General features: G+C 49.6%; 2 protein-coding genes across 9 annotated transcripts; both read left to right on the top strand.

Annotated features, from left to right (window-relative positions):
- The first annotated feature begins 6,293 nt into the window (after positions 1 to 6,293).
- On the top strand, positions 6,294 to 14,613 carry ARRDC1 (arrestin domain containing 1). 3 transcript variants are annotated; one of them, XM_045803688.2, is made up of 8 exons: positions 6,296 to 6,457; positions 11,477 to 11,587; positions 12,054 to 12,104; positions 12,205 to 12,359; positions 12,571 to 12,753; positions 12,851 to 13,027; positions 13,102 to 13,537; positions 13,613 to 14,613. In XM_045803688.2, the coding sequence occupies exons 1-8, from the start codon at positions 6,340 to 6,342 to the stop codon at positions 13,675 to 13,677; spliced, it is 1,296 nt and encodes a 431-aa protein (XP_045659644.1). In that variant the 5' UTR covers positions 6,296 to 6,339; the 3' UTR covers positions 13,678 to 14,613. The 3 variants fall into 3 exon arrangements, with proteins under 3 accessions (XP_045659646.1, XP_045659645.1, XP_045659644.1); XM_045803690.2 differs by lacking the exon at positions 12,851 to 13,027 and having other exon boundaries at positions 6,294 to 6,457; XM_045803689.2 differs by lacking the exon at positions 12,054 to 12,104 and having other exon boundaries at positions 6,295 to 6,457.
- A 2,481-nt stretch (positions 14,614 to 17,094) lies between these two features.
- EHMT1 (euchromatic histone lysine methyltransferase 1) lies at positions 17,095 to 157,814 on the top strand. 6 transcript variants are annotated; one of them, XM_045803686.2, is made up of 27 exons: positions 17,095 to 17,214; positions 80,183 to 80,246; positions 86,801 to 87,357; positions 93,827 to 94,007; positions 96,310 to 96,467; positions 96,797 to 96,985; positions 104,062 to 104,139; positions 105,766 to 105,886; positions 108,822 to 108,953; positions 112,222 to 112,367; positions 117,345 to 117,488; positions 118,834 to 119,060; positions 119,845 to 120,018; positions 121,233 to 121,315; positions 122,401 to 122,507; positions 128,101 to 128,223; positions 134,520 to 134,621; positions 136,351 to 136,455; positions 142,673 to 142,827; positions 143,741 to 143,908; positions 144,093 to 144,237; positions 144,809 to 144,886; positions 145,836 to 145,951; positions 147,368 to 147,454; positions 147,925 to 148,003; positions 156,162 to 156,337; positions 156,527 to 157,814. In XM_045803686.2, the coding sequence occupies exons 1-27, from the start codon at positions 17,152 to 17,154 to the stop codon at positions 156,702 to 156,704; spliced, it is 3,936 nt and encodes a 1,311-aa protein (XP_045659642.2). In that variant the 5' UTR covers positions 17,095 to 17,151; the 3' UTR covers positions 156,705 to 157,814. The 6 variants fall into 6 exon arrangements, with proteins under 6 accessions (XP_045659642.2, XP_087725261.1, XP_087725263.1 ...); XM_087869135.1 differs by having other exon boundaries at positions 17,107 to 17,214; positions 80,180 to 80,246; positions 105,766 to 105,877; XM_045803687.2 differs by having other exon boundaries at positions 17,108 to 17,214; positions 80,180 to 80,246; positions 96,331 to 96,467.
- Positions 157,815 to 206,466: the final 48,652 nt, after the last annotated feature.

Here is a 206,466-nt window from a genome sequence, read left to right as displayed (position 1 = left end):
CGCCGGCGCATTGAGGAGCGGAGGGAGCGCGGGGGAGGGGGGCGGCCGGGGGCGGCGCCTGCGCGGCCGCCCCGCGCTACGTCAGTTTCGCGGGAAGCTTTGTGCTGGAGGCCGCGCTCCGGCTTCTTGCTCCCCGGTGCCGGCTCTGGGCTGGGACCCAGCGCCGGACCCCACGCCCAGCCCGGAACCCCGCACCTGGCTCCTGGCCCCGCGACCAGCCCGGCGGCCCCCGGTCTCGCGCCCGGCCTCGCATCCCCACGCCTGACCCTGCGCCCCTGACCGTGCGACTTTCGACCCCGCCCGCCACCCCCTCGCGGAGGGGCGGGCGGGAGGGCCCTGCTGGTTGGGGTTTCAGCGGGACTTGCTGCGTGCCCCCATCCGCAGGACAACGGGCAGGAGACGCGGGGTGGGAGGCGCTGCGGTGTAGGGACTGGGGAGCCCAGCGCCTATAGGACCTGGGCACCTGCCCGCCCTCCTTCCTCCCTGGCCACCCACCACCTTCTCCTCACAGGGTCCCAGCTGAGGACCACGGTGCCTTGGGGTTTCCCCACACAGCCCATCCTCAGGCTACCCCAACCTTCCCCAGGTCTCAAGCTGCTTAACTGAGGTGTGGTGATGTGACCGCGGCTGAACGAATTGGTCCAGCTCCTTCTGAAACAGGCACTCCAGGGTATGAGGACTTTGGGGACAACCACCCTTGTTTCCTGACAGCCACTCTAGCCGGACTTTTAAGTTTCTGGAAGGCAAGTGGGTGTGGAGGTAGGAGTTTGGGGGAGCTCTCTGCCGAAGAGAACTTTCTACTTTCTCATATAAGTAGAAAACAAAGTCATCAGTTGAAAGTGAGGACAGGGGAGCAAATGTTGGTAGGGCAAGGAGAGAGGTCCAGGAGTGATGTAACTGTCTAAGAGAGAAGGAGAAGGCAGTAGGACGGCCCAGCAGTGTTTAGGGCGCCAGTCAGTGTGACTGTGTGTTTCTCTCCAGCCTGTGTGGGCTGCTGCAGAGAAGGCCAGGAGAAAGAGGAGGGTGGGGTTTAGCCAAGACTGTGGTTGTGTCGAGCAGGAAAGGGGCGGGTTCTAAAAGAGAGTGGCCGCCATGCTTGCCTGTGGTGTTAGAGCTGAGGACAACAGAGGGGGTGGGGCCAATGGGTTGCAGGAGTCCTGGCACTAGAGAGAGTGGGCTAGCAGGACAGGAGGTAGTAGCCAGAGATGTGTGGACCTGAGATCAAAAGGGCTGTGGTTGTTGGTGATGACTGTATGCTTTTGTGCAAACCAACCGCTCCAAAACCTAATGGCTTAAGACAACACTGATTTATTATTTTTTGCAATTCTATGATTGGAGTCTGCTCCGCATGGTGTCAGCTGGGTCCCTCCTTTGGTTGCACTCAGCTGGGAATTCACTGGAGCACCTAATTTGTCTTCCATGTGACTTGTCTTTGTGTGAGGTCTTACTACTCAGGGTTCCCCACATGGCCAGACAGGATAGCTGGACTTCCTTCCAGCATGGAGGCCGTGCTTTGAGTGACAAGTCCCATTATGCAAGCATATATTGGGCCTCTGCTGGAATCATTCTTGCTAGTATCCCACTGGCCAAAGCAAGTCACCAGGGCAAGCCCCAAATCAGTGTAGGAAGGCTGTTCACAAGTGTAGGAAGTGTGGTTCACTGGGGGGGGGGGGCACTAGTGGAACAGCCTGCCCCAGTCCATCCTCTGGCCTCTAACTATTCATGCCCCTCTCTGTTGAAAAGTGCATCTCCCAAGCGATCCCAGAAACACCATCTCATCAAAGCATTAGGCTTGGAATCCAGGCCAAATGGATAAGGCGACTGCCCCTTTTGCTCCGAGGGCATATTATCTGCCCCCCAACAGCCAACATTCAATGGTGAAGCACAGTGTAAGTGAACAGACACCCTGTTCAAAAAGGGGGAGTATACCCTTAGTCACTGCTCCACAGCAGTTTTGGAATCCAGCTAACACATCACAATACTTTATCAGGGCGGGTCTGCTCCCTGCAAATGGCTCCCTTGGCTACTGTTTTTAGCGTTCTTGGTTCCTCCCCTGGGCACTGGGCCTTGTACTCGCAGTGACCCCGTATTCCATAGGAAATGGCCTGTGTTTGCAGCTGAGTGGCTTTGTCTGTCTGCTTCCTGCTGGTAGAAAGCAAGGGCCCATACACTTCTTTTACTTCAAAATCTGTCCATTTTACATTTCACTTCAAGCAGATACAACCCTTTAAAAAAACCTGGATTTTCTATATATCAAACCATAACTCGTTTCAAAGCTATACTGCAAATGTCTTTGAGAAGGTTCTTCTCTCTTGTGGCCCCTTAGTCAGGTGGGACAATGACCTCAAAATTTTTAGAAGCCCTTTTGTATGGCTGAGGGGGTCTACAAGGACTTCCTACCCCCACCTAAAAGCCTCAGAAGTCTTAAGAAGGGATCATACAACCATACCCTTGAATTTACTTTAACTCTCATGTTTTGCGGGCAGTGCCCCGGATTTAATCTTTACAATGACACCATTTCTTACTTTCAGAACTTTTTGCTGCCTGGAAAGGCTAGAAATGAGAACGAGTTTTGATTTTCCAACTCAGCAAGACCTGGCTTGGAAATATTTCCTCTAACTTCTGCCAGAACACAGAACAGTTACTTCTTTAGTTAATTTTTCTCTTTTATTTCACTTCAGCATAACTGAACAAAGCCAATTGGCCTTTATGTTTTCTGCCAGGAAAATGAGATGATTAGACACATTTTCTATCTTTCATGTTACCACAGACCATGGTCTCACCGTTTTCTTGCCAATTCTGGACATGGCCTCCTTCATCCAGCCTCCATCAGCGAAGTTCTCACTGCCAAGGTCCACCTGCTGTCTGCTCCGAAGTCAGTGTCAGATTTTAGAATTTTAGTATGGCAGTATCTCACTTATAAGTACCAATTTCTGTCCCAGTTATCTACTGCTGCATAGTAAACCAGCCCAAAATGCAGTGGTTTAAAACAACTTCTCTCATGCTTCTGTAATCTAGAATGGGCTCAGTTGTTGGTTCTTCTGCAGTTGGCTGGTGTAGCAAGTTTTCTCAAATTGTCACAATCAATTCCCTCCCTGTGTGTGATGCTTCACCCACGCTGGTCCTGTGACTGTTTTAATGCACTTAATTTATTAGAAAGTTCTGGGACTTCTGAGCCCAGGCCTGAGGACTGGAAGCTTCACCTTCTTCCCTCTAAGAGACTGCTGTCACATAATCAGTCTCATTATCTGAAGACCGTTATGCTGTGCGGGACCCCAAACTAGCCATGTAGAGAGGCCTGACGGAAGAGACCCGACCAGCCTCAGTCGAGGTGTCAGACATGTAAGTGACAAATCTTGGACGTTCTGTCCTCAGGATACCCCACACTGAATGGAAAAGCCTCCTGGCGGAATACAGCCTAATTTTCAGAATAAATAATAAATTAGGGTGATTTGGGCCACTCCTACAGCCACAATCACTGGGGTCTGTGACTGAGGCAGGCAGTCCGAGATGGTTTCACTCCCCTGTGCAGGCGTTCTCCCTCTTTCTGCGATCTGTCCAGCAGGGTAACCAGGTATTTTGCAATGGTAGCTCAGGACACCAAGAGAATGCAAACAAGCTTCAAGGCCTCCTTAGAGCCTGCAACTTCTATGGCATCTCTTTCATTGCCATTCTGCCCGTTAAAGCAAGTCAAGGGGCCAGCCCAGATCCAATAGGAGAGGAAGAAACCTACCTTCTGATGGGAGCAACAGCGTGAATGTAAAGGGATGGGAGTTGTTGCCAGACATCTTTGCAGACAAACTGAGAAAGCCATAGGACAGAGCTGCTCTAAGTCACCTGGGGAAGGTTCTCGGAGGAGAGGAGTCATCGGGACAAGAGCTTAATTGATCATGTTGTTATTTTCTGTATGATACTTTGACATTTTGGGGGCCTTGCTGGCTGGGGAGAGGCTGCCCCTCCCAGGGTTAGCTAATTCCTAGAGATAGCAACTTGCCTGGGACCACAGCTTTCACAGGCAAACCAACCAATCCATAGGCTATACCCCCAAAGACCTCCTTTACCAAACTCACACACCAATATCCCCCCATCCTGAATCATGATAGGGCCAGGTACTGGACAACCAGCAACCGCTGGAATTATTAAAACTATCTAATCCTAAGCTTGCTCAAACTTGTGTACCCTGTCTCACCCATTCCTTCTCACAGAAGACACAATAAAGGCTCTGGACCATGCTCTCTCCTAGCAAATTCTGCCTCCTGACCAACCCTGGTGCCCCTTCCTCTTGGGAATTGTAAGTACTAAACTCTTCTTTCGAGGCAATTGTCTCAGCGTCTGTCACCTCATCACACCTGATGAAAACAAATCCCAGGTCCATTTTAAAAGAGGGCGGGGGTTGGAAGGACCATCCACGTGGATTCTGGAGTCACTAAGAAGTCCTGCAACAATGTTATTGGAGGGAATGTCAGGGAGTCAGGAGCTGAAATCACCAAAAAATAAGGGGGACTGAACTGGGCTTTGAAGATGACAGTAACAGTGGAGCAGGTGGACTATCATTCTGAGAAAATGAGTTAAAACTGGGAGCTTTTAGGGAGGGGGCAAATGGTTTGGAAGTTGTTCTGAGTCAGGAGGGCACACACTCCAGGCCCAGAGACAGGGGCGTTGTGTGAAAATAAACATCTACATTTGAGAGGCTCCAGGGGGAAGCCTGGGTTGCCTGAGAGCAAGAGGAAAGGAGCACTTAGGGAAGTTAGGGCCTTTGAACAGCCCTGGTTTCCAGAACAGGGGATGGGTGCGTGACAGTGCAGAGTTGAACGAGGGCTCCATTTTCTGTCCTTGACTTCATCTTAGCAGCAGCCAACACAGTCTATTACTCCCTCCCAAAACACTCCCTTCTTGACTTCTGTTGTGGAGACTGGGCATTTATGGGTTGCCCACAATTCTCCCCATTCCCAGGGGGACCCTGAACTCCTCGTTTGGTAATTTCTCTATTTGCATGGTATTGGGGAATGTCTTAAGTGTGGCCAGTCAGACCTCTCCCCACACCCCAACATCAGAATCCCAAGCGAGGGGGGATGGGGAGCTGGTGCTGGCTGCACACTCCTGGCCCTCCGGGGCCTCAGGCCCCTCCTCTTCCTCAGCCTGGTCCAGGGGAATCCCTCTAGCCTGTAAGCCTCTCTCCTTTTGCTGGAGGGCTAGATCAGGTTTCTGTGGCTTTCACCCCAAACTTTTGAAGTCATCAGTGCCCTGAGTTGAATTACCATCATCAAACAGGGGCCTGCAGATCTGAAGACCTTTGTCTTCCTCACACTCAAGCGTGCACGTACTTAATGGGCGTCTTAGATTCTGCCTGTCATAACTTTGTCCCAGCCCCCAATTTATATCTAAGCCAGACTTCTCCATCAGAAAATGCCACCCCATTTACGCAGGTCCTCTGGACAAAAACCTGGGCCACCCTGACGCCCTCCTCAGGCGCTTCCAGCATAAGGCGCCGGTGGGCACCTGCCCTGCCCTGCGCAAGCATCGCCCTCCCTCCTGCACTCCCTCTCGGGTCCCCCAGCTCCCCCCCGCCCCGCGTTCCTGCTCCACATGGACCTCCTAAGAGACGGCAGGTCAGAAGCAGTCCCTCCTCTCGCGCCTCCGGTGCCCGGACAGCCCGGCACCCACGCCTTCGGGGCTGGGGGCGGGGTTCGGTCCGCGGCCTCCGCCCGAGACTCGCTCCCCAGGGACGCCGCCGCCACCCCAAGCGCCCGCGGCGCCCACGGAAGGAGGCCGGCCGGTCCGCAGAAAAGAGGACGCCCGGCGCTGGGGGGCCGCCCCCGTGACGTCCTTCCGCCGAGCGACGCGGGGCGGCCCTCCGCAGCGAGCATGCCGCGACCGGGCGGAGATTGGGGAGGGGGCGCCAGCCCAGCCCGCCCCCCGGCCCGGCCCGGCCCGCCCCTCGACAGGTGAGGCGGTCGCCTTTCCCGGGGCAGCAGGGGGCGCCCGTGCGCCGGGGTTCCGCGCGGCGCGCCGACCTCCACCCCGCAGGCGGGCCCGGCTGGCGGGCGGGGAGGGCGGGGGCCGGGAGTTGCCGTTGGAGGGGAGGGAGAAGGGGCGGGGGGCGGACTCTGGCAGGGGTGCGGTGAGAGACCCGAGGCCGGCCGGAGCCCGAGTGTGGGGGGTTAGCCGGGAGGAGAAAGGGACCCTGGAGGCGGTGGCGGGCCCGGGAGGATGGGGGGCGGGCCCAGGGGAGTGGGCGGGTCGGACGGGGCGGGCCGGGGGCGGGCCCCTGAGGGCGGGGCTCGGAGCGCGGCGGCGGGAGGGGGCGTCAGTGTACGGCCGCCCGTCCAGGGCGGCGGCATGGGGCGGGTACAGCTCTTCGAGGTCTGCCTGAGCCACGGTCGCGTCGTCTACAGCCCCGGAGAGCCGCTGGCGGGGGCCGTGCGCGTGCGCCTGGGGGCGCCGCTGCCCTTCCGAGGTGGGCGCGGGGGTCCCCTCGGGGGAGGGCCGGGCCGGCAGGGCTCAGGTGGCTGCGCAGCACCTGCGGCGGGGTCGGTGCTCCCGGAAGCGGCAGCGGTGGCTCTTGGCCTGGACCCGCGGAGCTGGACCCGCGGCGCTTGGCCTGGACCCGCCTCCTGCCGCCCCCTCCCTTCGCCTCCTGGCGGCCCGGGAAGTCTTGGGCCCCGCCGGCTGTAGGGAGTGCTGGGGTGCGGCCGGCCGGGCGGCGCAGACCCGCGGGGGTGGATGGCTGCTGGCAGATGGGGCGGAGCAGGGAAGCCAGGGCGGCCCAGTCCTTCCGCATGTGCCCTTCCTGTTCTCTCTCCTAGGGTCGGCCGGCCAGAGTCGGGGGCGGGGGTTTAGATCTTGCCCACCTTGCCGAAGGCCACTCTGAATTGGACACATGCACGCCCCGACCCTCTCTGTCGGGTCTGCAGGGTCGGTTGCACCCTACATCTGCTGGGCCCTCACCTGGAGCCTGGCCCTCGCTGCTGGGCTTTCTGTCTCACACGCCCAGGCCCCTGGCGCAGGCCCTCAATCCTCATGGTCCCGCGGTGCACCCGTTTCCACGCAGGCTAAGGCTTGGCCTTGCGATCTGGGAGGGTCTTGTTCATCCCTGCGTGACCCAGGCCTCCAGCCCAGTGCGCGTGTAGGAGCTGAACCCGAGCCCTACTGGCTGGTCCTTCTGCTGGTGCAGACATCTGGGACTTTGGGACTGGGAGTCAGGTTGCTGGTGTGGCCCTAGCTAGTGCGCTCTGCAGGTGCTGGCCTTATCTGCTCTCTGAGGTGTGGGCAGTCCTGAATGGGACTTCAAAGGTCAGCCCTCAGGGTACCGCCCAGGGACTCCATGTCTGATCGCTGGTTCTGAGTGTGAGGGTGCCCCTGTTGTGGGACTGTTCTCCTGCTGGAGTGCTTCTCCACTTTGGGATGCTTGGCCCAAACCACAGCCATCAGGCATCCCTCTGGACTTTGATCCTCTGGGCCCTTGTGTGCTTAACAGCTCAGTTCTTCTGGTGTTTCTGAGGACTGAGAGCCACTGCCCCGGTCCTGGATGGGTCTGACTCCTGACCTTGTGGAGTTTGAGGCCACAGGGTTTAGGAAGAAACTGGGTGAAGGTACCCCTGGTCAGGTGTCCAGCCTTGTGGGGTCTCCTCCTGATGACCCACAGCTCCTTTCCTGTCTCCTTGGTTGGTGTTTGGGGTTTGAGTGGGGGCATTTATGGTGGTGGCAGGGGGCACAGCAGTGACAGTGCAGCTCTTCCCTGGGGCACAGGAAGAGATGACAGTTGAAATGGGACTGAGGGGAGAGTCCGGGGCACAGGAAGGAGGGGTGGGCTTGTAGCTGGGGGATGGCAGCCACGAGACCCCATGCCGGAGCTCATTGCCTGGCCCATCCGCCCAGTCATGCTCCCGCAGCTGGGCCCAGGGCACACAAACCGTTACTGACCACAGTGAAGGGATGGCCTGGCCTGGCAGAGTAGCCTCCATGTGGTGGCTGGGGTGTGGGCGAATGGACAGTTGGGCCATAGGGTATTGAGGGAGCCCCTGCTGATGATCCCCACTAAATGTGCCAGCCAATCGCCAGAAGAGGGGAGGGAAGATGGGGGCATAGGGTGAAGAGTAGATGTATGATGACTTTGTGCCAGAAGAGTTATTATTCAGATTGTCCCTGGGGCGTAGACAGAATGTGGGTAATGAGGCTGTTCTGGGGCTTCTTTCAGCCCCTGTTGGGTTTGGAAAAGGAAAGACTGTGGTTCTTCTTTTTTTCTTTCATTCATAAGATACTTGTTGAGCTCCTGCTATCAGCCAGTGATGCAACAGGGAGGCCCTCCACCCCTGCAGGAGGACATGGAGGTGGGGAGGCCTCAGGCCTTCAGGCCCTGGGGGGCTCTTAGTCTTGCCCACTAAATACTTGTCTGACGAAAGACAGAGATGATTTGCACTCAACCATGAGAACACTGGCTGCCCTCGGAGCTAATGCAGAAGGAGAAACCTGTGGAAGGAACTGGTCCCTGGAGCCCGGGTCCAGCCGAGCCTGAGGCTGGGGGTCATGCGGGGCTGTCCTATGTTCTGCTTTCCAGGGTGGGTGTTGGGAGTGGGGGGAGCCCAGAGAACAATAGCAGTCGGCTCCTAGCTCCGCCAGCTCACTGAACTCTCACCATGGGATAGATGCCATTCTCCCACCTCCCATGGACCAACTCTGTGAACCCTCAGAGCAACCCTGGGAGGGGGGCACCGTTACTATTCTCATGTTTCAGACTTGGAAACAGGACAGATGGAAGTGCCTCATAGGCCAGAGCCTTAGTGAAAAGATGTGCCAAAGGCTGGGCTGCTCCAGTTTTGTGGGAACTGGTAGAGGTGAGCGAGACCTTTGGGACCAGAATGAGGGTGAGCAGTGGTCTTCTTGGTCAGATGGCGGATGGTGCAAGCAGGAGGGCTGCTGGAGAGGAAAGTTCCAGAAGTCACTCTGAAACACAGTCCACATGATGATTTTCCTTACAGAACAGGAGCAGCCCCAGACCTCCAGATGGGTGCTTATCAGTTTGGTACTTGCCTTTTTTCATGCATCTGAGCACTGGTAGAAGTGAAACACTTGTAACCCTGGATGGTGCAACAGGGCGTGTTGCTGTGGACTGGAGGCTGCCCCTTACCAGAGCGCACTTGCCCCTGTCCTGAGGCTGTGCCTCGGGGCACATACGCTGGTATGATGGCCGTGCTCACCTGCAGGAGCGGAAGTCCCCCGCATGGGGTAGGAGGGACAGGCCTGTGCGTGTCCATCCCCTGTGCCTCCATTGTTCCCCTACGGAGGAGAGTGGACAGGAACAGGCCCTTTGACTCCAAGATGGTGATTGGAAGCTGCTCATTCAGTCAAGGTCCCTGAAGGGGCTTCAGCATGTGTGCAAAAAGAGGCTCTTTGCCTGGGCATTGGGAATGTCCTAGAACTTGGGCCCCTCAGGGATACCCCTAGGGTTGGTACGATACTCTTTGTTTAGGGTTAGGTCCGGTGACCCCATGGCTTGTTCATCTGTATTCTGGGGCCATGCGTCCAGGCCGGGTGGGTGCCTGTTTTAGCCATCCAGCTGTTGGACACATGGGCCATGCCTAGATAGTTTGCTGTTACAAACCGTGTTGCTTGTAGCTCCTGGGCAGTTAGGGTGGATTGTGAGAGCCGTTGGGTCCTCTGGGATGTGCATGTCAGGTCCCAGCAGATCTTCTTGGTGCTTTGCCGGGGCCCCTGTATCGGCCTACAGTTTGATCACTGCAAAGGAGTGTTTTTCCATCTCTTCTCCAACACATGTCAAAATATTTAATATTTGCCAACTGATAGGTTAGAATGGTAATTCATTTGAGTTTCTCTGATTTCTACTGAGGTGGGATATCTGTTCCTGTCGTCTGCTACTATGTGAAAGTCACTTCTATGTCACAAATCACCCCTAAACTAAGTGGTTTATTACAACTCACAGCGTTGTGGATTGGGAATTTGGACAGAGGTGGGCAGGGTGGTTCTGCAGCTCTGTGTGCCATCCCCTGAGGTCACTTGACGGTTTCCAGCTAGCACTGGGCCAATCTGGGGACCACTTAATTCCTTCTGGCATACGCCGCGGGTCCTGGAATTCGCAGGGCAGCCAGATTCCAGGGGGAAATGCGCCCATTCTGTGGGGGAGTGTAGAGTGGCGTGGCATCTGGAATGGTCATACTTCCCCTCCTTGATTCACTCCCTGGAGTATTTCTTCTGGGCTGTGTTCATCTCTGGGAGCACCACTGATGTGTCAGATTTCTGGGGTAGGAGCAATTCCAGGTCTGGCCCTAGGAGGGGATGGCTGATGGAGTGTGGATTAGAAATCAGGGCCGAGGTCAGGTCACTGGCAGTGCCAGTGGGGGTAGAGGATAAGCCAAGGGTTCCTGAGGGAAAGCCTCGTGGTCTGTGGGTGGCCAACAGGAGGCTTGTTTTGTCAGGGTTGGGTTGGCCTGAGGAGACCTGGACATGTCTGGTATGGCTTGCCACTGACCCTGGGCACTTGGGATACCAGGTTTCTCCTGCCTGGTGGCTCTCTCAGGAGGGTGTCAGATTCTGAGTCACCTTCCCTTCACCTGACCATCAAGTCAGGGGAGGAAGGGGAGAGGCTGGGCAGGGAGGCTGATATCTTTGGCCTTGTCTCAGCCCTGCAGTTAAAGGAGGGGTGGAGCCGCAAGTCTACCTGTCACTGAGCTCCCAGCCCCTCCAGCTGTGGTGTCTTCCTTGCTGGTCCGGCCACGACCTTCTGACCATAGTGGTGTCTGGGCAAACATCCATTCGAGTGGGGAATTTGAGTTCCTGACCACAGAAAGGTAGCAGTGACCTCTGCTGCAAACGGTCCTGGTCGGGGAGAAGACCAAGCCATCTCTTGATGTAGGAAATCAGCCCTCCTAGGCACCACTGGTCCAGGAAGTCAAGGGTGTCCCCACCCTGCAGTGTGCCAGACTGTTGGGTACCTTATCTGCTCAGGCAGGTCTGACCACATTCCTGAATCATGAGGGCTAGCAGTTAGCTTCCTGGAGCGTGAAGGGGCACCTCCTAGCCTAACTGGCTTGCCTGTGAGCAAACCCAAAGTGGGGCTGGAGGTCAGCTGCCCCATAGGCTTCTGTTCATCATTGGTGTCCCAAGCATCCCTTTGAGGGAGCTGAGTTTACAGAGGTCTGGTGGGCCCGGGGGTGGCTGGGAACCAAGGTTACCAGGTTGGGGGTTGTCCAGGTGTCATCTGGGTGACCACTGGGGCCTTCCTGTTCTGGACTTCAGGATTTAACTCTGTGCCTCATCACCCTGGCTCCCTGGGAATACCCCAAAATGGGGGATCGACATGAGGTGTCCTCTGAAGGGTAACAAGCCACTTGCTGACCTGCCTAAGGCCCAGCACTCCTTGGTGCTACCACCTCTACCTAAATCTCTACGATGGGGGCAGGGAGGGGCCCAGGCCAGTGGCTGGCTGGGACTCACACCGTAACCCCCCCCCCCCTTGCAGCCATCCGAGTGACCTGCATGGGTTCCTGCAGGGTGTCCAACAAGGCCAATGATGCAGCATGGGTAATGGAGGAGGGCTACTTCAACAGTGCTCTGTCGCTGGCTGACAAGGGTGAGTTTGGGAGCCTGTACTTGCCTTGTTGCATATAGTGAACCCCTCCAGGGCAGACCTTGGTTGAGAGTGGGGTCTGTCTGTCCATCCCACCTTTCCATCTGCCTCTGGGATCTCTGTGCTGACCCACCCTCTAGCAGGGCTTTGTACCCTGTTGTATTTCTCTCCCCAGCAGGTACTAGGCATTGCCTGATAGAACCTAGGTGGTTAAAGGCGGCTAGCTTCTCTTTGATTTGGGTGGGCTCTGGCCCCTGGAATATCCCCGTCCCCCTTTCCTGCTTAAGCCAAGTTCTTGTACCCCTTCCTCTGCCCAGGCTGCAGCCCTGTGCTGCTATGGTGTCTGGAGTCAGAGGCTGGGAGACCCAGTAGCCAGACTCAGTATGAACTGCTCCTAACTTGTGTCCTGTGGTGTCACCTCAAGGCTCCTGAGTCTTCTCTCCTTCATACCTCCCTCCCGTCTCTGCAGGGAGCCTGCCAGCTGGAGAGCACAACTTTCCCTTTCAGTTCCTGCTTCCTGGTAAGAGCCCGGCCTTGCCTGGCCAGGCCTGGTGGTGACAGTTGGTGGACAGGAGGTGGGACAGGGGACAGTTGGGTGCCATTCCCTACTTTCTTTCTAGCCACAGCGCCTACATCCTTTGAGGGCCCCTTTGGGAAGATTGTGCACCAGGTGCGGGCCACCATCGACACACCACGTTTTTCCAAGGATCACCAGTGCAGCCGAGTGTTCTATATTTTGAGCCCCCTGAATCTGAACAGCATCCCAGACATTGAGGTGAGGATGAAGCAGTGGTCTCCTGGCTGATGCCCTACCCCCAGGTGAGAGGAGGTGGCCGGGATCTAGAAGAGCAGTGGCTTCTGTCCTGAGCCGACTGTGCGGTGTCTGGGGGAAGGGCACAGCAGGGCCGAGTGGGCTTGTCCACGGGCCGCAGAGATCTAGGCTGCCCACACCCACCAAACCCCTTCATTACTGTCCTCCCCTCAAGCAACCCAACGTGGCCTCCACTACCAAGAAGTTCTCCTACAAGCTGGTGAAGACGGGCAGCGTGGTCCTCACCGCCAGCACTGACCTCCGTGGCTACGTGGTAGGGCAGGTGCTGCGGCTGCAGGCTGACATTGAGAACCAGTCAGGAAAGGATACGAGCCCTGTAGTAGCCAGTCTGCTGCAGGTCAGAGTCCCCTCTGGCTGTCAAGGCCTGTCCCCATGGGGCTGGAGGAGGGGGAGATTGCTGGCCTGCCCAGGCTCACAGGCTGGCCCTTCCCCAGAAAGTGTCCTACAAGGCCAAGCGCTGGATCTATGATGTGCGGACCATCGCAGAGGTAGAGGGTGCGGGTGTCAAGGCCTGGAGGCGGGCACAGTGGCAAGAGCAGATCCTGGTGCCTGCCCTGCCCCAGTCAGCCCTGCCAGGCTGCAGCCTCATCCACGTGGACTACTACCTGCAGGTGCTGGGGGTTGGACGGAGTGGGATGGGGAAAGGGGGGTGCGTGGCCTAGCCTCACTCTCCCATCCTCCCCAGGTCTCCCTGAAGGTGCCTGAAGCCACCGTGACCCTCCCTGTCTTCATCGGCAATATCGCTGTGAACCACGCTCCGATGAGCCCCCGGCCAGGCCCAGGGCTGCCTCCTGGGGCCCCGGTCTCCGTGGTACCCTCTGCACCGCCCCAGGAGGAGGCTGAGGCTGCGGCCAGCAGCCCCCACTTTGCAGATGCAGTCTCCCTTTCCACGAAGAGCCACTCACAACAGCAGCCATTACCTGCCGCCTTTGGCTCTGTGCCTGGTGCCCCTGAACCCCGCCCTCAGGATAGCAGCCCTGCTCCCCACCCATTGCCCCCTCCCTTGTGCATCTCCACAGGTGCCACTGTCCCCTACTTTGCAGAGGGCTCCGGAGGGCCAGTGCCCACCACCAGTACCTTGATCCTGCCCCCAGAGTACAGCTCATGGGGCTATCCCTATGGTGAGTGAGGGCCCTGGGGCCTGGTGGGGGAAAGGGCACCATGAGCCCCATGCAGACCTTGCTCTCTCCCCGCAGAGGCCCCACCATCCTATGAGCAGAGCTGTGGTGGTGCAGATCCTAGCCTGACGCCCGGGAGCTGACCCTGTGCCGCCTTCTCCGGGTGGGCTGACTTCTGCCCTGGGACTGGGCACCCAGGGCCTCGTGCCTTCTTCGCTCCTGGCCTGACCCGGCCCACTCAGGACCCACTGCTGCTCGGCCGCTCCCTTCAGTCTCTGCCTAGGGACCAGCCTCTCCCTGGGGGGGCTGGGGCCTGGAGAGATGCCGTGTAAATAAAGTGCTTCATTTGTAGAGCTGGGCACAGGCCAGCCTCTCGGGCACCCTCCTCCTGCCCGGTGTGCAGCAGCCTAGCCCTGGGGGCCCCTTCTGGGCACGCACCCCCCCCCCCCGGTCCTGCTCCCTCTTCCTTCAGCCCTGGAACCCTGCCTATGGGCCACCCCATCCCCTCCAGGTCGTGTGCCCGTCTCCTTGGTTCTGGGCCCCTCCTTCCAGGTGCCTAGGGCCCTGAAGACTGGCCCCAGGGAGCAGGAGCAGCATGGGCTGGGTACCTTTAACTCGGGCCGGGGTTGGTGCTTGTTCTCATGGTTCTGCTTCAAGGTGCGCCCTCAGAGTGGGGCTTGCATGTCTGGAGCCTTGGTGTTAATTTAAAATGTATTTGTAATATGGGGAGAAGACCGCCCCTGTAATGTTTTATTGACACACTTTGGGCTTGCCCATCCATCACCCATCGTTCTAGGTGGCAGAGTTCAGATCTCCTGCACCAGAGGAAACCCTGTGGGGGGTGACGAGGTGGGCTTGCCCAAGTCCCTGCCCCTTGTGCTATTTCCTCCTGCTTGGGCTGAAGTCTCAAGTCCCTGCTGTCACCACTGCCACCCACGTCCGGCTCTGAGGGATACTGCTTCTCATCTCCCATCCAAGTGTGAACACACAAGCCCACGCTTGTTCCTGAGGTCCCTTTCAAATGCCTGTTGTCTAGGATCCAAGGAACCCAAGAACAAATAAAGTCAGGGTTCAGCAGAGCAACGTTTACCAAAGGGGCATCCTGCAGATGTTCCAGTGCTGAGGGGAGGGCCTGTTGGTGCCCAACGGGGCCAGTGATCCTGAACCGTGCTTTGGAAATACCGTAGGTGGGATTAGGGTAAGACTTCGGGTTGAGATTCTGTATCTGACATACAGTGCGGGAGTGACCTTGGATAGGTGTCTCAGTTATCAATCTATAACAAACTTATGGAACATATTGAGCGCCCCCCCCCCCGGTTTATTTCTTGTACACTTAACAATCCAGAAGTGTAAGATTTGGGCCTGATGACACAGCTGTCATTCTCAAGTTGAGGCTTCCACCGCGGGGTCCAGGGTGACCATTCCAGATTTCACCACCAGCCAATATACTGAGTCTGCTCCCCTAACTTCTTGGGGGCTACAGGCTGGGAAGTAGATTCTATCACTTGTGCAAACATTCCATCGGTCACTCTTTACAGTTGGAAACGTGCTCCTTAGCCAGGCAGCCATGTACCTAGCTAAAATGTTACTATTTGTGGGACAAGGAGAGGATGAACATTGGAGAAATGCTCAGAATATGCCACAGAGAGGACATCCTCTAGCAGCAGCCTCAGCTGAAAACCTGCCTGGCTTTCAATCCCATCTCAGCCTCTCAACAGTTAGGTGGTCTTAAGGGCACTCAACTCCCTTGCTTTGGTTTGTTCACTCAACCCACATCTCAGGACTGACCTGATGGTTATACAATTCACATGGCATGTGTCAAAAACACACTTGACATAAGTAATCAGTGATCACACAAGGATAGGGTGGGTTGGGCTGACAGTGCAAAATGGGAGCATATCCTACTTCTGACACATTCACTTGCAGTCGATTTGCCTGGTAAAGGACTTTTTCCTCCACATCTTATTTATTCATTCAACAAATATTTGTCTCTCCTGCCAAGCATTGTTCTAGGCACTAGGGCACACAAGATAAAAAGCCCTGTCTAGATTTCTAGTGAGAAAGACAATATAGCAGTGGAGGGCCATGGAGTCAAATAAAGCAAGGATGTTCTGGGGAGCAGTACTGTTTTCAATAGGGAGGTAAGGAAAGGCTTCCCTGAAGAGGTGGTATTTGAAACCCAAGGAAGGTAGAGAGACCCTGGAGATACAAGTGTTTCACGGAAGGGACAGACTAGGACCCAAGGCAGGAGTGAAGATGGGGAGGATGGTGCCAGAGAGGCACGTATGGGTGAAGGTGGGTCAGGCTGGGCTGTGCAGGCCCGGACTACTGAGCTTTCAGTCATGAGGCTTACAACTGGGGTTCTAAGCCTGTCAGGAGCTGACTTAGGCTGTCCCAGAGAAATCTGGGAAGATATCCTAGGTACTTACATTCGTCCACTTCCTCCTCTGCCCGTGTGCACGGTGAACGCCCACTTTAGTAATTTTCCTGGAGTCCCATGACAGTGAGCCCTCATAAGTGAGGGGGAGACAGATTAGCCTTCGACTCAGGACCTCCTCAGTTCTCGCTGCAAAGACTGGCCAGAGAACCCCAATTTCAGTCTATATTTCTTTCCTCAACTCCCAGAAGATGGTAAAAATAGGCCTGGCCATAGGCATCGAGAGGGCGAAGCCCGTTTATCTGATGCCGTCCATGTAGGCCGCTTGGTGTGCAGAGATCTCCTCTGTGCATAATTGGGAGGCAGACTGGCGGGTAGGTGCCGATTCAAAGAGCTTGGGGTTGCTCAGGGAGGCTGCCCAGAGGGGGCACACCTCCTCCTGGGGACATTCCCCACCCCACCCCCAGCCTTCCCAATCAGAACACAGACCCCATCCGAGGCACACTTTCCTAGCGGGACACCTCCGTAATCAGAGCATCCTCTCCCACAGCGGAAGTGCCCCCTGGCCATAGCACCCCCGAGTTGGGACATAACCCCTAACCAGGGCACCTCCCCTAACCGAAGCACCCCAAACGGAGGCAGCTTTCCTCATTGTAACATCCTCGCAAAGCCGGGCAATCCTCCGCACCGGCACATTCCCCTCCCCTTGTCGGGGCAGGCTCCTCGGTCGGCATAACGCCGGCACCGCACCCACTCCTAGCAGGACAACCCCCGGCCGGGGCACCCCCACCACCGTGTACGGCCCAAAAGCACCCTCCAGGTGGGCATTCCTCACAACCAAGCCCCTGCCCACCAAGCCGGGAATACCCTCGAACCCGGGCACCGCCCTAGGACGCAAGTCAGGATCCGCCTTTTGCGAGGCCGACGGAAGCAGAGTGTGTCCGGGGTTAGAGGTCAGGGGTTCTTCTCCACCCCAGCCGGTCCACCAGAATGACCGCGTAGAAGTTAAAGATATCTGTGAAAACGGGAGAACGACGCCCAGCCGCCGCGACGCCCCCGGAAGGCCGCTGCACACGGCTCCGCCCCCCGCCCGGCCCGCGCGCCCCGGTTCCGGCCGGCGCAGGCTCGCGCCGGGGACGCCGCACGCTGGGCCGTAGTGCGCAGGCGCGGACGCGGGCGCAGGCGCAGACGCACGCGACCAGCCCCGCCCCGCCCTGAGCCGCGAGGCGCGGGCGGGGCGATGGCGCGCGGGAGGGGCGGGGCCACGCTGCGGGCCCGGGCCATGGCCGCCGCCGATGCCGAGGTGAGGAGCGGGGCGGCGGGCCGGCGGCGGCGGGGGCGGCGGGCGCGGAGCTGACGGGCGCGGAGCCGGCGGGCGGGCGGGGCGCGCGGGCGCGGGCGGGGGCGCCGAGCCGGAGGGGGCCGGGCGGGCCCGCGCCTCCCCGCCGCCGCCGCCGCCGCGCCTCAGGCCGAGGCCGGGCCGAGGCCGCCGGCGTCCGGGCCGCGCCGCGCGGGGCGCGCTTTGTGCGGCGGGCAGGCGGGGGGCGGCCGGCGGGCGGGGGGCGGCGGGCGGGGCGCGGGGTGAGGGCCGGCAGTCCGCGTCCGCACCGCCCGCCCCCGCGCGCCCCGGGCCTCGGCCGGGAGCCCCGCGGAAGGGGCGGAGGACAAAAGGGAAAGTGGGGCGAGCCGGCCAACTTCGCGGCGCTAGCCGAGGCGAGGCCGTCCGCTCCCGGCGCCTCTCCTGCGCCCCGCTGACCTTTCACTTTGTTCCGAATAGGATGGCACCGTCTTTAACGAAAAGTTGGCCGGCCCGGCGCGCTTCTCCCCAGACAATGCTGCCCAGCCCTGGCGGCTGTCAGAAGCAGGAATGCACGACTTCAGTTTATTTCTAAACAAACTGCTTAAACGGGCTTTGGATATAAAAAGTTCCCATTTTCTTGTTAATGCTGTTTAGTCTTCCTTTTTGCTAATTCTCAAGGATAGTTTGTTTCCTAGCTTGTAGCAGCACTGAAACCAAACTCTTGTGAGATGGACCACTAGCTTCCCATGAAGGGAAAAGCAAGCAGGAGGCAGTGCGCCCGTGGAAATGCAGAGATAGTGTGGGCTTCGGGCTGACAGAAGGGACCAGTTTGGAAAAAAGTGATGATCTCTAAGTTTTTCTCTGAAAGTACTCCGTGTGTAGAAATAAACGTGGGGACTTGAGAAAGCTAAGGTGTAGTAAGGCTCTGGTAACAGTAACCTGGCGCATACACGTAACTGTATATTTTGATCGAAGTAATGTGCGGTCTTTTTCTTTCCTATCTTTTTCCTGAATCTTTGGGAATGTTGATAATAAGTAAACTGGGAGGATGCAGGGGATTTTTAAAGTTCAACGCAAGGAGTATTAATTGAATTCTTATCACACACTCAAGGAATGTATGAGGCTCTGGAACAAGTAGGTAAATTAGGTAACTCTAAAAGTCACTTCCATGTTTGTGGAGAGAAGATGTGTAGTGAGTAATGATATTTACTGAGCACTCGTTGTGGCTCGGGGCACTGTGATTACTTTAGGTAAGTTCTCTCGTTTACCTTTCTCTGTGCAGCAGGTAGTATTATTTCCTACTTAGCAGGCAAGGAATACACCACTTGAAAGAGATTGAATGACTTGGCATAGCCTGTTACGGGGCTAGCACTTGTTGGGTGTCTGGCACATAGTAGGTTTTTAATAAATAATTCAGCAAATGACCCCACACAGCTCTCATTCCACAGTCAGCCTTGAATAGAGGGCTTAACTCAGCTGATAATGACAGCCTGTGTTTACTAAGCCCTTACCTGTGCCCAATCCTGTTGTAGTGCTTTGCATGAATTCACTCATTAAAGCCTGACAGCGATCTTCTGAGGTAGGTACTGTTCTGTTCCCCTTTGCAGATGAAGAAACAGGCGCGGTGCATCCCAAGGTCTCAGAGCTTGTGCTGGAGAAGATGGATGCAGGCAGTTTAGCTCACTGAACATGTGTTGTGTCTGTGGTGGTCATTTTCACTTAGTAAAAGCTCTGGGTTTAGATTCATGATCTTGTGTTTATCGTGGAGGTGCATGATAGGTTAAGGGGCCTCCTGGACAGTGGGTTAGGCATAGGATCATCTCTTACCACTAAACCTGGGAAGTGGTTACTGGATCAGGGTTCACTGATTGCCAAATGATTAAACCAGTAAAGTGAACACTTGAAACTTACCTCATTGCATGTTTATTCTTTTCTCTTTTCCTTGACCTAGAAAGAGAGTCACCAGTTTTTCACACTAAAGAGAACTAATAAGGTAGTGGAATATATCCCCTGCTCTCATTTTGTGGATTACTAAATGGGGGCTCCTGGGGTTTAATGTATGTTCAGGATTGTCCAGGACCAGAGTGTAGAGTAATGTACTTGACTTAAGGCTTTTGATCCAGCAAAATGTCACCTTTCAGCAGGAGGGCCTTCCAGGACGATTGTATGTTTTTCTAGCAGGGTGGCAACTTTGTATCTCTTTCTTAAAATTTACCTTTTTGTTAAGCCAGATATTGCTGGGGTTCCTGGCTGGCTCATTCCGTTTAGAGTCTTGATCTCAGGGTGGTGAGTTCAAGCTCCACACTGGGTGTGAACCTAAAATAAATCAAATCAATCAATCAATCAATCAATCAATAAAATACTGAAGAAAGTGAAAAAAAAAAAGTCGAATAGTTCTAAAAGACCTTTTAAAAAGGCCACCCGCCTCCTCTCTTGACTTTCTAGAGAGGCAACAGCCATTTGACACTCTTTAACATTCATTTCATGTATCTAAATAATATGCTTGCATTGTCATGTCTTCATTCACCAATTTTAGGGGTTATTTATTGGCTCCCACTAATGGTAGATGATAACTTCAGTTCTCTCATACTCTGTTATCTAGAACACTCACAGTTTTGGTTAAATTCATATCCAAAATCATCAGTCTGTTCAGGTCATTATCTTACCGTGCTGAGCCAGGTAGTAAACTACAATTGTTTTTTCCTTTCCTTTTCTTTCTTTTTACGATTTTATTTTTTTAAAAAGATTTTATTTATCTTAGAGAACATATGAGCGGAGGGAGGGGCAGAGAGGGGAAAAAATCTTAAGCAGACTCTGCTGAGCACAGAGCCCGACTCAAGGCTTGATCCCACTACACTGAGATCATGACCTGAGCCGAAACCAAGAGTGGGACCCTTAACTGACCGAGCCACTCAGGCACCCCTGAGAATGTTATTTTTTAAGTAATCTCTTCACCCAGTGTGGGGCTCGAACTCACAACCCTGAGATTAGAGTTGCACGTTCCACCAATTGAGCCAGCCAGGTGCCCTGTATTTCTTTTTTTTGTACAGCCTTTTTTCTTGCCTGGAGTTAATGATTGCCTCATTTTTCATTTGCCTGGTTTCCTTTGAACCTCAGAATAACGTTCTTGAACTTTCTATTCTGTAAAATGTTTCTTAATTTCAGTTTCCTCCACTTAGCCTTGTCACCTTACCATTTGCTTCTTCAGTGCTCCTGAGTCACTCTGCCCAAGTCAGGATGTGCTTGTTCTCTTGGCTTGGTGCACACTGACATCCTGGGAATTGTCTCCATCATTCTCTAGTGATGAACCCCTTTCCCTACGTCTAATGGTCTAATGGTCCCCCCTCTGTGTGTTTACTCACTCGTGGTGGTGGAACTCATTCTCTAATAGCTTACCAGTAACTTTTTGGGAGGCAAACTTTTGGGACTTGCATGTCTGAAAATGTAGTTATTCTACCACCACACTGAAAGATTATGTTTGGCTGGGCTTGGCATTCCAGGTTGGAAGTAATTTTTAAGTTATTCCTCCCATATCTTCTAGTTTTCATTGTTGCTGTTGAGAAGTCCAGTTTGATTTTTAATCCTTTTAACCATTATTCCCCCACCAAATATTTAGGATCATTGCATCCTTGATTTGCCTAATTTTTATGATATGTCTTAATGGTAGCCTTTTTTCATTTATCCAGCAGGATATTAAGTAGCCCGAAATCTGGAGATTGATGCCCTTTTGTTGGTAGGGAATTTTGTACAATATATTTAAGCTAGTTTATTTTCTCCTATTTCAGTTGAACATTGTACTTCCTGTACTAAATGTTCTAATTTTTATTTTTCATTTATTTTTAAAAAAGATTTTACTTATTTATTTATTTAGATGGGGAAGGGAGAGAGAGAATTTCAGTCGGACTCTGCGCTGAGTGCAGAGCCCAACCCTGAGATCATAACCTGAGTTGAAACCAAGAGTTGGACGCTTAACTGACTCAGCCACTCAGGCGCCCCAGTATTCTAATTTTTAAAAGCTTTCTATCCTGGCCATGTCTTAATCTTTTTGTTCTACTTTAGGGAGCATTTTTGACTGTTCTTTCACTGAAGTTTTAACTTCTTTTTTCATATTTTTGTGTTCTCTATTCTCTCTTCCTTTTTAATGCCTCCTATTCTTGTTTAATGTATATAGTGTCTGTTTAATTTCAGTTAAATTTCTTAAAATACAGTTAAAACTTTAAAAAACTATTTTATGGGGCACCTGGGTGCCTCAGTTGGTTAAGCATCTGACTTTTTTTTTTTTTTTTTAAGATTTTACTTACTTGAGAGAGAGAACACAAGCAGGGAGGAGAGGCAGAGGGCAAGGGAGAAGCAGACCCCCTGCTGAGCAGGGAGCCTGAACTGGGGCTCGACCCAGGACCCTGGGATCATGGCCTGGGCTGAAGGCAGATGCTTAATCGACTGAGCCACCCAGGCGCCCAGTGTCTGACTCTCCTCAGGTCTTGATCTCAGGGTGGTGAGTTCAAGCCCCACGTTGGGCTCCATGCGGGGCCTGTGGCCTACTTAAAAATAAATAAATAAATAAATAAATAAATAAATAAATAAAATTATTGTTTTTCTGCATTTTTTGTTTCCCCTGCATTCCTCTTTGCTGCTGTATTTTTTGATCTCTTTCTTTCTGGAAAGCTTCTTCCAGTATCTGGTGATCTTTGGCTGTTTATTCACCTTTAAGAATAAAGTGCTAAAAATGGAAAGCTGAGTGTTTGGGGGCTTGTTTACTTGTTGCTTCGGTGGAGGGTGATGACTGACTCTTTTGTCGGCTCTCCTCCAAATGTTACTATCCTCTGGTTTGGCTTCCTCAGAGAAGGCTCCTTCAGTCCCAGCTCGTTAGGCTGGACATTCTGGAGCTAGGTTAAAGGGCAGGAGGTGGGGGAGGAGGGGTCTTCCCGTGGCTCAGTACATAGCCTTGACCTAATTTCCCTGCTTTCAGTTGTGGAGCTTACTCCTGTCCTTTGTGCCCACAGTCCCTAGGTGTGGTACCCTCCTGGTAGAGTTGTTACGAGCTAGCCCTCTGGTCTCTGCAGCTACCAGAGAGGAGTGCTTGTCTGAGTGTGTAGGGGGGGCCTGGGGACCTGAGAGTCTAGGTCGGTTTTTATACCCACACCCCTTTTTAGCTCCAGGCATCAGCCCCGTCTTCTGAGCCTCTCCATGGTTCTGTGGGGTCAGTCAGCCTGCTTCTCAGCAGTAACCTCCTTCTTTAGGTCCCTCTTCCTCTGCAGTGATTGAGCACTCCTCCATCTTCCTATTCATGTTTTGTGTAGGGTTTCAAATGCGTCTTAGGTGGAGTTTATGTTTCTCTCTCCTGTTCTTGTCTTTGGTTGATTTTTGATAAGAGAAGGGGGTGGAAAGCGTTCTGCCACGTAGAAATCAGAAGCATTTACTGTAAATCTTGAGAAGTGAGTTTTCACCCACACTAAAAGCACAGCTCACCTGTGGAAAGGGCTGCCCCTCTCAGGGTCTGTGTGGTTTGAATTTCTGGACTCACTACGGGGGAAGGTTCTGGAGTCATAATAAAAGTAAGCAAGAGCGATGAGTGTATCTTAGCCCTAATGCTCAGAAGGACACCTGTGGGAGCCTTAGTTGCTGGAGACCTCATGTATGATCAGTGCCAGAGTGGGGGCTACAGTCCTTGTTTCCTGCTTCTGCTTCTGCTCCTATTTTGTGTTTGATCACATTTTATCGAACTCGTCTTTGAAAATAGTTCAACTAATAAGAGCCATGTTTTAGGCTCTTTTCTTCAGGAACTTCATGTTTAGCATTTCATTGGACTTACCATGTTTGATGGAAGCTTTTATCTTACAGTAAGTGGGCAGTTTGATTTCCAGTTACGATGCTTACTTAGCCAGTCATGTAGGGAATAATTGTTGGAGCCCAGTTACTCTGGCCTGCTGTGGGTGTGGTATAGGAAGTGTTAGTTCCAGGTTTTGCGAAGTACTCCCATTTACTGTTCTGCTTTTATTTAACTTCTAGTATTTTCACTTATTTAAAAAAAAATCTCTTCACAGGTTCTGGATTTTGAAAAACAACTCTTTGAAGGTGGCATTTCCTTTGAAATGGTGTCTTCCTAGATGAGAGGTCACTTTCCCAATTGCATCACTGTCCGTTGTTATTTTACTTAGGAAAGTTTTTGGATTGCTTTTTGCAGCCAACTTTTAATAGGTTTGTAAGGTCCGATGAGAGTATATTTAAAACGCTCTTTCCAGGGGATCTATGAGCATTTATTGAGCACCTTCTGCTTGTGAAGTGCTAGTCAATGTACTAAGAGGATATGCACGTTTTTGAGATCATTACCTGATTTCACAAAATGTAAAAATGTAGTAGAACAAATATTACCAAGCAGGAAATGAGATGGAATCAGTTAAAAGTAAACAAGAAAAGGCCTGTGCTCCTGCACTCATCGCCGCACCCAGACCTGTGTTGGGAAAGGCTCCTTGAGGAAGATGGGTTAGTCCAGGTCTTAAAGGAGGTTAGGCATGACTTGGGAGGATGACGTACAATATGTACATTTCTTAAAAAAAAAAAAAAAAGGCATTTTAACACATTCAGAAAATTGAAATCTAAGAATGCCAAATATTTGTCATCTGTTTTTTTCTGATCCTTATGAATGTGCATGTTCATATTTAAAAGTGGCTGTACTCAGTGAGTATGTGCTGTTTGCATTTTCCTCTTCCGTGTATTATTTCCTGTGCATCCACATCTTTAACATTTTTAATAGCCACATGGTGTGTTTTGTAGAGATGTCCCAGTTTCCTCAATCATGTATTGGGTAAGTCTGTATCCTTTGGTACAGGGTGGAATTACTAGGTCAGAAGGGGTGAGTGGCACGAGGTGAGGCTGGAGAGGGAGGGCCAGGTCATATAGGGTCTTGTTGCCTTGGTAACGAGTTGGTGGTTTCCTCAGCACTGTAGACAGTCATTGAGAGATTTTAGGCACAGAACGCTATTTTAAAAAGACGACTCTGGCTGCTGTGTGGAGAGTGCATTGAAGGAAGGCCAGAGAGGAAGCATGGGGACTAGTGAGTAGGCCTGGGCCTGGTGACATGGTGGAGTTGTAGAGGCCAGGGGGTGGAGTCAAAGTATATATACGTGTAAATTTAATTTTTTGAGTAGGTAAGACAGTTACATGATTCAAAATTAAAAAAAAAAAAAGAGTATAAAGTGAAACATCTTTCTCCTTTGTTCCCTAGCACTCAGTTCTCTTGGCAGGCCACCAGTATTATTATGGAGCCTACACAGGCAAGTACATACATAGATATTTCAGACGCTTATTACCGAACTTTTCGAACCTATTTAGAAGTAGATATGTGGTGGAAGAATGAGGCCCCTCATGCCTGTCTCCCGGCATCAACAGTTACCTCCTCATGGACAGTCCCCACTCCATCTGTGAATATATATTTCAGTTCATATAAATATTTCAGTCAACAAATATACAGTTACTGTTCATATTTCTTATTTCATTTCAAATTAGGAACAAAATATGGTCTATTCATTGCCCTTGATAGATTTCTCTTAAATCTCAATATATTGATTGGCATGTCTTTATTTTTCTTTCACATTTGTTTTGAAGATAATGGTTCATTTGTCCCAAAGCTTTCCATAATCTTGATTTTGCTGATTGCATTGCTATGTTAAGATGTTCCTCTCTTCTCAGTATTTACTGATATTTGAGATATTTCATTGATATTTGAGATGTAGAGCTGCTGCTTTCCATTATGATAGCCATCATGCCACTCTTGAGCAGTTGAAACGTGGTTAGTGTGAATTGAGATGTGCTGTAAGTGTAAAATGCATACAGGGTTTCAGAAGATTTAGTGTGAAAAAGAGAATGTAAAGTATCACATTAATACTGCAAAAAATACTTATTGCATGTTGAAATACAATATTTTGGATATATTGGGTTAAATATTACTAAAAGTAATTTGTGTTTCTAATTCCTTTTTTTAAATGTGATTACTAGAAAATTGAAAATTATAGACCTGGCTCATGCTTGTGGCTCACATTACCTTTCCGTTGGACAGCCCAGGGCTGGAGGCTGCATCAGATGTAGGTCTGTCTTTTAAAAACATTTTTCTTTTTTCTTTCTTTTCTTTCTTTTTTTTAGCTAGAATACTTTGTAACTAGTACTGAGGTGTTTGGGTTGTTGTTGTTGTTGTTTTTATCAGGCATGGTAAGTCTGGTCATCTTACTCTGTGATGTTAGCAGTCATTGATGTTTATTGCTCAGGATCATTAACTGCAAAATGACAGACTTTCTTCATTTATTATCTGGAGTACTTTTACAAAGAAAAATTGCTTAGTTACCATGAAGTACAACTCATTGGAAAGGAGAGATAGATTTTTTTCTTAAATTGAAGTATATTTGACAAACAATATTACATTCGTTTCAACGGAAGAAGGGATTCTTGATACTACGTGGAAAGCATCTGACACCCAGTGGCCTCCTAATAAGTGCTAGCTTGAGAAAGGCCTAGAGGGCTCTCTGTTTTGGGTCATTTGAAAATTGTTTGCTAGCCTGGTTTTCGAACTGATTTCTGTCCTTGGAGTCTAGGTCTTCTCCCCATCAGATTCCAAGGCTAGCATGTAGGCTCAGAGAGTCTTGGTTGCTTGCTTATCCTTGCCCTTCGCCTGTGTTTTGTGAGCTCCATGAATGCTAGAGTGAAACAAAATGCCAGCTGTATATGGGCTGGTGAAAGGTCAGGCGTTCCCCCACCTCTGGCTCATGTACCCATCTGTTTTCCTTCCCTTACAGAAGTGGTCTGTTAGAATCTGCCATTATGGTTCCGTAGTATCTGTCCTCATACCTTAAACAGACTCAGTAACAATAAGACATGTAGCCAGAACATAAATACAATTTCTGGGGGAACTTTATTAACGTATGGCACATACATAGAAAAATAGCACGTGTTATATGTATAGTTGACTCTTGAACAGCGTGGGTTTTAACTGTGCAGGTCCACTTACATGCAGATTTTTTTGATGGCTATAGTACAGTACTCTCAAGTACTTTCCTTATGGTTTTATTGTAAGAGTGCACTATGTGATGTGCAGAATACGTGTTAATTTACTGTTTATGTGATCGGTAAGGCTGCTGTCGAGTAGGCTCTTCGTTCAGTTTTTGGGGTGTCAAAAGTCATACGTGGATTTCCAGCTGCACCGGGCTTGGCACCCTGACCACCTGCGTTGTTCACGTTTCAACTGCACAGATCCTGTCATCTGGCAATGGAGATATCAAAGTTTTACTTCTTCTTAAGTCTGGGTGCCTTTTATTTCTTTTCCTTACCTAATGGCTCCAACTAGGACCTCCAGTAACATTTGAATAGAAGTGGTGAGAGCAGCCATCCCTGTCTCATTCTTGTTTTTAGGGAAAAGCTTTCGGTCTTTCACCATCAAGTATGATGTTAGCCTTGGGTTTTCATAGATGCCTTTTATCGGGTTGGAGAAGTTACCTTCTGTTCCGTTCGTTGAGTGGTTTTGTTTGTGTTGGTTTTAGTCAGAAAGGGGTGTTCAGTTTTAAGTGCTTCTGCATTTGTTGAGATGATCATACGGCTTTATCCTTTATTCTGTCAATATGGCATATTCTATTTTTCAGTGTTTCTGCAGTAAAGCCACTTTGTCATAGTATCTAACCCTTCTTATATCTTGCTGCATTTGGTTTGGTAGTATTTTGTTGAGGACTTTTGCATCTGTATTCATGATATTACATTGGTCTGTGGTTTTCTTTTTTGTTGGTGTCTTTGAGTGCTTGGTGTGAGAGTGATACTGGCTTCATGAGTTTAGAGGTATATCCTGTTTTTTTGGAAGTGTTATTTGTTCTTTAGACGTTTGGTAGAATTCACTCCTGAAGCAGTTTGGTTCTGGGCTTTCTTTGTTGGAAGTTTTTTCACGATTAATTTCCTCACTTGTTTTAGGTATTCAGGGTTTCTATTCTTAAGTCACTTTTGGTGTTTTATGTCTTTCTAGGAATTTGTTCATTTCCTCTGCTTTGTTGGTATTCAGTTGCTTGTAGTATTGCCTTATAATTCTCTCTCTTTTAGAGGGTGGGTAGTAATATTCCCTCTTTCATTCCTGATTAGTAATTTGGGTCTTCTGTTTTTCTTGGTTAGTTTAGCCAAAGGTTTGTGAGTTATGTTGAAATTTCAAAGAAGTAACTTTTCATTTTGTTGATTCTTTATTTTTTAATTCTCTTTTCATTTATTTTCACTATAATCTTATCTTTATTTACTTTCTTTTGCTTGCTTTGGGTTTAATTTGTCTTTTTTCTAGTTTCTTAAGGTGGAAGCTTAGGATCTTGGTTTGAGTTCTTTTCTGATACAGGAGTTGGAGGTATACATTTCCCTCAAAGCACTTTTTTAGCTGTGTTATGGTTGATTTGTGACCCTCCAAAAAGATATATTGAAGTCCCCTGCCCACCCTGTTCGTCAGGATGTGACCTTATTTGGAAATGGTGTCATTGTAGACAAATTCTGATGAGGTCCAGAATAGGATGGCTCCTAGTACAATGTGATTGGTGCTGGCATGAGAGAGGGGAGTGCTTTGTGAGGACAGGCATGTATGGAGGGGACCATGTAAAAGACATAAAGGGAAAGGAGAGCCATATCCTGGAGTGACACCTACAAGCCACGGAGTACCAAGGCTTGCCGGCAAACTCCAGAAGCTGAGAGGGAAGAAAGACCTCCTAGGGCCATCAGGGAAAGTATGGCCCAGCTGGCACCTTGATTTTGGACTTCTGGCTCCCAGAATCGAGACAACAAATTTGTTAGTTTTAATTCACCCAGTTATGATACTCTGTTACAGTAGCCCTAGAAAACTAAAACAAGCTGCCTCCTATAAATTTTGATATGCTGTGTTTTCATTTTTTTCAGTTCAAAATATTTTCTGTTTTCCCTTGTGGTATCTTTGACCCATTGGTCGGTTGATTGATTGATTATTTATTCATTTATTTATATTTTAAGTAGGCTCCATGCCAGTGTGGGGCTTGAACTGACGATCCTGAGATTAAGTGTCACACGCTTTACCGACTCAGCCAGGCAGCCAGCCAGCCAGGCACCTTGACCCATGGATTATTTAGAAGTGTGTTGTTTAATTTCCAAGTATTTAAGTATTTCCTAGATTTTCCTGTTTTGTTGATCTTTTTAGTATAATTCCATTACAGTCAGGATATACTTTAATTTCAGTTTGTTATAATTAGTTAATTTAAAAAAAAGGCTCCGATAATGTTCTGTCTTGAAGAGTGTTTGATGAGTGCCTGAACAGAATGTGTACTGTATAGCCCTTAGGTAGGTGGTTCTCTGTGTGTTAGATGGAGCTGGTCTGTGGTGTGGAATCTTCCTTGTTGTCTTTTAGTGATTCTGTTTGTTCCTGGCAGTAGGGTTTTGGAGTCTCATGGTATTGTTGCATTTTCTTTTCCTTTCAGTTTTGTCAGTGTTTGCTTCCTGTGTTTTAAGTTTCTGTTGTTACTTGTGCGTGTATTTATAGTCGTTACATCTACCTGTTGTTTTGACCCTTTTATCATTATGAAATGTCCCTTTTTGTCTCTAGCAGTAGTTCTTGTTTTAAAGCCTATGTTGTCTGATAGCCGTGTAGCCCTTCCGCTTGTGGTTTGTGGTTTCTCTCTGTAGCTCTTTTTCCAGCTTTTACTTTTAATCTCTTCATATCTTTCAATCTAAGGTCTGTGTCTTGTAGACAGCATACAGTTGGATCATATTTTTTTTAATCCATCAGTCTCTGTCTTTTAATTGGAATGTTTAATCCACTTACATCTAATGTAATTACTGAAAAGGTAGGATTTGCATTGTTAGTTTGGTGTTTGCTTTCTGTATATCTTACATATTTTTGTTCCCCTTTTCCTCCATTACTTTCTTTTGCATTAAATAGATATTTTCCAGTGTGCCATTTTACTTCCCTCATTGTTTGACTGTACTTTTGTTTCCTTGGGGAAAGAAATTTAATATTTTAACTTATAACAATCTAGTTTGGATGAACACCAGTTTTATTAAAATAGTATATAAAAAAAATTGCCCTTGTATAGCTCCATTTCTTTTGTCCTTCTTGTGCTGTGATTGTCAAACAAATTACATCTTTGTACGTTGTTGTGTGCAGTCTGCCTGTCCACACAGACTCACCGTTACAATTGTTGTTTTATGCAGTTGTCTTTTAAATCATACAGAAGAGGGGCACCTGGGTGGCTTGGTTGGGCTCCTTGCTCAGCAGGGAGCCTGCTTCTTCTTCTGTCTGCCACTCCCCCTGCTTGTGCTCTCTCTCAGTCTATCAAACAAATAAATAACATCTTAAAAAAAAATCGTATAGAAGAAAACAACAGTTACAACTAAAAGTGCATTTATACTGTCTTTTAGATTTACGTGGAGGACTTCCTTAACATTTCTTATAGAGTAGGTCGCCAGTGATAAATTCTTTTGTTAATATTAAATGCTTTAATTTCTTCTTCATTTATAAAAGTACTTCGGTGTGTGTAGAATTCTTGGTTGACATTCTTTCAACACTTTGAGTGTGTCATCCCACTGTCTTCTGGCCTCTGTGGTTTCTGATGAGAGATCAGCTCCTAATCTTATGGAGGGTCTCTCTTATACGTCATTAAGTTGCTTCTCTCTTGTTGCTTTCAAAATCATCTGGCATTCAGCAATTTGATTACGACATGTCTGGATGAGTATCTCTTTGAGTTCATCTTATTTGGAGTTGTTGAGGTTCTTAGAATTTTCTGACTTTTCTGATTATTGCCTTCCTGTGAATTGTGAAGTCTGGGATGTGTACTTTGTCTCTGATGCCACTGTTTACTGTTGTTTTTTACTCTAGTTACCATGTCTTTGCATGATAAGCCCAGAGCTTTGCTATTGGAGTTTGTAACATCGTAATCTGTGAATTCAAAGTATTGTGAATTCAAAGCCCACTATTCTTTTTTCTTCTTTTGATGTGATGGGTACACACTGGTTACAACAATGACAGAAAGGTCCAGTCATAGTATGGCTAAAAGGTGGCACTGGGTGCAGGTGTGTTTGCCTGTCATTCCCGAGCTCTGCCTTATAGCGTGAAACAGACCACAAACCGTGTGTGGATAAGTGAGCCTGGCTGTGTGCCACTGTGTGTGTGGATGTTGGGATTTGAATTTCAGATGATTTTTACGATTTAAAAACAAAAACATCTTTGGCTTTCAGGCTGTAGAGAAACAAGCGGCAGGCTCTGGTTTGCTGACCTCTGATGGAGATGTACTCCCTGTGCTTCCAGAGCACTCTGTCCTTTGTTAGAACACATATTGTGTGTGTGTGTGTGTGTGTGTGTGTGTGTGTGTGTGTGTGTGTGTTAACCCAGTATGGGACTTGAACTCATGACCCGGAGATCAAGAGTTGCATGTTTTACCTACTGAGCCAGCCGGGTGCCCCACATGTTTTGTGTTTTAATTACTGATTCCTTTATGTTATCTCTTTGTTATTGTCTTTTTTTTTTTTTTTTAAGATTTTATTTATTTATTTGACAGAGCAGGAGAGCACAAGCAGGGGGAGCGGCAGAGGGAGAGGGAGAAGCAGGGCCCCTGCCAAACAGGGAGCCCTATGTGGGGCTCAATCCCAGGACCCTGGGATCATGAACTGAGCCAAAGGCAGTTGCTTAAGCTCCTGAGCCACCCAGGTGCCCCTCTTTGTTAATGTCTTCATGGCTAGACTGTAAACTCTTTGAAGGTAGGGCTTTAGTTTTTATTAGTTTCCAACACCTTGAATATTACCTGGCATATTTTAGGTGATTTGTAAATGTTGTAAAACTTAATGAAAAAGGAGAAGGAATCAAAATTGGCTTATGGATTTTTTTTTTTCTTTTGGTGGTGTCCTAGGGTACATGTTTCTAACTAACCGGCTTCCAAGTGTAGATATAGGAGCCACGTATCCATGCACCTGTTTCTTCATTCGTAGATAGGAGCCACGTATCCATGCACCTGTTTCTTCATTCGTAGATAGGAGCCACGTATCCATGCACCTGTTTCTTCATTCGTTCGGTTTTGTGACATTCAATGCCTTCTGTTTGTCAGCTTTTGAACGTGGAGCCACATGAAAACAAACATGGTGCCTGGTCCTTAGGAGGTGCTTTTGTTCTAGTTTTGAGAACCACATGCACAATTACAGATTGATAATTGCTATTAAAAGAAAGAAAAATGTTACAGAAGCATCAGAGAGGGCATGCTGAACCACTTGGTTGGTTGAAGGAAGTTTCCTGTGTGTGCATGCCTGCTGCAGACTGGTAACACAGGTGCCTTGCTCAGGGTTCCACATGGAGTCTTGGAGAAAGATTGGCTTCTTCACATGTACAGATTGGAGTGCAGAGGTGGCTGCCATCTCCCAACAAGCTGGCCATAGCCTCCCGTGGTTTTTAAATACCTGAAATGTCCACACCAGACGGGAATGTGCTGTGTGAAATGCACACTGGAATATAGAGACTTATTGAGATATTTTGTGTTTTTTTAGTATTAATTATTTTATATTGGTTGTATGTTGAAATGATATTTTGGATATGTATTGAGTTAAGTAAAATTTAAAATTACTCCTCTTTGTACTTTTTTTAATTTGACTGTTGGAAAATTTAAGATTATACATGTGTCTCATCCTCTGTGTCTACTGTGCAGTGCGGCCCTAGCATGAAGAATGTTGGAGTTTGCATTAATTTTGGACCATCTAGGATGAGAATCCTGTAATCTAGGGGAGAGGATGAGATACGAATTCTCTAAAAAAGGGCTAAAGAGTAAGAGGACTTAGTGGAAGGCTGGAGGAATGCCCCCATTTTGTGGATGAGAGGAGTGAAGGCTTAGGAGAGATGAGCCAGCATTTGGAAAGCAGGCTTGCTGGTGGCTGCTTAGCTGTGGAGCGCTAGTGCAGGTGCACATGTGTGGATCAGAGCTGCCAGAAGCCATAGCCCTGCGGGGTGCATGTTGCAGTACTCTTGTCTGCATCTGCCGCTCTACGGGGTGAGTGTGGTCATGAGCTCTGGCTTAGTGGGAGGTCTGGGATTTAGTCCCGCCACAGACCTCTTGAGCATAGAGGTGGGTTGGAACTAGACTCTTAGCTGCTTTTCAGTTGCACATCCTGTCACCCGGGCTTTACAAACATGAGATACTTGTGTTCATGTGCTTTTTTACTTTTCTGTAAGTTAAATCCTAGTGACTCAGACTTCATTCTTCCTTTGCTATTTCTTTCCTATTGCATTTCTCAGGACCTACCAAGCCTGCCCTTTGAGCATTAACCCAGGTGTTGCCAAGTCTGTTGGTTCTCAGACTTCATCTTACTAGACCTCTTGACAGCATTTGACATAGTAGTTCAAGAAAAAAGGAGTGCTTAGTTTCCTCATTGGGCTTCTACACACCTCACTCTTCTGGCTTGTCGGGTCTGTTTTCTGTCTTGTTTGCAGGACTTTCCCCTGGAGCCTGACCTCTGGATACTCACGTGCCCCAGGGCCTCATCCTGGTCCCCCTGCTCTGTGTCCTTACCCTGAGTGACCTCAGCCAGTGCTTTGTGGACCCCAGCCTCACCTTTGTCTGGTCTCCAGGTTTGGGGACGTATTGAGTGCTGGGAGAGCTGATGGGCACCTTCAACACAGTGTGCGCCTTGAGCTCTCACCTGACCTCTGAGCTCGTCCCGTAGTGACTGGCTTTGTCTGCAGAAGCTGTTCCTCAGAAACTGCTGTTGGCTCTGCCTGTAGAGTACATCTTACGCTCACCACAGAGGCTGTTGCTGGAGTCCATGCTCGCCTCTTCTTCCTCCTTCACCATGGCCTCCATGATCTCTGCTCAGGAACATAGGTGTCCATGGAGTGTTTCTGCTTTGTGCGCATCCTTCCTGTGGCTTGTGAGTTCTTCACCAGGGCCAACAAGGCTTTGTGTGGCGTCAGGCCCTGGGCTACCTACTGTCTTTTCCTGCTACTTCCCCCAGGTCTTGTTCCAGGCCCTGTGGCCCCCTGGCTACTTTTAGATCAACTGGGGCCTTGTGCTCTATGTACCCCTGCCTGGAGGGCTCTTTGTGCAGGCCTCTGGGGTCATACCCCTCTACTGCCTCCTTTTGGGGAAGGCACTCATCCTGTGACAGGGTTGTAGGCTGGGAAACCCAGTTACTATTTCTAGTAAAATTGTATGTAAACTGGGTGCTTGTGAAGACCTGGGGGCTGTCGTGTGGGATTTTGTTCTAAGGACCTTGCAGCTATGAGTCTTTATTAGAATCTTTGACTGTTTTTACTTTTTGGTTAGAGTCCTGAAAGCTGTTTGCAGAAGTGTGACTCTATAGGGACACCTGGGTGGCTCAGTTGTTTAATCGTCTGCCTTTGGCTCAGGTCATGATCCCACGGTCTTGGGATCAAGTGCTGTAGCGGGCTCCTTGCTCAGCGGGGAGCCTGCTTCTTCTACCTCTGCCTGCTGCTCCCCTGGCTTGTGCTCTCTCTGTCTCTCTCTCATAAATGAATAAATAAAACCTTAAAAAAAAAGTGTGACTCTAATTGAGACATTTCCATGCTGGTACTTCTGTTGTAGTAGGGTTTTTTTTTTTTTTTTAAAGATTTATTTATTTATTTAAGGGATAGAGAGAGAGAGAGGGAGAGAGAGAGGGAGTGAGCATGTGTGAGAGTGTGTGCCTGAGCGCACAGGGTGGCAAGAAGGGCAGAGGGAGAGGGAGAGAGAATCTCAAGCGGATTCCGTGCTAAGTGCGGAGCCTGATGAGGGGCTCAGTCCCACGACCCTGAGATCACAACCTGAGTCGGCCCTTAACGCCTAACTGAGCCACCTAGGTGCCCCGTAGTTAGTTTTTATAATAGGACTTATTCTGGTTTTGTTTAATAGCTTTTAAGCCTTTGTTACCTGACTTGCTGAATCTGTTGATCTTCTTTTACAGTGAAGTATTTCATTATTTACTGTAGCTCTTCTAACAGCAAGAAAGTAACTTAAATTTTTGAATGTAAACTTGGGAAATAACAATCTAGAGTAGTAATCCTAAAGATTTTTTACAACTTTTTGTTTTGAAAAATTTCAAACCTTTACAAAATGTCAAAGAATATTCACTGAGCACTCATATACCCTTCACCGAGATTCATCAGTGACTTTATCATTCTTCTCTCTCTTTGATATGTTACTATTACTAATGCACCATAAGTTGCATGTGTCATGTTTCTTCACCCCAAGGCTTTCAGTATCTCCTAAAAACAAGGAAATTCTCATATAATCACAGCATAGTAGTTAAATTCAGGAAATTTAGTATTGATGCAATACTGTTAACAATCTATACATACAGTATATTGTTCATATTCAGATTTTCCCAGTTGGTCCCCATGTATCCTAATCACAGGTAATGTTTAGCATCTGGTTATCTGGTTCCTTTTGTCTTTAGTTTAGAACAGGCCCCAGCCCCATTTCCCCTTAAATCTTTCATGACATGTACAATTTTGAGGAGTCCAGGTCATTTGCTCTGTACAGTGACCCACAATCTGGATATGTCTGCTTTGTTTCCTCATGATTAGATTCACAGTAAACAGTTTTGACAAGAATACTGTGCAGGTAGCTTTGTGGACGTTTTCATTGCATGAGGAGTCATGTGTGTCCTGGTGTTGATGGTACAGTTTGATCAGTTGTTGAGATGGTGTCTGTTGGACCTTCATGCTGTTTGGTGCTGCTCCCTCTCTTTATATTCAGTAGATGGAGTCTGACATTTCTTCTCATTTGTTACCAGGCGCTCTTTAAAGAACAACTTTCTTTCCCCTGTTGTGCCCCTTACTTTTTGGTATTGCTATAGAATGAATCCATGTTTATCAAATGTATTGCAATCTTTTTTTTTTTTTTTTTTTTGATGCTCAAATTATCCCAGATTTGGCCAATTGGAGCCTTTCAAGCAAGATTCTATTTCTTTTTGACATTCATCTTTGAATGCCTTCTTGTTTTGCAGGATAACAAAATTTTAAGAAACTGTTACATACAGTTGTTGGCAAATGAATGTGAAAACCTAGATGAAGTGGAGACTCTCCTAGGAAAATAAAATTAGCCAAAATTTACCCTAGTAAAGATAGTATGTTGGTTATTTATTGCTGTGTAACAGATTCCCTCAAATAAAGCATCTTGAAACAGCAGAGATTTATTATCTCACAGTTTCTGTGGTTAGGACCTCAGACTGGGACCTCTGGGTCAGGGTCTCTTAAATAAGGCTACAACACAATGTCGGAGGGGCTACAGTTGTGTCAGAGTTCAGCTGGGACAGGATCTTCTTCCAGGCTTTCAGTCTGTCTGTCTTACATCATCTGTCCTACTCTCTACCCATTTATCCTATGCTTCCTCCTTCCCTCCCTCCCTCCTGTCCACCCATCTGTCCGTGCATCCATCATTCACTCATCCATTTTACTTAGTGGGGAAACCCTGGAGGCATTCCCACCAAGGTTAGGAAAAAGTTAGGCTGCTTATCATCTCTGTTAATCTTCAGCATTTTATTGGTGGGATTAAGCAATGTAATCAGACAGGAACTATTAGAGGTAAAAGAATTAGAAAATCAATAGTAAACAGTAAAACTGTTTGCCAGTGAGATAACTGTACCTGGAAATCCTGAGAGTCAGTGCTAAAATGAAGACAATGAAATCATTCAGTAAAGGAACTAGATATAAAATTGACCTCTAAAAATCTGTAGCCTTCGAATATAAAAAACAGTAACCCCCTTTACACCACCACGAAAGGTAAAATACTCTGAAGTGAGTTTATGTACAAAACTTATGTAAGAAATAGTGTAAAACACTGTTTCCCAAAACAAAAGATCTGAACCCTGGAAAGACACTTCCTGTACTTGGACATCATAAAGATGTTAGTTCTCCCCAGTCAATATAAAAATTTACATTTTTCCTTGTAAAAATACCGACAAGGAATCATCCTTAATTCTGCTCTCTCGTACATCTTGCATTCAGTCCATCAGAAAGTCCTGTTGGGGGACGCGTGGGTCACTCAGTCGGGTGGGCGTCTGCCTTCAGCTCAGGTCATGATCTCAGGGTCCTGGGATCGAGCCCCGTGTCGGGCTCCCTGCTCAGTGGGGGTCTGCTTCTCCCTCTCCCTCTGCGTCTCCCCTCTGCTTATGCACTCTCTCTCTCTCTCAAACAAATAAGTAAAATCTTAAAAAAGAAAAAAGTCCTGTTGGCTGTACCCACAGGACAACAGCTCAGTGCCATCACCACTGTCCCTCTAGTAGTCACTACTTGGATCCAGGTCACCACTCTGCCTTTCTTGGATGATAGCAGGTACCCCTTAACTGGTCTTCCTAGTTTTTCTGTTTCCATACTGTACTTACGCTAGCCATTCTTTGCCCCAAAGCCAGACCGATCTTTTAAACAGTAGAACTGTTCAGTATCTTGACTGTGGTGGTAGATAGGTGAACCAGAACAGGTGACAGAATTGTGTAGAATGGAACACAGATGCTTTATAGATGAATACAAGTAAAGGTGAGGAAATCTGAATAAGATTGGTGGGTTTTGTCAATGTCAGTTCAGTATCCTGGTTAGGATAGTATGCTATAGTTTTGCAAAATATTGTAGTGGGGGAAATTGGATATTAGTAGGTTGAATAGTGTCCTCTCAAATTCATGTTCACCCAGAACCCCAGAATGTGACCGTATTTGGATTCAGGGTCTTTGCCAATGTAATTTATTAAGGATCTCAAGATCAAATCATCCTGGATTTAAGTGTACCCTATGTTCAATGCCTGGTGTTCTCTTAAGAGGGGGACAGACACAGACACAGGAAAGAAGCTTGCCATGTGCACGCAGAGGCAGAGATTGGAGTGGCACAGCTGTGAACCAAGGATTGCCATAGCCACCAGAAGCTAGAAGAAGCAAGAAAGGATTCTTCTTTAGAGGCTTCAGAAGGAGCATGGCCCTGCCATCACCTTGATGTTGGACTTCTGACTTCCAGGACTGTGAAAAGATAAAAACAAATTTATTTTGTTTTAAGCCACCCAGTTTGTGGTACTTTGTTACAGCAATGCTGGGAAACTCATACACTGGGCAAAGTGTACAAGGAGGTCTATTATTTCTCATGCTTCACGTGAATCTACAATTATCTCGGTTGGAGATAACCATTTGAGGGACTGCCAAAATGTTTCCTACAGTGACGGCGGAATTTTATATCCCCATCAGCAGTCTGTGAGGGTTCCCATTTCTCTCTATAAGCATCAGCACTTGCTATGGTCCATCTTTTTGATTATAGTTATCCTTGTGGGTGTGAAGTTGGCATCTCGTTGTGGTGCTGATTTGCATTTCCCTAATGACTAATGATGTTGAACAACTTTTCTTGTCCTTATTGGTCATCTGTATATGTTCATTGGAGAAATTTCTATTCAGATCCTTTTCCTATTTTTAAATTTGATTGTCTTTTTGTTATCAAATTGTGTGTTTTTATATACTGTAAATGTAGGTTCCTTATCAGTTATATGACTTGCAGATATTTTTCTTTTTGTGGGTTTTGTTTTCCCTTTTTTGATGGTGTTTTTTGAAGCACAAACATTTTAAATTTTGATGTCTAATTTGTGTATTTTTCTTTTGTTTCATGTGCTCTGGGGGGGCAGGTCATATAAAAAATTGCCAAGGGGTGCTGGATGGCTCAGTCGGGTAAGCATCTGATTCTTGATTTTGGCTCAGGTCATGATCTCAGGATCATGGAATGGAGCCTCCTGTTGGGCCTCATGCTGAACGTGGAGCCTGCTTGAGATTCTCCCTCTCCCTCTGCCTCCCCCCGCCCTGCCCACTGTGCATGCACACACACTCTCTCAAATAAATAAATAAAATCTTTTTTAAAAAAATTGCCAATCCTAGGTCATGAAGATTTATGCCTATGTTTTCTTCTTTCTCTTTTTCTTTTCTTTTTTCTTTTTTTTTTTTAAAGAGAGCATGCATGCAAGTGGGGGTAGGGAGGGACAGAGGGAGAGGGATAGAGAGAATCTTAAGCAGGCTCCACACTCAGCACAGAGCCCAATGAGGGGCTTGATCTCACAACCCTGAGATCATGACCTGAGCTGAAATCAAGTTGGACACTTAATGGACTGAGCCACCCAGGCTCCCTGCCTATGTTTTATTCTAAGTGTTTTATGGATTTAGCTCCTATATTCAGATCTCTGATCCATTTTAAATTAATTTTTGCATATGGTATCAGGCAGGGGTTCAGATTCATTCTTTTGCATGTGGATATCCATTTGTCCCAGCACCATTTGTTGAAAAGACTGTTCTTTCACCGTTGAATGGTCTGGTGTCTTTATTGAAAATCAATTGACCATAAATATATGGGTTTATTCCTGGACTTTCAATTCTGTTCCAGTGATGACATGTCTGTCTTTATGGTAGTATGATACTATCTTAATTACTGTAAGCTTTAGAGCAAGTTTTGTATTGGGAAATGTATGAGTTCTCCAACTTTGTTCTTTTTTAAGATTATTTTGGCTGTTCTGGGACTCTTCAGTTTCCATGTGAATTTTAGGGTTGCCTGTCAATTTCTCCTCCTCCTCCTCCTCCTCCTCTTTTTTTTTTTTTTTGCCTGTCAGTTTCTACAAAGAAGTCATCTGAGATTCTGTTAGGGATTGTGCTGAGTTTTCTTTTAAATATAATGATCCCTGATTAGTATCCAAAATATATAAAAAACTTATAAAACTCAACATCCAAAAAACAAATAATCCAATTAAGTAGCAGACAGAAGACATGAATAGACATTTTTCCAAAGAAGACATCCAGATGGCCAATAGACACATGAAAAGATGCTTGGGGCACCTGGCCGGCTCAGTCGGTAGAGCATGCAACTCTTGATCTTGGGGTTGTGAGTTTGAGCCCCATGTTGGGTGTAGAGATTACTTAAAACTAAAGTCTTAAGAAAAAAAAAAAAGATACTCATCATCAGGGAAATACAAACCAAAACTACAATGAGATATTACCTCACACATGTGAGAATAGCTAAAATCAACAATACAAGAAACAACAGGTGTTGTCGAGGATGTGGAGAAAGGGGAACCCTCTTGGATTGTTGGAGGGAGTGCAAACTGGTGCAGCTGCTGTGAAAAAACGGTATCGAGGTTCCTCAGGAACTTAAAAATAGACCTACACTATGATCCAGCAATTGCACTACTAGGTATTTACCTGAAGAATACAGAAATACTAATTCAAAGGGATACATTCACCCCGATGTTTATGCAGCATTATTTACAATAGCCAAACTGTGGAAGCAGTCCAAGTGTCCATCAATAGACGAATGGATAAAGAAGATATGGAATGTATATATACAATGGAATATTATCCATAAAAAAAGAGTAAAATCTTGCCATTTGCAATGGCATGGATGGAGCTAAGTGAAATAAGTATTGCGCTAAGTGAAATAAGTCAGAAATAGATACCATATGATTTGTCTCATGTGGAATTTAAAAAACAAACAAGCAAAGGGGGAAAAAAGGTAACCAGGAAACAGACTGGGGGATTAAGGAGTGCACTTGTGATGAGCACCAGGTGGTGTATGGAAGTTTTGGATCACTATATTGTACACCAGAATCTACTGTTACAGTATGTTAACTAACTGGAATTAAAATAAAAACCGTAAAAATATACATGTAGGATCCCTGAGTGGAGTCATATGTATATCTAATGCCAAGAAACATGAGCAAATATTTGTTGACATCCAAACTGAGTAGCAGACTAACAGACATAATTGGGTCCTAATGGCATGGGCCAGATTGGAGAGTGTGGACAGGGAGGCAGCGCAGACCCGAAGACTTGTATAAAGGCTGGGCCTGCCCATGGCCAAAATGTGTTACTGGATGGACAGACACTGGGAGATGTCTTTGTAGTTGGAAGGTGGCACTGTGCACATGGGGCAGAGTCCACAGGATGGTCAGAGTTTGAGCAGGGTGGTGGTGATGATGGTTCATACAGGGCAATGGGAAGTGGGGGCAGAGGCAGGTGTCAGGGACTCTTAGTGTCAGGGAACACCACAGGAAGGAACCCACTGTTGATTGTTTTAGAGTGCTGGGCTGGCAGTCTAGCCTCTGGGGGCTGATCACAAAGACCAAAAGCTGTTGTGACCCATGGACCCGCGCACCTGATCTTTGGGGCTTTAGCTGAAGAGAGGAGAGTGCTTTGCATGTATTAGATGTTCACGGAATACCATTGAACAACTAATGGATAAAATCATAGTAATGATCACTTATGAAGACATTAACAGTGTTTTTCGAAGTAAGGAGAAATTGAAAAATCACAGATGATCAGTGTTAGAAAAACGATGAAATACTCTATGATATGCCGGCTTGATGAAATATTGCCCTACTGTTAATGTGGCAATTGTGAAGACTATGGAGATACACAGTGGGATGTTTAAGGGAAAGTTACTGATGTAAAATGTGTGTATATGAAGAGAAGCTGGAAGGAAATGAGAACTTTGAGTTAAGGTGGTGATACCTGTTTCAAAATTTCCTTTTACCATTACCTTCCTGATAAAGACTATTGGCTGTGATTGCCTTGGAGCCAGGCTGGGCCCAGAGTATGGGCTAGAACCATACCCAGGAGGGTAGGGGGTTGTGGGTAGGTCCTTCTGGGTCTCCGGTTGCTGTGCACACGTGGTCTGCACCTCTGTCTGCTCAGGCAGCAGTTGCAATAATTATTGGGTGCCTGTCCCATACCAGGCCCAAGGATGTAACAGTAAGCCAGATGGACAGGAGCTTGTACCCCAGCAGAGAACACAGATGAGGGAAGGGCAAATGAAGAGGGTTGTGGGAAGGCAGGTGGCATTGCAGTCTGGGGGAGTCAGCAAGGAGGCCAGCGTCACTGCCGTGGTGTGAGGTGGGGACCAGAGGTCAGGGCCTGGCCCTTCTGGGTAAGATAGAAGGTTCTGACTTCAGTTTGAACAGGGCCATTCTTGTTGTGTGTTGGGAATCAGCTGAGGGGCCAGTGTGTGAGCGGATGACGTGAAAGGCTGCTGTGTGGTCAGCTGTTGGAGACATGGCTTGGTGAGACAGTGAGAAAGCAGCTCAGATTCAGGGTCTGATGGAACACTCAGGATTGGGAAGTGAGAGAGAAGTTGAGGATGATGTCTTGAGAAGTAGTCAGATTCTGGAAATATGTTGAAGGGGAAGCTGAAAGGATTTACTGATGGATCGGGTGTGCTTTGTGGCATGAAAGAGAGAAAATCAGATATGGGGGCCTTGGGCTTCAGCTTTCAGTGGTGGTGAAGTGAGATGGAGAACACCAAGGAGCAGCAGGTTTTTGGGGATCACGAGCTTGATGTTAGATATGTTAATATACATCCAGGTGGAGATGTTTAGGCGGAAGGAGGTCTGAGCTGGAAATACAAATGTGGAAGTGTCAGTATTGTAGAGAGGAAGTAAACCCAGGAAATATGGGTCCCAGGGAGGGAGTCTCGGGGGCTTTCTCAGCCTCACATATCGCATGGACAGTGTGGCTCTGGCCATTCTTTGTTATAGGGCTGTCCTGTGCAGTATAGGGGATGTAGCAGCCCCCCTACCCACTAGATACCAGTCACTCTCCTCCTAACCCCTTCATGACAATGAAAAATATCTGTTGGGGGTGGGGGGCGCAAATTGCCCCTGATTGAGAACCACCTGTTTAGAGAGACTGTAGCTGGAGTCTGTCCACTTCTCTGAGCTTGATGTCGGTCTCTAGGACCTCTGCAAGATTCTGGTTACTCACTCTTGCCTGTACGATTCATTCTCTACCAGGAATCCACAGGGATCCTTAAACACTAGAGCAAAACCACTCTCAGATTACTCCCCTCCCTCCCTTAAAAATCACTTCTATAATCAGAAAGTGTAGACCCTTGCTTGTCAGGGCCAGTGGACCAGCCTGGTAGTACCACATGATACTCATGGGGCTCGTCCCTGTCTGGCCTGAGCCCTTGCTGTCCTTGTGCTCAGAATGTTCTTGTGCAGTCTTCATCGTATCTAAAGTAGCTGCCCTGTGTTTCACTGTCTCTTTGCCTTGGTTTATTTATCTAAAGTTGTCTTTTGTTTTTTTCATGTTTTTTAATCCAGTCCTGTCCCCTTCGTTTTAGAATGCGCCCTTGATGTGTCTCCCTGTTCTCTTTTGCTTCGGTGCCTGTCCTCTGCAGGGATTCAGCTCCTTCTAGACTGTCCCGTAGAGGTATATTATGAATTTTACATATAAATGTCAGTCCCAGTACACATATTTGTGAGTGGCTTTTTATCATGGTATATATTGTTTTCTAACAATTGTTTCTGTTTACTTTTCTACCATGAGGTTCTACCAAGTCCGACATACAAAAACATTCCTAATTGTGCTTTTTTGTATTTACAGATTTTAATGTCATATTACTTTCTTGACAGTTGAGGCCTGAGAAATTTGTTCTTCAATTGAAACAAAGTATATAAAATGTTTTTTCCTAAAACGTTTTCATTATAAATATTTGGATGAGTACTCAGAAATTGACAGATAGGTTTTTTTAAGATTGCGTCAGGGAAATCTTAAAGTGATACAAAAAATATAGATATTTAAGTGACATTTATTTTTCATATTAATGCAGAGAAGATTGCTTCTAATTTCATAACCCAGATAATCTTTATTGACACATTTAAAAAATACCTACTCACACACACATGCACACGCACACACCTCTGTTTGGAAAACTCCGTTCTGAATCTTGTGCCCATCATTCCCTTTTTTTCTTTTTTATACGGTTTCATTGTAGTTACTTGTATTTCTAAAAAGTAGATATTTAATTTTAATAGTTTTAAGTTTCATAGGGTATCATGCTATGTGTAGTTTCCTGGGATTTCCTTTCCCATTAACATAATATTGCTGAGGTTCATTTATATCGCATGTTGCCAATACTGGTTTATTTTGTCTGCTTTCCAGTGTTTTACTGTGTGAAAACACCCCAGTTTTTTCATCCGCTCTCCCATTGAGGGACATTTCAGTTTCCAGGTTTTTTTTCCTCTTTCCCCCTCACCTTTTAAAAAATTGTGTCCTGTGCTGCCCAGAACATTTCCATGCTCTTCTCTTTCCTGGGTGAGTGGCATTGCTGGGTCATTGGGTGTGTAAGTGTTCACCTTTGAGAGAGACTGCTCTGTGGCCTCCGAGGACCGTGGCAGAAGGCTGAGTTGGCGACACTCCTCCCAGCAGTGTGCAGAGTGGCTGGGCCCTGCCCCCTCCAAGGCCAGCCTTGTCACGTGCTGTGGTGTGGGTCCTTTGAGTGTGAAATAGCATCTCATCTTGAGTGGTATTTTCTTGATTGCTAATAACATTGAACATCTGTCATGTTTATTGACTGTCTATCTTTCTTTGTGAAATGTCTGTGGATGCCATTTGTCCATTTTGGGGGCTTTGTACTTTAATGATTTTGCAGTTATTTGTCCTTTTTTTTTTTTTTTAAAGATTTTATTTTTTAGGTAATCTTTACACTCAGCGTGGGGCCTGAACTCAGAACTCTAGATCAAGAGTCAAGTGCTCCTCTGACCGAGCCAGCTAGGCACCCCTCTTAGTTTAGGTTTTGATATTTAATTCCTCTTTCTTCTGGAGTTGGCTTTTTTCTTGTGTTTAAGATTTTTTTCAACGTTTTCTTCTTTTTTTTTTTTTTTAAAGACTTATTTATTTATTTTGGTGGGGAGGGGCAGAGGGGAATGGAGAGATTGTCTCAAGCAGACTTCATGCTGAGCACAGATCCTGACACAGGGCTCCATCTCATGACCCTGGGATCACAACCTGAGCCCAAACCAAGAGTCAAACGTTAAACCAGCTGTGCCACCCAGGCCCCCCTGATAATTTTTTTAAATAAATGGTGTGAGTAGGGAGGGATTCGGTGTCCTGTTTTTCATGTGCTGCATCATTTCTTCCCAGCTTCAGGTTATCAAGCAGGCCTTCCTTTCCCTGTCAGTCTGATGCCCAACACCCTGGAGTTCACATGTGTGTGACTCTCTTTCTGGGTTTGTGCCTTTGGCCAGCTTGCCTCTCGTATGCTGCTCAGTCACATGGTTCCGTCATAAATCCCTGAAACCAGTAGGGCTAGTCACTCCTCCATGCTTCTCTACTTCAAAAGCATTCGGGATAATTTTGGCCATTTATTCTTTAATATAAACTTCAGAATCATCAAATTTCATGAACAATACTGTTGGGATGTTAATTGCACTTGCTCTGAATCTGTGGATCAATTCGATGACATCTTCCCAGTATTGTACCTTCTTATTTGTGAATATAGTATAGCTCTGTATTCCTTTAGTTTTTTCATAAAAGGTCTCAGTGAAACCGTATTTTTTGTGTAGAGGTCTTGCCCATGTTTTGTAGGTTTATTCCTCGGTCACTCGTGACTCTGATGCCATCGTCAGCGATGTTCTCTTTGTAATTGCCCTGTCTCAATTGTTCACTGGTGGTGTATAGCAAGGCAACTAAGTGACTGTGTATCTACCCTTATATACGGTCACCTTGCTGAGCTCTGCTGTCATCCTAGTAATTTGTAAGTCATGTGACCTGCAAGCAATAACAGTTTTATCTCTTCCTTTCTGACCCTCAGACTGCAGTTGTTGTCTGATTGTACTGGTTAGCGCTCGCAGTATAGTTTCGAGTTGAAGCAGTGCTGGTAGATGTCCTTGTTCTTGGTTTTGTTTATTTATTTTTATTATTTTCTGAACTTTCCAGTGTCCAGGTAATTTCAAATGTACAAAATCTTACAAAAATAATACACAATTTTCACATGCCCTGCATCAAGATGCTCCCGTTGTTAACATTTGACCACATTTGCTCTGCCGGTCTCTATATATCTATTCCTCTGTCTGGTTTTTATTTGCTTTCCATGATCATTCTTGATTTTGTAGGAAATGCATTTACAACGTCTTTGCAGTTCCTCAACCCAGTTCCAGTGCGGGGAGGGGCAGCGCCACACACAGTACCAAGCAACTCTTTAATACCATCAGGGTGTGCATGAATTCAACTCAGTTCTGGAACTACCTGGAGAAAGCATTGCGTTCCACCTGTTGTGTTCAGTCCTACAAGACTGCCCCCCTCTGGTTTCAGGCGTTAGTCGTGAGTCTGGGTTGCCACCTGTGCTTCTGACTGACTGGCTACAGATTGGAGGTTCCCACGACCCTTAGGTTCTGGCTCACAGAACGCAGAGAAACATCTCACTCGATTCCTGGTTCATTATAGACAGATACGATTCAGGAACAGCCCAATGGAAGAGATGCACGGGGCGAGGTGTGTGGGAAGGGCAGGTAGCTTCCACGCCCTCACCAGGTGCGCCATTTTTTCCTGAGAGTCTCCACGTAGTCACCACCCTGGAGGCTCCCTGAACCCTGTCCTTTTGGCTTTTTATGGAGACTTTATTGCACAGGCATGCTTGGTTAACTCGTTGGCTATTGGTGATTGATTCAGCCTCCCCTCTATCCTTCCCAGACGTCTGGGTGGGACTGGAAGTCCCATCCTCTGATCCTGTGGTTTGCTGCTTTGGCAGCCAACCCAATCCTTTATGCTTCCCAAAAGTCAAATTGCAACATAACAAAAGACACTGGCATTAGTGTTTGGGGGGCTGTGAGCCAGAAATGGGAGGAAGACCAAATCTGTATTTCCTGTAATAAAGTACAATATCACAGGATGGGGTTTACTTTATTCGTTTTTTAATACTCTATCAGAATAAGGAAAATTCTATTCCTAATGTACTGAGTTTTTAAAATCATACTTAGGTATTGAATTTTACCAAATTCCTTTTCTACATTTAAAAAAATCTGTTAATGTGGTGAATTACATTTATGAATCTTATAAAGTTAAATCATGCTTGTATACCTGGGGTACACCCAGGAATGCCTGGTAGTGTTTTATATGCTTTTGAATTCAAGTTGCTGGTATTTTGCTTAGAAGTTTTCATCTATATTTGTAATAGAAATTTGCACTCATTTTATTGTCTCCTTCTCTTTGGGTCCATTTTTTTGTTCATTTATACCTTTTTTCTTTGTTTATTTTAGAGAGAGACAGAGAGATGGGGGAGGGGTAGAGGGAGAGAGAGAATCTCAAGCAGAGTCCACACCCAGGCAGAGCCCGATGCAGGGCTTGATCCTACAACCCTGAGATCATGACCTGAGCTGAAACCCAGAGTCACATGGTTAACTGACTGAGCCACCCAGGTGCCCCATTTATACCTTCGTTAGACGGATTTGTTGTTAGCCCATTAAAGTATTGGGGACCTTTTTTCATGAAGCTGCAGCCCACAGGTTCTGTTTTTATAGTTATTTTGGGTATGAAGAGGTAGGGGTGATGGTCTGGGGAGACCATGTAGCTGGTGGGTTAATGGGTTCTTAGTACATGATTAAAGAGCTGAGTAAGTGAAGAAAAAAGCATAGCCCATTGGTCCCAGCGTACCATGTACAAAGCTGGATGGATCAACATTTTTAAGACACTCAAGGCCCAAAAGAAGAGAGGAGGGGAAAAAAAAAAGAGTAAGAAAAGATGCATATTGCAAGGTAACTTTCTGCCTCCCTTTTTGCTCTTAATCTTACTTACAAAGGTCACATGCTATTAATAATTTCTTATAATTCCTTCCCAAAGGATTTTTGTGCACATGCCAGCGTCTCTGTTCTTACAGGGATCTCACAGACACACTGTTCTGTACCCTACCTTGTGTTTGTCTCCACAGCTTTCCCCAGTAGCACACCAGCTTTGTTGGTCTGTAACAATCTCTGTATCTACTCGGTGGATATTTAGATGGTCTAATCTAGAAAGAAGGCTGAGTGAATGTCCTTGTTAGGTATGACTTGGAGCACTTTTGCAGGGTATCGTAGAGTAAACTAAAAGGTGCACTTGTTCTGCCAAGGATTATGTATGTGTTAAAACTTTATACTTGTGGCCAGGTTGCCCCCAACGAGGTTTCATTAATTTTTTCATACCAGGGGTATATGAGAATTGCCTGTTTATCCACACTCTCATATTAACAGACTTTCACATTTTTTTAGCCCATTGGAGAGGTGGAAAATGGTATCTTCCTTGCTTTAAATGCATTTTCTTAATAATGCGTGAACAGTTAACATTTATTTTCATTAGCATGTGCATTGATTTTTCGTTGGTCTGCCTGCCTTTTCTGTCCTTTGTCAGTTTGGGGAGTGGGAGCTGAGGGTGGGGTGGGATTGTCGTCTGCTCTGTGAGCTGCAGGTAGGTTTGTGAGGGACCATGGCTCCCTTGACACTGTGTTCTCCCTCTGAACTTCCAGTCTGTGTCTGAGTCTGGTGCCTTCATTGTTCACTCTTGACTGAGTGGAACTGGATACTTAAAGAAGAATGACTTGTCATTTCATTTTTCTGGCTTGTCGGCCATGGTCTTTGACTTGACCCCCTCCCAGAATGGTTGTGGGGTTCAGCCACAGCCCCCAGTCAATACCAGCATTCAACCAGAAATACAGAAGTGGGCAGGGAGTTTACAGAAAAGCATGTGTATTGGAAGGTTAGTATTACTTATTTTCATATAACCTCAAAAATAGGAAGTAATATTTGTGGTTTTATTTTACAGTTTGGTTGAAACCTGAATACACTTCTTCTAAAATATTGCCTCCTTAAAAAAAAAAGGGCTTCAAATATTTAGTTTTGTATTAGGAGCCACAACTTGGACTGGATTGGAGGGCTGGCGCAGCAGGGTCTCTTCCCTAAGGGGGAAGTTGGGGAGTGGGGAGCATGGGTGATATTTGGGAGGAGACCTGCTGTTCTCACCGCGTCGCAGTGTCGGGGCGCTGAGACACATCCCGTGCTTGCACTCGGAGGGCGGTGGCACTTCGGCGACGTGTTTGATGTGCATGGCAAGCTTTAGGGTCGCTTTCCTGTGATTCAGTCCCTGGGTTCTTGGCTCTAAAGGTCATCTCTAAAGTGAGATCCTTACGACAGCGCTGGGAAAATGACTCTTGTTCCCTTAGACTTGACCTCAGATTCCTATGCTAGGTTTTTGTTAGTATCTTTTATACAAAGCTGATCCCAAGAAACCCTAAGAACAATAACTATTACAATTATCATTATTTGTGTGTGTGTGTGTGCGTGTGTGTGTGTGAGAGACGAGCTGTATTGATGGTTTCTATAGAAAGACATTTCCGGGTTTTTAGGGTGAAGACAATAAATGTGTAGTCAAATGGTTTCCTTCTGAGAAAACTCAAGTTATTTAAAACCCTGTTTGTTGAGGGGTTTCAGGTGCACTGTGGGCCCACACCTCTGGACTGCTCCCTGCCTGGAGCTCCCTCCATTTCAGGAGGTGGATTTCAAATGCTGGGAAAGGGACTCTGAGGTGCCAGAGGCCAGCCTTGCAAGGAGGAGCCAGAGTGGAACTGCTGTAATTTCTCTGCAGTGGCCACAGTAAACAACTGCACTAAAGCAGGAGGAAAACTTGACAGAGGGACCTGCAAGGGACACGGTGTTTCCTGTTTGTCTTCCCTTGCTTGACGCCTTTCCTTATACAGGTGCTTCTAGGCTGGGGGCAGGGCCTAGGAGGTGGGGTGCTGGTGGGGTCACCTCCTTGCCCCACCCCCTGCAGAATACCCGTTTTGGTGTCTTGTCACGGGATGTGTGCACTTTTTTGGGAGTGGGGGTGGGCAATCCCTCCAGAGCTTTGAGTATTGAAAAGCAGGTAAAGCCCGTTCTCTCTTGCGGGAGAAAGCTCCTGCCTTTTTCAGTTGTGCTGATGATAAACCAGTATTTTTTCTCTTGCTCGAATGTTTATAAAGAAAGTACAGGAAGTTTTTGCTTTAACCGTAACAATGTTGCCTTGTTTTGTCCTTCCCTGCCCCACAGTGGCCTTAGTGGTGGTGGGGAGCAAGGAGGGCACGACTGGGAGTGTCCGGGGGCTGGGGACCGGCTAGGCTGTGTATGGAGGATGTGGCCATGTTATTTTGCAGTTGGCTCATTTTCAGGTTGAGGAGAAAGAAGTCTGTCAGCTCTTGGCGAGAGACTGGCATCTACCACTCCCCAAGAGTGCCCCTTGGAAGGCTGTGCCTTGCCTCATGGGAGCCTTTGGGTACGTGTTCAGGTTGCAGGATGGCCCGTCTGCCTTGATGATGGGGAGACTCCATTTTCCTTGGAATGACAGAAAGGAGGCCGTGAGGACGTGCGGAGACCCAAGGCGGCAGAGTTTCCACATGGGTCTTCTAAGCTTTTCCATAGAACAAGACAATGCATGAGCACATGCAAGACACATCTTAGGGGGAGAGACCTAATGAGGAGCCGTGGTTTTACTTATTGGAAATAGCAGGGTCGGAGCGGATTGGTTCTTAGGCTGCCTGTTCTAGAACTGTATTCTTGGAACAAAAGGGTGGGGGAGGGTAGGCTACTCTCCCAGATCTAAGGAAACTCCTGCTCAGCCAGCGGAATGAGGAAGAGGGAACAATAGGGACAGCTCCTTTGCTCCTGCCCTTGAACGCAGGGGCCACTGTGAGCCCAGGCGCTGTGTGCTGGGAAATGGTGCTGTTGTGGGTGGTGGTGGCGAGAGGGACCATTTAACCAGGTATGCAGGCGATTGAACACCTGTAATGACAGTTTCACTGGTGGTTCATGTTAGCAGCTCAGTGCATGAGGGAGTGTTTGTTCTTGTTTTCTGAGTGGAAGGTGCTTTCAGAGGAACTGTTTGCCTAGGCCATGTTGAGGTTGTACCCTGTGCAGACGCAGGTTCTGACCTCTCCTCGCTTGTCCTCCCTCCCTTCCCTCCCCTCCCTCCTTCCCCCCTTTCTTTCCCCTCCTCTCCTCCTTCCTCCCTCTTTTCTTCTCCCTTAGGTGAAGGGTCCCTCTGTGGGAAGGGTGGAATCAAGACCATTGGCAGGTGAGGACTGCAGCCCCAAGATGGGGGCGGAGGCTAGGCACAGGGGGCAAGGCAGGGCCAGGGGGACACCTCACTTAGGTAGACATCTGCTTTTCATTTTGTGTTGTTTTGTTTTTTAAAGATTTTATTATTTATTTGAGAGAGCAAGAGAGTGTGAGCAAGAGAGCACAAGCAAGGAGAGCAGCAAAGGGAGAGGGAGAAGCAGACTTCCCACTGAGCAGGGAGCCTGACGCGGGGGACGCGGGGCCCTATCCCAGGACCCTGAGATCCTGACCTGAGCTGAAGGCCTCCACTTAACAGACTGAGCCACCCAGGTGCCCCAACACTTGCATTTCATTTTGAAAGGATTCTAGAGGTTTTGGTTTTTTTTTTTAACGTTAGAAGATTTTAATCTTGAGGCAGCATGAATCCTCTGTGGAGCATGGCATTAAGAGAAAACAACATAACCAGAGTGAGAAAGTTTAAGTGAAGTAAAAAGTTACGGTGGATTTTTAAAATTAAAAATATATTCAGTCATGCATTTTGTCTTCTCTTTAGAGAACCTGTGCGGGGGGGGGGGGATGGGCTGCGATGCTGTTCATCACAGTGCTCTGGGTCGTTGGACATCTAAAATCATGTAGGAGTTCATCTTATGTAGGAAGCATGCTGCTCGGTGGGCTTCAAAGAATCTGGAAAGAGCCTATCCAAACTGACTCACCTTCGGGATAAACCACTCTTTAGAATTGTGACAGATAGCATGAGGACTTCCTGGAGGTCCATTTCTCCTGACGCATTTCCATTTCACAGACTTTCTTTAAAAAAGAAAAGCAAAACAGTGCTGTGAAGGAGAGCTCATAGCTACTTTATAGACTTCTGAAGAACACACTCCTTCTTTTCTGCCTTGGGGAAGCAGTGGGGCCAGTTGGGGTGCAGGCAAGCATGAGGAGGAGGACCAAGGAAGAAGGGGTACCAACAGGGGAGATGGCTTTGGGTGCTTGGCTGTCCATCTCTAGGAGCCTAACATGGGACTTCAGGCTCTTTCCTTCTAGAAGAGGAATATCCCTCCCTCCCACTCTCCCCATCTTCCCACCCTCCCTGGAACCCCCCCACCCCCATCCACATTCTCCCTCACCCCCATTCATTTTCCCACCCCTTCACTCCCTGCACTGTCCATCTCAGCACCCACCAACTGGCCCCCTCCCGTCCATCCGTCATATATTCATTACTTATTATATACCGGAATGACTAGTCTGGAATCTTGGGTCTGTCAGTGAACAGAGCACAAAAAATCCAGAACATTTTCGTCATCCCAGAAAGAAGCCTTATATTGTCAGCAGTCACTCCCATTTTCTCCTACCCCTTACCCCCGGCAATCAGGCATCTGTGTTCTGTCTCTGTAGACTTGTGTACTCTGGACTTTCCATGTAAGTGGAACCCTGTAGTATGTGGTCTTCTGTGACTGGTTTCTTTCACTTTTGCTGTGTTCAAGGTCTGTCCAGTTTTGTATGTGTCTGTGTCCCCTTCCTTTTCATAGTTGACTCACTGTTCATAGTGCACCAGACCACACTGTGTGTCCGCTTACCAACCAGTGGACATTGGGATTATTGCCATTCCTTGCTATTATGAATAGCCCTAGTATTAACTTTCATAATAGTGATATGAAGAAGTATTTTCCCATTTTGTGGTTTGACCTTTTACTTTCTTGATAGTACCCTTTGAAGAAGCACATTTTTAGTTTTGATGAAAGTTGAGTTTATCTACTTTTTTTTTTAAGCAAACTCTTTTTTTTTTTTTTAAAGATTTTATTTATTTGACAGAGATAGAGACAGCTAGCGAGACAGGGAACACAAGCAGGGGGAGTGGGAGAGGAAGAAGCAGGCTCATAGCAGAGGAGCCTGATGTGGGGCTTGATCCCATAATGCCGGGATCACGCCCTGAGCTGAAGGCAGACGCTTAACGACTGCCACCCAGGCGCCCCTTTTTAAGCAAACTCTTGTACCCCATGTGGGGCTTGAACGCATGGCCCCCAGATCAAGGGCCACATGCTCTACCAGCAGAGCCAGCCAGGTGCTCCCAGTTTACCTTCTTTTTTTTGCTGTTCCTTATGTGAAAGTGCTGTTTGATCAAACACTTAAAGGAGGTAAGGGAGTGAGTTCTGGCAAGAGAGAGAAGCCAGGGCCAAGGCCCTGAGGTGGAACCTGCGTGGTGTGCCTGAGGGGTCCTGAGTGCGCTGGACTCAGCCTCAGACCAGGATCGACAGGGTAACGGGTCCCCAGGCTTTGCTTTTGGAGTGAGGGTTTGAGCAGGGCAGCGGAGTAAGGAGAGAGGCTCACAGGAACCAGGGAGACTGGTGGGCTGAGGGGCCAAAGCAAGGGATGCCGGGATTGGGGTTGGGTGGGTGGGTGTAGGTTCCTGTGTCCTTCACACCTTGTCTTCTCTGGCCACACTCTTTACCATGCCCCTCCCTTCTGGGATCTTGCTTCTTGCTCTACCGAGAAGGTGGGGGTTGGGGCCATGAGGAAAAAAGGATCCCCCTCGCCACGTGTGCACTTGCCCACTCTGCCCCTTGCCTGCTGAGGCTCAGCCCAGTGTCTCATGCTTGCTGCTGTAGCACATCTTTGTCCCCTGCAGTCCTCCCCAACCTTCACTTTTTTGCTCTCTTATGTTATGTTTCTGTCAGCATACAAACGTACGGACCCCCAATCATTAATAATTTTCTTTATCCTACTTCCCCACCAGCTCCCATCCTATTTCTCTGCTCTTCTTACACCAAACCCCTCCGAAGATTTATCTGTGTTCATAGTGTACAAGTGCCCTCTCCTGCTCTTATGTCCGCCAGCCAGACATGGCACCCCCCCCCTCCCCCAATGTATAACAGAACCCCTGTCAAGGCCCGTAGGCCCTTCCTGTGGGGCCACCTGCTGGCCTTCCCTGTCCCTAGTCTTGGGGCTCTTGAGTACTGCCCAGTATCTGCTAACAGCCTGCATGCTCACAACCCCTTCATGGACATTCTCTCTTTCCACAGGGAAACCTCACACCCTGTGACCTCTCCCTCCTTCCACCTGCCCCTTTTGACTGGTCTCTGGTTATTGACCATGTGCCCCCATGGCTGATGTGCTGTGAGGGCAGGCACAGTGCCGGGGCTGCTGGCCTAGCTCTTCTGCCTGTTCCCATACCAGGACCCGGGGAGGGGGCATTATCCTTCCACCACTTACTTGCTGCCATCTGCCTTCTGAGGGCTGCTTCTCTAGGGTACAGGCAGGGCGCTCTGATGTTTCTTGGTGTGGGCAGGGCTGGGCTGTGCTGTGCACTGCAGCCAGGCCACACCAGTGCTTCTGCTTTGTCCGTAGCCGCTGCTGTGACTCTTGATGGTGGACCCAGTGCTGCTGTTTGTAGCCGAGTCCTCAGTCAGGAACTCTTCCAGGACCCACCGTGTATTTGCTGCAGTGGGACCCTTGAGTTTCAATAATGGATTACCAAGGGTTTCCTGTCTGTAGTCTTTGTTAGCACTTGTATGCTTTACAGTGGAACATCAATTTAAAAGATTTCATACTAAGTTTAAGAAAGAAACGTTAATATACCAGTAGTTAACTTAGATATGAGTTGCTGGATTGACAGTGTTTTTTTTTTTTTTTTTAAGTAGGGTTTTGTTTGTTTGTTTTAGATTTTATTTATTTATTTGAGGGAGAGAACACAAGTGGGGGAGAGGGACAGAGGGAGAGGGAGAGAAGCAGACTCCCTACTAAACAGAGCCTGACATGGGGCTCAATCGCAGGACCCCAGATCATGACCTGAGCCAAAAGTAGACTCTTAACTGACTGAGCCACCTAGGTGCCCATGGATTGACAGTGGTTTTTGTTACATTTTTTGGAATGCAGTAAATTTTTAAAAATGAGCATGTATTAGTTTCACAGTAAAAAAATTAATAGAAACCGTCATCTGTGATTCAGTTCATGTGATTCGTGCTCATTATTTTTTTAAAAATTTAGTAAAAACCTGAAGGGAAGATGACCCTGAGTTTAGATAATATTCTATTAAAACAGAGCTACCCCAAACAGTTACATTATATACTCGATATCAGTATAAAATAAGGGGGCTGGGCCTCACCGCTCCTGCACTTGGTTGCACTCGGTCCTTCCCTGTTCCCTTGTCTTTTACCAGCTCCTTGTCCCTCCCACCGGCAAAGCTCCATTAGCACCTACCATGTCCTAGACATGGTAGCACGCCCCCACACTCCTCCAGGCCTGTAAGGTCAATGGTCTTCTACTAATACTAATGTCAGGGGTCTAGAGCGCACACTTGTAGAGGATGGCCACGTGATGCAGGACATGGGAGAATCCAGCTCGTAAGCCAGGACAGAGATTTGCAAACTTGTAAAACAATGACAACACACACACACTCTCTTTTTTGAAAATTAGTTACTTTTTATAAAAATACTTTATGTTAACATGTAATGTATTCATTGTTATTTTTAAAGCAAGTGACAGTGATTTTAAGATTTTCTCAATTTTGATTTCTAACCTGGTAAATATCAGCAACCATGACCAACAGGAACAAAATCTTTTTGGGGTTCTCAGTACTCTCTAGAGTATAACATGGTCTTGGGACTGGAAGGTTTGAGAACTACTGTTTTATTGTAAACTGAAGGGGTTAGTAGTCCAGCAGTGAAAAGAAAAAAAAAAAAACCAACACTATTCTTATTTCTCATAGAGCTTACATTCTGATGGGGAATAAATTCTACACTTTTGTGTCATATGCTTCAAAATATTCAGCTCTTGGCTTACTTTCTTTACCATAGTCTGTCAAAATAGGAGTTTTGAATGAAATTCAGCTATAAATGTGTTTTTTTCATGCTGTTTCAATCCTGTTACAGAGCAGTATTGTGGAAAGATTTTTTTTTTTTTAATCTCAAGTATGATTAGGAATATGGTCTTTTTCCAAGAATCATTCTGATTATAAGGGAAATTTAGTGGTATATTTCCGTGGCTTTCTGCCTGTAGCCTCCACTTACTTCTTTTAACCACCAGATGGTGCCTGTGTTCTAATAAGCCTGAACGCAGTCTCCATTGGGGATTTTTCTAAGCATTTTTACAGGGACTGTGCATCGCAAAGGCCACATCTTCCTTTCAGGCCAGCACAGTCCCACTTTGTAGAATGATGTCCTTGAGAGTGTAAGGACTCATTTCCCAGCAGATATTTATTTATTGAGCACCTGTTGTATATGTGTTCATACTGTGACGTTCTTTGGTGACCTTCCTGGGGTTTAGAGTCTCCCACCTCTGTCTTCCGCTACTTTTATATGCATGGTTTTTCAGCTAGGATTGTTGCTTGAGTTACTCTTCTGCTCTGTAAACAAGAAATAGGCTTCTCCCTTTTCTTGGTATATAAACTCTGTTCCAGTAAGCCACACTTTAATTGGTGGGAGGTCAGGAGCCACTGTTGAGCTCTGGCTCTGAGGATGCCCAGAGGTTGTGATCAGTTACTGTTGGCCCTCCCCCAGGCAGTGCTCTGACACTGTGCCACGTGGCCTCACAGTGCTGAGAAGTTGGATGCGAACCAACTCAAAATTAAACCGGGTGCCTGCTCTTCCAGGGGCTGAGGCTGGTGAGTTTCAGAGCTTGCCCTCAGGGGGTCTATATCAGAGTTTGCCAGTTTTTCTCAGTATATTAAAAACTTTTTTCTCACATCAAAAAAATTTTAAGGCTATTGTCATGGTAGTAATTATGAAAAGTATGTATTGAGAGGATAGCAAATGACAAAATTACTGTGAATATAGTAATACTACTTACAGGAAAAAATAGCTTGGGTATGTGGTAACATTTATTTAGCCTACAGCCAATACTGGGAGGGCCTGCAAATTTATGGGTCCTTTCTGGTGACTCCATTGTTCTCAGGAGCCTGCAGCTGAAGCCAGTGATCTAGGGCAGACCAGTCTTTTGTCCTGGAATAGAGCAGACGGTCTGACTCCCCCAGGGGGCTGAGATGGGTGGTAACCAGTTAGAGATGCTCTGTCCCCTCTCTCTGATGTACAGTGAGAGCAAATGGGTGACAGAGAGATGTGGCGGCCTGGCAGGGAGAATTTCTAACCCTCCCAGATGTCGGCCTTAGTTCTGGAGCGTAGCAAGCGCCGAGGAACAGCAGCACTTGCTGTTTGTTAGATGGACACTTGACGAAAGCTGCACACCTGCAACCTGGGTAAACCCCAGGGCTTCATGAGGGCTTGTCTCTTTATACAGCCATGTTTTAAGAAGCAAATTCTAGGAGCCAAAAGAAATTTTGGCTGGATTTACTGACATATATCAAGGAACGTTAAGATGGTAGAAATTAAAGTCCACTGTGGACTCTCCACCCGCCCTTCCTCTCCCAGCCCTCCACACTATAGTCCATCCAGCTCACTCATACCCAGAGCACTCAGCTCTCAGCTCCAGAGCTTTTCTTTTGTGCTCTTTGTTCTTGTGTCCAGTCTTAAAGTGCAAGTTCAGATCACCTGGGGGACTCATTGTGCATTACTTTGTGCAATCTCTCTGTTACCACATGACTTGTCTCTTGATGTCAGAGGCCTGCATTTTATATTTAATCATCGTTTTAATTTTTTTAAAGATTTTATTTATTTGACAGAGAGAGAACGAGAGAGCACAAGCAGGGGGAGCGGCAGTGGGAGAGGGAGAAACAGGCTCCCCGCCGAGCAGGGAGCCCGATGGAGGGCTCAGTCCCAGGATCCTGGGATCATGACCTGAGCCAAAGGCAGACTCTCAACAAACTGAGCCACCCAGGAGCCCCTAGTCATCATTTTTAAATATATTCTTCAAAAAGTCCTAGAATATGTGTTATGTACAAGTATTATGCTAGGTGCTGGATTGCACAGATGAATACATCAAAGTCCGTGTTTCTTAGGGGTTCCCCTTCTGATGAGGTGACAGAACTGTGTAGGCAGTCTCAGTGCAGTATGTGATAAACCAGAAGAACCACGGGGGCCTTGCAAGTCTGAGTGGCAGAACTGGATCTTTGAGGACGAAAGCTGGGCAATGGACACAGCCAGTGGCCAGAGACTCAAAGGCTCTGTTCAAGCCATCCTTGGTAGCTTGATGCAGTCCGCACTTATGGATGTTTGACAGGCTATTCTGGGGCCTAAAAATTGTTGGGCTAGGTCAGGGGTCAGACTTTCCTGGAAAGGGCCAAGTGTACAGCCCACATGCAGTTTTAAATGCATTTAAAAAAAATTTATAATGAGAGTGCCTGGGTGGCTCAGTCGGTTGAGTGTCTGACTCTTGGTTTTGGCTCCGGATGTGATCTCTGATCTCTGGGTCCTGAGATCGAGCCCCGTGTCAGGCTCCATGCTCAGCAGGGAGTCTGCTTGGGATTCTCTCCCTCCCCCTCTGCCTCTCCCCTTGCTCGTTCTCTCTCTTTCTCAAATAAATAAAATCTTAAAAAAATAAAAATTTTTATAACTAAAAAAATGTACAAAAACCATTTTTAGCTTATGGGAAGTACAAAAATGGGCCTGGACTTGATTTGCCCAGTGGACTCCTGGCCTCTAGTGCCAAAGCGCCCTCTGTGCAGTGCTGGGAGGTGTGAGCTGGAGCCCATGTACAGTGGGAAGCAGTGGGTGTTTTCAGATTGTGGTGAGGTTACAGCTCTAGAAAGATACCTTTAACTGTAGAATAGATCTTAAGTGGGAAAGGACAGAGATTGGAGTCAGAGATGTGAGTTAGTAGACTATTCTAGTTACAGGCGACCTTGGGGATGATATGGTTTACATTAAGAAGGTAGCCATAGGGTTTGGTGGAAAATGCAGGAGGCACACAGCACAGTGACCGCATGAAGAGGGCAGCTTGATTGAGAACTCTTCCTTTGTTGGGGGCATGCATGGTTAGCTTCAGTGGTGTTCATAATAGCTAAGCAGTGTTGGCAGCAGCCATGTGGTACAGCACCATTGCATGTCTTGCAAATGATGTTATAGAGACCTTTATCATCAGGTTCAATAAAAAAAATAGATTAAAGACAAGTGTATTTATATTCTGTTTATGTAAAAAATCTGTAGGGGATATACTAAGATATTTACTGTTGGTGGTAGGATTGTGGGTCACTTACTTTTTCTTACTTATATTAGACCCCCTCTTACCTCCCTCCCACATTGCATTGACTAGAGCCCCAATGCATTGTTGCAGACCATGAAAGAATTTTGTCAAATGCTTTTTCTGCATCTGTTGAGATGATCATTGTGGGGTTTGTTTTTTTTTGATCATTGTGGGTTTTGTCCGATATTCTTTTTATTTTTTTATAGAGAGCATCTGTGTGCATGAGGTAGGGGAAGAGGGAGAGAGAGAATCTTGAGCAGACTCCATGCCCAGTGTGGAGCACAACACGGGGTTTTTTTTTTTTTTTTTTAAAGATTTTATTTATTTATTCGACATAGAGACAGCCAGCGAGAGAGGGAACAGAAGCAGGGGGAGTGGGAGAGGAAGAAGCAGGCTCACAGAGGAGGAGCCTGATGTGGGGCTCGATCCCATAATGCCGGGATCACGCCCTGAGCCGAAGGCAGATGCCTAACCACTGTGCCACCCAGGTACCCCCACAACAAGGGGCTTGATCTCATAACCCTGAGATCATGACCTGAGCCGAAATCAAGAGTTGGGCGCTTAGCCATCTGAGTCACCCAAGCACCCCTGTTCGATATTCTGTTAATATTTATTATGTTAATTGATTTTCCAGTGTTAAACCAACCTTGCATTCCTGGGGTGGTTCCAAGATGTTAAACCAACCTTGCATTCCTGGGGTAGTTAAACCAACCTTGCATTCCAGGGGTAGTTCTCACATGGTCTTTGGATATGTTATTATTTTTACATGCTCATTTCCTACTTTGTTACAGATCATTGCCTCTGTGTCTGCTCTGTGTTTTCTTAGAACACCTACAGCATGCTTATTTTCTGTGTAGTCCTGCTGTTGTGTGTCTGGTGGCTGTGGGGGAGCGCCTCAGTCTCTTGTCTCAGTCTCTTGCCTGTTGTTTTGTGGGTTGTCTTTTTCTCTAAAAACTGACTTGGAGTTACTACTTCTCTCCCCTTCCAGGTTAAGAGTAACCTTAAAGGTACTTCATACATTGTTTCAGTCTTTTGGAGTTTACTTCTTTATTTTGCCACAGAAATGTTTAAAATATTTTGGTAGTTAAATCTGTAAAGCTTTCCTTCTGTGATTCCTGGTCTCGAAGTTAGGCTTAGAATCGGGTTCCTCATCTCAGGGTCATCAGGTGTCCCCTAGTGCTCCTGTGACTGCACTGCTCTGTCTCTAACAATTGCACCTGTTGATTCGTGTGTATGAGGACCTCTCCCCATGGCTGGCCAGCTGTCTGAGTGACTGTTTTATTAATCATTCCCTCTTTCTACTGGTTTGAAATGCTCTTACCCTGTATTATGTTCTTATTTTTACAGGTGACTGTTTCTAGTCTCTTTTACATATATTTAAGGAAAACTTTAAGAATTTTCATAGGCAATGGTAGATTTTCTTTTTCTTTTCTTTTTTAAGATTTTATTTATTTGAGAGAGAGAGAGCGTACAAGCAGGGGAGAGGGAAGGGAGAAGCATGCTCTTCACCAAGCATGGAGCCCGACACGGCGCTAGATCCCAGTACCCCAGGATCATGACCCAAGCCGAAAGCAGACACACCAACTGACTGAGCCACCCAGGCACCCCAAGCAATGGTAGATTTTCTTTCACAGAGTCATGTCATGACCAATGAATATAATTGTCCTATCAGATATTTGGAAGTCTTAACTTGTGGAAATTTTTGTTGCTTATGCTATTAGAAACATCATGCTGATCACCTATTAATCATATATTGATGTATCAGAAGGAATAATCCATTAAGAAAGGTCGAAATTGCTCATTCACATTCTGCATAAAATGTCAGTGTTTTTAATTAGTACAATTTTGGCCTTATAAGATTATTGTCCATCAGGTTTTCTTAGCAGCCATGGTAGATGAGAATTAGAAGTTAGCACTGCCACTTTCCAGAGAGCCCTCAGTCTGAGGGACATATGCAATTCTGTCCCATACACCACGGTTTCATTGGTTTTCTGTATGTATAACAGCACTTCAGTATGCAGGAATCAGCTGGAATCCTGAGAACTGACTCAGCCTTAAGCTCCAGGATTTTGCTAAAATTTTGTATCTGTATTGCATATCCTACAAATTTTTTTTTTTTTTTTGTCCAAGAATAATTGGTGCTCTTGAGGAACTCTAGTTTGGCTTAGTGTATTATGGGTGTAACATCAGCACAAACTACTTCTACTTACATTCCTTCATTATTGGTGGCAGCAAAAATGTTGACTTCTTCTCCAGAAATTCAGGACTGTCCACTACCCTCGTATTTCCCCGTTGCTGGGTTGTAGCCCCCATGTCTCTGGGAAGCCTCTGTGTCACCCTTCAAGACCCAGCCTCAAAGCACATGTAACCACTGATGTTGGAGGCACTCATTCTGTGTTTCCCTGTAAGATTTTAACCAACTAGAGCTGACTTTGTGCTCTTGTGACCACTAAGGCATTTGGATAGTGAGGCATTTTGCTTATCTAAGTTCAGGGCTTGAAAATGAGCCCAAGGGTTGGTGTGTGTTCATGCCAACCCCTGTTTTTATGTTGCAGGATACTGTTGAAACAGTAAAAAATCATTTTCCTGTACAGTAGTGGCTGGGTTTGGGATTTATAAAATACTTTAAAATCTTAAAAAGTTAAATATTTCAAGTGAACTGGTTTTTCTTCCTAATACCAACCCTTTTTTTGTTTTGTGAGGAAATAATGGTTTATTATTCTTGATCAAAAATTTATGATGTCTATGAAGTCATGATATTTTTCTCTCTTTAGAAATTTGTTTTTATCCTTTTGTAGTTCAGTCTGTGGTGGCAGACATCTTCCCACTGCCCAGTTTTAGCTCTTGGGGGCCTTGCCAGTCACATGCTATGCTCCCTAATAAACTAGGTGGCATGCATGGGAAACGTTGGGGCCTCCATTTGGCTCAGTGGAGAAAGAGAGAGAACAAGTGGTAGAAATGAACTTCACTGAGCTTCAACAAAAGAAGGGGATCCGTTGCCTCACATAACCAGGAACTTGGGGGTTAGGGCCTCCTTGTGCTGACAACCCTGCTTTCCTTGTGGGGCCTTCCTTCCTTTCTCAGGCAGCTGTTAACTACCCCTGGGGGCATGCTCCACTGAGGTCCCCGGACCCCCATGGCTGGAGGGGGGCATCATAGTCCAAAGGAGGGCTGCCCTGCATAAATGACTGCCCCCCCCCCCCCGTGCACCAGGCAGTTTAATTCATGGTGCCAACAGAAATAATAGTCACCCTGGGGTGCCTGGGTGGCTCAGTTGGTTAAGTGTCCAACTCTTGGTTTCGGCTCAGGTTGTGACCTCATGGTTGTACGATTGGGTCCCGCTTTGGGCAACACGCTTAGCGTGGAGTCTGCTTAAGATTCTTTCCCTCTCTCTCTGCCCCTCCCACTTCTGTTCTTTCTCTCTAAAATAAATAAATAAATCTTAAAAGAAAAGAAAAGAAATAACAGTCACCCTAAAGGCAGATCCTCTCCCCAGCCTCACCTCCGTGAATTCTCGGTGATTTCCTGTGCTGTTTCTCATCCGTCACCCAGTTCTGCCTCTTGATACGGTTATAGTGATAAGCATAAAAGCCGGAATTGTGTTTCTGTTCCATAGGACCCCTCTTACATGGATTAGTGAGCGCACCAATTTGGTAGGCATTCTCATTTCAGAGACTTTGTTAAAGTCAGGTCAGGAAAGTGCTATTGTAGGCTACAAGCAGGGACATACCATGTACTGCATTAATCTGAATCGTTGTTAAAATCGTATTTACGGACAAGAGACAGTCCCTGTAGAAGCAGCGGACGTTCCTGTTGTGTGCAGGTGCACTTGCGACATGGCCGTGCATGTCCGTGGAGCTCCGGGGCGGAAGGGGTGTTGTGGCGCATGGAATGTCTCACAGACGTCTTTTTGGTAATGTAACCTACCTCGTTTAAGTTTGGACTTCAGGAAAACAGGTTGTATGTAAATCAGAGTTGTGTAGTGCTTGGTGTCGTCACCTTAAGCTGTTGGTGTGAGAGTTAGCTGACTTGGAAAAAGGAGGTTTGTGCTTTTGTAGGCACATGATAATTAGGGTATTAGGAATCAGCTAAGTTGCTACTTAATGATTTGGTCTAAACACAGTAACATTCAGTGATGTGAGCCCTTGAGGTTGGCAGGGAGGAAGTGCTTCTGATTACTTCAGTGCCTCCTGTCTTCTCTGATGTGCTCTGTTGGCGGCTCCTTAGGTGTGTAGGCCCTGCCTGTTCTGCCTGTGTCTGGGACAGACAGGGCCATGCGGTCTGGCCTCACACTGTTTGTTCCTTGGGCCTGGGGCTCCTGCCCCCTGGCAAAGTGGGGGTGGGGCAGGGGAAAGGTTCCTTTCTCTTACAGTTGAGACTGAATATTGGATTTAACACAGATTAACATGAGAAAGATAGGGAGTTATTTTCCAAGATGTTTTAAAACTAGTTCAGTTTTAAGAAGGAGAAAAACACCTCTGTTCAGGACCCCTGAGACATATGCACATCATTTGCATAAGGGAAAGCATAGCTTTAATTTCTAGTGCTGTGCCTTATTTTACAGGGTTCCTAGAGAGATGTACTGAGAACTACGTGCAAAGGAGTATATTAAGTGAAGATGTGCACTTCAAGGTTGTTTTCGATGCTGAGGTGTTGTGGGTGCCCTATGTGTCTGTCAGTCGGGCCTTGTGTCGGGGGCCCGCTGCTGCAGCCTTGACTGTGATGGCGTAAATTCATTTGCTCACGGTGATTAAGGGCAAGATGGTTTCCCCGGGGTGTGTGTGGCATCCCAGTGATATAGTCTGTGTCAGTTGTACCTTTATGAGCATATTTGCACAGAAAAGTGTGTGGAAGGCTATACATAGAGGTTAAAGTAGTTGCCTTATGGGCAGTTTTTACTTTTTAATTTTTCCTAATTCATTTCCTTTACTTAAAAATGCAAAACCATGCAATAATATATGAATTTTCCTTTTGAAAATCTAATCCTGTTCAGGCAGGATCTGCCCTCCCTGCCCCTGTGTAACCCCTTTCACACTCTGTTCCCACGGCTTCTATGATGAGTTGATGTATAAAGTTCTGGAGCTCTCTGTGGAGTTTTACAGAGATTTGAGCCCACCAAAAATGTGTAGTAGTCTTCTGTAGATGTTTCAATTTTTTCATTTTTTAAAAAAAGATTTTATTTATTTGTCAGAGAGAGAGAGCACAGGCAGGGGGAGTGGCAGGCAGAGGGAGAAGCAGTCTCCCTGCTGAGCAAGGAGCCTGATGTGGGACTCGATCCCAGGACCCTGAGATCATGAGCTGAGCTGAAGTCAGATGCTTAACCTACTGAGCCACCCAGGTGTCCCTGTTTCATGTTTTTCTATCTATATAATTGCTTTCCTTTTTCTTTTGAAACACTTTCAAACTTAACAGGAGGGTTGCAAATATGATAACAGAGATTTTTTTCATGAGTTATTTGAGTCCAGGTTGCCTCCCAGATGCCCCGCCACTCTAAATATGTTAGTGTGTATTTCCTACAGCTGTAATATGCCTGTTGACATCAGGAGATTCATATGTCTCTTGTAAAAAATAAAGTTTATAATGTCATTCTGTCAGCATTGGTGTGCTAGTCCTGTTCTTTTACTACACAAATAGTATTTATTACATTCTGATTTGTGTTCTTCATGTATCTCTCTCCTTGTAAGGGAACCCTTCCTGAGAATTGCACTGGCTTCGTTAGAGTGGTCCATGATTACATTGGTAAGGTTATCCTGGCAAAACTCTCTTTTTTTAGTGTGGTAAAATGTACTTAAACATAAGGCTTATCATTTTGGGCATATTTATTTATCTATTTGAGAGAGAGAAAGAGCACACACATGTGCAAATGGGTTGAGGGTCGGAGGGAGAAGCAGACTCCCTGCTGAGCAGGCAGCCCAATGTGGGACTCGATCCCAGGACTGGGATTATGATCTGGGATTATGACTTGAGCCGAAGGCAGACGCTGAACGTCTGAGCCACACAGGCGCCCATCATTTCAGCCATTTTGAAGCCTATTTTTTGATGGCACTAAGTATGTTTACAGTGTTAGCGACCATCATCTCTGTCTTTATAAAACATTCTCATCACCCCAAGTAGAGACTGCGTACCCATTAAGTAATAACTCCCCTTTCCGCTTTTTGTCTCTATGAATTTGCCTAAACTAGATATTTCGTGGAAGTAGAATTATTTGTCATTCTGTGTGTGGCATGTCACTCACAGCATGGTGTTCTCAAGGGTCATCCATGTCGTAGCCTGGGCCAGAACTTCCATCTCCTTTTTCTGGCAGAGTCATATTCCATTGCACGCACAGACCACATTTCGTTTATTCATCTGCTGATGAACATGTGAGTTTTTATCATCTTTTGACTTTTTTTTTTTAAAGTAGGCTCCAATGCAGGGCCTGAACGCGTGACTCTGAGATCAAGACCTGAGCTGAGGTCAAGAATTGGCCGCCTAACTGCCTGAGCCATCCACGCAGCCCTCCTTTGATTGTTTTGAAGAATGCCGCTATGAATATTTGTGTACACCTTAGAGTGTCTGTTTTCAGTCTGAGTATATACCCAGGAATAGAATTGCTTAGTCATGTGATAGCTCTCACTTTTTTGAGGAACCACCAGACTGTTTTCCGTAGTAGCCACATCATTTTGCATTCCCGGCAGCTTCTTCGCATTGTTGCCAACACTTGCTTTGGTTCATCTTTTTGACCATGGCCACCCTAATAGGTGTCAAGCGGGTGCCATCCCGCACCCTGTCCTCTCCAGTCAGGAATCATGGCTCTGGGCCTTCTTGGCTCTGGTCATTTTGTTCCCTTACAGGAGCTTTTAAAATGTTATTGTTTCCTGAAATATAAATGAAGCACAGTTTACTAAAAACCCACAGGAAGTTGCTGATCCAGCTGAAGTGCAAAATGGGCAGAACTAATGAGAAGGTTGACTGGACTGCGGAAGACTGTGGAAAGGGCACAAAATGGGACTAGGAAACAGTAGGCTGATACTGCTCGAGTTGCCAGAGTATTGGCCGGGGAAGGACCCCTTTATTGGCATTCATAAAGTGCATTTATATGTACCTTTGGGTATTTCTAATGGCCTTTTGTCATATGGTTCTTTGTAAGCAATTTCTTTTTACTTTAGAAGGGACTTCTTATAACATTAAGAAATGAGAAAACATTCTTTTAGAGGTGTGTTTTGCATCGGGGAAGGATCAGATGACCTTGTACAGTCACCTGGAGGGTGCCCCTGCCATGTGTGTCAGCTGTGAGTGATCTTGGGCTCCAGTGAAGCGAGGCCTGTGAGCACTTGGGATGGGGCTGGCCTCAAAGCTGGTGTTGAGGGAGGTTGTGGGCATGCGCAGGTGGGGCCAGGGCCTCTTTCAAAAGAGTGTGTGGTATTGTAGACTCGGGGGGGGCCTTAAGAGAAGTCTGAAGCGGGAGAGTTGGTGTGGGTGTGGCAGCCCGAGAAGAGTGGTCCAAGTCGTGGGGCCAGACCCACTCCTTTGGGGACAGGTCCTGCAGAGCTTTTAAGCAGTGACAGTAATGGGATCTTTGGAAAAGGGAAATTAGGGCATGAATGGAGAGGAGAGGGCAGTGGCAGAGTCAGGTGACTGTGGTCACTGGGGCGAGTAGGGTATGTGGAGCCCGCTAGTGTTGGGGGCTGTTTCAACAGTTGAATTTGGGGGCTGAGTGACAAGTACATGTCTGGCACATGGTAGATGTTAGACATTTCTTTGTTGCTTATGTACTAAATGTGTTGAACAGTGGTAATAGCTGATATTTATCATGTGTCGGCTGCCATTTTAAGCATTCTGCAGCCTCCTCAGCTCTCTGAGCTGGGTTTTGTGTAGTTGTGCCCATTTTAGTCAAGAGGGGAGCGAGATAGCTTGAATGGTGTGACGGTGCCAGTCCCGCTATGGGGTGTGTGGCTAGAACCGCAGGGCTCCTGGTGGGCTGTGCGGGGACGTCAGGGTGTACTTTTCCTTTTTGACCCAGATTTTATCTGTATTTTAGGACTAGTTTTTTATTAGGATTTTATGAAGAATTTAAATTTCCATCACATGCGAAGTAGACAACTTACAGTTCCGTGATTATTGTCAAGATTTTGCCATATGGTTCCTATCTCCTTTCCTTCCTTCTCTGCCTTTTCCTTTTTGTTGTGGTTCAGGTATCTTAAAGCATACCATAGGTGTCATGGAATTTTTACCTCTCAACTCCGAGTATGTATCTTTAAAAATGCAGACATCTGGAGCGCCTGGGTGGCTCAGTCAGTTTATCGTCCAACTCTTGATCTCAGCTCAGGTCTTGATCTCAGGGTCGTGAGTTCAGGCTCCACATTGGGCTCCACACTGGGCATGGAGCCCACTTAAAAAAAATGCAGACATCTTTTCCATAACTACGAAATTCTTTTCACACATAACAAAATTTGAAGTAATTGCTTGGTATCATCTATTTTAAAATTTCCTTCCAGTTATGTCAAAATGTCATTTTATAGTTGGTTTGTTCAAATCAAGATCCTAACAGAATCCACACTTTGCATTTGGTTGTTATGTGTGATATCTGGAACAGTCCCCTGTGCCCCCCATGAGGAAACAATGTCAGTGGTCTTGCAGAATGTCCCACATCGTGGATTTCTGTTACTGAATTTTTTAGGGCAAATGTACTTATGAGCTGTGTTGCCCATTTTGCTTTTTATCTTTTTTTTTTTTTTTTAAGATTTTCTTTATTTATTTGGCACAGAGAGACAGCGAGAGAGGGAACACAAGCAGGGGAAATGGGAGAAGGAGAAGCAGGCTCCCCACTGAGCAGGGAGCCCGACATGGGGCTCGATCCCAGGACCCTGGGATCATGACCTGAGCTGAAGGCAGATGCTTAACAACTGAGCCACCCATGCACCCCTGCTTTTTATCTTTGATAACCTGAGTTTTAAGAAATGATGCCATGTTGAGCAATTACCCTCATGATAGTTTTATATTACGAGAAATTTGGTTGAGACTGAGAAGTAAGAGCTAGATCTTTGGAGTGGAACTGAATTCCTCTGGTTTTATAGGGTGATGCTCAGTGTGCTGAGTCACTGTGATAGAGGCTGGCATCACTGGTGGACAGGCCTGCATGCACCTGGGCCTGCGTGAGGTGCACAGCCGATTGCTGCGTCTTTGTGGTCCCGTTGTCTCCACTCTGGCCCTTCTGCCAGTGAAGCATCCCGATTTCTAGTGGACTCCATGAATTTTCATCTTAATTTACAACAAATTAAATTAGGGAAGATGAAGTAGGTGTTTTCCAGTTTCGCAGTTTGTGAGTCTCCACAGCGTCATGTTGAGTTGTGTACCCTGTGAGCCCCTAATGGCACCAGGCCCACCCAGACCCACCACCAGTCAGCTGCTTAGTCATGTAGAGAACCCCTGCACTGCTGTGTAGGGTGGGAGCTGTCAGTGTGGTAATCAGGCAGAAGGTCCCCATGGAAGGCAGGTGTCACCTTTGCAGGTCTGGAAACTTGATTTTGTAAGTAAACCAAATCGTGGTGATCGCACTATCCGAATTCATAAGAGACAGAGGTATAAACTAGAAAATCAGCATCTTTATTTGTGGTAAGAAGTATGTGTAAATGTCTTCACTGTGTGGGAAATCAGACTGAAGTAAACATTGCGTGACCCCCATTCCCTGGTTTATGCCTTCAGAACAGATCCCTGCTCTAGCCCAGCTCTTGGCCAGTTACATCTCAGGAGCTTGTTCTGGTCGTGACTGTTTTTTGTTGTTGTTGTCCTCCACAGACCTGAAAGGATCCAGATAGCGTGCTTTAACTCCTGGAAGCCTAGGGTGCTGGGGGCTGTGGATCTGGGGTTCATAGGGGAGAGGTCCATGCGTTACCCACGGTGTCCACGGCACCTGCTCCATTTCGCAGTGTACTGCGTCTTCTCTGGAAACAAGTTCCGTAGGGGCCAACCTCTGCTGTGGGGCCCAGGCCCAGAGCTGTGTTTGCTGTGACCCTGGAAGGGACACAAAGGAGAAGGGCACTGTTGGAATTATCTGTTGCTGCTTAGCACGCTACCCTGAAATGTAGTGCCTCAAAACAAAAACGGTGATCGCTTGTTATCCCTCGTGAGTCCAGCAGTTCAGACAGGGCAGTGGTGGGACGGCTTTTTTCTGGTCCATGAGGCTGGGGCCCCAGTTGGAAGACGTGAACACTGGGGGTGGTGTGTCATCTGAAGGCTTATTCACATGCACTTCTGGCTGTCGGTGCTGGATATGTGGGTTGCTGGCTGGAATGTCCACAGGTGGCCACAGGTTGGGCTCCTCATGGCATGTGTGGTGACCTGGCCTCAGACACCATGCAGCTCTCTTTAGCCACAGTCTCAGCTCCAGGCTGTCACAAAGGCCCATCTCGTTGAAGGTGAGGGAGCACAGCCCACCTCTCATGGAGGAATGTCAGCATCACCTGTTAGAGAGGTGTGTAGCATGGTGTGCAGTCAGTTTGGCTATCTGGAAAACCACAGTAGCCAAGAGAGTTCTAGATCAAGGGAATGGAAGCATGTAGCACCTTTGGTTTTCTCCTTTGCAGAGAGGCCAGTTAAGGGTTAAGCAGCAGATGGAAAGGGAATCTGTTCTGATATTTCACAGTCCCTTAAATGTAATTTCTGGGGCTACTTTGGATAGTAATTGTATTTTCCAAATTTAGGAGCTAACTCCTTTTGCTGCCAAAGGGAAAAAACAAAAAGACAAAAGAGGGAAAAGGAAATCAGATATTGAAAGGATTCATTCTTTTTCTTCCCACCCTTTTGATAATTAGCTAGTGAAATTGGTATGTGGAAACCAGTTGAAAATTAGGGGGTGGGCAGATAGCGCTCTACATCTCACAAGTTTCCTGAACAGAAGAATCATCCCATCTTTGGGACCCCATTTGGTGTTGACAGTGTTTTACTGGCGCTAATGCAGTTCTTGAGGAGAAGATGTGGTCTCTGGTCCAGATCTTGGGCAGAGATCTAAAGCAGAGACAAGCAGATGGCAGGTTGGAATTGGCGTTTCTTTGACTGTGGCTGGAGCTACATCTCCACCCTTAGGGAGAGAAGGCCCTCTTTGTCTGCCCTGCATGTTGGATGTTTCAGATGGCCTCCAGTGGTGGAGTCAGAAAGCCTTTGAGTGGTGTGCTCTCTGTTGTTGCCCTTCTTTCCACAGTCTCCTGGTTGTGAAATGGAAGAGCGCGGCCACCTGTGGAATCACGAAGATCAGTCCAGCAAGCATGTACTTACCCTGACGATACGTGTTTACAGAGGGTTTTTCCTTCCTTTTTCTTAGTATTTTTTTTTAAAGGATTTTATTTATTTGACAGAGACAGCCAGTGAGAGAGGGAACAGAAGCAGGGGGAGTGGGAGAGGAAGAAGCAGGCTCCTGGCAGAGGAGTCTGATGTGGGGCTTGATCCCAGAACGCTGGGATCACGCCCTGAGCCGAAGGCAGACGCTTAACGACTGCGCCACCGAGGCGCCCCTCCTTTTTCTTAGTATTTTGCCATTGTGGGGTATCTTCACAGCTCTGGTAGATACTGTGTGAAAGCTGGCACCCCCCCCCCCACTCCCCAGCACCAGGGTAGGGTGCTTTGAGGCTGCATTGAGGAGGCGGCAGTTGCGTGGGAGGATGTAGACTTCACCCCTCTTCCCCGCACAGCGCGGGCAGCTCTTTCACCTGGCTCCACCGCCGGCAGCCTTGCTTGTCAGCATCTTTCGGATTCTTTCTGAAATGGCTTTGACTCCTTTCAAACTTCATGTGCGTGTGTGGTAGCAGTAAAAGAGTTAACCTTCTCAACATTTGTGCTTGAAATAGGAGTTCTGAATAACATGGATGCATGGGTGCAGAGTGGCTTGAGCCTTGAGGAGGGAGGGAGCTTATCTGTGAGAAGGCTGCGGCTCTCAGTGGGAGGGGCTTTGGAAATGCTTGTGCCACCAGGGCCAGGAGAGCAGCCGACAGGCCCAAGATCAGGCCACAGTGTTGGCTCCACGTACACACAGCAGGGTCTGAGATCTGTGTACCAGATTGTTTCGACATTGGCTTCCGTATTCGTATGGGTGACCTCTGTGTTACAGAACCGACTGTCGTGGAGCGTTTGTGCACATCTGCTCCTCCCTCTGGCCTGGCCCGTGTGCGCCATCCTTGGGGCTGGTCTGTCCTGTCCCGTGGACCCCCGCACCACTTTAAAGGTTAGAGTATTTGGAAGCAGTTTTAAATTATTGTTGAGTTTAAGGGTTTCACCTTTACTCTCATAAATAAGGGTACTTTTTGTGGTTAGATCCTTACTGTTAAGAATTAGAGGCTTTCCTTCGGTTCATTTGTATTGCGTGGGGTGAGTTAAAGTCAATTCGTAAGAAGACATTCATCTCCAAAGTAGTTTGCACAGTTGCATCTTTGTGAAGAAAGCCAGATTAACAATTGGGCTTTAGTAATTCAGGCCCCCTGAGAGAACAGAGCTTTCTGGAAACGTGAGCCAAAGAGCCCTGAGATAGATGGTTCTCTTTTCTCCCTCCTAAGTTTTCCTTTCAGACTGCTCTGTGCTTCTTGTGGTTCCACTTGAGTAAGTGGTCCTGGTCCAGGGGGGAGGGTGCCTGCCAAGCTTCCACTGTCCGGGGTTAGCCCCTGAGTCCCGCTGGCCGTGCAGAGAAGTGGTAGGGAAATAATGGCCGCTTAGGCGGGGTTCGCCCAGAATTGTCATTATTGTGGCCCCTGGCTTGTCCCTGTGATTGTGGACACTATTCGTCTGACCTGTTAAGAGGTAACTGGCCATGGATGAGGTGGGCCAAGCCTGGCTGGTGCTGGGGGCTTCACCCTCGTCCAGACCTCCAGGGTTCACAGGCTGCCATGGAGCAGTGGAGGCTTTCCTTCACATGAGCCAAAGGCCATCCCCGTGTAGAGCTGATACAGTGTGGCGTGGGTCTCTCTGCCATGTCTTTAGAGTTTAAATTGATAACATTATTTGGTCTTATGGGCTTGTCTTTGAATAATTTTAATATAGATTATCCAAAAATTTATCCAGCCCTTATTTGTCTTCTTATTTTAGGAATCTTCTAAGGAGTAATGTCAGAGTTTTCTGTGATCTTTCCCCACCAGCCATTGTTTATTCTTAAAAAAGAAAAAAAATCAGCTGTGTGGTAGAAACTGATGGGGCAGGCACCTGGGATGCTGAGCCTCAGGAAACTGGGTTTGGAACCTCGTGTGCAGGGTGTGCCGCACGGCCTTGGGCATGCTCCTGAGCTTGTGCGAGAGGTTCTTCACCTGTGTGGGAAGGCGCCGGGCCTCTTGGGTGCTGGTGAGGAGGCTCACGGGCGGTGCACAGTTAGGTTCACGTTATGTGTCGTAGTAACGAAAGTTCTACACAAAATCTTACCGTTCGTAATTTATACCGTATGAGTAGCAGAAACTATTTTTTAAAAAAAGTATCTGATCAAATATGGTAAAATTGAAATTAACTGTATTATGGTGAATTACATTTGATGCAGTCATTTCATGTCCTCTGACATAGAGAAACAGCTCCTGTGGACAAAAAGCAGTGCCTTTCTGAGTGACAGAGCAGAGGCCCTTGTCTGTCCTGAGAAGAACATGCACCCAATGTAACATGGCACACAGTGCGTTTCTGAGTGACAGAGCAGAGGCCCTTGTCTGTCCTGAGAAGAACATGCACCCAATGTAACATGGCACAGAGTGCCTTTCTGAGTGACAGAGCAGAGGCCCTTGTCTGTCCTGAGAAGAACATGCACCCAATGTAACACGGCACACAGTGCGTTTCTGAGTGACAGAGCAGAGGCCCTTGTCTGTCCTGAGAAGAACATGCACCCAGTCTAACATGGCACACAGGGGTTGCCTTTAGTTCACCTGCAGATGGTGTTACTTAAGTTGTAAATGATCGGTACAGGTGTATTTTATGATTACATTAAAATAATTTTTTAAAAAGATTTTATTTATTTGAGAGAGGGCACCAGCAACAGGGGCAGGGTTGGCGGGGAAGAGCCAGAGGGAGAAGGAGAAGCAGGCTCCCCGCTGAGCACCGAGCCTGATGGGGGCTTAGTCCCAGGACCCCGGGATCATGACCCGAGCTGAAGGCAGACGCTTCACCAGCTGAGCCACCCAGGCGCCCCTATGATTACATTTAAAGGGAGGGACATACTGCATACAGTGATGGTGCTGTACAAACTTGGAAAAGATTGTTTTCTTTTAGTCATCAAGAAAACCTAGCTGGAACCTAGATTACGTCCACACATATGCCCATGTCGGGTAAAAATGCCAGGGCCATTTTCTGTCCTGTGTTGCTAGAAAGAGTCTGTGACGTAACTAGAATCGACACAGCCACATGCCAGTGTTCACCTAAAGAGTAGATGCTACTTTCACGGTTCTTCCATCTTGGCCTTTCCCATTCCCACAGTCCCCTTGTTCCTGCTGACTTAAAAAACAAAAAATTAAGTGTTTTTCCTGGGGAGTACTCTCTGTAATATTGTGCAGTTAGAATTGGTTGGTTGCCTGACTGTACTTTAGCTGCTTCTTGTTTTTTGTGGCGTAGAGGGGTCTCGGCTGCGTGAGACGTGCTGTTCAGGGTGTAAGGTAGATGTGTGTTGGTGGCACAGGTCACAGCTGTGCCCCTGTGCAGATCACCCCGGGCCCATCCTGTACGCTCGAGGTGGGCAGGGTCCAGGCCAGGGCACAGGGGCCATGCTGCTGCGGGCATTTTTTTTTATATATATAATAATTTTTTATTATGTTAGTCACCATACAGTACATCCCTAGTTTTTGATGTAAAGTTCCATGATTCATTACTTGCATATAACACCCAGTGCACCATGCAATATGTGCCCTCCTTACTACCCATCACCAGCCTATCCCATTCCCCCACCCCCGAAGCCCTCAGTTTGTTTCCCAGAGTCCATAGTCTCTCGTGGTTCATTCCCCCTTCTGATTACCACCTCCTTACTTCTTCCCTTTCTTCTCCTACCGATCTTCCTAGTTCTTATGTTCCATAGATGAGAGAAATCATATGATAGTTGTCTTTCTCTGCTTGACTTATTTCACTTAGCATTATCTCCTCCAGTGCCGTCCATGTTGCTGCAAATGTTGAGAACTCGTTCTTTTTGATGGCTGAGTAATATTCCATTGTATATATGGACCACAACTTCTTAATCCAGTCATCTGTTGCAGGGCATCTCGGCTCCTTCCACGATTTAGCTATTGTGGACAATGCTGCTATGAACATTGGGGTGCATATGGCCCTTCTCTTTACTACGTCTGTATCTTTGGGGTAAACACCCAGTAGTGCAATGGCTGGATCATAGGGCAGCTCATTTTAAGGGACCTCCACACTGTTTTTCACAGTGGCTGTACCAACTTGCATTCCCACCAACAATGTAGGAGGGATCCCCTTTCTCCACATCCTCTCCAACATTTGTTGTTTCCTGCCTTGTCTATTTTTGCCATTCTAACTGGTGTAATGTGGTATCTCAATGTGGTTTTGATTTGAATTTCCCTGATGGCTAATGATTTTGAACATTTTTTCATGTGTCTGTTAGCCATTTGTATGTCTTCATTGGAAAAGTGTCTGTTCATATCTTCTGCCCATTTTTTGATTTGTTTCCCGTGTATTGAGTTTGAGAAGTTCTTTGTAGATCTTGGAGACTAATCTTTTATCTGTAGTGTCGTTTGCAAATATCTTCTCCCATTCCATGGGCTGCCTCTTAGTTTTTTTTTGACTGTTTCCTTGGCTGTGCAGAAGTTTTTTATCTTGATGAAGTCCCACAAGTTCATTTTTTCTTTTGTTTCTCTTGCCTTTGGAGATGTGTCATGAAAAAAGTTGCTGTGGCCAATGTCAAAGAGGTTTGCTGTGGGCATTTGATAAAGTGTCAGAGTGGGGTTAAATTGGTAAGGGTATCTGAAGGCCCTGGAATGAGACTTTGTAATGTCTTTGGGTTTTTTCTCTGTATTTATTTTCTTCTGTGTTCTGTTTTTTTGTGAAGAAATTGTTTTGTTAATAATTCTTTTTCTTCTTAGGAATAGAATTTCAAAGGGCAGAGAACACTGCCTTTTAAAAATGCAGCAAAATAAATAAAAATATTTTAAAAAATGGGGCCCCTGGGTGACTCAGTTGTGTCCCGACTCTTGATTTTGGCTCAGGTCATGATCTCAGGGTTGTGAGATTGAGCCCTGCACTGGGCTGTGTGCTGACTGTGGAGCCTGCCTTTAAGATTCTCTCCCTCTCCCTCTGCCCACCCCCCACCTCCCACTGCTCATGCTCTCTCTCTCTCTCTCTTAAAAAAAATAAAAAGTAAAAAAAATTTCAACATTGCCACTTCGGAATTACAGAAACCTAGACTCCTTCTGTCTTTTGCTGACTTTTGTGGACTCGGTGCAGGGTTGCTAAATTCAGCAAAGAAAAAGATACAGGATGCCCAGGTACATTTGAAGCTCGGGTAAACCTGCTTACACTAAAACATGATTTGTCACATACCCGAACTTCAGATGTAACCGGACATCTGTAGCTTGGGCAGCTTGCAGCGTCAGTTGCCCTGGTTGCTGGACGTGCGCTTGGCCGAGTAAGTCCAGCATGGGGTCAGGTTCTGCTTCACCCCTGGGACACATTTTTCCCCTAGATTTGTGTGTGTGTTGTAATCTACCAACTTGCATTTAAGGAAAAAACTTCATAGTCTAGACAGTTTTCCTTTTTTCTCCATCTGCATCAGTGGTTCAGTGTATTAGGTGGACATTCAAAAGAGCAGAATACCATTTTCTAGGTCAAATCTAACTCCAGCACATCAAGTGCATGCCGGGTGGACTCTGTTATCTTGTTCTGCCTTTCCTGAAGGTCTTCTGTGTTGCTGTTGTTTATAACCCACTTGATCGTGTACTGCATAGACTTTGCACAACACCTTCCCTGCCCACAGGGGCGCTTTGGCCTCTGACCGTCATAGCACTGTTCTAATTGGGAATTTATTATAATGTGAGCCTGGATAGGCAGGTGAAGGAGCTGTTAGCACTAGCAGTTCTGAGGCCCAGACCCTAGCTCCGGTTTCACTGCAGGTCCCCAGGCAGCCTTGGTGAGGCCAGTAACGGGGAGTAGAAGAGGGCACAGGGCGAGAGCCCACCCCTGCGGGTCTTCTCCTCTTCCTCCATGCTCCCCTTTTCTTCCTTCCCTGTCCTGTACCATCATCAGTGGTCACTTAGAGTCATGAGCAAGGAGGATGCTTGGATTTTAAAAGTAAGAGGTATAGACAGGGCAAAGATATTGATGTTTTGTCCTTGGCTCTTATGCTTGTCCACAGCCTGGCATGTTGGTCAATGCTTGTCAGAAGATTCCTGAATGCAATCAGATAGATCCAGAGCAAAATAGTGGATAATTCTGACATTATTTGAAAGTGTGTTACATAATGATCTTAAAACAGAGTTTTTTGGGAGAAGAAGTCATGAAACTTCATTTAATGGCAGGGATATGTGGCTGACTGTGGGGACAGGAGACAGGTGGTTTGTAGGGGCATTCGTGAGCAGGAAAGCCTGCTCAGCTGTGCTGGCCCTGGGCACATCTCGGCATAGTGAGAGCCCAGGGGTCTGGAGGTGTTTTTTTATTTAGCAGGCCTCTGGTATGGGAGGCTTGGTGTCCTTGGTGTGGGACATTGGGTTCAAGGCCAAGTGACACTCTTAAAAGCTATTTAGGACCCCAGGGGGCTCTTGTTTATGTGGGTTCTATCTACTGGTATTTACCAAAAAAGAAATTAGAACTGAAACTTAAAAAGAAAATTACTTAAAAATAACAAAAGTAAACATGTAACATGTTGTTTACATGTTAAGGTAAGTAATTTCTATGGAAAACAACTATTTTCTAAAACAACAACCTCAGAAGAGTGGCATTGCTTTACAGGTTGGTATATCTTTTTCATGTCTGGCTTCTGACTGAGGGGATGTGTTGTTTGGTTGCAATATATGAAGAAAATCTGGCCTCACAAAGACCGTGTGTATTTCGAGCCTTTTAGATAATTCCGAATGTTTTGCCTGTTACAGTATGCCAGAACCTGACAGGGCAGGGCCGCATCGATGACCCTCCTTCCCTGTGACGGTTAAGCCCACGGTCTGCCTTGCATCTTAGCGCACCTTCCACCCATGTGTGGTTTTAAAGAGTAGGTACTGCTCATTTGGGGAACACTGGCTCACTAAGGTATGGAGATCTTCCAGATGTTGACACATTTCATTATCCAATAGCAAAAAATCGTTTTCTCTTAATAACATTTCCTCTGTCATCAAAAGTCTTTAAGTTTTGGGCAGCAGCTGTCAAGCTCACGGAGGCAGACACACATTCACCAAAATTCTCATTTCCACTCAGAGGCCAGAATCTTAACATTGGAAACACATACCGTTGGTTTTCTTTGAGGTCACAGGCTCACTGTGTTTATTTTGAGAAAATGTTTGGCAGATGTCCAGTTCGCGTAGCCATAGATCTTGCCAGTTTTTCCAAATGCAGATGCCCAGTGACTGACACAGCCCGGTTCCCACTCTGGGCCTTTCCTGAGCGGCCAGCAGCCCTGGATTGCTGCTTGCTTACCTTTCTTCCTCTGCCTTCATGAGAAGGCTGATGGGGAGGTCGTTAATCTCACTGTTTCACCAAGGGCATTCTCAGGTGAAGTTGGCTCTACCTCCCCGAGTACATAACATGGAAGAGTTCAGTCATTTAGAAGTTTAATTTGGTGCCACCATCTTGACTCCTGCTAAGGTGCCCAAGTAAGCACAATGAAACAGGCAAGTGGGGTCCTAGTAATGAAGATAACGTTGACCTCTTGGACCCCTGGAACGGTCTTGGGACCCCATAGAACTGTTTGAGAGTGGGTGCAGGCTGGAGGTGGTTGGGATGCAGCCGTGATGGGCTGGGAGATGGGCAAGGCCTGAACACTATGGGCCTGGCCCTGGATTGGCTGTGGGAGGTCAGGGGGGTGCTGTGGTTAGATGCCGTGGCCCCCTGCCCACCTTGCTGAGCTGTGTGGCCAAGACCAGACCCTGGGAGGGACGGGGTCAAGTCAGGTGCTTCTGATAAGCTTAGAGGGCAGGCAGATAATGGGGGCAGAAGAGGCATGCCAGGGCAGGAGAGGGTTTTCTCAGGTCCATGTGCAGGGGTGTCAAGGGATCAGCTCCATGGGGAGTCCAAGAGCCCATCCTTGGGCTCCCCAGTGTTGCCACAGCTTCTCATTTCTCCACACTCTGTAAACGCAGGTTCTTTGTAAACTCTCCTACTTTAAATTTTTTTTTTTAAGATTTATTTATTTCATTTATTTCAGAAAGAGAGAGAGAGAGAGAATGCATGAACCGGGGGAGGGGCAAAGGGAGAGGGGGAGCAGACTCTCTGTTGAGTGCGGAGCTGGCCCAGCTGTATCTCCTGACCCCAGGGCTCAGTTTCTGGACACGGAGATCATGACCTGAACCGAAACCAAGAGCCAGACTCTCAACCAACTGAGCCACCGGGTGTCCCTAAACTCTCCTACTTTTAAACGTTGATAGTTGATTAAAGATGGAAACTTGTGCAGGGCAACCCTGTGAAGTTGTCTCAGTAGTGGTTCCTTGGTGATCTCGGATCTGCATCTGCACAGCACCCAGGGTGTGTTTGTGACAGCCCGGTGTAGTCACCTGGAGCTGGAGACAGACAGAAAGCTTCTACTCAGCTGGTGGGGAAATCTCAGGGCTGGAGATAATGACGGTGGACAAGTGTGCGATACGGCCCCTGGTGCTCTAGGAGTCTGAGAGTCTTGAACTTTTCTCTCTCCCCCTTGGAACTGGTCCTGTCTTCCAGGAGCCTCAGTTCTCTTGGTGGGAAATGGTAGAGAGGAACCCACATTCTGTGCTTGGTGTGCTGGTTGCTGCTGGGGTGTCCTTGCTTCTGGGCCTTTGCAGTGCCCAGAGCTTCAGCTGTGCATGCTGCTGTCCATTTCCTTCCTACCATGTTCCTAGGTCCAAAGCCAGTATCTCCATCCTTATCCTGCTGTTAGACTCAGGCCACCCACCCACCTACCTTGTACTGTGAGGATTTCCGCAGCCTCCACCCCGAGCTGGAGAGTGGCAGGACTTGAAATGTGTGCAGAAGTTCTGTTTGGTTCTGCTGTTGCCAGTACAAGATTTTGTTATTGGTTTGGGCTATGTGTTCCATCTTCAACCCTCTCTTGGTTTGGTGTCGATTTTGTAAGTTGTTAGCCCTTTTGAAATGGTGATGAATACCATGTTCCTTCTTGCTAGTACACATAGGCTCAGTGCACAGAGAGCATCTGAATTTGGGAGGGTTTTGCTCTTCCTGCTCTGGTTATGGGCGGAGCTCAGTGTGGGCTCAGCCTCTGGGCCTTTGGACTTCTGGACGTGCACACTGGCAGTACCCTGCTCTGCCCTCACTCATCCTCCTTTGTTCATGCAGCAGATACTGGCTGTACATCTCGGCTGTTGCTGAGAATCCACGCAGGCATATAGCTGTGTGGGAAGCAGATATGGAAGTGGACCCAGTGGCCTTTCTTACTGGGTCCTCTCGGAAAGGCCCCAGTAATTTTGCTACCACATGCTCGTTGGTTCCTTCTGCATGCTGCACATTGCCGACACACTGGGGCTATGTCAGAGAACGGGACAGGCCTCTGCTGTGGAACCCAGAGCTTGCATGTTGGTGCAGTGGACAGACAGGCTGGGTAGTGTGTCTGAATGGTGGGGGGCACCAAGGGGGCAGTAAGGCAGGGTCCAGGAGAAGCTGTCTGATAAGGTGATTGGCCTGTTGAGAGGCTGCAGGGTCCAGGGGCTGGAGGCTGGGGTCATAGTGTGGAAGGGGGAGCAGAGGCTGGGCCCTGTGGCTTTGCTGCCGACAGTGAACACTTGTTTCTCCTTAGTGAGCTGGGAAGACCCTGGGGTCTGAGGAGGGGCGCATACAAGTCTGATCCCTGCAAAGAAATATTCCCCATCTTCTGGGAGGAAGTCTCAGCCCCTGGATTTTTCCTTGGTACCTGGCACTGTGAATTCTGGCTTCCTGCGGCAGGAGTGGCTATGAGAGGGATTATAGAAGGGGGTTCGCGTTTGAAAACCACCAGTGGGGCCACATGTGACGCTCTAGGGAAAGGTGGGAGAGCCGCAGGAGGTGCTGGGCCATGCTCGTGCCCTCTCTTGTCTGTGTACCTGGGAAGGTGAAGTCAGCTTCTGTTCAGGAGCTGCAGGTGGGAGCATTCTGGAAGTACTGAGGAAGGAGGGGCTTCAGGGGACGGGAGGCTGCTGTGCAACCTTCAGGTGGTTTGGTGGTCCAGGGTGACAGGGCAGGGCACTGCCACTGCTCTTGGGCCCCACACTTGGTGTTCAGTGAAATCAGCAGGGAGCTCAAGGTTCTGTAGGAATGTTCTGAGAATGTGTTGTGTCTTTTGGAAAATGCATTCCACATGTTAGACAGGTGTTGTGGGGTTTGTACCCTTAGATTCTGAAACTCTTAAGTGGGGAGCCCGGAGGGTCTGCATCTCCCCCCTTTTCCCTCTCCATGGACTCGTGGTGGTGGCTGCTGCTGTACCTGGAGGGACCCAGTCAGGAATGTTTTGTGTGTTTACATTTACTTCTCCAACCAGACTCTAAGCCTCCCAAAGGCAAGAGTTTTAAAAAACAATTCTAAGAGACCTTTCAGAATTCATGCCTCCACATAGTAGAGCAAATATTTAATGATTCACGTTTTATTGAATTTTCTTGGTTTATCCATTTCTGCAATTTTTTGTAGGTTGTTAGGCATTTGAAATACTTCGATGAATTCTTGTCAGCAGAAATACAATTTGATAAAATTTGTAGCATTCCTATAACAACCAAAACATTTGAGATTTCTAATTATGTAAGTAATGCATGAATGCGTTCTTATTGTTAAAAAACTATCTCCGGAAATACAGATAAGGTAGAAGTTTCCTTGGGCTGGTTTCTGAATGCCATTCCTCCTCTTGGAGGTGACTGTTATCTGCCGGCTTGAATATCCCCTGACTGTCCAGTCATCTGATAGTGAGTTTTATCTGGATCCAGATACGGTGCCCATCTAGAGAAATCATGTTGGCGAATTGCTTAGTCTGCCTGCGGTTGAATCCAGGCTGATGGCTGTTTCTTCTTTAGCAGGCAGTTCCGGCGAAGGGGGAGACGAAGCAGGATTGCTGCATGAAAACAGAGCTGCTGAGGGAAGGTAAGGGTGCAGTTTGCTCCTGCAGGAGAAGTGGCCAGAAGGCCTGTCGCTCTGGCATCTCCTCACCCGTCCCCGGCTCCTGATCTTGTTTGCTTTCACCTGGGTTACTGTATGGCTTCCCGTCTCCCATTCCCAGATGGACACAAAGGCATACACCCAAGATCTGCTCGAGAAGGGAACCTTTACCAAAAAGTGAAAAGCAAACGCCTGGTAGATCCTTGTCTTAAGTGCACCCAGAAAACTCAAGGTGAGAAGGGCCACCTGGATGTTTCTGGCAGCTTGATTCTTACCACTCAGAGCTGAAGCCACTTGGGTGCTCGTCACCTGGTTACAGCCTGTGGTGTGCATACGGTGGGCAGCGCTCAGCAGCTCAGAGGAAGGAACGGCTTCATTCTCACAGCAGCACAGATGGTGCTGAGCTTGTTTTGCTAAGTGAAGGGGCTGGACCACAGGCCATGTGCTTTGTGACTCCACTTGTATGACATTTTGGACAGGGTAAAACTAGAGGCTGGGAAAACCACATATTTGCCAGGAGGTACAGGGAGGCTGGAGAGGGTAAGCCCTGTGAGGAGCCGTGGTGGGAGGCACTCTACTCTGTTGGTTAGGGCTGTGGAACACACCATGACAAGTGAGTCCCACTGTGTCACACATGAGCCATGTGGGGGCTGCTGAGAAGTTCATTTTGGAGAGCTGCATCCTGACTGGACACCATGAGGCTGATGGCTCGGGAGTGGTGCGGACCCTGTATCTGTCAGGGGAGATGGGCGAGCAGCCCTGAATGGCCGTGTGGCTGCTGGAGCTGAGCAGATGAGCAACGTATCCTGCCATCATCCTACCAGCTCCCCGTAAGGTTAGCGTGGGAGGAACCTGCCTCAAATCATGGGACTGTCCTCCTCACTGACGCTGGGCACTGCTCCAAGCACTTAGGGTGTTCTAGCCACATGCCGTCCCAGTGATGTGTGATTCTGTCTCTCGTCTTTGAGGGGGAGCTGAGACAGGTGCACCGCTGGGTTGAGGTCACCCAGGCTGTCAGACTGGCAGCTAGACCCCTCCTTTGAGGACATACAGACCATGACGTGCAGGTGGCACTGGCCGTGGCCACTGAGAACACCGTGTGGGCATCAGCAGGAGAGATGAGGACTGTGCTCTGATGGGCAGAGAGTGAGGCCCTGCAAGTTGGCCTGCAGTGTCCCAGCACGGACCTGTGTGTTTTGCACGTGTCAGCCTCTGAGTGCCCTGGATGCAGCCCCGCACGGTCTGGTGGTAGGCTGGCCTGCTGAGGACCACCTTGCTGCCCATGCTTGTGGCTGCTCTTCTGTGCCTTTCCTGAGCTGTAGTGTGGCCGCCCAGCATGCATTGCTGCAGCCCCTGTCTGCTTCCCAGGCAGTCCAGGAGCTGCCGTGATACCCTTTCACATCCACATAGTCCCCTTCTCATGTGACCACCACGTACACGTGCAGGGGCCACTGCGGGCACTGCCGTGGCCCGGGCCATAGGGCAGGGCTGTCCCTGTAAGTTCATGACTTGGTGCATGAACACGTTTGTAATAGAAATGCTTCCGATTCTGGTAGAGTTCTGGGGACTCCTGGGAGCAGGGTGGGTCCAGGGACTGAACAGTGCCTGCTTTGCTTCCTAGAACTATTTCTAAACCCTACTCCCTCCCTGTTGAGAAGCCTGCTCTCTGGGGGCCCCCAGCTCAGGTTTGACCCAGCCAGGCACTTTCCTGGTGGACTGCGGGGCCTCTGGGTACTTCCTCCAGCCCGCCAGCTCCCCTGTGCTATGCCCCCTGGCCAGCCCTGCAGTGTGCCACTTCTCAGAGCTGCCCACCACACTGTTCCACCCACACCTGCGTGCTTGTGAAGAAGACCTGCGTCAGGGTTTCTTCCTGGTGCTGTGTTCCTTCCATTCCTTGAGATGTTCTCTTCCATGGGCACGCATGGTCTCCAGTTTGTCTTCCCTCCCTGCCTCCCCCGCCTGGGCCTTTTCTAATAGAAGTTGTGGATAAGTAATGCCAGGTGCCCATTTTCCTCTCTCGCACACTGCTCCTGAACCAGGGCCTTGGCTCCTTCTTTTGAGGAACCGTTAGACTGCACATTTTATACTCCGACCAGCAGTGAGGGAGGGGTCCATCGTTTCCACTTGCTGCCAACACTTGTTATTACCTGTTGTTTCGATGATAGCCGTACTAGTGGGTACAAAATAGTGTCCCATTGTGGCTTCGATGTGCGTTTTCCAGATGATTAGTGATGCTGAGCATCTTTTCCTGTGCTTATTAAGCCCTTTGTATATTTTGGGGGGATGTGTCAATTTAGATCCTTCGCCTCTTTTTTAAATTGGTTATTGATTTTTATTGTTGAATTGTCAGAGTTCTTTATGTATTCTCCATACAAGTTCCTTATCAGATGTGTGACTTCTTAATATTTCCCCCACTCTGTGGCTTGTCTTTTCACTTGTTTGGCAGCGTCCTTTGAAGCACAGAAGTTTTTAATATTTACTTATTTGAGAGAGAGCGAGAGCATGTGTGTATGTGAGCCGGGGGGAGGGGCAGGGGCAGAGGGAGAAGCAGGCTCCCCACTGAGCAGGGAACCGGACGTGGCACTTGATCCCAGGACCCCAAAATCATGACCCGAGCCGTAGGCAGACATTTCACTGACTGAGCCACCCAGGCGCCCTGTACGTTTAATCTTGTAAGAACTGCCAGACTGTTTCCGAAGCCACGGCAACTGTGCATGGCAGTGACATCCTGTCCTTGTCCGAGTTTTTAATTACGCCTGTCAGTGGGTGTCAAGTGGGATATCTGTGCTGGTTAGATTTGCTGTTTGGTTTTGAGAAGTTTTTAATCTTGATGAAATCCTTTTACAGATTGTGCTTTGGTGTCAAGGATAATACACCTTGCCTAGCCCTAAATCCTGAAGATTTTTTTAGTTTTTTTTTTTTTCTCTCGAAGTTTCATACTTTTACATTTTACATTTACCTTTTTTTCCCATTTTGAGTTAATTTTTATAGGTTCATTTCTATAATCAATCTTTCAAAACTCAGTCATTGGTTCCTGCAGTTTGTAGATTACTTTGAATTTTCTACCCGGGATCATGTCAGTTACAAATAAATTTTGCCTCTGCTTTCTGACCTGAATGCCCTTTGTTACTTTTTCTTGCTTGCTTGATTACTCTCGCCAGAACCTTCAGAATAATGGCTGTTAGTAGCAATGGCAGGCAGCCACAGTTTGAGCCTCTGAGAGGAAGAGTGCCATTCCCTTCTTTACCCAGCGTCTCACAACAAGCTGACCCCACGCAGTGGACTTTCCCACGTGGGGTAGGTCTCTGGCTCTCTGTGACACCTGCTGGACAGCCTGCAAGTCAACCCAGTTTTTGTTTTTGTTTTTTTAAAGATTTTATTTATTTATTTGACAGAGAGAGAGAGACAGCCAGCGAGAGAGGGAACACAAGCAGGGGGGTGGGAGAGGAAGAAACAGGCTCCCAGCGGAAGAGCCCGATGCGGGGCTCAATCCCAGAACGCCGGGATCACGCCCTGAGCCGAAGGTAGACGCTTAACGACTGCGCCACCCAGGCGCCCCCAGTTTTGACCCCACAGGTTAGGGGCTCCGTCCCACCAGACTGCCCCCACTTCAGACGCCAGTCCCAAGTAGAGGGCCCCCAGGGTGCACACAACTGGCTACACAAGGGACTGGCTATGAATTGAAGGTTCCCACAACGCTCTCCTCGAGTTCACAGAACGCAGGGAAACACGCGTGTGCTGTCGCCGGTTTTGTTACATAGAGCACTAGTCAAGAACAGCCCAGTGGAAGTGATGCATAGGGCCGGGTATGGGGGGAGTCGTGGAGCTTCTGTGCCCTCTCTGGGTGCACCACCCTGCCCACGTGGGTGTGTTCACCCACCTGGAAGCTCTCTGAGCCCCGTAGTTTAGGGATTTCTGTGGAGGCGTCATCACGTAGGCGTGATGGATTATTAACTCAGTCTGCAGCCCCTCTCCCGTCTCTGGAGGATGGGGGTAGGGCTGAAAGTGCAAGCTTCTGACTGTGGCTTTGTCTTTTCTGGTGATCAGCCCCGTCCAGAGTCACCTCAGGAGCTGTCAGGAGCCGCGGGCAGAGACCAACTACCTGTATCTTGTTACATCACACAATGTAATCACATTTATCTTTCCTTGTTTCTGTCATAACTTATGCTTTTGGTGTGTAATGAAATTTCCCCGTTTTTAGGCCACAGATCTGTTTTCTCCATTTTCCCTTGTTAACTTTTGAGTTTTTCAGACCACCTAGGACAAGTTTTTCCAAGACTCAAATGTGTGGATGGGCCTCCAGAGGTCTTGGTGAGGCCCAGATGTGTGGAACCCACCTTGACCAACAGTCTGTGCCCTGCCCCCTTGGGCTACTGTGCTGGACTCTGCTGTGACTAGTGGACACCCTAGTCCCCCTTACAGTGCTGTGGAGAGGCCTGTTGCATCCTTCTCTGATGCAGGGAGCCTTCCTCCCTGTGCCTTTACTATTTTTCATGATTTACTTTGCTGTTTGGGAAAATCTGTTTTTCCCTCTACGTTTTAGAACAAGGTGGTGGAGTTCCTCAGTATACTAATGGAATTTTGGTTGGGTATCACTGAACTTATGATTCAGTTAGAGGCAGCTTGACACTTCATACTTTTGTCATCCCATTTAAGACCATGTTTTCATTTAAAATCTTTTTCTCCACAGAGGCCTTGAGTAATCCTGTCTAAAATTTTGTATTCTTTTTAATTTTTTCTGCTTTTGCAAATAGTATTTTTTTTCCCCTCTCATATTTTCTAGTTAATGCCAGTGCAGGAAAATGCCCTTGAGTTTTGTAGCTTGAGTTTGAAGTCAGCAGTCTCACTGCACTCTTATATTTTAATTGCTAATTGGCTGCATTTTTAAAATAAATGATGGTGTTGGGTGCAGAGGCCAGAGTTCTTCCTTTTGTCTCCAGCACCTCCCATTTCTGTGTTCCCTCTTGTGCCAGCTGGTGCATCTGTTTTGTGTGAGATGCTTGTGGCATTTCTGATATTGCATAGAATTCCCTCCCTCCCTCCCTCCCTTCCTTCCTTCTTTCTTTCTCCAAGATTTTTTTCTACATATTTATGTGAGAGAGAGAGAGCGAGAGAGAGAGAGTGCCATGCATGTGTGTGCGAGCAGGGGGAGGGGCTGAAGGAGAGGGAGAGAGAGAAACTTAAGCAGACTCCATGAGTGCGGAGCCAGACTCAGGGCTCAATCTCATGACCCTGAGATTGTGACCTGAGCCAAAACCAAGTTGGACACTTAACCCCTTGAGCCACCCAGGTGCTGTGAACTTCATTTATTTCTGAATAAGCATATGCTATCTGCAGATCGTGGTGTATGGCCTTTGCCAGCTCCGTCCAAGTGAGGGCACACCTATTATTCTGTCTTGCTGAGGATTTTTTAAAAAAATCTTTAATTAATAACTGTGTATTCATTTAGAAAGTATTTGCTGTGCTCAGATACTATGTTCCAGACTCTGTTTTTGTCTGGGGGCGCATAGTTGACAAACAGACGAAACTCTGTCCGTGCAGACCTCACACTCTAGGGCAGAGGAACCATAACGATGGGGTCTCCTGTGTGAGTCAGTAGAGTAAAGGCACTGGGACGGGTGGAGTCTTGAAGCTGACTGAAGCTCTTTCTGCACCCAGTGGTGTGAGCATGGGTTTTCTGCTTTAGGCTGTCGGTGCCTTGGGTACCCTAGTAGATCTTCTGATATAGAACGCATCTGTTTATGACTGGTCCTGGACAAGGTCTGCAAGTTGTCCTGGGAGACCGAGCTTTTATGGATAATAGGCTTGTAGTCCGCGTGTTTGTAATGGGCCTTCTAGCTGACGTACTGAAAATATGACCCTTTTTCTTGGTTATTACCCATTTTCTTTACGTTTGTTCTGTGAAGGTACTTCTGAGGCCTTGCTTTCGGTCTTCAGACCGTGCTCAGTTTTATTTCACGTGGTGTGTTCGTTCCTGGTGGGTATGCAGATCTGTAACGGGTTTTGAGATCTTGCTATCTTTAAAAAATTAATATACTCAACAAATGGGGAGTCTTTATCTTGTGTTTCTGGTTTTAGACTGTGTCCTCCAAGGCAGGACTGCAGGCCCTGGCTGTACCTCGCACACAGGATGGACAGATAGCTGGCACGCCTGAGCTCAGGGTGGATGCCCCTCTTCAGGGTTTGGCCTTCTCCAAACTTTAACCAATTAATTTTCAAAGTTAATGTCTAAGACATCATTTTTAATTATTTTGGTTTTAGATTTTTAATTTTTATTTTTAAGGTCTGTACCTAATGTGAGGCTCAAACTCACAACCCCGAGATCAAGAGTTGCATGCTTTTCTGACTGAGCCAGCCGGGTGCCCCTAAGACATCATTTTATATTTAATCTATTTGAACTTAAATCTTTGTACGTGAAATGAGATGATTTTTCGTTGGTTAGTTTTATGTAAACCACTCAAAGAAATGGTAACTGTTGTGTGGGTTGTATCGTGACAGGGCAGGGCCACAGCCTCTAATGCCGTCTCCTCCGTTCACAGAGATCTCTATGGCAGCCGATGGAGGTTCAGCAGAGAAGCAGGGAGGAGAGGCCCCCGTGGCCGCAGACAGCGAAGCCAACGGGTCCTGTGGAAAGAGCGAGGCTAGCACTCACGTGACTGCGGCGCAGCACACTCAGGAGAACACGGCGGTCAGCCCACAGGAAGGTACCAACAAACTAGCTCGAATAGCCGAAAATGGGGTTTCAGAAAGAGACAGTGAAACAGGGAAGCAAAACCACATCAACGCAGACGACTTCACACAGACTTCTGTCATCGGGAGCAATGGGTACTTCTTGAGTAAACCACCCCTGCAGGAGCAGCCCATGCGGATTACCAGCACTTTGGCTTCCTCACTTCCTGGTCATGCTGCGAAAACCCTTCCCGGAGGTTCTGGCAAAGGGAGGACTCCCAGTGCTTTTTCTCAGACGCCAGCCACAGCTCCGGCCAAGCTCGGGGAAGCAAGTAAAGACACAGAGGACAAGAAGCCCATGGCCCCTGGTGCCGACGTCAAGGTTCACAGGGCGCGGAAGACCATGCCAAAATCCATCCTGGGCCTGGTAATGCGATCCCTATCGGGATGGGGCTGCTCTCGTGTCTGTCGTGCTGTTTCCTTCCTATCTGTGTTGTCTTTTGTCACAGCGATGGCAGATGGACTCCGTGCATGAAGGAGAAAAGCCAGTAAATGGCCGTGGTCACCCTACAGGTGGTTGTCCCTGGGCCTGGGAAGATTAGGAGAGGCTGCCGACTGTTGAGGCGTGAACGACGAGCAGACGACTCCTGTCAGCCCGCTTCTGGGCTTTGTGCTGCTCCGTGGTGCCTGTTGCCCACTAAGACAAGATGTTCCCGAAGCTTGCACAGAGATCTCTCGTCCTCTGCTTTGGGCCTGGGGGCTTTCACTGCAGCTCGGAAACACTGAGCACTGACTCTCTCAGGAAATAAGTAGCCAGAAAGTTGGTTGGGTTCTTGATGTGACAGAAGGAAGGGATGAGGGACACACTGAAGACACGCTCATGCCTCTGTTTTCACGCCAGGCCCCTGGGCGCAGGGAACTGGCAGCGAGAACCCAGTATCGTGCTGGGTGAGGTGGCTTTTGCCATTAGCGTGTATTCTGTGCCTGTGTCTGATGCGTTTTGTCAGAGTGTCCACAGTCATGTTTTCCCTCCCAGTTGCATGGTACTCTGGCTGGGGATGAATGCTCGGTCTGTTTGATGCGTTCCCGTGGGGTCTCTTGTATCTGGCATTGCTGGTGAGCGTACTAAAGCTAGTGTGACTGGGTGGCATTAGTAGGTCATGTGCAGTTTCCGCTCTGCAACCTTCCAGGGCTGCACGAACGGGCCTGTCCCCACGGGTCCTGTCAGTCTGAGACGTATGTCTTTCCTCAGTTCTAGTAAAATGCTTTGTGCAGCTTTTCTTTTTGTGGAGCTCTTGACACGGACATGGGGTCTTGTTTTCCAGCTTTGATTTCTTCTTTAGCACTTTACATTCTTACTGTTCATTCTGTATATTGATGGTTTTACTTTTGACAGTTTTTTTTCCATACCCAGTATCTCTAATTAGTTTATTTAGTTACATTTTGTCTTATCCTTCAAAAGATGTTAGCTACAGTTCTTTTATAGTCTCTGCTCCGGCTCCTGTTTTCTCAGGCGGGACTTTGTGTTGATGTCTCTCCCCAGGGAAGTGCTTATCTTTCTCTCTGTGGTTTTGCATTGCCTGACTGGGAGCTCCGTTGTATTTCCTGTGTCTGCCTGCAGTGATTGTGGGGAGCCGTGGGTGCACCGTGGGGCTGGACTGCTGACCCCCCATGCTGCCGTGTGATCCCTGCTCTAGGGTAGCCAGGGCTCAGCAGCCCTTGACTCCCGTATCTCGCTGTGTGGGTCTCCCCCCTCCTAGTCTGTCTGGCCCTGACCTTGTTTCCACCTTTTGCGGTATTCTTGTGTATGTTCCACAACTTTAAAAACTTTTTAATAATTAGGAATTCACAGGAAGCTGCAAAAATAGTACAGCGAGACCCTATGTACCCTTCACCCGGTCTCCCCCAGGGTAACATTTTACACAGTTAGAGCACAGCGTAGATTTCTGTGAACACCCAGCACCGAGCAGCTCCCAGCGTCCCCCTTCATCCCCACCCACCCCATCCCCAACCCCTGTTCCCCATCTCCACAGCCTGTCATGTCAGGTGTTCTGTAGGGAGGTGGGGCCTTTGAGAGCAGCTCAGTTCCTGTGGGATCGACCACATTGTGTCAGTGGCTTCTTTCCTTTTCATGCTGAGGGGTTTTCTGTGGTGTGTATGTCCCAGAACTTCTCACAGGCTGAAGGGCATCTGGGGGTTTTCCAGTTTGGGGCTGTTAACATTAAAGTTGCTCTGGACATTTATGTACCGATTTTTCTTTAGACAGAAATTTTCATTTCCCTGGGTTAGATATCCAGGAATATAATTGCAGGGTCATGTGTTAATTGGATGTTTAGCTCTATAAGTAACTGCCAAACCAGACTCCTGACAGGCTACAACATTTTACGTCCCCAGAAGCAAGGTATGGGCAGTCTGGTTTCACGTCGTTGCTGGCATTTGGCCTCGCCGCTTGTGTTTATTTTAGCTGTGACACCTCGTCACGGTTTTAGTTCGAACATCCCTAGTAGCCAGTGATGCTGAACATCTTTTCATGTGCTTCTTTGCCATCTGTATGTCCTTTTTCGTGAAATGTCTTTCATATCTCTTGCCCATTTCGCAGCTTGTTGTTTTGTGAGCTTTCTGAGTTCTGGGTATGAGCCCTTTGCCGTGGATCCGTTCGCAGACTTCTCTCAGTCTGTGGCTTGTCCTCACCCTCCTAGTACGGTCTTTCCTGGAGGCAGGTATCTCATTCTGACCAGGTCTACTTCATCAGTGTTTCTTTCTTTTATGGCTTGTGCTTTTGGCATCATGTCTACAAACTCCCCACCTAGCCCTGGGTCCCAAGATTTTTCTGTAATTTTTAGGAAGTTTTTAATTTTTGTATAGTTTTACATTTTTATAAATATATGGTCTAATTTGAGTTCGTTTTTGTGTTAGATGTCAGGTTTAGAGTAGCATTAATTATTTTTGCCTGCCGTTTTTTGGCTCACCGTATCAATTTTGAAATGTATGTCAGAAATTTTACATTATTCGTCTGTCTCCTTGAAATTATACTTTTATTCTCTTCTCATTTCCAGGATTTTATTCTAATACATGTTTATTCTTGGGGATCTTTTATTGTCACTCTGTCATATTCCTTTAAGGAAAAAAAGACAATTTGAAATTTAACTTCAGGAAATTTCTCTGACCATATAGGCTTACCTAAGTGTTAGCTGTGCGCTGAACTGAGTTATTATAATTGTTAGTGATGCACAGTTGTTTGTCACACGTACCATTTCGGTCACTTGTAGGGACAGAGGACAGGAGGGTGTTGAGACTTCAGAAATGGATTTCCTGAAGACCACCCCTGCCTGCCGCACACCTGGGAACTTCATCTGCCCAGGGGCCCCCATGGGAGGACCGAGGACACAGTGATGTAGCGACAAGATGAGTCAAGGCAGTGGGGTCCCCGAGGACCCCTCTCATATGGAACCCCCTGGCTCCAGACCTGGCCTCCTCTGCCCTTAGGTTTCCTTGCTCCCCAAACCCCGTTCAGTCTTGTTTGGTTTTCTTGGGAGACCTTGTTTTATTGAAAATTGTGTTTTAAAATCAGTGATTCCAGTGATGAATGTTGCAGACTTGTGATAATAAAACCATTTTGTTTGTAAGAGTTTAAAAATGAGCGTGTGTTCTTGCTGCATGGCTGACAACCCTTGGCAGTGTGGATGCTCCTTCTCACCCAGTGTTGGTCCTGTCAGAAAGCACCAGCACGGGGTGCAACTCGTCCACTGTTTGGGCAGAGAAAGCAGAAGCTTCTGGAAGGGAACCTTTTTTCCCTTGCATTGAAACGTTTGTTACTGTGTCCTGTGTTGCAGACTGTCTCCCTAGTTGAATTGTGCAGACTCCCTTGGGCCTCAGCATGGTGGCCCTTCAGTCTTCTCCCTTTGCGTCCCTGTCACCATTCTCCCTATCTGCTTCCACGCAAAACCGCTGCCACTGGTATTCTCTAGGTTCTGGACAAAAGATGTGGCCTTGTTCTTAGAGCGCTTGGCCTGGTTAGAGAGGTAGTTTTGAATGCTGAAATTGTGCAAGTCCTTGTTCGTTGCCATTGGAATTAAGTATTTGGAAGGAGAAGTAGGCTGGGCTAAGAGAGCTCACACTGAGCTGATGTGGTCCTGGCAGAAGGGGAGAGCCGATGAGCAGGATGTTGGGGGTGGGTAGGGCCAGCAAGGGCCGGACCCCGTGGGCCTCCAGCACCTGGGCCAGAGCAGTATTGTGGCCACCTCTCTCTGGAGCCTGTGCCCCAGGTCCTCCCTCTGTGCGGGAGGCTGGGGCCGGCTGGGTGCTCAAGGCTCCCTCACAGCAGTGGGCGCCCTTCCATGAAGTCAGGTGCTAGCCTGCTGCCTCCATGGGAAGTAGATGAGTCTTTTGTCTTTTTTGCTGTTGTGAGAGATTAGAGCCCTGACAGAGTCTAGAATCTTCACCCAAGTTCAGCAGCTCTTGATTTTTTTTTTCAGATTTTCAGAAATAATATCTTAAAGATTTTGTGTTCAAGTGAGAATTAGCCTCATATGACTCTTTCCTCCTCAGGTTTAATTTTTGCTCCTCATTTATGTATACTTTAAAATCATCTTTTGCATTTGCTTATAAGAAGAGCTGGTGGAGGGTGAGAGTCATTTTGGCCACACCGTCTGTGAGATAGTTTGCAGGAGATAGAAAGGAGCATTACCTGACTCCTTTGCTCCAGCAGTGACTTCTTTAGGGACAACCTGGTATGTTTAAGAGAGACCGAAGAATTTTACAGAGTTGACAAGTTACATGTGAACTGTGCTCTGTGTGCTGAGGGCAGGTTAATTATGAAGGTCGTGGGGAAGACGGTGGCGTTGGAAGAAGAAGGAAGGGCACTCCAGGAGTGGGCCATGTTCCCCGCCAAGCGACAGACAGGGTTGCTGAGCTGAGTGTGAGTAAGTCCCCCTGGGCTATCCCCCCAAGAGCTGGAATCCAGGCCACACTCCCAGATAGTCTCACTTTCAAGGACAAGGACGTCAGGCGCATTCACACTGTTGTGCAACCGTCCTCTCCATCTGTCCCCGGAACTCGTTCATCTTCCCAGGCTGGACTCTGCATTAAACCCTGTTGCCAGCGCCCCCCCCCCCCCCGCCCCCGATCTGTGGGCCCGACTCCTCTGGCATCCCGAGAGTTTCCACTCACACAGAATGGGTCCCTCTGTGCCGGGCTGACCTCACTCAGCACCGTGTCCTCCAGCTCCATCCACGTTGTCAGGATCCCTTCCTTTCTAAGGCTGAGTGATATTCCACGGTGTGGATGGACCACGTCTCATTTATCCATTCACCTGTCAGTAGACGCTTGGTTTGCTCCCACCCCTTGGCTGTTGTGGATCATGCTGCTGCGAACCGTTGTGCACAAATAGCTCTTTGAGACTCTGCTGTCAGTTCTTTTAGGGTATATTCCCAGAAGTGGAATTGCTGGATCACATGGTAATTCTATGTTTAGCTTTTTGAAAAACTGCCAAACTGTTTTCCACGCGGCTGCACCATTTTACATTCCCAACACCACACAGTGGTTCCGGTTTCTCCACATCCTTTTCAACCTCTCTTGTTTTTAATTGAGTGTAATTGACAGTTTTCTGGGGTTGTATTCTTTTGTTTTTTATAGTCGCCGTCCTAGTGGTGTAAGGTGATACCTCATTATGGGTTTTGCATTTTCCTGATGATCAGTGATGTTGAGCATCTTTTCATGTGTGTGGTATATGTCTTCTTTGGAGAAATGTGTGATCAGATGCTTTGCCCATTTTTTAATCAGGTTGTTTGTTTTGTTGTTGAGTTGTAGGAGTTCTTTATATAGTCTGGATGTTAATCCCGATCAGATATGTGATTTGCAAGTATTTTCTCCCAATCTGTAAGTTGCCTTTTCATTCTCTTGATTGTGTCCTTTGATGAACAGAAATTTTTAATTTTGATAAAGTCTGATTTATCAGTTTTTTGTGGTTCTTGTTGCCTGTGCTTTTGGTGTCCTACCCAGAAATCATTGCCAAATTCAATGTCATGAAGCTTTCCTCCTTATTCTAAGAGTTTTATAGTTCTAGATCTTTGATCCATTCTGAGTTAGCATTTGTACGCAGTGTAAAAGTAAGGGTCCAACTCCATTCTTTTGCGTGTGGAGATATCCCTTTTCCCAGCACCATTTATTGAAGGATGCCTGTTTCTGCACTGCTGATTGCCCTTACTGTGTTTATGATAAAACCTGATTAAATGGAATTTGGTATGAGATCCAACTATCTCAAGGCTGTAGGTGATTTTAGGGAAGCCGATGGAGGAGAGAGGGTTAGTTGTGTCTAGGCGGTCTGGAATGAAGGCTGCACCACTGATAGGTATGAGGGGTTTAAGGACAGGACTGCCGGCTGCCGCGGTCTTGGAAGGCTGAGACTGAAGATAGATTTAGGAGAGTGGTAAAACTATGAGCAAAAGATAACTTAAAAATTGTAGTCTGTTATGGGCGGAGTGTTGCACAGTGCAGCCGTGAAAAGGATAGCCTGTGAAAGCACTTTACTTAGTAATACATTTTCCTATGTCAGCGGTTAGCAGACTTTTCCTATGAGGGACCAGGTAGACAGTATTTCAGGGTTTGTTTGCCGCATTCGGTCACTGCCGCTGCCGCTTCCTCTTGCCCTCTGTCCTCGTCAACGCCGTTTTTAGCTGGTTGACGCTGGCCCGTATCATCCGAGGGGTGGCTGGGCCCATGCGCGTCAGTGCCAGGTGCTCTGTGATGACGGCAGGCTTTGGACTTTGTCTTCTCTCTTTTATCTCCTCTCTTGGTCAAGGCAGGCTTTTGAGGAAAGGAGCTGCGTTTTGGGGGCATGTTGTCTCAGTGACCATCTGCTGGTGTGTAATTAGTTATTAATTGTCTTTGTTTTGAAGCATGCGGCCAGTAAGGATCCCAGAGAAGTTCGAGAAGCACGAGATCATGAGGAGCCAAAAGAGGAGATCAACAAAAATCTTTCTGATTTTGGACGACAGCAGCTTTTACCCCCCTTCCCACCCCTTCATCAGTCACTACCTCAAAACCAGTGCTACGTGGCCACCACAAAGTCACAGACAGGTAATAGGGAGACCCAACAACTGTCTTTGCTCTCTGATTGCGTGTTACAAACCTGCACCTTGCCAAACTAGAGGTGTGCTGACCGTAAGTGCGTGTGTGCTCCAGATGAGCGGTGGTCGGACTCCCGGGCCCTTCTGTGCTCACCTGTAACCCTGTAGAGGGATGTCCGACCTCTGTTATCCTTGCTCTGCTTTCTGTGCTTGTTGTCAAACTCAGAATGACGATTGTTTTCATTAAGTCTTATCCCCTTGTTCTAATTGGGTAGAAGACTCTAGGTTTGAGAACTTCCCTCAGTTTATGATTAAGTGCTGTTGAAAACACACAGTGTATTGTGGAGACCTTTGAGTTAAGGTTGTGGAGAAGGGTGGTTTGGTTCTGTTACCTGCCACGTCCTGTGGGCGTTTCACGCTCTTTTGAGCTTGCATCTGTTCAGGGTCAGTTGAGGGGATGGGTGAACATTTGATCCCTTATTGGGGCTTTTGCAGGAGGTGGGGCTGCATGAGTGGCCCCACAGGGCAGATGCTGGGGTGGGCGTATTTCAAGTGAGGGGCCTCCCTCTGGAGCCTCTAAGACACCCACAGTTCCTACAGAGATGAGGTGACTCTCCACAGTGCAGAAAGGCCCTTTCTGTGACGTCTTCATGCAGGTCAAGCACTCCTGGTGTTGTCACCTCCCAGGAAGGGTATGCCTGCACGTGTCTCCTACAGAGGGAGTTGTCATCACAGCTGCCTTGCCTTATTACAAAATCACTGGTGTGCCTTCCAGTGGTGTGGGAAATACAGAAAGCCTTCCTGGGGCTGGTGCTCCTTCCTGCTGGTCAGGTGTCGTGGGATGGACAGGGCGTATGTGGACACAGCCCTCTGTGACTATGTCCAGGTTCTAGACCACCTCAGTCTGCTTTTTTCAAACCTCACTCCTTCCCCTGCCCTGCCGTCTTCCCTTGGGGGGTGGGGGGAGTGTTGGAGCCAGCTCATTCGAGTTTTAAGATTTCAGGCCATCTCTATTAGTATTTTAAATTATGGTGGTGACAGCCCCAGAGTTTCTGTTACCTTCCCATCCTACTGCAACACAAGCAGGAAGGCCACACAGACACTCTGAGGGGCTGCAAAGCACATATTACTCCCCGTCCTGTGACTGTACAGGACACGCATCGCAGCCTGGACACACCCCTGCATGGCACCCAGTCACCCCGTTCAAGCATGAGATGGACAGAGCTGTGTTTCCTCCTGACCGTTTATGTGCTTAGAGCCACCCCAGTGAACACAGTGGGTGGGTGATTGTCCTGGATGTCCTGTGTGCCCCTCGGCCTGGGCTGAGGCTAACATGGTGTCCTCGATGCCACGTGCTCGTGGAGCTGTCTGCGAGGCCCTTGCAGTGGTGTAGTTCATGTTCACGCATGCTGTTCCCACGCTCTTTCCTTCCACTCTGTGGAGTGAGAATGCAATGGAGCAGAAGTTCTCCAGCCCTTTAGTACATTGCATCTGTTAAGTGGTTTTCAGATTTTTTAAAACCCTGGAACTTTAAAAAAAATAAGATATTATAGAAGACCTCCTACTATAAAGCCAGACAACCTGGAGCTGCTTAATCTAGAGCAGGGTTGAGAGCCCTGAGTCCCCAGGAGCTGCAGCTTGTCTGGAAACCCCAGACCCCCCGCCGTTTGCTTTTTCCTGTCCTGTGCCTTCCTCGACCTTGTGTACCTGTACAGTTTGCTTCAAGGACTGCTTTCCCCTCAGTTGGTGGACTGCTGGGTGAGGTAGAAGGTGCTGGGGAGAAGGTCCAGGAGAGGACAGACTGGCCGGTGTTGCGTGGCCACACTTACTTAGAGGTGGACACATCTAGAGACTATACAGTTTACTCCTTTCATGGGTGAGAAGTCTGTCAGGAAGACAGGCGGGGCCCATCCCCAGTGACTGGCAGCGAGGCCGCTGCTTCTCCTCAGCCTCGCTCTTGCAGCCACACTGTTCCTGGGGACGGGACCATCCCGAGGCAGGGGACTGGGTATGGGAGGTGCTCCAGGGCCCTGCTTCTGATGGTCAGTGGGTTCTCCCTTGTACTTCTGCTTGTGGTAGGGTGATAATGTTTGCTGTCCACATAGCTTAGTGTTTTATCGTGAGTAGAGCAAATGATCTAAGGTAAGGTACCGTCAGCTTTGTCTGTGCAACTTAAGTAAGAAACACCTGTCACTGTGCTGGCATACTGATGATTTGGGTAATCAGATTTTGTGAATTATCACCTACCTTTAAAAAACATTTGAATGGTATTTCTTTTCCTTTCTTGTCCCCTTTTGACTTTTTTTTTTTAGCTTGCTTGCCTTTTGTTTTAGCAGCTGCAGTATCTCGGAAGAAAAAAAGAAGAATGGGAACCTATAGCCTGGTTCCTAAGAAAAAGACCAAAGTATTAAAACAGAGGACGGTGATTGAGATGTTTAAGAGTATAACTCATTCCACTGTGGGTTCCAAGGTAAGGCGTGCCTGTGGTGTTCGCACGTGTGCTTGGAAATCCGCATCTGTGTCAGGACCTCTCTGACCACAGGAACACACCACGTGAGGTTGTCGGTAATTTGATGACCTCGGTCCCTTTTGAAGGAACCCAGGCTCTGAGGTGCCTCGTTTTGGGGCACAGCCTCCTACCCTGTGCTCCCTGACCCTTCATCCCTCACCCTTTCCTGGCTCTTCCCCCAGCGGCAGAGTCGCTGTGTCCCACCTCGCAGGCCATGCCCTGACGGGAGTTGGCAGGTTGCTCCTGATCCTGGGGTTCTCCGTGACAGTGCGTTCTTGCCTGTGTTCCAGGGCGACAAGGACCTGGGCGCCAGCACCCTTCACGTGAACGGGGAAAGCTTGGAGCTGGACTCAGAGGAGGACGAGTCGGAGGAGCTCGATGAGGATGAGGACCAGGGGGCCGAGCAGGCTGCTGCATTTCCCACAGAGGACAGCAGGACCTCTAAGGGCAGTGTGTCAGAAACTGACCGTACCCAGAAGGTAGGCCCTTCTCACCCCCTCAGGGAGGCGCTGCAGATGGTGGGCCATTGGTCCTGTGAGGGGCGGTTTGGCCCTTCTTGGCCCCAGTCATTTCCCTGTTTCCTTCTGACTTGGGTGTTTGCATTCTGTTTATCTTGAAGTTTTAGATTTATTTTCATCAAGGGAGTGGTTGTCTTCTTGAACAGCACTCTTTGAAGTAAGCTTTCTTTAGGTTCTCGATGGACAGGAATACCCTGAGGGCTGACTGTGTGCCAGTGCAGCTGCTCGTCACTGGCCTTGGTGTGACTGACCTCGTTCAGTCCTAGGCACGCCACAGGGCAGTTCTGCATGTGAGGCAGTAACACTGGGAAGGGCTCTCCTCCTGGTTGGAGCGAGCGTCCCGGGCTGCTGACTGGGCCTGTGGGGCTGTTCTGTGTTGTCTGTTCAGACCAGGTGTGTCTCGGTGTGCCAGGTGTGTCCTCATCACACACAGTTCACTCATGTCTAACCGAGAATGTGCTCTGGGAGGGGGCAGTGTGCTGACTCAATCACAAGTCATTGTCTGGAGGTGGCCCCGGGGGCTCAGCGCTGGGCAGGGTCTCCAGGGCACTAGGTGCAGACCTGAGTAGAACACAGTTCCTGAGTAGATGCTGACATCTGGGTGTGTGTTTATGCTCTTAGTTCGGAGGGGGATGGAGTAGACGAGGAGGAACAGGAGGAGTTGAGAACCAGCTGGTCGATTGGAGACAGGTGTGATTTGACTGTTCCGTGTATCATACTTCTTTTTGAGAGTTTTGGACCATCTTTATATAAGGTGGGCTTTTGTATCTGATGCAGTCTTCTAAAACTAATGGTAGGCAGAGAAGTTGTGGGTGAGTTCATTGAAATAGTGACCTGTTTGAAATGTATAATTTTGCAGATTAACTTTTTACATTTTGAGTCAGAGTGCTGTGCTCTGTAGATACGGCCTTTCCTTCCAGCTCTCATAGTTTTGGGGGGTGTCTTGTCTTCTGTCAGAAGCCACGGGTACTAGTCTATTTATGATTTCTGGGTTCTAAATATGATAAGCAGATCTTTTTCACTGGTGATTTTGAATAAATTGGTGTGAGCTGTCTTCTTATACTTCACTGGTTTTATTTTTTATGTGTAAATACTTGATTCATGTACGTTTGGGGATAAAATATGAGGTAGATATACTCAAAATGGGTGTATTTTATGATATTTGAATTCTATCTCAGTAAAGCTTTTTAGGCAAAATGTGAAGTCAGGGTCCCATGGCTTCCCTCAAAATGGTTAGCTACATTGTGTGAGCACCATTTATTGACTGATGTGTCTTTCCCCTGGTGATTTAAAATGTCACCTTTATTGAACACCATATGGCATACAGAGTTGATTCTTGTTTCCGGATTCTCCTCTTCAGAGAGAATCTGGTTGCTGAGTAATACTGAATAACTCTACACATTGGTATAAAGGAAAGAATTAAATGGATAGCAAGCCAACAAAAAGAATTAAGAAACAAGTAAAAGTAGAATCACGAGCATAGTGTGGCCAAGTGGAAAATGAAATAACTTGACAGGAGCAAATCCAAATAAACCAGCAGTAATAATAAACAGTAATGGGTTTATTATGTGAACGCCTTCAGAGAATAGAATGATTGGAATGGACAGTAGCTCCTTCTGAGGCCAAACTCACTTTCAATCCTAAGACAATATTGGTCATACAGAACTGTATATTTGCATAATAGCAATTGTAAAGAAGGTAGGGCTTCCCCCCACCCCGGGAAGATACTGATTTATTACAGGAAACCTCTTGATACGACTTACTACATTAACAGATTAAATGAGAAAAACTAGCATTTTAAGTAAGTTGAGCTGTATGTTTTTTGGATTTGGAGGATGACTTTATGATTTCAGCTGTGACAAGGATCAGTTCACTGATCAGAGAGTGACTGACTGCACCTGTGCGCCACCACCGGCTCACAGGCCTGAGTTGTCCCGGCCTTCCCTGTGGGCGCTCCCAGTCACTGCAGAATGGTCTTCTTGGTTTCTGTGCTTCATGTAAATGGGATCATGCATGTTTTCCTTTTCAGAGTGTGACTTGTTTCACTCAGTATTACGCTTGTGAAGTTGGGTTATATCACTCGTTCATCTTCATTGTTACGCACAGTGGGTTATAAAGTGGTCTGAGGGGCATCTTTCAGAGGGGACCCTTTCAAGGGGTCTGTGGGGTCAAAACTATTATTGTCATAATGCTAAGACACTACTGTTTTACCTCTCACTCATGGAGTTACATTGTGGTTTAAACATTTCTCAGTTTGTATAGTAGTAAACATTAGTAGACATAACCCACATCAACAAAAGTGCTTTGTCATTCTCAGTAATTTTTAATAGAGCGAAGGGTTTCTGAGACCAGAATGTTCAAGAGCCACTACAGTACAGTATTCCTTTGGATGACTGTTGAAATTTATGTATCCATTCCACCGTTGATGGACATTTGGGCTGTTCCCAGTTGGGGCCATTACAGATGACATTGCTATGAGCATTCCTTTGTGTCCCTGGGGGCACACCCACATTGGGATTGCCATGTCATGTGACCAGCAGTAGGCATGGCCATACAGCTCTCCCTTATCAGCCTCCCGTGTGTGAATGTCCTTCTGTCGCACTGGCTTGACATACTTGGTATTGCCCGGCCAGGGAGTGTAGTGCTATTACTATAATTATAGTTCTGATTCACATTTCCCTGATTTCCCATAAGATTGGGTACTTTTTCACATGTTTATCTGCCATTTGGATGCCTTTTTTTTTTTTTTTTTAAGATTTTATTTATTTATTTGAGATAGAGAGTGAGAGAGAGAGCACGAGCTGGGGGGGTGGAGGGAGAGGGAGAAGTAGGCTCCCCATGAGCAGGGACCCAACATGGGGTTCAATCCCAGGACCCCAAGACCCTGACCTGATCCCAGGACCCTGGGGTCATGACCTGGGCCGAAGGCAGACTTGCTTAACTGACTGATCCACCCAGGCGCCCCTCATTGCTCAATCTTTTAAAAATACAAACTACCCAGTGGTATTTAAACATAGCTTATATTAAGTAAACCTGACCAAAGATATCAGAATACTGCAAAAAAAAAAAAAAAAAGTCACTTAGTGGTGAACATTTTAAAACATTTCTAATGTCAGTAATAAAAAAAGGGAGGGATTGCTCCTTTCTCCCCTAACATGAGCACTGCAGTGTTGATTACTCTTGCTGTGATGCTGTAAGATGAGAACCAGAAGGAAGCATTAATATTTAAAAGGACAAGAGAGAAGAGTTTGCCAAGAATATAATCATCTGTCTTAAAAAATTCAAGAAAATCAGCTGAAGAACTATTATAGCTAGTGAGCCAACTTACTTGTGATCAAGACATAAAACCCTTCCTTTTCTTGTGTAGCTGCAATAGCCAGTTAGAAAACGTAATGACAGCAGTATCAATAATAGCAATAATGCCTAGGGCTTTTTTTTAACTTTTGTAATAGAAAATGTCAAGCTATGCAAACATATAGATAATAGTGAACAGTTGTCAACACTTGGCCAGTCTTCATTATCCAAACATGGTTTGTTTGAAGCAGATACTTCCATATGGATCTTTAAAAGAAAAGGACTCTAAAAGCAAAATCCTAAAATTTAGCTGTAAGTCTTTAATATTACCAGGGTACTTAGCAATAAATTTAATAGGAAATATCAGTTCCCTAGAAGAGAACACTGAAACTTTCCTGAAAGAGGCTGGAAAGTAGACATAGGTTCGTTCAAGTTAAGACCTATCACTTGTCTGAGAAAAAAGCCATTGTTTGTCTGAGGGAAGACTTGTTTGTCTGAGGGAAGACCCGTTGTTTGAGTGAAGACCCCTTGTTTGTCTGAGGGAAGACTTGTAGTTTGAGGGAAGGGCCCTTGTTTGAGGGAAGACTGCTTGTTTGTCTGAAGGAAGACCTGTTGTTTGTCTGAGGGAAGACTCCTTGTTTGAGGTAAGATCCCTTGTTTGTCTGAGGGAAGACCCCTGGTTTGTCTGAGGGAAGATCCCTGGTATGCCTGAGGGAAGACCTCTTGTTTGTCTGAGGGAAGATGCCTTGTTTGCCTGAGGGAAGATCCCTTGTTTGTTTGAGTGAAGACCCCTTGTTTGAGGGAAGCCCCCCCTGTTTGTTTGAGGGAAGACCCTGCTGTTTGTTTGAGGGAAGACCCTGCTGTTTGTTTGAGGGAAGACCCACTGTTTGTTTGAAGGAAGACCCATTGTTTGTCTGAGGGAAGATCCCTTGTTTGTCTGAGGGAAGACCTGTTTTTTGTTTGAGGGAAGATCCCTTGTTAGACCTGAGGGAAGACCCATTGTTTGACTGAGGGAAGACCCCTTGTTTGTCTGAGGGAAAACCCCTTGTTTGAGAGAAGATCCCTTGTTTGTCTGAGGGAGGGCCGGTTACTTGTCTGAGGGAAGACCCCTTGTTTGTCTGAGGGAAGACCCCTTTTTTGGCTGAGGGAAGAGCCCTTGTTTGTCTGAGGGAAGACCTCTTGTTTGTCTGAGGGAAGACCTCTTGTTTGTATGAGGGAAAACCTCTTGTTTGTCTGAGGGAAGATCCCTTGTTTGCCTGAGGGAAGACCTCTTGTTTGTCTGAGGGAAGACCTCTTGTTTGTATGAGGGAAAACCTCTTGTTTGTCTGAGGGAAGATCCCTTGTTTGCCTGAGGGAAGACCTCTTGTTTGTCTGAGGGAAGACCTCTTGTTTGTATGAGGAAAAACCTCTTGTTTGTCTGAGGGAAGATCCCTTGTTTGCCTGAGGGAAGACCTGTTTTTTGTCTGAGGGAAGATCCCTTGTTAGACCTGAGGGAAGACCCACTGTTTGACTGAGGGAAGACCCGCTGTTTGTCTGAGGGAAGACCTGTTTGAGGGAAGGCCAGTTACTTATCTGAATGAGAAGATCATTGTTTCATCCTCCCCACATCGCCTGTAAGTCCAGAATAGTTCTCATCAAGACCATAAGAGGACTTTCTGTAGAACAGCTGATGTGGGAATTGTGTGCAGCAAGCACAGGGAGAAAAAAACAGCAGTTAGAACTACTGGAGAGTGATTAAATGGGGATTTGTACAGGAATGGGAAAGCAATGAGTGAGTGGAACAGGAAATCCCTAACAAACCTATCTGTATGTGAACATATAGTTTACTGTAAGGATGGGGTTTTTATTTTTATTTTATTTATTTTTTTAAGGATGGGTTTTTAGTTTGTGGTCAAGGGAATTGTGAACTCTTCAGTAAATGTTATTGGGACAATTGATCTTTTGGGAGAAAAGTAGAGGGGAACTCTTGCATCATGTCACATTGGAAATGTAAATTCTATTCTGGAATTGGATAGTGGTTGTGTTTGCACTACTTGGAATATACTAAAACACAGAATTGTACACTTTTTTTTTTTAAGATTTTATTTGAGAGAGAGAGAGTGAGCGGAGGGAGGGGTGGGGGGGAGAGAGAATCTTCAAGCAGACTCCCTGCAGAGCACGGAGTCTGCCGCAGGTCTCATCCCACAACCCTGAGATCATTACCTGAGCTGAAATCAAGAGTCAGACACTTAACTTACTGAGCCACCCAGGTGCCCCTGAATTGTACACTTTAAAAGCATGAATTTTAGAGTAGGTAAATTATATTTCACTAAAGCTGTTATTTAAAAAATTAAATTACAGAAGATTTAAAGTGTCAACATAAAATATCGAACTGGGGAAGAAAATGTTAGAAACTGTTTTTCTAATCTCAAATAAGGAAGACCTTCTAGTGCCAGACACAGATCCAGAAGCACAAACAGAAAGATGGAGAGGTTTGACTTGTCCAGATAAAGTCTCAACATTTTTGAATAATAAGAAAGACCAGAAGCAAAGCTTCATTTGATAGGGAAAATATTTATAACATATTTAATAGACAAAGCATTGCTATCTTATATGTGTGTAGCTTCTACTAATGAATAAAGCAAGGAAGGACCTAGTAGCAGTGTGGACTGAGGGTTTGGTCGCATGAGACAAAGTGGAAGAAGTAAGAAAGTATGTGAAGTTAGGGAAGTTGCTCAGTTCCTTGTATACTTGGGGATGAAGACCAGAGTGATTGTGCAACCCCTTTGGAGGGCCGGTGGTGCCTTTGTGGGCATTGCTGATGGCAGCAGTCTTGGAACTCCACATCTGTAAAGAGGAGTGTGTGTCTGTTGGTTTGTTCTGGGGGATTCTTAGTTTGTGTAGAACGCAGCCTCAGTGTGAATCTGATAAGGGTGTGCCTCCATTAGGAAATGGGGAAGTTACTGCGGGCAACCCCACAAAGACCCAGGCTGGGGGTGTGCTTGACCACATCCCTGCCTCGGGGGGTGGATGGAGAAGGGGTGAATGGATACACATATATTTTAGTGTGTTTGCATTGAAAATGTATTCATGTATTACCTGTGTGGATAGAAAAGGTAAATACAGTAAAAAAAAAAAAAAATGAGGTACCTGTATTGCTTTGATATGGAAAGAATTCCAAAACATATTTCTAATTAGAAGAAAGTTTCATTCACAGAATTGTGTTTGGTGCTCCGCCAGCCAGCAGGCAGAATTGTGCTTCCTTGTTCAGGCCCATTCGTGCCAAACATTGGCTGTAAGAAGTGTGAGCAGCACTAGTGTGATGGTCCTGGGGGCTGCACTGGGCTCTTGGGTGGGTTAGAGGGTAGGTTTTGCATTTTGTATTCATTTTTTGGCCTCTGGAAATCTTTTTACTGTGTGTTTTGTTACTTTTTAATTGAATTCTCCTACGCATAAAATGCATCAAGTGCACTAATCTTCAGCATACAGTCTCTTACGTGCCGAGGGGGCTGCCTTCCAGATCAGTACAGAAATGCAGCAGAGGAGCAGCCCACCTGGGATTGGGGAAGAGGCAGGTCTCGGAGCTGGCATCCGTCACTTCATGGACACAGCATCTGTGTTGTCTTCCCCCCACGCCACCTGTGCATGTGCATCTCCAGTGCTAACTGCCAGTGTATCTAGTAATATGTGTTTTTATCAAGTCACCTCCACTGAAGGGTCTCATTAGTTGTGTTTTCTTTTTGGCTTATTGTGTGGCTGGCCAGACGGACGGCGAGTCTGAAGAGGAGCAGGAGTCAGCCGGCACCGGGGAGGAGGACGAGGATGGAGATGAGTCTGATCTGGTAACCCCAGCCCCGCACTCTGATTTCGTGTTTGGTGGCAGAGTAAAGCAGGAGGCTCTGTAGTCTGTCCAGCCCTTCACTCAGCTGTCATTGCGAGTGTGTGCTTGGAATCCAGGGCTGTGATGGCGGATCTCGTCCCAGACCTTGGGAAGGAGCATGAGAAAAGACATCTGAGCAGAGAGCCAAAGGAGATGGGCTCAGCTCAGGTGCTCCTTGGGCAGGCAGGGCTAGGAGAGGGAGGTCGGGGCTCTGGTGTGAGGGGAGGTAGAATGGGTAGGAGTTGGCAGCAACAACAGTGGCCATGATTCTGCCCTATGACCAATTTGAGAGAGAAGGAAGGATTTGAGGTGTCTGATGTAGAGCCAGCAGGACCTTTGGTGGGCTGGATGTCACACGGAGGTAAGGGGTCAGAGGGCAGGGGCACTGGGTCTGTGGGAATGGGGAAGCAGGGGCTTGGAGATGGGAAAGAGCACAAGCTTCAGGATGGTGCCCAGAAAGCACCCAACAGGTGAGCATTTAGCAGAGAAGGAGGAGTCGATGTGAGACTGGGGAGGGTCACGTGAGCTAAGAAATGTTCCCAAGAGGGAGACACTGGTCCCTGGCGTCGGCATGTTGTGTGGCTAGATGAGATGAGGACTTGGAAGGGACAATTGGGTTTGGTGATAAGCGACCGTGAGCTTGGGGGCAGTGCTTTTGGAAGTTGGGTCTGAAATTCTGCAGTAGGGGGGCCAGGGGTGAGGCAAGGAAATGGAGTGCAGGGTGGATAGGGCTTCTCGTGGGGCAGCAGAGGAGCCCTGTGTGTGCTGGCTGGCCACCGCAGTCAGAACTGGGAACCCAGCACCACACCTGGTGTGTCTCCTGTCTTGTGATCACGTTCTTGTAAGCTTCTCTGTATCCCTATCACTGTATCACTTATTTGTGATCACTGACATGATTTCAGTGACTAGTATTCGGAAGCTTGGATGTGATTATTCGATCGGCTTCTCTGTGTATCCCTAGGGACCAGGGGCTATGAGAGCCTCGTTCTAGACCAATGAGATGTGGTGACAGTTCTTGCTGTATGTCTGTCTGTAATTCGTGGCTGTTAGATGCCCTTTCTACATCTTAGATTTTAGAAATAGATGGTCATAAAATCTTAAAATATTGTAAATTAATTATAACTTCTTTCCTTGTTCTCCATGTAGATAATTAATGTGGACGTAGATTCTGAAGCAGATTGAGGCATTGATTGCTCCTTTTCTCATGAGCAGAATGAATGGATGCATATGATTAAAAGTGGATTCTCTCACTGAGCTTATTTATTTATTTAGTTCTTGAGTAGAACTTTCTCATTCTTTTTTGTGCCCAACTCGAGTGAGATTTATAAATTCCATTTAAATGTTCTTGGCTTTTCTTTTCTTTTTTCTTTTTTTCCTGTAAAATAACAACTTAGTGCGATTTAGGGGAAAACATGAGTATTTTTAAGAATGGGACCAGAAAAATGTCTGAAAGTGAAATTAATCTTCTAGTTGAAGAAACAAGATATAGCAGGTATTTTATTTTGCAAGAAAACAAAACTTCTAGTACCTTTTGCTTTCAGGAGCTTCCATGCTTTGCTTTTTCTATTCCTGCCCCTTTGGCTCTCAGAGTTCTGAATCCAGTATCAAGAAGAAGTTTCTCAAGAGGAAAGGAAAGCCTGACAGCCCTTGGATCAAGCCGGCGAGGAAACGGAGGCGGAGAAATAAAAAGAAGCAAAGCGGTGTGCTGGGTAAATGTGGTGTCCACATTCGAGGACCGTCTGGGTGGGAAATGGGCCCATGGGAGGCCGTCCTGGGGTGGGGTTGGGGTTCTTTGTAGGATTTCGTTTGAAAAAGGGCCTCCAGTGTTTTAAGGGAGAAAAAATGTATGAACTTTGTTAAAGACACTCAGGTGATCCTCAGGTGGCTTCCCTTTGGCAGGCCTCTCTCAATGCTGGTTTCATTGTTGAGTGTTGAGCTAATGGGGATTATTCATCATCTTCCGTGTGTGACCAGGGATCTGCGGCTTCTGAACGTTGTATGGTTACTGTGGCTACCCTTGGTGTCAGGCGTGGGCCATGCCCAGGCCCATACAGTGGCTTTCGGCCCTTTGGTCAGATTCCCCTGTTCTGGAAGTAATTTTGTTAAAGGGGATGCAGGGAAAGAAATGGCCCTGAAATCCAGAAGGTGAGCAGACCTAGTGGGCCAGGGTTCACTTCTGACAGCTTCGTTGTAAATTTGACATGTGATATAGTGCACATAATTCAGGTGCAAGGTGCTGAGTTTTCACACGTGTATGACCACGAGACCTCCACCACAGTTACTGTCACGAATGCCCCTGCTGGCACCTGGTGACCTTTCCCTCTCCCCAGCCAGCCCTCCCCGTCCCTAGGCTCCTCTCCTCTACTCTCTGTCTGCAGGTTGGTTAGCACTGTATAGGACTTCATTTGAGCGAATGATTGGGTAGGTACCCTTCCGCTGTCTGTCGTCTTTGTGCATACCTGCTTGAGTCACCCTCATCGTAGTACCAGTGGACAGTTGGCCGGGGAGTATTCCGTGGTACGGCTCTCCGTGGTTTATTCTTCACCGGATGGATGTGTGGGCTCTTTCCCGTTTTTGTTTCTTACAAATAAAACTCCTGCGAGCATTTGTATACAGTGTTTATTGATCAGAGGCTTTCATTTACCTTGGGTAAATATTTAGGAATGGAATGGCCAAGTTGTATGCTGTATGTCTGATTTTTTAGGAAATTGCCAGGCGGTTTTCAGCAAGAAACCTGAGTTCCCCTCTTTAGCAGCACGAGAGCTCTGCTCCTCTCTGTCCTTGCGACACTTGTCAGGCTTGGTCTCTGGCCCCAGTGCTGCTGGGGCACCGCCGGCCTTGCTGTGCCTTCACTTTGTGTTTTCCTAGTTGAGTAGGGAGGCTGCCCACCGTGCCCTTGTGTGTCTTTTGTAAAGGTTTCTCTGTTTTGCTCATTTAAAAATCAGTTTGTATACCTTCTCATTGACTTGGAAGAGTTCTTGCAATATTTCGGATAAAAGTCTTTTGTTATATACACATTTTGCACATATATGCGCCTAGTAAAAGTTTAAAAAAATTTGTTGAAATCAATTTATGAATTATTTTCTTTTTAAAATGTACGCTTTTTATGATCCCAGAAATCTTATAAGTCAGGGCACAAAGATTTTGTCCTGTATTTTCTCCTTGAAGTTTTACAGTGTTAGGCCTTACGCGTGCATCTCTGGCCCATTTCAGTTAGCGCTTGTGTGTGGTGTGTGGCAGAGCCACGCCTCTGTTGCGTGTGGATGCCCAGTTGTTCCTGCCCCATTGCTTACTTGAACTTCTTTCTCTGTGTCACCCTTCGGAACTTTGGTGACCGTGGATGTGTGGACCGTTTGATTTGTTTATCTTTACACCAGCAACACAGAGCCAAGGGGCTCGTCCTCATTTCCACAATTCAACATGAGCTGTTCTTCTCCAGCCCCTGATGCACACGTAGGTTGGCTTAGTGGACGAAGCCAAGAGGAGAGCTGTGTGTGGCGCCTTCCGTGAGCTCCGTCTCTCTCACTCTTGTTTCCGTTTCCCTTCACCGCAGATGACTGGCCAGTGGCTTTTATGCTGGCTAACAAAAGCATTGGTAGACTCAAGACTTGGATATAGTGTGAAGATGTGTGCTTGAATGTTTATTCACGTAGGGGCTTAAATTTATCTCTTTCTGTAGAGCGTTAAAATTGCCCAGACTACTCATGTTCTTCACGTGCGCGATGATGAGCTGAGCTCTCGTGGTGGTTGGCTTCTTCCTGTCTGTCCATGAGCTCAGGTGCAGAAGGTGACATGCGTTCACAGGCCTCAGGTGCCACGCTGCTCTGTATTATGGCTCCCTTATTTGCGATCACTGACATAATATCCATGACTAGTATTTGGAAGCTTGGTTGTGAAAAACGGGCACCTGCCCTTTGCTGGCGTTAGATATTATCCTGAGTGAGTGTGTAGTGTTCACAGGCTTCCTCGGTGAAGTCTGCTCACAATGGCAAGTGCCCATGTGGGTTCTCCAGGAATTATGGACAGGCCTCAAGGGCATAGGAGGCCTGAGTCTGGGCAGGGCCCATTTCCAGGCCCCTCAGTTGTATTCAGATTGCATTGCCCTCTCGTGTGTGATGCCCTTCATAAAGCAGCGGGTCTGACGGGTGGATGTGTCCCTGCAGTCCTGCATCCTTTCCCTGTGAATCCTGAACTCAGACGTCTGCAGGATCAGGCCGATTTCCCAGCAACACTGCACCTATGGGGCGGCTTCTCAGCTGCTTTACATCAGCCGGTCTTCCAAACCTTCAAATCAGAATTTTCTGTTTTATTTTTAAAGTAGTAGTTACGGAACACTTATATACTGTGTTTTTATGTTTTCTTGGTTATTTGATCGGCTTTTCTCTGACTGGTATAGTTACAGAGAAAGGTGTTTCCAGTTCCTTCTTTTTTGTGATACAGCTCCCCTCATCCCATGAATAGTCTGTGGAAATGGGGGAATTAGCAAAATGAGGCACAGGAAAGAAAATGAGTGAGGCTGCAGTATCCTGAACAGGGATGGTGTTCGAGCTGGTTGTTTTGAATGGGTTAATTAGCATTCGCCATGGTCTCTGCTGGAGAGGCGTGGCCCGGGTGCAGTGTTTCACGGGTCCCCTTTGAATGCAGGTTCTGAAGCATACACGTCATCTTCAGGAAGTGCAGAGCAGACGGCACCTGGAGACAGCACAGGGTACATGGAAGTCTCTCTGGACTCCCTGGATCTCCGTGTCAAGGGGACACTGCCCTCACAAGCAGAAGGTGAACATCTGTGCGGTGACCAGGCCGGGCACCATCTTGCTCTTTGTTTGCTGGGGGTGGCCTCGTCTTAACGTGATGCCCCCTGGTGGGTAGTCATGAAATGTTCGATTAACTGCATCCCTACAAGGTGACCCAAGTGGATGCACTGGGGCACGTTTGCCCACTCTCCCCGCAGCATGGGAGTGAAACATCTCGCACAAGATCAGGTTGTTGGTGGTCATGGCTTACAACATTCCCCCTGTCAGTCATAGAGTTCCTGCTGGAAAGGGGTCCTCCTGTCCTGACTGTGTTTCGGGAAATAAACTGGTGGTATGAATTTGAATAGCATGGCTTCGTCATTGTCTCTGACTGTGACTGTGGTTGGTGTTCATGTGTGTTCTGTACTGGAACAAAGGGTGCACCTAGTGCTGGTTTGGGCCTTGAAGGTACAGGTGTACCCATAGCTCCCCAGGTCCTGTGCCTGGAGTGCTGGGTGTGGGGATAATCAGCTGGCCCGAGTTGTGCGGGGCTTTCTATCACTGTTTGCTCTCCTTGAACTGTTTAAAAACCTTTCGTCAATGAAAAGTAACTAATCACTGACTATTTTGGAGAAGCTGTTTAAAATGTAATATGGGGAAAATATAAAATCCCTAAGTTGTTTACATTCCACATGGACCTTGCACTTGTGCGCTATGCGCTGCTATAGGAGTTTAACCTGTCAGTGTTCAGAGGACATATAACTGGCTTTTTAGGGTTTTGAACACTAGAGAAATTTTGATCACCTCTTTAATGTGGGAAGTCACACCTTTAGCCTAAGACACATTGTAGACTTTCCATCAGAGAAACCATTGTTCTTCTTCTTGCACCAAATAGAGTAGAACGCCTGGCTAATGTCCTGAAGTTGTTGGCATAGTCCCCTCATACTTTCTTTCCGCATGAAGGATCATTTTTCTAAACCTGCTTTTAGGGTTGTCTCAGGAACTTACAGATTTGGATATAAGCTGCATATAGTATTTCATCTAATCACACTGCCCCCTGCTGTGCCCCGGTGGTTAGAGGTGAGGAGACCGTGGGGAGCACAGTGGAAATACCTGTTGCTCACGAGCGCAGTGACCTTGGGCTTGCCCCAGTTTGTGTGTTTTTGTGCTTATATGCTCTTTCTGGTAAAAGTAAGCGCCAAACTGGTGGCAGCCAAGTTGGAGAAGTAGGAGAAAGTGAAGGCTTCCTGAGACTCTATGACGTTTTGTAAGTTGACTTCTTAAACTTCATTTTTCTTTGATTGGTAACCGCTGATTGATCAGTCAGTGATTGGTCTGTCTAGTCATACTTCTGATTTAGAGTATCAGCACATTGAAGACACAAGTTGCATTTGCATCTATGCCTTTTTCTTAGTGTCTGAGTTTTGGACTCGGGGGCGGGGGGCACTTGTGGAGCCCGAGCTGGACAGGAAGGACAGAGTACCTCAGGCTCACTGGAGGCCTAGCGGTATGCTCTGGGTGCAGAGGGCAGCTGATGGTTCTGGGTCATGGGTCCAGAGGGTCCGGGCTTGAGCCTGCAGCAAGTTGGTGCATAATCAGACATGCCGCTCGCATGTCCTCCTTCCTGGCGTCTTTGCTGCTAGGTCTGTCGAGTTGAAGTGGAGTGACATTGTGGTCCCAGCAGATGATGGGACGGAAGGCCAGGAGTGGATGGTGTGGAGATTTTGGGGGGAGCCAGAGCTCAGGGGCGGTGGGCATTTGGTGGGGTTCTTTTGAGCCATTCCCTTGGCGTCCCTGGTGGCTCCCACTGCTGGAGACAGGGGCACGCCCCATGTTCAGAGCCCCCATGTTCAGGAGGCGCCTGAGCCCCTGCTGCATTGTCCCTATGTGGGAAACTAAAGCCCAAGGCCTCGCTCCTGCCTTCGGCCTTCTCAGCCATGCTGGCCAGCTGCTTGTGCAGCCTGTGTCTTCCTCATTGTAAAATGTAGTTGCTAAGCAGAGTCATCGGCAGGGCTCTCCCAGTTTTAAACTTGCAGTGACGCTAATGTTAGTTCTAGCTCAACGTTTCCCTGTTCCCTCCCACCGTGAAGGAAGGGTGTCCCTCTCTTGGGGTGTAGGTGACCTAGAGGCTCGGAAGTTTCACAGGGCAAAAGGAGCCTGTGGGCTCCTGCTGCCGGTCATGGAGGACCCTGCATCCTGAGTCTCCTGGTGAGGGCCAGCCTCAGGTCACACGTAAGGGTAGTAGTGGGCAGTGAGGCCATGTCCTCCATCCCCCTGTGGGCCCACTTACAGAGGTGTGGCAGCAAGAGTCCATTATTCTCTCTCCCTTTTTTTTCCTTTGTTTTGTTTTCCTTTTCCTTTTCCTTATTGTTTTAAGTAGGCTCCACACTAGGCTTGAACTCATGACCCTGAGATCATAACCTGAGCTGAGATGAAGAGTCGGACGCTCAACCGACTGAACCACCCAGGCGCCCCAAGAGTCCATTATTCTTAACTAAAAAAACTAATGGCGAGCGTTGGGGATGTCGATCACCTTGTTTCTACTTTGGCTATCTCACAAGAGGAGAACATGAAATGTGTCTTCCTTTGAAAGCAGCCAGACCCTGTTACCAGGTTGGATTGAGGGGTCGTACTGGCAGCCAGCCTGCACCTCCACCCCTCGAGGCCGGCCTGGCTCCGGCTGTGCTCAGATTGGGCTGAGGTCCTCCTTCTCTCCTGGTGTCTTCACCATAAATTGGGGACGAGAAGGAGATAAGATGTACCACTCTTATTACTACTGTCACCGTTGGTCTGGCGTCCCTCAACTTGTCCCTCCTCAGTCTAGCAAACATCCTGGATAAGTAAACCCAAATGGAATCAAATGTTTGTTTCTGTGGCTGCAATTCTAAAACCAAGTGAGGAGAAGAAGGTCTTAACATGTATTGAATGCTTTTTTTGTGTGAAAACCAGAAGATTTAGGGGTAGCTAATGAAGGTATAGTCTCTTTCTGAACTTACGTCCTGGCGTTTGAGAACGTGAATTACCCAGTAATTCTGATGGTATGTTAGTGGGAGAGGTTCCCTTCCCCGGTCCCGCCGGCAGTGGGCGCTTGACAGGCGGGCGGACCCTCCTGCTACGCAGGGCTGCTTGTACCAGCACAGTAATTGAGTGTTTTCTTCATTGCACATGAGGTTTCCAGAAAGACCATGTCATTGGTCACTTTCTGGACTGTCATCTTGAAGTGGGGACCTCGTGCCACTGCAGGTAGTGGAAGCCTGCCTGGGCATGCGCTGTGCTGTTGCTGACACTCACGTGTGTTTGTGTGACTTTAGGGCTGGCCAATGGTCCTGACGTGGTGGAGACGGACGGCCTTCAGGAAGTGCCCCTCTGTAGTTGCCGGATGGAAACCCCGAAAAGCCGAGAAATCACCACTCTGGCCAACAACCAGTGCATGGCTACGGAAAGTGTGGACCACGAAGTAAGCAAGCTCATTTTCCATGCAGCAACAGGACGAGGCAGGACCCCAGAAGTGTGGCAGAAATGGTGGTCTTGCAGGCCTGCCATCCCTTCTGTAGTTTCTGGGTGGACCCTTGGACACAGAAGAGCTCCCCTCATCTGCTAGGGCTGTTTGGCACCCCAGAAACACACTTCACACTGGATAGACAGAGTAAATAGCTACTTGGTCTCCCCCAACCTCCCCGCCCTTTTCCTTTCCAGAGTAAGGAGTTGGTGTCCTGACAGTCTCAGAGGCTTGACTGTGTTTCTTCCCTCCCATCCCTCTCTCCTTTCCTTTAGCATCTTAGGGACTCATGGTCTTTTCTGTATTCAAAGTGTTATAAAATGAAACATAGATCCAGAAAACAATACAGGACAAATGTTTGCCTCATGAGTCTGTCCAGCGTGAACCCTCTGGTAACCTACCACCAAGGTTCAGAATCTGACCGGGACCTGAGTGGCCCCCATTCTGCCATCTGTAGTGCTCACCTCCCTGTGTTTTCAGAACAGCCTCACCATTCCATATGTAAACCCGTAGACACTGTTGTCCTTTTGTCTTTTAATTTACACACACTCCCCCTCCTCTTCTTTTCCTTTCAATTTTTCTGTGGAACAACCCGGGCCACGTGGCCGCGTCATCTGGGGTTTATGGGTCCCACAGTCATGGTGCTATTCAGCTGTTCCTCTGTTCTCCTCATACATCTGCAGCTTAATGCAGAGATGGACCAGACTCTTCTCACTCCCTCTGCAGGACTTTAGGAGGACGTTAGCCCAAGTATTTGAGATTTCCTGGAAGCTCTGCCACATTGGCCCCAGCTCTTGGGCTGCCCTCCCCTGGTCCTCCCTGCGGGGTTTCCCAGTGAGGATCTCGTATTTCAGTATCCCTGTCCTGGGGTCCACGAGACACTATCTTGGTCTTCCTTCTCCTCCTGTTGCAACACCAGCGTTGCATGCGTCTCGTGGCTAAATGGGTTTTCCTCTAGACACTTGAGTCTTGCAGCCATGGTAGCTTGATTTTGTTGTAAATGTTGTCTTTGGGTTGTGGCTTTGCTGTCTAGTTGCTATTTTATGTGGGATTCCAGGAAATTCTTAGGCCACTGCTGTTTTCCCCAAAATTGTTTTGTGGTCTCCCTATCTCATGTTTAGCTGCTAGCGAGCAGCCCTTCCCAAAACAAGCTCCTTTGTCTTTTTTTTTTTTTTTAAAGATTTTATTTATTTATTTGACAGAGATAGAGACAGCCAGCGAGAGAGGGAACACAAGCAGAGGGAGTGGGAGAGGAAGAACCAGGCTCACAGCAGAGGAGCCTGATGTGGGGCTCGATCCCATAACGCCGGAATCACGCCCTGAGCCGAAGGCAGACGCTTAACCGCTGTGCCACCCAGGCGCCCCCTCCTTTGTCTTTTTGTGTTGTCAGGCAGCTTTATCAAGGCACACTTCACACAGTAAAAGTCACCTTTTTTCGTGTGGTTCTGAGTGTAGGCAAATGCGTATAATCACGTGACCACCACTGCTGTCAGGAACTGCTGTTCAGGTCTTCTGATGCTTCTCTGACTCTGTCCATCAGTTGCTGAAGGAGGCGTGTTGGATCCTTCAGCCATATAGCTTTCTCCTTCCAGACCCATTGGTTTGGCCTCTTGTGTGTGGAGACTGTGCTCTGTGCTCACGCATCATGACGCGCTGTCCCTCTGCAACCCCGGGAAGACACCTCTGCTGACACTCGTGTGCCTGGTACTCACGTGCGCACCTCACTTTCCTTTGATTAATGTCTGCAGGACACGTTTCCACCTTTTACTTTTCACCTGTCTTTGTCTTTAAAGTGGATTTCTTTAGACGGCGTGTAGTTAGGCTTTACTCTCACGTATAATCTAACATCTCTGTTCTTGACTCTTGTTCGGATCATCCCCACCTCGTGCGTTGTTGCTGTACTTGGGCTACGATCTAACATCTTTATGGTGTTAGGGTTTATGTCATCCGTTACTCATTTTTCTCTATTTTTTGACTTTTGGATTGAATTTTTTTATGATTCCAATTTATTCCACTGTTGGCTTTATTATGTAAATCTTCTTCTGATGTCTGCAGGCACTGCCCTGGGGTTTATAGCACTCATCTTTACTTTGTCACGGTGTACCTGCCCTTGATGCCACATTCGTTGACTTGGTATAAGAATCTTACGGTAATGTGGTCCCAGATCCTCCCTCCCATCTTTTGTCATGTGTTTTAATTTCATATGTGCTAAAAGCCCACAGGGTATTGCTGTCGTTTTTGCTTAAACATAGAAGTAGTCTTTGGTTGACTTTCATTTAGACCCTACCCCGGGACCGCTCTCCCTCTGTTGGGTTGGAGCCCGGACCAGGCTGTCATGGCTGTCCCACAGCTCAGGTCTGTGCCGACAGCGAGTTCTCTCCCTTGTGTGGGCCTGGGAATGTCTTTGTTCTGCCTTCGTCTGGGGGGTATTTTTGTGGGCGTAGCACTCTTACGCGTCTGCAAAGGCTGCTGCTGTGTCATGGTCCGTGGTTTCTGAGGGGGTTGCTGGCCACCCTTCCTGTCTTCGTTCCTCTGATGTGATACCGAGTTTTTCTCTGGCTGCTCCAAGGTTTTCTCTTGTCTCTGGGCCTGGGCGCCATGGTTTTGGTCTTTCATTTGTCTTTCTCTTTCAATACGTATCCCTTCCAGTCTTTCTGAGCCTCGTGGACTTTGATCTGGCGCCTGCTTGTCCTCGAGCCTTCTTGCCTGGCAGCCCTTACTCCTCGGCCTGGCTGTCCTCCCCTGTCTGGCACTCTGGTCACACGTATGTCAGCTTATGTGATACTGTCTCAGCTGGTGGGTGCTCTGCTCTTTTTCCTGTTTCTGTTTTAGGTTTGGGTTAATTACATTGACCTTTTTCAATTCAGTAATTTCTTCTTCATTGTGGAATATACTCATGAGCCAGTCGTATGCATTTATCTGTTTCCACATTTTTTATTTCTACCATTTTTATTTGACTTTTCTAACATTCCTGGTGTGCTTGTGCGGCATCGGGGCACCTCCCAGTCTCCTCCTGTGGCTTGCTCTGGTTCTTGGCCGTGTGCTCAGACTCCGGAGCAGAACCCCTCAGCCACAGCACCTCTGCTGCTTTGGACCAAATGATTCTCTGTGCGGGATCGTCTTTTTTTGGTTAGATGTTTAACAGCATCTCCTGTCCTGCTTGTGACAACTGTAAATGTTCACGATGTTGTTAGATGTCGGCTTGACTGTGTGTCAGTCTCAGAATTCCTCCTGTTTGCCCGTGCCAGCTCTTCACTCTGGTTCTCCCAGTCTCCTTCCCCTGGGACAGCCACTTTGACCTCTTTGAATTTTTCTTTATATTTAAAACTTTTTTCCATAGTTTTACATAACCCACTTCCTGCTGTCATTTCTTGACTGTCTACGTACAAGATACGGCCTGTTGGTTTCTGACTGTGGTGGAGGTGCTCCCCTTCTAATTCCCCTGCTTTCTCGTTACCCCACCTGCAGTATACATTCTGTCTGTATTTTTGGTGAAAACTGTATTTGCGATTTTCATAACACACTGTGGAAATGCTCACAGCTGAGCCAGTGGCATGCTTGGAGTACATTTCTTCTCCTAAACGCCTTCTATTTTCCTGAGTTAATAATTTCCTCATTTCTCATGTACCTATTACAAATTCAGTCCTAGATCAATGGAATTGCACATTTCTGTAGGCATTTTCAGCACCTCAAGTCTGTCTGGGTCATAACTCTCTCATCTTGGTGGTGCATACCCTCAGTAGCTTCTCACAGAAGGTTGCTGGGGAGATAGATACCTGAGACTTTGTATTCTGGAAACGCTTTCTCTGAGTCAAGAACTCTATGTTGGACACGGTTTCCTTTTTATTTTGAGATTGCTCTTTGTTTCGTTGTTGCACGGTGCTTGCTGCACGGCTGGGCTGGCTTCCTCCCTGGCCTCCTGCTTCCCGCCCGGGAGCGCGCTGGCGTCCCAGGCTGCTGCTGCCTCCCACACAAACAGGGACGGGTGCATCCTTCCAGTTCGTGTACCCTTGCTTCTCTCTGTTTTACCTTTATTTTAGGTCCCCTAGATGGGAGCCTCCAGTTTTCTTCTTTGTTTTCTAAATTTTTGCCTGTTTGCTTCACTTTTAGAAAATTCCGCATCTTTCTTTCTAGCACTTCTGTAGAAATTTCCCTTTTTCCACCTTAATTCTAATTCCTGAGTGCTCGTTTTTGTTCCTTGAGCATGTCTTCCTTTATTGCCTCCTGTTCCACTGTGAGAATGGCCACGAGGTCTGTTTCTTTAGGGGCACTGGTGACAGTTTCTTACACACTCTCCTGCCCTGGCTTGTGCTCGTCAGACGGCTTCTGATTTCTGCCTGGTAACTTTAGTCTTTGTGCTTTGTCTTTGCTTCTCCCACTGGACCAGATGTCGGTCTGGGGCTTGCTGTCCGCTGACTCTGCATCACTTGGTGGGGGTGGCAGGCACGGTCGGCTGAGCAGTTGCGGGGCAGGGCGTGGGGTCATCCTCAGAGGCCTGAGGCAGGGTGCTGTGGGGGTACACCTGGGCCACACTCACCCCATTGTCTGTGCAGCTAACCGGTAGCCCTTTGTCTGATGTTTTGCTCTGGCCGCCCTGACCACTTGTGGGGCTCCATGGATTCACAGTGAGGGTCCACTGCTGGCCCATGACGTCCATTCTGCCCTGCCTGGTGTATGTCCATTTGTCCTCAGTACCTGGCCTGCACCCCAGCTTGCCCAGGATGTTTTCCTCCATTTGCCAAGTTAACCACTTGCTCCTGTGACACTGTGCGTGTGGCCACCTGTCAGGCTAACTGTTCTGTTCTGGCAGACTTGCAGAAGACAGAGCCCTGCCTTCCCCTCAGCGTCCCGACCCTTAGAGTCTGCCTCAGACTCGCATCTGCTGGGCTCCTACCCAAAGGCTCTGTGGCTGACCCTGGTCTTGTGTGATTGCAGCTGGGCAGGTGCACCAACAGCGTGGTCAAGCATGAGCTAATGCGCCCGTCCAGCAAAGCGCCACTCTTGGTGCTGTGTGAAGACCACCGGGGCCGGATGGTGAAGCACCAGTGCTGTCCTGGCTGCGGCTACTTCTGCACAGCGGTAAGTGCCCGGCTCGCCGTGTGGGTCCCCAGCTGAACAGGCTAATGCCAGCGTTTGCTCCCTTCCTCCTGCTGGCTGACAGTTGTGGCAGACACCTCCCAGCAGCTCCCGAGTCTGGGGGCCCACCTGGAGGCCCCCTCTCACAACACGCTCTCTTTTTGCTACGTGCGAGCTTGCAGCCTCCCGGGGACAGATGGGAGATGGGAGGTGGGCGCCCTCAGCCCCCCTCCTCCTGCTCCCTGTGTCTGAACACACAGCGGCCTTGCTCCTGGGCAGGGGCCTGTCTGCCTTGCCTTCTGCTTTGCCTTCATCTCTTAGTTTTAGGGTCTTTTCCATCAGTTACTTCATTTCACATATGCCTGTGCCTGGGGTGCCCGTAAGAACGCAGGGAGCCCTGCGGTTCACGTGGCCCACAGCGGAGCGACCACCTGGGCCAGCAGCTTCTCTTCAGTGGCTGCTCTTGGGATTTCACACCTGTGTACCCCTCCTTGTCTTCCACATCCTTGTTGCTTCTGCTGGAAAAGAGGGAGACTGCTTCTCTGTGTCTGTTGACCCTTAACTCCCAGCAAGCACATGCTACTCTTAACTGCTTCTCATCCTGCTGGGGGTTTACCTCCGTGGTGCCAGCAAGGGTCCTTTTTTGAGGCCATCATGGGTTTGCCTAAAGTGCCCCTCAGTGATGCTGGGTAATCTCTGTGGAGCACTGTTCCTTCTCTCTCTTCTGAGGTTCTCTTTCCTAGATTGTCCTCTGGGGGTCCTTCGTGAGACCTGGTCTTCTGTGCAGTCTCTTCTTGGCTTAGAACAGCCGGAGAGTGAGGCCTTGGCCTCCTGGGGTGTGGGGGTCAGTCAAGTGGCTTCTCCCCACTTTGCTCTCTTTCTTTTAAGTAGCGGTGGGGCAGGGTGGGGGTCATCTGGGTGGCTCAGTCGGTTAAGCATCTGACTCTTGGCTTTAGCTCAGGTCACGGTCTCAGGGTTTGTGGGATTGAACCCCGATCAGGCTCTGTACTCGGTGCGGATTCTGCTTGAGATTCTCTCCCTCTCCTTCTGCCCCTCCCGCTCTTACTGTCTCTTTCGCTCTCTCTCTCTCAAATAAATAAATAAATCTTAAAAAAAAAAAACAAAAAAAACCACAAAACCAAAAAAACAAAGCAGGGGTACGTGTGGACACACCACAGACATAGGACATGGGTCTCCTGCTTACCTAGCCAGGGACTGGGATCCCCAACTGGCCTCTGGGCCCCTGGCCCCCAGAGCACACTCACAGGCAGGTTCAGTAGCACTTTGTTTACTTTCATGCATGTTAGCCCTAATTTTAAGCAATGATTTCTCATCCTCCTGTTTCCAGGGTAATTTTATGGAGTGCCAGCCTGAGAGCAGCATCTCTCACCGCTTTCACAAAGACTGTGCCTCTCGAGTCAATAATGCCAGCTACTGTCCCCACTGTGGGGAGGAGATCTCCAAGGCCAAAGAGGTGACCATCGCAAAAGCGGACACGACCTCCACCGTGACGCCGGCCCCTGGGCAGGACAAGAGCTCCTTGGTGGAGGGCAGGGCTGACACAACCACAGGCAGGTATGCACCCAGTGCAGCCTTGGTCAGCTCCCCCAAAGGCCTGTGTGTCTTGAAGTGCTGACCCCGGCGTGTGTGTGCGCGTGTCCTGTGCCCCGGTGGAGTGTCTCTGCACGTCCATGCACATCCGTGCCCCCTACACATTTGTACATCTGTGGCATGCAGGTAGAATACGAAACGTTAGCTTTAGCTGGTACAATTACTGCATTATATTTTGAAGGCCCTAGCTAAACAAAAAAAGAATTTTATTAAGGGAAGGGTTCATATTGGGAATATATAACGTAATAAATACCTCACTGATACAGAGAAAAGTAATACTTCGTCGAAGGCTGTTTAAAAGAGCCTTGGACTGTAGGCATATCAGGCTGAGTATTGGGAGGAGGCCGATTCCTTCTTGTTGTTCTGTGCTAACCCTGCTAACCTGTAAATGAATGTGACATACTTTGAATCAAACTTCTGGGAGGGTTTCCTCCCTCTGGGCTGAGCAGTGGGTTTGATGGCTCCAACTTGGAAGCTCACTCACAAGAACAAGCTTGAACGTGGTCCTGAAAACCGTGGAAAAGTTGTCCTTTTGCTTTGAATGTCACTTTTTTCCTGGGAATTTGCCCTGAACTAGACTGATCCAAGGACTGAACAGAGAGCGAGTCTGAAGCTGTTTTCACGCTCAGAAGAGCAGGACAGCTGCAGGGGTCTGAGTGAATCATGTGTGTTTTCATTGGTTTCCACGAGAAGTGGAGTTTTTCACGTGTCTGCAATTGAGCATGTCATTTGTTTCCTACCCCTCAAGCACTGCTGGACCACCGCCACTGGAGGATGGCAAGCCTCAGAGCACAGCCCCCCAGGCAGCTGAGGGCTTTGACCCCACGGGGCCTGCCGGGCTGGTGAAGCCGGCCCCCGGCCTTTCCCAGGGACCAGGAAAGGAGACCTTGGAAAGCGCTCTGATCGCTCTGGACTCAGAAAAGTAAGAACCAGTCTGTAATTTCAGATGTGGCTCAGGGCCTGACCTACTGACATCCGCCCATCTGGACGTTCCTTCCTGCAGATTTCTCTTCCCTCCGTGTCAGCCACTGGGGTGTTGGCGCCCGCCCATGTGTCTGTAAATCCCCCGGCGCTTCCAGGACTGCCATGGTCGCACTTGCCCAGGGTCTGTACCCCGTGTGGCACCTCCTGAGGGTCACCGGGCTCCCCCACGGGGTCGTGGGGCATTACCAAGGAGGTCACTGTAGCCTTCTTCAGCTTTTTGATTAATGGTGTTCATTTACATATTCACGTATTTTTACACTGTTTCAGGAAATTGTGGCAAGCTGTCCGTTATATTAAGAGCAAAAGGTGACTTCTTTGAAATCATAAGTGAGGATAGTCCCGGTGAGGCTTTTAAAGACATTTCCCCTGGATATTGTTGACCCCCTGGTGTTGACCTCAGGACATAAGAGCAAATGCCACTTGGCTGATTTCCTCATCTGTGAAGTGAAGCGTTGGATCAAGTGGCCGTTCAGGCTTACCTGCCAACTCCCAGATAGTGCAGCCCTGCAAGAGGGCCCCGAGTCTGTGACCTGTGAGCCAGGCAGGCGTCCTCTCCCGGGGAAGCCCACCAGCCTAGTTCACCAGGGTCTCAGGCCAGGCCACGTGTCCTCCCTCAGGGCAGTGCGCCTCTCTGCTGGAAGGGGCGTATGTCACGGTACTCTTGATTAGGGGAAGCTCAGGTGTTAGGACACATTGCCGAGTCCCCCATAGCTTTCACTCCGTCAGTCTCCAGCCTCATCTGTGGCCCTGATGTTATGGTGACTGTTGCATCCCCCTGCCCCGCTCGCCAGGCCCAGGCCGCATGCTGAAGGGGATGGGCTGGGCCAGGTGGGCCTTCCTCGACCCCACGCTACAGCGAGATGGTTCGCTCTGTTGTCACAGTACGCAGTCGTCACAGTACACAGAAGCCTCAGGAGCCATTCTCCAGTTGTGGATGAAGAAGACAGTTGCTCGTTTTTATTGTTTTTTTCCTGTGTGATGCGTGAGCCTGGTGACTTTGGTGCCCTTGTCCCTGAGGCATCAGTAGGTAGACATCCCCAGGTCTTCGCATCCTGCAGCGAGCCTCTGTACATCTGTGTGTGTGGTGGCGGGTGGGCTGGGAGCTTGGGTGAGGCCACCTGGTGGTCACCGCTGTCCGTGCTTCCCCCGCAGACCCAAGAAGCTGCGCTTCCATCCGAAGCAGCTGTACTTCTCCGCCAGGCAAGGGGAGCTGCAGAAGGTGCTGCTCATGCTGGGTAAGCAGCCTGTCACTCCTGCTGGGGTTGCCTGACCCTGATGCCGCAGGAGCAGGCAGTAGTTTGTTACCTTTTTGAGGAGGTGGGTCTCGGTTTGTTTTCTTAATCTGTCTCTTATTTCCCTGATCTGCGCTCAGTGGTGGTCATCTTGTGCATGGTGTTCGTATTCCGTTATTTGTGGCGATAGACATGTTTTCTGTGAATTTCTCATTTTTAAAGAGGAATGTGGTGTATGATTAAGAGAAGATGTAGATTCAGGAAAAGGAAGCTGAGTGAGTGGGGCCAACTGTGCATTGGTGGCAGGAAGGCGTGTACGAGGCCTGTGCTGGTGGAAGCCGGCTGTGGGCAGAGCAAGACATACTACACTGACGCACCTGCTGGTGCTTTCAGACCCTTCCCAGATCTGCTCCACCAAGGAAGGGGCACTAGTTTGATTCTGAGCTTGCAGCTCGAGGCTCTGTTTCTCAGGGTTCAAAAGAGTGATTAAAAATCCCTTTACTTGACAATCAAAGGAGACACTCAGTGATTTGTTCTAAAAATGTAAGTTATTTAATGTTGACCAAAATGGCAGTTTTAGTCATTTTCCCCATAGGCATTCCTGGCTGCTCTGTGGCTGGTCTGTCAGTGGATTGTCCACGGCAGGCCTGCTGGGATCGTGTGCACCAAGCCACGTGTATGTGTGTGAGGCTGCCCAGTGGGCCTGTTGTCCCTGCCCTTAGCAGGTGCCCCCCAGCCTGGGGAAGGCAGAGAGCAGGAGTGCTTGAAAATACAGAAGGAACCCCAGGGAAATTCTGGGAGCCCCTGAGTTAGACAAGGGCAGTGAGGGAAGCGTTTTATATTGTTAGGTAGTTCCTGGCAATAGACCCACATGTTGAATTTTGTGTGAAACTAGCATACTTCCTTTTGAGTCTTAGCAGCGTGTTTGGAGGCTGGCTTCGTTCACTCTTACCAGACATGGGAGGTGTTGTGTGATGCTGGTTCTTGGTGGTCGTCCACCTGTGCCTTTACTAGCCTTTGTCACCACCCTGAAGTGGTGGGAACAGAGGCTGCTTCCAAAGTAACCGGTGAAACCTGTTTGTTCACAGTTGACGGAATCGACCCCAACTTCAAGATGGAGCATCAGAACAAACGCTCCCCACTGCACGCCGCTGCGGAGGCCGGCCACGTGGACATCTGCCACATGCTGATTCAGGTCGGACGGCGTGGCTCTCCACAGAGCCCTCCACCCACTTTCTCTTGTCTTTGTCGAGTAAAATACACGAGGCTCATAGTTCCGAGAGCCGAAAAGTCAAACAGCACTTCCTGGCTCAAACAGAAAACCAGCGTTTCTGTCCCTCCAGTCCTGGCACACCCTGGCCCTGCTGTCAGTCCAACAGCTGCTTCTCTGGCTATTTTCTAGATTTGTTGTTTTTGTTCCTGTTCTCCATTCAGTTTTTAATATCAATTACTGACTTTAGAGTGTGGAAAGGCTTGGCCCTGGCATGCGTACCCCGCCCCCCCCCCCGCCATCCTCCCCGTTTGATCACGTCCTGTGTTGCTGAGGTCAGTGGCAGAGCCCCTGTGTTGGGTGGTCACGTCAGTACTTCCGGAGCTGGCCACGGCGCCTACGAGAGCGGTAATTGTCGTGTGCTCTGTTGCCTCCTGCTGATTCATTCCTAACCCTCTGAACAGACTGCCTCTTGTCTCCGTGTCACCGAGAAGTCTTGTTGTTGCTTGCTCCCATGCCCTCTTTCTCTGGGACACCCCTTCCCTGACCCTGGCCCTGTGTTGGGCCCCCTGTCTGCTGGAGACGACATTTTCAGCCTAATCCTTTATCTCTGGATGCTTCAGGAAATTTCCTTTGGTCCACTGGTCTCAAATCTCACTGCGATGCAGTGGTCTTTTGACTCCTTTGGAGTATTTGGTGTGTCCTTTCGATGTAGACATTCCTGTCCCTTGTTCTGGGGTTTCTGGATGCCACCTTCCCATCTGCCCTCTGGAGCTCCTGTTCTCATGTTAGGCCTGATGGACTTGTTCTCTGGCCTTCGCTTCCTGCCGTGCACCAGCTCTTCATCTCCCCTCCCACTTGCTACATTGTTCTTGACTCACCCTCCAGCTGCTCTGGGGATTGCAGTCTGTGCAGTCCCATCCTGAGATCCAGAGTCCTTTCTTGCTCCCTGAGAGTTCCTTTTTTGTACCTCTGTTCTTCCCTTGTTTCTTTGAAGATACTACAGTAATTTTGAAGTTTTGTGCTGCTCTGTTCGGTTTGGTCTTTCTTTTTTATAGGTTTTCCTCAAGTGCCTAATGATTCCTGTTTGTTCACATCTAAAGTACTAAAATGCTGGTGGGGGGTCCCTGTCTTGTTGCTGTTGGGTGCCCTGCAGGCACTGCTGGCGAGAGAGGGGCACGTGTGGGCTGTCTCCTGCGTGTGCCTCTGTGGGAGCCCGAGGTGCCGAAGGCCGGGCTGCCGGGGCTGCTCCCCTCCCTCAGCCTCGCCTGTGTGTCTTTCTTGACGCCACAGCTTCTGCCAGTGCGTCTCCACTCACCTGGAGTGTTTTCTTGTTGTTCTGATGGGTGCTGATGGAAGCGGCAGCTGTGGGCAGAGCAGGACACGATCATGTTGACATTTGCGCCTGTATCTTGCGGTAGACACACCTGTTAGTGTGTATTTGTAGCTTCCTCTCATGCCAAAGAGCCTCTGGTTGGGTTGTACCTTGTTACGTAGCATGTTGCTAGACCGTTTAGAAGGTCAGTCTGGTAATCTTGGTATTTTAATAGGAACCTTTAGTCTAGATAATATTTACTGTAATTTCTAGCATTTAAATATATTTCTGATGTTTTATATTGTTTTGATTCTTAGTTTTTTCAAACGTTCTTTTTTTAATCTCGCCTTCTTTTGGGCTGATATTTGCTTCAGTCATCTCTTTTCCTTTCTCCTCACTCACGTGGAGGCTATGTACTCTCTCTCACCTCCAGAGGTCAATCTGTGATCTGGTGTGCAGTCATCATGTCCTCCGTCTTTAGACGGACAAGATGGGGGAGCTGCGGATGCCAAGGGGGTGACAGAGGCCTTGCACTGGCTTGGTGAGCTTGAGCCATTTCGATGCAGAGCCCCATGCAGGCCTCGGCACCTCCGAGTTCAAGAGAAGCCTAGCAGGACTCGGGGGCAGCCGGGAGGGCTGCTTAGAGTGGTCATACGGGGCTGGTTCTTGGCAGTGACGGTGGTGGGTGGCTGACCTGACGGAGAAGAGCTCCTTGGAGAGAGGTCAAGGGCAGCTGGCATGGCCATTGGGGCAGTGACCACGGTGCTGGTGCTCCGAGGTGGGTTGAGGGCTGGGGGTCAGCACTCCAGTGGGACGCTGTCTCGTTCCCATTGCGAGGAGTCGCACAGGGCATGGATGTGGTTTGTGCTTCTGAGAGGGTGGACTGGAGGCCCAGTGCTGTGTGGGACGGTTGCAGGACAGGGTCGGGGCAGGAGGTGGAGCATGGTCACTCTGGTGGTCAGTGTGCTGCGTGGAGGTGGGCGAGGGGGCTGCCCAGGCTCCTCCTCATTTCAGAGACCAGTGTGGGGGCTTTTTGGGAGACATTTCCCTGGATTTGGGATTCTGGGTTGCTGGTTGTTTTCTCTCACTTTTTTAAAGGAACGATTCCACTGTCTTCTGGCTTCTTTGCCTTCTTTTGAGAAGGTAGCTTGTCATTCCTTTGAAAAGACCTGTTTTCTCTTTGGCCTTTTTTTTTTTTTTTTTAGTGTTAAAGTGTATGTGTGTGTGTGTGAGAGAGAGAGATGCATGCAGAAAAGTCCTTAAGATGTAAACATCCTATTAATGAGTAGTCACGAAGGGCACCCACCTCAACCCAGGTCAGGACAAAGCCCTGCCCACCCCCCTGGAGGGGACGGCTCTGCAGGCTCTCACCGGGACAGCCCTGGTCTCTGTATCTCTCCAGTCTGTTTGCCATGTGGCTTCGCTGTGTCTTCCTCTCCGCTTCATGCACATTGAGTCACGCGGTAGGAATTCTGGTGTGTCTTCCTTTTGGTCCAAGAGCAGAACCGTACTTGTGCCTTTGAGCACGGGGGGGGGGGGGGGAGTGTGTCTGTGCTCTGGTCCCGGTCCTGCCCCTCCCGCCCTTGTGCGAGGCACATCCTGGGAAAGCCGAGAGCGTAGGAACTCTCTGCCGTTCTGTAGCTTCTCTGTATCTTCAACTGCTGTGAAATAAAATGAGACTCACTGTGGAAGAGCAGCCCTTCCTAGTGTTGTTGTCTATGACCCTCTGTGCTGGCCTGGTGTCGATGGCCTAGGCTGCTCACTCCCTGAGCTTGGAGGCTGTGATTGTATTTTTCTCCTAGAACCTGAGCTGCTTTCCTGAGAGTCCCCGGGACTCTAGTTTTTTCTAGTTTCCCCTGCATCCAAGGGTGTTGTTTCTAGGAGGTTCAGCTCTGGTGGTGTGTCTCCCTCCCCACACCATCCGCTGGGCAGGCTCTGGCTCTGCACCCTCTCCCCAGCCCCAGAAGCTCTGAAGCTGCTGACTGGTGTCGCTAGCCTGCACTCTTCTGTGTTCCTGTGTTCTCGGGGTTTGAGGAACGTTCCCTCATGCCAGGAGCACCTGTGAAGAGCAGTTTTGAGATCTTTCCATCCCATTTAATTTTTGTCCTGAGGTCTCCCTAGAAACAGCTCTTATTTTGTTTGGGCCCTGCCCGCTGCAGTGTGCCGCGTGCTGCCATACGTGACTGTTTGGATTTAAAGGACAACATTAAGTGGAAGGAAGCATGTACTGCTCAAGCACTGAGCAGCATCCCCCGAGCTCAGCGGCTGTGTGGTCAGGGCGGCTGGGCTGGTCGTGGATACAGATGCAGCACGTCCACCTCCAGCAGTCATCCCAGCCTTTGGCAGCCCCGGGGACATCCATGGTGTGAATATCCCTGCCACTGGTCGTTCATGGCAGCTGCCCTGGGTCCAGGTGCATGTCCCGACTGACAGGTCACCTCCATCTGCTCCCCAACTCTAGGGTGCCCCGTAGCCTTTCCTCCTTGTGTGAGTGTTACTGCTGTGTCTGTGGTTGCTGTCCGTCGTGAGCCTGTGAGGGGTTTCGTAACAGAGAAAGGTGTATATTCTGATAGTCATGGAGCCCCGAGGGGAGGGGCAGAGCCACACCTGTTGCACTGACCTCTGAGCCCGAGGACCTGTCGTGGGCAGCACATGCCTCACCCGGTGCATACACACACCTTGCACACCCACACGGGATCTTGCACACCCTGCACAGTCACGCAGGGAGGTTGTGGGGAACACGTGGGGGTTGGGGCTTGCCTGGTGTCTGGCACTTGGGCTGTGGTGTGTCTGGCCTGGAGTTTCTACTAAGTCCATCCTGCTGGACGAACTGGGACTTTTCCCTTAAGACCCACTTCCCTGGTTCACCATTCTCTCGGTGGGAATCCTATCCATCACATGGGGATCTCCTGGTTTGACTCTCTCTCCTCTGTCTTCTCCCTCTGTCTCAAGGTTCTTTGGGATTCTTGGGCTTTGTCTCTCAGTCTTTCCTATCTTTTCCTGGTGACGATCGCTTTCTTCTGGGTCAGCTTTTGCGGTGTCAGTTCTGGATTGTCTGTGTGTCCTTGTGAGGGCCTCTGTCACTTGTTGCCCTTGATTTCAGATGGGCACACTGGGGATAGGTCCTAGGTCCTCAGACCTGCCCCCCAAGTCTCAGGGGTCTCGTCCTCTGACCCCTGACCTTCCATTAGTGCCTGGTCTTCAGCTCTGCCTGTGGCCCCCAGCCCCATCCTGCCCTCTGGAATTTGCCAGAAGTCTTGTTCAGGCACCTCAGTACCCTGGTTTCCCTGTGCACCACTCTGGATCTATTTAAAAATTTCTTAACTCATTTGCTACTTTTGTTTTTAATTACAAACAGCAAAAACAATACTATTCTCAGCCTTTTCCTAATATTTATTTTATAAACTAAATACTAGCTTTTGGTACATCATTTTAAGAAATCAGGCAATTTTACCCGCATGGGGAAAAGGTTTTAATTGTGAGAATCCAATTTGCTTATAGCACACAACACATTTCAGAGTTGGAGCTTCTTAAGTTTCAAACAGACTGAAGTTTATCTATGTATATTTGCTAGACTATTAGTTTTCCAAGTACATACTCTATTGAAGATTAGAAATTGCTTCAAAATACTTAGTATTGGAAATCAGCTTTTATTCTATTAATTTTGGGAAGCATTAAAACAGCCAAAGAAGGAGGTCACTGAGTCAGGGTGTCCTGTGGTCACTGTAGGCCAGATCACTGCCCGCCTGCTGGCCCAGCTTTGCTGAGCAGCTCCCTCCACATTTCTCCTTTGCCTGCTTTATTTTATTTTATTTTTTGAAGATTTTATTTACTTTTGAGAGAGAGAGCGCGAGCGTATACACACGAGCAGGGGGAGGGGCAGAGGGAGAGGCAGACTCCCCGCTGAGCAAGGAGACCAGTGCGGGGCTCTGAGCCGAGGGCAGACGCTTAACCAGCTGAGCCACCCAGGTGCCCCCCTCCTTTTCCTGTTTCAGAAGGTTATCACTTCTTACTTCTAAAGGTGTTGTCGCTAATGTGCTATAAACATTTTCTGTCAAGAAAATGCTCTTCTTGAACTGAAGGTTTGACAGTAGTAGAACGATCATGTCTGCATTCGGTCCTGCAGACTCAGTTACAGTCATTGGAAATGATTTTAGCATAGCTCACCAGATCTCTCTGCTTGCAAGCGTCTGGAGTGTCTGAATGCCAGGTGGGGCTGCAATGGGAGCTCTCTACGCACCTGAACTGTCCTGGTTTCACTAGGCGGGCGCGAATATCGACACCTGCTCAGAAGACCAGAGAACCCCGTTGATGGAGGCGGCAGAAAACAACCATTTAGATGCAGTGAAGTACCTCATCAAGGCCGGGGCCCTCGTGGATCCTAAGGTACGCATTCCTGTCGTGTGTAGGAATCTCCCAGAAAGATGGGCAGGCCCAGTTCCTCGTTGGGGCGTCTTCAGGAATCAGTAGCCAGTCAGACATCCACCTGCTTGTCTGGAAGTAGTTCCTAGTCACCTTGCTTGGTTAGCGGGTTATTTGAGGTTACTAGTGCACACTGGATCTGCTGTGCCGCACAGACAGACAAAGCGATAAATGCGGAGTTTGCCGCACAGAGGCCTCTGGCGTCCTTCATGTTTTACACGTCCCCTCTTCTGACTCCCACCTGGGGCAGTTAGCCCCTGGGCCCCGCCAAAACCATACAAATTGGGAAAGAGTAAAATGATCTCTGTTCATAAATGGTATGATTTTATATGTAGAAAATCCTAAAGAATCCGCACAGAAAAATCTAGAACTAATAAGTGCATGCAGAAAAGTTATACAAAGTCAGTACAGAAGCATCAGTTGTAGCCCTGTACACCTGAGATGAACTGTCCGAAAAGGAAATTAGGAATTCCACTTTTAGTAGCATCAAAAAGAGTACAATACAAGGAATAAACTTAACCAAGGAGACAGAAGACTCGTACACTGAAAACCACAAAACGTTGCTGAAAGAGATGAAAGAAGATGTAAGTATGTGGAAACGTGTCCCGTGTTCATGGGTTGGAAGACTGAACATTGTGGAAGTGCCAGTACACCCAGGGCGAACCACAGAGTCAGCACGATCCCCGTCGAAATCCCAACGCCATTTTTTACAGATAGAGAAAAACCAATCCTGAAATTCATACGACCTCAGGGACCCTAAACAGCCAAAGCAGTCTGCAGAAGGACAAAGCTGGAGGCCTCACGCTTCCTGACTTCAGAACCTACGACAAAGCTACAGCAATCAACACAGCACGGTACTGACCTGACGGTGGACGTATAGACTGTAGGAGAGGGGGGCCCAGAAACGAACCCTCGCCTGCATAAAATAGTTCTCGGCAGGGTGCCAGGATCATTCAGTGGGAGGAAAGGGCAGTCTTTTTAACAAATGGTGCTGGGAAAACAGGATCTCCACATGTGAAAGAGTGCAGGTGGGTCCTTCCTTTACACCGTATTTAGATATTTACTCCAAATGGATCAAAGACCTAAATGTAACAGCTAAAACCATAAATCTCTTAGAAGAAAAGATAGAGTAAAATCTTCATGACATTCATTGGGTCTGCTAATGATGTCTTGGGTATAACACCAATAGCACAGATAATAAAATAGATAAACTTCTTCAAAAATAAAAGCTTTCGTGTGTTAGAGAACACTAAGAGTGTGAAGAGACAACCCACAGAATGGGAGAAATAGTCATAACTCCTGATGGGGGATTCCTATCCAGAATATAGAAAGAACTCCTACCACTCAATAACAAAAATCCAACCCAATTCAAAAGTGGGCAGAGACTTTGAATAGACATTTCTCCAGAGAAGATCTATAAATGGCTAATTAGCACATGAAAAGACGCTCAATATCACCAGTCATCAGGGAAATGCAAATCAAAACTACAGTGAGATGTCACCTCACCCCCCTTGGGGCACCAGTTATCTAAAAATGGAAAGTTAAGTGCTAGCAAAGATGTAGAGAAATTGGAACCCTCATGCGTTGCTGGTGGGAATGTGAGAAGATGCAGCTTCTGTGGAGAACGGTTTGGTGGTTCCTCAAAAAGTTAAGCATAGAACCACCATGTGATCCAGCAATTCCAGTCCTGGGTGTTTACCCGAGGAACCTGAAGGCAGGGGCACGAAAGGGTGTTTGCACTCCCATGTTCTTAGCAGTATTGTCCACAAAGCGAGAAGGTGGAAATAGCCCAAGTGTCCAACCGCAGAGGGAAAGGTTAGCGAAAAATGGTCTGTGCGTTATGGGGCGTCACCCAGCCTTAAAGGGGAGGGACATCCCAGCACAGGTAAGTGCTGAGTGAGACGAGCCTGTCCCAGAAGGACACATCCTATAGGATCCACTCGTGTGAGGACCCAGAGTTGTCAGATTGAGAGACAGGAAGGAGGTTAAATGAAGGTTACGGAGGCTGGGGCGGGGCGGGCGTCCCTGCAGAGTGGGCACCGTGCTTCCATTTAGGTTAGTGGTGAGGGCCGCACAGCAGTGCGAGTGGGATCACTGCCACCAAATGGTACACTTGAAAATGGCCAAAATGGCAAATCATATGTTATGTACATACCTACATATACAGCTACAATAAAAATAGATGATCTTGTAGTTTTTCACATTAATACACATTTTTCCAGCCAAAAACTTATACTGTTCATAGTAATTTATCATCTTCCTTTTTTCTATCAAATTATCGGTTTTTCTATTAAATATTGTAACATTATTTCAGGTGGCTGCATTGTATTTCATGATGCAGTGGTATCACTTTTAGTCCAATTTGCTTATTGTTTAGTATTTATGTTTTCAATTTTTTAAAAGACTTATTTACTTTCAGAGAGAGAGTGCAAGCATGTGAGCAGGGGGAGGGGCAGAGGGAGAAAATCTTTTAGAGTCTGCCCTGAATGCAGAACCCGATGTGGGGCTCGATCCCACGACCCTGAGATCACGACCTGAGCTGAAACCAAGAGTTGGATGCTTAACTGACTGAGCCACTCTGGCCACCCCTATGTTTTTAATTATCATTATATACAGTGCTCCAATTAACATATTTTTAGCCAAATTTTTGCACGTTTGATTTCTTTAGGACATATTTCTGGGTGTGGAATTGTTAGATTAAAATAATGAGGGTTTTTATATCTCTTTCGGAAATACACCAATACACTCAATTCCATTTGCTCTTACCAGTGGCGACTATGATAGGTTTTTAAAAAGACATTAGCAGGGGTGCCTGGGTGGCTCAGTCCATTAAGCGTCTGCCTTTGGCTCAGGTCATAATCTCAGGGTCCTGGGAGCAGGACCACGCTGAGCAGGGAGCCTGCTTCTCCCTCTCCCTCTGCCACTCCCCCTGCTTGTACTCTCTGTGTCAAATAAATAAATAAAATCTAAAAAAAAAAAAAATCTTTTAAAAATAAAAAAAATATTAAGTTTGATATGCAAAAATTGTTATTTGGGTTTTTTTTTACTATTTTATTTAAGTTGTCTTAAAGTGAACATTTTTTGGTATATAGTTTGGTATATAGTTATTTATCTATGGTATGAATATTTTTTCAAGCTTTAGTCTTTTGCTTTATTTTTGGTGTTTTTTTTTTGCAATCTGGAAACCTTTAATTGTTATGTAATTATCTATAGATAACTATTATTAATCTTCTCCATTACGATGGGTGAGTGAGTCCCGCATTTACCCCATTCTCTGCCAAGGCACAGATTCTCAGCCTCGTCACAGGACCAGTACCCAAGCTAAGCACCAGTGCAGAGGCAAGAGCTTAGTGTGCAGGGCTTTGCAGAAGCAGCTGGACCTACAGACAGAGGACCGGAGAAGTTCGGGTAGTGTGAGGGAAGCAGACGTCTGAAGGGGAAGGCTCATGGATGAGCTTAGCCATCGGTGGGATGCGGTAGAAGAGAGGGGTCGTTCAATTGAAGACTTCTCATTGAAATTATTTAGTCTGAAAGACAGGTTTTAGGACAGTTTCCAACTGATGCGTAATTGGAGTTCCCAGAAAGAGGGGAGAAAGAATCTGACAGAAAAAAATATTGGGGGAAAAAATGGTCATAAGCTTCCCAGATTTGGTAAGAAAACAGTCTGTAGATCCAAGAAATTAAGCCAACCCCAAACTAGATAAATACAAAGAATACCACACCTACACACTGTTGAAAACTGAAAACAGAGAAAATCTTAGAAGCAGCCAAAGAATGACACATGACGGGTAGGCAAACACCATTACAAAAAGTCACCAACTTCTCATCTGAAACAGTGGGGAAAAAAAACAAAAAAACTGTCAACCCGGAAGGCTGCATCCAGTAAAAGTATCCCCCCCACAAAATAATTGTGCAATAAAACACTTTCAAGTGAACAGAAGCTGGTAGGATTTATCGGTACATTTGCCCAAACAAGGGTGGGAACTCTGCCTGAGAGTCTGCCCAGGAACAGCGCCTGAGAAAGACTGTTGTTTTCTTTAAGTTTCTTAAAAGACACAAGGCTGTTTAAAGCAGAAATATCTTTACAGGGTGGAGTTCATACCAATTTCGAAGTAAAATGTGCTACCAGCAGCACCGGGCAGGAGCCACGAATGGAATCCTGTCAGGCTGTCTTATTTCTGCCGTGGGAGGCAGTAAACATCAATCCAAGTAGCCTGATAAGGGGAATATCATCACCCCCAGAGAAAGTACAAAGATAATTGAAAAGAAATACAGCTTTAAGGACAAATTTAAAAAATCTAGTGGAGGAAGTGAAGTGGAATACTAAGCAGGTTTGTAGAAGTACAGGCAGGAAAAAAGGCTAGAAGCGGACGGGTCGAGGAGGGCCTCCCCCATCCATGGAGGACCGGGCGCGCCACAAGCAGTTGGGTACTTCTGCACGTGCTTGCGTTAAATGGACACATGGGTGGAGGAGAAAGGATGGAGAGCACATGTCATGCAAATGGTAAACTTTTAGAAGAGGGAAGATAATCTTTGTGATTTCAGCACGGAGAGATTTCTTCATGAAGTCACAGAAAAGTACAAAAATCGTTGATAAGGTCAAGTGCATTGGAATGAAGAATTTCTGGTCCACGGGATGTCACAAAGTTCACAGAAGGCAGGCTACACACTGCCAGAAGATACTGCAGTATACTGGCCAAGGGGTAGTACCCCAAACATAAGGAAGTTCTACAAACAAAAGAGCTCAAAAGAAAAAAGGGCACAGAATGAAAGGGCAGTCCCTGGAAGGGGCAATCTGAGGAACCAGCAAGCACAGGGAAGGTGCTCAGCCTTCTGAAAACCACCCTGAGACACCACCCTGTAGCCACTGGATTTGGTGACGCTCGAAGGTCGCACTGCCCAGAGGAGCCACAGCACGCCCGCGTCGCTGCCGCTGGTGGCGGGCCCCTGCCCCCAGGAGGAGAGGCCCCTGTTCAGCCTGGGACGTATGAACAGGGGAAGGTTTTGCAATACTCAGTACAAAGTCAGACACCTGAGAACACTTGAAAATAAGGCAAGCCTTTACACCAACAACCATACGTTTTTGTATTGATCCTACAATTAAAAATTTTAAACACCAGTAATATGGGGTTTGAGTGTGTGGATTTTCGTGAGAAAAGCGGGTTACTAACTAACTTCAGGCTTGGTAAGAAATGTGTTTAACAGAGTATGTGTGTGAAGATCTCTGATTACTGCTTGGAGGGTCAGAAACGGAGAAAGAGGGACTGAAGAAACGTGGTCAGTGTAGGCAGGAGCAGGGGGGAAGGCGAAGAGAGACCCTGTAAGGGGAGAATGGTGGCAGTGTGTCCACACGGGTCCCTGAGGTGCTCGCCCAGGAAGAGTCCGTCTGTGCAGGTGCAGGCTCTCAGGTTGGCACTGAGCCTGGCCAAGTGAACCGGGGCACAAATGGTCTCCTGGCCCTCCCAGGACCCCCTAGTCTCTCCTGGAGCTTCCTGGGTCTGACCTCCACAGTGGAGGGTAGCTTTTCTTTTGTTTTGAGGTACTTCAGTTACTGGGATATATTTAGCAAGCTTGAGGAAGTGGAGCTGAAAGCTAACGGGGAGATGTGCCTGTAGCCACAGGAGGCAAAATGTAGCCAGGCAGCCACCCTGACACGTGTTGGCCTGCAGGGCAAGCATGCCCCCATTCTGGGCCCTACTCTTCTCTGCCATTTATTGTTTTTAATTCTGTGGTGTATGGACAACAATTAGGGAATTTTTAGCGCTAGTCTAAACGTGTAATGGCAGCCATTATCTTGTAGAGGCAGGCATGGTGGGCATGGTGGCCCTCTTGTCACGTGAGGAGAGCAGGCCCCTGGCATCGTCCCGGGGGCCACATTGGAACAGAGGGACAGGGCACTGCACCTGGCCACGTCGAGAAGCTTGGGGCATGCCTCGGCCTGTCCAGACCATGGGAGAAAGGAAGGGACAGGCAGTTGACATGATGTACCCGCGGGTATGTCTTAGAAGTTAAAGACTCCTTGCCACCTGAGGCCTTGCCCCACTGGTGTCAGGATCTTAGAGTTTGGAGCCCGATGGATGAGGCTTGGACCCCAGTTGTGCAACCTCTGAAAACAACTCCACCTTTCTCTGTCTGGGTTCCTTATCATTCTAGAAGGCAGCTCCTTCATATGGGGAACGAAAGTTCACCATGGTCATGTGCTCAGGGTTGTGCTGTAGGTCATGTGATTTCTCTGGATCTAAATGGCATTTGTGTTGCAGGATGCAGAGGGCTCCACCTGTTTGCACCTTGCTGCCAAGAAAGGTCACTATGATGTAGTTCAGTATCTGCTTTCAAACGGACAAATGGACGTCAACTGTCAGGTAAAGCCACATCCCTCCACTTACTGACATTCCACCTGGCCGACCGGTCAGTGACCCCGTTCTCCTTTGTAGCAGTCCTGGCCCCTACCCATTCTCCGCAGCCCTCCTTGCAAGGCCTTGGAAGCCTAGCCTCACCCGCCCTGGCTGCCGCCTCCCCTGGCTGACCGTCAGCTGGCTACTCTAGAAGGTCCCACCTGTGATGGCCTCTACCCTGCTGCCTGGCTGGAGACTTCTCCCACGGCATCTGCCTGGGCTGCCCCAGCCTCCTGGCCTCGTGGCACCTGTCACCACCTGAGTGGGGTCCCTGACCTACGTGCCAGATGGCCTCCCTTCCGTGGCACCCCATCGTCCCTCCCGGTGGCTGTCAGGGTTCCAGGGCAGGATCCTTGTGTGACATGTAGCCCCTGCCACGAGGAGGTCCCATGTGCATCTAGTGAGTGACTAGGGAGAGCAAGTGAGAGCGCCTCCCTCCCGCTCGCTGAGACCCAGACCCCTACCCTGCCATCTGAGTCTGGGCCCTGGAAAGGGCGTCTTGGCTCACGGCCTCTGCCCCGTCTTTTAGTCCAGCCATTGCCTTCAACCCAGCTCTCTGCAAGCCACCCTGACAGAGGCCCTCCCCAGTGGCCCAGAAATATAGCTCCCTGCCTTGTGCCTCCTGGCCCACCTCTGCTCTCACAGGGTCCACCGGGTGGACCCCTCCCCTGTTTCATTTTCTGTTTTCCACTTGGTTTGGTTTTGTACGTTTCTTCCCCTGGGCTGGGCTGGGCTCGGCTCCCTGAGGTGTGCTTGTCCCTGCTGTGCCCCCGGTGCCCAGGTGGTACCCAGCCAGCCTGCAGGGATGACCTCATTGTAGTCATGGAGGCTGCATGTCTCCCAGAGAGATGTGGCAGCTGGGGGGGGGGGGGGGGTTTACAGGAAGTCGTTTGGGAGGTGTTGGGGAGGGTTGAGCTTTCTGCCACCAGACCATGAGTTGGCAACATGATGCTCATTTCCTGAAGCGTTGCCTTTTTCTGGTTTAAATAAAACTACCCACCACCACTGAGTAAGGAGACAGGCCTGGGTTTGTGAATAGTAGAAAGCCAACTCGTCAAAACCATGATGGACCCATATATGGGGTCAGCCTGGGCAGGCTTTCTGCAGAAAGAAGTGGGAACTGGGCACAGCTTCCATCCGTCTCTGGGCTTGGATATCTGTCTGTCTGCAGCTGTTGGCGGCTGCTCCTGCTTCATGCTTGGGGTCTGTCTGTGTCACTGGGGCCAGTGCTTCCCGCCAGCCAGACTGTTGGTCTGTGAGGGATGGTCTGGTCAACAACATTTCTTGGTCCTTACGTGGTCCAAGCAGGTGCACTCAGGTGTGCTGAGTGTTGTCCTGGCGGTGACTGCCCACCAGGCAGCAGAGGGGTGAGGTCACCTGGCGGATCTGTCTGTCCCCCTCAGAGCCAAGGCTCCATCCTGCCCTCACTGAGATGCCTGGGGCTACATCCTGAGCCTAGGTTTCCTCATCCACAACATGGGGACTTGGACTGGCTTCTGTCTCTTGGAGCCGTCTTACGGGTCCTGAGTGAGATTGTGTTTCATGTTACTTGTCTGTAGAACTGTAATGGATTTTCGGTTTTGTGGGGTTTTTTTGTTTGTTTTTTTTGGGGGGTGTTTGTTGTGTTTTTTTTTTTTTGGTTTTTTTTTTTGTTGTTTTTGTTTTTTTTTTGTTTGTTTGTTTGTTTTGAAATTAGGATGACGGCGGCTGGACGCCCATGATTTGGGCCACTGAGTATAAGCATGTGGAGCTCGTGAAGCTGCTGCTGTCCAAGGGTTCCGACATCAACATCCGGGATAACGTGAGTCTCTGGCTGTCACTGGTCCTAAGCTCCCCCCAGGGAAGTGGGTCCTGGAGGAGGATGGAGGGACCAGGGTATGCAGAGCTGGCAGCTGAAGGTTCTTTTTCTCGGAAGCCTGACTGCAGCTCTGCCCTCTTTTTCCGTGTTTTCAGCAGCCCCTGGACCCAGGGCTGTGGTTTCCTGAGATTGTTTTGTGTGTTGGCCGATTGTTGGGTATAGATTGAGGGGCCGAGTTTTGTGACACCTGCCCCATGGATAGTACCTGCCTTTTTAGAGGTGAACCTGGACTGTCCTTACATCCCTGACTCCCATGTCTATGATTAGGACCAAGGAGCCCAGGGCACACCCCACACCTGGGCAGGTAGTGGTGTGAGCATTAACTTGTACTGTGGTTGCTGTCTTAGAAGGAAAGCAAGGGAGCCACCATGCGCTCAGACCATGAGAGCTCCGGTGCTTGTGTTGATAGCTAGTTTTGTGGAACAAATTTGTTTTCAGAAAACAGGGTTTTGTGGCCAAGGTCAGAAGACTCAATAGTCCCTCTGGGAGTAATCCTCCAGCCCTGTATCAGACAGCAGGTGATTCTAGTTAATTTATTTATTTTATTATTTTTTTAAGATTTTATTTATTTGAGAGAGAGAGACAGAGATTAGTGACAGAGATCATGAGCGAGCGGGGAGAAGAGGGAGAAGCAAGCTCCCTACTGAGCAGGGAGCCTGATGCAGGGCTCCATCCCACAACCCTGGGATCATGACCTGAGCCAAAGATAGACGCTTAACTGAATGAACCACCCAGGCATCCCTCTAGTTAATTTAAAAGGGCATTTCTGGGGCGCCTGGGTGGCTCAGTCGTTAAGCGTCTGCCTTTGGCTCAGGGCGTGATCCCGGTGTTCTGGGATCGAGCCCCACATCAGGCTCCTCTGCTGGGAGCCTGCTTCTTCCTCTCCCACTCCCCCTGCTTGTGTTCCCTCTCCCGCTGGCTGTCTCTCTCTCTGTCAAATAAGTAAATAAAATCTTAAAAAAAAAATAAAAATAAAAGGGCATTTCTGGCAAGGTCTTCAGGGACCCGCTTGGGAACAAGGCAGAGGGATGGGGTCCCGGGTCGGACAGACACAGTGTGCCCTGCAGAACTCTGTCGGCTGTTACAGAGAGTCACCAAAAGCCGTAAATGGAAAATGTAGCACTAACTCATTAAATTGATCCTGAAATAAGAAAGCAGTTGCCAGTAAGACATGATTTTTCCAAGTACACCATTTAGTACGGTGCCAGTCAGTGTGGAGCCCAAGTGCCCGAGGTAGGGAGCCAGGTGGCGTCTCTTGGTTCTGAGCCCTGAGTGGGACAGGCCTCTCCAGATCGGCGCTTGAAGAAGGGGTGGGAGCAGTGAGCACCACCTGGTCACTCATCATGGCTGCTCGGCATTGAGAGCCTTCCCTGCATCTGTGAGCAGGTCCTGCCCTGCCCTGAAACCAGGAACAGCAGCACATGGCCCAACTGCAGGGTGTTTGTCAATGTCCTCGGAGCTGGTGTCGGTACAGTGATGCTGCCTGCAGGCACCCGGGGGCTGGGGGGCCCAGGGCAGCTTGGGATGAGGGTAGAGGGCAGGGGTGATGAGGTCCAGCGTGGCTGCAGCAGAGGGCAGTCGTGACCTGCCCTGCTGATGCTTCGTGACACACCGTGAGCGGCCCCCTTCAAGCACGAGTGGTTGGAGCAGCTGCAGCCACGCGTCCTTGGCAGGCAGGGTATCGAGAGTGTATGCCCATACGCACATGGTGGCCCACGGCCTTGCAGGGTCCAGTGGGCGTCCGCGCTGGTGCTGGTGGTGGTCCTTGAGAGGCAGGAGGGTTGACTAAACTGTGTGTTTGTTCATTGACGAAGCAGCTCTGTTCTTCACCCTGCCAGTTTTATTGATACGTAAGTGGTGGACTTGCACCATTTGAGGTGTCCGGTTGGATGAGTGTTAATCCCAGAAGCCATCACCACAGTCAGGACAGTGCACGACACTCCCAAAAGTTTCCTCCTGCCACTTCATAGCCAGCCACCCACTGCTGTGCTTTCTGTCACCTAGTTTGTGAGTTGGGCTTTCCGTAGGTGGATCCCAGCAGTGTGGTCATTGCTCAGGTAGCCTCATCTGGGGGTCAGTGTTCCACTGTGTGGACAGGTCAGCTCGTGTGTCCTTCACCAGGTTGCAGACATTTGGGTTTTCTGGGTCACCTGGCTCTCCAACATAGAGCTGCTGTGGATATGCACGCGTGTGTGTTTGCGTGTGCCCATGCTGTCATTTCTCTCCCATGAAACCGGGGTCACCTGTTAAAGAGGCTGCCCAGCTTCCAGGGTGGCTATGCCTGCGAGCGGTGTCTGGGAGCAGCTCTTTCACTTCCTGCCCAGCACTTAACGGTGCTTGGTCTGTGTCCTCTTGGGGGGGAGGGGTGCTCTGTTCAGATCTTTTGCCCATTTTTTATTGGATCGTTTATTCAGTTTTAAGAGTTGCTGTACGTTCTGATTACAAGTTCTCTATATCAGATGTTTTACAAACCCTGTGTTTGAGAAGCAGATGCGTTTTAATTTTGATAAAGTCTAATGTATTATTTTCTATTTATGGATCATGTGTTTGGTGTTCTCTTATGAAATCATTGCTCAACCCAAGATCCCAAAGACTTTCTCCTATGTTTTCTTATAGTAGTCTGTTTTGCATCAGGATGTCTAGCTGTCCCAGCACCATTTGTTTAGAAAGCCATCCCTTCTCCGTAGAGTTGACTTTGCCCCTTCTGCATGCGTGTGGCTCCGTCTCTGGGCTCTGTCTTCCATGCCATTGGCCCACACGTATCTGTCCTTATGCCAGCGCCATGCTTTCTCAATTAAGAGAATATGCTGTGTTACATACAGGAGAAGAACCTTATAGAGGGGTGTCCCATTTCTCCCAGACCTCATGCTGTTGCTCTCAGACATTGTATCAACACCACAATATGTTGTTACTTTGTTTCAACAGTCAGTGATCTTTTGGAAACACTGTAGTGATGAAAGTCTCAGAGGTCAGTGCCTGCTGCCACCACTTCCTTTGCTCCTTGTTCATTTACTTAGGTCCTTCATTCCGAGGTCATTTTTCTTCTACACGTCTGCCTTGGTTTATTGTGTGCTGCTGGGTGCCGGTCTGCCCATGACAGGCTTTTCCTGCCTACAGAGTCCTTATCTCGCCTTCACTTTGGGAGCTGTTTTGCTGGGTATGGACTTTGGTTGATAGCTTTTTTCAGTACTTTGCATACCCGGCCTCTCTGCGTCCTCACCGAGGGGTTTCCCGTGGGGAATTCTTGGGGGCGCCTTGTCCTTATTTCCAGATAGAGTGTGTCTGCTTTCTTTTGCTGCTGTAGGATTTTCTCTTTTTCACTAGATTTTAGCACTCTGATTATGATGTGCCTTGTGTTGCTTGTGTGTGTGTTGCATGTGTGAGGTCAGGAAGGGTTTGTGAAGCTTCTGTCAGCAAGGTCCTCATTCCTTCCAGAACTGTTCCTGCCTGCCCCCCCCACCTACCCCCCCTCCCCCCGCCGCTTCACAAGGGTCCCTGTTCTGTGATTATCATGTGGTTTGAAGTTGTTCCCAGCTCACTGATGCTCTTTTCATTTTCCTCAATTATTTTTTCACTCTGGATCACGGTTTAGCTGGTTTTAAAGCTGTTTTGCTGGTTTTATTGCAATTTCGCTGTGTCTTCAAGCTCAGTAATCTTTTCTTTATAACCTGTGATGCTGTTAATCTCATCCAGTGTGTTTCTGTCAGACATTGTACTTGTCAACGCTAAAAGTTTTGTTTGTAACCTTAGGTTGCATGGCAGACATGGTGAATTTTACGTTGCTGTGAATTTCTGTATTTCTGGAAAGATCTTGAGCCTTGTTCTGGGTGCAGCAACGTTCCTTGGAAATAGTCTGCTTTGGGTTTTGCTTTCTAGGTTTGTTAGGCGGGTCCATGCAGGCTTCAGCCTAGTGCTGGTCATCTCTCTTGTGAGGTTACTGGTGCTGAGCCCTCTGTGCCTCAGCTTTGGGGGTGTGTCCTCCTGGAGGTTTAAGGTGGGAATGTCCAGATCTCCAGAGGCCTCTTTCCCAGCCCCACATTCTGCTGTGCCAACCCTGGCTTCCTCGGCCACCGGCTCTCAGTTCCTTTCTCAGGGCTTCTCCTGCTCAGTCCCCTCCCTGAGCTGAGGCTTGGATCTCAGGACAGTGAGAAGGTGGACCCAGGCCCCCTTTTTTGTTTCTGCTCTCAGGAATATAGTACTTCATCGCCTGATGTCCAGTGTCTTGAAAACCATTATTTCACACATTTTGACTGTTTGGCTCTTTCAGGCAGGAGGGTAAATCCAGATGGTCCCTCTGGCCCAGTGTCTGTCAGAACCAGAGTGCCGTCTATCGCTTCAGATGTGTGGGTCAGGCCTGTTGTAACATAGCAGGCAGATCTCAGCTAGTCTGGGACTGCACATTCCTATGCTAAGAGGAGCCTAGGTGGACGGGGACAGTCTCAGCCTGTAATTCTGGTTATAAAATCATAGATCCTTCTGATGAAGGAATGAGAAAAGAGGCCCCTAAGGAAACCACATTTTGTTCTGGAGCTTGCAAATGTTTGGACAATGGAAAGATGAGAGGGGTAGAAGGCGTCTCAGCACAACATCCAGGAAAGGAAGCCCCAGGCAAATCCAGGCATTTCAGAAAACACTAAGGCCTACCGAGGAGACTGTGGTGAAGCCTCTGCTTGGGGCTAGCTGCCGTTTGCTAACAGAGAGGGCCACAGACTTTGACTTTTTTCTTTCCTCAAGTTCACTGAGCTGAAAGCATTGGATGCACTCAGAGTGTGGGACTGGGAGGCAGATTATCTGTGAGCACTGGAGCATTAAGGGGCTTCCCTGGGTGGAGGGGGGCAGGAATGAGGCATGCAGAGTCATGTAGCTGGCATTTCGGTCCCATGGGGCTGACATGGGGTGGAGCGGGGCATGCACTGTACGGGTCTCTGCCTGGGTACCACCAAGCCCCCTGTGGTGGCGCCAGAGTAAACAGCCAGGCTTGACTTTGGCGGAGGCTCCCGTGAGATATTGAGGGTTCTTGAGGGGTGGGGGCCCCAGAGCGATGCCCCTACTCTGCCAGGAGACCAGAAAGTGCTTCCAGCGCAACCAGTGTTTATGCCACCTTTGAGGGGTTAAGCCCTGAGACCCAGTCAGAAAAAGAAAAAGACTAAAACATTCATTGCCTTGTATTCTGCAAGAAGTTGGGAACAAACTAAAGGTTTGGTAAAGGAAAGGCTCAGTAAGTCGTGACCGTGAGCTCAGCCTGCACGGTGGTCTGTGCTGTAGCAGGTGCCCCACACCACCTGCCGTGAGCACAGGGCAGTCAGCCCGGGAGGGGGCAGAGTGGCTTTCTCGTTCATCCCCAATGTGGTAGGTTAGTGTCGTGTCACTGCTCTAATTTATGCTGATTTCCCACCTGGCAAGGCTGCACATTGCCCTGTATGTATGTGTATTCCTCCTCTTCCATGCAAGTTTTAAATTTTTATATCTTTTGCACATTTGTTTTCAAAATTACAGTGTAGCCTTCTAATAAACTTAACTGTGACCATTAACAAGTCATGTATAGCTTATTTACAGCACAAATGGTTTTTTCTAATCTTTGATTTAAAATTTTTATTTTACAGTGGTTTTTATGAAGTAAAATCTTAATACAATCAAATTTTCCTACCTTTTATCTTTTTCAAATCTTACACAAGTATTGTCCTGTTTTGCAGTTTGTACTTCTGTTCTAAAGTGAATATAATTTTCGGGACGCCTGGGTGGCGCAGTCGTTAAGCGTCTGCCTTCGGCTCAGGGCGTGATCCCGGCGTTCTGGGATCGAGCCCCACATCAGGGTCCTCCGCTGGGAGCCTGCTTCTTCCTCTCCCACTCCCCCTGCTTGTGTTCCCTCTCTCGCTGGCTGTCTCTCTCTGTCAAATTAATAAATAAAATCTTAAAAAAAAAATAAAAATAAAGTGAATATAATTTTAAAAAGTAGACAAAGCAAAGTGCTCCCAGATGTTTTGTTACTAATGTGTTTAGGTTGGTCTAATTCCAGATGATTTTTTATTCTATTTTTAAAATATTCAGTACTGTAATTACATTACTTTTATAATGAAAACAAAACAAGAAAGGAAGCACCCTCATCATTCAGACGGGTCTTTGCTCTCCTCTTGGTGCTCTGCGCCGTCTGTCCTTGCAGGAGGAGAACATCTGCCTGCACTGGGCTGCGTTCTCGGGCTGCGTGGACATAGCCGAGATCTTGCTAGCTGCCAGGTGTGACCTCCATGCCGTGAACGTCCACGGAGACTCGCCCCTCCACATTGCTGCCAGGGAGGACCGCTACGCCTGTGTCCTGTGAGTGGCTCTGCTGTATGCAGTCCCTGCAAGACTCCCGGGGTGGGAGAGGCCCTGGTGCCCCAGGTCCTCCGAGGGAAGCTCCTTCCCCAGGCAGGTGGAGGCGTGAGTCTCCACATGTGAGGTCAACATGGCTATTTCTGGTTCAGGGAGGATCACTGTGAAAGATCCCCAAATACCTAGATGAGTCTCACCCAGCACCTCTCCTCAAGGGGGAGGAAACAGGCCCCACTCAGGAGGGATGGAGACGTTGGTGCTCACCACTCGCCACTCAGAGCCTGTTCCTATGTCACACACGTGTGGGGGGTGCAGTTGGGGTCCTGAGGGGTCGTCCTCGCTCCGCTCTCAGTGGAAGCTCAGGACCCAGTCCTGCCCTGTCACACAACCTCGGGTCCCTGCATCTCACCTGGAAATGCGGGGATGCCCTGCCGTGGGGTACACGCCCACTCAGACGGGGACCTTGGCGGCAGCTCAGCTGAGCGGGTTGTGGTGTGAGGCCCCTGGGTGGGGGTGCGGAGGAGCAGCTCACAGGAGCTCTCCATCCAGTTCTGACTCACCTGCAGGGCGCTGACCATGTACACGGCATAGTTTACCCGCCTCATGCTGGCCCTGTCCATCCTTGAGCATGCCTTTGAATGGAAAAGCCAAAAACCCTCAGATACCATCCCTAGTTCTTTACCCACGCTTCCTGACAAGAAAGCTGAGGTGACTTTTGACCGTAAATGAGGGAAAGAAGTAACGTGGTATGTTCCCGGTGAGTCAGGGCAGATCTCTCTAGAAGCACTGGTCAGCAAGCTTAATATCCATAGGAGTGATGTGTTCCCTTTATTTTTACCGTCTGAAGTCATTTCATAAACCTCTATCTTTTAAATTAAGGTCTGAATGTTTTGTTGGCTTACATTTTTCCTTTTAGCCTCTTTCTTTCTCGGGATTCAGATGTCACCTTGAAAAACAAGGAGGGAGAGACGCCCCTGCAGTGTGCAAGCCTCAACTCCCAGGTGTGGGACGCGCTGCAGATGAGCCGGGCGCTGCGAGACGCAGCCCCCGACAGACCTGTCCCGACGGAGAAGACCGTGAGCAGGTGAGAAGACCGTTCTGAGGCAAAGGGTGACAGATGGGGGTTGAAGAGTGTGAAACAAAAGCTGCCGTCCAAGCTGAGGCATCCCCTGGCCTGAGTCTAGAGTGCCTGGCCCAGAGCTTGGCAGCTGCCCTGCTGCGGTGTCACTTGTCACATCGAAAGGTAATGTCCCCCTTTCCGGTGGCAGAGACATTGCTCGAGGCTACGAGCGAATCCCCATCCCGTGTGTCAACGCTGTGGACAGCGAGCCGTGCCCCAGCAACTACAAATATGTTTCTCAGAACTGCGTGACGTCTCCCATGAACATCGACAGAAACATTACCCATTTGCAGGTCAGCAACAGCAGGGGGCGGAGGGCCTCGGGGCCTGGGTCCGTAGGCATTGCCCTCCTCATGGTTGCCTTCCACTAAAGAGTTGAAAGGCACATAAAGACCCTTCCTGAAAGTGGATCCTGCATCCCACGTTGGGTCCCCAGCCCCCAGAGCAGTGCCTGGCATCCCCCAGCGAATGGTGGTTTGGGGGCCACGCAAGTGAGAGGAGCCTGTGCTGGGCCTTGCCTTTCCCATGGTGCGGCTGGCCTCAAGTGCAGGCCTCAGGATTTCTTCACCGACGCTGCCTCTCGGCCTCACGTCGCTGACCACCCTGCTTCCTCCCCTTCCTTTTGGCTCTTTGTCCAGAGCCCCTCGTGCAAGCTCTCTGTGTCTTAGTGGCTGGGTGTCCTCTCCTGCCTGCATGCCCTCTTCCTCAGGGGCTGCACGCCCCTTTGTATGCTTGAGAATGGACATTTCGAGCGGTCACCTTTCTTCCACACGGGCCTGGCTTTCTGAGAGCACATGTCAGAGTTGGGAGGCGTGGCTGTGAGCTGAGAGCGGCCCCCCCACCTGACGAGCCGTCTCCCCACAGTACTGCGTGTGCATCGACGACTGCTCTTCCAGCAACTGCATGTGTGGTCAGCTCAGTATGCGCTGCTGGTACGACAAGGTGAGCCTGCGGCCGGCGCGTGCTGGAGCGGTGAGGCACCCTCTGGCCCTGGACTGTGTCCGGCGGACCTTGGGAAGGAGGGCTCCAAGTCAGCTGGTGTGGAAATACAGACCGGTCGGAGCCAGCCTCTGTGGCTGCCCGGGGGTGGCTGTCGGTGAGCCCAGCCTGGGGCAGCTGGGGAGACAAGGAGACAGCTCTGGAGGCCGGTGTCCAAGAGAGGAAGATCAAATGCCCTTGGTGTTGGGAGTTCAGAGGTCGTCATTGGGGGCAGGAGCCAGGGTGTCCTGGGGTGGGGATAACACCACAGCAGACGGTTGTCTCCAGAGTCACCTTGGGAGCAAAGGGGCATGGCGTGGGGGGGGTGTTTGTTGCCTGCTGAGCGAGACTCTGGTGGTGTGTGTTTTCTGTGAAGCACTGCTTTGTGGAAGGTGGGCAAGAGCGAGCATTTTGAGGGAAGTTCTCACTGTTCAGAGCGGCCTCTGAAGCCACGGGGACTTCAGGCTTGGCCGTGAGGCCCCGGTGTGTCGCCCAGTGGCTTTGCCGTGTCTGGGTGTAGGACAGGAAAGCAGGTGGATGGGTTGCTGCCAGAGCTGTGGGCCTGCAGGCTGCGAGGCTGAGAGCGCAGCGCGGCCGTGAGCGTGGGCGCTGGTCCAAGGGGCGCTGAGCCCTTGAAGGAAGTGGAGGGGCCTGTGGGCTGGTGGCCTTGGCGAGGCTGGGAGAGTGCCCGGGAGAAGGAGGGAGGCCAACCAGGGTGGATGGAGACTGTAAACCTGCGTGCGCTCCTGTCCAAAGCATGGATGCCTAACGTGATGCTGGCGCCCCCAGCGTGAAGTTTAACCGGAAACCATCGTTTTTATATCCGTGTTTTAGTTTGTAAAACTGGTTGGTGTCAGTGTATTGAGCATGAAGGGCGAGCCGTGCTCGGTCCTGACTGCACATCTGTCCCCAGGACGGCCGGCTCCTGCCGGAGTTCAACATGGCGGAGCCACCCTTGATCTTTGAGTGCAACCACGCCTGTTCCTGCTGGAGGAGCTGCCGGAACCGCGTCGTGCAGAACGGCCTCAGGTGAGCACGAGCTCCCATAGCCGCTGCCTGAGTGTCAGGTTCTCACCCCTTCAGTGCAGGGTGATGCCAGGGGTCTCTGTTTTCAAAGTTTGAAAATGATTTCAGGTTTCTTGAGAAGTTCACTGTATTTACGTGTATTTCATACAGACAAGGGTGGGAGGTGTTTCAGTGCATGTGCATGTTTGCAGTAGAGACACAGACGCTGTCTTGTTTGAGCCCTCTGTCCTCTGGTGGTGTTACAAGCTGGCGTAAATAATCCAAGTCCTGCTTCTGAGCTGCTCGGGTGTCAGTCGGTGAGGCCTGAGGGACCAGGCTGTCCAGACCCAGTGAGGGTCTGGACACGAGTCCAGTGGACGAGTCCAGACACGAGTCTGGACCAGGCTGTCCAGACCCAGTGAAGGCCAGGAAACGAGCTTTTCATGAGCATTGCCTGTCTCTCCTAGTTAACACGTGCACGGCAACTGTTTTAATACTCAAATCATTTCTGAAATATCCTTTGTTGTCTGAGTGTCTCTACAACAACAGTGTGAATGGTATAAAACGTTTCAGACCTCGTGGATGCCTTGTTCTTAAGTCACTAGGGGCGCTTGGTCCAGTGATGTCTGGCCAGCACCCCTTTCACTGGCCGGGCTCAGACCCCTTCCTCCAGCGTCCCCTGGCCATGAACTTTTCCTCTTGTGCTCGTGCTTGAGAATTAGAAGACCCCTTTGGGGGGGCGCCTGGGTAGCGCAGTTGTTAAAGCGTCTGCCTTCGGCTCAGGGCGTGATCCTGGCATTCTGGGATAGAGCCCCACGTCAGGGTCCTCTGCTGGGAGCCTGCTTCTTCCTCTCCCACTCCCCCGCTTGTGTTCCCTCTCTCGCTGGCTGTCTCTCTGTCAAATAAATAAATAAAATCTTAAAAAAAAAAAAAAAAAAAGAAGAAGACCCCTTTGGGCCATCTGAGTTGTGAAGGGAAATTGACACACAAAGTCAGTCTAGTTTCATAGTATTGGGGGTTTCTCAGGGTCGGCGGTCGGACAGTGCTTCTGACCAGCCCACATGTCGGTTTCCCTGTTGACAGCACATCTCTGCAGGGAGGACAGACGTGCCCTTCTCCCCCAGGGCCCCTGAACACACGCAAGGGCAGGTGGATCCCCGTGGCTCTGAACTTGTGTGAGTTCAGAGTGTCAGCCCCTCTGCTCTTCACTGCGACCCGGGGGCTTGGCCAGACCGTTCCTGTGTTGCAGACAAAGACATAGGCGTGTCTACATTTGTCTACAGACAAATGCCGCAGTCGGACGGCATTCCAAGGCGATCCCCCGCTCCCTGAGGATGTGCTGTGGGCTTCCTTGCACGGGAAGCTCCAAGGCTGGTGTGTAATCCGAGTGCGAGCTTAGCATCTGAGAACTTGGTGTGAGTGGCTCACCCTGTTTTCCAGGGCAAGGCTGCAGCTCTACCGGACGCAGAACATGGGCTGGGGCGTGCGGTCCCTGCAGGACATCCCCCTGGGCACCTTCGTCTGCGAGTAAGTGAGTGTGTGCGTGGGTTACCCCAGGGCTGCCGGCTGCCCCTGCCTTTTTGGGGACAGCACAGCAGAGTGGGGTGAGGGGCTGCCAGGGACCTGGCCATGCCTGGGACTCGTGGGTGCCCCTGAAAACCAAGTTCATGTTGTCTCCACGCCTCGCCCACCTCCTTTGGCTTTCCGCCTGCATTTAGCCTCTCACCAGCTCATGGCTCCTTTAAGATATTACTGTTCAGTGGTTTTCAGGGAGTGTCATTGTGGATCCCTGGTCGGAGAAGGGGTTTCCGTGTCGTCATCTTCTGGGACCTGAAGTTAAATCCCAGCTCAGTCACAGGCTTATTCTCCAGAACGTTTGCCCACAGCTCCAGGAACCGGGGTGGGGGGCTCTGCCATGGCTGTCATGCGCCCCGCTCTGTGGTCAAGGTTGAGGGCCCTGCTGTCTGCTGTTCTCACCCATGCCCTGCCTCCTGCAGGTATGTCGGGGAGCTCATCTCTGACTCAGAAGCTGACGTTCGGGAAGAAGACTCTTACCTCTTTGATCTTGATAACAAGGTAACGCGTTTGGAGGGGTTGGGCGTAGAGAGCTGGTTGCGGCCATGCGGCGTGGGAGCGGTAAGGAGGCTCGCCCACACCGGCCCAGTGTCCCCGCCGGCCACACTGGCGCACTTGCGTGCCCAGGGCTCGCAGGGCACTTGCAGTCGGGCCTCTGACCTGGGAGGTCCCTGGGCTCGTGCAGCGAGGAGCCTGCCGGCCTTGAGGACGTGAAGCCCGGACGCATACCACCAGCCCTCTGGACCCCAGCTTCTTTTCTGGGGTTAGAGCCCATGGCCGTCAGAGGGCAGGGGGCCGCGTGCGCACAGTGACGAGCAAATGGGAGCAAGCCTCGGTGAGGGGCAGGGGGTCACATGTCTGTCCCAGCTGCCTTTCTGGTTGTGGGGAGAGCAGGTGGGCCCTAGTCTTCACCCCAGGACCCAGGTTTCCGGGGACGTTTGGAGGCTGCCTCATGCCATCCTCGCCCCACCCTCGTACCTGTGCTGCTCTTAGTTCATGACTTGCCTGTTTAAGAACTTCCAGGAGCACGGTCAGGGTGGAAGTGGGGACCCAGGGCTCTCTTCTAGCCGCAGCCACCAGAGCCCGGAGTAGCTGCCCTTCTTGCCGTGCTCCCCCTGCCCAGCCCTGCCCCTGCAGTCGGCTCTCAGAAAGCCACGTTCCGGGGGCAGAAACCTGTGTCCTGGGTGGCCGCAGTGTGCAGGCCCTGCCCTGCCCTGCTCCCGGGTCCCCTCTGCGGACCTCCGACCGTGTCTTCTGTCCTTCTGCGTCTCTGGAGCTGTTTGCCTTTTATGGTTTGTGGCAGTCCCTTACAGGTTCTGGGGTCAATGCTCTTTCGTGACATTTGTGCCTCGCAGATGTATTTGCTCTGTGGCTTGTTGAGTTCCTGAAGATGTCTTTTAATTGAACGGAAGTTCTTATTTTTATTGTAGTCCGGTTTCTCGGCCTCTTCCTCCATACTGTGGGTGTTTGTAATGTCCCAAGAGAAGCCAGGCTTTTTACAGCCAAGACCATACAGAGGCACATGTGTGGCATCTGCAGAAGTCACACTCGGCTTCCACGTGTAGGCGTGTAGTCATCTTGCTGCAGGGTCCGGCGTTTTCCCTGCATTGATGTGTGTGGACTCAGGACCATTTGTTGAGAAGATTGTCCTTCTCCCCACTGCCCTGCAGCACAGCTTTTGTCATAACACAGGTTCCCTTGTGTGCCTGGGGCTCCCCTCTGTCCCCTGTCTGCTGATGCCATGTTAACTGCCCTACCTTACGTCCTCTTACCTTGGGGACTTCAGGGGTGTCTTGCTCTTCTTGGTGTCTTTCAGTTTCTGTGTAAGTTGTAGAGTCGGCTGGATAAGCTGTATAACTTAGGGCAGCATTGAACCCGTGAGCTGGCTAGGGGTCATTGGGGTTTCTGCACCTGCTTTTCTAGGTGTTTCCCTCTGCTTGTTTGTCATCTTCAGTGGCCACCAGGACGGTTCGGTGGTGCTCTGTGTGCAGTCTTGTAGACCTTCCGTTGGGGTTTGTTTTAAGATTTTATTTATTTATTTGACAGAGAGAGAGACAGCCAGCGAGAGAGGGAACACAAGCAGGGGCAGTGGGAGAGGAAGAGGCAGGCTCCAGCGGAGCAGGGAGCCCGATGAGGGGCTCGATCCCGGGACCCTGAGATCATGACTTGAGCCGAAGGCAGGCGCTTAACGACTGAGCCACCCAGGCGCCCCTTCTGTTGGGTTTTTTGTATCTGATAGGTTTTTGATCATTTTACTCTTTGGGTCAATTTTATTGTAATTAACTGACGTTCAGTGAACTTGAAGTGTGTGGTTTTGGTTTTGACCCATGGTGTGCAGTCTCCTCAGCGCCACGAGCAGGATCTGGAGCACTTCCCAGCCCATGGTGCCCCCACCCTGGTTGGCCGCGGAGCCGTCTGTCACCACGCCTGGGTTTTCCCGCGCTCAAGTTCCCTGTCAGTGGAGTCGGAGCGTGTGCTCCTCTGTGTCTGGGCTTTTGCGATCTACCCAGGTGGTGGCAGATCCCGTGACCCACTGACGGCTGTGCTGCGTTGTGCCACCGCCTGGGGATGGACCCGGATGTCTCCAGTTTTTGCTCTTCGGAGTAAACCTGCTATGAGCTTGTTTTTTGTGGGTGTGAGTTTTCGTTTCTCTTGGGTAATTCCTGGCCGTGGGATTACTGCTGTCGGGTAAAAGTGTACATTTAATAACTTTAAAAGAAACAGCATGCAGTTTCCGAGGTGGTTGTGCTGCTGTACATTTCCACCAGCAACAAATGGGAATTTCGAACACTGTAATTTTAATGTGCATTTTCTTGATGATTTTTTTTTAAAAAGAATTTATTTTTAAGTCTTCTCTACACCCAGTATGGGGCTCGGACTCACCACCTTGAGATCAAGAGTTGCACGCTCTTCCGACTGAGCCCATCAGGGGTCCCATTTCCTTGATGACTATTGATGTGAGCACTTTTCACGTGCCAGTTGGTCTCTTTATAGCTTCTTTTGTGCAGGGATTTTTAAAATTCATTACCCATTGTTTAATTGGGCTAATTACCTTCTTCCTGAGTTGTAAAGATTCTTTATGTTTCCTGATTCACGACCTTTGTCAGACACACGTATTTTCTCCCAGCCTGTGCCTTGATTGTTCATTTTCCTAACAATGTCTTCCATAGAACAGAAAAGTTTTTTATCATTTAGTGTTTTTCGTGTCCTAAGAACTCTTTGTCTCCCACACGGTTGTGAAGGTTTTCTCCTTTCTCTAGGGTTTGTACGTTTAGCTTCTAGACCCACGATCCACCTTTTGTGTGTGGCTTGAGGTCAGGCTCGAGATTCCTCTTTGTCCACGTGAACACACGGTGATTCTAGTACTGGCTGGACGTCAGCTGGAAAAGCCTCTGCTTGGACCATCGAAAGTAGGTCTGTGCCTGGACTGTGTTTTGTTCCTTTAATTTATTTGCTGACCCTCAGACCTGTTCCAGTGTCTCTTCACTACTCTCGGTTCAGAGGAGATCTTGAAACCAGGTCTTCCTTTTTAAAGGTCCTTGTAGCTCTCTGGAGTACTCTGCATTTCCATATGCATTTTAGAACCAGGGTGTTCGTACAAAAAGAGGCTGCTGGGATTTGACTGGGATTGTGTCCAATCTGTGGATCCACTTAGGGGCGTTGGCGTCAGAACACCATCGAATCTTCTCCTGTTGGCTGGTGTCTGGGTGTGGAGCCAGCCTGCCCCGGCAGACCCCAGCCCCTCGTGGGGATGCCGTTCCAGCAGTCCCCCCTCTCCTGCTGGCAGTTGCCCGTGGCTGCCCGCCCCCTGACTCCTGGCCTTCCAGTCTCCCCTCAGGCTGGGCCCCCCATGCCGTTCCCTTCAGCCTCCTTCAGTGGCTCATGCATTCTGGCACATGAAGGGCCACGAGTGCACCAGAGCCTCCCAGGGTTCGCTCCAGCTCAGACCTTGTGTTCCCTACTGGTGTGTCCATGCCTGTGCCCATAGGGCCTGTGTATCCACTGCTCGCTCCCACCCCACCCTCCGTCTAAGGCATCAGGGACTTTCTGGCTCTACCTTCAGAATGTTTCTGGGATCTGACCACCTGTTGCCATGCTGCCTGCCTTCTCCCTGGCCTGGACTGTCCCTGGGCTCTGGGTCTGTGCTCAGACCCCAGGGTCTCCCTCTCCTTGCTGTTCTAGAACCTTCTGAATACCCACCGCCTTCCAGCCTCCTTTGCCTGAATTTGCCCTGCTTAACCAGGGTGCCCGTGCACTCTAAGCATCTCAGAGTGGGCGAGGCTTGCAGGGGCATGGAGCTCCCTTCCCACAGTGTTTTTGTCTTAGAACTAGGGACAGGTGGTTTCTTCATCAGAAAAACTTGAAAAGAGCAAGCAGCACACACATCTGAAGGGACACATTTTAATAAGACCCGAGGAGCATAATTCATTGTGGGAAAGATGCAGTGTTCGCGTGGACATGAATTAACGCTGGCCCAGTCGAGCAGCAGTCAGTTCTGGAAGAGTTTCTTGCTCCAAAGATGGGCAGCCCTCCTGTTTCTCTGCGTACCTGTGCCCCCACAGAGTCTCTAAGCTGAGTGTGGGCAGATGAGCAAAAACTCGGGGTAAACCACAGAAAAACAGTTTTACTGAGAGACACCATGCAAGAGGCTGAGGAAAGCGCAGGTGGCGTGTGGGGGGCCGTCGGGCTCAGGGACCGGTGGGCAGAGGACTCACCTTTGTGCTCTGTGCCTGCGGGGGTGTGGAACCTGCAGCTTGTTCCCTGGCACAGGGGGAGGGCTGTGCGGGTCCTGCAGGCTTTGGGCAATGCTGCTTCCAGTAGGGGCCCCTGGAGGGTCCCAGACGGGCTGTGGCCTCCCCTGTGGTGGCGTCCACTCCTGGCAGGAGGGCCTCTGCTGTCGTGTGCCCCTCGCCCTGAGGAGAAGGGAGGACGCCCCACCCCTCCGTGTGCTCCTCACGCATCCTGCCCCAAGTCTAACCAGCCTTCCCTGCACCCACGCTAGGTGCCTCGCTCCTTACTTCTGGGCTGCCCTGTGGTCTCTCAGTTAGTTAGGAAAACACACTTCCTCCAGGATTGCTGTTTCTTGCCTTTGTGGACAGTTTCTTATTTATGTCACAACAGCCCTCGCAGTACAGAGAAGTAGAGAAAGCCCGTGTCATCGAGAGCTCCTTAGATCTCACTTTGTTTCATCTGTTGTGCCGACAACGTGATGTCAATCACAAACATGCCATTTCGCTTCTGAGGAGCTCAGCGTGCGCCTGCAGGGGCGTCACTGTCGTGCCTCACGAGACTGACCTCAGTTTCCCTAGAGTGTGCACCGCTGGTTTGCCCCCATCCTCTTGATGGTGCATCCCGTCTGTTTCTTCTCACAGAGGGCACCTGTCCGACCCTCATGCTGTCCTGCAGGGCCTGCATTTGTATGTGTGCTGTTGGGGCCTGTCCTCTGTCTCTGTTCTCTGTCGCTGGTGTTTTTGCAGCCGGGGTGAGGGTGGAGGCATCCCAGAGGACCTTCTCCCAGGTCTGGAGTAGGTGAACCTCGACTGCCCACCCTTCTCCTGATGCCTGCGCCCCCCTGAGGGGCGTCCCACCTTTCACATTTCATAACAGATTCTTCTTTTGGAAAGAAAAATCTTCCCCGCCCAGACCTGGGCTTTCGAGGGACCCCTCACATACAGGCAAGATAAACACACATTCTTGCCACTTAGTTGCCAACCTTCAGAGGAAGGGGTGGAGCAGGGATTACTGGTGGTGAAGGGGTTTGGGCCTTCATTTCCTTTCTCTTTTACATGTTGTCATAGCTCCTGAATTTTTTGTACTGTTGGACCAGTCGTCGTCAGCGTCTGTGGCCAGTGGAGTCTGTTCGTTCGCACTGGCCTTGCCTCCCTTGGCTTCATTGTATCTGGCTTCTCTCACTCGGCCTCAGGCTGCTCTAAGCCGCCCTGGGTCCTTGCAGTGGAGGCAGTTTTCGGATACTGAGTCAGGACCCCAGGGCTTGTTGCCCTCAGGATGTCATTGACTCTGGACTGATTTTTCAGAGGGCAGAACTCTGGAATAAAAGAATCATTAAAAACCTGTTCATGTCACTATTCCTGTTTGCATTTAACACTGCCAGGGTTTGCACAAGCCCTTTGCTCTTAGGCTTGCAGCCCTCCCGTAAAGGTCCTGGTTCCCAGCAGCGTCAGTAGTGTCAGAGGAGCGCCGCTAACGTGCCAGCTGCGGACACTGCACCGCGAGAGTGCGCCTGCCGGGTCTTTGCTGAGAATGTGCCCACTGAGAACGCCAAGCACCCCGTGTAGCGCTTGGCGTGCTGTCTCTCTGTGGGTGGTCTCCTAGCTTGATGTGCGGGTTGGTTTGTCTTCATTCATTTTAAATTCCAGAATTTTACGGGTGCCCAGCTGGCTCAGTTGGTGGAGCGTGAGGCTCTTGATCTTGGGGTGTGAGTTTGAGCCTCGTGTTGGGGGTAGAAAGGACTTTAAAAATAAATAATAAATTCTGGAATTTTAAAATTTATTTTTTAGTTATGTAAAATATTTACATGCTTTAAAAGTAGAGACTACCTGAAAAGGTTGTATTCAGGAAAGTTTTGCCTGTTCTGTGTTACCCCCACAGGTAACCCTTTGTAGAAACATAGACAGTGTCCGTGTGTGTTTCTGATTTCCGTACCCCTCTTACAGAAAATGTGGTACCCTCACCCCATTTCTGAGGTGCTCCCATGGCTCAGGAGTCATGTGTTCTGAGTACGTGCACATCACTCTCATTATTTTGGGGATGTTCGGGTTGATTTCAGCCGTTGACTTGCAGTAGCGTCTCCAGGACCCATCCTGCACACGAGGCGCTTTGTGGGGCACTCGCCCTCGCTCAAGTCTGAGACTGTCCCCCATCATCCCGTGCTGGCTTTGACAGCCGGAGGGGAGCTTGGACTGAGGATTCCCATTTGATTCTTTCTTGTTGTTTCTTTGTCTCTTGAGATTTTCACTCATGAGGAGACGTGCTTGGTCTTACGTTGTCGGGGACCGCCTGAACAGGGGCTTCGACGTCCTCGTCTGTTAGCGCAGTGTCTTGGGTCGCCCCAGGCTGGGCTCTGTTAATTTTCTTTTCCCCTGAGAATGTGTCTGTCCTCTTGTTCTCTGCCTCTGTCCGGTTGGTGTGTCCGCAGCTCCAGTGTGCCTCCGACGCGTCCTGTGCTTCGTTCGATTGGCTGGCTGGGCTTGAGTGCGGGCTCTGTCTCTGTCAAGGTGGCGGTGTTCCCCTGGCTCCCCTGGTGTCCCCGGCATCCGTCCTGGCTTGGGCTCAGGCAGGGACTTGTGCATGCACAGTCTGAGCCCCACTCTGCCCTGCCGTCATGGGTTCCAGCTCCTCGCTCCTGATCTGCACGAGGGTCTTCCCTGTGGGCCCCGCATGTCCAAGCCGCGTGCCCTCCAGTGCTGGTCACAGTTGCTCAGGCTGTTTGCAGGAGGGGGGCTGCGTCCTGCAGGGTGGGGCCACCTGCACATTTAGTCCATAACACCTAGAGGCAGAGGCCAAGATCTGTGCCACGTGAGTCATTTTGGAGTTTGGTGTGTCTCTGGGATCTGCCAGGAGGCGGGATTGCTGGATCAGTGTCACGTACGCCTTTGGTTTTGTGGGAAGGTTGTCAGAGAGCTTGTCTTTGTCACCATTTTGTCTTCCCTGGACCACTGAGGGTCCTTTGGCTTCTGGTTAATGCTTTGCCCTCCACAGGACACACACCTGGAAAGCCCCGTTCTCTTTGTGTATCTAGTCTTCCCTCCCAGACGTGGTGCTTGGTTCCTGCGGCTGTGTAATAAGTTCCCACAAATGTGGCCGTGTGAGAAGGTCTCAGCTCACTGGCTGCCCGTTGTGAGGGGCAGACCTGGTGTGAGCAGGCTCTCTGCTCAGGGCCCAGGGCCAGAAGGGCGTCCTCTGCGGAGAAGTGCCTGCCGCCGTTGAGGGGTTGTAGGACTCAGTCCTTGCGTCCCAGGGTGATGCCTGCTACTTCGATCGCTGTCCCAGGCCACACGCATTCCTCGCCAGGCGGCCCCTTTGACTTCAGTCCCTGGAGCTCTGGGTCTTCCCAGATTAGACTCTGCTACTTAAAGGGCTCCTGTGGTGAGGTCAGGCCCCCTAGCCAACCACCCTTTCTCACCATCAGCTCAGTGTTCCCTTCTGCTGCGCTGCGTATCATAATCACGGGGGCAGTGCTCGGGCAGGGTCCTGGGGCTCCCTAGACTGGCTCCTGTCTGTGCCACTGGGTTAGCAGGACATGGTGCTGTTCCTGTTGTGTGGTTGTAACCACCTCCCAGGAGCCACCTGGCAGCCCTCGGTCCGAGCGCTGCTTCCCTCCCTCTGTCCCACCTGCCTGCACACTCCATGTCTCCCAGCCACTCCTCCATCACCAAGTCCCCCAGGAGCTACCCCCACCTGCCCCCTGGCCTACTGCCGCACCCCGTGGTCCCCGCAGCCCTGTCTCCTTCCTCCTGGTACTGATGGCGTCCGAGCATCAGATGGTCCATTGTCTGGCTCATGCAGCCCGACTAGTGGTGTGGAGTGGGCGGCCTCCCCGCGGCACTGAGGCCCGCTGTGCCCCTGCTCTGGGGTTGCGTTTCTGCCTGCGGTCTACAGACTCCTGCTCGAGCTCCCTGCTCTCCTTCCCGCCTGCTAGGATGGCGAGGTGTACTGCATCGATGCTCGGTTCTACGGGAACGTCAGCCGCTTCATCAACCACCACTGCGAGCCCAACCTGGTGCCTGTGCGTGTGTTCATGTCACACCAGGATCTGCGGTTTCCCAGGATTGCCTTCTTCAGCACCCGCCTGATTGAGGCTGGGGAGCAGCTGGGGTAGGTGCCATGGTCTGCAGGGGCTGGCTGGGGTATGTACGTGTGCTGCTCGACACAGGCTTATCCTCAGTGGTCCTCTGTGTGTCCACAACTCTGAGCTGGGACGGACAGCTCTGCTCAGGCTGGGTCCACCCTGCTCCCAGGTGGTGTGGGGCCTGGACGCCGCCCTTAGCTCTACTCTCTCTCCAGGTTTGACTACGGGGAGCGCTTCTGGGACATCAAAGGCAAGCTGTTCAGCTGCCGGTGCGGCTCCCCCAAGTGCCGGCACTCCAGCACGGCCCTGGCGCAGCGGCAGGCCAGCGCCACCCAGGAGGGCCAGGAGAACGGCCTGCCTGACACCAGCTCCTCCACCGCCGACCCCCTATGAGTGGCAGCCGGCGTGGGGCACCGAGCGTCGGTGCTGTTCACACTGCGGTTAGAGAGGAAGGAGAAGCGGATGCCTGAAGGACCCGACCTGGGGCTGCAGGGACGTGGGCCGCAGCTGCAAGGCCCCAGCGTGGCGGCCCGTGGGCTGGGGGGCGGGCGCTTTGGAACACTCTGGGATTCCGCGCTGGCGTGACCTTGTGAGTTTCTGATGATGGTTTTGTCGTTTCCACGTTTCTCGTTCCCCCTCTGCTCCCCTGGTTCCCGTTCCACTGTGGGGCTTGTTGGCGAAGTCCTGTGGGCCGAGGCTCCCCGCGTGGCACCCGCCGAAGACACAGTCACCCGCAAGCTGCTCCGTTAGACCTGCCTGCCTGAGGCCTGCGTGGCAGGTGCCAGCTCTTGGGCGCTGTGCAGACGCCGTCCCCACCTCGACCTGGGAGAGGTCAGGGCCGAGCCGTCACTAACTTTGGAGAAAATGTGGGTTTGCTTTTTAAAGAAGTCCTATATCTAGTCCTATATATCAGACCTCTAATGCATTTCTTTCCGAGGAAGCGGTTTGTTGGGTGCAGGAGGGCCGTGGCCCGTGGAGGACCCCGCACCAGCCCCGCCAGCTCAGCGACGCTGGCGCCTTCTGTTGATTTTTAAACCACATGCTATGATGATGGATAAACTGATTTATTTTCTACCGTTATCGAACATTAGGACAAATAAAACACAAAACACAGACAACGGTGCTGATTCTGGTGTGGTTTCTACTCACCATGTGAAAATAAACTATCAACTGTATAAAGAGAACAAAGTGATTTTAGAATAAAATGCAGGAAAAAACTTTTTTTAAAGTGTTAGTCTTGTCGTGGAATAAATTTGCCATCACCTTTTGTGTGATGGCGTGCCAGGTCATACCCTTGTTTTTGGCATATACTTTTTTAAATACTGTAATTAGTGCGGTAGCAGTGGGGTTTTGTGCGGCTCTTCTAAAACATTCATGATGCAGTCATGTTTATTTTTTTCTGTTAAAATGTTTTTGACAGTTTTAAGAGCAGTCTTTTGGCTCAGACCATTTCTTGTTCTGTTTTCAATGAAATCAATAAAAAAAAGAAGTACTTTAAATGAGGTTTTTATTATGGTATCATGTTTCAACTGGTTTCTGCAAAACACCTGTGCTGCCTGTGGGGGCGCTCGCGGGCTCTCACGCAGCCCTGGGACCATGGGGCTGGGTCCAGTCCTGCGCGGGGACCTGAGCCCGTGGACCTGGAAGCACGTCCTTCTTTTCTACTGCATCTTGCCCCTGAAGAGGACACCACCTGCACCCACCCCATGGCAGACAAGTGGAGAGTCTAGGCGTGTCGCTTTGCGTGTGCATGTGTGCATGTGTAAGACCAGCACCAGGCCCTGAGGCCCTCCATCGTTCTGGAGGCTGATGGGGCAGCACCAGGTAAGTCCCCAGAATCCTGAATCAGATCTGCTTTTGAACGCGATGAGGCCGGAGGGCTTTCTTCCTGCAGCGGGCTGTGTTCCCCAGCAGCAACCCGCTAGTCCCAAACCCACTGCCTCTGTGTTCTGTGCCGGGCTGGCCTCCCTCACCAGGCCGCCCGTAAACTCCAGAAAAACAGCTGAGTGCTCGGTTTTTTTATACACAGAAGTCACTCACCCAGACATTTTCAGACGTTTATCTGGAACGGTAACGGCTGTCCATGCTTTGTAAAGAGCCCAGGCAGGGTGCCTTCTCTTCAGGCCGTTGGTCAAGCCGTGTCGCCACCAGGAAGGTGACGGCAGGCCTGGGTGTGTGTGAGCGTCCGTGACTGAGGGGGACAGAGGCGGGGCTGAGCCTGCAGAAGGGCGATGCCCCTTGTTCCAGGACGGCTCTGGCTTGGCTCCCCGGGCTGTCGTCTTTTTTCCTTTAGGTCGTGCCTTAGGGCGGGGGCTGTGCTGGGGCAGCAGCCCGGGAGGGTTTAGGGCAGTGGGCCCACAGGGTGCCACATCCCAAAGGCAGTGGGTGGGGTGGCCGGGGGTCCACCTGGAGCTTGGATTTCAGGCCTTGTGGACCCCACCAGCCCTGTGTGTTCCTGCCCCCAGCAACCCCCTCTCCTTGGGTTCTGAGCTCATTACCTTGCAGGCAGCTAACCCTGTGTACCGGGTCAGATGCTAGGTACACAAACAGCTGTCTGTTGCATCAGGACCCAGTCTAATTGAAAACTTTTGGTGTGTTAGGGAGGCCTGTGGGGTAAGTGCCCCCCCCCCACTGGGCACCATCACAGCAAGTTGGCATCTAAAACAAGCCCCCACAGGGTTTGGTTTTGAGGAGGCTGATGTTTGTGCCTGGGCTGCTGCCTCTCACCTGGGCCTGGAGAGCTCCATGGTGAGCACCTCAACTCCAGCTGTTGATGTCCCTAAACCAGCCCTGCGGCCAGGGCTCGGGAATGGGGGCGGGGGACGAGGCTGGTGGGATCTCTGCTCTAGCAGGGCACAAACTGCAGGTATGGGTGTACAGATATGGGTGAGAGACCCTCTCTCTCTGTCTGACTGAGGCCTCCCAGAGGGCCGGCTAGAATGTGAGCAGGGTCACCCCAGCTGCACGTCTCATTGCCAAACACAAAACAGCTCACGGGAACTGGAGAGAAACCCAGAAACCCCCCAGAAGTGCCCTTCTCGGCCTCCCCTCATCTGTGTGGACGTTTGTCCCTTGAGTGACTGTGGTTAAGTCCTTGCTGAGGTGCATGTGGAAGGAAGCGGTGCTGGGAGGAAGAGTTCTACGCGCCATCCTTCTTGCGCGGTTATTCTCTTCGAGAAGGGGTCAAAGGGCATTCCACAGTGTACATTCTGGAAGCGATCCCCCAAACCCCACCCATAAAATGTATGCCAGCCTTTGTCTCCACCAACAGGGTACGTTTCCCCACGGCTCACACGCACCGTTGTCCTGCTTCCTGCTTCTTCGAGTCAACCAGAGCAAGATGATGCTCCGTGTGTTGTAGTTTACACTTCGGTTGTTCATCAGCCTGTCTGTGTACTGCAGAGTGTCTTTTCCTCTTACGTGAATTTGTGCGAAATTTCACTGTGGTGTTCATGTTTCCTTTATTATTTGTATGAGCGCTATATATTGTAGCTTTGTACGCATACTGAATTTAAGCTTTTTGTGTGGTAAAATCGGACCGTGACTTCTGATTGTGCACTGTATTTAGAATACCTCTACTTCCAAACTATAAAAATATGCTCCAGCACTTTTCCTGGTATCTTATTTTTCAGTTTAGCTCTTGAGTCTAGGTGGGATTTATTTGGTGTAGGGTATGAAATAACTATAAATTTAATATTTAAAAAATTCAGGCATGGTTTACATATGGTGAAATGCTTGGATTGTATGTGTATTAAGTCAGTAAGTTCTGACAGATACCTTTGCCAGCGTAACCCATCCCTCAGCAGAGAACAGGACGTTCCCGTATGTCATCTGGGAAGTTTCTCTCTGTCCTTCCCGGCTGGTTCCTGTCTCCGAGAGGCATCTCCCGTTTAGGTCTCTTTCACCACAGATTGGTCTCTTCCTTCTGTGGAACTTCATGTAAACAGAACCATGCTGTCGATTACTCTTTTTCCTACCTTCTCGTACTCAGCTTTTTTTTTTGTTGTTGTTGGCTCACGTTGGTTTCTTGTCGAAGAGAATTCCGTAGTAAGGGTGTGCCAGATGTGTTTAACCATCCCCGTTGCACGAACATTTGTGTCTAGTCTGGGCTCTTAGCGGTGAAGCACCTGTGAACACTCTGCTACGGTCTGTGTGTGTGCGTACGATTTCGTTTGGGAAAATCCCTGGATGCAGGTGGCCGAGTCAGGTGGTGAGCACGGGTTCCCCTGTGCTTGTACCGCTCCACTCCCAGTCGTGCGTCACAGAGTTCTGCATGTGTCCTCGCTCACATTAAGTGCTTCCCACCCTTAATTTTGCGCATTCCGGTGGGTGCGTAGTGGCATCGTGGTTTTTATTTGCATTCCCGACGACTAAGGTGGGCACCTTTTCAGACGCTTATTGTCCGTGTGTAGATCTTCATTCGCAAAGTATTCGACCTTTTGTGTATTTTTTAATTGGACTATCTTTCCATTACGGTGCATAGGAGTTCCTTGTCCAACAGAAGTATTTAAATGTTTTCCCGCAGTCTGCTGCTTTGTGTTCATTTTCTTAAGAGCAGAAGTTTGCAATTTTGGGCAAGTCCGATGTCTCTTTTCCGGGTGGGAGAGAGGTATTTTCTCTGTCCCACTCCAAGGTTCAGAAGATCATCTGCCGTTTTCTTCTAAAGCATTATAGTTTCAGTTTCTGTGTCTTTGGCATGTGATCCATCTTCAATCCATGCTCGAGTAAAGAGGGACGTAGAGATCAAGCGACATTCCTGTCCAATGTGGGCGTCTCATCGTTCTGTACTTACTTCATTTTTAAAAATATTTAAAGAGTGTGCCGCTGAACTGTTTTGGCTCCTCTGTAGACCATTAGTTGACATGTGCACGTGGGCTCCATCTAGGAGCTGCTCTGTCCCGTGGATTGTTTGCCTGTCTTTATGTGTTTGTCACTGTAGCTTCACCTTGAGGGTCAAAATCACATGTGTGTAAATACTCCAAATTGTTCTTGTTCTTAAAGATGATTCTTGGACTATTTTAGCTATCCTAGGACCCCTGTATTTTTTTTAAGATTTTTTATTTATTCATTTCAGTGATGGAGAGAACAAGTAAGAGCATGAGTGGGGGGTGGGGGGGCAGGGGCAGAGGGAGAAGCAGACTCCCCACTGAGCAGGGACCCCAAGGGGCTCATGACACCAGCTGAAGGCAGAAGCTTAACTGACTGAGCCCCCCCAGGCACCCTGGGCCTTTGTATGTTTATGTAAGCTTTAGAAAGAGCATATAAATACTTAACAGCAACAACAAAAAGCTGGTGGGCTTTATAAAACTTTTTAAAATCAACTTTATTGGGGTGCCTGGGTGGCTCAGTCATTAGGCGTCTGCCTTCGGCTCAGGGCGTGATCCCGGGGTTCTGGGATCGAGCCCCACATCAGGCTCCTCCGCTGGGAGCCTGCTTCTTCCTCTCCCACTCCCCCTGCTTGTGTTCCCTCTCTCGCTGGCTGTCTCTCTCTCAAATAAATAAAATCTTAAAAATAAATAAATAAATAAAATCAACTTTATTGAGATATAATTCACATATCATAAAATGCACTCATTTTAAGGGTTTCATGAATTTTGATGAATGTAAGTCCTCCTATAACTACCACCACCAAAATCAAGATGTAAAGAACACCTTCATTGCCCCCCAAAACTTGCCAGTGCCTCTTTGAAGTCAACCCCACCCTGCCCCAGGGGAGCTGATCTGCCCTTGTCAGTACAGATGAACAGTTCCTGTTCTAGAATTTTCTATGATTGGAGCCATACAGCATGCATTTTCTTATCTCACAATTTAAAAATGCACATTAAGCCAAAGACGCCCGGTGGAAGCTCACACTTCCAGGAGAGATGCAGGACCGGACAAAGAGCCTTTCTTCTCGGAACCATTTGAGGATAGCCAGCCGGACGCTCCATCGTCCCTACAAAGACGTCCTCCTGTGTGACCAACAGCAGGACGGAGCTGCTCTGCTCCCGTAGACCCCATGCAGCGTTTAAACGCCTTCGTCCAACCCCAGTCGCCAAAGCATGTGGGTCCAGCTCGGCATCCTATTGCCTTTGTCGTCCTGTGTCTTCAATCACCTTCAGTCTGGAGTAGTTGTGTCTCCTTGGTTTTCCCTTCTGAAGACTACAGGTCAGTTTGCTTGTAGAATGCCCTCTATTTGGGTGTGTCCGTGTCCTCTGGATTAGAGGTAGGTTGTGCGCCTTTGACAGGAACACCATAGAAGTGGTACTGTGTTCCTAGTGCCTCCCGTCAGGTGGCCCACAAATCGGGTTTGGTCCACTTACGGACAAGGCGGCCTTTAATAGTTTCATCACGATGCTATCTGCCAGCCTCTCCCATTGCAGAGTCTCAGTTTTCCCATTGAAATTCATAAATATTCTGTGGAAAAGCTCTTGGACACTCTGTGAAGATCCCAACCTTCACCACAATTTTAACTTATTTGCAGGTGTACATACTCACAATTTCCTAGTTTATCCAGTAGGTTGTAATCCGTTACTGTTACTTGTGTGGGTGCTGAAAATGTCAAAGACTGGACATGGTGGGCACTCTCTCCAGCTTGCTTCTGTCTCCTTTGGACGCGTCCTGTCCTTCATGAGCATGTCGGACTCTATGACACATCGAAATGTCCTGGGCTCCTTTCCTGCCTCCAACCTGGTAGCAGCCCCTTTTCTGGAATTTAAATTTACCGGTTTTGCTCCTTGTTTTCTCTTTATCTCATCTGTTCTTCGTTCCTTTGTTTCTCTTTTTCTGCTTTCTTTTGTATTAAGTATATTTTCATAATCCTTTCTATCTCCTCAGTTAGCTGTACCCGTTGATCGCTCCAGGGTTTACAGTATGAATATGCGTCTTCCACTAGGCACAGGCCGCCTTCGCACATGTTACATTGTTACCGTGTTCTGTACATTGTATCTTACAGCTGCACAGCAGGATGACTCCTCCACCAGACCTTCCGGATACTGTCCTACATTTTACTCCCTACAGTTTATACTGCTAGACATTATTGTTTTTGCTTTAATGAGCCATTCGTTATTCTTTTACTTTGTGACTTCTCTACTCGTTTTTTCTCTGGTTTCTTTTTTTCCCTTTCTTGTGATGGTTTTATTAAAATATTCAAGCATGCTTGTTTTATCGTACTTGGCTTTATTGTGCTTTGCAGACACTGTGAGTCTTGCAGATCGAAGGTCTGTGGCAGCCCTGCTTCAGCAGGTCCCTCGGGACCATTTTTCCAGCAGCATCTTCTCACTTCTCATCTCTGTGTCACACTTTGGTAATTCTTGCAACATTTCAAAGTTTTTCAGTATTTTTATATTTGGTGTGGTCATCTGTGATCACTGACCTTTGATATCACTACCGTAATTGTCTTGGGGTGCGTGAACCACGCCATGTAAGACGGCGAACTTACTCCGTAAGTGTCGTGTGTGTCCTGACTGCTCTCTCGCACGGCGGGTCCCGTCTGTCTCCCTTCCTCAGACCACCCTGTTCCCTGAGACACAACAGTACTGAAATTGGGCCAATCAATAACCCCACAATGGCCTCTCAGTGTTCAAGTGAGAGGAAGAGTGCACAGCTCTCACTTTAAATCAGATGCTAGAAATGATTCAGCTGAGTGAGGAAGGGCTGTCGAAAGCCAGGCCTCTTGCACCAAACAGTAGCCACGTTGTGGATGCAAAGGCAGAGTCCTTAAAGGACATTAGAGGTGTTGCTCCAGGGAACACACGGTGATAAGAAAGTGAAACAGCCTTACTGCTGACACGGAGACAGTGTTAGTCATAGGGATGGAAGCTCAACCGGTCACAGCCGCCCCGGAGCGAGGCCCTGACTCTTCAGCCTCCGAGGACGTGAGGGAGCTGCAGAAAAGTCTGAAGCCAGCAAAGGTTGATTCCTGATGTTGAAGGGAAGACGCCGTCTCCATGACATAAGAGGGCAGGTGAAAGCAGCAGGTTACCCACAAGATGTGGCTGAGGTCATTCATGAAGCCGGCGACACTAAACAACAGATTTTCAGTGTAGACAAAACAGCCCTCTGTTGGAAGAAGGTGCCATCTAGGACTGTCGTAGCGAATGAGACGTCTGTGCTGGCTTCAGAGCTTCAGGGCACAGGTGACTCTCTTGTTAGCAGCTTCAGTACCCAGTGACTTGGAGTTGAAGCCAGTGTTCACTGACCTTGCTGAAAACCCTTGCTGATTGTGCTCCGTACTCCGCCTGTGCTCTGTAAAGGGAACAAGGTCTGGATGACAGCACATCTGTTTACAACGTGGTTTGCTGAATACTGTAAGCCCACTGTTGAGACCTACTGCTCAGGAAAAAGGATTTCTTTCCAAATATTACAGCTCAATGACACCGTACCTGGTCCCCAAGGGCTCTGACGGAGGCACACAACGAGATGAATGTAACATACCCTCCATTCTGCAGACCCGGGATCAAGGAGTACTTTCTACTTCTAAGACTTATAATGGAAGAAATACGTTGTGTAAGGCCATGGATCTGGGCAAAGTAAGGTGAAAATGTTCTGGAAAGGATTCATCATTCTAGATGCCATTAAAAACATTCCAAATTCATGGGAAGAGGCCAAAATATCATGATGAACAAGAGTTTGGAAGAAACCGACTTTGAGGAGTTCAAGCCTTCAGTAGAGGACGCAGCTGCAGGTGTGGTGGAAACAGCAAGAGAACCAGGATTAGGAGCCACGGGCTCACAGTGAAGCGTCAGCGGGTGAGGAGCTGCATCCGTGCTTTCTGGAGATGGAGACTACTCCTGGAGCAGCTGCCGTGAAGACTACTGAGATGACAAAGAATTAGAGTACCACTTTATGTGATAGTTGAAGCAGCAGCAGAGTTGAGAGGGCGGACTTGAATTTTCAAAGAGGTTCCACTGTGGGTAAAGTGCTATCGAACAGCATCGCCCGCTACAGGGAGGTCATTCGTGAGAGGAAGAATCGAGGCAGCAACCTTCACTGTCGTCTTATTTTAGGAAACTTCCATGGCCCCCCAGACTTCAGCACCCAGCACCCTGACCATGGAGGCAAGACCCTCCACCAGCAGACAGATTATGACTCACTGCAGCCTGAGTTGATGGTTAGGATTTCTTGGCAAGTAAGTCCTTTTTAATGAAGGTATATGCATCGGTTTTCTTAGACGTAATGCTATTGCACACTTAATAAACTACAGTATAGTGTAAACATAACTTGGATATGTCCTGGGAAACCAAAGCATTCATTCTACTCGCTCTATTGTGATAGTCCCTTCATGGTGGTTTCTGGAATCCGGCCCTCTGTGTGCCTCTACCAGTTACTCTGAATACTGGAATTTCATGTTCCTCCAAATTGAAATCCAGCGATTTCAAAAGCATTTATTGACTAGTCTTTCCTTCCTGTGAACCTTATGTCTCATCTTCTAACTTGTGTGCTCACACACGCCCCTTCCCTTTCTGCCGCGTTCTCCTGTTGGTTTATTCCTTTCACGCGTGTGTCCTAGGTCCTTATGTTTCCACATAGAAACATCCATTATAAACACAGTACTGAAAGGAAACAAAAGTCCACTTACCCCCAGTGTCTTCCTCATGACGAACAGTTCCATGAATATCCATATCTTTTATGTAACAATATATCGATAAAAAGAGCAATACCTACCATTTCGGAAGCTCTTCCTGTCTGACTCCGTGCTTACACTGTTCTAAGTGCTTGACAAGCACGATCATTTAATTCTTGTGCTGACCACACGGTGTGGACTGTCCTCTCCTTGACAGATGACGGAGCGGATATGAAGGACCATGCCTGCGGCCACACAGCTCAACATGGCAGGGCCGTGATTGACCCGCAGTCCGACTCCAGGGCCCACACCTCCCACAGGTCCCTGTGGCCTTGATGACCCCATCGGGTGCTGCGGTGTGTCCAGACCTTTGCCCACCTCTGCCATAAAGTCATTGCAGGTTCCTTCATGGTTGTGTTTTCCTTCTCTGTGAAGCAACTTCTCATGTCCTTTGCCTATTTTCAGTGAAATTGTTAATCTTTTTAATATTGATCTGAAAGAGCTCTTTGTTTTTTTTTGGGTTTTTTTTTTATGATTTTTTATTATATTATGTTAGTCACCATACAGTACATCCCCAGTTTCCGATGTAAAGTTCGATGCTTCATTAGTTGTGTATAACACCCAGTGCAGCATGCAATACGTGCCCTCCTTACCACCCATCACCGGCCTGTCCCATCTTCCCCGCCCCGCGGCCCTCAGTTTGTCCCCAGAGCCCGCAGAGCCCGCAGGGAAAGAGCTCTGTGCACAGCAAGAGTACTCATCCCTTGTCGTATGTGTCAATAGTATTTTCCAAATATGCATATTTACTTTGTTTGTGATGGGTTGTTTAAAAATATATATCAGCTTTTGAGTGCTTTTTTTGCTTCTGCCTTAAAAGAACTTCAAATTCTTCTGTAATCCCATTTGGCAGCTTCTTCCTTTAAGTTGGTAGTTCTCAGCCCCTGGCTGTGCGGTGCTGTCCGCGGGTCAGCCCACGACGTGCTGTGCAGGGGCTTCCGGACCTGGTGTCACCCTTGAGCTTATGACACTCTTGCTGCCCTCCTGGGGATGTCACTTTACATTCGCACCGACCTTCCTCGAATTTCTCTGAAAGGGTGCAGAGACGACACGGGCTTCTGCCATCTTATCTTGTTAGGACTGTTCTTTCATTGCTCTTGTCCGTGTTCTGCTTCTCATCTTTTTATTTGTTTGCTCTTTCAGATTAGCTTTGTTACAGATTTGTCAACTTCCTCCCATCTGTCTTTTTGAAAATCCCATCTCTCCAGGGGAAAATGTCCAGAAACAAATGGATCCCCAGGTATGAAACTCAGGAGAGAGATTGTACAGATTTGGGGACTATCAGGACTGAGCAGTGGTTCTCAGCAGGGGCGACTCTGCCCTCCAGGGGACATTTGCTACATCTGGAAACAGACCTGGTTGTCACAGCGGAGAAGTACTTGACATTTGCTGGCATCTAGAAAGATGCTGGCAAACATCCTATAATGCACAGGACAGCAGCCCCCGCAACAAAGAATTCCCTGCCTCCAAATGCCAGGGTGTCCAGGTGGACCAACCCAGTGATGGAGAAACTAACTGAAAAGGTGGGGGTGGGGGGAAGAGCAGTGGGAATGTCTAGCGCAGGCTAGTAGGAGCCTGGGAGTCACCAATTGCGCGTGAGGGCTGGAGAGGAGACTGGCTGGCCACAGATCTCCCAGGCTGGTCAGGGAGCTTGAATTTTGAAAGTCACAGGGAGAGTGATGTGGTAGGAACTGTGCTTTGGAAAGATGGCTCTGGCTGCTGAGGAGAAGGGACAGGGAGCAGTCATCCGTGCTGGGACAGGGCAGAGAGAAGGACGGAACCAGGAGCACTTCTGGAGTTGGGGTAGGCAGGACTGGGCAGTGTGCTGGACACAGGGAATAGGAAGGGTCTTTAGCAAGCAGTTTTGCTACAGTCACCAGCATCATGTCACTGCTGAGGACAGCAGGGAGGAGCACAGACATTGTGCTCTTCCTCATGGGTTTCCATTCTAGCCCGGGAAACAGGCTAAGAGTCACAGATAAATGCACCACTGAGAATGTCTGGACGCTGTGCTGGAGAAGCAGCCGTTATGAGGATGCAGCTTCGGGATGAGACCTGAGGTGTGGACCAAGTTGTCCAGGCAGGGACAGCATGTGGCACACATGTGGACTTGTGAACAGCGAGGCTGGAGAGGCTGGCAGCCGAGCGGCAGCCACAGGAGAGCCCGGAAGGGATGTTGCTAGGGTGGTGACGCTGTTTAGGGCGCACTTTGAACAGGCCACTTTGGCTGCAGAGAGGGGACAGGACAGGGCCACGGTGTTCCTAGGTCACGGCAGCACTGGTGCAACAAGCAGGAAGGCGGCCACGCTGACGAAAGGAGATGGAAAGAGCTTTATTTTTTAAATTACTTACATTTTTTATTTAAAAGCTTTTAGTGAGATAAAATTCACTATCATAAAGTTGATCATTTTAACCATTTTAAAATGTACAATTCAGTGGCGTTTAATAAATTCACAACGTAATGCAATCATCACCAATATCTATTTTCAGAAAATTTTCATCCTTCCAAAAAGAAAAGCCACACCTATTATCAATCCCTCCCCATCAGCCCCTCCCCCACTGGCAGCCACTAAGCTCCTTTCTGTCTCTACAGATTTCCCTATTCTGGAAACATTTCATAGAATAGACTCACGTAATAGGGGGCTTCTTATATCTGGCTTCTTTCAGTTAGCATGATGTTTTCAGAGTTCATTCATGATGCAGATGGGATTAAATGTACAAGGATTTTATTGGATGGTATTAGGTTTGACAATGAATAGATATTATTACTGGAAATAAATTGGGAGGCAGTGGGGGGGGGGAGGCTGGGGGAGCCATCAGACTGCCGCAGCTCTGACTTCTAGTGAAGAGAGTGACAGAAGGCTGGGTGGGAACACCCTCCATCACTGAGCCTCTGACTGGCCCCGTAAAGCCAGTGTGGGGTCCTTGACCCAAAGAAGTGTGGCCATGGCACAAAGACTGTGATCGATTTGGAGTGTATCGGCTGAGCCCCTTGTGAATCGTGTTTCTTGTGGTTTGAGGGAGGACTCCTCTTCTCATGGCAGTCACAACTGTTTAAAATGATAATGACGTCCTGTGTTTCTTTTAAGAAAGGCTGAGAAGTAATGAGCTAATCATTCACCTGAAGACTTGAATAAACCCAAAATGAAAGAGAGGAGAAAAAATATAAGGAGTAGATATTAGTGAAATAGGAAACACACATATGACAGAGACAATCCGTAAAGCCAAAAATCGGTTCTTTGACAAGATTAATAAAAATAGCAAAGCTTCGGAAAGATTGAGAGACGGAGAGGAAAATTCATAAGTAATAATAGGGACTTAAAAGCAAACACAGCCATAGATACAACACAGATTAAAAGGATATGAAGGGGGCGCCTGGGTGGCACAGCAGTTAAGCATCTGCCTTCGGCTCAGGGAGTGATCCAGGCTTTCTGGGATCGAGCCCCACATCAGGCTCCTCCGCTATGAGCCTGCTTCTTCCTCTCCCCCTTCCCCTGCTTGTGTTCCCTCTCTCGCTGGCTGTCTCTATCTCTGTTGAATAAATAAATAAAATCTTTTTAAAAAATAAATAAAAAATAAAAGGATATGAAGAACTTTGGGCTAGTACATTTCTAGAAAAACAACTGAATCAAACTGACCCAAGAGTAGATAGAAAATCTGAACAGTCTTATGACCCTTAGAGATAGAGAATCAGTATTTCGAATCACAAAAAAACACCATTCCCAGTCAGTGACTGCTCCACTGAATTTTCAAAGTAGCAAATTCTCTATAGAATTCTCCCCAACTCACTTAAAGGACAGCATAACCTTGATATCAAACTCTGGTAGGAATGGGTGCAAGAGGAAAACTGCGGGGTGATGTCATTCAGAGACCAGCTGTGAAAACTCCAGAGAAATTGTTGGTAAACCAAATCTCACTAGTGCCTAAAGACAATAATCAGTCATGACCAAGTTTGATCTATCCTAGGAATGAGAGGGTGGTTTCACCTCAGGAAATCAGTTCTTGTGAGCCACCGTCTTAGCGGGCAGGAGAAAAATCAGATGACCATGCTAACGCAGAAAAGGCATTGGGTAGGTTTCATCATCTATTCATGATCAGGACTCCCAGAAATTAAGACTAGAGGAGAATTTCCCGACCTGATGAAGGGCACCTACTCTTTATTTTATTTTATTTTATTTTATTTTATTTTATTTAAGATTTTATTTATTTATTTGACAGAGAGAGAGACAGCCAGCGAGAGAGGGAACACACGCAGGGGGAGTGGGAGAGGAAGAAGCAGGCTCCCAGCGGAGGAGCCTGATGTGGGGCTCGATCCCAGAATGCCAGGATCACACCCTGAGCCGAAGGCAGACGCTTAATGACTGAGCCACCCAGGTGCCCCGGGCACCTACTTTTTATAAGGGGCATAGCCAACATGCTTCATGGTGAAAGGTTGAGAGTATTTTAAGATGAGGAATGAGGCAGTGTGCCCACCGTCCTAGTTCGGGACACGATTCTACCAGCTGGCACGGGAAGATAAGAAAAAGAAACGCAAGATACAAGAATTGGAAAAGGAGGAATGAAACTTATTTTTTCAATATTATCTACATGGAAAACAAATCTAACAATAAATTGTTAGAATTAAGTAGAAAATTTAACAATGTTGCTTATACAAAATCAATATACAAGGAAAGCTGCATTTCTAAATATGAGCAACAGAAAGTGTGACTTTGAAGAAACGGAATCCTTTATTAGAGCGTGAAAACATAAAGCAGAGCAGGATGATGTTCAGGACCTAATTTATGGAGAAAATGATAAAACTTTCTGAAATACACTAAAGGCCACTCAGATAAATGAAGATATATATTTTGCTCCTGCATTGAAAGTCTCAATATCACAAGGATGTATATGTGCCCCCAATTGATCCTTTTTTTTTTAGAGTGGGAGTGAGACGGGCGGTGGGGGGTGGGAGGGACAGAAGGAGAGGGAGAATCACAAGCAGACTCCATGCCCAGCGTGGAGCCCAGTGTGGATCATGAGCTGAGCCAACATCAAGAGTCAGACACTTAGCCCACCGCGCCACCCAGGCACCGCCCCCGCATTGATCTTTTGAGTCTGTGCAATTCCTGTCAAAAGCCCATTGTGTGTGTTTGCATTACCCGACAAGTTGATTCTAAAAATTACATGGACAATAGAATAGCAAGAGTAGCAAAAAGTCTCCTAAAGGAGAAAACCAGGAAGGGCTATTTACCTTATTGCAGAGCTTTAGTAATTGACACAGTATGTGCTGAGATAGACAAATCCATCATCTGAGCAGAACTGAGAGCCCAAGGGACAGACCCACACGTGGACACAACTGTGGTATTTGAAAGAGCTGGCTTTGCAGTGGGGAAAGGGTACCTTTCAACAAATGGTGTTCTGACAAATTACATAAGAAATTAAAGTGGACTCCTGTCTTACATCGTACAGAAAAATTAGTTGCATGTGGTTTAAAATGCAAAAAGCAAATGTACAAATTTTAGAAGAGAATATAGGAGAATGTACTCTTAACATTCCAAAATAACATTCCAAGAGAATATTTTCACAACAGTAAATTAAGGAAAAATTTCCTATGATTCAAAAGTCACAAAATAGAAAGGAAAAATCGGGTAGATTTAGGCTACATCATTATAAATACATCTGTATCACAAATGAGAGAAGGTTTGCAATACTTAGCCCTGACAAGCTCATACAAGAACATGCAAGAACTTCTACATGTCAGTATGGAGAAAGATAACCCCATTGAAGGTGGACGAAGATTTGAATGGGTGATTTGATAAAGGGGAGTCATGTATGGGTAATAAATATGGGAGAAGCTGCTCAACTGTACGGGTAATCAAGGAAATGCAGGTTAAAAGCCATAGCGAAATGCCCACCAGATGGACAAACATATTGTCCTGATGATACCAGAGTGTTGGGGTTGCTGAAGTAGTGTTAGTCGGTACCCTCTGGGCAATAATCTAGTGGTACCCACTGGGGCTGAGATCCTGTCCCATGGCCTAGCAATCTCTCTCCTCGATTTGGGTCTCCTGGAGCTTCTTGCCCAAATACCAGGAGAACTATATTAGATGTGTATTGGAGAATTCTTTGAAATAGCAGAAAAAATAAAGTAGCACGTCTACATCAAAGTAAAATGGACAAATAAGTTGTACAACAGACTAATATATGTGATGCCAGGTGATTCACAGCTGTGTGAAATGACGTGGTTGCATTGTGGCAACAGAGTATCGAGTGGACATAAAGTTGCAGAAGAATGTATACAGCTCCGTTCTATCAACAGCATGGAAAACTATACAAATATTGTGTAGGGACACAGAGGGAGAGAAGGGTGAGCATAACATTCAGGACAGCAGTGGCCTCTGTGGGCAGTGAAGGTCTGGGGACACACAGGGGCTTCCTGGGATATCCTGGGTCTAAGCTGGTTGGTGTGTTATTTAAACCTTATGCCTATTCTATAATTTGCATATACTTGTTTGAGTTTAAAAAGTAAATAGCAATATGGGGACGATTGGGGAGGGTGCCAAGAGAAGGGGGCGTGCAAAGGGGGCACGCGGGGCACTAAATCAGAAGGGGGTGGCACATGTTCGGACACTGAGGGATGCAGATAATTTGGAGGGTTCAGGAGTCTCGGCTTCCTGTTCTATTTACCTTTATTACTTTAAAAAATTAAATATTAATTTATACAAAAAAAATTCCTCTTAGTTCTCCCTCCCCAAATCCCCATATGGGAACCCAACACATAGTGGCAAAGGTGCAGTCTAGAAAGGGAGGTACAGGGGAGCCTGGGTGGCTCAGTCGTTAAGCGTCTGCCTTCTGCTCAGGGCGTGATCCCAGGGTCCTGGGATCGAGCCCCGCATCAGGTCCCTGCTCAGCAAGAAGCCTGCTTCTCCCTCTCCCACTCCCCCTGCTGGTGTTCCCTCTCTTGCTGTGTCTCTCTCTGTCCAATAAATAAATGAAATCTTAAAAAACAAAAACAAAACAGAAAACCAGAAGGGGAGGTATATTTCATTTACATTAACCTCAAAAACATAAAATACTTAGGAATAAATTTAACCAAGGAGATGAAAGACTGTACATTGAAAACTATAAGACATTGATAAAAGAAGTTGAAGAAGACACAAATAAATGAAAAGATACCTCCCCCCACACCCTTTGTTCATGGATCAGAAGAATTAATATTGTCAAAATGTCCATACTACCCAAAGTCATCTATAAATGAAATGCAATCCCTATCAAAATTCCAATGACATTTTTCATAGACATAGAAAAAAATCTAAAATTCATATAGAGCCACAAAAGATCCCAAGTAGCTAAAGCAGCCTTGAGAAAGAAGAAGGCTGGAGGCATCAAACTTCCTGATTTCAAACTACATTACAAACTATACAAATCAAAATAGTATGGTAGTAGCATAAAAACAGACAATAGACCAATGGAACAGAAGCAAGGGCCCAGAAATAAACCCACACATGTACAGTCAACTCATATTCGACAATGGAGCCAGAAATACTCGATGGAGAAAGGGTAGTCTTCTCAATAAATGGTGTTGGGAAAACTGGATATTCACATGCAAAAGAATGAAATTGGACTCCTATCTTACACCACTCACAAAAGTGAACCTGAAATGGATTAAAGACTTAAATTTAACACCCAATACCGTAAAACTGCTACAAGAAAACATTGGTAAAGATCTCCTTGACGTTGGTCTTGGCAAAAGTTTTTTTTGGATATGGCACCAAACCCACAGCAAGAAAAGCAAAAACCAACAAGTGGTCGTTTAACCAAAAAAAGCTTCTGCACAATGGGCACCAGGCTGGCTCAGTTGTTGGAGTGTGAGACTCTAGATCTAGGGGTTGTAGGTTCGAGCCCCACGTGGGATGTAGAGATTACTTAAAAAAATAAATCTTTAATAAAAAAAATTAATAAAAAGCTTCTGCACAGCAAGGAAACAATCAGCAAAATGAAAAGGCAGCATACGAAGTGGGAGAAAATATCTGATAAGGGGTCAGTATCCAAAATATATAGGAAATGTGTATAATTCAAGAACAAGAAAACCCAAATAATCCAATTTTAAAATGGGCAAAGGACCTGAACAGACATTTTCCCAAAGAAGATATACAACTAGCCAACAAGTACATGAAAAGGAGCTGGGCAGCCTAATGGTCAGAAAAACGCAGGTCAAAAGCACAGTGAGATATCACATCTATTAGGATGGCTGGTACCAAAAGGACGAGACAACAGTGTTGGTGAGGATGTGGAGAAGGGGGAGCCGTCGTGCAGCGCTGGTGGGAGTGCAAACTGATGCAGCCACTGTGGAAAACAGTATGGAAGTTCCTCAAAAAATTAAAAATAGAGCTACCATATGATCCAGTGATTCCACTTCTGGGTATATATTTAAGGAAATGAAACTGGGATCTTGGAAAGATGTCCGCACCCCATGTTCACTGCAGCTTTATCCAAATAGCCAGACATGGAAACAAGCTAAGTCTCTATTTACAAATGAATGGATAGATAAGATGTGAGACGTATGTACAATGAAATATCTGAGTACAGTCGTAAAAAAGAAGGAAACCCTGCCACCCGTGACAACGTGGACGATCGTCGAGGATGTTGTGTTGAACAAAGTCAGATGGAGAAGGACAAATACTGTATGATCTCACTGACATGTGAAATCTAAAAAAGCTGAACTCACAGTAACAGAGTAGGCTGATGGTGGCCAAGGGCTGGGAGGTGGGGGAAACGGGGAGATGTTGGTCAGAAGGTATAAACTTCCAGTTATCTTAATTAAGCCTTCTTACTACAACAACAACAGAAGGAAAGATAACTGTGTGACGTGATGTATGTTAACCTTACTACGGTAACATTCTGCAATACATACATGTGTCATCATCACATTGTACACCCGAAACTCACGCAAGGTTCTATGTCAATTATATTTCAGGAAGGTTGGGGAAGAAGAAGTGGAGGAACCTCTGTTGGAGATGCCGAGGAGGTGCTGGGCTTCTAGGGATAGTGGAGGGAAGGGGGGCAAGGCCTCCACCCTCCGAGAATGGGCAGGGGGCCGAGTTTCAAGGACAGTGGAGCATGATGACAACGCTGTCGCCAAGCATGGGGCAGTACCAACTTGGTGACCCCTGAAGACTTCCTTGGGGGACTGTGGTGACACCAGTCTGTCCAGTGTGTGAGCTTCTGCAGCGGCTGGAGCCTCATGGGGCTACCCCCGGACGTTCAAGGTGGGGCATTTGCCAGTGAGTAGGACAGAGGGTGAGGGACCATGGAGCCCTTCCAGGAAAGGAGGGGGCTGGGGAGTAGGAAACACTGAGATCTGGAGGGGAGTGTAGAACAGGTGAGGGGGAAGGCCCAGGCAGGAAGAAGAGTGTCATCAAGGGGTAACAGGCTCCAGCCTCTGTCCTAACTTCCTTACTTCCAAAGACGTTTCCCTCTGCATCCCACTCAGCTCAGAACTGCCTGCCCCACCAGACTTCCCCAACGGATTCTCTTTTTTCATTCCTCCAGATGATCATTTCAACCTGTTCCTCCTCCTTTCCACCTGCAATGCCCCCTTCTCCCTCTTGGTTGATTGTCTTGTTTCTTATTTCACTGAGAAAGTAGAGCAGTCAGAAGACAGTCCTCATCCTCCCCCCAATCAGTCTGCCAACCCACCTGTGCCTGCAGTCACGTGGCTGGTCTTCCCCTCCGCTGCAACTAATGAACGGTCCAAGTTCCGTGTCCTCTTGCCTGGACTAAGTAACACACCCTTCTTTCACCACCAATTTTTCTTTCTATTGAGTAATTTCAATATGCACATGAAGTCCAATAACATCCCCATCTTTAAAAAAAAAAAGTACACAAACTCCTTAAATGCCTGACCTCTCTTTGGCTGTATTGTATCATGTTTCTGCTTCCCTTTGCAGAAAAACTCACTGCACAAGGTGTGTGCCCCTGCTGTATGCAGTTCCTCAGTGCACAAGATGTGTGCCCCTGCTGTATGCAGTTCCTCATGACTCATCTTCTTTAATCCATTCCACTCAGGCTATTTCTTACTCTTCTAGGGAAACTGCTTTCATCAAGGTAACAGGTGCTTCTGTCTCGCTATGCTAACGATCGAATGTCGGCCTTCGTCTCTGGATTGCTCAGCAGTATTTGGGAGATGTGCATAACCTCCTTTTTGCCATATGCTCCTCCCATGGCCCTGGACACTGGGCTCTCCTTATCCTTCCCTCCCTGAATTCTCTGACTGCTCCTTCTCAGGCTCCTTTTCATCTACCCGATTCTTTCTGAGTGCCCTCCTCTCCCCCGGGCTCTCTGCCCTCTGCCTACACTTACTCCCTCAGTGATGACTTCTGATGCAGGCAGGGGTCTGGCAGGGTGGCACACTCAAAGGGACTATCTACCATGATTTGTGCAAGGCATAACAAAACTTTGAGGGACTACTAACGCCAGGCACTGGCACCACTCCCAGGCCTCCAGAAACAAGGAGAGAGCAGGAACTGGAAGGGGCTGACAGGAGCTGGGACCTTCAATGGAGGCTTATGGCCAACCCCAGGTGAGCCAGCAGGAGAGAGCTGGGGAGATACATACCTTGACCTTATTCTTTTCTTCCTCCAGGTGTCTCCTGATGCTCCCCATAGGCCAAGTACGACCAAGAGATGGATGTCAAGGGAGTGAGCTGATGCAGTCTACACAGGTCAGTGCGTGGCACCAAGCAGAGTGGGGAAGGGCAGAGAGAATGGGAGGGGCAGACACAAAGTGTCTAACACAGCTTCCAGATTCGTATCTCCAGCCGTGACCTATCGTCTGAACATCCCTTGTAATACCCAGCTGCCTACTCAACATCTCCACTTTTATGTCAAATACAAAATTCTTAATCTCCACCCTGTGATCAATGAGCTCTTCCCCTCATTTCCCTGTTTCAGTGAAGAGTACCAGTCAACAGTCAGGTAAAAAACGAAGAGCCTCCATTCCTTCTCTCGCATGTCTTACAACCAGCACATCAGCCATTCCACCAGCTGCGCAATGCTTCCCATCCAGACCACACCCTCTCTCCTTTGGGCTGCTGTCAAAGACCTCCCAGTTTCTCCCAGTGACAGGCCTTTCGGCAGCATCCCTATAATCTTCCCTTCCACTTTGCAGCTAAGTGAACCTGCTTATGTCTGGGGTCACTACGTGCCCACCTCAGTGGGTAACGTCAGTCCTAGTCCTCTTGGCTCTACAACCACTTCCCCACCCTCTTGAAACAAGGAGTGGTACATGGTCCAGATCTGCCCAATAGAGTTAAAAGAGAAATTTTCTGGGAAGCTGCTGAGATACATTTCCTTTGTTATAAAAGGATGTTATATGTTTACTTTTAAAAAATGGAAATCTTTTTTACACCTGCCCCTTCTTTCATTTGAGATGGTGGTATAAAGATGGGATGCTTTGGGCTATAGTAGCCACCTTGGGCCATGAGGTGACAAGCCTGAGGACAAAAAGTATACATTGCAACCATGGGAGGGAGGAAGGATGGAAAGAGTTTGTGTTCCTGAAATGGCATACCTTCTGCCTTTTTATTAAGTGAGGTTAAAACTGTGCTACACGGGCCACTGATAGCTGGCTTCAGCTGCTTACCTCTGAATGCATCCTGGGCAACACACCCCAGCCCCCCGCAGTCTGTTCCCCACTCAGCAGCCAGAGGGATTCTTTCAGAACTGGAGTCACGATGACCCCTCCGCCCAGAACTCTGCTCTGACTTCCCATCACGCTCAGAACAGAAGTGGGAGCCCATCCCTCCATCTGCATAGCCCGAGATTGCCCCTGGGCCTCTGCTGTCTGTGCTGGTCTCACTTTGCACATCTCACTTCCCTACAGCATTTGGGTCACTTCCTGACAGAGGTCTTCCCTGACTCAGTGTCACTTGCCACCCTTGTTCTGTTCTCACAGCACTCACTGCCACCTGGTGCTGCCCTCAGTATTGATTTGCTCTCCCGTGCTGGTGAAGGGGACAGTGTGCGACGTTTGCTTTATCCCCTCAGCCACTCACCAGGAGTGATTCCAGGAGGCTTCTTATCTGAATGTGGTGAGGACCGAATGAACAAATTGTGTGCGAATGGAGTAGAGCAGTGTCTGGCACAACGTAACCACTATGGAAGCGTTTGTCATTCCTTGTATAAGAGTGTCATCTCCATGAAGGCAGAGCTGGGAGCCTGGTGCCTGGCATCTAGTGGGTGTTTAGTGGAGTCGTTGACTGGATGACTGGATGGGTGGAGGACTAGCACATAGCAGGCTCGCTTTAATTTTTATTGAATGGATGGTGGAACAAGGGAACCTCTGAACTGAGATTTTGGAACTGATTCAGTGCAAGTTGAACGGAAGGCCTAGGGTATGATTGAGGGCTGAAGGGCCCCAGGACAGAGTTGTGCATCCTGAAAACCCAAGACCAGGGAGGTGAAAGCATGGTCTCTAAGGATGTCAAAGCCTCCAAAAGGATGGCAGGAGAGGGCCCGGGAGCCAGCATCTTCTTGGAGGAGGGCAGTGGTTGGCAGCAAGGGGAGTGAGGTGTGGAAAGAAACATGGGGAACCAGGGGCCTAACCCTCTGCAGTTTGGGCTGGAGCGTCTCACGGCTGGTGACATCTCCTGCTCCTGGGGGCAAAGGAGGGGTCCATTGGGGCCGCTCAGTTCGGCTGTCCGTCGAGGACTCCCAGCCCCACCCTGCTCCCGGCCGCAGCTGCCGGGATCAGCATCTGGCCAGCGCCCGGCCCGGCGCGAGGCGGGACGTGCAGACAGCGCACGCTCCGCGCGCCCGCCCCAGCCCGGGGTTCAGCCCCGAGGCCCGGGGGCCGAGGCGCAGCCCAGAGGGCTGGCGGCCCGAACCGGCCGCGGGGGACAGGGCGGGGGCGGCCAACTGGGGGCGGGGCGGGCGGCATTCAGGCGGGCGGGGCGAGCGCGGATTGGCCTGGCGCCGCCACGTGACCGGCCCCTTATAGGGCGTGGTGCGGGCGGCGGAGTCGGGTGCGGCGGCGGGGCCGGGCGAGGTCCGGTGCGGGTCCCGCGGCTCTGCTGCTGCTCTGCTCCGAGCGCCTGGCTGGCGCGCCCCGTGCCCTCCCAGCTGGGGCCGCCGGGCCGGGGGATGCGCGCGGCGCCCGGGAGCCATGGTCCGCTTCGGGGACGAGCTGGGCAGCCGCTATGGGGGCACCGGTGGGGAGCGGGCTCGGGGCGGCGGGGCCGGCGGGGCGGGCGGCCCGGGGCCCGGGGGGCTGCAGCCGGGCCAGCGGGTCCTCTACAAGCAGTCGATCGCGCAGCGCGCGCGGACCATGGCGCTGTACAACCCCATCCCAGTCAAGCAGAACTGCTTCACCGTCAACCGCTCGCTCTTCGTCTTCAGCGAGGACAACGTCGTCCGCAAATACGCCAAGCGCATCACCGAGTGGCCATATCCTGCCAGGGGCCGGGCCGCGCGGGGGCCGGGGGACCGTCCGAGGTCGAGGGGACGGGGACCGGGCGCGGCGTCCGGCGTCCGCGCCCCGGCGGGTCTGGGAGGGGCGGCCTGGGCGGGGGTTGGGGAGAGGCCGGGGCTGGGGCGGGTCGCGTGCGGCGCCCAGTGGCCATCTTTCCCGGGGTCGGAGGAGGGTGCGACCTGGGGAGAGGCGGATCGGGGACGCGGCTCTCGGCGAGGAGGGGGCGGGGCGGGGCTCGGGGGCCGTCCGCGCGCCGCGTGTGCGTGTGTGTTTGAGTGTGTGTGCGCGCGCGCGCGCGTGTGGTCGTGGTGGTGGCGGCTGCGGGAGCGGGATGGACGCTGGGCGGAGCCCCCGTCCCTGGACTCGTCCCTTCACTCCCTTGGTGTGGGTGCAGAGCGCGCGGCCAGCCTGGAGGGCACCCGAGGGCGAATCCGTGTCTGTGTAGGTGTGAGCACCCGTGTGGACGCGAGCCCGGGCGCATGCCTGGCTGCAGGTGCTTGCGTGTGTGTGCGGGCATTACATGAACCCGGTGTTGCGCGTGCGTGCGTTCGGGACTCTGAGTACATGTATGTTCCAGTGCCTGTGTAGGTACATGTGGCTGCGTGTGTCTAGGTAGGAGTGTGCGCCTGCGCGGGGTCCTTCCTCCAGCCTCGCGCGGGGGGCTCAGTCCCCTCCCCTCGGGTAGCGGGAGCCGTGAGGAGCTGGGCGGGGGCGCTGTCCGCGGTGCTGACGGCCTCCGGGACGTGCCGAGGGGCTGGCCGCCCAGACTGCGGAGGCTCCGCCTCGAGGCGGCCGCCGAGGGTGAGGGCTGGCCGGGCGGGGTGGGCTTCCGACCGGTCATTCTCAGCCCCTCCGGAGGTGGCCTGGCCGTGGCTGCTGCACTGCGCGCAGTGGGCCTCGGCCTCCTCGCCTCCCCTCCCCCTTGGCGCCTCCTGGCTAGTCCTTAACCCACGCACTCCGTTCGAGTACATGATCCTGGCCACCATCATCGCCAACTGTATCGTGCTGGCGCTGGAGCAGCACCTCCCCGACGGCGACAAGACTCCCATGTCCGAGCGGCTGGTGAGTGTGGTGCGGCGGGGCCGAGGGCGGGGCTGTGGGGCGGCGGCGTCTTGTCCGATTTCACGACCCTTTAAGATCTGTGGCTCAGCTTAGCTTCCTCGGATAGGGTGATCTGGGTAGCTCTCTTCTCTTTGTAGTGGAGGAAAAGGAGAGAACCCAGGCAGCTAACACCTCCCTCAGGGCCAGAGGACTGGGGTAGCCAGCTTCAGCCCCTGATGGGAAGGGTGGTCTGAGAGAGGCCGTGTTAGCTAGCAGCTGTTCTGCCCCGGGCCACTCACTACCCAGTACCTCAAATGGGCTGTTTAGTTCCAGGAACTTAAGCCACGATGGGAAGGGTGGTCTGAGAGGGGCCGTGTTAGCTAGCAGCTGTTCTGCCCCGGGCCACTCACTACCCAGTACCTCAAATGGGCTGTTTAGTTCCAGGAACTTAAGCCACGATCTAAGAAACTAAGTGAAACCAAAGGTGGGGGAGGGGCATTCATAATGGCCCAGGGAAATGTCAGGGTCTGTGAACACCCACCTTTCTGGCTGCCCATCCTTTCCTGCAGGGCTGTGATCGTCTTTGGTCCCTGTGGTATGATCCTGGGTCTAGGGACTGTCCACCTGTCCTTGAGAGTTTTCTGGCTCTGCTTGGAATCCCTTCCTCACCGGGCCCCCCCTTCATACGGGAAGCACTCCTTCCCAGGCGTTCTTCCCAAACATCCTGAATCATTTCCACCCGTTCCTGTCAAGCTCTCCATAGATGCCTGTGGTGTCCCCTGTTGCCCATGACAGTCAGAACTCCAGGGCAGGGTCTTTGGAGGGCCAGAGGGTGGTATCTGGAGCAGTGAGCCTCATTTCAAAGGTGAGGCCGTGTCCCCTAGCCTCCAGTCTTTCCTCCTGACCTGCCCCCTGTGCCTGGGCTTGGCGTAGGCTCCTAGACCTGAGAGCAGGGAGAAGAACTGGTGCAGGGGTCTGGAGAGGGGGTCTGGGACCTGGCTGGAGAGCTGCTAGAGGTCCTACGGTCCCTGAGAGACAGCCCAGCCTCTCCTAGGGGCATTGGGCATGGAGAGGAGAATCCCTCTTTCCTTGTACACTGGCAAGCGATTGGTCCTCTCCACACCTTCTTTCCCTAAGTTCAGTGGAGATAGGCAGGAGGTGATACAGGGACTATTCAGTGCTTAGCGTGGGCCCTGAACTCCCCCTCCCCGCCATCATAGGCCAGGGTGGGGAAGGGAAGACAGAGGAAGGCTGATTCGGGATGCTCACAGTTGGGCGAGGCACCAAAAGAAGGCAAAGAAGTGGACAGCCAGGGAGTGGGAGGCTGCCTGGAACAGTCTTCTGTAGGCACTTGGAAGGCCAGGGAGAGGAGGGGTGTGAAGGGCAGCACAGCCATCCCACCAGGCACAAGTGCGTGTGGTCCCTGTGGGTGACTCTTGGCCCATGTGGAGCCAGACGGGGTCACTGGCTTCCTGTGGGCCCCTTGTGTGTGTTGGTGTTGAGCGTGCTTGTGGTGAGTGTCAATTCTGGAGGCTGGAGAAGAGAAAGTGAGAGCAGAGAACCTAGGCCAGGCCTCAGGGCGTGGCCATACCTCCAGGGAAGTCTGGCACGGGTAGAGCCAGAAGGAAACGAAAGGGCCACGAGATGGTGGGGGGCAGGGAGGCCAGTGTACGGTGGTCAGTCTTAGGCTTGTCCCTGCTGGGTGGCAGGCCTGAGTGGGCCAGCTGGGCATCTGGGCAAGTCTGAGCTCCTGCCTTCCAGGTGAGGGAAGGCTTGCTTTGTGGTGATGGGGGGTGAGCTATTGGGAAGACAAGCAGAATGTGCCCAGGCTGGGCCTGGCCTAGAGGCCTGAGGACCCTTGCTGACCCTAATCCTGTGTGCAGACATAGGCCTTCAGACCCTTAGAACGGAGAGAAGGCTAGAACACAGAGTGACGCCTGGAGAGGAGAGGCTGTGGCAGCTTCAGAGCTCAGGCCTGGAGGCTTGCTAGGGTAGGAGGCTAGGTGGTGCAGGTGCTCCATTGTTTGCCAACCTGGACTGGGGTGGGGCCTCCTCAGCTCCCTGTGTCTGGGGGCTCTGCTTCCCAGCCACCCCAACTGCCTAAGCAGCCTGTAGCCAGAACCCCTAGCTGGCAGTCCTACTCCACCCCCAGGCAAGCCCATGGCTGTCTGCCTACCCACTCCTCCCCAAGCCAGCCCTCAAGAGTGGGGCTGGGGGAAGAGCAGTGAGGAGAGGGATCTGGGGTGGGGCTCCACCCCATGTCCCAGCTCTGGCCTGCTCTTTTGTGTGTTCAGAAGCTTTCAGAGAGGTTGTGTTTGTTAGAGCCAAGCTGTTTCCCGGGCCAGATGTCAGCAGCCCCTTCCCTCGGGGAGAGGGGCCCCTCCAACTAAACTAGACCTAAAGCTTCTGGGGGATGATTTCTGTCATGAGTCAGCATCTGGGTAACAGGATGGGAGAGCTAGGCCATGATGGACACTGGGCTGACTGGGCCCCTTGGGGAGGTAGCTTCCGCCATGCCCAGCTGGGAAGGCCCAGGCAGTATACCCGGTCAGATGGGGAGAGCTCTTGAGGACCAGGCTTTTTGGGGGAGGAAGGCACAGGCCACTGGCCCTCAGTGGGAGCTGACAGCAGCCACTGGGAGCCAATCTGGCCCTCCCCTCCCCTCCCCTGCAACCCCAGGGTGGCCCGTCCTGGGGCCCTGCAACTCTGGCCCCTCTCTGGCAGGGCAGAGCCACTTTCTGAGAGGCAGTTCTCACTGTGGCTCCCTGAGGGCAGACGTTCCCACCGCCCCATTCATCTGCTTTTCACAACAGCAGCCCTGGCACACAGGTGTCCATGGTCAGCACTCAGGCCATTTCTCATGCTGACCCTCCCAGTGCATCCCCTTGATCCAGTTCCCTGGGGCTCCCCTGCACCAAGACTCTCTATGCCACCCTCCCCAAGTGAGCGATTCCCCTGGTCACTGACCACACTGTCTGTGCATGTCTCGCTGTGGCATCCTCGTCCCCGAGCTCTGTACAGCTTGCGTCCCACCTTGCTCAGCACCAGAGGGGCCTGGCCCCAGTTGATGCTCTCGGCTAAGTGACAAGATTGCTTTGCTCACACTGTTCCCTCCACCTGGAATCCCTTCCCTTCCTCTCCAGAGGCTCCCGAGGCTGGGCTCTATTTGCTCCCACCACGATTTGCATGTGCATGTTATGATTATCCAGAAGATGTGTGTTGAATAAATAAGTGGGTCCTGGGCTGCACTCTAGGGAGCTGGGACATTATCCAGGCAACTTCTGCAGTGCTTGGAGCCCAGGATCACACCCACATCGCCTCTGGGTTTGAGTGTGGCTCTGTTTCCAATAAACTGAGTCTTCAGCCCAGTTCCTTGACCTCTCTGTGTCTGTTTCCTTTAGAAGCGGGACGATAATAGTGCTTAACACATGGGGTGTTGGGTGGATTGCAGAAAAAGCCCACAAATGTCGTCAGCATCGCTTCCCCTGCTGCAGGGCTGTCAGGGGTAGGAGGTCCCAGGACCCCTCCCCGTGGTGACTAGGATGTCACTGGCTGTGGAAGCAGGGCCTCATTTCCTGTTAGGACAACAGGGCAGAGGAGCAAACAGGCCCCAAAGTGCCGAGTTGGAGGGGTCTGTGGGTGGCGAGCCTGAGTGGGAGGGTCAGGGCTGGGGCAGCGGGTGTGGTGTGGCTGCCGCCCGGGCCTGCCGAACTCGGGGGTGGTGGCGACCCGCTCTCTGCTTCTCCTCAGGATGACACAGAGCCCTATTTCATTGGCATCTTCTGCTTTGAGGCGGGGATCAAGATCATAGCTCTGGGCTTTGTCTTCCACAAGGGCTCCTACCTGCGGAACGGCTGGAACGTCATGGACTTCGTGGTGGTTCTCACAGGGTAGGTGGCCAGGGCCCGGGCCGAGCCCTTGCTTGGAGCTGGGGGTTGGGCAGCGGTGTCCACACCGGGCCGTGGTGGGTGCGTGCGAGGGAACGCCTGACTGCCACCCCGTGTGTGGCGATCTTGGCTGAAGGGCCGCTCGCGGTGTTCTGTCTCAGGTGAAGCTGCTCACTGCAGACCCACAGGCGTGGCCGCTGCCTCCGTGGCCGGGTTCCCGTGGGGGGGCTTCCCAGGGCAGGGGGCGGGCTCTGGGCTCCCACCTCGCCCACTCAGCCTGCGGTCTGGGGGAGGCACTCACGCACACTAAGCTGCTCCCTGCCTGAGGAGCTCCCCGGGAAGTGCGTTGTTAGTGCTCCGTGCTGTGCTTGGGATGAGCTTGTCAGCACTGTGTTGCCACAGTTTCTGGCTCCGGGAAGGTGCTTAATCAGTGTACCCTCCTCAGATGGACCCGGATTATTACCACTTTGTGATTCCCAAAGCAACCCACGCGGTCTAGAAGTTGACTTGGGGACGGGCTGGGCTGTGGGGTGCAGGCAGAGCACCTTGCTTGTCGCACCGAGCCCCTACCCTGTGGGGTCTCGGTCTCTCCACCTGCCTGGCGGGTCCTTTGGAGCCCCTGCCCTGCTTCTCTGGCCAGCAGGCCAAAGGCTGGAGCTGAGCTGTTGTTGCTTCTGCTCTGGGGGTGGGGCGGGTGAGTACTTGGGGAATTTGCTCCACAGGACCTGTTTGCATAGCCTAGGCCCCCTGAGGCCCCACCCCAGGCCAGGGACTGCAGTCTCTTCTTCCCTGAGGCCTCATGGTCCCCGGAGAGGCTCAGGGGCCAGATCAGAGAGGAGGGGGCAGGCTCCACGGTGGCCCAGAGCGCTCCTTCCCAAGGAGGCGTGATCGTGGCCGGGGCCGCCATCCTTGTGCTGGGCAGAAGCCGCCCAATGACCCTAACCTGCCTTGGCGAGGGTGAGCACATGTGCGGAGGTGGTTTGGGCAGGAGGCACAGGAGGGGGGAGGTGAGCACGAAAGCCCCAGGTCTGGGGCTCGAGCCTCCACGGGTTTCCTGCATGTGAGAAGACACAGACTTGGCTAACTAGCTTCTGGGCTCCTGAGCCAGGCTGTCAGGGTGCCCGCCCTGTCCTGGGGACCTGCTTCCCTGTTTGCTCCACCTGCGATGGCTCAGCCCTGAGTGTGTGTGGCATGCGCCAGTGGGTGTCGCTGCCGAGGTGGCCTCTCATCTGGCGGGTGTCTCCTGGCAGGACCGCGGAGTTGTCTGGGGCTCCTCCCGCCTCGTGCTTTCCCTCGGGGCTGGAGCCCGTGGCACTACCTTTCACCAGCACCGGTGGGATGGGTGCTTCTGCAATCTGAATTAATAGGTTTTTTGCACAACTCTCTGATTTCCATTCCCTGGTTCACGAGGACTGAGAGAGGAGGGGAGTGGGGAGCCTTCCACTGGGAGATGTTGGTTTCTGCGGCATGGTGGACACAGGGGGCACTCCCTGCTCCAGGGTGGGTGTGCTGTCAGGGCACAATTTACCGAAAGCCCTCTGAGGCTTTGTGGAGACCAGTAGCCCCACTGCTGATGCTGGGGGGATGCTGGTGGTGAGTGCAGCCCCTCGGAGGGCAGGGCACGGCCGCCGGTCCGCTGGGCGCTGTGTAGGGTGTCCAGGAGTGTCGCTGCTGTTTACATCGCTCCCTTTCTCTAGATGTGAGTCCCTGAGGACAAGAATGGTGTCTTATTTTTCAGGGTGTCCCCAGAGCCTAGCATGGGGCGGGCCCCCAGGAGAGGTCAGAGAGTGTCTGCTGAATTAATGGGTTACTGAGGTGGGGGGGTGCTCTGTGCTCTGCCCTGATGGGAGCAGGCATGACCCTGCCTCCCAGGATGCGATCTTTGGTGCTGAGTGTTTGGGCTTCTGGGAACAAGGCAGGGAGGCAGAGGAGCCCCCACTGACCTCTTGGCAGGACCCCTGGTGTTCCGATAAGCTCGTCCTGATTCCGGGTCCAGGGAGCTCGTCCCTCAGTGAGGGCTGGGAGAGACCTCCCTAGGGTAGGGCACCCTGGGCTGCTCTCCTTGCCCCCTGACACACAAGAGAGAAGAGGATGAGCCCACCTTCCTGGAAGCCCCAGGGAGAGGGTCCCAAGGGTCCTGAGACCTTAATGCTGGCCCCTGACCCTTCTTTGGAGACCCCTCCGTCTGCCCATGTCTTTTCTCTCTCTCTGATCTTCCCTTGCTTCTTCCTGAGTACTTCTCTCCTGCCGTTCTGTTGTCCACACCCCCCCCCCCCCGCCCAGCCACCGCCTCTCTGTCCCTCCTTCCCTCCTTCCTTGGTCCTGTCTCTGTATTTCTAATCCTCTTTGCTTTTCTGACCCTTTCTCTCTCCTTTGTCCTCTCTGTCTCTGTTTCTTTCCCTCTCATTCTTTCTTGCTGTCTTCCTTTCTTTGGCCTTGTTCTGTGTCTCTCATCTGGGATGCAGAGTCTCTGCTCTCTGTGTCTGCAGGAGGAGGGCCAGGAGTTGGCCCCACTGGTTTCCAGGCTCCCTCTCTCTGCACATCATCCCCAGAGGTGTCTCTCGGTTGGGAGGGGACCCCTGGGTGGGAAGGGGCTCACGTGTGGGCCCAGAGTCATGCAGGAGACCTGCTCTGTTGCCCCTGTTTGCAGCTCACAGGGACCGTGAGCGTGGATGTGTGTGCATGTGGGTATGTGGTAGGAGGAGGGCCCAGGTCTGTTTCGGTGTGGGGAGTCCAGGGAGTTACCCTGACCCAACCCCTCCTGAGCTGAGGTCCCTGTAGGTAGCCATGGGTGGGGCATTACTTCTCATTACTTTGTTGTTTTTAATTAGGGTTTACTTAATTGGTGCTCAGAGGGCTGGAGACCTATGGCGGGGAGGGAGGGACTCTGGCTGGGGAGGCCATGTTGCTTGGTGAAGCCCAGCTTGTCCCTCGAGGCCAGCTGGGGTCCCTCTGCTTCTGAGGCTGGTGTGCCGGTCATGGGAGGAGGCCGGGGTGGGATGCGGACTCTACCCCTGCCTCAGGGGACCCTGTTACCCTCATATACTCACCTATAAACCAAGCCCAGTTCACTCTTGGCATTGGGGTCACAGCACCTAGTCCTGGCTCCATGGGAATGAGCCGAGGGGCTGTCCTGCCTACAGTGCCTCCGTCCGCCCTCTCATCCATGCATCTGTCACTGGAGCTGCCCTCTTTTGACACTCCCCCTGCTAATCACCATTTGTTAACCATTCATCACTCATTTATGCAAAATTGGCTGAGCCTCTGCCAGGTGCTGAGGACGCAGCAGTGAACTAGACCACTGAGCCTCTGCCCTGTGGGCAGCTCTCTGGGGGGCACAGTCTCTGTAACCCTACTCTGTGTAGTGTAAACAGTCTTCCTGATCATTATCCTGCACTTAGTGATGTCTAGTTGTGCCCTCCACCGCCCCCGCCCCTGCATATATGCTTGATAGGGACAGGTCTTGGCCTGTGTGCCTCACGGCTACATCACAGTGCCTGGGGGTGCGGGTGCCATGAAGATCGCTCCATAAATGGAAACACCATGCTTCAGTTTCCCACATGGAAGAGGGAGTAAGGCGTGCGGAATGTGGGCGGGGAGACTGCTGCGTGTGGTGCTCGGAGAAGTCCTCCATGACGCGTTTGGAAGGGCGTGAGGGGTGAGCCACCTAGATACTCAGGGAGGCTGTGGCTGGAGGTGGCAGTGCAGGACACGGGTGCACCGATGGTCGTCCGAGCCCGAGACTACACAGGATCCCTGGGGAAGCTGCCCATATGAGACCAGGGACCTGAGTTTGTAGCTGGGACTGGCCAGTAAGGTGGGTGGAGAACCAAAGAGGAAGGTGGACGGTGTTTCGGGAAGGAAGCGCTCTTCTTGAACAGAAGCAAGAGGAGGGTGCGCAGTGGAGCACGGCATCCAGCAACATGCAAGTAGGGGGTTCTTGGCGACAGTTTGCTGGGACAGGCTCTTGCAGGGATGGAGGAGGGGTTCGTGGTGAGCACCTGTGAGCAGCTCTTCTTTTCAGGGAGTTTTGTAGCAAAGCAGGCAGGAAGCTGGGGTAGTGGCGGGAGGGGGAGGTAGGGCCAGGATGAGGGCTACAGCCTGTGTGCTAATCCAGGAGGCAAGGACTAGCAGAGGCTGTAGACAGGAAGGGCTGGAGAGACGTCCTGGGTGGATGAGGGGAAGTGGGATCCAGACCCTGGTCTGTTGATCTCTAAGCGGGAAATAGGGGAGGAGCTGAGTGTGCGCTTGGGCTGGCAGGTGAGGAAGCAGGGCTGGTGCCCAAGTCCTCAGACGGTTGTGTTACCAGTGAACTAGGAAGCAGCACATCAGCTGAGATGTGGTGTGGGAAGAAGCTTAGAGGTTGATGCCCAAGGACAGGGTATGAGATGGGGAGGGAGAGGGAGAGAATGAATGGGAGGGGGGGGAGGAAGGATGGATTCCCTGTGCCCGCATCCAGTCTCCCACCTCTTCCTTGGCTTTCATCTCTAGTCACATTCTCTCCTTTACTCAGTGTCTGGCCGTCCGTGCCCTCGTTCACTGGGAAGGTCCTTGCCAAATGCTCTGGTTGCTGGGGGCACGGGGGTGGCACGGAGTCTGCCTTCTCTGGGGGAGACAGCGAGCAAACAGCGTGTGCCGGGTGGGGCAGTGAAGTGCAGTGACAAGCAGGAGGCCGGGGAAGCTTGAGGGTGAGGCTTGTCCTTTCATGGGGTCAGAAAGGTCCCCGAGAAGCACCTTGAGCAGAGGAGCAGGCAGGAGGGACGCAGAGGGTAGGGTGAAGATGCAGGAGGCCATGGGGGCTGTGGGAGGGCTCTGAGGGCAGGGGCTGGTGCTAGGGTGCAGAGCTGACAGTAGGGAACAGTAACCTGTGTGGATGTGGTGGGGGGGGGCGCGCTTGGACTGGGGTGGAGCTGGAGGAAGCGCCGGTCTGTCTGGTAGATTGCCCACAGGAAACGTTCTGGCACCTCCCAGTGTGGGACCCACATCTCCAGCCCGGCTGTAACTGGCCCACCTGCATCTGACTTCCTGGTGCTGCCCCCATGTCACTGCCTCCACCCTCCCAGTCCCCTTGGAAGCCCCGCCCCCACCCCTCCTTTTGGCCCTGAGGGGTGGATTCCAGCTGGCAGTCAGGGCCGGGGCAGGGGTAGGGTCCCCTCGGACCCCAGGGACATCTTCTTGCTGGCAGAGAGCCCAGAGTCCCCAAGCCCTGAGTGTCCCTGCTCCCGTCTTGGCCTCAGCCGGGTGCTTTCCTTCCTGGTCCTGGGGGACAGCAGAGAAATGTGTCCCAGCTCACACAGTTGGCTCCTCTAGGGGACATTTCCAACCACAGCTTCTCATTTTACTTCAAATTAAACTGGGATTTCTTTCCAGGACATGTAATTAGAGCTCAGGGTCCTGCCTCCCTGGACTGGGCCTCCTGTGGCAAGAAGAGAGGCTGGTGCATAGGGAGGGAGTTTGGTCCTGGGCTCCGCCCTTGGCCACTAGGAGGCCTGCTGCTTCCCGTCCAGTTGGGGTGTGGACAGGCCTGCCTCCTGGCGCTGAGGAGGCCTGGCTAACCGAAGCGGTGAACTCTGGGGAGCCAAGTCCAGAGGACCCCCACCCTGGGCCGGAGGGTCCAGCAAGTACGGGCCGACGTGAGCCGTGACAGTATGTCCAGCCGTCCACAGTTCCCTTACTGTGGATGACACGTGACTTCACACCTGAATATGGAGTGACCCTGTGTCTGAGTTTGAGATGACACCATGTCTGAGTGCCCAGCAACACGGAGTCTGGACATGGGCTGCCCCCGGTGTGTGTCCGAGCTCTGGGCATTGGAGCCATGTTCTGTTTGGCCCGCTCCATGTAGGGCCTTCCTCCATCCTATGCCTGTGATCCCACTGTGGGGGGTCTGGTGCCTGGTCAGGTCAGGGGTTACCGGGGGTGGTGGTGTCTCTGGTTTCTGGTCAGGTTGGGATTGCTGGGGTGTCTCTGGTTTCTGGTCAGGTCGGGGGATTACTGGGGGGAGTCTCTGTGCCTGGTCACCTCAGGGGATTGCTGGGGGTGCCTCTAGTGCCTAGTCAGGTGAGGGGGTTGCTGGGGGGGCAGTCTTTATCTGTGGTCTGGTCGGGGTTCGCTGGACTTTCTCTCCTCGTCCCCACCTGAGGCTGGAAACGGCCTCTTCAGTGTGTAGCTGGGACCAAGGGGAGGGGGTTGAGTTCTAACGAGTGGCCCCTGCAGCAGCAGAGGGAGGCTGTCAGGACCAGCATGAAGTTTCAGTCCCTCCAGGCAGCATCCATGGGCAGGTGTGGCCAGGGGTCTGCAGGCCCTCCTGATGCTGTGGCGTCATTGAGAAGTCCATTCCCAGAGTGGGCTGGGGATGCATGGGCCAGAGCTGCCCTGTGCCCAGCCCCCGGTTGCCTCCCTCCTGACAGTGGCGTCCTTCTGGGTCTGCTGGTCCCTGGGGACAGGTCTGGGGCCCCCCCATGCTGGATTATGTAACCTGAGGGAGGTGGGTAGGGCGGAATCCCGGCCTCCCTCAGCAGCACACGCCCCCGGGCTGGGTATTTATAGAGGACCAGCTCACTCCCCTCTGCTTGCTGCCTCTTGGTGTCTCCTCTATCCTATCCCCCCTCCCCCTTCTTCCTCTGTTTTAGGGTTCTTTACACTCTCCGGGGTCTGGAAGCAGCCAGAGCCAGGCCCCTCCTGCGCACCGCCTGCAGAACCCCCACTTCCGCCTTGTGTCCAGGGGCGTGGCTGAGGAAGAGCCCTCTCCTCCAGCCCCAAGGGCCTGGTGATCCTGGGTAGGGCAGGGGATCCAGATCGCCCAGCCTCCTGGATCTGAGCTGTGCTGTGGGCAGCTGACCCCAGGATTCAGGCTTTGGTCCTGGGGTGTCCTGAAAGTTGGCTGAGGCTAAGCATTCCCATGTGTGGTGGGGGTTGGGGGGCTCTGGGCAGGAGCCTCAGGTCAGTGTGCAGATGCTTGGGGGGCTCTGTACAACTTGGGGACACCTTTTCCATGCCACCTGACACAGCAGCCCTGAGGGGATATTTTCTCAGTCTCTGCCCAGGAGCCCCGGGCTCCGATGTGGCCAACGACTTCCTGGGCAGCTTACATCTGAGCTGGGAGGAGAGTGGGGAGCTGGGCAGTGACTCCTTCATTCTGAATGAGCCTTGAAGCCGTGGAGGTCAGACTCAGGGGACCCTCCACCCAGGGCCCACCACGTTCTTCAGGGAGGGGTGGTGGGGAGGTGGATGGCACAGCCTGGAGATATCAATCCAGTTTTGGCTAGTGGGAGGGGGATGGAGTGCCAGAAGGCAGCTTCTGGGAAGGGAGGGGACACAGCCAGGTGGGGGCTGGGCTGGGGGCTAGGATGTGCCCATGCCCGGGTCTCGTGGGCTGTCTGGCACACTGAGCTCTCAGGGGGTGGCTGGGGGGACTGAGCTGTCAAAGGCTGCTCGCCACCTCCGATCTGGGGCTGGTGGGCTGAAGAGGCAGGGCCAGAGTTCTGAGATGGGCTCTGAATTAGTTGCCAACATTTAAGAAGAAGGGGCTTTGGGGCACCCGGGTGGCTCAGTCGGTTAAGCATCTGACTCCTGATTTCACCTCCGGTCTCTACCTCAGGGTCATGAGTTTAAGCCTCTTGGTGGCTCCACACTGGGCGTGGAGCCTGCTTTAAAAAGAAGAAGGAGGAGGAGGAGCTTTTCCATGAGAATCTGCATTTCCATCTGGCTTGGGAGTGTCCCTGGGCCCCGCGGATCTAACCCCCACTCTTGGGGCTGGCTCACCTGAGCTGGTCTGTGGCCTCCTCTCCAGGCTCAGGCCTCCGTGCTCTGCTCCCCCCGGCGGCTGTAGTCCTGCCCACAGGGTCTCAGGCCTGCCCTGCCTCCATGGAGGTGGCTGAGGGCAACTGCTCACGTGTCTTGTGGCTGGTGCCCCTGCAGAGGCCACGGGAGGCTAAGCTCATGGCCTGTGAGGGCAGGACCTTGCACACAGGGCGGGTGGTGGAGCAGCGGGCCTGGAATCTCCCTCCCTCCCCAGCCCCAGGCAACTGTCCTTGCCACCCCCCATCTCACCCTGGTGGAGCTGCAAATTCACACGGAGGTGAGAGTAATGGTTGCTAATGTCTTGTTGTTAGTAGGCCTGGAGCTCGGGTGGCAGAGCAGGTGTGGACGAGGGACACCAGGGACATTCAACAGCTGTGCCCACCCACCCTCCCTGGCTCCTGGGCCCTTCTCGGGCTGTATTAGTAGAGGGACCCCTGGGATGGGCAGGGATGGGCTCTTCATGACCCTGTGCCTTCCTCCCCCGCCTGGGCCGCCCCCCCACCCTGATCTGCTGTCAGACAGACCTAGAACCCCATGGTTCCCAGGAGGTCACGGGTAACAAGTCCCCGGGGGGCGTCCTGCCACTCACCCCGCCAGCACCCTCTGGAGCCCCTCACTGCTGCCCCACTCTGCACCTCCTTTCCCCAGTTCTGTGTCTTGGTCTCCTCCCTGGGGAGGCCACTCTAGGAGCCCCCACCACACCATCCAATGGCACCCTCTCCCCAGAGGACAAGAGCCTGTGTGTCTGGTCTCCTGTCCTGGCTGAGGGGTGGGGACCCCCTTGTGGCTTCTCGCCATCTCCCACCCTCTCCTCCACCCTCTGGCCTCTTTGTCCTTCTCTTGCCCCAAGAGGCTCCCCGTCTGGAGCTCCGTGACGAACCCATCTCTCCACACACAGATGTGTTCCCTCGAAGGGCCGTGTGCTAGTCAGCTCCGGTGGGCGAGCGAATGCCACAGAAAGGGTGGCTGAAGCCAGAGACATTTATTGGAGACTAGAGGTCCGAGATCGGGTGCCGACAGGGTTGGTTCTGGTGAGAGCTCTCTTCCTGGCTCGTGGACAGCTGACCTCGCTGTGTCCTCACGCAGTCTCTTTTCTGTGCACACAGACCGAGGTCTCTGGTGTCTCTTCCTGTTCTTACAGGACAACCCTACAGAATTTATGACCTCATTTAACCTTATTACCCCCAAATACAGTTGTATGAGGGTTAGGGCTTCAACATAGGAATTTGGTGGTGGGGAGGACACACTTCGGTCCATAACAGACTGCGCTCAGACCCCAGGCTCGTCTGGACAAGCCTCTGTCTGTTCCCATCACCACTGTGCCCCGCTCCTAAAGTGCTCACCCTGCACTGGGAGGTTGAAAACCGGCTGGGAGGCAGGAGCCCACCTTGACCCCCATCGGCACAGGCGGTGTGACTGCTCCCGGGCGCATCTGCTACAGCTGGTGTATGTGGCTGAACATGTCCCCTGCCTCCTCTTGCCCTTCCTCTGACAGTGGGCCCTTTCTCATCCCTTGTGGGCATCTGCTCTGCGCCGAACAAAGCTGCGGCCCCGCAGGGCCAGCGAGCACCGAGGATGCCCAAGGCAGCCCCAAGGCAGGCACTCCCCCACCTGGCCAGGGGCAGGCGTTGCTGACATGGCAGGAGGTAGAGGCGTCCCCTGGGTGTGCTGCAGGCTCCTGTCAGGTGGAGACCCCTGAGGAGCGTCCAGCATCACTCCCCAGCTCTGTCTGCAGGCCTGCCAGCACCTGCTGTGTCAGCTGCTGGTTCTGAGCACGCAGTGACAGGGGAGGGGAAGGCCTCTGGGATGGGCAGGAAGTCAGAGCTTCTGTGTTCCCATTACCTAGTCAGTCCTGGGGCTCCACGTTTCCACCGAGGTACAGTCTGAGACCCACAAGCCCTGCAGAGACCCGAGGCCCAGCCTGCCCCAGCTGTGCTCCAGCCCTCCCTCACCCTCCGGTCCCTTGAGGGTGAAGTCCTTCCTGGATGGTGCATTTCCTACCTGGGGACCCAGGCAGTGTGGGTGCAGGGTGGTCACAGAGACCTCCAGATCCGTCCCCAGAGCTGGTAGCAAGAGGGAGGTGGGCAGTGCCAGCCCCTGAAACCTGAGGACAGAAACACTGTTCCGTGAGGTCCGCTATGTGCTGGCTACTGTTCCGATAGGACGGAGCTGCAGCGGTTCTGAGCCGGGGCCGCTGGGAGCTCCTCCACTCAAAGAAGGACATGTTGCATTTTGAGCTACTTGTAGGTTCTCAGTATACAGAGACGGCGGTGAGACTGAGGCGTGAAATCACAGGGGACGCTGGTGCGCTCGTGGCCCCCCCACTGGCCTCCAGCCGCGCCCTCCCTCACCCTCGGCGGTCACTAATCCATCCTCACAATTTTGGCTTTTTAAGAACAGTATAAAAACGGGATCACACCTTCTGGGATTGGCTGTCGTCACCGAGGCTAACCGGGAAGACCTGGCGGCGTCCGTGGCTCCCCCCTTCCGTTGCTCTGCTCTCCCCCAGCTTGTCTCACCACTCAGCTGCCGAAGGACACGGGTTGTTTCCAGGGTTTGAATTTAGACGAACAGGTTGCTATGCACTTTCCTGTACAGGTTTTTGTGTGAATGTAAGTTTTCTCTGGGACGAATGCCCAAGAGCACAACTGTTATCCAGAGGCTGCATTATTTTCCATTTTTTACATTCCCACCAGCAATGTGTGAATGCCTAGCTTCTCCACACCCTCACCAGCATTTGCGGTGTCACTACTCTTGTCGCAGCCCTTCTGATGGGTGTGCGGCGAGACCTCGCTGTGTCCCCTGCTGCCCAGTGGGGTGGACGGCTTTTCCTGTGCTTATTTACCGTCTGTGTGTCCACTTTGGTGGACTGTCTCTTCATATAACTGCTCATGTGCTGACTGAATTGTTTGGTGCTGGTCCATTGTCACATCGGTCGCTTGCAAATATTTTCTCCCAATCTGTAGCTTGTTTTTTCATTCTCACAAAGGGGACTTTTGTAGAGCAAAAGGTTTAAATGTGAGTGAAGTCCAGTTTACCAGCGTTTCTGTGTGTGGATTGGGCTTGTGGTTTAAGTCTGAGAACTCTTTGGCAGCCCTCAGTCCTGAAGATTTTCTCCTATGTTTGTTTGTTTGTTTTTTCCCCTACAAGTTTTATTGTTTGGTGTATCCCTTTTAAGTCCGTGGCCCGTCTCGAGTTGATTTTTATATCAGGTTTGAGGAAAAGGCTGAGACGCGTCTTCCCCTCCCTGCCTGTGGATGTCCAGCAGCTCCAACACCATTTGTGGAAAAGGCTGTATTTCCTCCATTAACTTTTTTTGTACTTCTGTCAAAAATAATCTGGGCATATTTGAGTGGGTGCGTTTTGCGGTTCTCTCTTCTGTCCCACTGACCTGTGTGTTCATCTCCCTACTGGGCCCGCACTGTCTTGATTACCATGGCCTCGTTCGTAAGTCTTCAAATCACACAGACTCATGCCCCCTACTTTCTTCTATTTCCCCCCCCCCAGATCATTTAAACTATTCTAGTTTCTTTTCTTTCCTACAAATTTTGGAATAATCTGTCAATACATACCCAGATCCTGACAGGAATTGTGTAAAACCTGCATGTTATTTGAGAGAACGGACATCTCCATCCCGTTGGGTCTTCCAGTCCGTGAGCTTGGTCTGTCCTAGGTCTGTGCAGACCCCATTCGACTTCTTTACTTGGCATGTTGCAGTTTTCAGGGTCCAGGGCCTGCACATGTTTCATAAGATTTACATCTAAGTTCGCTTATATGTTTGCTCGAGTATAAATGGTATCATATTGTATTTTTAATTTTGGTTTCCTCATGTCCATTGCTGGTATCTATAAAGACAGTAGATTTTTACATGTTTGTCTTTAATCCTGCAACCTTGTGGACTCACTAGTTCTAGGAAATTTTTTTTTTTGAATTTTTTTGGAATTTTCTATGTAGACAAATATGTCATTTGCAAGCAGGGACAGTTTTATTTCTTTTGTCCCAATCTGTGTGCCTTCTCTCTGCTTTTCTTTTCTTTTTATTATTATTATTTTTTAAAGATTTTATTTATTTATTTGACAGAGAGAGAGAGAGAGACAGCCAGCGCGAGAGGGAACACAAGCAGGGGAAGTGGGAGAGGAAGAAGCAGGCTCCCAGCGGAGCAGGGAGCCCGATGCGGGGCTCGATCCTGGGACCCTGGGATCACGCCCTGAGCCGAAGGCAGACGCTTAACGACTGAGCCACCCAGGCGCCCCTCTGTCTGCTTTTCTTGCCTTACTGCCCTGACAGCACAGTAGCACGCTACTGAGCAGGAGTGGTGAGCGCGGACGTCTGTGTCCTGTTCCCATCTTAGGAGGAAAACACTCAGACTTTCACATTCAGATGCTGTAGGGCTGCAGGTGCCTCTGTCATTAAGCTGAGGCAGTTCCCCTCCATTCCTATTTCTCTGAGAATTTTTATCATGAATCAGGAGCACATTTCATTAAATGCTCTTTCTGCGTTGGCCTGATCCCACGATCCCCTAGGGTTGTACTATGGTGGATTGCAGTGATTGAGTTCTGAGTACTGAACCAGCCTTTCCTCCCTGGATAAACACGGTCTTGGTTTGTGCTTCTTGTTCACATCCTGCTGACTTCTGCCAGTTTGTGAAGGGTTCTTGCATCTGTGTTCATGAGGGTTATCGGTCTGTAGTTGTTTTGTGCGTGGTACTGTCTCGTCTGGTGTTCATATCAGGACAATCCACGCTTCTTAACATGAGTCTGGAGCTGCTCTCCTCGCCGTTCTATTTTCTGGAAACCGTTGTGTCAAAATGCTGTGAATTCTTTAAATATTTGGTAGAATTCTGCAGTGGATCCAATGGGGCCTGGGGATTTCTTTTTGGGGAGTTTTTAAATTATGATTTCAATTTCCTTAATAGTTATGGGGGTATTTAAATCACCTATTTCGCATGGGACGAGTTGTAGTAGTTTGTGCTTTTTCGGGCCGTGGTCATTTGGTCTACACTGTCAGATTTCTGTGTGTGGAGCTGGACAGCTCGCCTCGCCCCTCTGACACTCGTGTCTTCTCTTTCTGTTTCTTCTTCGCCAGTCTCGCTAGAACTTGTCCATTTTATGATCTTTTCAGAGAACCAGCTCTTTAGGATTCCTTGTGTTTTCTTTCTTTCTCTTTTTTCAATTTCATTTATTTCTGTCATTATTTTGTTTGCTTTGGGCTTATTTTACTCCTTTTCCTCTGTTCTTGTGCTGAGAACCTAGACTGGTGATTTGAGACTCTTCCTTCCAAAGGTGTGCGTCGCGTCGTGTTGCGAGTCTGCCTGTCACCACTGCGTTAGCGGCTCCCGCGCATCTTGATGTGCTGTGCTCTCACCGCGGCTCAGTTCCGTGCGCTTTTACGTTTCCCTTTAGACTTCTTTGACCTGCAGGTTTAACAACGTGTTGTGCGGGTTCCAGACATTCAGACGTTTTCCAGTATCGTCCTGTGCCTGATTTCTGCTTTGGTTGCACTGTGGTCAGAGAACATATTTTGTGATCTTGTCTGTTGCACATGTGTCCGTGTTTGTCAGGGCCCAGGCCGTGGTCTGTCTCCGTGCACGCTCCCTGGGCTCTCGGGAAGCACGGGTGCCCTGCCGGGGAAGGTGCCCGTGTGTGGAAGGTGCTGCCGAGTTCCTGTGCGTCCTTGCTGGGTTTCTGTCCCCTGGGTCCCTGCGTGGTCGCGAGGGCGCTGCGGGCTCTGACTGGGGCTCCAGCTAGCGCTCCGGTGGGGTTGCTGCTCTTTCCAGTCTGCAGTTTGTGCTTTGTGGATTTTGCAGCTCTGTTGTTGGGCGCACACAGTTGGGACTGCTGTGTCTTCTTGGTGGATTTTATTCTCCTCTGTCCATCTGTGTCTCTGGTAGTTTTATTTGTTCTGAAGTCTTCTTTATCTGATTTACTACGGCCATTCCAGCTGTTCTTTGATTGATAGCTGCACAATACATCTTTTTCTATCTTTTTACTTTCAACTTGTCTGTCTCATTTCACATGAAGTGACTTTCCTATAGACAGCACATAGCTGGGTCATGTTTATTTATTCATTATGCCAACTCTTTCATTTGGTTTAGAACAATTCCATGAAGTATGATTATTGATGTGTTAGGACTCAAGTTCATTGTTGTATTTTTTGTTTCTGTTTGACTCTCTGTTTTATGTCTCTGATTTTTTTTCTTGCCTTCTCTTGGGTTACTTAAACAGATTTTTTTAACTCCATTATAACTTATCTATGTATTTTGAGTGTATCTTTTGGATAGGTTTTTTAGTGGTTGCTCTAAGTATTACATTATATACATAACTTATCCAGTCTGTTGATGTCATTTTACTAGTTCAAATCAAGCATAGAAATTTTCTGTAGCTTTGGGTCCCATTACCCTTCCCTACTTGTAATATGATTATCTTAAATATTTCCTCCACTTGTGTTTAAAGATTTTTATTTATTTTATATATGTATATGTATATATATATAGAGAGAGAGCAAGAGAGAGCGTACGAGTGCGTGAGCCGGGGGTGGGGCAGGGGCAGAGGGAGAGGGAGAATCTCAAGCAGAATCTGTGCCCAGCAGGGAGCCTGACACGGGGCTCCATCCCATGACCCTGAGATCATGACCTGAGCCGAAACCAGGGGTTGGATGCTCACCTGACTGAGCCACCCAGGTGCCCTGTCCTCTGCTGGTGTTTAGAACTGCATCAGGATATGCTGTGAGTTTGCTTCAACCATCAAACATAACTTAGAAAATCCAAAGAGAGAAAGACATTGTGTGGTTTTTACCCCTATTCTAATTTTTTCCATTGTCTCTCCTTCATGATGGGCAGTGATTCCTTGTTTCCATCATGTCCTTTCTGACTAGAGGATTTTTTGAAGTCATTCTTTTAGGCTAGGTGTGCGAGTAACACGTTCTGTTGATGGTTCTTCATCTGGCAATGTCCTGACTTCTTCTTTCCGGGAAGATACTTATGTTGGGTATTGGTGTCTGGGTTGACACTTCCGTCTCTTCAGCACTGGAAAGTACTGTGTGGCTTCCTTCCGCCACGGTTCATGAGGAGAAATCCTGTGCTTTGAATCGTTTTCCCTGACAGGTAAGGCATTGTGTTCCTCTGGCTACTTTCGGGAGTAAATCTATATACATATATACATAGATATTTATTTGTTTATATTAAATGTATATATAAGGTACATATACATACTTTTATTACGAAAGTTTTCAGAGAATAGTTGGATAGGACAATGAACAATGTATACACACACTACCTAGATTCAGTAAAAGTTAATTTTGCAAATTTTATTTTTCCTGTATTATATGTTTCACTAAGCCATTTAAAAGATGTAGGTAAAAAAATAAATAAAAATACAATAAAAAGAAATAAAAGGTGTAGGTGTTATGAAACTTCATGTCTAATATTCCAAGAGTAAGGACACTGGCCGACATGACTACAGTAACATCATCATACCTCCTAAAACAATCCCATTACCTACCACCGAATTCATTCCATTTTTAAATTTCCAGTTGTCATAATTTCTTTTTAGTTTTCAGAAGTTTGTGATATATCTTGTTGCTGATATTTTTGAGTTTATCTTGTTTGGAATTCATGCAATTTCTTGAATCTGTAGGCTTAAGCCTCTTGCCAAATTTGAAAGCTTTCAGTCATTATATTATTGACTGCCTTTCTAGCCTTACCTCCTTTCCTATTTCTTCCAGGAATGTGATATATTAATATTATCCCATGGATCTTTGAGGCCCCCTCCTCTCCCTCCTCCTCCTCTTCCTCTTCCTTCTCTTCCTTCTCTCCCTCCTCCCCCTTCTTCTTTCCTGTTTCCTCTCTTCTGGTGTTGAGCCCATCCTCTTAGCTTTTCATTTTGGTTATTGTATTTTTCAGTTATAATTTTTTTAAAGATTCATTTATTTATTAATTTAGAGAGAGCGTGCACATGGGAGGGGAGGGGCAGAGGGAGAGGGAGAGGCCGAGACTCTCAAGCAGGTTCACTGCTGCGCATGGAGACTGACACGGGACTCCGTTGCATAACTGTGGGATCATGACCTGAGCTGAAACCCAGAGTTGGATGGGTAACTGATGGTGCACCCCAGGTGCCCCCAGTTCTAAAATTTTTGTGTGATTCTTTTTATCTCTTTGATTTTGTTGATATTTCTTTTTTGGTTTGTTTCGAGCATGTGTGCCGTTGTCTGCAGGAGCACCTTGGTCATAACTGGTTCAGTATCTTTATCAGACCCTTCCAGCGTCTCTCTGATCTCAGTGTTGGCGTCTGTTGAGCGTCTGTTGATTCTCTTTTTTCCTTAAGTTTGAGATCTTCCTGGGTTTTTGTTGAACGAGTTTTGATTGAAACCTGGACACTTCCGTACTATTTTCTGAGACTGGATCTTATTTAAACCTGTTTTAGCTGGGTCTCTGATCCCGACCCTTCAGGGTCACTGATGCTGGTGACTTGCAGGCATCTCCTCCTGGGGTACCCATGGCTGCTGTGACTGTCCGAGGTCATGATGACCTCACTGATCAGGGCTTTGCTGCGCTTCACCAAAGTAGTAGGCCTCGTGTGAGCTGGATAGCTCAAAGACTTGATGTCCACCTGAGGGGCCACCTTCTGCAGTGCAGGTCGGGGTGGCAAGGGTCAGGGAGGTCAGAATGAGGGGCTGTATAGCACATCCCTGCCAGGGTCCCTCACTGTGCCTCGAAGGAGGTTGGGGCCTGTAGCCCTTGCTGTCTGCTCTGCAGGGTCCCCACTTGTCCTGTAGCCCTATTTAGGAGAAGCGACTGGGGAGAACACCCACATGTGTCTGGACTCTTCTGTGCTTTGGGCAGAGACTGTGACACTTCTTGCATGTAGGGCTGACCTCAGCATGTGTCAGTGTGTGTCACTATGAGGCATGAGGTCCTGGCTGGTGTCCCAGCCCCACCTCTTCCTGGTTGTGAGCCTGGACACTTGGCTGTGCTCTCTGAACCGCAGTTTCTTCCTCTACAAGGTGGGGTAATGGTGCTGACCTCTGCAAGCCCCTGGTGCACAGTACACAGCCCATAGTGTTTTTGTTTGAGTGACACGTGAGTGCCACCTGCTGCCGGGAGTGTTCTCCAGAGTGGGGGCTCACATGCTAGGCCCGGCCCTTCTTCAACCCTGCCTGAGGCTGCCTGGGTTTGGGGTGGGCTCAGGGCCTCTAGTGCAGGGGAGGTGGGCCTGGGAGGCCCTGGATCTGGGCTTTCTGCTCAGCCCTGGGGTGGGAGTGGGATGGGAGGCTGAGAGGATGCTGAGGCATCTTTGGCCAAGACCCACAGGCTGTCTCCATGGCAACTGCCAGCAGCCTCCTGGGCAAGAACCAGCACCTGGAAAGTCAGTGACAAAGCAGTTCCTGGAGATGGTGCTGCCTCTGCCATGTGTCTGCTGCTCAGCTGTTGTGTCTCCCAGGGCTGGGGTCAGGGCTGTGGCACCTACTCAGTGGGTCCTGGCCTGGAGACCCCTAACCTGCTTTGTGTGAGCTGAGGCAGGGGCATGCAGGTATGGGTGCTTCTCCTGGGTGGAGTGCTTCTGGTCTCCCATGGAGCCACCTTGTCCCCCCCCCCCCCCCCGGCCGCCCACTGATGACAACCGTGACCCTTCTAAGGACGCTGGTGCCGGCACTTCCGCCACTGGGGGTGCTCACGCTGTCAGGCACATCTTCCAAGTGTGCCGCCATGGCAGCCGCGCCATGGCCCATGGGACCCTCAGCTGCTATTTCCATGCCGCTGATGAGAGACCGGATGCTCAGACATGCAGAGGGTTCCCTAAGTCCAGCAGCCAGGAAGATGCGGGCTCAGACTTGAATCCTGGCTCTGGTGGTCCAGGGCTCAGGGTCCTCCAGTCAAGCCCTGCTGAGCCCAGGGTGCTTGTGGCAGGGTGGAGGGCATCCCTGGCTGCCTGGCTTCAGCAGGGCCTGACCTTCCTAGAGGGGCTGAGTGGTGCCTCTGAAATGCTCCCTGCCTCAGGCCCTGGCTGGGATGGGGGCTTTGCTCAGCTCGGCCAGCCTGGAGCCAGAACCACCATTGCTGGGTCACAGCATCTCTGAGGGCAGGAGCAGACACCTGCACTCCAGACCCTTCTTGCTGATGTGTTGTCCAAACTGAGGTTTTTAAAAGTCAAAGGGATGTGTGCAGTCTTTGTGCTGGGTCCGCAGCACAGACTGAGACCGTCCGGGCACCTGGAGATGGCTGGCCACCCTGCCTTTGCTCCCTTTGCTGGGCTTGATGGAATGGGAGTTTCAGGTAGAGCTGCTGGCTTGGCCTGGGGATGGGGAGAAGACACACTCTGCCATCGTAAAACAGCATGACAGCTGTCCCCCTCCCAAGGGACAATTGTGAGGATTCTGTGAGCGTTGCATGCTCCCAGCAGGGCAGAATCCCCCAGACTGCCATCACCAACCTTGTTGTTTGTTTTAAGATTATTTATTTATTTGACAGAGGGAGAGAGAGCACAAGTAGGGGAGCAGCAGGCAGGGGCAGAGGGAGAAGCAGGCTCTTTGCTGAGCGGGGATCCCAATGTGGGGCTCAGTCCCAGGACCCAGGGACCATCACCTGAGCGGAAGGCAGACGCAGACCGAGCCCCCCAGGTGCCCCCATCACCAGCCTTGTTGTTGTGGTTCTGATGCCTGTCCCCAAACAGTTCCAGAACACGGGCTGACAAGCTTGGGGACTGCTGGACCACGCTAGGTCTGTGGTCTCCCCCAGGCTCAGCATGGACCTTCTGAGGGGCTGGCACAGGTGGCTGGGGCAGGGCTCCGTCCCACAGAGGGGCAGCAAGGAGCAAGGGGGGGGGGAATTATGGGCCGGCCAGGCGAACCCTCCAAGATGCAGGTTACGGTTTAGATTGGGATTGGGTTTGGGGGCAATTGGTAGTTTCTCTGTCCTGCCACTTCCTCTCAGACACATAGCAATTGTGGCTTTCTGGCCACCTCTGGGAGTTCTTGACATTTTCAGAAATGGGTGGCCTTGTGGGGTGTGGCGGGGTTGGGTAAGGCCTCGGACACGGGCTCCGGCTGGGGTGTGAGCCCAGAGGCTAGGGCACAGAAGCTGTTGAAAGGCAGGGCGACCTCAGTGGCAACCCCAGCGTCTGGGGGGGGGGTGTAGTGAGTTCCTGCTTAGGGTTAGGGGGCCCAGGCCAAGGCTGCAGCTGTGGGGGTCCCTCCCCTCCTGTACCATGATGCAGCTGGGGGTGCCCCCTCCACCTTGGGTGCCGGTGCGAGAGTGGGTCTCTACAGGGGACTAGCTGGCGCGTCTGTGCCAGGTGCCTATGTGGACACATCTACGCCACGTTTACCCCCTTCTGCTCCATGTGCAGAAGGTGACCTGGGCCTGGGAGTTTGGTGACAGTCACACGCGGGATTCCGTGTGCTCTGGGGCCCAAATCACTGTGTATTACATATATTTGTAATCATAATTTACATAAGAGCTTGTATTTTACCTTTTTCTTCTTGTTTAGCAGCATATTGAGGTAAAATTGACATACCATAATATTCATGTTTTACAGCATATAATTCAGCGGCTTTTAGCGTGGCCGTACAGTTATACAACCAGTACCATAACTTAATTTTAGCACATTTCCATCAGCTCCCCGAAGAGACCTATCCATCTGCACTCCCTCTCCCCTCCCACCCCTCCAGCTCCTGGCCATCCCTGGTCCCCTTGCCGTCCATGGGTTTGTCTGTTCTGGGCATTCACACAAACGCAGTCAGACGCTCTGCGGCCCTTTGTGTCTGGCTTCTCTCACGTCATCCGTGTCAGTCTGTCTGTTTCACTGTGTCGCAAACATGTTACTCTGTGTTGTTACCATTTGCACCGCCACCCGGTGTGGGGTTCCTCCTCGTACCGGTGTGTGGCATTTCTCTGTTGCCGAGCACTGAGGCGCGCCATCTGGGTTATTAACCAAAATACTGCGACGCCTATCTTTGTAACTGTGGCTTCTTAATTTCGCATTATTTCGATGGGACAGGCTCCCAGAGTGGACTGGTGAAAAGTGTTTAAACACGTTGTGCATTTCATTTTGCCAAGTTGTTTCTCCACCAAATGGGAAGCGTTAGTTTACGATTCCCGCCAGTTCTATTTAAGTCATCAGTTTCGCAGCAACTCTGCCACCACGGGATGTCACGTTTCTAAAGCTCCTGTTAATTTATTGGGTGTAAAGCCCTATCTCACTGCCGCTTTACCTTTCGGTTCCCATTACTTGTGACTTTCGGTATGTTCGCACATTACGAAATTGTGTTTAGTTTTAGGAGTTTTCTCTGTGGATCCTTTGCCATTTCGTTTCGGAAATTTCAGAGCTTCTTCACGGGCACTGTGGGTGTGCACTTCCTGCCAGGCACCGAGCTAGGTGTGGCGCTGGAAGGAGGCACTAGCTGGTCCTGGAGGGGAGGGGAGCCGACACCCCACCCCCGCCTCCCTCCCTGGCTCATGTCACCCCCTTGCTTTCCAGGATTTTTCTAGAGCCTTAGACTTTGGGAGGAGTGGGCACCAAGAAATACTTGCTGAACACAAGGGTGTGTGCTATAACTGCTTTTCTGTTATTTCTGTTAATAGAACACCTGTAACTAAAGTACCTCAAAGTTATTGTTATTTTGTATTTTCTAATTTCAGTGAAGGGTAAACATTTTTCTGTTCTATATAAATAAAAAATATTGACTTTCTCACTTTGAAGTGCTAATATGGGAAAGAATAAAAGCAACGACCCACAAGCTGTCCTGAGATGACCACTGTTAATATTTTGCACTGTTTCTTGCCAAGCTTTTTCTGTGTGTAGGTCTTAAAAACACACAACTGGTATCACACTGCAGGGGTGTTGAGGGCGTCCTGCTTCCACCACAAGCCGCCCCCAGGGGTGTGCTCGGAAGGTACGGTTCTTCTGCCGCGGGGATGGGCCTCAGCTACCCTCTGCTGTCGAGCACGTGGTTGATTTCCAATTTTGCTTTTATAGATAAGACGCCAAAACGCATGCATCTTTACCACACCTGATTATTTCCTTGGGACAAATGCCTGGAAATTGGATGATGGTTTATTTCCTCTGTAAATCATATCTAAAAATTCTTCAGTTTCCTGTCATCTCATTATGCTTCCATTATCACATACCTAGTGTGTTTTTGTGTGGAACAGACTCTGCTGCTGTGTTTTGACTTGAACCCCATTGGTGCTGGCTCTCCCCGCTGGTGTGGGGTCCGGTTGCTGAGCTCAGAGTAAGGCGCTAGTATCTCATTCAACGAGCCCTTTACTCTTGGCTCTTCTTTCCTGAACCTTTCTTCAATTTTTTGCCTATTTAGTTTTCCAGATGAATTTTGAGATCAATTTGTTGTAGTTCAAAGAATTCCTTTTGGGCTATTGTTTCAATTGTTGAGAATCTCTAAATTGATTTCTGGAGAGTCAAATTCTAAAAATTCATACTTTGTCTATTTGGGATTATAGTACATCTTACCATTTATTCAGTGCTCCCCCCTTCTTGTGAATAAGATGTTGTGGTTTTCCTTGTGGGGGTCTCTCGTATTTCTAAAGGAGTTTCTAAGTGGCTTGTATTTATTGATGCTGGTGCGGTGTCGCCGTATCTCTGAGCAGTGATGGCTTTACCCCTTTGACTTGGACATCCTGTTCTTGTCGTGCTGCTGGACTCAGGGGTGGACGCAGGCTGCGTTTGGGGGGAGCTGTGCTTTTGTCTTTGCCGATGGTGGGCTCACAGCCAGCTCTGGTTGTTTTTCAGCCCAGATTTCTCAGTGGGACCGCTGTTCGACGCCTGTTTTTCTGTCATTGCTCTTGGTCTCACCGTGCTCTACTTTTCCTTTGTGGCCCTATGCTGTCTTCTGTCCTCTGCAAAAGTTGAAGTTAGGGGTCCTCGCAAACCTGCAGGGCAGTGTTCAAGTTGCTGCTATCCGCCAGCAGGCTTCCGAACTTGAGTGGCCTCAGAGTCGCCCACAGGGCTCACGCCCCTGGTGCTGGGACCACCTCAGAGGCCGGGCTCCTCATTGCGTCCCAGGTGAGGCTGCTGCTGCTGGTCCTGGGACAGCACTGTGAGAAAGTCTGCTCCTGACCAGGCTCCTGGGACTTTTATCATTGTCTTTGGAAAGAATCATTTTATCTATTCATTTCCTTATTTTTTATTCGTGTTCTCTTATGTTCACTAGAACTCTTTAATAAGATTAAGTGAGAATTATGGTGGTAACTCTTATTTTGTTCTCTGCTTTTAAAGGAAATCCTTCCTGATAAACAGGGGTTTGTTGGTACTCTTGACACTGGATTTTGAGAATGGAAGATTATTCGGAAACTTTTAGTTTCTAAGAATCAACATTCAATTTATTAAAGTTACAAATACAAAAATGTAGCTCTTTTTAAAAA

Source organism: Ursus americanus, chromosome 18, assembly GCF_024610735.1.
Source record: "Ursus americanus isolate L20-20 chromosome 18, mUrsAme1.1.p, whole genome shotgun sequence".
Lineage (NCBI taxonomy): Eukaryota > Metazoa > Chordata > Mammalia > Carnivora > Ursidae > Ursus > Ursus americanus.
This window is presented reverse-complemented; position numbering and strand designations above follow the sequence as displayed.

What these genes read in the sequence shown, in the direction of transcription:
- ARRDC1 (XM_045803688.2), top strand. Translation starts at nt 6,340, where the DNA reads ATGGGGCGGGTACAGCTCTTCGAGGTCTGCCTGAGCCACGGTCGCGTC. An exon ending in CTTTCAGTTCCTGCTTCCTG is followed by an intron (nt 12,105 to 12,204) that starts GTAAGAGCCCGG and finishes CTTTCTTTCTAG; the next exon opens with CCACAGCGCCTACATCCTTT. An exon ending in CTCATGGGGCTATCCCTATG is followed by an intron (nt 13,538 to 13,612) that starts GTGAGTGAGGGC and finishes CTCTCCCCGCAG; the next exon opens with AGGCCCCACCATCCTATGAG.
- EHMT1 (XM_045803685.2), top strand. Translation starts at nt 17,152, where the DNA reads ATGGCGCGCGGGAGGGGCGGGGCCACGCTGCGGGCCCGGGCCATGGCC. An exon ending in ATGGAGATGAGTCTGATCTG is followed by an intron (nt 104,140 to 105,765) that starts GTAACCCCAGCC and finishes TTTGGCTCTCAG; the next exon opens with AGTTCTGAATCCAGTATCAA. An exon ending in GAAACATTACCCATTTGCAG is followed by an intron (nt 144,238 to 144,808) that starts GTCAGCAACAGC and finishes GTCTCCCCACAG; the next exon opens with TACTGCGTGTGCATCGACGA.